This window comes from Prionailurus viverrinus, chromosome D3 (assembly GCF_022837055.1).
Source record: "Prionailurus viverrinus isolate Anna chromosome D3, UM_Priviv_1.0, whole genome shotgun sequence".
Lineage (NCBI taxonomy): Eukaryota > Metazoa > Chordata > Mammalia > Carnivora > Felidae > Prionailurus > Prionailurus viverrinus.
The window spans coordinates 17,062,824-17,351,181 of NC_062572.1; the positions used below are offsets into that span (position 1 = coordinate 17,062,824).

The 288,358-nt window shown below is 44.5% G+C and overlaps 5 protein-coding genes, 2 long non-coding RNA genes and 2 pseudogenes across 10 annotated transcripts; 3 read left to right on the forward strand and 6 right to left on the reverse strand.

Annotated features, from left to right (window-relative positions):
- Positions 1 to 11,527: 11,527 nt before the first annotated feature.
- SPPL3 (signal peptide peptidase like 3) lies at positions 11,528 to 149,689 on the reverse strand. Its single transcript, XM_047827557.1, has 11 exons — positions 149,117 to 149,689; positions 60,112 to 60,189; positions 35,879 to 35,967; positions 28,394 to 28,513; positions 27,068 to 27,146; positions 26,035 to 26,147; positions 16,492 to 16,598; positions 16,068 to 16,231; positions 15,117 to 15,316; positions 14,016 to 14,125; positions 11,528 to 13,364 (listed from the first exon to the last, which is right to left on the reverse strand). Exons 1-11 carry the CDS (start codon positions 149,137 to 149,139, stop codon positions 13,293 to 13,295), a joined length of 1,155 nt encoding a protein of 384 aa, XP_047683513.1. The 5' UTR covers positions 149,140 to 149,689; the 3' UTR covers positions 11,528 to 13,292.
- On the forward strand, positions 32,541 to 33,428 carry LOC125149029 (40S ribosomal protein S3a-like; annotated as a pseudogene).
- On the reverse strand, positions 42,407 to 42,635 carry LOC125149292 (thymosin beta-4-like; annotated as a pseudogene).
- Positions 149,690 to 150,081: 392 nt separating the features above from the next.
- LOC125149462 (uncharacterized) lies at positions 150,082 to 154,496 on the forward strand. Its single transcript, XR_007145926.1, has 3 exons — positions 150,082 to 150,336; positions 152,980 to 153,085; positions 154,268 to 154,496. It is a non-coding gene; the product is annotated as an uncharacterized LOC125149462 (long non-coding RNA).
- Positions 154,497 to 183,623: 29,127 nt separating this feature from the next.
- Positions 183,624 to 186,617, reverse strand: LOC125149563 (uncharacterized). Its single transcript, XR_007145968.1, has 4 exons — positions 186,574 to 186,617; positions 186,244 to 186,415; positions 185,371 to 185,571; positions 183,624 to 184,114 (listed from the first exon to the last, which is right to left on the reverse strand). It is a non-coding gene; the product is annotated as an uncharacterized LOC125149563 (long non-coding RNA).
- Positions 186,618 to 190,334: 3,717 nt separating this feature from the next.
- Positions 190,335 to 211,249, forward strand: HNF1A (HNF1 homeobox A). 2 transcript variants are annotated; one of them, XM_047828652.1, is made up of 10 exons: positions 190,335 to 190,663; positions 197,752 to 197,951; positions 203,882 to 204,068; positions 204,513 to 204,754; positions 205,590 to 205,741; positions 205,882 to 206,083; positions 206,992 to 207,183; positions 208,313 to 208,434; positions 208,502 to 208,667; positions 211,122 to 211,249. In XM_047828652.1, exons 1-10 carry the CDS (start codon positions 190,335 to 190,337, stop codon positions 211,247 to 211,249), a joined length of 1,920 nt encoding a protein of 639 aa, XP_047684608.1. The 2 variants fall into 2 exon arrangements, with proteins under 2 accessions (XP_047684608.1, XP_047684609.1); XM_047828653.1 differs by having other exon boundaries at positions 208,523 to 208,667.
- A 1,238-nt stretch (positions 211,250 to 212,487) lies between these two features.
- On the reverse strand, positions 212,488 to 222,570 carry CD3H12orf43 (chromosome D3 C12orf43 homolog). Of its 2 annotated transcripts, none has more exons than XM_047828655.1 (6): positions 222,417 to 222,570; positions 217,323 to 217,365; positions 217,031 to 217,129; positions 214,946 to 215,019; positions 214,331 to 214,424; positions 212,488 to 213,857 (listed from the first exon to the last, which is right to left on the reverse strand). In XM_047828655.1, exons 1-6 carry the CDS (start codon positions 222,562 to 222,564, stop codon positions 213,503 to 213,505), a joined length of 813 nt encoding a protein of 270 aa, XP_047684611.1. In that variant the 5' UTR covers positions 222,565 to 222,570; the 3' UTR covers positions 212,488 to 213,502. The 2 variants fall into 2 exon arrangements, with proteins under 2 accessions (XP_047684611.1, XP_047684610.1); XM_047828654.1 differs by having other exon boundaries at positions 212,488 to 213,860.
- Positions 222,571 to 224,202: 1,632 nt separating this feature from the next.
- Positions 224,203 to 244,875, reverse strand: OASL (2'-5'-oligoadenylate synthetase like). Its single transcript, XM_047828274.1, has 7 exons — positions 244,468 to 244,875; positions 241,822 to 242,021; positions 237,960 to 238,242; positions 236,618 to 236,793; positions 229,522 to 229,763; positions 226,241 to 226,388; positions 224,203 to 225,205 (listed from the first exon to the last, which is right to left on the reverse strand). Exons 2-7 carry the CDS (start codon positions 242,017 to 242,019, stop codon positions 224,705 to 224,707), a joined length of 1,548 nt encoding a protein of 515 aa, XP_047684230.1. The 5' UTR covers positions 242,020 to 242,021; positions 244,468 to 244,875; the 3' UTR covers positions 224,203 to 224,704.
- A 511-nt stretch (positions 244,876 to 245,386) lies between these two features.
- Positions 245,387 to 260,283, reverse strand: LOC125149378 (2'-5'-oligoadenylate synthase-like protein 2). Of its 2 annotated transcripts, XM_047828271.1 has the most exons (7): positions 259,899 to 260,012; positions 257,806 to 258,037; positions 253,820 to 254,108; positions 252,421 to 252,596; positions 248,159 to 248,400; positions 247,538 to 247,679; positions 245,387 to 246,043 (listed from the first exon to the last, which is right to left on the reverse strand). In XM_047828271.1, the coding sequence occupies exons 2-7, from the start codon at positions 257,980 to 257,982 to the stop codon at positions 245,528 to 245,530; spliced, it is 1,542 nt and encodes a 513-aa protein (XP_047684227.1). In that variant the 5' UTR covers positions 257,983 to 258,037; positions 259,899 to 260,012; the 3' UTR covers positions 245,387 to 245,527. The 2 variants fall into 2 exon arrangements, with proteins under 2 accessions (XP_047684227.1, XP_047684226.1); XM_047828270.1 differs by lacking the exon at positions 257,806 to 258,037 and having other exon boundaries at positions 259,899 to 260,283.
- Positions 260,284 to 288,358: the final 28,075 nt, after the last annotated feature.

A 288,358-nucleotide genomic window follows, 5' to 3' on the forward strand; every position in this document is an offset into this window, starting at 1 on the left:
CAAGCATTAGCACAGAACAGTGATGTAGCAACATTTTAGTTTTGTGTTTTCAAACTCAAAAATTATTATAAATTGACAGATGATTTGGAGTAGGTAAGTATTAAAGGTGTTTTGATGGCAGAGTGGTGACACAGATAATCACTGCATTGGGAGGTAGATTTTTTTGTTTTAATTGTTTAAGGGGAGAGCTTTAATCTCCTTTTTATTCTGTCAGAAATATGTTGTCAGTCCATTATTTTTTTAGTCCGTTAATATTTAATATAATTATTGATATCATTGGTCATTTTGCTATTATCTTCGTTTTCTCTTTTCCTGCCTTTTAAGCAAATAGTTTTTAGTATCCCATTTTAATCCTCTTATTGGCTTTTAAAGTTATTCTTTTGCATTTTATTTTTGCTATTCATTTTATTGTTAATTTTTTGGAGAGAGCACACATGAGCAGAGGGAGGGAGGGAGGGAGGGAGGGGGAGAGAGAGAGAGAGAGAGAGAGAGAGAGAGAGAGAGTGTCAGTCAGTCAGTCTCAAGCAGACTCCATGCCCAGCACAGAGCCTGACGTGGGGTTTGATCTCATGACTGTGACTTCATGACCTGAGCCCAAATCAAAAGTTGGACACTTAACTGAGCCACCTCATCTGCATTTTCTTATTTTTTAAGTATTTGCTTTAGGGATTACAGTATACATCCTTAACTTTTCACAACTTGCCTAGAGTTACTATTTTACCAGTTCACAAAAATATAAAAATATTGCAACCATATAGGTCCATTTACCTACCACCCACATTTTATTCAATAGTTGTTACAGGTATTATATCTTCATATATTACAAACCTCACAATGTTAAGTTTTTTACTCAGTTATAGGTATATTAATGAAATTTAGAGAAAAGTCTTTTATATTTAATCCATTGCCAATTGTATTAGTTATCTATTGCTGCATAGCAAGTTACCTCATATCTTAGTGACTGAAGACAATGATAAATATTATTGTCCAGTTTCTGAGAGGCAGGAATCAGAATTGGCTTAGCTGGGTGATTCTGTCTTGTGGTTTCTTAGAATGAGATTACAGTCAAAATAATGGCCAGGGTTGCAGTCATCTGAAGGCTTGACTCCAACTGGAGGATCTGTTTCTGAGTTCTCACATTACAGCATATTGATGGCTCAGTTTCTCGCCGTATAGACAGAGCCTCTCTCTATAGCTGTTTTGAGTGCCGTCATGAATATGGCATCTGACTTCTCCCAGTGTGAATGATCTGAGAAAGATGAAAGTGACAGGGTTTGTTTTTTGTGTGCGTGTTTGATAAATTGAGATATGACTCTCATACCATGAAATTCATACTTTTAAAGTATACAATATTCACAAAATTATGGAATCACCCCTTTCCAAAAGCAAAGGCTGCACTTGTTAACTGTTATTCCCATTTCACTCTTCCCCTGGCAAACACTAATCTCCCTTCTGCTGCCCCCATGGATTTGCCTATTTTTGACATTTGATATAAATGAAATACTTTATGTGGTCTTTTGTGTCTGGATTCTTTTATTTAGCATAATGTTTTCGAGACCCATGTTGTATCATGGGTCAGCACTTCGTTTCTTACCAAATAACATTCCATTGTATGGACACGCATCAGCTGAACATTTGGGCCCCACCTTTTGGCTATTATGAATAGTGCTATTGTGAACATTTGTGCACAGGTTTTTGTGCTGATATAGATTTCAAATTCTCTTGTGTATATAACCACTAGTGGAATTGCTAGATCATATGGTCACTCCACGTTTTACGTTTTGTGGAACTGCCAAACTGTCCTCCGAAACAGCTGCACCATTTTACCGTCCCACTAGCAATGTGGGAGTTCCAATTTCTCCACATCCTTGCTAACTGTTATTGTCTAGCTTTTTAAATTTACTTATTTTAAAAAATATTTTAAAAATGTTTGTTTATTTTGAGAGAGAGAGGGAGAGAGAGACTTGCAGGCAGGCTCCACACTTAGTGTGGAACCTGATGTGGGGCTCCATCTGCAGATCATGAGATCATGATCTGTGTTGAAATCAAGAGTCAAATGCTTCACAGACTGAGCTGGCCAGGGACCCCCTCCTGCCCTGCTTTTTAAAATTATAGTCATCTTAGTGGATGTGAAGTGCTATCTCATGATTGATTTGTATTTCTCTGGTGATTAATGATGTTGAGCGTCTTTTCATGTACTTATAGGCCATTTATATATCTTCTTTGGAGAAATGTGTATTCAAATCTTTTGCCCACACAAAGAATTGAATTTTATTTTTATTGTTGAGTTGTAAGAGTTCTTTAAATATTCTGGAAACTTAACCTTTTTTGGTGATTTACAAATAACTTATCCCATTCCTTGGGCTTTTTATAGTCTTGGTTGTGTCTTTAAAGCATAAATGTTTTAAATTGTGATGAAGTGCAATTACCTATTTTTTTCCTTGGTTGTGTTTTAGGTATCATGTCTAAAAGAATCATGCTTGGGGTGCCTGGGTGGCTCAGTCAGTTAAGCGTTTGACTTCGCCTCAGGTCATGATCTCATGGTTCCTGAGTTCAAATCCTGCATCAGGCTCTGTACTGGCAGTGCTTTAGATCCTCTCTCTCTCTGCCCCTCCCCTGCTCCCCTCTCTCTCTCTCAAAAAAAAAAAAAAAAAAAAAAAAAAAAAAATTAAAAAATATTAAAAGAATCATGCTTAATCCAAGGTTATGAAGATTTATGCCTATATCAATGTCTTTAGTGACCTAGCTTTGGAAATCTTACACTATCATTTCACATTCTGTGGTGGCCACACAGACCAGTCCTGATAGTGTGGGAGGGGACGATATAGAGAACATAAATACCAGGAAGAAAGGATCACTGGAGACCATTTTGAGATTAGACTGACTTCTTAATTCCTGTAAGTCTGGATTCCCATCTGGGCTCATTTCCCTAGACCTGAAGAATTTTTTAGTAATTCCTGTAAAGTAGGTCTGCTGCTGCTGACTCCTCCTTACAGTTTATCTGAAAATGTCAATATTTTACCTGCATTTTGAAGAGTATTTCCACTTGGTATAGGATTCTGGGTTGACATGTTTTACTTTCACACCTTTAAATATGTTATCTCATTGTTTTCTAGTCCCTGTGACTTCTGATGAGAAGTTTGCAGTATTTCATATAATTGGAATGTGGTTTCTTTGTAAAGTGTCATTTTTATTTTGGTGCCTTTAAGATTTTCTATTTTTAGTTTCCAGCAATTTGACTATGAAGTTCTTGAGTGCAGCTTTCTTTTTATTTATTCTGTTTGGGGTTTGTTGTGATTCTTGAACTTTCTCCACGTTTGGAAAGTTTTGGCCATTATTAAAAAACAAAAAACCTGAAGCACCTGGTTGTAGAGCATGTGACTCTTGATCTCAGGGTCCCGAGTTCAAGCCCCACATTGGGTGTGGAGCCTACTTAAAAACAAAGGAAAAAAAGTCCTCTTTCTACCTAATTCTTTCCCTCTTCTCATTCCAATTATGTATTTGTATGTTAGACTGTTAGTTGTTGTCCCACAGATCAAAGATGCTCTGACCATTTTTTCAGGGTTCCCCCACTCCCCGCCCCCCCCCCTGCTCTGTTCTTCAGATTGGATGTTTATTGTTCTATTTCAGGGTTGAAAAACTGGATCACTCCAGGCCAAATGTGTTTATCCCTATTCATTTACCATAGTTGCTTTCACACTACAATGGCAGAGATGAGTAGTTGTAATGAAGACTTTTGACCCTCAAAGCCAAAAGTATTTACCATGATTCATCCCAGAAAAGTTTTACCAACCCCGCTCTTTTTCAAGCTGAATGATCCTTTAACAGGTCACTGTCAATGTGTTGTTAATCCCACCTACTGAATTTACTTTCAGGTCTTGCATTTTTCAGTTTTATAATTTTTATTTGGTTCACTACTTTTTCTCTGCTGACAATTCCTCCTTGTGCATTCATTATATTTTCCTTTATATTTTTTGGCATCATTGAAATAGTTGATTTAAAAGTTTTAAGTGTTAATTCTAACATTTGGGTCATCTCAAAGGCACTTTCCGTTAGTGCCTCTTTTCTTTGGTACGGATCACATTTTCTTGTTTTTCATTATGTGTAGTAATTTTGAATTCTATCCTAGATACTGTAGGAGTTCTGAAGACTATTTTGAAAACAGGCAGTTAGGCTGGCTGACCTCAGACTAAAAATTTGATTCCCCTGTGCCGTGCAGCAGCTATTCCTTTTAAGTTCTTCTAGTTGGCTGCTTGGAGTCTGCTAAGTGTGTATTTAGAGATAAAAGATTTAGGCAGAGTTTATACATAGAACATGGACCTCTCTGGGATTTACTCCCTCATTTTTTAAGGTGCAAGGGTCATTCTAAACCATTTCCTTTGGTGCCTGAAGCAATAACCAGGTCCTCTGGGACCTGACCTCAGGCAAAAAGCCATGAACATGGGAACTCACTCCGTGACATTTCCTTCCAACCGTCAACTAACTCCCTTTCAGTTTCTCTCCAGTTTGGTTGCTCTTCACTGCCTTACAGTGGTGGTTTTCTTCATTTTCTTGAGAATTTATAGTTGTCATTTGTGGGAGGGTTGAATGAATACTTCTACCCTTAGCAGAAGCAGAATCTTCTTTACTGCTTTATAGAAGACACTTTCTAGATTTTAAAGTTATTTTTAGCAGGAGGATTGGTTTGAATTACAGCCCACCATTACTGGAGATCATAACAGCAGCTGACAGTTGTTTTCATTTATTTTTATGGTTTGTTGTTTTGTTTTAATGACAGCAATGGGGGATTCATCATTTTAACATTAAAATCTGGTTGCTTCAGATGCCTCAAAGAGAGGTTTTGTTTGGTCCTGGCCCCTCCTTCTAGGGACTCCTGATTTGTACAAGAACAGTCTTTCAGTTAGTCCACACTGCCATAACATTACTGGGAGGAAGGCCTCGCATTATGCCTCTGAGCAGCAGCTGGGTCAGAACAGGGCCCCTGGCAGCCCAACTCCAGCTCTTCCTAACAGGGTTGGTGGTCACTGACCTCCAACAGGACGCTGTTTGCGCAGTGCCCTGTTTACGGGCCCTCCACCCCCTTTGTTTAAGCCACACAAGTCCTATCTACAAAACCTGGGTGGGACTACTTTCCGATAAGCTGGGCAAGGAGGCAGGAAGATCTGAGGCAAATTATCTGACCTTGAAACTCCTTTTTCTGGTGTGTAAAATGGATAATAAAATCTGTCTTCCCTGTATCATGAGATTTTATTAAAAATATGAGGTGATTACAATCTTGGCCCCCCGAGGTGGAACATGCGCTGGATTTGGGAAGATCCAGGCAGAAGTGGTTGCAATGATCATTATTTGCTTTGGGCAGTGGTTGGGCTTCAAATGTTTCGCACCCAGTAGGCCAGAGAGCCGTGACAGAGTGTATAATGACTTAGCTGTATTTTGAGGGTGGGGACTATCTGTAGTTCTGTGCTGGAGAGGAAGTACAGTGGTTAAGGTCACAGGCCAGCATTTAGAGCAAATTCTGCCACTTGCCAGATCTTGGGGGCTTGGCGAGTTCCTCTGTAAAACTGGTGGCAGTAGTGGCACTCACCTCAGAGGACTCTTGTCAGGCGAGGCGGTCCTCATCTCTGGGGTCTGGCTATCACTTGCCAGGACTCTCTCCATCCAATTTCCCGGTGTTCAATGACCTGTCCTGGCCCTCTGAGCTCTGTCTGGATCATGGTTACATTTTCTCCTTGCTTCATGTCCTCTTCCACTTTGCTAGCCTGGCAGTCGTGTCCTTAGCCACACTGGCAAGAGAAACGTTGGGCGAGGCTCAAGACAAAGACGAGGCCGTTCCTCCCAGTTACTGCCAGGCCATTCCTCTGCTCATTTGGAACAGAGCCATTCAACCAGTTATTAATCCACTACAACAATGACGTATGAGCATCAGTGATACTCAGCCCTGACTTCCCCACCTTGTCCCTGAGGATAATTTTCCAAATGCTTGCTAGCGCAGAGGCGCAGAGAGAGAAAGGCATTCTTACTTTTTACTTACACTGGCTCCTGTTCCCCTTCTATCTTGTGGACTGCAGCCAAGTGGCTTAGAATGACGCTGCTCTTTATTTTAAAACAGACTGCAAGTTTGGCCCACTGAGTCTTTTGTTCCAAAGGTGTTCAAGAAAAGCCTACAGAGTTGGGAGCTACTACAAGCCCACAATGACTGAAGGGGTGGTTTCACAGTGCAGCGGTTAACTTTTCCCTCAAAACACATAGCAGGACTCTAAAGTACACCAGTGTAAAAGAGGGCATATGTGGCATTTATTACGGAAAAGAAATGTACTACAAAAAAGTGAAAACGTCACCAGTGGTTGTTTGCAGAATCTGGTTACAGGTTGATACCCTTGGCCTAGGTGGCCAAAATGTTTAAGGACCTATTAGGCAGAACCTATCCCAACTGTGTTACTGGAAAGACTAATGTGGGGACACGTCATGTTTCTGTTGTGAGCATTCTGCTCAGTCTGGGCTGCAAAAATGAAGGCCGAAGCTGCCTCATAATGAATGGCTAAGGGAAGGCTCTAAAGGTTCTGGGAGGCCATTCCTTAAACTTAGCCAGGGAGAGGCATACCGCTGGGTCCCACCCAGACATCCCAGGATATGCAGATGTGGGAAACTGCTACACACTCCCACCCATCATCCCTGCTTTGTATCAAGTCCTTCGGTGCTTACAGGAAAATGTCAAGACCCTGGTCTGGCCTGGTTTTATGGTAAAGATCCTATTACCTACGCAGAATCCATTCTGTTTTGGAAGACTGGACTAGGATTCAAGTGCCAGCTCTCTCTTCATGTCTCAACAGTGGAAAGATAACCAGTTTCTTCAGTGATGAACTGGAAGCATTTACAGAAGCTGTGGTTGTTTAGATAATGAAAGTGTGACATCTGTTTAAATAGGGTTATCTTAATTGTATTCTAACTCCATGAAGACTGGTAAATTGTGTGGAATACATGAAAACTCAATAGACCAGTGTAGTGCCTAGTATTTATTTAATATTCTATTCTTTAAAAGCTAGATTTTTAAATGTTTATTTGTGAGAGAGTGCACATGATTGGGGAAGGGGCAGAGAGAGAAAGGCATAGAGGATCTGAAGCAGGCTCTGCACTGTCAGCACAGAGCCTGATGTGGGGCTCAAAGTCACGAATGCGAGATCATGACCTGAGCCAAGGTTGGACGCTCAACCCACTGAGCCACCCAGGTGCCCCTTTAATACTTTAAATAAGGCATTGTTATCCCCAAGGTTCAGAGGGGCTTTGTCACCAACCCCAGGCCACATGTGGCTATGTGAGGCTAACTGCTGACGATGCCTTACCACACAGAATGTCATGGGAGTCACTCTCCTACCTCTCACTATTGCCCTCACCTTGGTATTTAAAGCCTCGGGGAATGTATGTTTCTATCTTTAAGACATCCCAGTTCTTTTTTAGCTGCTCTACTGGCTAAACCGGAACTCTTCTCCTTTATCTTTCCTTTCTCTCAGTTCTGGCAAATAGCTGTTCAGGTCAAAAGCTGAGGGGTCTCCTTCCGGTCCCCATCCTCTCCATCCAGTATGGCAGAGGGTTCTTCCCAACCCTTAGTCCCAGCCACCTTGCACCAGGACGGCACAGCAGGGGACCTGCTGGCAGAACAGCTCCGTGAAGACCACGGTGAAGGCCAGGCTGGATGGCAGCAGGGGGACACATTAGGTGACATCCAGTGGCACAGGCCCTGATTGCACCTGTGGCTGTTGAAAGGGCCAGGGCAGTGGAGAATGGGGGAGGGTGTCTCTCCATTCCCCGAGCTTCTGGGTAGGGCTGGGGCTCATGGCCCGAGCTGCCAGCAGCCTTGGGGAGGGCAGCACTGTCTCCACCGCTGTCATCCATACAGTGCTTTGTCATCTTGGAGGCCAGCGGTGCTCCTTCCTGTACCAGCAGGTCCTTAACCTCTTTTTTGAAATTAGCTGTCTACCCTCCCCAGGAAGCTGCGTAAGTGGGCACAGCAGCCCAGGATGTGCTACTGCATACCCACCAACTGAAGTATGAGGAAATCCACTGTCTCTAGGGGAAAAGGTTCAACTACAAAGGCCATAAGTTAGGTACATGTGCTACCTGCATCTCAAAGTCCAGGCGAGCTGTGTGAACGGTCTCATTAGAAGGTGGATAGGTAGAGGCACCTGGGCAGCTGAGCTGGTTAAGCGCCCAACTTTGGCTCAGGTCATGATCTCGCGGTTCGTGAGTTCAAGCCCCGTATCGGGCTCTGTGCTGACAGCTCGGAGCCCGGAACCTGCTTCAGTTTCTGTGTCTCCTCTCTCTGCCCCTGCCCTGCTCGCACTCTCTCAAAAAGTGAATAAACGTTAAAAGAAAATTAAAAGAAGGCGGATAGGTAACTTGCTTGGAGCCAGTCTATTCGGCAAGGCAGAGGAACTGGCACTCAGAACCCAGAGGCTGGGATGCCGGCATGTGGCCACCCTGCTGCCCTCTCTCCATCTCTTTGTTCTCTGGACACCCCTTCCTTTCTTTCATTCCTCACGAGGCAAAAGCCCACTGGTTGGCATACTTCCCGACTCCCACTCTCAAGCCTTGTCTCCTCTCCCTAACTTGGTTCCCGTTCCTCAGTCTTGTGGATCTAGTGAGGATCCCAGGACTCAGTGGGGGCTGGAGCAAGCTCACAGACTCCTCTATTTCAGGACCACTGTTCACCTGCGAACCAGCGGAAAGTTACACAGTTCTACTTAACAGGGGATAGACTTCTTGGAACTTAAACAACTGACTATGCAGCATCCAAATGAGAGGAGCCATAAGCCTGAGTCCACCACATGAATTTTTAATAATTCAAGTATCCAAGAGCTCTATAGCACACCAAAGTGCTCACCACTAGAAAGCACTGCAGAAAGCTAGAATTGCCACAAACGAACTGCTGGCTCTTGGTAGTGAGACTTCCAAACCATGCTTCAGAGACAGAATGTGCTCGGTGCTTCCTTCAGTGTCGTTTATACATTTAGTCAGGAACATGGCTTCTTCTGCACCATGGTTATAACCCTGCTTTCAACTTTGTTAGTTGGGCGCATCCAGTCCCGTGAACAAGCATTCCCAACTATGTCTTTGCTATTTATGGGAAAGCCCAGAGTCCTGGACTGAAAGCTCTAGAATGTACTTGTCAAAGGTGAAATAAAATGCAGCCGGGAGGCCATTAAGGAGGTGGGCCTCAGGCACACCCTCACCAGGTGGGGCCGTGAACTGGGCTAAACTGCAGATACTCCCAAGGACTCTGCTGGGACCTGCAACTTGCTACAGTGACAAGCTTTCGCCTTCCAGGGGACAGCCTTAACAACCCATTATGTTCTGCCAAGATTAGTTGTCTGCCGCCAACACCAATGAGAACTCTTCGTAGACAATATCTATTCGCTCAAAAAAATCCTCTGGTTTTTGCCCCCTAGTGGGACACTACTTGGGATGCTACCCAAATCGGTGTACCCCGAATTGCAATTCCTTGATCCCAAATAAACACCCCTGCTTACTACTGCCTCCTGACAATTTTAGGTTGATGCACTCTGAAACTCAGTGCTGTGCTGCTGGGTAACATCATGTGCGGGGACAACGTTCCATGGTTAAGCAGCCCCTGCAGCAGACCACTAGAGTAGGGCATCGGCTGTTGGGTTTTGTTGCCCGGAGCAGCCAGTGCCTGACACGGCTTAAGTTGAAACATGGCTGAATTACCACCTATGGGTGGGAAAGGGTTTGAGTTCCAAAGGAAAGGCCAAGGAGGAAACCGATTACATGGCCGAAAAGGAGGAGTGGACAAAGTACTGTTCTGGGAGAGGCTCCATTCACATGAGAAGTTAGACTCCGAACCTGCAGAAGTGAAGAGTTCATTCAGTCTTGGAAACAGGGAGCAGTCTGTAAATTGCACCAGAATAGAAATAACTCATCGGTAAAAAAGGTCTTACCTGGCTTATCCCTCCCAGAAGAGAGAAGAGCCCGGGTTCTGTGGCCACATCTGCAGGACTTCATACAGACTCCATGGCAAGGCTGACACCCGTGTTAAGAGCCACTGTTCTTGAAGTGATTTCACGGCTGGAAACTGCCAAGGTGATGTGACGGAGCGAAGGGAGGAGGCCGTGCAGGCCATTGTGCGCTGGAACACCAGAAGTAGGATGCGTTGCTTTCCTTCGGAGCCTGTGCGGCCTGGCCTGCCTTGCTTCCATGGAAAAGAACCGCAGTCGAGATTCCTGAGGAGTGCGCTTCATGTATATACAAAACGATTACATTCCGAGGCTCTGACGTAAATGTTGGCCTTCACCAAACACAAATGTCTACATACAACGCTGGATCTGGTTAGCGGTAACGTGAGAGCTGCTCTGCAGACACGGCAGAATCTATTTTTAACACTTTGTTGACAAAACAGAACTCCCTTCGCTCCAGCCTCACAGAGAACTAGCCTTTTTTCTTGTAGGTAACGTAACTTACCTGTTTAACCAAGGCCTGTGCTGGCATGCTACAAAGGCACCCCCCAAGGCCCCCAGTGCTGATTTGCACCATCCCCACACAAGGCGCTGTGTAGTTGTCTTATTCAGAAAAACAGAAGCTGTAATAACAGTGATGGAACATACAAGACTTTGGGTAAACTTTGCTGTCTTATCTTCATTAGCTCAAATTAGAAGACAGTTACTATGAGAGTTTCAAAGTGCAGTCTCTGGAGGTGGAAGAACCTCAGACCCGTGAGGAAGGAAGGCGGACTGTGCTAGAACTTTGTCAACATGCCTTGCCTAATGCAAACAAGACTTCTTAGAAAACACCAGAAGTCAGAGCATCTGATAAAACAGAAAAAATAAGAGGAAGACAGAAGTCTGTATGAGGCAGGGGAGGGGAGAAGATTGTAAGGAGAAATTGAAATAATGTGCTATAACTGTAGCTGCTCCCTGCCCCCCAAGAGTCCTGTTATTTCCAGAACCAGGGGAAATTCTAATGTGTCTTTTGTGGTTGATTTAAAACAAAGGGAATATTTGCGGTTCCTGTGCCAAAGTTTTAAGGGCTTTGAGGACTAGCAGCTGGAATCCAAATTACTTTCAGGAGACCCGTGTGGGTACTTTTCCCCCTAAACCTGCACAGGAGCAAGGATGACAAAAAATTGTCCGGATTTTAGGTTTTTCATGAAAAGATAGTTAAATAAAGATAATCACTCCCAGGATACTACCTCTAACCATTACTAGCACTTAGTCACTTTGGAAGAGTTCCCCCACCCCCTGCCTTGTTTAATTAGCATCCTCGAGGGCTGAGGAAGGATACAGCTGATGAGCAGCGAGCACATGAGTGTACCTTTGGTATTCACCAAATCCAGAGGCTGTTATGAGTGCTGTGGGCAACGGAAGCTTCAATTCTTTGACATCTCTAGGACTGAACCAGAGCCACGGGTGACCTTGTCTGGAGACAGGGTCTTCCCATCAGTCTTCTGGAACAGGCATAGCAGGTAGGAGGTGACGGGAGCTCTGTGTGGTACCAACAACCAAAAGTGAAGATGAGGTGACAAAGGCTAGAAAGGAGTCATTTATTAAAAAAACAAAAACAAAAACAACAGAACACAAAAAACAAAACAGCCCTCAGCAGGATTTGAAGACACAACAGAAGAACGCACCATCCTGATCGCTTCCCGCCCTCACGCCCTGCGACGCGCACGGCCTACGAGCTCTGTCCACCGTGGCTTCTGGCAACGGGAAGCCCAGCACACCAGTTCATCACACAGGTTGAGGCAGAGGCACGTCACCTGCCAAAGGGAGAAATCAGGACACGTGGGCCCTTCTCCGACCTCTGCTGTCAGGTAGCCAGGATTCTCTCTGCCTGTACAGTGGGCAATTTCTTACCGGGCTGGGGCTGCTGAGACCAAGGCGAGCTGACACGATCACACTTAAATTACTACCAGAATGCCAGCTCTCCAGCAAAGACCACAGCACATGGTCAGATTCTAAGGGGACAGAGCAGCTCGCTCCTTCCACAACTCCTAGAATGTAGGGCCCAGCTCAGAGGAGCATTTGACATTTGTCCCCAACACCCAGTTGTCACCACAGGTAAACCAAGACCATAATCACAACAGCAAGGACAGGATCGTGTTGCTTTTTTCCTTTTTTTTTCTTAAAGGAGTGAGGGCATGGAAAATACAGCACACCAATGAAACAAAATGCCAAAAAAAAAAAAAAAAATACAAAAAAAAAATAGAAAATAGAAAAATGTATTTACAAGTAGTACGTTACTATGATCAGAAAGCACAAAGACACCTGCTGCTATATTACATGCATTGGTTCAAGAAGAAACTACTAAAAACCCTGCAAGGGAGAAGCCTGTAAAAACAAACAAAAAAAGGGCCAAAAAGTTTTAACTTTTCATCCCTAATTTGCTACACTGATCAAAACCAAATGAGAGCCCCCTAAAGTCCATGAGTATATCAGTACAAATACTATACTGGTTTTTAACTGCACGTTCAGTTGTGGAGGGAAAGACAGCAGCTTATCCATATACAAGAAAGCCAGAGTAAACTGCTCTACATGCTAAAAATTACAGCAAGTCCCTGTCTGCTACACAGCATGATCTTAGCAGGTTTTAATTTTTGTTTATTCATATATACCTATGTGCGTGTGTGTGTGTATGTATAAAAACCGTGCCCTCGTTCACTGCCAACACAACATCTGGGTGGACATGAACTCATTACAACAAATTCTTATGTTTATGTTGTAAGAAGTCACTCAATGTCTGTGGATTTAATAAGTCACTTCACACCACAGAAAATATTTAATAAATCCAAAAAAAGGAAAGAATAGAACGACAGAAGAGCTCCTGTCTCAGTTCTCTGAAACTGAGTCCCCCATAGGAAACTGGTCCCAAAGTTCTTGAGGGTTCACTGAAGAAACTTCGGTTTGCTAATATTTTTCATCCTTTTAGTGTTCAAAAGGTACAGAACGACTCCTTGCCGTTGTCAGTTTTAAACAGTCACATCTCCATCCCCCACGGGTAACAGTCTGGTGCAGATTCATAAAAATGGGGGAGGAGGGAGCGCTGGGGAGGGCCTGTCACTTCAGGAGGGGCTCCGCCTCTACAACGGCAGGAAGAGAAAGAACCAAGCCGGGCTCCAGCACCTCGCTCCTGCAAACAAGCTCCCTGCAAACGCAAAATCCAGTCACACGTCAGTTCCTTAAGCAGGTACATCTCTGAGTACCAGGCCAGCTCTAAGAGGAAACAAAACCACGCGTTGACAGAAAAGGACTAAGATGGCCATTCTGGTCACTCTCTGGGATCCATCATACTTCCAGGAATCGGGAGCTGCTGGACTTGGAGTGGAATGGCTCAGACCACATCCGCCGAAGGTCACCCTGGGAAAGAAGGAACTTTACTAAGTTACAGGTTTAAACGTGAGCCACGCACATCTACAAGTCCTTTTTGATCTCAGACCACACTGCTTCTGCAGAGAATCAAAGAACATTTCAATTTCATGCACTGAAAGATAACCACCATTCTTTGAAGAACTCACTAGAAGAGCTCTTAGGCCCCTTACGCCAAGAAGGGTGTAAGTTCTCTCATTTCTCAGTGAGATGCTAAAGGCGAGTTAGTTTGCCTCTCTGCCTCCTCCTCTGTAAAATGGGGATAATGCAAATATTATAAGGTAATGTTCCAAGTCTAGCTGTAATCATACATTTCTTACTTCCAAACTTTAAGGCAGAGTACTAAAAAAGCTGTTAAGTGACAATAGGGCGCTGCTTTTAAGGGAAACAGGAAGTCTCTGCAGCTGAGCTCTAGGGATTTCAGTTAGTCCATCCATGACCAGGTGGCGTGAGTAGTCTAACTCACTAGCATTTTCTGCCAATGGCTGTAATAGTCTGGAAGAGGTTGCTAATACCAGGTTAGCAAAAACCCATCAACCCACTGTCAAGACCAAGAGCTCTGGGGCTTAAGGAGAACCACCTCTGGCAAGGAGAATATATGCCAAGTTATTGCTTTCATAGGTTTTTAACTGCTTCTCTCACCTTTAAATAGGCCATCGTGAGGAGTGGCAATAAGGTAAATGGCACCAAATAGAGAAGGGCAGGCTGGGCTGCTCGGTGAATGCGAGATGCCACAGTAGCGGTGAGCAGACCTATAAGGAGAGAAAAACACTCGTGAATAATGCCAAGGGGCCAGCCCCGAGAGAAAAGAACCTGTAATATGGCTGCTGCTTGCCAGGGTCTTCAGACTGGACAGCTCTACTGTGACACATTCTGTCCAATAGGTAGGGTATGAAATGCCCAGCCCTAGCAGTTAAAGAAGCATGGAACACTACAGCTTTAAAAATGCTAGCACTGCAAGGACGCGTGAGTGGCTCAAGTCCCTTTCTGTGCTCAGGTTCCTGGTTCAAGCCCTCACTTCCGCACTGAGCGTGCCTGGTCTTCCTCAGTCTTGTGTGGTATGTGATGCCAGACTCGGAGGCAAAAGACCTGGGTCCAAGTTCCAACCGTGCTACTTACAAAAGCTGTGTAACCCTGGCTACGGCACTTCACCTCTCTGAGCCTCAGCCTCCTCTACTGTTCAGTGGGGCTAACACCACTTGCCATGCCTGTCTCTTGAGTTTTTGTACTGAAATGAACCACTATGCTGTAGCCGTTGTAGGTGCAGACAGGTTACCGCTATTCCTAGCCCAATCACACAGGTCTCTCACTGTTGGTCTGTAAGTGAGCTGCCTAGAGAAAAACTAGCCTAGTGAGAGTCTGAGATTAGAGGTGATAAACATATTAGAACAAATGAAGGGAAATACCTGTTTAAAAAAATGGGAAATTAAGCAAGACATGGATTAACTTCAAGCTGAAGATTTAATTAGGCACACAGACTGATCCATGATCACTGTGTGGTAGAACTGACCATACTCTTCTTCCAATGTTCTTCAGAGATTACTGCTGGATCGGGAACGGGCTGACCGGTAAGGACAGCACCTGTCATCTCACAGGCCACTGTTACTTGTCCTTCGTGGTTGTCTGTAATAGCAACCACAGTTACTGCACTCCTTCCACCCAGCATCTGCAGCTAGAAGACCTGATTTAACTCCACGGGTTGGAGGACAGTTAGTGGATCACGTGCCTCTCCCACTGTCTTACCTACAAAGTATCCAATGAGGGTGCAGTGAAAGTAGGAGACCTTCTGCATGCGTCCAGAGATATTGGCGGGTCCAGAGGCACCGCAGGAGTCACCGCTGGCTTGTTTTTTGTAGTTGTCGTAACGAAGGACAAAGCACAACAGGAGTCCAGGCATCACGATGTCCCCGATGCCCAACATAGAGAAGTGACTGCCGGTGGAGCTGGAATGCAGTGGCACAGGTCAGGGATGCCACCCTCAACAATCCCATTTCTCCTCCTGTGCAGAGTCATTTGTCAGCTTTTTTTAAGAAGTTGGACTTACCTGAATGGGAGGCAATCTCTAGCGGTGGAACAGCACTAGTTTGTAAGAGTTTAGAGATCACAAGCCAGAAGAATACTGACGATGAATGTCTTTAACCAGGCTCCCTCACTGCTTTAAGAGAGCACCTCTAAAGTGACTGCTAAAGTCATCTGTTTAAGTACTGTCTCCTCTAGAAATGTCAAGCAATTCAGTATTTGTCACACATTCACTGCTGTGACTTCAAACAAGCACCTGACTACTACCAGACACGGATATTAAAGCAACACAATTTTTTCCAAGATTATATTACCAGCCACTGTATAATTTTAGCATTAGGACATATTTTTACAAACATCTTAGAAGAAAAAAGGATCCAGATTCTCCTGTGAATTCCCTTCAGCCAACTCCAAAATATGGTAACAGTAGTAACATATGGTTATTTGAGAACATTAATCAATAATAAAAAGTAGCACCTGTATCATTTAGTGACAAATCTTTGCAAGTCAAATCAATATTCTCTTTCTCATTTGTATAATGGACAGATGACTCACAGCCCTTTTCCAGTCTAGGATAAGAATGCTGATGACAAAGACCAATCAAGGAGCACAGAGGCACAGGGAGAAGACAGTGTATTAACCATCACAAGACGAGGCCCAACATGCTAGTCCTACCTGGGAAAGACCAGTTTTCCAGGCAGAGACAGGCGAGGAACATCACGCCCAACGTTGGGCCCCAGGTGGAGCTTCCGGGATAGAACGTCAAGGGGATTGTCAGCCGGTTGTGTGGCCACCTTCACCATGACATTGCTATTGAAGATGTAGGCGGAGAAAAACACCTGCCGAATGGAGAGACGTCTTCAACAGAGGGAGCTAGAAGCAACCTGATCTCAGCATCAGCCCTCCTCGTTCTTAAGAGCAAAGTCTCAGAATATTACATCATCAAGCTTTTTTGACTGCACGTTTTGGAGGTGAAAGAAAATCTTTGCTCCCAGGGCACAGAACTTTGCCTGCCTGCTCTCCCCCCACCCCAAGAGACACACACGTACTCCAATTAAACACAAAAGAGAACAGTGGCTTCAGGGAAACAGACACTTACCCAAAAGACATCATAGATTAGAAGCCCTGAGAGAAGCAGGCAGGAGACCTTGAGGCTGGGCAGGCGGACAAAGGCGATCATGGCGACACAGAGACCCATGGCCAGGGCTGGGGAGGAGGCCACAGACATTGGTCAGTGTGGAGTAGACTCATCCTCTTTCCACAAGCTATTCTTATAAACCTAACAGTCTCTAAGTCCCCTCAAAAGTCAAGCAGCCCAGTTTAAGCTCCAAGTTAAGACATTTACACCCTACTTGTGCAAAGTGCCCACTTTAGCCCATTCTGACAGACTGGTTTTCGGGGACATCCCTTTTCTCATGCTCTTGGATAGTGCTCAACTGTGTAAGACCCAGGAGATTGTTTTGAATGATAAAGCTCTGGGGTGCCTGGATGGTTCAGTCAGTCAAGCTTCTAATTCTTTTTAAAAAAATTTTTTAAATGTTTACTTATTTTTGAGAGAGGGAGAGACAGAGCATGAGCGGGGGAGGGGCAGAGAGAGGAGACACAGAATCTGAAACAGGCTCCAGGCTTCAAGCTGTCAGCACAGAGCCCGACGCGGGACTCAAACTCATGAACTATGAAATCATGACCTGGGGTGAAGTCAGTCGCCGGACTGACTAAGCCACCCAGGTGCCCCTATCCTCATTCTTAGGTCAGAAAACTCTTTTTCAGGGAGTCTTTCCTGATCTATCAGATTAAGTAGGGTTTTGGTTTTTTTTTTCTTTTTGACACCACAGAACTCTGAAATCTCTCTCAACTTGCTCACCCATTCTGTAACAGTGTGATTATTTATATACAAGCAAATTTATTGCTTAAATTTGGTACTCCTGGTTGACCAAAACCATGGCTTATTCTTTCTGTGAAGCCCCAGCACTTACCAGAGTAGATGTTCAATAAATATTTTCAGAATGAATGAAAAATTATGTTCCATCTACTTTAAATTTAAAATTACTCCAAGGAAAGTTAGAAAAGTGAGGCCAGATTACACATGTATATCATTTTAATAGAATTGGTGGTAAACTGTCAGGACATGTAGCTAAGTGGGCAAATAGAGCAGTCTGGCAGACCCTGGACATGTCAAATCAACTCATGTTTGGGGAGTTCCTATCATGGGAATGGTGTTGCACAAACAAGAGGAGAAAAACCATTCCTAACCCTGGAAGACAGTGCTAACACTGGGAAAAAGAACAAACTATCTGGATTCTTCCTCTGTCATACCGTTATCAAGCACTCGGTGATCTCCATGCTGTGTACTGCAGTATGCATTTTGGAGAGATGTGGTTGAACATAATTTCTGATTTTACGATAATCTAGGATGTGCTTGTTTTACTAGGGTCTCCTTTATTTTTTTATACATTTCTAAGAACAGAACCAAGGCCCATGATATAATCAACCGATATGCATTTTTTTTAAACAGGGTTTCCCATTATAATGATCTCCAGAAACAAATAGTTGGCTGTGCTGTGAATCGATAAACAGGGCACTGGCAGGGATAAGCTCAGCTGGCCTGAGGAACAACAGTGGTCAGTGGAGGGTGGGAAGCCCCTGGGGCAGAGGAAGGGGTGAGGGCAGTAGTAAGCAAGTGATCTGTTCAGGAACTTACAAGTGCAAACGTGGGGTGCAAAGTACACCAAGGGAACAAAGGAAGAGATGAAAGCCTAATGGACAGACCAGGGACAAGTGTGTGGCAGTAAAGGTCAGAGGGCTGACTGATGATAACCAAAGGGGCAGGTTCCCAAGGTTAAATGTATATGCCTCTGTGACACATGCAGGTGACTGGTCCGTTCCAGAATTTTTCAATTTACCATACAGTCCCTTAACCCTAAACTGGGAGAAGCCTTTACAGGCCACAGGGACTAAGCATCCACTCATTGCTTTGTCACTCCTCTTATGCTGATCCTACCCCACCTGAGTCACAACCAAACATGGACAAGACAGAACTGCTCAGGGACGCTGTCATTCTATCTCTATCTTCCATACAAGAAACTCTAGATTCGTTTTCAATTTATCAGTGTTTCATCACGTGCACTGCATCCACGGCCATTCTGTGTACCACCTTTTGTTGTTACAGCACACCTCGGTCACACTTCCCTAGTTTGATGTGCGTCCTTCTTCACTTTCTCTCTTTCCCACTTACTCTTCACTGCCACTGTAAACAATTCACTTTGCATCATTTCCTGCCTTACAGTCACTAGGCTCCCTACTCTGATGGATCAAGTCTAATTATAAGTCCCACAGCATTGGGCACAACTCATGGGATGGCGTGTCCCCAGAGTCTTCCTTTGTTCCTACTCCTCCCCAGTTAAGCTGAGCAATACCCTCTTCCCAGTCATGCCAACCAAGCGTCGCCAGCTGTGCTGTGAGTTCCACATTTGAAGCAGAATGCATCCCTTCTGACTGTTTCAGATAACGAGTATCACTCCTACCCCCAGAAGAACACTGCCACAATCTGTCACATCACAGGAACATGCCCTCAAATATTCTAGTTTGCTTCTCTTTTTCTCCATTCTTTCATTCAAGTAACTCTTCATAATCTTACCTCCTCCTTAGCACTTTTCCAAGCCAAAATTAAGAGAAGTGATAACTTTCCCTCATTCCATGCTGCTTGAGAGACTCAAGACTCTCCCAAATGGCTTTACCAACCATCTTCACTTTGGGTTAATTTACATTTAAAATTAACCAAAAACGTTAAGAGTAGTAAATTATTAATCTTAGCCACTTGTCTAGAATTACTTTCAACTTAGTATCGATATAATCTTTGCGTCGCTTTGTCTTCCACAACCAGTGGGGTCAGACACAAAGACAATGACACCAAACCAAGCCAAAATGTTCTTGAAAAGCAACATGCAACCTGTAAATTCTTAAGCAGTGCTCAGTTCTAAGATAAAGGATCTGTAGATAGCTAAGCCCTATGTGGACTAAGTACCAGCGTCTAGCATTTTAAAACAAGAAAAATCAATTGCTAGATTTTTGGCACTGAACATTTTCTAATCACAGATTAGTAGCAAGTGTAACTCTTCTAGTCCCTGAGCTGGTCAGTGGATCCACACTGTGAACCTGGTTTAACGATCCCTGAACAGTAAATGTGTGTGCACAAGATTCATCAGCTTTTAGCTAATGCATGATACCACCTATTGGTCAAATTCTCTCAAGATTTCCCAAATTTAAAAGGTTAATTTGCCAGATGAAACTGAAAGTAGATAAAACTCTAGATTTAGTTCAAGAACACACTGAAACGTCTTCTTACTATTAACGCTTCTTAGTATATAAAATCCTGAAAACACACTTCATGCCAGGGCACCTGGGTGGCTCAGTCGGTTGAGCGTCTGACTTCGGCTCAGGTCATGATCTCACAGTTCATGGGTTCAAACCCCGCATCGGGCTCTGTGCTGACAGTTCAGACCTGGAGCCTGTTTCAGATTCTGTGTCTCCTTCTCTCTTTGCCCCTCCCCCAGCTCACACTCTTGTCTCTCTCTCAAAAATAAACATTAAAAAAAAATTTTTTTTAAAAACCATACTTCATGCCTTGCCCTAAAACAACCACATTTATAATTGTCTTCACTTTATTTATTTATTTATTTTTTTTAATAAACTTTTTTTTTTTATTTAAATTTTTTTTTTCAACGTTTATTTATTTTTGGGACAGAGAGAGACAGAGCATGAACGGGGGAGGGGCAGAGAGAGAGGGAGACACAGAATTGGAAACAGGCTCCAGGATCAGCCCAGAGCCTGACGCGGGGCTCGAACTCACGGACCGCGAGATTGTGACCTGGCTGAAGTCGGACGCTTAACCGACTGCGCCACCCAGGCGCCCCTATGATTGTCTTCACTTTAAATTAACTTCAAAGAACAGGCTTTAACTGAGAAACATTCATTCAAAGAATTTCTACTACCAAATTATCACTGCCTACAAGATGATTTCTGATTGTGCAGAGAAGTCTGTAAAGATAATTTCCACGTCAGAGAAGAACCTATTTCAAAACATTAAAGACCATGGCTAGAAAGCTACATTTTCTGTAACAGCAGAAAATGAACATCAAACACTAGAATCTGAGAAACAGTAATTGTAAGAAAAGCTCAGGGGCGCCTGCGTGGCTAAGTCGGTTGAGCATCCAACTCTTGGTTTTGGTTCAGGTCGTGATCTCACGGTTCGTGGGTTCGAGCCCCGTGGGCTTGGGATTCTCTCTCTCCCAGTCTCTCTGCTCTCACTCGCAGGGGTGAGCACGCGCGCCTTCTCTCTCTCTCTCAAAAATATATAAACTGGGGGCGCCTGGGTGGCTCAGTTGGTTAGGCGGTTGATTCTTGATTTTGGCTCCGGTCATGATTTCATGGTTGGTGAGTTTTTTGTCCCTGTGTCGGGCTCTGCTATCAGTGCGGAGCCCAATTCATATCCTGTTTCTCTCTCTCTGCCCCACCCCCGCTCTCTAAAAAATAAATATTAAAAACTATCATCAAAATAAATTTTTAAAAAGCTCGAAAGTTCTTTTTTTGGGGGTGGGGAAAATTCTACTCTTGGTCACAGGAAGTTCAACCAGTGCAAACTGGCAGGGAAAAGAGACTCCTGGGTAAGTAAATATTGGGGGATATCAATAATGACAAAAGGTGATGGAAACGTCTACATGTTAGGGTTGATTAGGGTTTGGGGAAACTCACTGGACACTCAGAATTTTAGCTATCAGGTGAATTTCATGATGGAAATGTATTTCTGATGGGTCACTGGGAAAATAAAGGTGCCTCTTATGGGCAGCTTTCTATCGGCTCCACAGTCTAGAGGAAATGTTGCAGTGAAACGTACTCTGCAGGTATCTTACAGACAACTGCTTACCCCATTCTGCTGTCAGCGAGTCTAGTAAGCCTGGCCCCGGCCCCTGCCCCTGCCTGTAAAGGTACAATGAAGAAAATTCTGCTAACTTGTTCTCAAGTATGTGTTTCAGATGGCTGTGTAAATCAGTGTATCTTGAAAAGAATGTCACCTTCTATCATGCCAACTTTTTCTTTTTTAGTGACATACTACTAGAAAATAGGTATTTTTCTCTTCTATGCAATGCCTGGGAAGAGTAGACAAGAGAGTATAAAGAACATTGCTTGCTGTTTTGAGAGGTACCCCTTTTTGGGTCAGCAGCTTGGTAAATTTAAAACCCTTAGCAAAACCTATAAATAGTATCATGTGTGTCTGGACACACGAATAAAGGGCTCCACGAAAGCAGAGTCATCAAAAGTTAGTGGGATTACAGAGAACCTCAGACCACAGAGGGGGCTGACAGACTTCAGGTAATTTTTTTTAATATTTATTTTTGAGAGAGAGAGAGAGAGAGAGAGAGAGAGAGAGAGAGAGAGAGAGATTGCGCAAAAGAGCATAAACAGGGGAGGGGCAGACAGAGAGGGACACACAGAATCTGAAGCAGGCTCCAGGCTCTGTCAGCACAGAGCCCGACGTGGGGATCGAACCCATGGATTGGACCATGAGATCATGAGCTGCTGAGATCATGACCTGCTGAGATCATGACCTGCCGAAGTCTGACGCTTAACCGACTGAGTCACCCAGGTGCCCCAAGATTTCGAGGTAATTTACATACCATTTGTCATCAGAAGGACTTTGGGTTTTCCAGTGTTGAGATGAATCAATGTGGTGATGATTCAGGTGATGACTGCCCTATATTACTCTAGTTAAAGCAGTGGCACCTGAAGCTTTTTATCATCTCATTTCACATAATATTTGTACAGGGAGAATCATTATGCTCGCAGTATTCTTATGGATTGGTGTTTACAGAAGTGGACTCTTTCATTTAAGGACATTAGCATAAAACAGTTTCTCTTCAGAATATATAGCTGAAAGTCATTTTATATGGACTGAAATAATCTGGTTTAGGTATTAACCAGCTAACGAGCATTTCTAAATAGTTTTTGTTCAAAAGTAGTAGAGGAGAAATGTCTGTGCTGCCTGCTTTCTCATCAGGAAGCACTGGTTTAGGTGAGACTGAAGGATGTAATCATAAAAGCAGCTATGAGATTGATGTGGACTAATACTTACTATCTCCACTCCAGTCATTATCATGATTAAGACTCCCTAATTTTCTGTAACAGATTTAAAAAGAGATTAGGCTCTATGAAAGTCTTTCAAAATCACCTACATGCTTTTCAGGTTAACAAGTCATTCTTCTGCAGAAATCAAGACTTAATCTCAGGAAAAGTCAAACATACACACTTGCTACTTCATCAATACTCTTAATACCTAGTATATAAAAATAGGCATTTATTCTTCTACAATAAGCCGGGCAAGCAATTTATGTGATTTCAGATGTAACTTCTTTTTCTGAACTTATTCTTTATCAACCTCCACAAGCACTGAAGTATCAAGCACCAATCCATAAGAATACTGCAAGCACTGATACTAGATTTGGGAAATTTAATCGTTCTGGTAACTACTTAAAAATCCTAAACACTGGGGCGCCTGGGTGGCTCAGTCGGCTAAGCGTCCAACTCTTGATTTTGGCTCAGATCATGATCTCACGGTCGGTCCTGAGATAGAACACACACATGGAACCTGTTTAAGATTCTCCCTCTCCTTCTCTCTCTCTCAAAAACAAACAAACAAACAAACAACCTAAACACTGCACTTCAGGATGCTTATATACATTCCAAAGCAAATGATCACAGAAATGTTTTTTTATAATGCAATTTAAGATGCTAAAATAAGAGACCAAACCAGTCAGAAATCAGCAAATATGAATTATCACATGGTCAGGCAGATTTTGACACTGTTTTCCATTCTGACTCATTAAAGGCCTCTAAATAAATCTAAGGGGTAATGTGGTCTGCAACCTCATGGAACTTTTTTTTAAAGTTCATTTATTTATTTTGAGAGAGAGAGCGTGTGCAAGCAGGAGTAGGGGCAGGAGGGGGAGAGGGGAGAGGGGAGTCAGTTTCAAGCAGGCTCTGCACTGTGAGCGCAGAGCCAGATGCAGGGCTTGTTCCACAAACCATGAGATCATGACCTGAGCTGAAATCAAGAGTCAGGTGCTCAACCAACTGAGCCAACCAGGTGCTCCAGGAACTACTTTTGGGTCTCAAGAGCTTGGTATATGGTAGGCACTCAATAAAAGTTATGAACAACAACTATGACAACAATTATATATAAACAAATTATGTATTTATAAAGTTATACATATTTTATATAATATTTAAGTATTAAATATCTTATGAATATGTGTAACATTTGAAGATTAACAAACAGTAATATTGATAGTTTTTATTTAGAGGTAATTCGGTGAATTTTAACACAGGCGTAGACTTATATAGCCACCACCACCCTCAGTGTGTAGAATACTTGTATCACCCCAATAAAATCCTTGAGCTATAGTCACACCCTCTCCCCCACACAAACCACTTGTCTGTTCTCCATCACCATAATTTTGTCTTATTGTTTTTAAAAATATTTTTTGCTGAAGAAGTATACTGGGTATCTCTGCATGATTTACAATTTAAAAAGCGCTTTCTCTATAATTATCACCTACGATTAAAATCACATGTGCCATTTACCTATCGCTTTACAGAGCTCTCAATCCACTCTATAGCTTGTTTCCTTACAATACTCAGTTTCTTAGAGTTTTTCACTAGTTAACTTGGCACACATAAATTTCAAATTCTTGAACTGGTACAAGACAAAAAAAAAAAAAACCCTTGAAACAAAAGAATAAGATTTTAATTTTCCTCAAGGTTTAAAATTTCCTCCTTATCAAGATTATATTACTAATTCTGGATCACACGTGCACACAAAGTTTAAAATCCTTTTTGTCAAGTTCTATCTGATTTGACCATGAGCAGAATATTGCGATACAAGTGTGAGCTACTCCTGAACTTGAGGCATGGACAGTGAGCATCACTCTCACTGGCTCTGTGCTTAGGCAACACTGAATGACAGTTCCACAGTTAAGCCATCCTCAGAGCTGCAGGGACCAGTGCCTTAGTGGAGAGGAGCCTCTCAGACCTGGCAGTTGCTTCCAAAGAGCTCTGTTTCCAAGGTCTTGATTAGCCTTGTAGTTGCTTGGAATGGATAATGGGAGTAAGTGCAATCCATACCCATAATCTCTGATTTTTAAATTCCTCCTTTAAAAATTCTTTAGATAGTACTATAAACAGTATAAAATCATCTTTTGTATTTTAACTTCCTTCCCTTCTGAAACACCAGAGGAAAGGAGAAAGTGAACAGACTTTGTGGGGCAGAGCAATGGTTAAAGTTTCTTGAGATCAGGAAAATGAACTGTGAGAACAGGAGCCAGGACTGAATGAGCAAGGAGATGGAGGTGCTTACATGGTCTTTAAGAAAAATGAAAAACGTCTTAGGGGAGAGAAAAGAGTAAGGGGGGATTTTTGGAAATGTCCTTCCAAGATATTTTGAGAAGTATCAAGTATACACAGGAGTTCTATGACTGGGTAACTGACTTCTCTGAACTTCGTTTCCTTGTCTGTAAAATGGAACAACAACAGTACCTACTTCAAAGACTTTCCAGGATTAAATGAGATAATCCACGCAAACACCCAGGAAAGCACCCAATGCGTAAGAAGCACTCAATAAATGTTAGCTGAATAATACTGCCATTATTATTTCATCATCATCATCACCAATGAAGGGAAATCCTCACATGCTATGGACAGGAGTATAAACTGCCACAGCCTTTCTGAAAGGCAGTATAATAACAGATAAAAAAACTTTTTACTACAAAAACCTTTTAATCTAGGAATTTAATATCTAGGAACTCATCCATAGAAAAATAATCTTATTAAGTAATCTGACATGTGTACCATGAGGTGGAACAAGAGTGTTTACCTCAGGATTATTTATAAGAGAAGATTAAAATCAATCTAAGGGCCCAGCAATAAACAACATACAATGGAATACTCTGGAATTATTAAAAAGGATAGGATACATCTTTATGTAATGATACAGACATGTATTTGTATCATTACATAAAAGAGTCTATTGTATATAATACATATATGGCATATATTCCACATATGTATTTTATATTACAGTATTCCATTTATGTAAGAAAATATATAGTCTATAAACAAAAAATTACATATGAATGTTCATACTAGTATTACTCATAATAGCTAAAAAAGTGGAAACTGATGAATAGATAAATAAAATTAGCATATCTATACAACTGAAGAGTGGCCATAAAAAGAAATGAAATACCGATTCAGGTTACAACATGAATAAGAACCTTGGAAACATCATGCTAAGTGAAAGAAGGCAGACACATAGGTCATATAATGTTATGATTTTACTCTCTGAATATACTAAAAGAGCCACTTCAAGTAGGTAAAAATGTGGACTATACCTCAAAAAGCTGTATTATTAAAAATATCTTGAGAATGTGGGTAAAAATAATAACTCAACAATATGTAACACCACCACCTTTGGACACCTAATACTCATGGTAATCAGAGGAACTATTACTAAAACACAAAAAGCAGAGGAAGGGAGGACAAATTTAACTATAAACTGTATTAACACTTCAACTTGTCACATGTTACTCACCATCCATGAGAAGCCAATGGCCAGTGAGAACCCAGATAAGGACGAGCATGACAGACAGAGAGAATGACAGTAATTCAGCAGCAGTAAAACGCCCACAGCAACCAAAGGAAATCCTGGAAAACACATGGTATTTATTGGACTAACAGGTGATACATTATATTCAATAATCAAACTCTCCCTTGGTTCTTCACGATCAGAGTTCATCAGGGCCAGATTAGAATAGCAGGCTATACCTAGACTCCCAGAAATTGAAAACACCCAAACCTCTTTGGAGTAGGCTACAGGAAATGCAAAGGCATTAATGATCCTTCTGCAGCCCTCTGATATTGTAGTTTTTATCCCGAATTATCAACATGGATGTTTACAATTTAAAGTGACAATACCAATCTTAGGAGAATGAAGTACACTATAGGGTAATTCTGTTTTTATGAGGAAAGCAAAATGAAGAAGGTCAATAGTTCAATCCACTGGGTGATGATGAATACATATTTATAAAATGGTAACAACTCTATCTGGTTATCACGAATTCCTGGGAAAATCAGCTGCTCCTAGTGACTGGTTTCCTTACGTTCATATGGGATCTCTATTAACACAGCACTTGGTGTCCATGAAGCAATGGCTTTAGGAGTTGAGGTGTAAAAGGTGTGCACACTGGGTTTAAACCCAAGTGGTTAGTATATATTCTTGGTCACCAAAGACAAAAGGCAAAGAATGTCTGAGTTGATCACATCCCATTAACTCACTAGTCAAGAGACAAAAGCATTGCTTCAAAATGAAACTGCTCATCTTTCAATAATCTGAGCAGGAAGCATGTTTCAACGACTCCGACTTCCTAAGATTTGTGTATATTTCCTCTCCTATGAAAAGGTGCAAAAGGAAGTACTACCTTCCAGTCTTAAAGATCAAACGTCTCCCTTCCCAGTCTTCTAGCATTTGTGTGCTCTGGTCCATACCAGAAATTTAGACTCCTAACAATGTTATCAAGTGTGACATAAAAACATTTAAAATTTAGAGAAAAATCCCAAGTCCTTACTTGTTCTGAGGTGAACAGGGTCTTGTTAAATACTGGCACATCGGGAGAAGGAGGAAAGCAAAAGCTATTGTGGCAAGAACTAAAGAAAGAAAATATATGGTTAAGTTTTGTTGTTTATTTTCAACACCTTTAAGAAAAATGGCAGGACTTATGGAAACACTGACCAGGATACTCTTCTCAATAAGTAGATACAATTAATTAACTACAGAAGAAAAATATCTTCCTTTAGCACTGTACAAATAAAGTCTTGAAAAACAAACAGTACCTGATTTGAAGGAATGGGAAGCATAGACAGGTTTTCTCATTCTTTTCTATCTTAACACGGAAAGATAAATGGCGAGCCAGGGGATGATCTAACATGTCTGGCATTTTGTTGATGTTCTATACATTTCCATCATCTCTTGACTTGAAAACTGATCAGAGGGTTGACAGTCAAATTACTCTGATTAGTTACCAATGCGTCTGTCTACAGAAACATTGGTGGGGGTTGCCAATGACCGCTTCGCCACACTGGACCTTCTGGACACTTTGACTCCAGACAAGGAGTCAAAGTGGTCCTGTTCTGGTGTCGTAAAGCTCACAAGTTTTCAAACCCCTGGTCTTTTGTTCAGACTGTGCTGACGGTCCTGAACTGATGATACGGGTATCCAATGGTTCAAGGAGAAGATGGGGAAGAAAAGCCAGACTTATGGAAAAAAACTTGCATGGCAGGTTGTATAGGTCTTAAGTTTTGAATGATGATTAAAAAGAAGTACACAGAAGATCCTGGGTTCGAGTCTCAGTGGAACCTTGGTTCCAGGAAACTTACCTTGGTTTCCTTTCAAAAGAAAAAAAAGACGTGAGAGGTGCCTGGGTGGCTCAGTTGGTTAAATGTCCAACTTGGCTCAGGTCATGATCTCACAATTCTTGAGTTCGAGCCATGTGTTGGGCTCTGTGCTGACAGCTCAGAGCCTGGAGCCTGTTTCGGGTTCTGTGTCTCCCCCTCTCTTTGCCCCTCCCCAACTTGCACTCTGCCTCTTTCTCAAAAATAAATAAACTTAAAAAAAAAAAAAGAAGTGAAAAAATTTCCTTTTAGGTTAATGTTCAAGAATAGAGAAACATGGGACACCCAGGTGGCTCAGCTGATTAAGCATATGACTCTTGATTTCAGCTCAGGTCATGATCTCATGGTTTGTGAGATTGAGCCCCAAGTTGTTGGGCTCTGCACTGATACGGTAGAAAACCTGCTTGGGAATCTCCTCTCCCTCTCTCTCACTGGTGTGTGCATGCTCTCTCTCTCAAAAATAAATAAACTTAAAAGAAAAAAGAACAGAGAAACTTATTTACCTGCTGTACATATTGTAAAAACTACTTGAACTGAGTCAAAGAAGAAGAACATTACTAGGAGAGAGACAGATGCTCCAATTGGAAGGAATAGGGCCTGGGTAGAGTCAATAGTTTGGATACCTGAAAGAGAATAAGGGACATATTAATGACTTATATGATAAGTACTGTGCCCATGTACTCCAGAGACATTAACCCATTAAAATGCAGACAGTCTATGGAGCGCCAGGGTGGCTCAGTTGGTTAAGCTTCTGACTCTTGATTTCAGCTCAGGTCATGATCTCGCAGTTGGTGAGATCGAGCCCAAGTGGGGCTCTGTGCTGACAGTGCCAAGTCTGCTTGGGATTCTCCCTCTCTCAAAATAAATAAATAAACTAAAAAAAAAAAAAAAGTACAGACAGTTCTAGGAGTTAGTATATAAGATATAGATTATCTAGGACCTCTGATTCTTTCCTTCCCACTGACATTATGAGGTCCTTGCTCTCCTCATGGTGCATTCGTTATGGCAGGTACTCAAATACTTGAACTGAACTACTACCTCCTGGTGCTAACAATCTGGTTGACAGGCTGAAGGAAGGAAGAAATAGGAAGAAGAGGGGGAGGGAGATGGGGGGGTAGAAAGACGAAAGGAGGGAAAACAGAAACTAAGAACATCAACAGGTAGTAAAAAGATTAGTCAATCTGAGTACATCTGTAATCTCATGTACAGGTTTGGTAAAAGGTAGTTTAAAGCCACTGACTAAAATCCTTTCTCATTATCTACAGATTTACTCATGTTCACTCTTCCCCACTGTTGCTGAGAACTGACTCTCAGTGGAGCATAAGAGTGGAGGGAACAACACATCTGAAAATCAAAAATCAGAAAGATTATTCTGTGGGAACATCGTAAGGACCAAACAGGAGATAAATGGGGGAAAATAATTACTTGGGATATAGGATTCTTGGTTAATCATTAGAATCATCTGGAGAGCTTTAAAAATTACATGCCCAGGCACAACCCCAGAACAATTAAACTGAAATTTCTGGGTGTTATTAGGCCCAGCTGAAAACTCTCCACAAAATTTTACTTTGCATATAGAGTTGAGGAACACTAAGTATTTGGTAGAGAAGAGAAACACAGCACAATCTGGTAATTACTGAATGAAAAGAAAAAAAATTACTAATCTTGTGTGCTACTTCCAAATTAACACTGCTGAGATACAAAGTTCTTGAGTGGAGTAAAAAAAAAAAAAATGTTCATATGAGCTATTATAAAGAAATACTAGGGACGCCTAGGTGGCTCAGTTGGTTAAGTGTCCGACTTCTGCTCAGGTCATGATCTCATGGTTCATGAGTCTGAGCCCCACGTCAGGCTCTGTGCTGACAGCTCAGTGCTCAGAGTCTGTTTCAGATTCTGTGTGTCCCTCCCCCCACCTCTCTCTGCCCCTTCCCAGATTGCGCGTCTGTCTCTCTCAAGAATAAACATTAAAAAAAAAAAATTATAAGTAAACATCTCTCTCCATTAAATTAAGGCAATGAATAAAATATAATGTGACCAGGATTAACATAACTAGGCACAAAGGGTTGTAATTATCAACCAATATTTAAAAATGGTTCTTTGATATTTGAATTTACCTGTCCCAAGAAAGCTATTTAGGGATTTTAGTTAAATAAACTATTAAATATTTCTACAAAACACAATTGCTTCCTACTGGCTAGATACATGAGTCAAATAATTCACTTAGGAATAGGGCATTTCAATTTAGGAGTGGCTATGTGTCAAGACAAATAGAGATGTTCTTCAGAAGACAGCTGGCCAGAAGTGCAGTCAAACTTGTCTTCCTGGCCCCTTGATCGTGTGTGTGTGGGGGGGGTGGGGGGTGGTATCTTACTTAAAGTGTCTTATGGACATTTACAAAGTAAAACTCTATGAAATCTCTAACTGAATTTCACCTAGTTTTTATCTGAGTGCTCTACACTAGTTCAAAGAACTACTAGAGGAAACTACAGATTTCAGGTGCCTTTCACAACAGAAAATAATGGTTTCTCAATGGCTCTGCACTGACGGCATGCAGAAAAATTAAATGGCTGGCGAAAACGAAAACTGTTTAGTAAGTCAGGTATATGAGAAGTATGTGTTTATAATAAATCTAAATTTTATCAGTTTAGTCTGCAATTAAAATGCAAAGCTGAATACAAAGAGCCTTTCTAGAATATTAGTTAAGAATGCATAGATTTTTGTTTTTTGAAAGCACAGATTTTAAAGCAAGAGGTATTAAGACACTGCTTCCATTAGTTCTATAGAAGAATGCCTAAGGGAGTTTACCAAACAGCAATGTCACAGGTAAAGTGAAGTTCCTTTAGTTGCTGACAATATGCTTCCCAAAAAAATACAAAATTTCAATATTGTACTTCCTAAAGGTCTGGAGATAATGGTCCTGAGGGAGATGGAGCTAATTAATTAGAAATTTCAGTGACTTCAAAACAAAACAAAATAAAATTCTACGTCAGTATTCTAGCTTTATATTAGATCCTTGGTATTTCCTCCCTCTTAGGTGGTGACTTTAATCTGTCCTGTCAGTCACTCCTCATAATTAGGAGGAGTTACTCAAATGCAGTGGGCATTACCTTTAAAGCCAAAATTATCATAAGAAATAGGCATGGTTTTCTCTTCAAGGCGGACCCTAGAGATAAGACGCTTTAGGACAAAGGCAAGAAACTGCTGGAGCACAAAGAGATAGAGGGCAGTCTCAAAACAAAAGAAATAGGCATGGTGACAGAAAAAAATATGTACAGAGAAATTATTTTTAGCATTCAGTGAACAAGGCTACAGGCTAAATACATGGTCATGAAAGAGATACTGAACAATACACCAATCAATGTATTATTGATAATCATTAAGAAAGTTAATGATTTAGCACCTCCGTGAGAGAAGCATGTTTTGGCTATTTACTGTATTACACAGTAGGTAACACGAGGGACTGAAAAACCTGCACAATCTTCAGATATATTACATGGGTAGCCTGGTAAAGGCCTTCAAGATGTCAGATAATGGGGGTGAGGTTGGGAGTTGTCCTTTTCAACCCACCTAACACTGATTCAATGTAGGACTGGTGCGCCAGGGGAAAAAGTATCTACCTAGGTTTCTTGGAGCAGATGTAGGGATGAAACGGGATTTAGAACAAGGTTAGGGAGAATTAGAGAAGCCCTGGAGGGCACTCCCTCCTCCCCACTTTCTCTTTTTATTGCAAAACATAACACACATACAGCAAAGTACATAAAACAAAAATGCAGAGTTCAGTCAATCATCAAATGGCTAATACCACCCAGGTCAAGCTTGCCAAGCCCAGAAGTCTTTCTTGTGCCTCCCAGTCACTACTCTTCCTCCCAGAGGGAACTACTACCCTGGTTTTTATACTTCCTTCTCTGCTCTATTTGATATGCACCCAAGCATGCATCCTAAAATACTAATATTTATTTTGCTTGTTTTTGAACTTATTACATGCCTTGAATTACTAGGATTTTTTTTTTTTTTTTTTGCATCTGGCTTCTTTTGCCCAACATTGTGAGCAACATCCATGCTATTTATGTAGCTGTACATCACTCATTTTCTTGTCTTTTTCAAATTCCTTGATTCTTACTTATTTTGGGAGTAAGCAACCACAACATTTATTTATTTTTAATTCTGCAACCTTTAAAAACCACCTCATCTATCTACACTTTTTCCTTCAATCAGTTCAGAACACTTTTGCCAAAATCTGAACACTAAATTCATACCTTCCTTTCCTGAGAACTTCCCCTTAATTGTTATCATTCAGGACTTCAATCTCTTTGGTGCCTACACAATCTCTTGTATTTCTCTGTTTATCTTTCTGGCTGTTATTTCCTTGAGTTTGATAAATGTACCATGTTTTCCATGCCATCCCTTCAATCTGGAATGATGTCGTGCTCCATGATCAAGTGCTGGCCTTCCCTGCAGCAACAGCCATTTCGTTATGTTTTTTTCTGATTATGTGGAAGTGGAAGGCATTCTCTCCTCATCTATCCCTTTTTGGTATCCATGGCCCAGATGAGGCACTGAGGAAATACATCTGTGAGGATAATTTAGTGTAACACAGGAGACAGATTTAAGACAATGACTATTTAGCCATTTGGCTCCCTGAGCAGCGCCATGGTGGTAGGCGAGAACAAGCGCCTTAAGAAAGGTGGCAAAAAGGGAGCCGAGAGTGGCTGATCCATTTTCAAAGAAAGAGTGGTATGATGTGAAAGCACCAGCAATGTTTAATATAAGAAATATGAGAAAAACACTAGTCATGAGAACTCAAGGAACCAAAATCACATCTGATGGCCTCCAGGGTCCTGTGTTTGAAGTAAGCCTTGTTGATCAGCATGATGAAGTTGCATTTAAGAAATTCAAGCTAATTACTGAAGATGTTCAGGGCAAAAACTGCCTAATTTTCATGGCATGGATCTTACCCGGGACAAAATGTGCTCCATGGTAAAAAAATGGCAGACATGATTGAAGCTCACGTTGATGTCAAGACCACTGATGGGTGTTTGCTTCGTCTTTTTTGTGTTGGTTTTACTAAAAAACGCAACAATCAGATTCAGAAGACCTCTTATACTCAGGACCAACAGGTCTGCCAAATTCGGAAAAAGATGATGGAAATCATGACCCTAGAGGTGCAGACAAATGACTTGAAAGAAGTGTGTCAATAAATTGATTCCAGACAGCATCGAAAAGATGTAGAGAAGGCTTGCCAGTCTATTTATCCACTCCATGATGTCTTCGTTAGAAAATTAAAAATGCTGAAGAAGCCCAAGTTTGAATTGGGAAAGCTCACGGAGCTTCATGGTGAAGGTTGTAGTTCTGGAAAAGCTACTGGGGATGAGACCGGTGCTAAAGTTGAATGAACTGATGGATATGAGCCACCAGTCCGAGAATCTGTTTAAAATTCAGGCATTTAATGGTGATAAATAAAAAATATTATTTGTGATGTTTAAAACAAAACAAAACAAAAATGATTATTTAAAGCATTTATTTAAAGCAGGTTATGATCTGACAGCTCATGGGTTCGAGCCCCATGTCGGGCTCTGTGCTGACAGCCCAGAGCCTGGAGCCTCCTTTGGATTCTGTGTCTCCCTCTCTCTCTGCCCCTCCCTTGTGTTCTCTCTTTCTCTCTCAAAAGTAAATAAACATTAAAATACATATATATCTAATAGAATATCTAAAAAATACACATCTAATAAAGTGCATGATAGGAACCCAGCATCAAGCTCTTAACAAATCAAGTCTCTTTATTTATAATTCAGTTCAGATGCTGGTAATGAGAAATAGAAAACTGACATAACCAGATACCCTTTCACTGTATGGACTGAGGATTTATTTATTTGAGGATAAAATTATACTTAGACACACAGTATCGATTTCTCTTAGGTTTCTGTGATGGAATGTACAATGGATTTATAATCTGATTTAAGTACATCATTTGCATATATGCTATGTAACACAGGACTTATAAAGGAGTTTCAATTGTATAAGGTGATTTGGCTTAAAATGTTGATAGAAGAGAAGTGCTCTGTAATAATTTAACCTGAAAATTAGATATTGACACTGGGTTTTACCTGATTCCTAGTAAGTTGGTGGTATGGTCTTTTACCTCATATAAGGATCTGTGTCCTAAGAAAAGCCTCATTATGTTTCCGTGATTCTACTGACTAGATTTATAATGCCTACTTTACACTGCTAGGGACAACAAACACATTTAACTGGGTGAAAACTGGGCAAGTGTGATTTGGCTGATGGGGTAGTAACTAGAGAAACTGAAAGTGATCTCTTAACAAGTTAACTTCTAAAATTCTCCATCAGCATTCTAGTTTTATATTAGATCCTTAGTATTTCCACCCCCTTAGGTGGTGACTTTAATCTGTCCTGTCAGTCATGCTCATTCTCTCCCCTGTGCCTATTACATGCTCTTCCCACCCAGAATGCCTTCTTCTCCAGCAATCCAAGTTCACAGTTTCAAATTTCAAGTCACACTCACCTTGTCTGGGAGGAAGTCCCTTATTAAATTGGCCCTCTGTGGTTCACCCTGACTTGCCTCTTTACTCTCTTTGTACATGGATGTCAAAATCACTTCATCTCTAGTGTGTATTCTGATCTACTGATAGTAGATGCTGATTCAGAAGTATTCTAAGGCTATGGTAAGGGTCTGTGAGAGGAAGTACCTGCTCTAGGAACAGGAAGTGGTATTTGCTATCTCCATCTCAGTACTTTATTAACACTTGAGAAAGTACTTTGGCCACACTGCCTATGTGACAGCTTGGGTGTAATCTCTTGTACTTCTGCAGCTTTCAAAATATGTAACAGAATATCCAGGGGCACCTCGGTGGCTCAGTTGGTAAAGGATCCAACTTCAGCTCAGGTTATGATCTCACAGTTCATGGGTTTGAGCCCCGCATCGGGCTCTGTGCTGACAGCCCAGAGCCTGGAGCCTCCTTTGGATTCTGTCTCCCTCTCTCTCTGCCCCTCCCCTACTTGTGTTCTTTCTTTCTCTCTCAAAAGTAAATAAACATTAAAAAGTATATATATATGTGTATATATATATATAAATAAAACAGAATATCTAAAAAATACACATCTAATAAAGTGCATGATAGGAACCCAGCATCAAGCTCTTAACAAATCAAGTCTCTTTATTTATAATTCAGTTCTCTTTATAATAAACGTCACCAATTTTATATAACTCTACTGAGGCACAACTTATATTCATCCATCTTCACTGTACAGTACTTGCCACATAACTACAAATCTACTTTCTGTCTCTCCATATTTGCCTTTTTGGAAATTTCATACACGTGGACTCACACAATACGCAGCCTTTCCTGTACGGCTCCTTTCATAATGTCTTGAAGGGCATCCACGTCGGGGCATCTACCAGCACCTCATTCTTGTTAACGCTCAACAGTATTCCTTCGTGTGGATACTTTATCCACCCACTACTTTATTGATCTTTGAGCTGTTTCTACTTTTTGGCCATAATAAACAATGCTGCTAAACATTTGCCATATAGCACACTTCTATTTTTTATAAAGCAACCTTTATTATCAGGTTGCCACAATACTTAGCTTTACAAGTACTTCAGAAGTAACTATCTTCAAGAACCACTGAGTGAATTTATGATCAACACATACAAAACTATCAACCTCACCAAAGGATTTAAATGAAGTCTTAAGCAGGCAGATACCTATTTTCCTACTTATTTTTAAGAAAATAAAGAATCTCAGCAGTAAGCTTTCAGGCATGAGTTAAAAGCAGTACACAAAAGTACACAAGAAATCTGTAGTTCAGATTCAGAATGTAAGCATTTTTACAAATTATACCATACAGATTACATTTTATTATTACACCAAACAAATCCTTAACCCCAGTAAATTAACTTGGGTTACAGAAACAATCAAATTAAGCCCAGTGCATGTATGAAAGTTAATTGACATAAAAGGCCTTACTATTATTGGTGCTGTTGCCATTGAAAGACCCAGTAGAACTGCTATTGTCTTTCTCCTTATCTTGATTTTCAAAGTCCATATTAAGGGACCTGTGGAAAAATGTATAGGCAAGTTTTAATTTTGCTTAAGAAATGAGGTCAGAAAAGTCTGTTACGAGATAATATTTTAACATGGAAGGCATCAGGGAAGATAGGAAGGTCTCTTTTGAACAACTCTGCAAAACAGTTCTTGTTGGTACATTTTGGAAAAACCATCTACATCCCTTCCAATATGTCAGTTCAAGAGTTCTCCTGACTGAAGATTAAAAGCATTCCACTGTGGCTGATCTTCCAGACACATCTCCGTGCACATCCTTAATTACCTACTTATGATAAATACCTAGAAAGAGAAATGTTGGGTCAAAGGGCAAGCACAATTTTGAGACTTTAACATACTACACAACTGCTTCCAACAAAGTTATACCAATTTGCTCTCTCTAGCAGTGTATGAAAGCATCTTCTCTATACCTTGTCAGCTTTCATTTAACAACAGCATACACTTGAATTTCTGCTATATATAGGACTGCTCTAGGCAGTGGAGGGATGATAAATAGTGCATAAGACAAGTTTTCATGGACTGTACATTCACAGAGGGGGGATGCCAACAATAAACAAGAAAAGTAAGTTAAATGGATATTAATGGTAACAGCTAATGAGAACATGCAGGAAATGAAAAGACTAGATTTGAAATTTTAAATAGGGTGGGCTGGGGAGTCAACACCGGCATGATTTCCATGTCAAGACATGAAGGAAGTGGTCATTGTCCAGCTGGGGAATGAACAATGCAATCTCTTAAGTTAGCGTTCTTTAACTACTAAACAATTTTGTGTATGTGAGCTCACTCATTTTTTCCTTTTTTGTAAACTATTTAAGTCCTTAGCTCATCTTCAACTACTATGTTACTCTAAGGTGTTTGTGCCCTAAAGAACTTCCTGCAATGATGGAAATGTTCTGTATCTGAACTGGGTAGACATTAGCCACATGAGCACTGAACACGTGGGAGTGCAACAGGAACTGAATTCTACATTTAATTTTAAGTAATTTAAATTATTTGGGGGCTAAAACTATAAAATTCTTAGGTGAAACATAAGAATAAATCATTGTAATCTTGGATTGGGAAGTAGATTCTTACACATGATGCCAAAGATACAAGCAAAAAATTGATAAATTGGACTTCATCAAAATTTAAAACTTGTGCTTCAAAGGACACTATCAAAAAAGTCTCTAACCCACAGGATGGGAGAAAATATCTGCTCTTATACGTCTGTTAAGGGCCTTGTATTTAGAACATATAAAGAACTCCTACAATTCAATAATAAAAAGACAACCCAATTAAACAATAAACAAAGGGGGGCGCCTGGGTGGCGCAGTCGGTTAAGCGTCCGACTTCAGCCAGGTCACGATCTCGCGGCCCGTGAGTTCGAGCCCCGCGTCGGGCTCTGGGCTGATGGCTCAGAGCCTGGAGCCTGTTTCTGATTCTGTGTTTCCCTCTCTCTCTGCCCCTCCCCCGTTCATGCTCTGTCTCTCTCTGTCCCAAAAATAAATAAACGTTGAAAAAAAAAAAAAAAAGAATTTCTTGAGCTGTTGCATGAATGAGTCGACGGTTTAAAAAAATAAAATAAAATAAAAAAAAATAAACAATAAACAAAGGATCTGAATAAATACTTCTCCAAAGAAGCTATGCAAATGGCCAATAAGCACATGAAAAGACTTTTCACATCATTAGTCATCAGGGAAATACAAATCAAAGCAAAATGAGATACCACTTCATACCCATGAGGATGGCTATAAGCAGAAAGTCAGATAATAACCAAGTGTCAGCAAAGACATCACTGGTGGGAATGGAAATTGGTGCAGATACTTTGGAAGCCAGTCTGACAATTTTCAATTTCTTTAATAAATATGAGGCTATTCAGGTTATCGATTTCTTCTTAAGTGAGCTTTAGCAGGGTGTGTCTTTCAAAGAATCGGTCCATTTCATTTAAGTTGTCAGATTTACTGGCATTAAGTTGTTGATAGTAGGCCCTTATTATCTTTGCAATACCTGTAGGTTCTAGTAACATCACTTCTCTTGTTCCTGATACTGGTTTTAGGTTTTCTCTTTTTCCTGATTAGTCTGACTAGGGTTAAAAAAAATTTTTTTTTTTTAAGTTTATTTTGAGAGACACAGAGACAGCATGAATAAGGGAGGGGTACAGAGAGAGAGAGAGAGAGAGAGAGAGACAGAGAGAGAGAGAGAGACAGAGAGAGAGAGAATGCCAAGCAGGCTCCACACCATTAGTGCAGAGCCCAATTCGGGGCTTGAACTCATGAAACTGTGAGGTCATGACCTGAGCCAAAAACCAAGAGTTAGATGCTTAACCGACTGAGCCACTCAGGTGCCCCATAGCCTGGCTAGAGATTTACCAACTTCTATTGGTCTTTAAAAATTAGCTTTTGGTTTCACTGATTTTTCTCTACCCCTAGAGAAAATAATTCACTTATTTTGGCTTTGATCTTCATTCTTACCTTTTGTCCATTTACTAAATTGGTTTCAATTTGCACCCCCCCCTCACCCCACCTAGTTTATTAAGTTTAAAGTTTAGATCATTGACACCTTTTTCTTCTATTCTAATCCAGGCATTTAGAACTGTAATCCCTCCTCTGAGTACTGCTTTTGCAAAATTCCATAAATTTAGTGTTTTTCACTTTCTTTTCATGCACAATATTTTCCGTTTTTCTACATGACTTCTTTTTTGATGCATGGAAGTGTTATTTTTGTTTTAAAATATCTGGGAATTTTCTAGACATCTTTCTGCTATTGATTTCCAATCTGATTCAACTGTGATCTGTTAGGGACTGAATGTGTCATTCTCTAACCCCCAAAAGTTCATTTGTTGAAGCCCTAACACCTAGTATGATGGTATTTGGCGACTGGGTCTTTGGGATGTAATTCTGTTGAGGTCATGAGGGTGGGGCCCTCATGACGGAATCAGTATCCTTCTTAGAAGAAATACCAGAGAGCCTGCTGAGTGGGCACACACTGAGGAAAGACCATGTGACCACACAGCAAGAAGGGGTCTTTCTGCAAGCCAGGAAGAGTGCTCACCAAAACCCAATCCTGCTGGCACCCTGACCTTGGATTTCCAGCCTCCAGAACTGTAAAAAAAAAAAAAAAATTTCTGTTGTTTAAGCTACCCAGCCTGTAGTATTTTGTTATGGCAGCCCCCCACTAATTAACAGAGATCAGAGATCATACTTTGTATGCTTAGTATCCACTTACTGAGACTTATTTTATGTCCCCAGATATGTTCTAAACTGGTAAATGTTCCATGGGCACTTGAGAAGAATGCATATTTTCCGGTTGAAGGGAGTGTTCTATGAATGCCAATCAGGTGAAGTTGGTGGAGAATACTATTCAAGCCACTATATCCTTACTGATTTCCTGACAACTTGTTTTATCGAATACTGAGAGGTACTGAAATCTTCAGCTACACTTGTGGATTTCTTAACATTTATTTTGGGGACAGCACAAGTGGGGGAGGAGCAGACGATCCAAAGTGGGCTCTGCGCTGACAGGCTGACAAAAGGGCACCCAATGTGGGGGGCTGAATTCACAAACCGCGAGATCACAACCTAAGCCAAAGTCGGACACTCAACCGAGTGAGCCACTCAGGCACCCGTTTTATTTCTCCTTGAAGTTCTATCAATTTTTGCTTCATGTATTTTGAGGATCTTTTATGAGATGCATAAACATTTAGGATTATTACGTCTTGTTGTTTGACTCCTTTATCATTATGAGATAGCCTTGTCTGTAAATATTCCTTGCTCTGAAAGCAGCTTTTGTCTGGTATTAATATAGTTATTCTAGCTTTCTTTTGATGATTATAAGGTATATCCTTCCCCAACCTTTTACTTTAAATCTTTTTCTGGCTTCATATCTGCTTCTTGTAAGCACCATGTAATTGGATCATGCATTTTAATTCAATCTGATAATTGTTGCCTTCTGATTGTAGTGTTTAGGCCAATTTCATTTTACGTGATTATTGTTATGATTAGATTTGAGACTATCATGTTGCTATTTGTATTTTTTGCTGTTCTGCTTTATCTAACTTCTTTTGGATTAATACAGTATTTTTAATGATTCTATTTTATTGCTTTTGTTGTCTTATTATCTGTACTCGTTCTTTTATTTTAGTGGTTGCTATAACATTTATATTAAACATCTTTAACCAATACAGTGTACCTTCAGGTTATATTATGGTACTTCACGTACAGTATAAAAACCTGACAACAGTTCACATTTGTTACTCACTCAATCTTTGTACTATTACTTTGTACTATTACTATTACTATTACTATTACTATTACTTTTACATGTTATGCTACAAATTCCACAATATATTGTTAATTTTGTTTATATAGTCAATTATATTCTAAAAAGTTTTAAATAATAAGAAAAAATTATTTTATACTTATCAATGTTGTTACCACTTCTGGTGATCTTTATTCCTTTTGTGTAAATCCAGACTTTCAGCTGGTACAATTTTTAATGTGTTTGAAGTACTTCCTCTCACACTTCTTATAATGGAAAGTGGTTGGTGATAAATGTTTCAGGTTTGGGGTATCTGAAAACAGCTTTATTTTGCCTTAATTTTTGAAAGATACTTTCGCCAACAGAATTTGTCAACAGAGAATTTTATGTTGATGGTTTTTCCTTTCTGTACTTTAAAGCTGTTGTTCCACTGTCTTCTCATTTATATTATTCTCAGTGAGAAATCCAGTGTTCACCCTTATTTTTTGTTCCTCGCTGTGTAATGTGTTCTTCTGCCTACTCCCACCCCACCCCCCCATCCACCTCTGGCTCCTTTGGATTTTCTCTTTTATGACTGGTTTTGAGTGACTTGATTATGATGGGCCTTGGAGTAGTTTTCTTCATGTTTTCTGTACTATGGGTTTATTAAGCTCCTTAGAGCAGTGGGTTATAGTTTATTTCAAGTTTGGAAAAATTTTGGCCACTAATTCTTCAAGTATTTTTTTTAATGTTTATTTAACATTTATTTATTTTTGAGACAGGGAGAGACAGAGCATGAATGGGGGAGGGACAGAGAGAGAGGGAGACACAGAATCGGAAGCAGGCTCCAGGCTCCGAGCCATCAGCCCAGAGCCGGACGCTGGGCTCGAACTCACGGACCGCGAGATCGTGACCTGAGCTGAGGTCGGACGCTCAACCGACTGAGCCACCCAGGCGCCCCAATGTTTATTTATTTTTGAGAGAGAGAGAGGTAGAGTGTGAGCAGGTGAGGGGGACAGAGGATCCGAAGCGGGCTGTGCTGATAGCAGAGAGCCCGATGCGGGGCTAGAACCCACCAACTGTGAGATCATGACCTGAGCCGAAGTCAGATGCTTAGCTGACTTAGTCACTCAGGTGCCCCTTCAAGTATTTTTCTTTCCTTCCCTTTCTTCTCTCTTGTAGAGACCCCAATTACCCATATATTAGCCCACTGGAGGTTCTTCTTTGATGTTCAATGATAGGTCAAAGACACTCCTTCCATTAAAAACAATTTCCCCCTCTTTTCTCTATTTCATTTTGGATATTTTCTGTCACTGTGACTTCAAGTTCATTAATCTTTTCTTCTGTAATGTCTAATTGCTGTTAATCTCATCCAGTGTATTTTTTTCAGGTTTTAAAACTTTTTATTTACACATTAAAAAAATTGTGCATTCTAGTAGTTAAAATAATTTGAACAAAAAAAATGCTCTGATGCAACTGCATTTTACAGCCTGTGGGACATCTTGGAAAGCTTGAATTTTACTCTAGATTTCACTGTTGTCCCAGCTAGCTTCTTCCTTCACCAACATGCAAGTTCTTTTCCTTTCCTGCCAGCCAGAGAGGCAGATGGGAGGTGTGGCCTTTGTCGTCAGTAGTCCTAGATTCTTTTTTTTTTTTTTTTTAACATTTATTTATTATTGAGAGACAGAGAGAGACAGAGCTTGCGCAGGGGAGGAGCAGAGAGAGAGGGAGACATAGAATCTGAAGCAGGTTCCAGGCTCTGAGCTGTCAGCACAGAGCCCGACGTGGGGCTCAAACTCACAAACCACAAGATTATGACCTGAGCCGAAGTTGGAGGCTTAACCGACTGAGCCACCCAGGCGCCCCCCCCCTTTTTTTTTTTAATGTTTACTTATTTTTTTGAGACAGAGTGCAAGCAGGGGAGGGGCAGAGAAAGAGGGAGACACAGAATCGGAAGCAGGCTCCAAGATCTGTGCTTACAGCACAGACACGGGGTTCAAACCTACAGACTGCGAGATCATGACCTGAGCTGAAGTCAGACACTTAACTGACTGAGCTACCCAGGTGCCCCAGCCATCGATTCTTTGATGTGAAAAGGGGCAGCATTTAAACTTGATCCAGATTCTTTACAATTCACAAAGTTAAAGAGCTAGAAGCAGCAGAATAAGTAGGCAATGCTTGTGGAATGTACAGTGCATATTGTTAGTGCACACTTCACTACATTTTGCCTGCTTGCTTCTTCTGGTTAGCTGTTTCTTTTGAAGGAAGTAGATTTTGCGTTTCTATATTCTTCAGTTTGACTTCTTGAATTTCTCCCTATCAGCCATATCGGGTTTGTCAGACATGGTTGCAGAGGAAACAGAGTGAAGTACATGAGCCTGCAGAGTCTGGTCTGAGTGGTGGCTGCCACTGAGTGCCCATTCGGTGTATTTTTGGTCTCAGACATCGTCGTTTTCCTCTCCAGAGGCTTGATTTGGGTATTTTAAAACATCTTCCATCTGTATCTATCTAACTTTTTGTACAGATGGAATATAATTTATAGTAACAGGTTTGATGTATTTCTCTGCTAATTCCAACATACATGTGTCAGTTCTGGGTTGGTTTTGATTATTTCCATCATTGGTCATGTTCTCCTTTTTCTTTGTTGCCTGGTCATCTTTGTACTCCAGATATTGTGAGTTTTACCCTACCGAATGCCACGTGAGTCATACAGTTTTCCAATCTGGCTGACAGGAGCAGGTACTCTTTTAACCCCTTCACATTATTCCTTCCTTAGCCTTAGGTGATTTCCTCACATGCACGCACTGATTGATACTCTGATGAATGCTCAAGGAGTGCACCTGCAGATCTCTGGGACTTTGTCTGTTTGTTGCTCTTGTCTTTCATACTCTGTCCTATTAACTCTGGCTGCCTCACGCTTTCTAGACTCCCAGCTCTGTCTCCACCAGGCAGGGAATGTTTCTCCTACAAATTGTCTTTAATGTTTTCCCTTTTTCTTAAATTTGTTTCTGATGAGTAAAAACTGTACTATTTACTGTACACAACATGATGTTTTGGTGTGTATATACACTATGAAACAATTACCACAATAAAACTCATTAATATACCCACTGCCTCCCATAATTACCTTTTTTCATGGTCAGAATACCTGAGATCTACTCTCTAAGCAAATTTTAAGTATATAAATACATTATTATTAACTATAGTCACCACAATGTACATTAGGTCTCTAGAACTTATTCATCCTAGATCTTTCATCAGTCTCTCCTCTTTCCCCCACCTTCCAGCCTCTGGTACTACCACTCAACTCTGCTACTATCAATTCAACTTTTCTGGAGGTGAAGAGGACAGAGAGGACTATCTTAATACAGCTAGAAAACTAGTTTATCATCTCTTAGGATTTGTCCTTTGTTGTCTGATGAACAGTATCTTAGAAATCATTATTTCAGGTGGGATAGTAAGTCCAGTTCCTGTTACTCCATCTTGGCTGGAAGCAGAAGTGCTTCTAGGTAGTTCTTTTAAATATTCAGGTTCCAAACTGAGCAGATTTTGAAGTGAAGGAGAGGTCCCCTTTTATTCTTATTCATGCTGTTTTTAAGTCCTTGAGGTACCAGAACATTGTTGAGGTACTGGAACCTTGTCTTTTTAGGAAGAATACAGGATGCTGTCTTGGAGAGGTCAGAATTCTTCCTGGAAGGGACTCTTAACCAAACCATGAGGCTCAGGTGGTACTTGAAATGTTCTTCACTTTATAGTTTCCTACACTTACAACTCAAAATCTGCTAGATACAGGAAATCTGCCTCCTACTGTAATAGTTTGACTTTGCCATTTGGCTTCCTGTTCTATCAACCACTGTCTAAAACTCCCTTATCTGTTACTGGTGCTGAAGAAGCCTCAATTGGTTATGACTTCAGTTAGAATTGGTGACCTGCCTAGAAAAGCCTGAGGAGTATTGACTAGTTAGGTACCTTTCACCCTGGTCCTCTGTAAACTTGGCTAATTAGTTGCTTAGCAAACTGTCCCACTGGAAGGGCAGCCCTAATGGGTGACAAATTCTCCAATAAGACCAAAGGAGACTATATACGTATGTATATAGATGTGATAGACTCCCTAAAATATGGCTACCACTCCTCTTCTGAATACGGTCTGGACTCTGATGTGTTGGCCTTCCTGGGAGTTTTTAATTTAAAAAAAAAAAAAAAAGGCCCTGTATTTTGGAACATTCATCTTTTCCTATCTAATACTGGGGGCTTCTATTTCTCTGGCAATCAGAGGAGGACACTTTAACAGAGATTAGCAAGTATACGGGTTGTTCTCACCTCAGTCAGCCCTGGTCATTGCTATAGGACTGGCTCTGGGGACAAACTTTACCCTGTCAATTCTGTTTAGTTCCACAACAAACTGGACATAATGTTTTGCATATATTTCCCCTAAGACACCTGCCCTAGTTTTCAGTATACGGTTTCATTTCTATGGTTTTTAAACTTTAATTCATGTTTCTCATGGAAGTGCTAACGATTTGTGGACAGTTAAACTCTAAGACTGGTGGTGCAAGTCATGAGGGCCTGTGTGGAGCCACGGGGATATGAAGACTGCTTCTTCCTTGTGGGCATGCTTTGGAAAAGACCTGTAATAATTTAAACTGCATTTTTCAGATTCACTTATGAATGGATTGACAACAACATTTACTATGCACAGTCTGGTTCTCAGAATCCTGGAGACAGCATAGTAAATTTACAGAAATTGTTAACCCCCATCTCTACCACTGGGACTGGCTAGCAGGCATAGTTAGCTTCTCCTATGCTTTCTGCTGGCATTATATATTGATGTCTGGACTGGAAAGTTGCCCGTCATCTCTGATTTGACCCTAGGCACAGCTGGTACAGAGCCTCTGTCTTAAGACTGGGTAAATGAAACAGGGTGCTGAGAGTACTGCCAGATAGGCTTAGGGGTAGTATCTAAGTCTAGTTCAATTTTTACTAACTGAGGACTATTTAAGACTCTATCCTGGCTTTTTTTTTTTTTAAGTGTTTATTTATTTATTTTTGAGAAAGACCGAGAGGGTAAGCACAAGTTGGGGAGAGGCAGAGAGAGAGAGAGGGAGACACAGAATCCGAAGCAGGTTCCAGGCTCCAGCTGTCAGCACAGAGTCAAGTGCAGGGCTCAAACCCACAAACTGCAAGAACATGACTTGAGCTGCAGTTGGATGCTTAACTGACTGAGCCACCTAGGTGCCCCTATCCTGGCTGTTTTAAGACAAGGATTCCTCTTCTTTTCAAACACTGGTAGGCTGTGGTTACCTCAAAACCAGTTTTAACTGTTCCATTTTCGTAGAACCTAATTTAAGAACTGTTGCAAAGGACATGAAAGCTTTAGACAGACTAATGAGGTACTGGGGTGGTGGTGGGATGGGGTGCAGAGTCAGCAAGCATGTCATATAATCTGAAGCTTACTCTGAATTTCTTATTGCCTCAAATAAACTTAGCTAAAATCAAGCACTGCCTGATCCTTAGAGGCAGACCGTGGGTGACTACTACACAAAACAGAATGAAGTTGGTTAGATGAAGTGGTGGGGCCCCACACATTTGCTCAAACAGGAGGTTCATGTATTGTAGCTTTACAAAACAAGATCAATGAACCTGGGTTTAACAGATTCCAAGCCACTGTGACTGAAGTCCAATAAGAGTTACCCATACCGTATAGCTAACAACCCACTTAAGCAGTTTAAGTAAAGTCTTTGCTGAAGACTCTGCCTCCTGAGCTATCCAGGGACCATTCTGAATTATGGGCCTTTATCCTGCCTTACTTGGTAATCTCTATTAACTCTACAGACATGAAACTGCTTGGCTGGATCTAGAGCAGTTTCTTCCATCTTCATAAAAGACTACCCTTCACTCTTCTCCCCTCTCTCCCTGCCATCCCAATTTTACTGTTATTACTACACAATAACATACATTAATTCATCATGATGTTATTACTAGACATTCCAGCCAAACTGTATATGGGCTATTCACTTAACCTAAGTCTGGGTTACTGAAACCAATGTTTAAATACTCACTGAAAGACTTGAGCTATTGCTATTTCATCACAGACAACTATCTACCATCACAGAAAAAGCCATCTAAATTATAGCATATTATTTGCTATTGTTAGTTGCCTTGTCATCAACTATGACTGAAAAGGAAATAGTTATGGGTCAAGCTTTAGGAGGCAGACAAATTTCCAGTTATTGATGCTTGCAAAGAAGCTACACCAAGAATCTACTACTAAGAATCCAGGTAGAAGAGATGGTCTTTTGCCTAGGAAACTGAAAACTTCCTAAAGGTTAAAATAATGATAATAGTTCACCTTTACTGAGCTTATACTGTCAGGCTAATTATGTAACTGCTTTATAGGCAAGATTTCTTTTGTTTCACAGAATAACTATAATTAGTAATGTTGACTGTATTTGGAGACAGAGCATTTAAAGACGTAATTAAATTAAAATGGGGGTAGATAGGGTGGGCGCTAATCCAATATAATTGGTGTCTTTATAAGAGGAGGACATTAGGTGAGAGAGACCAACCAGACACATGCACACACAGAAGGCCAGGGGAAGAGCACCATCTACATATGAAGACAGTAATCTATAAGCTGTTTCAGAATGAAACCAACCCTGCTGACACCTTGATCTTGGACTTTTGGCCTCCAGGAATACATTTCTGTTTTTTAAGTCACCCAGTCCGTGTTACTTTGTTATGGCAGTTGTAGCAAACTAATACAAAGATGCTCTATTACTATCCCTATATGGTTAAGGAAACCAAGGTTCTCACTGTACACCTTGCCTTGGCTATATATTATCTTCCCTTCTAAAACAAATGAACATCTATTTTTTTTGGGGGGGGGGAGAATATATATGATTACCAAAAAGCCTCAAATGATAGAAAAAGGTACAAAATAATGGATTCCCATAATCTCTAGAAATAATCTCTAGAAATAAATGCACTTGGTATAAAATTGCCTTTTTTAAAACTAAGGATTAATATTATTTCACAAATTAAGCTTTCATTCAATAGTACGTCAAGGGCATCCTTTTACATCAGTACATACTGCTTTTTCTCATTAAAAAAAAATAACTACACAGTATTTCTCCTTGAGTTAATGTGATCCAATATCATTTTTGGATGAACTGCATATATCCTGCCTTGTTACAGAGAAATATTAAGACAAGCAACGTTTTATAAGCAGATGATATGGTTTTATCTTGAATTGGGTGGGGTTCAACTGACAACTGAGCCTGCCAGTTAATTAGTGTCAGAAGAACAACAGGGGCGCCTGGGTGGCTCAGCCAGTTGAGCATCCGACTTCGGCTCAGGTCATGATCTCATGGTTTGTGAGTTCGAGCCCCACGTCAGGCTCTGTGCTGACAGCTCAGCGCCTGGAGCCTGCTTCAGATTCTGTGTCTCCCTGTCTCTCTGTTCCTCCCCTGCTCACACTCTGTCTCTCTCTCTGAAAGATAAGAAAGAAAGAAAGAAAGAAAGAAAGAAAGAAAGAAAGAACAACCACCGATCAAGGTTCTTCCAATTTAAATTAGTGTATAAGTATAAATCCTAAGTGTGCCTTTTTGGGGTCACTTTGATGTACAACACAATATATCACAGACACTACATCAGGAAGTGGTTTAATATTCCCTGAGAGCTTTAAAAGATTTTATTTTGGCTAAGGTGGAGATCTGGTCATCGTATCTGCTCTAAATTTTTTGGACTAACGCTAACTCAGCTATAAGGAACAGAATTTTAGGAAATCAACTACTCATGTCTTTATGTACTGGACTGGATTATACAGGATTTTCTGAGCAAAGTCCTAGGCCTGTGGGAACTTCCCACTGCTTGCCCAGCATAAGGGGAAAGATGGGCTTGTCGTTAGGCCTTTTTAGGTTCCTTGGTTCTGATGAAGATACAAATGTGCTGTGAGCACTGTTAAGACAAAGGGAGAGGTCTATATTCAGCTGGCAACAGACTACATGTCTAGACTGCTCAACATTTATCAAGAGATCAATACTCAGGAGTAATCAGTTGATGAACTAACAACCCATTCATTTCTCTAGATATTCTAAAACATAATATTAGACGAGCGTAAGCTAGCAACCTGGACCACCACTTTCTGCTGCTGGCTGTGTGCCTTTTTTTTTTTTTTTTTTTAATGTTTATTCATTTCTGAGAGACAGAGCATGAGTGGGGGAGGGGCAGAGAGAGAGGGAGACACAGAATCAGAAGCAGGCTCCAGGTTCTGAGCTGTCAGCACAGAGCCCGATGTGGGGCTTGAACTCACAAACCAGGAGATCATGACCTGAGCTGGTCAGTCGCTCAACCGACTGGGCCACTCAGGCGCCCCTGTGTGCTCTAATTTTGGCAAAATTACTGTTGCTGAAATGTATTTTCATGAAATGCCACTAGCTTATATTGAAGGGCACTATAATTCATTCAACAAACATTTGAGTGCTTACTGTGAAATGCTACAAAACTCAAAGCTGCATCCTCTTTTTGAGGACCTTCGGGATAAAGGTCTGTCTGATCTTAAGACCAAGAACAGATGCAACTCACCTGAACTGGGTTCTTTTTATCCAAAGGCACTGTTAAGTTTTTTTTTTCTTCTGAAAGTTGGCTGCTAGAAAGCTTACTGTGGTATTTGTGGACAACCAGTAGTAAAGGTGTTGGCCAATATGGTTTGCATTTTTAGAATTATTTCTGGCTCTCTGTTTCCACCCATACTTTTTCTTTTCTTTGGCCCCATTTTAATTTACCTTATCCCATCACAACTTGGAAAACAGCGAATGGTCTGAAATCCTTTTGAACAGGGCAGAGCAAAAACAGACAATCGCAGGAAGCAAAACGGAGCCGAGCATGTATTTACTGAGTTACATTTGTTCATTCATTTGAATTCTGATAACAGAGTACACTGAATACTGGAGAAGAAAATTGGAACTTTTTATCTTAATATTTTACTTTAAGAATACCACCTCTTTTGATCATCCTAATAGTAGAAGCAGGTGCAATGAAGGAGAGAATGCACTTGGTCAGGGTAAACACTATATGGTTGAACTGGATTTAAGCTAAGTGTGTGTTCCTAAAAAACTCAGTGGTTTTTATAAATGGAAAAATATACCGCATCCTACCCTATATTTTATGATATTTTTTAAAAGAGTTGATGAAATTGTTAAATATATCAAGGAACTTGTCCATATACATTACAATGTACACATAACCGTTTCCTACATTACCTGATAAGTCAGATTTCTGTATATGACGTTTTCTCAAAGTAGGACAGGCTCTGAGAAGGCAACGAGCAGCTCAGAAGGTAAAACATCACACACCATTGTGTGATAAACACACATTCTGACACTGTCAAGCATGGTGGGACTTGTTTTTGTTAACCTGGTCTGATTTTACAATTATACAAGTTTAGTTTGAAGGGCAACACAATCATAGAAAGTACATTTCTTATTATCTCTGTAGTCTCATTAACCTGATGACATTGTCTTCCTAGACCAGGTTAGGGTATAAGCAAATAAACTGCTTTGTCGTTAAAGAGAGCACAGGTATGGGGCGCCTGGGTGGTTTAGTTAGTTAAGCATCTGACTTCGGCTCAGGTCATGATCTCACAGTCTGTGAGTTCGAGCCCCTGTGCTGACAGCTCAGAGCCTGGAGTCTGCTTCAAGTTCTATTTCTCCCTCGCTCACGCTCTGTCTCTCTCTCTCTCAAAAATAAACATTAAAAAAAAATTTTTTTTTAAAGAAAGCACAGGTACTTTTTTTTTTTTTTTTAACATTTTTTGTTTTTGAGAGACAGAGACAGGCAGAGCATGAGCAGGGGAGGGGAAGAGAGAGAGAGACACAGAATCTGAAGCAGGCTCCAGGCTTTGAGCTGTCTATTAGCACAGAGCCCGACGCGGGGCTCAAACTCACGAACTACAAGACCATGCCCTGAGCTGAAGTCGGACGCTCAACTGACTGAGCCACCCGGGTGCCCCAAGGTCTTTAAAAGGTAGTAGTTACCCTGCAGTTATAGAAGTTTCATTATTCCTTCATATAGCCAACTTTAGAGATTATAGATAAATATATAATTATTTAGGGAGAGAGGAAATAAAGTATATCTCCCTTTTGATTTTTTAAGGTCTATCTCAAACCTGTTATTTTTCTGATTCCTGACGGGACAGAAGTCAAGTGTCTTACCAGCAATGAGCTGCAGTTAGAAGTTCGTATTCTCTCTCTGTCTCTCTCCTTCTGTTAATGTTCTTCTATAGTTTGTCAAACTCTTCAGGGACATACTGATTAGAGGAGTAATTATGCTATGTTTTTTCTGAGTAGCTGGAAAGACTAAGGAGAGACAGGTGTCAGTTGAAGTAATTTAGGAGATCCAGCAGAGCTCAGCCACAGGATGGCAAACATAAGGATTCCTAAACTGAAGATTTATTTTGGCTTTTAGAATCTGGTGTTTTGCGGTATAGTTTTCCCCTCTGTACTTAAAAACGTGAAAGCCTGATGGGAAATAACCAGTACAACTGACAAATCTTTTATCCTAAATTTTATGATATTCACCATGTCTTCACAGCTTTTAATAAATAAAATGTGGGGACACCTGGGTGGCTCACTTGGTTGAGCACCCAACTCTTGATTTTGGCTCAGGTCATGATCCAGGGGTTGTGGGATTGAGCCCTGTGTCCATCTCTGCTTAAGATTCTCTCCCTCTCTCCCTCTGCCCTTCTCCTCTGCTCACACACATTCTCTAAAATACAATTTAAAAAATAATAAAATGTGGTAATTTAACTGAGCAAATAACATATTTTTATGGTCTCAGGGGAGATATGAAAATATTTGGTTGAGTAGCTGGGGGCAATACAGACACAGTTCTATTCAAATTCAAGAAACATTTTTTGTGCTTGTCTATGGAGGGTAGCATAAAAGTGAATCACGGAAGCTAAGAGAGGAGAAAATTTCAATAGTAGGTGGTGGCATACCATCAAGGACAGCTCAAAAATGAAGCCTGGAGGGGAATTTTTTTTTTTTTTTTTTTTTTTTTTTTTAGCAAAAGGGAAAAACTCTGAGACATCTGGAGAGTTTCAAATAGACCTGTAAAGGGTAAATAACATATTAATGAATGGGCCCTGAAAATGCTATCAGCAATTAAGAACTAATGACTTAGAAAGTCAAGAAAGTTTCCAGAAAGTGTGTTGTGCAGGCCACTTGAATAGGCTTGGGTCCTGGGCCCCCAGGTGAAGCCCAGTGAAGCAATCTTCTCCAGGTGATTTTGATGCACAATAAAGCCTGAAGACCACTGCTAAAGAAGAAAAAAAAATTCACCAAAAAGGGATTTATAAGAAAGCTTCTCATTCCTTCGGGCTTTACTACGAGATCAATGTATTTGGTTCAGAAATGAAATTTTGTTATTGTTCTCAATGGCCAAAAGCAGTAAAGTACTTAAATCCCAGCTCCATCACTTACTACATTACTACTTAACATTTTGGGGACCAGTTTCCTCATTTGTAAAATGGGAATATCAATATCTATCGTGCGGCACGTGGGTGGCTCAGTCAGTTAAGATCCAACTCTTGATTTCAGCTCAGGTCATGATCTCAGAGTTTGTGAGTTCGAGCCCCATGTAGGGCTCTGTGCTGATGCCATGGAGCCTGTTTGGGGTTCTTTCTCTTTCTGCCTCTCTCCCTCTCAGGTGTCTGCTCTCTCTCAAAAATAAATAAACATTAAAAAGAAAAAAACCAATATCTATCTTGTTGAATTAATATGAGAATTAAACAAGACTTTATGTAACACATTTAGCACTGTACCTGTCACATAAATGCTTAGTAAAATATTAGCTATTTTCTTCATCTTCATCAGATTTCTTTAATATAGTCAATGTCAGAGTAAAAATTTATAAACAGCCAACAGAAACCACACACCTCTACCCAACCTGCTCACGCAAGCAAGAGACATCAACTCGCAATAATTAAAAAGCATCTAAGCTGTAGAAAACCCAAATGGTGGAAGTCAGACAGCAAGTGGGCTATGAAGCATCATGCAGAACCCACAGGGTACCCAACTGGCTACGCCTCAATGGAGAAGTCTCTGTAAATATTTTCATCAAGGAATCTATGTTGAAATAAGTCACAGGCCAGTTCTTCAACCAGCTATCGTGCGTTTATGTGAAAGCAAAAATCAAGGAAATTACTTTGCTACTGATTTTACCTCATATTTCAATTCTCACTTCTATTATCACAAAGAGATGTGTTTGAGAAGAGGCATAAACACCCTTACGTGACCCTAGGTCAATGAGTAAAAAGAATCTATCAGGTTGAACTACATGAAACTGCTAACATTTGACAAGTTTTGATCTACCAGAGCAATAATTACACTATTGCTTGTTTATTAAATACTTAGAAACAAAGAGATGTGAAATTTTATTGTAAAAATACGTTTGGTTAAGCACTACTAAAATATACTTACAACTCCCTCTGGAAGCTTAAAGAGAGATAGCATTACAGTCAGAGTATAGTTAATGTGACACTATTATTGTTATAAATTATAGTAATACTTGTAATTAATCAAGTATCAATCTTCCAGATGGGGTCTGCAGAGGTTAAGTTTAATTTACCCCAAATTAAACAGTTTGGGAAGAGCCAAACTAGAACGAACATCAGTCTCTTGACAAATTGTATCTGCTTTGTAGATCAAGTTTCCATGAAAAATCAGCTGCTTTTACAGAGCTTTCCATCTCAGAAACTGCATCATCGTTGGATCCAGTTGTTTAGGCCATACACCTTGGAGGCTTCCTTGCCTCCTCTCACACACACACTATCCATTCTATCAGCAATCATGTCCTAAACCCACTGACATTTCACTCCACCACTATTAACCTAGTTAAAGCCACCATCATTTCTTGGGGCTCGTGGGTGGCTCAGTCAGTTAAGCATCTGACTTCAGCTCAGTTCATGATCTCACGGTTTGTGAGTTTGAGCCCTGCATCGGGCTCTGTGCTGACCGCTCAGAGCTTAGAGCCTGCTTCAGATTCTGTGTCTCTCTTTCTCTCTGTCCCTCCCCCACTTGTTCTCCCTCTCTCTCTCTCAAAAACATTAAAAAACCCAAGCAAACAAAACATTAAAGCCATCATCATTTCTTGTCTGTACTAGGGCACTGCTTCCTTTATGTCACTTTCTCCCCTTACCCAACAAGCTATTTCTCATAGAGAATCCAGAACAATCTTTCTAAAACACAAACCAGATTATGGCACTTCCTGCTCTCAACCCTCTATTGAAGGCTGATTTTTAATTGCACATGGAACATTCTTCAGGACAGATCATACGCTAGGCCATAAAACAAGTCTCAATAAATTTAAACGGACTGAAATCATAAAAAGTATCTCTCTGACCACAATGGAATTGAATTAGGCTCTTAAAATTCCTTTCAAAGAGAGAATTTTGAGATATCCCCCAATAGTGGGAAAGTAACCAACATCCTTATAAAGAACCCATGGGTCAAAGAAAAAAATCACCAGGGAAATTACAAAGTATCTTTAATTGAATGATATGAAAATACAACATAATAAAATGTATGGGATGCAGTTAAAGCAATGCTTAGAGGGAAATTTGCAGCTTTAATTGCCTAACTTAAAAAAAGAAGAAAGGTTTCAAATCACTAACTTCAGCTTTCACCTTAAGGAACTAGGAAAAGGAGCACAAACTAAACCCAAAGCAAGCAGAAGGAAGAAAATAATAAAAATTAGAGTAGAAATCAATGAAATTAGAAAATAGAAAAAAAAAATAAAGAAAAATTAATGAAACCAAAAGTTGTTTCTTTGAAAAGATCAAAATTGAGAGCCTTCAGCTAGACTGACCAAGGGGGGGAAAGAAAAACCAAGATACAAGTGACTACAATAAAAAAATGAAAGAGGGAACATTACTACCGACCAATAAAAATTAATTATACATGAGCAATGTGAACAAGCTAATGCCAATAAATGAGATCATTTAGAAAAGATGCACAAAACCTAGAAAGACACAGATTACCAAAACTGATTCAAGAAGAAACAGAAAATCCAAGCAGACGTATAAGAAGAAATAAAATTAGTAATTAAAAATCTTCCCACACACAACCATAAGAGAGCTGGAATGGTTTAAGACTTTTAAGACAAAAATTATTGCTAAAGAGTGATATTTTATCTCACTCTATCAGGAAAATATAAAAATTGTAAACATACAGAAAGTGAAAAGACAAACCCACAGGCCAAGAGAAACTCTTTGCAAGCATTTATCTGATAAAGGACTTGTACCCACAATATATAAAGAATTCTCAAATCAGTAATAAGACAATGTAATTTTAAAATGGGCAAAAGATTTGAATAGACACTTCACTACAGAGGACACACATATGGTAAATAAGCATGAAAAGATGCTCAACATCATGAGCCACTAAGGAAATGCAAATCAAAACCACAGCGAAATACACTTCATATCCACCAAAACAGAATACAGTATCTATAATCAAAACAGATAATAACAGAAATTGGAGCCTTCATATATTGCTGGTAGGAATGTAAAATGATGCAGCTCCTCTGAAAAACAGTGGCAGTTTCTCCAAATGTTAAAAAAATAGAGTTGCCATATGACCCAGCAATTCCAGTCATAGGTATCTACTCAAGAGAAATGATGACTTATGTCCCCACACAAACTTGTACATGAATATTCATAGCAGCCCAATGTGGAAACATAAATGTCTATCAATTGATGTGTGGATTAGCAAAAGAGTGTATTATTGGGCAATAAAAAGGAATGAAGTACTGACACATGCTACAATGTGAATAAACTTTAAAACATTATGCTAAGTGAAAGAAGCCAGTCACAAAAGGTCACGTACTGCAAGATTCTACTTAAATTGAAATTTCCAGGATAGGCATATCTATATAAAAGACAGAAAACAGATTAGTAGTTGGCTAGAGCAAGAGAGAGAGCAAAGGGTAATGACTACTAATGGGTACAAGGTTTCCTTTGGTATAATAAAATTGCTCTAAAATTGGTGATAATTGCACAACTTTGTAGACATACTAAAACCACTGAATTGTACACTTTACATAGAAGAATTTTACACTATATATATATCTCAATAAAGCTGTTAAAAAAAACCCACACCTTACCAATACTTAAAAAAGGGGGCGGGGGATGGGGAAGGAATAAACTAGTGAGCCAAGCAGGAAAAAAACAAAACCAAAAAAATTTTCCCACAAAGAAATGCCTAGCTTTAGACAGTTAAACTCTATCAAATACTTGAAGAAACAATACAGTTCTACACAATCTTTTCAAGGAATAGAAGAAACACTTTCCAATTCATTCAATGAGGCCAATATTTTCCAAGTACCAAAGTTATAAGAAGACATAATAAGTACAGACCAATATCCCTCATGAATACAGACACAAATCATATATATAGATATATATAATTGTATATATGATATATGATACATATATCATATATATAATAAAAATCTATGACCAGGGGCGCCTGGGTGGCTTAGTTGGTTAAGCCTCCGACTCCTGATTTGATTTTGACTCAGGTCATGATCTCACAGTCGTGAGAATGAGCCTCATATCAGGCTCAGGGCAGAGTGTGGAGCCTGCTTGGAATTCATTCTCTCCCTCTCCATCTGACCCTCCCCTGCTGGCCTGCGTGTGTGCTGTGGCATGTACATGTGCGCGCGCGCTCTCTCTCTCTCTCTCTCTCTCTCTCTCAAAAACAAACAAAAAAAAAGCCCTGTGTGTCTTCCAGCTACCTTGGTCCTCATGCTCTTGTGACAAGAATGATATACTACTTCATTCTGTATTCTTCTTTAAATATATATACATACATCATATATATGTACATACATACACTATATATATATATATATACATACATATATATGATCTATATATGACAAAATCCATTCATGATAAAAACTTTCCACAAACTAGAAACAGGAGGAAATTTCCTCAACCTGATAAAAAGCATTGATGAAAACCTACAGCAAATACTATACTTAATGGTGAACCATTAAATGCTCTCCCCTTAAGATCAGGAACAAGGTAAAGAAGGATGTGTGCTCTTGTCACTTTCTATTCAACACTGTACTGGAGGTTCTATCCTATACAAGAAGGGGGAAAAAAGGAGGAGGAGGAAAAATTAAAGGCATTCAGATATGAAAAGAAGCAAAACCGTCTTTATTTGCAGACCATGTTATCCTGTGTGTAGAAAACCCTAAGGAGTCTGTACACAAAAAAACTACTAGCAGTAACAAATGAGTTCATCAAAGCTACAGGATACCACATCAATATACAAAAAGTCAACTGCACTTCTACATGCTTAGCAATGAAAAATCCAAAAATGAATCCAAGAAAAAAGGAGTACTTAGGAACACTGGAAATACTCAGGAACATCAAAAGAATGAAATACTTAACAAAAGAAGTACAAGCATTGTACACTGAAAATTACAGAGCATTACTAAGTAAAACTAAAGATCTAAATAAATGGAGAGACATTTCAGGTCCTGAACTAGAAGATTCACTATTATGAAGACAGCCATTCTTCTTGGATTGATCTGTAGATCCACAATACCTGCAAACCTCCAGCAGAATGTTTTTTTGGTAGAAATTGACCAGTTAAATATAAATTTTTATGGGAATCCAAAAGACCTAGAGTATTTGCAATTTTGAAAAAGAACTAAGTTGTAAGACTTACACTACTGGAGTTCAACACTTACTATAAAAGCTACAGCAATCAAGACCTGTGGTACTGGCCTAAGACCTATAGACCAAAGCACAGAAATGGGAATCCAGCGATGAATCCTTCCATTTATGGTCAACTGTGTTTTCACAGTGGTGCCGAGGCAATTTGATGGGGTGAAGGACAGCCTTTTCAACAAATGGTGACGGCACAACTGGACAGCCATGTTCATAAGATGAATTTAGATTTATTTGTACTTCATGCCACACAGAAAAATTAACTCACATGAATTATGGACTTAAATGTAAGCAGTAAAACTAGAAAACTTCTTAAAGAAAATACGAGAAACTCTTTGTGTCCGTGGATTAGGAAAAGACTTTTTTGCTACAATACCAAAAAACATGATCCATCAAACAAAAAATTGGTAGGGTTCACTTTATCAGAATCAAAGATGTTCACACTTTGATTTTTTAAATGTTTATTTTTGAGAGAGACAGAGCAAGTGAGGGAGAGGTGGAAAGAGAGGGAGACACCGAATCTGAAGCAGGTTCCAGGCTCTGAGTTATCAGCACTCACAGAGCCTGATGCGGGGCTCAAACCCATGAGCCATGAGATCGTGACCTGATCCGAAGTCAGATGTTTAACCAACTGAGCCACCCAGGTGCCCCAAGACATTTATACTTTGAAAGACAGTATGAAGAAAATGAAAAGGCAAACCAGAGACCGGGAGGAAACATTTGCAAATCCTACGACTGACAGAGAACTTGTATCCAGAATATTTAACGAACTGTTACAATTCAGTATAACAAAAATAACCCAATTTAAAAATGGCCAAAGATCTGAATAGACATTTCACCAAAGAAGAAAAGTACGTGGCCAATAAGCACATGAAAAGATGCCCAACATCTTTTCAACATTTTAATTGGAATTATTGGGGAAATGCAATCAAAGCCACAATGAGGTATCATTTCACACCCAAGTATTGAAACAGTCATAATAAAAGTAAAATAATGGACAGCTCCTGGTCATGATCTCACTGTTGGTGTGTTCGTGCCCTGCGCTGGGCTCTGTGCTAACAATTCAGAGCCTGGAGTCTGCTTCGGATTCTGTGTCTCTCTCTCTCTCAAAAAAAAATCAACATAAAAAAATAATAAAAAATAAAAGTACAATAATGGGTATTAAAAAACCCTCAAATCTGCTACTGAACTGTATACTTCAAAATGGTTAAGACAGTAAATTGTTATGTATATCTTATCACAATGAAAAAAATTTTTAAGCCCATACCAATACTTAAAAAAAAAAGTAGTGAACAAAGTAGGAAAAAACAGAAACAATCTTTTCCCACAAAGAAAAGCCCAACTTTAGATGGCTTTACTGGTGAGTTCTATCAAATACACAAAGAAGAAATAACAAAATTTTGCACAATCTTTTCCAGGAAACAGAAGAAAACACTTTCAAACTTATTCAGTGAGGTCAATTTATTTATTTTTATTTTTGAGGTCAATTTAAATGTGTAATTAAAGGCATCATGATTTACTTTTTGCAGAAATGCATTGAAGTATAAAAGACATAAGGTATTGGACCAGAAGCATCAGGAGCTGGGTGCCAATCCAGAGTCTGTTACCAACTAGTTGTGTAATCTTTGTCAAGTTACTTCATCTTGTTGGGCTTCAGTTTCCCTATTTGTAAAATACGAAGGTTGACTGGCGAAATCCTTTCCATCTATATGATCTAATTCCATGGTATACTTATTACATAGAATTTTGTTTAAAATTTGTCCAATTGTATAATTGCTATAACCTTTCTGGAAAACAATATGGCAATATGTATGTAGTAATAGCCAGCTCATACTCTCTGGCAAAGTATTTCAACTTTCAGATATTTGACTTAAGGATATAATTCAACCAGCCACAGAACACATAAAAATAAAAAGATGGTCACTTTAACCATCTACATGTCCAACAATAGTAGAGTAAGAGTAGTAACACAAAGAAATATCAAATTACTAAAAATTAGTATGAAGAAGATCAAGGAAGATATTTTTTGTTATGTAAAAATAATCAGAATATAAATGAGTTAAATTACGAAAATGTACACCGTATATAAATACACGCCAAACAAAAAGTCATTTCTACTGATGAAAGTAAGTATTCGAATTTTGAGTCTAAAAGATTTTGGTTTTAATTACAAAGTTTTTTGAAATATTGATACATGATATACTCAAAGAGAAAAAATCAGAAACTCATCCAAAGGACAGATAACAAAATATCAAGATTATGTTGATAAGGTTCTAAATTGCTCTGGCTTGATTAAGGCCTTCTCAGAGTGGTTATGAACCTAGGGCTCTCGGCAGAAATCTCAATGATTAAAACTTTCATCAGCTGATACTGGAATTATCAATGTATTTTACTTGTTCTACCCAGTATTGGGATAAAGCCTGGAGGTCTGATCTTACCAAGTACTCATCCAAATCCAGATATAATACTGGACAGTTCAAAATTCTTATCCCTGATTATTTATCAGTCACCCCCTTTCAAGTTCTCAATTTAAAAATTATCATCCAGCCTCCATTTGTAAATATATAAGCCACAAGACATCTGTGTTATATAACCACTAAAGCTCCTCCCTCAAGTCAGGAGTGTGAAAAGAAGGGAGTATCTAGCTTCCTGACTTTCCTTTGTATTCCTATGGCTGCCTGCTTAGGACAGGAATTTCAAGAGGATCCAGTCTCAGCATTTCCAAGGTCAGCAGACAGAATACTTGGGGAATGATACTGGGCACGATCCTAATAATACTAGGCTGAACCATATGAAATCATTGGCAACTGCTCAATGTGGCTCAACCTAAGTCAACGCCTTTGTCTTAAGAAAAACTTGCCGTTCCCTTTGAGACTGTAGAATCGTTGTCAAGGCTTCTCTCCTTGATCTTTTCAATGAGTACACTTATGGGAGTCATTACTTTCAGAACCAGAATTTAAGCAATTTTAAATTTTAATTTTCAAGCAATATTTACATGTTTGCATTGAAATGAAGTGTTTTACCGGCAGCCAACCAAAGAATAAATTTCAGAATTATCCCACTCTAACTCGATTCTTGTCAAAGTCATGTTTCCCTTCACACAGCAGCACGTTTTCATACTTCCCGCACAATGCTGCTTCCACCTCCAACTGAAATTTGTCCCATCCTGAGAGCATCTTACCTGAAACTACCATAGACTATAAGTAGAATGGAAATCAGAAATGTAGACACTTGACTGGAATCCACCAGGGAATAGGCCCTAGAGAAATGAGAAAAAAAAAAAGTTAAATCACGTGGCAGCAAGTCCTCGTGGAGTTTACAGTATGGTGGAGTTCGATCTCACTAAGTTTCATTATTGTCTTTAAGTTAAAAAAAAAAAAGGTGTAAATTAGCATTAACAAAATAACATAACTGAGACCTGCTAGTTTAACATAAAGAATACATGTGTAGGTTCACAGCTATTATTAGTTAACACTCACAGGATGTTAAATGACATCAATGTAAAAATCCCACCTCCGTATACCACACGATGCTTACAACATCCACTCCCAATTTAAGATATGCCAAGATATCTACCATTACGGTACCAAAGATGAAGTCTCAGTGATTATCATATGGTACCAAAATCAAAACTATATACACCAAAAGGTATACAACCAGGAAGTCTTACTCCCATCTAGTTCCCCCCAGGTCCTCTTGAGATAACCACTTTTACTGGTTTCTTGTATAGCGTTCTAGAACATATAGTATCAACACATATTATTTCTCACCATTTCTCACACAAAAGATTAACACTCTGTACTCCCCCCACCCTCCTTTTACAACATAACCTAGAGATCTTCCTATATCAGTATGTGCAGAGTTTCTCTATTTTTATTTTCTTTAAACATCTACATAGATTTCTATTGTGTGGACACACTGAAAAACAGTTTTTGTTTTTAAAAAAAATCCCTTTTAGATGGACACTTTGGTTGTTTCCAAAAATTCTGTTACCCACAATTGTGTAATAAAGAGCCTTGTAAATTATATCTGCAACGCACACATGAAATGACACGTCTGTGCAGAACAAAGGTCCTAAAAGTGAGACTGCTGGATCACAGAGGAAATGTACTTGCAATTTGGATAGATGTTGCCAAACTGCCCTCCAGAGAAGTTCTATCATTTTGCATTCTCACCAGTAACAGATTAGGGTTCCTCTTTTCCAAAGCCTTGTCAACAGTGAATGTTGTATAATTTTTTACTTTTTACCAATCTGAAACATGAAAATTGGTATCTCGATATGGTTTTCATTTGCATTAATTTTCTGACGTACTTAAAATTTAAAATTGATTAAAAGTGAGCTTAAGCAGCTTTTCACATGATTAAAGGCTAGTATAAGCATTTTTAAAAGAATTTAAACATTTTTTCCAACTCCAGAGCTATAAAAAACAAAGGGAGCCTTTTTTTTTTTTTTTTCCTTTTAAGAAACCTTTCTTTTGCTGGTGTATTACTTGGATGACTTGGCTTTTTCGTATCCTGTGTATTCTGAAGCACATTGTCATTACCTAAAAGGTAGATCAGAGTCTAAACTTCCCAAACTCAGTGTCATAAGATCTCATACTACTGTATATTCCTTTTGCTACATCTCTCACATCAATGGAGGCCCTCCAGAGACTCATCACTGAAGACTTCTAGAAGTCTGGGGTTCAACTGTTATTAAACCAGCTCTTGTCTTCCACACATCCTCTGGGCTGTGTTCTTGTCTGTGTGGCTGACCATCTTGTAGTCACTGACTTTCTTCAGTCTTTTTCAAGGCAAGGGTTTGACCATATGCAAAATACCTTCTGAAGAGGCTGAGCAGGTCGACCAGCCAATAAGCCTGCTACCCACTGTAGAACGAAACACGGCATTTCAGGAAATGGTTTCTTCTAGCCTGAACAGTTTTCTCTTTCAAATCTATACAAGAAAATCTGGTAAAAGCTGACTCCAAATCTAGTCCACAATTTATAATAAAACTTTTTTTGTTTATTTTATTGGGGGGGGGCGCAGGAGGGGCAGAAAGAGAGAGGGAGTGAGAGAGAGTCCCAAGCAGGTTCCACGTTGTCAGTGCAGAGCCCAATATGGGGGGCTCTACCTCACCAAGCATGAGATCATGACCTGAGCCGAAATCAAGAATCGGATACTGAACCTACTGAGTCACCCAGGCACCCCTATAATAAAACTTTTTGAAATGTCATATATTTTCAACTCAAATTATCATTATGGAAGTTTTACAAAAAGCTTTTTTTTAAAAAAAAAATAATTATTTATTTTTGAGAGAAAGAGTGTGCGTGCACGCAAGCAGGGTTAGGGGCAGAGAGAAAGGGGTACACGGTATCTGAAGTGCGCTCTGTGCTATCAGTGGGGCTGACACGCGGGGCTCAAACTCACGACCGTAAGGTGATGCCCCGAGCAGAAGTCAACCCTTAACCGACTAAGCCCCCAAGCGCCCTGGAAGTTTTACAAAAAGCTTTTTAACACAAAGAATTTATTATGCAGAATATGGTTTAAAATTAATTTTAGCCAATTTTAGCATTTTAAAAATAGTATCAATTTTATTTTTTAAAAATTACAAAAATAATTCATGTTCATTGTAAAAATCCAAATAACAGGTAAGAAGCAAAAGTACAAGTGCCTTGCCCCTCCCCCTTGTCCACATGCCCATTCCCTAGGAGCAGACGCTGTTTACAAGTTGGTATGTGTATCCTTCCACATAAAGTGTGTATGCAGAATGTATACACACCATAAAAACGGATACACACTTCGTGTCCTTCTGTAACTTGCTCTTTTTTCAAACTCAACTATGTAACAGGGGCTATTCTTTTCTACTGCCTTAATTTATTGGCCTTTTGCTATAAAATTAAGACATGGAAAACCTGATAATTTAAACTGTACTCTTTCTTTTTTTAAGAGAAATCACCTAGGTTCAATAAACACAACTTTTAACCATATACACATTGTCTACAAATTCTCATTTCTGAGTTATTAACCACAGCATACCACGCTTTTTCACCTCACTTGACCTCCTAACCTCAACAGAAACACATGGGGATGCCTCCGCCTATGCTGCTCTTTTTCGTCAATTTAAGATTTAGTGAAGACAGGAATGTTTCCATTGCCCTTTTTTCAAAGGCAACCATGGAATCCCACAGGTAAAGATAACATCCACATCATGATACTGAACAGTCAAATATCCTGTGAAAAATATTAGGAAGAGCCGCATCTTGTACTCTCGCCGATGCACCCTAACTCCTGTCTTGGGGCGCCTGGATGGCTCAGTCCGTTAAGCCTCTGACTTCGGCTCAGGTCATGATCTCGCAGTTCATGAGTTCGAGCCCCACGTCTGGCTCTGTGCTGACAGCGTAGAGCCTGGAGCCTGCTTCGGATTCTGTGTCTCCCTCTCTCTCTTTCTGCCCCTCCTCCCTGCACCCCCCCCCCCACTCTGTTGGTCTCTCTCGCAAAAATAAAACATTAAAAATTTAAAAACAATTCTTGTCTAGCCTAGAGCCTATCAAAAACATTGATATTATACATACTATTACATTTAAAATGTGTATGGAAATCATTTTTGCAAAATAACATCTGCTTAAGAAATGTGAACATGCTAGCACATTTTGTCACTAACACTGAACATGTTAGAACATCCTGCTATCCTAAGACAACTTGACAATGAAGTTTTTCTTTTTCCACACTTACCAGAAACCCTTCTGCTACTTACAGTCTCTGAGTTTAGGGACTTCTCGGCATAGATACATTATGCGTTACACATCATTTAAGTTTATTTCATTAGAGGTTGCCCGTGTCAAGTTTACGTTGAAACATGTACATTTTACTATTAAGTCTTTAAAAAGCCCTGAAGACAGAAGCACCTATTTAGCTGATGATAAGCCCAGGATGGACATAGAAACATAAGTTCTCCCTGTCATACCAGCTGTGTTAGCCAATAAATAATCTGCTGGATCATGTAACTTAATCAATACAAAGAGATAATCATTACAAAAATAGCAAAGTAAAGAATAAACGGAACGGGAACTCAAATACAGAACTGCACTGTCCAATATAGCAGCCACTAGCACTAAAATGGCCACTTAGCCACCAGCCACACGTGGCAATTTAAATTTAAATGAAATTAAAAATTTGGTTCATTGGTTACACTAGTTGAATTTGAAGTATCCAATAGTTGATGACTACTCTACTGAATGGCCAGATAAAGAACATTTCCATCAATGTAGAAAGTTCTAATGACTGCACTGATGTATACTTGTATAGGAAGACGCCCCTGTTATAGTTCAAAATTGGGCTTCTGGGATTTTCTTGGTGGTAAGAGCAACATCTAACGTTTTACTGAGCGCTTAATTTTCACAACCATTCTATGACATTAAGTCCTACATGTATACAACCCCTTATTCAAAAAAATACCTTGAGGATAAATGTGTTGCAGAAAACCCCCTCACTGGGGTCTAGAGCAGCAAGTACCCTATAATCAAATATTAATATTTCTGTAGTGAAACATGAATAACCACACTAAATAAGATAAATAAATATTAGAAACCGCTTCATCAGCTTGGGTCAGGTTTTGCTTCCATGTGAATTACAGAAAAACTCTGGGTTTTCAGAATTTGAGGTTTGGAAACTGTGGACCTGTGTGATTGTCACCATTGAGCTGAGGAGCCGGGTGCAGTTCTGAACATAGGCAGACTTACTCCATCATCTCTCAAACTGACTTGATCATCTGATGACAAACTTGGGAGTCAGGAAGCTCCAGTTTCTATCTTTAATTATTCTATAACTAGCCATTTGATCTTCCGTAGGCAAGCTTTTTACATTTTCCTGGTCTCTATAAAATCCTCTTTTGGCCTAGACAAACTTGAAGGCCCAGCTAATTTTTATTTTCAAGACTCTAGGTTTTTATACTGTTTTTCCTCCAAAAATGATAAATATTACCATATAAATATGTTTGGCCGATCACTGGCATGTTTATAGGCAAATGAGCTGACAAAGGCAGCACTGTTTCCAGACTACTGAAAACTGTTATTAAATTTTTTTACATTGGACTATAGTTGACACACAAGATTACGTTAGTTTCAGGTGTACAACATAGGGATTCCCCAAGTTTATACATTATGCTGTGTTCACCACAAGTGTAGCTACCATCTGTTACCATACAACTATTATAACATCCTTGATAATATTCCTTAAGCTGTGCCTTTTATTCCCATGACTTAACTCATTCCATAATTGGTTGGTTTAATCAACCAAGGGAAAATTCTTCTCTGGAGTCATTTTTTACAAAAACTGGCCAGCTCTAGGGTCTAACCCACAGCTCTTTTGTTTCATTATCAAACAGATTGTTTAATAAAGGTTTTAACTGCTGATAACGATAGAGAGAAGAGGGCCTCATCCATACCTCTATTATTCTCTTTGCCCGCAAAGAGAAGTAAAGAATCAGGAACACTTCACAAGTATGCGAAGACCCAAGAATTTTACTGCAGAGACTGGGGTCTGGGCTTCTGGGGTACGACCAGAGTAGGGCAGGCAGAGGGAAAGGTATTCCAGAGAAAAAGGGTAGGTAGTCTGCCAATTCTAGGAAAGCAAAGCCCACAATCTTATTTCACAGCCTCTTCCTATCCCACACTTCAGGCTCTCCCACGGCCAAAAGCAGATGTGTATCATCTCTCAGGACCTTCTCCTAGTGAGGTGTCTTTTCCCGAGACTCAATGCACATTAAAGACAGGAACTTACTCTACAGACTGAAACAAAGGAACTACTACTGAAATGCAAAAAGAAACTAAATACATGCCTTTCAGATAGGCCAAAATCAGGTTGGCCAAATGTACTGAAGAAAGACTCGGGAGGCTTTGCCAAGTGATGTATTAGTACAGGTTAGCTGTTGAGATATTTTACATGGTCACTACAAAGCCCCCTAATTCTTTTACCATATTCCCTCAAACCTTAATAGAGAAAGCTACCAGAAAGTTCTCTCATATACAGTAAGATTATATTCTACACCCTAAGATTTTTAGAACCATGCTGGATTTTATTTAGTAATTGCTCTACAGTCAAACATCTATTTCTAGCTGCTTTACCAGCAAGTGCTTATAACACATATCCTGCTAAAAATCATGCCAAACTGAGACACAGAGAGTACTGTTCTATAATGTGTTCTATGTGTCAGCCTTTCAGCTATACAATGAAAGCATTCTTGTCCACCCAACAAACCAAGCAACTAATATTCCAACCTAGCACTGTCTGGTGCCCTAGACTGGCACTTTGCAAACTTTTTGGTCTTGAAACTATTTACACAAGGAAGACCCCTTAGAGCTTTTGTTCCTATGGGTAACAGCTGCTGGAAATTAAAACTGAGAAAAAATGAAAACGTTTACTAACTCATTTAAATGTAACAAAACCATTACACATGAGCATATTTTTTTTTAAAAGGAAAAATAACTATTTTCCAAAACAAAAAAGAATTTAGTGAGACAAGGGGCATTCTCTTACATTTCTACACACCTCTTTAATGTCTGGCTTTAATGGAAGACAACCAGATTCTCATATCTGCTTCTGCATTCAGTCTGTTGCCATATGTTGCTTTAGTTGAACACTATGAAGGCTATGGAGAAGGAAATCTGGCCTGACGCATATGGGTAGCTGGAAAAGGGAGGGGTATTATAACAACATTTTTAGGTAACTGAGGAGACTCTTCTTTAATGCTACACTGCACTTCAACAAGTGGTAATTTCTTAAAGGTTATTTTCAATGTGAAATCTGAAACCGTATCAGTAAAGTTTTTTAAAAAATATATTATGTTAAAATCCAAAGGATTATGCTACACTTTGAATGGATCCTTTACCCATGAATGATTCTGTAACATCATGCACTGGTCATCTGGAAAATATTGGTTCACTGAGTTATGCAGCTCTTCCAGATGTGGTCACATTTCATTACACAGTATCTGAAAAACCACATTTGTTAACATCATTCCTGAGACTAATGATAACAGATACAGTTTTCCAAAATTCTAATTTTCACTTAAAAGTTCAAATTGTATCACTGGTAAACAGTGTGGAGGTTCCTCAAAAAATTAAAAATAGATCGACCCTATGACCCAGCAATAGCACAGCTAGGAATTTACTCAAGGGATACAGGAGTGCTGATGCATAGGGGTACTTGTACCCCAATGTTTATAGCAGCACTTTCAACAATAGCCAAATTATGGACAGAGCCTAAATGTCCATCGACTGATAAATGGATAAAGAAATTGTGGTTTATATACACAATGGAGTACTATGTGGCAATGAGAAAGAATGAAATATGGCCTTTTGTAGCAATGTGGATGGAACTGGAGAGTGTTCTGCTAAGTGAAATAAGTCATAGAGAGAAAGACAGATACCATATGTTTTCACTCTTGTGTGGATCCTGAGAAACTTAACAGAAGACCATGGGGGGAAAACGGGGGGAAGGGAAAAAAAAAAAAGAGGTTAGAGAGGGAAGGAGCCAAAACATAAGAGACTCTTAAAAACTGAGAACAAACTGAGGGTTGACGGGGGTGGGAGTGAGGGGAGGGTGGGTGATGGGTATTGAGGAGGGCACCTTTTGGGATGAGCACTGGGTGTTGTATGGAAACCAATTTGACAATAAATTTCATATTTAAATAAATAAATAAATAAATAAATAAATAAATAAATAAACAATCTCTAATCACTGAGAACTAATACTCTAAAAACAAACAAACCAAAAAACCCAAATTGTATTACTGGCAAAACGACTGTTTATTTTTTTTAAATGACAGGCTCACTTCATTAAGTTTTGAGAAACTGCCAAACATCAAAGCGTGAATAACTCTAGTTTGTCCACTAGTCATTCTTCAAGTAAAAACAGTGTTCCAAGAAAAAAGTAGCTAGTTCAGCTACCATCTCAAATGACTGCACAAGTATTTTTTCAAGAAAACCAGTATACTGAAAACTAGAAAACAAGAAAAACTAGAAAACTAGTATACAGCATACATGCTTGAGAACTTTCTATTTTATTATTTAAAAATGTGTTCTTAAGGATTGAGATTTTTTTTTTTTTTAACATTTTAGAGACAGAGAGAGACAGAGCATGAACGGGGGAGGGTCAGAAAGAGGGAGACACAGAATCCGAAACAGGCTCCAGGCCCTGAGCGGTCAGCACAGAGCCCGACGCAGGGCTCGAACTCACAGACCGCGAGATCATGACCTGAGCCGAAGTCGGCTGCTTAACCGACTGAGCCACCCAGGCGCCCCAAGGATTGAGATTTAATAAAAGTAATTTTCACTGCTTCACCCTAAAGCAAACTGTTTTTTTGTTTTTAAACAAACACAAAACAAAACAGTGTAGTGCGTGAGGGGCACGTGGGTGGCTCAGTCGGTTGAGCATCCAACTTCGGCTTGGGTCATGATCTCACAGCCTGTGAGTTCAAGCTCCACATTGAGCTGGCTGCTGTCAGTGCAAAGCCTGCTTCAGATCTTCTGTCCCCCTCTCTCTGTCCCTCCCCAACTTGCACTTTCTCAAAAATAAACATTTAAAAAATTATTTATTTATTTATTTATTTATTTATTTATTTATTTATTTATTTTGAGAGAGAGACAGAGTAAGAGCAGGGGAGGGGCAGAGAGAGGGGGGGAGAGAAAGCAGGCTCCACACCATCGGTATGGAGCCCCGATGCGGGGCTTGAACCCACAAACCATGAGATCATGACCTGAGCTGAAACCAAGAATCAGAGGTTTAACCAACTGAGCCACCCAGGTGTCCCCCAAAATAAAAATAAATAAATGAACGGTGTGTGCACGGTGGTGAAGAACATTATGATTACTAGTACAGTTTGGTGCCACTGCCTTGATTCATGTCGCACAGCAGAGTTTTTTGGTTTTTTTACCCACCACTGCTTTTCACCATAAGGAAAAAATGTCAAAATGAAAAAGACAAGGAAAAAATATCAAAATGAAAAAGACAAATAACTTTAATGGTAGCCCCCCCTACAAGGGTCTGAGGACCCCTGAGGGATTCGTGGGCCACACTTTGAGAACAGCTGCCTTATACACTCACCCACAGGTCCTGGCTATACAAATTCCTAGCATTTTCTCATATGAACTTCTAAAATCACAAAACACCAAGAAGTAGTTAAAATTATCTTGCTATGCAAGATTTTTGGCTTTAAATAGGATATGCACAACATGACTTACATTCCAGGCCTCAGCAATACTAGCTTTCCCTTTAAGGTAGAGTATGTTCAAAGAGGATTTCATTTGTATTTTTACCTAAAATATCTAACATTATAGTATCCACAATTCCCTTCCACATTTTTCCATTATTTTAAGGAAAAAAACCAAATATGTATCCTACGCTTAATAATGGAATAATCTTATTAAATAAAATTTTAATAAGTTAAATTTAATCTTTATGTCCAAGACACAAAGTAAGACAGTCACTTAAGAAAGTGACGATCTAGTAAGAAAGACACATCATACAAGGTGACAGAATGTAATATTCTAATAGAGAAATAAAGTGCTATGGGAGGTGCTATGGGTTGCCACGTACTGGAGGGGGCAAACTATGGCCTACTGCTATTCCAGTAAACACAGCCAAGCTCATTCATTCAGGTATCGTTTATGGCTGCTCTGGTGCTTCACTGGCGGAGCAGTAGAGTTGTGACAGTCTCCACATGGCTCACATAGCCCATAATATTTACTAACTGGTCTTATATGGAAAAAGCTTGCTCACCCTTATTGCATATTGTTGTTACTGAATAAGGCCACCCAACTAAGAGGGCCAACGAATGTTGAAATACATCCTACCCTTCCCTCCCGGAGGATGCAGCAGGACTTCGGGCACAAAGCTTGATGAGCAGAACCTTGAGTCCTACAGGATGGATGCAGCCACCTGGTGGGAGGGACACCTTTTTTTTTCACAAAGGTGACAATTTTTGAGCCAAGCCCATCTAGTCAGGGAGGCACTATTTCCTGTTTTGCAAAGAGGTGTGTGTGTGTGTGTGTGTGTGTGTGTGTGTGTGTGTGTGTGTAGTCTAGCAAGAGTCACGAATATCTCTGAGTCATACCATGAATATGGGTGGATTTCCAATATCAAAATATTTTTGGATTAGAAATGAAGAATTTTCATTCTTCCTATCTCTTCATTAGCACCAAATACTTTATGGAAAAAAACATATATGAGATGCACCATATGTTACTATTTTATTTTATCCAGCTAGCACGGTGAAAAGTTATTTCCATCAGAGATGCAAAATCTGAGGACTGAGCATATTCCTATGAAAGAAAGGTATTAGTCTCTAAGGCAGTAAAGATGATCTGTAGTCATTTTGTTTTCAGACACATTTTATTGCCTACAATAGGTAAGAGAGGGTTTACAGGGTTCCAGTGAAACAGAAAGAAGACCCCACGCTGAAGGATTCCATGGTAAGATGCTTCCATTCTTTCCTATGAATTACTCTTTTAGACAGATCCTCATATTACAATTTCAAAAGCATGTGCATTTTTTGGTGATTTGAGCACACACCCAGCAACATAATTGTGACTCCTGTGTTAAAACACCAGCAGCCAGAAATAGCCCTGTACTGGCTATAACATACATTTTTAAGGCAAGGGAAAAACCTAGGCAACTGGTTTTCTCAAAGTAGACAGAAACAAGCTGGAATAAAGTGGTTTATGCATTTCCATTTGACCAAGGGACTCATTTTCAAAAAAGAAAATTATAATGCAGCTTTTGAAGACATTTTTGTTATCACTAGCCAAGCCAAGATTGCTTTAGAACTTGAACTAAATAAATTTCCTTAAAAACTTACAAAAATTTGTGTTAACATGCTGGTCAAGATTAGTATTTCATAAAGAAACTGCTCCTGAATGTCTCAATACTTTCTCAGGATATGTGTCCACAAAACTTAGTAAGGCCTATGTATATACCCCAAACAACTGAAAGCAGGGACTCGAGAGATACTTACTTGTACACATGTTCACAGCAACACAATTCACAACAGCCTAAAGGTGGAAGCAACCAAAGTGTCCATCAATGAATGAATGGATACACAAAATGTGGTGTATGCATACAACTGAGTATTACTCAGCCCTAAAAAAGGAAGGAAATGCTGATATGTGCTACAACACAGATGAACTCTGGAAACATTACGTTAAGTGAAATAAGTCCAACAGAAAAGGACAAATAGTGTTTGATTCCATTCATATGAGGGCCCTAGAACAGGTAAATTCATAGAGAAAGTCAAATAGAGGTTACCAGGACTAGAAGGAGGTGAAATGGGGAATTCTTATTTAATGGGTACAGAATTCTGTTTGGGATGATGAAAAGGTCCAGAAACGGACAGAGGTGATGGTTGCCCAACCTATGTAACTGGACTTAATGCCACTGAACTGTACACTTACAAATGGTTAAACTGGGGGCGCCTGGGTGGCTCAGTTGTTAAGTGTCTGACTCCTGATTTCATTCAGGTCATCATCTCATGGTTCTTGAGTTTGAACCCCACGTCGGGCTCTGCGCTGACAGCCTGGCATTCTCTCTCTCTGTCTCTACCCCTTCCCTGCTCATGCTTGCTCTCTCAAAATAAATAAACTTTTAAAAAGTTAGCAGTTTAGCTTTTATGTTTACATTTATTTTACAGTAAAATTAAAAAAAAAACAAGAAGGGGATTTTTTTAACACTGTTCTTAAAAACATTCAGCAAATTGATTTTCACTTCATGAGTCTCATTAAAAGATTATTCTTTGCCATTTAATGCTGACAATATAATAGCTTTATGTATAATTCTGTAAACAAAGTCTTGAAAGCATTCACACAATTCCAAAATTTGGACTTTAAGAAGATTTTCCAATGACTTATAAAACTGGATGCTACAGGTTGACATTTAGTCCTTTCCTGGTAGCTAACCTCTCCTCATGACAGATCTACTTCTGTGGACAAGCAAAAAGAAGCCTGACGACCTAAGTCACAGTGCCTCCTTTACTTCTATCAAGATAAACTAGAGAAGTTCAAAAGGAATGTCCCAGAACAAGGGGATTTCTAAGACAGACCGAATTTCAGTAAGAACTCTCCAATGCCCATGGGGGTACTTGCATCACCTCAAATTCAACACATCTAAAACCAAACAAATCTCCCCATTATCTTGCAAAATGTAACCTCTGTTACAGGCTCTAACGGTAATAACTGCTTCTGTCACTGCTCCATCCTATCTTACGCATCACTGCATGCAGGACTATTTAAATTAGTACTCTCATAAGTGCGGCACTCCGAGATAAAGACCCAGCCCCATATCACCCATTGAGAACTGTCTGATGAGGAACAGAAAAGTAAAAAGGTTATCAAATTAAGCCATACTATGGATCAGTGTAGAAGCTCAGCTTGGAGGCCTGTGTGAGAGTATGGTCTACTGAAGAGATGACCAACAGTCCAGTAGCTCAGCTAGGCTAGAAAGAGAGGTGAGGGAGCATGCATGGGTGGGAGAGAGAGAGCAAGAGCTACAATGCACTCCCACAAGAGTATCTGCTGGGGTGGGGGGTGGTGTGGGGGGACTGGTACGAGGTAGTGAAAAGAAAAAAGACCAGAAAGGTGAAACAGGCCAGGTCAAACCTTCTAGGGACTCAGGGGTGGATTGCTGTCTCTGCTAGGGTTTTTGGTTTTTTTTGTTTTTTTTTTGTTTATTTATTTATTTAGAGAGAGAGAGAGCACGAGCAGGGGAGGGAGAGATAGGGAGAGAGAGAACGAGCAGAAGAGGGGCAGAGAGAGAATCCCAGGCAGGCTCTGTGCTCAGAGACTGACACGGGGCTCAAACCTGCAAACCTTGAGAACGTGACCTGAGCCAAAACCAAGAGTCAGACGCTTAACCAACTGAGCTACCCAGGTGCCCCTCTGCTAGTGTCTTCTTGACACAATCTGGCTTCTGCCCTCAGTACTCCATGGAACATGCTCTCCCTCTCCCCAAGATCAACAACAATCTTGTTGTTTTATCCAATAAACTTTAGTCAGTATCTTACTTGACATGGTCTCTCTGGCTCCTTGCAGGATCTGAAAACAGCGATCGCTTTCTTTTTCTTAAAACAATTTTGTCCCAGCATCCACGATTTTCTTCTGGACTTCCTCCTATCCCTCTGGCTCCTAAAACTTCTTAGTCTCCTTCTCCTCTGCTCATCATGGCTTCTGTCATCAGTGCCCCCTCACTTCTTACTCCACGCATTGTCTTTGTGTGACACTGTCTACTGTCATGTGTTCAGTTACCATCTCTATAGGCTGATGGCTCCCTCCTCCTCGAAACAATAACAATCTTCTGTTGAGTAGTGTGTCAAGCAGTGCATAAAATGCTTTTGTAGATGAAGTAACTGAAACACAGTGAGGTTAATCAACCTTTTTCCTTTTGCTATAGTCATTGTATTTTGTATACTTCACTCCACTATGAAGAAATTTTAAAAGAATAGCATGGAAAAACCGTTACAGGACGAAGCAGGCTAAAGACCAATATATCACATAATACCACTTTTATTTAAAATCGGACTATTTCACATTTTTGCATTTATGTGAATTTTTAAAATGACACTAACATTTTTTTTTAATTTTTTAATGTTTACTTATTTTTGAGAGAGAGACAGAGCACGAGTGGGGGAGGAGAACATAGAGAGGGAGACACAGAATCTGAAGCAGGCTCCAGGCTCTGAGCTGTCAGCACAGAGCCTGACACGGGGCTCGAACCGACAAGCTGTGATCATGACCTGAGCCAAAGTCAGATGCTTAACTGACTGAGCCACCCGGGTGCCCCATGACACTAACATTTTAAAAAATTGTATTTAGGGGTGCCTGGGTGGCTCAGTTGGTTAAGTGTCCAACCGCTGACTTCGGCTGAGGTCATGATCTCGGTTTGTGAGATCGAGCCGTGTGTCAGGCTCTGTGCTGACAGTGCAGTGGAAGCCTGCCTGGGATTCCCTTTCTCCTCTCTCTGCCCCTCCCCCCACTCCTACACGCAAGCTCTCTCAAAATAAATAAACATTAAAAAAATAAAAAATAAAAACTGCGTTTAGGATCTTAGGAGGATATGCTAAGAAAAGAAAGTGCTTGTGATTTCTGAATAGGCTACATTTTTTCATTTATTTTTAACCATATGCTAAAAGCTTATATCCTTCAGTTAAACGTAACATCCCATCTATGGTAGAATTTATTTTCAAAAAGCCAAATTTAAAGACAAAGGTTTTCTTAAACTTTTAAAAGCACCAACATCATGAGGCTCCCGGGTGGCCTGGTTGAGTGTCTGATTCTTTTTTTTTTAATTTTTTTTTTTAACGTTTATTTATTTTTGAGACAGAGAGAGACAGAGCATGAATGGGGGAGGGTCAGAGAGAGGGAGACACAGAATCTGAAACAGGCTTCAGGCTCTGAGCTGTCAGCACAGAGCCCGATGCGGGGCTCAAACTCACGGACCGTGAGATCATGACCTGAGCCAAAGTCGGACACTTAACCGACTGAGCCACCCAGGTGCCCGATTCTTGATTTTGACTCAGGTCGTGATCCCAGGGTTGTGAGATTGAGCCCCAAATTGGTCTCCATGCTGAGCTTGGAGCCTGCTTGAAATTCTCTCCCTCTCTCTCTCTTTCTCTCCCTCTGCCCCTCTCCCCAGCTTGCACACGCTCACGCTCTTTCTCACATACATACATACATAAATTTAAAATTAAAGCACCAACGTTACAATTACATATATATTTTAAGTCTTATTTAATCATGTAATCACATCAGTTGAGATCTTGATTCAGCACTAAATGCTACTAGATGTTATTTTTCTGGTTATTGACCCCTTTTCACACTGGAAATGGCAGCAAACTCTCATACTGTAATTCACTTGAAAAGACAGCTTAAAATTTTTTAAGTAGCTACTGTAATAATTTTTAACATAGACAGTTTATTTGTAGATGGGGCTGAACAAACATTAAAGAGTAAACAGACCCCCAGTCCCTTTCCCATAGTATGTCCTCCTATATGATACTACCTTAAATCTATCGGGCAGTCAAGGGGCATGGAGGTAGCTCAGCTGGTTAAACATCTGACTCGGTTAAACATCTGACTCTCAGTTTCAGCTCAGGTCATATCTCATGGCTCACTGGATGGAACCCCACTTTGGGGTATGTGCTGACACCAAGGAGCCGGCTTGAGATTCTCTCTCCCAGTCTCTGTCCCTCCCTTACTTTTGTGTGCCCATGTGTGTGCACTCTCTCTCAAAATAAACAATCAAACAAACCTTAAATCTACTGTACAGTCATTATTTTTAGTAACACAAAAGGAACATCTCTGTTACTAAAGTCAAACTCTGGGAAGAGGACATAGGTACACAGGGAGAACAGTATCATTAGAAGCAAGTATCTTCTCTCACAGAAGAGTGAAATTCCAAAGAGATTAACTGGAAGATGAGTTTCTATCTAGTGATTAGGTTAAAATATGGTATACTTAGATTCTAGGTTTGTCAGTAGAATTTTATCTGCTGAAATTTTAATCTCATCTAGAAATACTACCATTATCAATGAAGTAAAATCATAAAAATGACACAATAATATTTCTGGAAAATCAACTAGACAGAAATATCCAGTGTAGATGGAAGGGGCAGAAGAGATGAGACTGGAATGAAGGAGACGAACTAAAACTCTTACAAGAATCTAGGCCTAGGGGCACCTGGGTGGCTCAGTTGGTTAAGCATCTGACTTCGGCTCAGGTCATGATCTCATGGTTCGTGGGTTCAAGCCCCTGCATTGGGCTCTGTGCTAACAGCTCAGAGCCTGGAGCCTGCTTCGGATTGTGTTTCCCTCTCTCTCTGCCCTTCCACTGCTCATGCTCAGTCTCTCAAAAATTAATAAATGTTAAAAAAAAATTTTTTTAAAGAAAAAAAAAAAAAAGAATCCAGGCCTATAGCCCAGATTAATAAGAAGCAGAAATGGAGGAAGTAAACAGTTACAAACTATATTTTGAAAGAAATACCAAGGAGATCTGGTGACACACTGGGCAAAGGGAATGAAGAAGAGACAAGAGTGAAAATTTCTATAATATGACAGTGACCTGACCACTTAGCCTGACAGTGGAGACACCTGACTGGGCACCAAAATCCAGGTCCAGGTACCTCACATATCAGTACCAGAGGCAGAAGTCACAAACCAAGGCAGAAGAACCTCGACACAGACCATCTCCTGGCCCCATGCCTACCTCATTCATCAACAAGCCCAAGCAACCTACAATACCTAGACACTCCAATTTCTAAATGGTACTCTACTATCTTTTGTCTTCAAAAGCCCCAATCCATTTCCTCTACTTCAAATCTCATCTCCTAGAGCCTAGACTCTGTACTGGACTGGATTCACTTTTTTTGATGGCAAAACGTTTTCACTCAGTATTTAATCTTTGGTTTCAATTATCCTGAACAGTGCACAATGGAAATTAGGAATTACTACGGGGAGAACTTAGAGCGGAGGGAAAAAAGATCACATTAAAGGCTGAGCATATGTACTGAGCAAACTGGGGCTGTGAGACAGATGCTAACAAATTTGCCCCAAGTCCTACAGAAAGTTTCAGGGGGCGCCTAGGTGGCTCAGTCAGCTAAGGGTCCGACTTTGGCTCAGGTCATGATCTCGTGGTTCACGAGTTCAAGCCCTGTGCACTGACAGTTCAGAGCCTACGGCCTGCTTCAGATTCTGTCTCCCTCTCTCTTTGTCCCTCCCCCACTCACGTTTTGTCTCTCTCTCTCTCTCAAAACTAAACATAAAAAAAAAAAAGTGGCAGAAACAGGATGTGAATACAGTATGGCTCCAAAGGTCCACAGTTCTAACCATTAGCCCTGTTATTACCTCTCATAAAAGCAGATGAGGATGAAGGCTGATTTAGGAGAGATTACAGGTGATTTTCTAGAGTTAGTTATTCAGTATGAAGTGAACAAAGTACAACATGTTCAAAGAAAAGAGTAGGCTTGGAAGTATCTTAAGCAGAAATTTCCTTAAATTCAAATTAATCATGTACTTTTATAAAATTCATGTTAGAAACTCTTCATACTGAGTTAATATATAAAAAGGGACACTTGAATTCCCTTCAAAGAATAATGAGTATCTAAGTGCTGTGGAAATCAGCCAGGTAAAGATGCCAAAGAAAGATATCAAGAGTTGGGTGAGGTGAACTGGGGCAGGATTCCTAGAAGACTGGCTGAAAAATGGAGGTATTTTAAGCAGAAAAGATGAAATATAAAATGGTAAGAAGATGGAAATGCAGAAATTGAGGAGGATAAACACCTAATAAAGTTATGAGAGCTGGGTCAATGAAACATGGAGCGTACAGAGAAGTGCACTGTGAGATTGTTACAGTTAAGACAAAAGGCTCTGTAGTCAGATGTCCTGGGTTCAAATCCTGACCCTGTCCTTTACCAACTGCGACCTTGGGCAAGTTACTTAACCTCTCTACTCTTCAATGTTGTCATCTATAAAATGAGGGTGATAATAACACCATCTATCTCATAGAGTTAAGCTCTCAATGAAGTGATCTGGTAGATAGAATGTTAATAACATAAGTGTACTGTTCAATGGGAATCACATATTCTTCAGCTAAGAGATGATGAAAAGGGAAAAGTAAGAAAATTTATTTTAATAATTCTACAGGGGATAAGAGCTAACATTTACCAAAGATTTGGCTCATTCTGAGTAATAGTTATTTAATCCTCATTACCACCCTAGGAAATAGTTAACTTTTTTATCTCTAATTTACATATAAGGAATCTAAGGAATATCGAAATGAAATATCTTGCTTAGGTTACAAAGTATTAAGTGACAGAGTCCAGATTCAAATCCAGACAGTTTGGGTACAGAAGCTCTAAAGTACTCTGTTTACTCCGAATAGCTGCCATTTTGGATTTCCCAAGAAAAGGCTTCCCTCTATTAGTGAAAATATTCAAGGACTGACTGTAGATACAATTACTTGTCATTTTCTAGCAGACAAATCAAGATCAGCCCCAGGGCCCAATTTTTTCCACAGAGACCCATATACTTATATGTATACCTTTTGGCTACTTAGTCCCTCAATCCTTTTTCACTTCTAGCTGTACTACCACATTTTCAGGTGCTAATGTTCTATTTCAACTTGAACCCACCCAATTTATTTAACTGGATTTTTACCTGCATCAGCTAGCTATTACTACAGAGTATGAGGAAAAGGCATAGCTACATTTAATGTACCAGACGCCAGGACTGGCCATGGATGAAGGTCCACAATAGGAAAACATCATTAATTTGTCTGACAACTAAACTGGAGGTAATTCATTAATTTGCCTCCAATTCAGTCGTAAAGGGTAAGGTTTCCAAATAATAGATTTCAAAGTAAAAGCTTATAGTGTTCTGAAAGTTTTAACATTACTTTTACTCTATTTCCAATAGATTTTATAAGAAATCTAAGACCAACGGTGCTGAGACTTCAGAATCTAAACAATGTTCTAGTTACAACAGCATGTTAAAAATGGCCAACATTTATCAACTCAATGTAAAAGGCAATTCATTGTGCAACATTCATGTAATACACAAGTCTTCCAACTCTGATAAAAACAGCTTTGCTGCTGGGGCATCTGGGTGGCTCAGTCAGTTGAGCATCCGACTTTGGCTCAGGTCATGATTTCACGGTTTGTGAGCTCGAGCCCCATGTCGGGCTCTGTGCTGACAGCTCAGAACCTGGAGCCTGCTTCTGACTCTGTGTCTCCTCTCTCTGCTCCTCCCTTGCTCATGCGCTCTCTCTCTCTCAAAAATAAATAAACATTAAAAAAAAAAAAAAGAGCTTTGTTGCTGTTTTCCCAATATTATAAACATATGTTTACTGTAAGGTCATACTTGAATTCCAAGTTCCCCTCAGCCCCATCCCACCCTCATATGGACAGGAGCCCAACTTCTACTCCTGAGCTTGCACAGCATAGCCCCTTGTAGAAAGAGAAATGCAGTTGTCTACTTCACCACTGCCTTGATTATACGAGGATTTAGTGATTCAGAAGGAACAGGAATGGTAAGCCAGAACCTTAATAAAATTGGTCACCGCTAAGCTAATGTCATAAGACAAATATAAGGGTGATAATAGGAAAATATCTGGCAAACTTCAGTATTAGTAACAACACCAAACCTCTTAAATAGTGTTTCCCAGATTCTATGGGACATAAGTTTCTTAGGCAATTTAAACTGATGTGCATGACTAAAAGTAGTAATGGACAAGTAGGTTTGTTAAATGCTGAGCTAAACGAAATAAACTTGACTACTGTTTTGTTTTTTAAATAGAGAACTTCCTGAAGCTCATTATATATTTCTGGCAAAACTTATACCACTTCTCCCCTTTTTTTCTGGAGCAGCTTTTGTGTCCCACAGCACACTCTTGGAGAAGTTCCGCTCTAAAAGAAGGAATCTTTTTTCCAACACAAGCCTGGTAAAAACCTGGTCTCTAACTCTTGATTCAGAAACTAAACACAAATAATAACCGCAATAATAATAGAAAATGATAACTGTTAAGCATTTACTGTGTGCCAAGTATCATTATTCGGTACTTTAATTCCATGACTTAATTTTCATTACCACCCTATGAGACAGGCAACTTTTATTATCCCCAGATTAAAAGGATGAAACTGCTGAACAGAAATGTGTTCAAGAACTTGTTCAATGGTACAAAATCAGTAGGTGACAGAGTCTGGATTCAAATCTAGACTATTTGAGCCAGGAGCTCTAAAATAATCTGTGCTAAATAACTCCAAAAACTCATGGTCTAAAGAGGACTCTTCTGTCCTCAGTAATAATATTTAATTCCCTGTTTGTTTGTTTGTTTGTTTGTTTGTTTTCAGAGATACATGCAAAGAATCGGTGACTGAGGTCTTTAGCTGGAATTAATCCACTTCTGCTCCTCTAAAAAGATTCAGATCAAATAACTACTGTCCAGGACTCTGGGGGTGGGGGTGGGGGAACAATACAAATATACTATTAGAAACAGAAACAAGAACGAGAAGCCCTGGGTTAATTCAGTTATGAATTTTCTGATTAATCTTGACAAAAAGTGAGACATTCATAAGATGAATGTCAATATTTAAAAGTCACACAAAGAAAGACTATTTTTAGTTAGTAGTTATAATGGGTACTGGACTCTTTTATAATTGGAGATTTCTGCTACTTGTAAGAATATTTTCAGAGGAAACTGTTGATTAAGAGTCAAATTCTTGTTTAGAGTTTAAATTACAGTGTTTTAAAAGCTTGGGTTATATAGATTTCCCAAACTTTCCATTTTCCTCGACACACACATGACACAAACCCTCAAATAAGTGTTATTTGGCTTCTCATAAATAATAAATATGAGAAAAACCTTTAAAAGGGGAGTAATTCTTTACAAAGTATCCAGGCAACCAAACAGGGCCCTATCTGACAGGTCTGTGAGACCAAGAAATTACACTGCTGTCATATAATAACAGTAACAATAACAACAGCAAATATTTTGGGGGCTCTTACTATGTGTTAGACATTGTACTAGCTGTTTACATCCAACTCATTTTACGTTCATAACATCCATTTGAGGAAGGCACTATTATTATCAGCTCTAGAGATGAAAAGATGGAAGCACAGAGAGACAAACTAATTTTAATTTGCCTAAGGAGGAAGCAGAGCTAAGCAAGCCAATCCAGGCAGTATGCCTCCAGATCCAGAGGTCATGCTCTAAACCATTTCCCGATCCTCAACTCTGCTTGTTCCCCAACCTCAGCCCTGATCATTAAGTTGTACGGTGGATCAAAATGCATGTTCTGAGTGCTAACAAGAAACAAAGCACACACGGACCATTTTCCTGGATAGGCTACGTGCTAAGCCATAAAAGCAATTTAAAAGAACTGAAATCCTATAAAATATATTCTCCAACTACAATGGGATTAAATTAGAAGAAATCACCCACAGAAAATCTGTGACATTTCCAATATTTGGAAATTAGGGGTGCCTGGGTGGCTGAGTTGGTTATGTGTCTGACTATGGCTCAGGTCATGATCACATGGCTGAGTTCAAGCCCCATGTCAGGCTCTGTGCTAACAGCTCAGAGCCGGAGCCTCCTTTGAATTCTGTGTCTTCCTCTCTCTCTGCCTCTCCCCCACTCACGTTCTATCTCTCTCTCTCAAAAATAAACATAAAAAAATAAAAAAATAAACAACACACTTCTAAATAATCCATAGGTCAAAATGAGAGATCACAAAGGATATTAGAAAGTATCTTGAACTGAATGAAGATGAAAACAAAAAATACTAAAATATGCAAAATGCAGCCAAAGCAGTGTATAGAGGGAAATCTACAGCATTAAATTATTATATCAGAAAAGAAAAAGGTTTAAAAATCAATGACCTAAGCTTCCACCTTCAGAAACTAGGAAAAAAAAGAGAAAATGAAATGCAAAGCAAGTAGAAGGAAGGAAAAAATAAAGAGCAGAAATCAATAAAACTGATAATTAGAAAATTTCTATAGGTATCAACAAGCCAACCCTAACTTTTTATGGAAGCAAAGGAACTACAATAGCCAAAACAATTTTGAGAAGAAAAGTTGGAAGATTCACATGAACTGATTTCAAGACTTACTCTAAAACTACATTATTCACTGTGTGATACTGATGAAGCATATACATACTGTTCTACAGAACAGAGAGATTCCAGAAATCGAAAAGTTATGATCAACTGATATTTAGACACAAATACCACATGGAAAGGAACAGTCTTTTTCAACAAAGTGTTCTGGACATCCAAATGCAAACCAACAAAAACCTCATACTGGATATAAAAAGTAACTCAAAATGAGCCATAAACTTAAATGTAAAACTGAAATCCACAAAGCTTCTAGAAGAAAAGAGAGGAGAAAAACCTGCATGGACACTGGGTTAGGTAAAGGTTTCTTAAGACACAAAACACAGAAATCATAAAAGAGAATTTGGTAAATCAGACTTCATCAAAATAAAATCTGCTCTTTGAAAGACACTGTCAAGAAAATAAAAAGTCAGGCAATGGACTGGGAGAAAATTCTGCAAAATACATATAAGATAAAGGACATTAAGATAAGATTAACCACAATATATAAATGACTCTCTCAATTCAGTAAGAAAACAGATAACCCAATATAAAAAATTGAGCAAAAGATCAGAAGAGACACTTCACCAAGAGATACAGATGGCAAATAAATAAAGAGATGCTCAACCACCACTAGTCATTAAGGAAGTGAAAATTAAAACTTGGGGCACCTGGATGGCTTAGTTATGTATCTGACTCTTGATTTGGGCTCCGATCATGATTTTGGTTCATGGGACTGAACCCCACGACAGGCTCGGCACTGACAGCACAGAATTTGCTTGGGGTTCTCTCTCTCCCTGTCTCTCTCTCTGCCCCTCCCCTGCTCGTTCTCTCTCCCTCTCTCTCAAAATTGAATAACAAAAAGAAACATTAAAGAAAGAAAATTAAAACTTCTATCAAGATACAACTATACATCTTTTGCAATGGTTCAAATTAAAAACAAGTTGATTACAACTTGTTATTGTTCGTAAAAAGTGCTCTGAGGAAACTGAGCTACTACCAGAAGCTGCAAACACTGCTAGTGGGAATGCAAAATGGTACTCACTTTAGCAACAGTTTGGCAGTTTCATATAAAAGTTACCATATGACCCAAGAGAAATAAAAATATACAGCCACACAAAATCCCGAATGTGAATGCTTACAGCAGCTTTGTCCAGAACTGTTAAAACTGGGAGACAATCTAAATGTCCATCCACCAGTGAATGGATAAACAAATTATGGAACCTTTACACAGTGGAGTAGACTCGGCAATAAAGAAATACAAACTACTAACACATGAAATGTTGATGGATCTATATATGCTAAGTCAAGAAAGCCAGACTAAAAAGTCTACAAACCTGATTTCATTTATAAGACATTCCAGAAACCATAAAACTAAAGAGAGAGGAAAGAAACCTGTTGCCAAGGACCAGGGATCACATGAAGGGACTGATTACAAAATGATTACAAAAGAGCATGAGGGAACTTTTGGGGGGCAACTGAAGTGTTCTCTCCCTCCCTCTATCTTCCTGCAAACAGCCATTTATTTGGGCAATTAGAAATTTAGGAGACACACTGGGGCGCCTGGGTGGCTCAGTCGGTTGAGTATCCGACTTCGGCTCAGGTCATGATTTTGCAGGTTCATGAGTTCAAGCCCTACATCGGGCTCTGCGCAGGTAGCTCGGAGCCTGGATCCTGCTTCAGATTCTGGCTCCCTCTCTCTCTCTGCCCCTCCCCACTCAGACTCTGTCTCTCTCTCTCAAGAATAAAAATAAACAAAAAAAAATTTTAAAACAAAACAAAACAGAAAGTTAGGAGGCAACAACTGAGGTAGAAACCTGACTCGTGTTCCCTCTATTTCTTGATTATGGTGGTCGGTACAAGACTACGTGTTGTCAAAATTCATAAAACTCTATGCTTAAAAAGTGAATTTTATTGTTTGTAAATTATACTTTAAGAAATCTGACTTTCTAAAAAGTGGAGGAAAAAGGGGATGACTGGCTGATATACTGAGAACAGATTACAGGGGGTATGGCAAAAGCAGAGAAAACAGACTACTGTAGTAGCTAGCCCTGGCAAACGACAATATATGGCGGCTGTTACCAAGTGAAAGTCATGGTAGTGGTGAGAAATAATCAGATTTCTAGTTGTATTCTGAAGATAAAGTCTACAGGATTTCCTGATACGCATGAAAGAAACAGAAGCTAAGGATGACTACTACGGTTTGGCCTGAGTAACTGGAAACATGCAGCATCCAACAACTGACATTGGAAGGCTACATGGGGAAGATGGTGGGGTGGGGGTGGGGACAGGGGGGGAATTGGATGTTGATTAGGAGTAGACTTCTAAGCTCCAGTCTGCTATCAAAGAAAAATAATGTCATTATGGATCCCAAGGTTGTGTGTGTGTGTGTGTGTGTGTGTGTGTGTGTGTGTGTGTGTGTAAACATCACTGTATTCCTCCATTTTAGCTAGAAATCCCATCATGTAGACTCTGTTGTGACCCTAGAAGGAAGCCTAGCCACATACAGTTCTGCTTGATGGTTTGACCAGCTCTCACCCCCAAGTTAAGCATACTCTTCTTCTAAGAAAGGCAAAATGTGTTCACTGCCCATGGCTCCTACTTAATTAGGTCCTACTCACACCCCTCTAGCAGAAATTCCTCCACGTCACTATTTCTGTATTTCACTTATTATGCCCACTGTATATGCCCCACTGTTTATGCAAGGGAGAGAGAGGCTGGATACTTTGGGAATTCATGTTGGATCACCTGTACCTCTGATTCAGTATTCCTTTCCTATTATGGAGTTTACTATTTCCACCAGTGTTTGCTTAATACACAAAAACAAAACAAAAAAAGCTTCTCGTTTCTCCCATCTCTTCAAGCAGTCATTTCTTCTGAAGTTCTGTAGTTCCTGATCATTTTTGCAGAGGCTCCCTATTCTCTTTTACACTAACATTTTATTTATTTTTTTTAAATGTTTATTTATTTTGAGAGAGAGCACAAGCATGCACATGTGCAGGCAGAGGAGGGGCAGAGAGAGAGGGAGAGAGAAACCCAAGCTGTCAGTGCAGAGCTAGACGTGGGGCTCAATCTCATGAATGGGGAGATCATGACCTGAGCAGAAATCAAGATGCTTAACCGACTGAGCTACCCATTTTTTATTTTTTTTTACCCATTTTTTTATTACTAATTTTAAAAAAATGTTTATTTTTAAATGTTTATTTATTTGAGAGAGAGAGAGAGAGAGAGAGAGAGAGAGAGAGAGAGAGAGGAGGGGCAGAGAGAGAGAGAGAGAGACAGAATCCAAAGCAGGCTCCAGGCTCAGAGCTGTCAGCACAGCACCCAACTCAGGGCTCTAACTCACGGATGGAGAGATCATGACCTGAGCCGAAGTCGGACGCTTAACCGACTGAACCACCTAGGCGCCCCTAAATGTTTATTTTTGAGAGAGAGAAATGGAGCATAAGCACGGGTGGGGCAGAGACAGAGAGGGAGACACAGAACCCAAAACAAGCTCCAGGCTCTGAGCTGGTCAGCACAGAGCCCGATGCAGGGGTTGAACTCAGGAACCGTGAGATCATGACGTGAGCCGAAGTCGGAGGCCCAACCGACTGAGCCACCCAGGCGCCCCCTGAGCCACCCATTTTAATCTGACTATCATTTAATCTGAGAGTTGGGAAGGAAGAATCAAAAAAAAAAAAAAAAAAAAGCTACTATGGATTCCCACTGAAAGCTTTTTCTCTGAAGGGAGAGCCAGTCCTTTTTCCTCCAGCAGTACTGTCACCTAGAAACCAAAATTCTCAGCTGACATAACATTTCAGGGCTAATCTAATTCCCAGGAAACTACTCTGCACAGTTCAAAACATAAAAACCAGCAGCAGCACTTGCCTTTACCCCAACAACAATCTAAAATCTGAAATTATAAATTCCTGATAGTAATTATAGTTGCTTAGTTTTACTGACCATTTAGTATGTGTGGGGTGCTGTGCAAAGTGCTTTAAATAAATTAGCCTATTTAATACTCGAAATAACCCTGTGACAAAGTTATATCATTATTCCTGTTTTATTCATGTAAAGTTAGCATTTAAGGTAACATTTATAAAAACAGGAGATATGCCAACCTTAAAAATAAGCAAGCACCAACTATCTAAAATTTGGTTTTAATGACCAATATTTTGGCAGTATACTAAGGAGTATGACATTTGATTAATTCCCAAAGGATTAGAGAAAGTGGTTTTTGCCTTATGCTGTTATTTTCTGGCTCTAACATAAAAAAAAAGAAGAAGAGGAGGAGGAGGAGGTGGTGGAGGAAGGAAAATACCGGTGTGACTGCTCTTAAAGAAAACAAGTTACTTGGAAACATCACATTTATGGAAATAAAAACAAAAATTTATTTTACTTGGAAATCCTTACAATCAAAGGGAGAACTCAAGGTTGCCCTCACAGCAATTGAGAGCTCACTATACTACACAGTGGGCAGCTTGTTTCCACATTGCAATTTAATATCAGAGATCTAACTGCACAGGAAGACTTTTAAAGCAGTGCACCGAACAGATGTTTTACTGAACCCTTCCAAAGTATAAGGGATTACTTTAGGCACCACATCAGCACTATGGGAATATGGTGATAACTCACAGCTCCTGACCTCAAGATTACAATCTAAGTGGGGAGATAAAAATGTACATACATAACTCTAAATGAGGCAGAGAGAATTATATTTCAATAAAAGGAACAGACAGGTACAGGAGAGGAGAAAAAGACTACTTCCAATTGCAGAGGTCAAATTAGCCTCTTCTGCAGAGGTAATACTTGAAACGTTCTCAAAGGATAAGCGGGACCTGGATATCTGGAATCCAGCAAGGAGAAGAACATTCAGAAGCAAAGCGTACAACAGGAATGATGGCACAGGACAAGGAAGTGTGGGGTGTTGGTAAGTACTTGGAGTTCATGTAGACCACGGGACCCTGAGAGGAAATACAGGAAAACAAGGTTGGCCAGATAAGTGAAGTTGGCCCATGACAGGCCTTAAAAAAGGGAGAGAGCATAGAGGAGGAGCTATTAGAATACACTAGGCAAATACCTGAATGAAGGCTGATACCAAGGACATAGTAAGAGGCAGAACAGACACGGTCTGGCAGCTGACTTGGTGTGGTGGAGCAAGAGAGAAATAGGAATGAAGCTGGGTAAATGACAGGATGGTAATATGCAGCAAAGGAGGAGAAGACGACGCATGTGAGTTGGGACGGGAAAGGAGTGCTGCTTTGCATATACTGAGCTTCAAGTGATAGACACTGCAGTGGTGAGATCCACTTTTATTTTGTATGACTACAGTGGACTGCAAATGTGGGGCTAACGCTCAGGACTGAGATTTCACCTTAACATATACATAAGGAAAGTGCCGTTAAATCTGCATAGTACTGATCTTTGAAGACTCACAATACACATGTGTCAAGGATTAAACACTTTCACTTATAGTTGCCTTTAATCCTAACAGATAGCATTTATCTCATATGATTATCACTGTTTCCCGAAATTGTAATATTCGGTCTATAAATTCTTCCTAGCTAATGACTTCACAGTTAGAACTAGTTTTACATTAACCACAATCTGGAATGCAGAAACAAAGGAAATCTCACTGAAGAGTTTCAAAAGTCTTCTGTTCCTAACAGGCAACCAGGCTAGTATGAGAATCTTTCAATTCATTTTTACTCCTGTGTAGCTCCCTGATGTCTACAGCACAATCATGTATGCTAAGCAGTTTGAAGCTGACTGTGCCGTGATTAACAGGGAGCAACAGCGTGGCTGGTGAGAGGGTTCAGGGGTCCGTGAGGGCTCCATGGTTGTCTCCAACAGGGGTTGAGGTGGGTGGTGAGCAGGAGAGGGTGGCAGGGATTCTGCCCTCTGAAGCACTCTTTGAGAGACTGCTGGGAAGACAGACAGACCATGAACAGCTTCCATGTGAACAACTAACATTCAGGAGGTAGAAAGCAAAAGAGGACTGGATCATGGGTGTTGCCAAAGAAGAAGTTAGCAATGTCTACTAAAACAAAGGAAGACACTTCCTGTCCACTAACTAGGCAATACTGCCTTCTCCAATTTTAAATTCATTCTCCTTTTCTATCAACGTGAACAGGAATCAGTTGTGCTATTCTCACCCCTAGTATCTGAGAAGCACTACAGAAAGTCTTGAACTACTCCAGTTTAACCAAAAATAAAACCTTTTTGTTTCCCTTTCTGTATTTCATTAACAAATGTAATTCTGTGTTTCACTAACTCATGTTGAACTTCTACGTTATCACCTTGGTATTATATATCAGCTATTCATGTGCATCTTATTTGCCCTGTTGACCACAACCTCCTGAAAAATAGGTACCCTGTTCTAACCTTCTTTTAATGATGTCTAACAAAGTGTCTCAACATACAATATACAGTAAATGTCTGTGAACTCAGTTATCACTCAAAAGGAAACCAGGAAGGAAAATCGCAAACAAATAACATACTATTCTACAACTCAGAGTGAAAAATTGATATCCATGTTTAAAACCACAAGTCTACATATTCTCATGATTCACTAAAGGTTCTCTAAGCATGTGACTCTCACTGGGCAACGTTCCTTTAGTTACCTGTCATTCCAGAAATTCTATGAACGCTTGCTTATTCCTTACAGTGTAACAGACAAACAAGAATTCTTCCCCAAAAAGCCCAGGACCTAACCCTTGACCCACTCTACTGCTGCTCTCACAACAAAACAAAGGCTTGCACAGTAACATTTCACAGTCCAAAAAAAAAAAAAAAAAAAATCTCAAGAGAAAATGCTCTTCTGGTTTCAAATTCTTCTCCTACAACTTTATTCCCTATTAAAAGATCTTTTCTATGAAGTCAAACTATCTTAAAAAACAATACCCTTATGCCTTACCTAAAAAGTTTAATACAAAGAAGAAAATCTGTATAGTCTTTCAAAGTCAGCATTATAGAAATCCGAAATATGTATACAAGCCCTTGCTATTTTATGATCACAAGAAAACAGCTAGCCTGGGAAAATAAAAGAGAGGTGAACCATTCCTAACATCTTAACAGCCACTTCAAGCAACCACTTGTTCTGTAAATACCACAGGCCCCTTGAGAATCCTTAGATTTGGTCGGTAACTTCAACTCTGGCAACTTGCCCTGCAATGTTCTACTTGAAATAGGCATTAACAGCCGAAAACTATGAATCTTACATTCTATGTGCTTTTTATGGAATTCAAACTAATTCACATTTCAAAATGAAGTAAGGTAACACTTACAACAGATCCAAGCACACACATGTGCCATCAATCCTATACCCTGACTATCTTGTTTGGAGCATGCAGACTGTCTGCAAAGATGACCACCAACAATGCCTCGCTTATTCCTGCACACACCTGCTGCTCCTCCCACTATGAGGTGGCATCTATTCCGCACCCCCCACCCCCACCTTGAATCTGGGCTACCCTTGTGATTGCGCCAACCGAGAGGCTGCTTACAGAAGTGAGGTTCTGTCAGTTCCAGACTTAGGTTGAGAGAGACCTGGCAGCTTCCAATTTTTGCTTTCTTAGAGCCCTGAACTTACATGTAAGGAAGTCCCAGCTCTTCTGCTAGAAACAAAGGGCCATGTGGAAATAGAGGCCCCATGGAAGAGGACACTGTATGAGAGAGGTTATGAGGAGGAGCACTTACACACTAACTGAAAGCTAGTACCAAGGCTGCAGGCACGTGAAGGAGACCATTTGGGATTCTCCAGTGCGAGCAGAGTCCAGCAAAGACAAACCATCCCAACTGAGCCCTGCTCCAAAGGCAGATCCACAGAACCATGAGCAAGTATTTCTGAAAAGACAAAATTTAGAAATGACAGACAGTGGTTGCAAAGGGTTAGGGATGGGAGGGAGAGTGGAATATCAGCACTGAGAGGTGGGTATGGGGTACGGTTACAAAAGAGCAGTATGAAGGGTACTTTTAGTGTTAGTCCTGTTGACTATGGTGGTGGATATACAAAGCACAGGTGATAAAACTGTCCAGACCTTACACTGTATGTTGGATTTAAATACAATTAAATACTTGGATTTAAATACAATTAAAAAAAATTATTCAGACCTAACACAAACACACATACACACCCAAGTACAAGTAAACTGATGAAATCTGAGTAAGATCAGTGGATTGTGTCAATGCCAATATCCTGGCTGTGATATTACACTATAGTTCTGCAAAATTTACCACAGAGAGAAAATGGGCAAAAGATATGTGAGATTTCTCTGCATTACTTTTTTTACAACTGCATGTGAATCCACAATTATCTCAATAAAAATGTCAATTAAAAATGGTTACTTTAAGCTACTGGGTTTTGAAGTAGCCTGTTATATAGCAATAGATAACTGATACAGAGTAGCAACATTTTAATTGAACTAATTAGCTTAGCTTTCTAAGAAAACACTAACTGGGTATATAACTGATGCTGGGGTGCCTGGCTGGCTCAGTTGTTAGAGCATGGAGCTCTCAATCTCAGGGTTGTGAGTGCAAGTTCCACATTGTACATGGAGCCTACTTAAAAAAAATTTAAAAAAACCCTGATGCTAACGAGTGCTATTATTACTACGGTACATTATTTTTGCCTTTTTTATTTGCATCTGTTCAAACATTTCTCAATTACATACAGTAATTATTCCTTCAACTGGCTAGAGAGAAATGGGAGGAGGCAAAAACCAGTTATGAGAAAGATTAATACTATCAAAGACACACTTTTCCCATGTTTTAACATCTCTAAAATTGTAATGTATTTTACAATTGACAGCATTTTTTTTTCCTTAGTCGTTATGGTCCATTTTAAATAAATAGTCTGAGATTAGCCAAAACACATTATATTAAAATCTGAGCTCTTTTTTTTAAGTCCAAATATATATTTAGCTTCATTTTAATTTTTTTAATGTTTGTTTATTTTTCAGAGAGAGAGAGGGAGGGAGGGAGGGAGGGAGGGAGGGAGGGAGGGAGGGAGAGGGACAGAGAAGGGGGGAGGCAAAGAGAGGGGGAGACACAGAATCTGAAGTAGGCTCTAGTCTCAGAGCTGTCAGCACAGAGCCTGATGCAAGGCTTGAACTCATGAACCATGAGATCATGACCAGAGCCAAAGTCTGATGCTTAACTGACTGAGCCACACTTTAAAACACCAAAGATTTTTGTTTTCTATAGTTCTTTCCCATATATATGCCACTACTGTCTTGAGGGTTTTTTTTCTTTTTTTAAATGTCTATTTATTCATTGGGGGTGGGGTGGGGACACAAGCTGGGGAGGGGCAAAGAAGGAGAGAATCCCAAGCAGGGTCCATGTTGTTAGCACACAGCCCAATGCAGGGCTCGAACTCATGAACCACAAGATCATGACCTGAGCAGAAATCAAGAGTTGGATGCTTAACTGACTGAGCCACCTAGGTGCTTCGGTCTTGAGTTTTTTATCATATATAGTTAAACCTAATCCTAACTAATAAATCCAGCCTACAACAATGTTATCCAAAATATATCCCCATGGAATCTTAGGAAAGATTCCACAGAAAATATCCTTTTCTTGTGGAAGAGTTGCATATTTGAGTGGGAAAACACTGTCCTACCCATTAAAACCTAAGATTCTTCAAAGTCTACAAAATCATTTTTCTACCAGCACTGGAAACTTTCTAAAGGACAAAAACAAACCTACAATTCTTTCTATGGGAATGCATACAATGTTCCTGATATGTTCCCAGATGACCTAGATGTTTCTAAATGTAATTTTAGATGCCTCACCTTTTCACCAATTCTATATTCTAGCTGTTAATGAAATCCATGTAACAGCTGATGTATAAATTGACTAGTATTTGCTAAATTCTAGAGAAATAATAGCAATAAGAGTTGGTTAACAATTTGAGACTGACCATGAACAAGGATTTCAGCCCTTTTTACAATTTACACAAGAGACCAGTATTAAGAATCACTAAAGCAATTTAGGGAATGTCTTCAGACACTGAGAGGAAGAGTTGAACACAGTACCATCGTTGCTTTCTCAGAGGAAGCAGTAAATAAAATATCATTAATTTAGTTTTAACACTTGTGGTTTTAATCAGATTATTAAAATGTACCCAATTATACTCATATAATCCTAATTTACTCACTCTAAGAAGAAGTCTGCTTTGGTCATGACAGTTTCATGCATCTTTATTCCTAGGATAATACCTATGGCTCAGCAGATTAGCATTCCCCAATTGAGTAAAACTCAATCCCTCATTAGACTTATACACCCATGGGGCTCCTAGGTGGTTCAGTCAGTTGAGTGGTCGACTTTGGCTCAGGTCATGAACTCATGGTTTGTGAGTTTGAGCCCTCCGTTAGGCTCTGTTGGAGCCTGGACTTGCTTCAGATACTGTGTCTCCCTCTCTCTCTGCTCCTCCCCTGTTCACACTCTGTCTCTCAAAAAATGAATAAATGTTAAAAAAAAAAAAAAGTATTATACTCCCATGTTCACTGCTGTGTGACTTTATAATGCCTCCCACTGTGGGAGCAGTGTATTTCCTGGTCCCATTAGTTTTGGGCGTGGCCATATAATTTACTTTGGCTAATAAAACTGGGAGGAAGTATCAGTGTGCCAATTCCCAGATAAAGCTTTAAGAGACACTGCACGTTTCCAATCACCCTTCTCATTCTCCTATGATCCTATATGAGAAGAACATGTAGCCACATGCCCAGGTAGCCACTGCCGCTCAGCTCAAGCCCCAGAATAAAAACTTACAAAATAGACCAGACCTTGGCCAGAGATTTGAAGTTCAGCCTGGCCTAGATGAGCAAAGCCCAGATGAGTAGAGGAACTGAACCAACTCAAAACCCATAGGAACAAAAATAAATGTTGCTGGTTGTAGTTCACTGAGGCTTCAAGGTTATGCAGCAGGCCCCCACCACCACCACCCCCCAAAAAAAGGAAGGGAAAAGAAGACTAACAACATCTACGCAAGGAAAGTTATTAAACTGGATAAAATTCATATGATGCTCAGAATGCTTATTTGCATTCTTCTCACTGATGCCCAGAAGAGAATGTTTAAGCCACCCTATTTACTGCCTTGACCTGTACTTATTAGAATAAGCTGGAAGAGTCATATAGGGATGCTGCTTCACATAAAATTCAAGTTGGACTCAGGGCGCCTGGGTGGCTTAGTTGGTTAGGCATCCAACTTCGGCTCAGGTCATGATCTAGTGTGTTGTGAGTTCGAGCCCCGTGTCGGGCTCTGTGCTGACAGCTCAGAGCCTGGAGCCTGCTTCAGATTCTGGGTCCCTCTCTCTCTCTCTCTCTCTGCCCCTCCCCCACTTGCGCTCTGTCACTATCTCTCAAAAATGAATAAACATTAAAAAAATTTTTTTTTAATTCAAGTTGGACTGGTCACTAAAAACCCAACCCCTGTATCGAGCAAGACTATCACTAAACAAAAATAAAACATTTTTCACTGCTGACAGATGTTTCTTTAGTATTAAATCTTAGACACAATGATTTATGAATATAGCCCACACTTATCACTTAAAACAAAGGAACCATTTTTGTTTAACAAAGTTATACAATACTTTACCAAAACAAAACTTAAGAATAAAGAGGCACAGGGGCACCTGGGTGGCTCAGTTAGTTAAGCATCTGACTCCTGATTTCAGTTCAGGTCATGATCTCACAGTTTGTGAGATCAAGCCCCATAATAGGCTCTGCACTGGACATATGCCTGCCTGAGATTCTCTCTCCCCCTTTCTCTCCACTCCTCCCCTTCACCCACTCTCTGTCTCCCTCCACCCCCCCCCCCCAAATAATAATAAAGAGGCACAGATATCACAGATTGGCCACAAAGGCTAGAAAAAGAAAAGGGTTGGTCTCTTGAGGAAAGATGGGCTTCTTGAATTCAGTACGTTATCAGGTACAGGCTCAAGCGCAAGTGCAGTTGGATATGAATTTTTTTTTCCTTACCAGCTCTACAGAAAGAGATGTGTGACTCTGCAGTGGACTCTTATTGGATACATCTCAAGCATACATTCTCCCTTCTTCCCCTAAAAGGACCCTAACTTGGACTATACCCACTCCCAGATCTAGCTTATCCCAAATCCTGACCAAACAAGAGCACACAACCCAAGGCAGATCAATCAGGGCTCTAAGATTCAACTGGGACTTCTGTTTAAGCCATCAGGGAACTCTACCTTAGAGTGGAAGAACAAGTCTTGCCTGAAGCCAGTACCACCTGGACTTTTCAGTCATTGTACTAGAGAAGCCTCATTACTACTTAAGCCATTGGGCTTTCTGTTTTATTATTTGTATCCAAACATTCAACTGATAAAATTTTCAGGGTAATCAAGGAGCAAATGTGAAATCAGAATTAGAGGTATTACCAAAGTACATACCCATCATCCTAAGAAAGTAGGCAAATTCAAAAAACCCAATGAGCTTTCCTCAACTCATCTTAAATTTAGGAGGCTTTCTCTTTAAATAACCAAAGGTGGAAAACAGCAGGCATAATAATATCCCTAGCTCTGTGGCTAAATTGCTTCTCAGTATGTAAATACATTTAACACATCCCATTCACTGGACTAGTCAACAATGATATTATTTATGAAACAATAAGACAGACTTTAAAATAGAGCAATTCTGGGGCACCTGGGTGGCTTAGTCGGTTAAGTGTCCAACTTGGGCTCAGGTCATGATCTCGTGGTTTGTGAGTTCCAGCACCGTATTGGGCTCGGTGCTGACAGCTCAGAGCCTGGAGCCTGCTTTGGACTCTGTGCCCCCTCTCTCTCTCTGCCCCTCCCCCGTTCTCATGCTCTCGTGTGCTCTCTCAAAAATAAATAAACATTAAAAAAATGTTTTTAATTGAACAATTCCATTCTTTGGTACATATTTAAAAGAAGTGAAAACACATGTTCACACACACAAACATATACACAGATGCTCATATATCAGCAGTATTCATGCTAATTCAAAAGTGGAAACAATCCAATGTTCACCACTTAAGAACGGATAAACACATTGTGGCATAAACCATGCAAAGGACTATCTGGGGCCATAAAAAGGAATGAAGCACTGATACGTGCTACAACATGGATGAACCTTGAAAACATTATGCTAAGTGAAAAAAGTCAGACACACAGGCCACATATTGTAGGGGTCCAATTATGACACGTCAGAAGAGGTGAATCAACAGAAAAGAGATTAAGGCTGCTTCAGGCTGGGGTAGGGGATAAGGGAATGGAGACTGACAGCCTGGTAGGCATGGGTCCCCATGGCGGGGGGGATGGAAATGAGATAATGGAAACCAATTTCACAATAAATTATATATCTTAAAAAAAATGAGATAATGATGAGGGTTGCACAACTAAAAGCAGAACTGCATATTAGGAGAGAATAATTTTAAGGTATATAAATTATCTCTCAATAAAGCTGGTATTAAAAAAAAGAAACAATAAAAGCTTTGAACTGTTCAAATCTTTATTAGTCACTGACTTTCTTTGCCATGCCCTTCCTTTTAAGTGAAAAGAACAGATGACTTATATGCTGGGATGTCTCCTTCCTCCAACTTTGTTTTTCATTATTACAGATTCCTGAGACCTTCATGCTGTAAGAGGATGAGAAAGAGCCAAGTTACGTATTTTCCTTAAAAGAATAAAAAGAGACGCTCCCTCAGTTTGCTCTTTGGTGTGAATTAGGTTAATTTACTTGACTGTATCAATCAGAAGTTCTGGAATATGAAACAAAATGTGTTAATTGGGCAAGTCCCAGTCTGTGCTTTATACAATCAGCCCAATGTTATAAAACAAGTACCCCTTGTTGTCCAAATCTATTCAGTTTCTGAGTTTGAAAAGTGAAAGGTCAGACAGAGAGTGATAACTATTTTCTTTTAGTTACAGAGTCTCAGCAATACAACTTCTTTTTTCAAAGCAAAATAAACATCAACACAACAGACTTTTCTGCTTTTACTACTAATCAATAGCCTGAATCACAGAACTATTGGTTTGTACTTTTAAACATGCACCAGTACTACTAGGCATGTAAGGCAAAATATGATATTTTATTATGTCTTAAATTTCTATCACGCCCCAAGTCTCAAACTTCTATCACGCCCCAATACTATCTTACCATCTAAAACAGTAAGTCTAAGGATCTACAGGTTGAATTAATTCTGATCACCAACACAGACTGTCTAGGTCTCTTCGGCTGGACTATCACAGTACAGATAGAAAAAGCACAGCTACAAACTGTGATAGCAAAAAGAACAGAAAGGCTCAACTTTGAAATGATGGGTCTGACTCACACACAGCAAGTTGATACTTTTTAGGGAGAGTAAAAAAAAAATAGTCCTAAAAGACCCCTGATGGTCTACTTGGTTGATGCTAACAGGCACCACAAAGTTAAAGATGGGTACATCAGAAACTCTTGTTCATCAACCTTAGATAGTGGCAGAACATTATAAAACACACCAAGAAGGGGCAAGAAGGGGAATCTTACCAAGAACTTATAAAAATGTTCCTCTAAAAATGTTCCTAACAAATTATTTTTCAAAAATAATGAAAGGGGGAAATATAGTATTGAAGATATAACTCTAGCAAACATTCAGTAAATGGAAAAAAACACCAAGAAGGTTTTTTGGTTTTGGTTTTTTAAATGCAGAAGGACCTGCTAATCAAGGATTTGGAACCTGCAGGAGGCAACACACACACACACACACACACACACACACACACACACACACATACACACACTCCTTCAACTACACATTTTGTACTATTTCTAATTTGAAATATACTGAATTACAGCCTCAAACTGGTACAGTAAGGTTCTCAATACAGCCTATGCCACATTCAACAGCATTCACACAGTGATGGATCATAGATCTACTAATACATGTCTTGGGTCCACAGGTGGGAGGTACACATATATAAACTATATAGGGGTATTTCTATAGATCTGCACTGGGAACAAAGTATGTTTGTTATCCCAGTTCTCTCTTACAAAACATAATTACCTGTGGTATCTATTCAGGACATCATCCTTCCTGATATAAGAGTTGTCTGTAACTGTCTCTTTCCTCACTTCTGTTCTCTCTGTGACCATTCATTCATATCAACTCCACTGAGAATGTTCTCATTAAGATCATGAATAGCTCTCAAAGCCAACATTACTGTAGTTCTTATTTAACTTGCCCTCCCAGGAGTGTTTGTCAGTTTCTATCCTTCCTTTTTGAAACTTTCAACTTTTGGTTTCTGATGCCACTATCACTGGTTTCCTCTCACCTCAGTGGTTGTTCCTCCTCAGTTTACCTTTGCTGGCTCTTTTCCTGGGGTCCCCAGGGTACCAGCTCTCCTCCTTTTCTCAATCTGCACAATGTCCTCAGTGATCTTATATGTCCAGTGGTTTTAATTTTTTTTTTTACGTTTATTTATTTTTGAGAGACAGAGTGTGAGCGGGGGAGGGGCACAGAGAGAGGGAGACACAGAATCCAAAGCAGGCTCCAGACTCTGAGCTGTCAGCATAGAGCCCGATGCAGGGCTTGAACTCATGAACCATCAGATCGTGATCTGAGCTGAAGTCGTATGCTTAACTGACTGAGCCACCCAGGCACCCCTCAAGTCCAGTGGTTTTAAATACACACTCTCTACTGCTTAATACCTGTCAGTCTGGGCTTTTCTCTGGAACTCTGGGGTCATTTGGTAATCTGGTATTTCCAGTTCGCTATCTAACAGGTATCTTAAACTTAAAATGGACAAAACAGAAACTCTTGGTTTTTCTCAAAAAGCTTCTCTTTCCCAGTTTTTAGATCAGTAAAGGTACTACCCACCCAGGTACTTAAGTCAAAATCTACAACACGAGTAAATCAAGCATGCCCTCAAAATATATCCCCAGTCCTTCCACTTCTATCTGCATTATAAGCATCCTGATACAACTCAACACCATCTCTATCCTAAACCACTGCAACAGCCTCCTAACTGGTCTTACTTCCATTCTCCTTCCTCCAATACACACACAACCAATTCTTTATGTCTAAACAGCACTGCTGTGCCTGTTTAAAATCCTCCAATGGCATCCCATCAAAAGGATAACATCCAACCTCCTGTCTACCTATCTGACCTCAATCTTACTCTTATTTCCTACATGACCCCTCCCTAGCACCCCACACCTCATCCCTTAGCTACACAAACACTATGATTCAGCCTCACTGGCCACCTTTCTGTTTTTGAATATTCAAACTCATTTCCACTTTGGGACTATTCCTTCTGTTTAGGATATATATCCTCTGATCTTTGCATGGCTGGCTCTTGCTATTCAGACACCAGCTTAAATGTCACCTGCTCAGCCATTTCCTGCCTGTCCAATTTCAGTCATCCCAATCACCGTATCATTCTATATTAACATTAATTATATTAATTATCTGCTTACAACTCATTATTGATATTTTCCTTATTTGTTTACTGCTCCCTAGAAGGTATGCCGCACTAGAGCAGGGATTTGACACCTTGTTCACTACTGTACCCCCAGCACCTACAACAGTGCCTGACATAAATACAGCACAGTAAATATTTCAAATGACTGAAGAACTGAGAAGGAGGGACACTCTAAGAAACTTGATAAAATAATTTACTAATTTCACAAATTCATTTCAAACACATGCACAGTATGGCACCGTTGTTTAGTGTGTCACTTGACTTTACCAAAGATGGACGGTGGGCTCTTCAAATAGATTTTTAATTACATTGAAGGCAATGAAATTTTACTGTTTTAAATTGATGAAACAACAGTCTCTGGTTTACTTACATAGCTGCGATTTCAATTTACAATAGTTGTCTTAGAATTTTAAAGCCTGAACATGTTTTATCCTATAAGGGCTCTGGAGAGTAAAATAGTGAGCCAAGGATATTTTTTGCTTATTTAGTGTATGTTACTTAAGGCTAGAAAGAGAAACAAGTCTTAAAATTGGGAGTTTTTAAAACTTGGCAGCAAATTAAGTACAATGTCTTAAGAATACAATCACAAAGTTTTCAAACAATTAAATTAAAGAACGGCCTGGAGAAAGCTGGCAAAATGGAATAGAAGTCATAGAGTTTTGGGCATTTAGTTGAGACATATAAAGTTTCTAAACCAGTTCCACAGAAGCTCTTGGAATGGAGTCCATATTTTTGTTTGTCAGACAGAGGGCAGGAATAGAAAAATAGAAAACCCCAGGGAGTTCACGAGGGTGGAAGTGTGGAGGCTTCCTTCAGGCCCTGTCTGGGTGTTTATATTGTGACAGCAAACTCTGTGGTTAAGGCTGTGCAGTAATTAAGTAGTGTGTTTAAAACTTAAATCTCAATGGATTTTTCTAAGATTCCCCTCAGGCTCAGGAAGAAGTGAAACAGGATTCTGACTTATAAACACAAATAAATCAAGTTTTATGTTACTGAACGCCTGCACCAACAGCCTCAAGCTTCACTATGCACAGAACCAAACATAAAGGAAAAAAGGAAATTCAGCAAACAAAATAAACCAAAAGAAAAGAAGATGTAACAGTGATTTCAATGCTAACTAGAAAGAAAGGGGAAAAAAAAAAAGAGAGAGAGAGAAAAAGAAAAATTTAGTTAGTCTCTTAAGGAAAGCTAGAAATATGGATCAGGTTGATTTTTTAAGGTAGCCATTTGAAATGGCTTTCAATCTAATAAAAAGATAGTGGTGATATTCATAATTCATGTTTTATAGCAGAGCACTGGTCTTCCTGTTCTCCTGTAACTACATACCATAATCACTTTGTGTGTGTGCCCTCACTTTTAAATTGCCACAGTGAATACGAACTGTGTTCATTTTAACTGACGAGATAAAAGGAATAATCTCTGGTTCGGTAGAGTGTTTGCTTATTTTTTTTTAAGTAGGCCCCATGCCCAGCAGGGAGCCTAACTTGGGGCTTGAACTCACAACCCTAAGCTCAACACCAGAGGTGAGAACAAGAGTCGGATGCTTAGCCTAATGAGCGACCCAGGTGCCCCAAGGAGTGATTTTTTTTTCAATATATGAAATTTATTGTCAAATTGGTTTCCATACAACACCCAGTGCTCATCCCAAAAGGTGCCCTCCTCAATACCCATCACCCACCCTCCCCTCCCTCCCACCTCCCATCAACCCTCAGTTTGTTCTCAGTTTTTAAGAGTCTCTTATGCTTTGGCTCTCTCCCACTCTAACCTCTTTTTTTTTTTTTTTCCCCCTTCCCCTCCCCCATGGGTTTCTGTTAAGTTTCTCAGGATCCACATAAGAGTGAAAACATATGGTATCTGTTTTTCTCTGTATGGCTTATTTCACTTAGCAGAACACTCTCCAGTTCCATCCACGTTGCTACAAAGGGCCATATTTCGTTCTTTCTCATTGTCATGTAGTACTCCATTGTGTATATAAACCACAATTTCTTTATCCATTCATCAGTTGATGGACATTTAGGCTCTTTCCACAATTTGGCTATTGTTGAGAGTGCTGCTATAAACATTGGGGTACAAGTGCCCCTATGCATCAGTAGGAGTGATTTTTATAATCAACTGACTGTCTGGTGACAGAAAGGAGAAGACATTCTGCAAACAAACAAAAAACAAAAACAAAAACAAAAAAAAAAACAAAACAAAAACAAAAACCCACAAAAACCCCTCAAAACTAGCCTGGTCCATGAACACTGGCGTGGGATGAGAGGGTTTACATGTGTCTAAGAGTAGTTTCTGACCTAGATTATTTACCACCTCTTGATGAAAAGAGTGGCCAGAATCTGTTAAAAGAACATTACTAGCACTGCCTTGACAGAGAAGCTCAAGGCTGCCTTAACTTATCACTGTAAACAAAGTTGTACTTGCAGCTTCTAACCTCACTTTCTCCACAGGATATAAATCTCAAGGAAAGGGTCTGAGAACACAGGTCAAACCATTCCTAAAGCCCTGGAATGAAGCTGAGGACTACATGGAAGTGTACAGGTCTCCAATTATTCTCATACTCACAGAACTGAGCCCTCAAGTTAAAGTCCTCCAACACGGGAAGACCCAAGGGAGGTGGCACACGAGCACTGCTATTCTTGTCTGGTCTGAATGACTGAGAACAGTGATACATACCATTAAGAGAATGGTAAGAGTTTATTTTAACTACTTTACTAGCTCCCCCTTGAACCAAGTAAACTAGCTTAACAAGTATTATATTAGAATTGCTATATTACTTTAATCACCTAACATATTTTACATGGACTTGTGGAATTAATCTATATACTTAAGATTAAAGGAAGCCAAGGGGCGCCTGGGTGGCTCAGTCGGTTAAGCGTCCGACTTCAGCTCAGGTCACGATCTCACAGTCTGTGAGTCCGTGAGTTCGAGCCCCGCGTCGGGCTCTGGGCTGATGGCTCAGAGCCTGGAGCCTGCTTCCAATTCTGTGTCTCCCTCTGTCTCTGCCCCTCCCCCGTTCATGCTCTGTCTCTCTCTGTCTCAAAAATAAATAAACGTTAAAAAAAATTAAAAAAAAATAAAGGAAGCCAAAGTTATAGTTTTCATAACTACTTTCTGATTGTTTCATTTCCAAAGTCACAAAAATCCAGAAGGTTACAAAATGAAAAGCTAGGTTTCTTACAGGTACTTTATTGTTCTTTTAGCATACCTCATTATATCTAAAGTATAAGGAAATAGTAAAGCAAGTAAGCAAACAATAAGGAAAAAATTTAAACAAATTTGTGCAGAAACTACTCTTTATCATCTCTATATGATAAATTACACTGATAACTAAAAAATGAGCAAGCTAGAGAGAATTTGTATGACATCCCATTTTTTTTAAACTATCTTTCGGGGCCCAGGACAAAACACTAACTTGGTTACTGTGTGAATGTTTTTACATCAATAAAGTAAAACTAAAGCTAAACATACCTCTGATATTCTCTTCCCTCTAACAAAGCTACCAGAGATGGAATCATCAACTCTAAAAAAGCTGTACTGTGTATCAAACCATCTAAGTCAGTCTTCTAAAGGTAAAAAATAATAATAATAATAATTTCATGTAATTAGGACCCACTTCTAAGTTGTAGTCAACTGGAGGATGGTTTCCTGAGCTATTGTTTAGGTAGCTACTAATGGATTAACGAGCCACCACAGAGACAGTTGAAATGGGTGATCTGTTTATACCAGCAACTGCTTAAGAGATTTGGGGCAGTTCGATTAACAATATATAAAAAAAAAATCCAAATTGCTCAAAACCAGAGACTAACATATTTTGTATGATTTTTCCATATGGTACTGAGACTATGTCCAAGAAAATGTCTGGCTTGTACTAGGCATTCCAGTTAGGCTGTGAACTGGTTTGACTAGTGAATAATACATATGGTCTATACCTTTGGGGACTAGGAAAATCCTAATAAGCAGAGATTCCTGAAAACAACTCTGGATTACAGGCTCTAAATTATCTCACACATACCATCCCCCTCTAAAGTTTTCATATCCTCAAGCCTTATCACTTCTTTATGACAGCTGCTGCTTCATACATCTCTAAGTCTAGCGTGAAAACAAATTTTTTTAATGTTTATTTACTTTTGAGAGAGAGGGAGACACAGTATGACCAGAGGAGGGGCAGAGAGAGGGAGACACAGAATCCGAAGCAGACTCCAGGCTGTCAGCACAGAACTCGACGTGGGACTCAAACCCACAAACCGTGAGATCATGACCTGAGCTGAAGTCAGACGCTTAACCAACTGAGCCACCCAGGTGCCCCTAGTGTGAAAAAACTTTCTCTAATATCTGAGATTGAAACGATGTTGACAAAGACTCAGTAAAAAATAACCATTCTTAACAGTATATGAGATACACACAAGCAGATACCGATCAGATGCTTCCCTCAGCTGAATCACCAGTCCATGGAAAACCCCAACTTTGCATTTCAGAGAGGCTCTGAAACACTACCCTCTGGTGTGCGAACTTAAAATACATTAGGCCTGGAGAAACCATTCTAAAGTAACTTGCTGCATCAAACGCATCATGATGGATGGTGGGTAAAGGACAGATCCAAGCTGCCAAGAAAACTCCCTGGAACCCTTTCCACTGCATTAAGCCTCCTACAGAAACTCTTATTTGAGATGTTCCAGAGGTTTAGGAATCCTCCCTACTATCCCTATCCAATCTAATTTCTTAAGTCTCTAGAGCCATCTGAGTGTTAAGGCCAAAGGAAATCTTCTCAACACGTACACACCATAGAAGTTTATGCCACAGTGTAGAGAACTTGAAAAAGCCAACTGCTGCTATTCCAGACTCCACGTTATAAAAAAGAATGAGGAGTCTTCTGACCCTGGACTACTGGTTTCTTAAAGAAACTGTCCCCTTTTCAACTTAAGTAACACCCTGTCTGTATTCATTTTCTCTTGCTCCTGTAACAAATTACCACAAACTTAGTGACTTGACACAAATTTATTCTTTTGTCATTCTGGAGATCATAAATCTACAATGAGCCGTTTGGGGCTAAAAATTAAGGTGGTGGCAGGGCTGGTTCCTTCCGGAGGCTCTGAGGGGAAAACTGGTTTCCTTGCCTTTTTTTTTTTTTTTTTTTTTTTTCTTTTTTTTTTAGCTTCTAGGGCCCTCCTCTACTCTGGCTCAGGTCCCCTTCACCACACCACTCACTCCCACCTCTTGCTTCCATCATCAACTCTCCTACTACTCACTCGGATCTCTCGCCTCCTTCTAAGGACCTACCTGGATAATCCAGGATGATGTCCCCACCTCAAGATCCTTAACTTAATTACATTTACAAAGTCTCTTTTACTGTACTTATGGTAACAGAAACTAGAATGTGGACATCTTTGAGTAGTCACTATTCACCTTACCACAAACCTATCTAGAGATTTTAAATTCTATAAAGCATACTTACCTAGAATATTTCATTTAAACCTTATGAGGTGTTATTCCTATTTTATAAATGCTAAGGCAGGTCTAGAAAAGTTAATTTCTCAGCCATAGTCATATAGTTAGCCAAAGAACCAGGACTTAAAACCAGAGAATATGGCCCTAAGGAACCAGAGAATATACACCATCATCACATATTGCCTTCTCCCCAGCCGTGCTATTTACAATTCCCCTGCCTTTCTCCTCCCATTTTCTTGTACGACTTTTTACCATACCTGAAGTCCAAACTGCAATTTATCAAAAAAAGTTTAACCCACAGCACAGGTCCTTACACTTTTTCAGGTCACTGTTCCCTTATAATCTTGGTCATTTTCTCATGGTATTCCCTGGGCCAAAAGAAATGCCAAAATATTCTGTTAGCTCCAACCACACTAAGTATTTATGTCCTAACAACTTAGCACCTTTTGGGTACTCCACAACTTCTCAACTTCTGATTCTTAGCATCAGGTTAGACACCGCCACCCTTACTTCCTATTTCACATTGACTTTCATACTACAGTACTTCCTTAGTTATAGCAATGGTCAAAATTCCAGCTTCGCAAAAATATGACAAAATATCAAAAGGAATGCAGTGATTTAATGCTGAATTGTAAACTACGTTAAACTAGCAGTTTGTGTGATGTCTGACAGATGTCACTGTGTTTCCCAGAAAATTAAAAGTATCCTGTGATGCCCATGTGAATTTGCTGGGGCACCCCTCAGTGTCTGGGCAAACTATTTGGACCTGTGGGCCTATGTATTTGGTATGCAAATAATAGCTGCATCTCTGAATAATGGGCTAAGACACACAATACAGGGAACTCCCAGTCTGTTTCCATACATATTGACATGCCAATTTGACATTTTCTATTAAAGATACATTCTCTATTACCACATGTGCTCATCATACTCTCCTGAGAAAAGCGACCAGATCAAGGAAAATATCTGTACATAGTAAGGATTTTTTATTTATGACTCTAGGAGCATGTTACATCTGAAAGAGAACTGTGTGAGACAAATAAAATACACTGACATTTTCATCTGCCCAAATGAAAGGTACTTACTCATTAAGACATCACAAGAACGCCTGACACCAAACACCAAAAAAATATTTAAGAACCTTAAAAATATATGCAATACTAGCAAAGTAAAAAACTGTTAACATAAACTGTCTTATTTCCTGATTCTTTGGTATCATTTTAAGACTAATGTTAGGGGGCACCTTGGGTGACTCAGTAGGTTAAGCATCTGACTCTTGATTTTGGCTCAGGTGATGATTTCATGATTATGAGATCAAGCCCATGTCAGGCTTGCACTGAGCATGGAGCCTGCTTAAGATTCTCTCTCCCTCTGCTCTTTCCTCGCTCACACTCTTACTTGCGCACGCGCGCTCTCTCTCTCTCTCTCTCTCTCTTAAAAAAACCTAATGTTAGGAAGGAAGGTATGATGTAAATCAAAGCACATGTAGAGAAAGTTTCAGAGTTGGTCCCACATGATACAAATTCAGGGATCTTCTAAATGAGTATTCTCAAACTTGAGGGTACACTAAAATCACCCCGAAAGATTTAAACACAGGCTGCTGGGCCTTACCCCCAAGTTTCTGGTTCAGTAGATCTGGGGCATTTCTAAATAGTTGCCAGGTGGGGCGGCAGGGTGGCTCAGTCGATTAAGTGGCCGACTTCGGCTCAGGTCATGATCTCACGGTTCGTGGGTTCGAGCGCCACATCAGGCTCTGTGCTGACAGCTCAGAGCCTGGAGCCTGCTTCAGTCAGATTCTGTGTCTTCCCCTCTCTCTGCCCCCTCCCTCTCTCTCTTTCTCTCTCTCAAAAATAAACATTAAAAAAAAAAAAGTTCCCAGGCAATGCAGATGCTGCTAGTACAGGGACCACACTTTAAAAAAAAACACTGTTTCAGATGAAACTCACATTTTCATGGCAATTCGAAAAGCTACTAAATGCATTATGAAAGCTGGCGAGGAAACGAAACTGCAAAACAATACAAACCCACCACAAACAACAAAAAACACCCAGAAAAAAGAAAACACACTAACAGTCAATACTTTCCCAAATAAGAAAACTTAGCTAACTCAAACTGAGCTCCTCATGGTTTGTGCAAGTTCTCAATTTACCCTTCACTGACTGCTCTGCAAGGATTAAATGAGACAACACATACATGTAACAGCCCTCTGTTAATGTGGCCAGAGGAAACCAAAGTTCAGAAAAGCCAAGAGTTCACCATTAAGCACCAAAATAATTTTCAACATCTAGTGAGAGGGCATTAAATTTGTAAACAGAGCCTGTCTATCCCTAAACTGCTTCAGAATGAAGAAACAAGTAAGTTTTGCTGGTGTTTGCCAAATTACACTCTAATAGTCAGATGTAAATAAATTACACTCTAATAGTTAAATGTAAGTAAATCTAGTCCCGCTGACATAAAATGGAGATGTACGCAAGCAGGCAGCACTTTTTAATCAGGGGGAGATGTGCTGTGTTGGTCACTACTCTCTTACAGAATCTGTATCTAAAATCGTGAAGCAAGCTGGTGCAGCCACTCTGGAAAACAGTATGGAGGTTCCTCAAAAAACTAAAAATAGAACTACCCTACGACCCAGCAACTGCACTACTAGGCATTTATCCACAGGATACAGGTGTGCTGTTTCAAAGGGACACATGCACCCCAATGTTTATAGCAGCACTATCAACAATAGCCAAAGTATGGAAGGAGCCCAAGTGTCCATCGATGGATGAACGGATAAAGAAGATGTGGTGTGTGTGTGTGTATATATATATATATATATATATATACACACATACATACAATGGAGTATTACTTGGCAATCAAAAAGAATGAAATCTTGCCATTTTCAACTACATGGATGGAACTGGAGGGTATTATGCTAAGTGAAATTAGAGAAAGACAAATATCACATGACTTCACTCACAGGAAGACTTTAAGAGACAAAACAGATGAACATAAGGGAAGGGAAACAAAAATAATATAAAAACAGGGAGGGGGACAAAACAGAAGAGACTCATAAATATGGAGAACAAACTGAGGGTTACTGGAGGGGTTGTGGGAGGGGGGATGGGCTAAATGGGTAAGGGGCACTAAGGAACCTACTCCTGAAATCATTGTTGCACTATGTGCTAACTAATTTGGATGTAAATTTTGAAAAATAAAAAATAAAAAATATGGGGCGCCTGGGTGGCTCAGTCGGTTGAGTGACCGACTTCAGCTCAGGTCATGATCTCATGGTTTGTGAGTTCGAGCCCCGCTTCGGGCTCTGTGCTGACAGCTCAGAGCCTGGAGCCTGCTTCGGATTCTGTTTCTCCCTCTCTCTGCCCCTCCCCCACTCATGCTCTGTCTCTGTCTCAGAAATAAACAAACATTTTAAAAAAATTTTTTAATAAATAAAAAATAAAACCAAGTTAATAAAAAAATAAAATTGAATCAGTGAAATCATAAACAATGGGCAAGTGTATGAAGTGCTATCAAATCCTTAATCAATTAAATGCTAAATTGCGTTAGTATGTTTTATTAAGCAAGAAAGCATCTTAATGATACTAAAAAACCTCAAACAAAATTAGCTGTTACCTGAGTCAATCTAAAATTAGCCTAAATGCCCCAAAGCCTAAGTACCATTAAGTTACAGAACTTTACAAAGTTTATCAACAATGAAAAACTCAATCTCCTGATAGTCCTACTCCATTTATTTATTTTAATTTTTTAAATGTTTATTCACATTTTGAGAGAGAGACAGAGTGTGAGCAGGGGAGGGGCAGAGAGAGAGGGAGACACAGAACCCAAAGCAGGCTCCAGCTTCGAGCTGTCAGCACAGAGCCTGACGTGGGGATCAAACTCATGAACTGCGAGATCATGACCTGAGTGGAAGTCACGTTCAACCGACTGAGCCACCCAGGCACCCGAGTCCTATTCCTTCTAAATAACTACCACTGGCAAGTGTTTCCAAAGTGAGCATGTCTTTGGTACAATCAAAACTGGTTCCACTGAGAGAAACAGTGCAATAATGAGAACGTCCTTATATTTATATATATTTTTTTATTTGAGAGAGAGAGAGAAGTGAGAGAGCACATGAGCAGGGGAGAAGGCAACGGAAGAGAGAGAGAGAGAATCTTTTTATTAAAGTTTTTATTTTTTAAATAAATTTTTAAAAAATGTTTATTTTTGAGAGAGAATGAGAAAGAGAGAGCATGAGCAGGGGAGGGGCAGAGAACCCAGTGCAGGGCTTGAACTCATGAACCATGAAATCATGACCTGAGCCGAAGTCAGCCTAACCGACTGGGCCACCCAGGTGCCCCAAGAGAGACATAATCTTAAAATTTTTAAAAAATATTTATTTATTTTTGAGAGGCGGGGGGGAGGAGGGAACAAGCAGGGGAGGGGCAGAGAAAGAGGGAGACACAGGATCTGAAGCAGGCTCCAGGCTCTGAACTGTCAGCACAGTGATGAACTACAAGATCATGACCTGAGCCAAAGTTGTATGCTTAACCAACTGAGCCACCCAGGCAACCCCCCCAAGAGAGAATCTTAAGCAGGGTCCCTGCTCAGCAGGGAGCCTGACATGGGGCTGGATCCCACGACCCTGAGATCATGACCTGAGCCTAAATCAAGAGTTGGATGCTCAACCGAATGAGCCACCCAGGCACCCCTATTCTTGTATTTATGATATTTATGCTACTTACATGGACCTAACAGCAAATCAGGATTTTCAGCGCATACGAGTAACTAGTGTGGGCACTCCACAGGGGAAGGAAAGAGAGAAAGAAGCAGCTTGCCTGATCCTACCTCTACTATTCAGGAAAGAGGAGAGGGAAATCAGTATCCTTCCAGCCACTCTTTCTTCTCTGTATATAGAATGATCACAAGACCCCAGGGAGTGCTAGAATTAGACCAGAGAGGTACGGAAAACTATCAATGACTACATCCTTTTTCTGCCACCATGATGAGCAATAGAGTAAAGAAATAATACTTAGGTGATGGAAAGCACCAGAACAGGGTAACCCACATCCACATCCACAGTTCTAATAACTTATGAAGTAGATCCCCTGGTATAAGACCTTCTGGAGAGCACAATAAAGGAACAGAAATAACACAGTGTAACGTCATTTTTCAACTACTCAATTAGAAACTGACAAACGTATATAAACCAGTTTTTCATCAAGTAAATCACAGGTCTCTGCTACTTAGCATTATGACTCCAAAGCTTTATTTTCAAATAAAGTTATTGGTCTCAAGTAAAACAATACTTGCTTCAGAAATGTGTGCGGTCTTCTCTCAGGCGGTAAAAATCTTACTCTTCTTCATACACAGAGGAAATATATCACCCTGCAAAGGAGCAGAGGTGTACCTACAGCCCAAGAGTCACACCAGGGTGGAATCACTGTTAGATACTGTGTCTATTCACTATGCAGATGTCCCTAGAAGGCTGGAAGGCAGTGGACAGAATTCCAGTCTTAAGGGTGAGTGTAATTCTGAAAGGCCCAGAGGATAAATCATGTTAACGTAAGCCAGTGCTTGTGCTAATGTAAGCTAGAACTTTCTGTGATGATGAAAACATTTCTGTATCTGCAGTGTCCAATAAGTGAAATGTGATGAGTGCCACTTGAGGGCCATTAAGGAACTGAATCTGTAATTGTATTCAATTTTAATGACTGTAAACAGCCACATGTGGTTAAAGGCTACCTTACTGGAAAGCACAGATGCAAGCAAATTCTGGAGATTCCAGCACCCTCGACAGTGATCTAGAATAATTCTGGCCAATGATATAGGAGGAAAAGATTTTCCTTGATTTAGAACAAACAAACAAAACAACACACATACACAAAGAAGAAAAGATGCTTTTTTTTTGCCTCTAGATGTGGTCTTGAGGAAGTGACGTCTAGGAAATGTTGCAGTCATCTTACAAACAGTAGGGTAGCAAGCCTACATATGAGACAGATATGCTGAAAAGAGCAGAGCAGAAGAATGGAAAGAATATGGGCCCCTGATATGATCACTGAGCTGCCCAACCAGTACTATGGAGATATTTTCATCTATTTACTCATTCAGATATTTTATATATTTTCACTTATTCAGGTCCTAAGCACTGACAAGATCCTACAATGAGCACAACAGATAAAAATTCCCGACAATATGAATTCAACAAGGTCTTATTATATCAGTCAAATCAGGATTGCTGTTAATTGTAGCTGAAGATATAGCAATTCATAAGATAAGCAAAGTAAAAGTGGATGAAATAAACTGTTTTCCTTGGTACAGGAGTGAAACAAACCCTATATATTTAAAGATCAGACACTGATGTCAATTCCAAATTTGTACCTCAAAACAAATATATCCTAAATAACGGGTTACAAGTACTTTGCTAAAAAATAATTTTGTCAGCGTGTATTAAGGCCAGACTACTAAGAAACATAAATAGATATGGTTAATAGTAAACCAACCACCTGTACACTACCATCCAATGACACATGAAAAAATGCTCAACATCACTCATCATCAGGGAAATACAAATCAAAACCACAGTGAGATACACCACCTCACACCTGTCAGAATGGCTAACATTAACAACTCTGGCAACAGCAGATGCTGGTGAGGATGCAGAGAAAGAGGATGTCTTTTGCATTGTTGGTGGGAATGCAAACTGGTGCAGCCACTCTGGAAAACAGTATGGAGGTTCCTCAAAAAACTAAAAATAGAACTATCCTATGACCCAGCAATTGCACTAGTAGGCATTTATCCACAGGATATAGGTGTGCTGTTTCGAAGGGGACCATGCACCCCAATGTTCACAGCAGCACTATCGACAAGAGCCAAAGTAGGGAAAGAGCCCAAATGTCCACTGATGGATGAATGGATAAAGAAGATGTGGTATATATATACAATGGAGTATTATTTGGCAATCAGAACAAAATCTTGCCATTTGCAACTATGTGAATGGAACTGGAGGATATTATGCTAAGCGAAATTAGAGAAAGACAAATATTGTATGACTTCACTCAAATGAGGAATTTCAGATACAAAACAGATGAACATAAGGGAAGGGAAGCAAAAAGAATGTAAAAACAGGGAGGGAGATAAAACATAAGAGACTCTCAAATATAGAGAACAAAGCGGTTATGGGAGGGGGGAAGGGCTAAATGGGTAAGAGGCACTAAGGAATCTACTTCTGAAATCACTGTTGCACTATATGCTCACTTGGATGTAAATTTAAAAATAAATTATTAAAAAATACTAAAAAACATAATTTAAGAAAAATTTGATGAAACAGAAGATTGAAACTGTATATTGAATCAATCCCTAATGACCAATTAAGACACAGTTTAGTAAAATTACTAGATTTTGAAAACAGCAAAAATCATGGCATCCAGGAAAAAAGACCAAATCACTTGTAAACAACTATCAGAATATCTTTAGTCTTTGACAGTGACACAATATGGCAGAAGACAACAGAGAAAAACAAATGTGAGCCAAGAATTCATCGGCAGCCACGCCTAGTAGGAGTGAAACTACAGGGTCATATGGTAAATATGTTTAACTTTTTAAGAACCAGTTTCTTTTTATCGTCTATTAGTGTTTCCTTATTTAGTCACTCTATTTAGGGTCCTTAATATAAGTAGTTATGCTTTCATTTTTTTATTCTGTCTCATCATGTTTCCTGGAGGCACACTAAAAATTTTTTCCAGTGGGGAGATTTTATCTATAAAGAAAACTTATATTGTGTCACAAGCAAAATATAAAAATAAGTGCTCACATATCTTCCTAAATAAGGTAAGGATTACTGAATCCAAATGTTTTCAAGCAATAACTGAGGTTAAAATTGTGATAATATATACATCATATATAGTAGTATGTCTGTGTATATATGTTTTATTTTGACCCCCCAAAAAAGTACCTGAAACAAAAATCCTATAGAAACCACTAATTTAAATGCAACAGTTTTTAATAATAGATTGACTACTAGGGCTATTCAAAGTGCGACTCAGCACTAGTGTTGGTTCATAAATTTTTTTTTTCAACGTTTATTTATTTTTGGGACAGAGAGAGACAGAGCATGAACAGGGGAGGGGCAGAGAGAGAGGGAGACACAGAATCGGAAACAGGCTCCAGGCTCTGAGGCATCAGCCCAGAGCCTGACGCGGGGCTCGAACTCACGGACCGCAAGATCGTGACCTGGCTGAAGTCGGACGCTTAACCGACTGCGCCACCCAGGCGCCCCTGGTGTTGGTTCAGAAACTATTGGCAAGTGACCCACTTCAAGTTAAGCACAAAAACAGAGTAAACTGATTTTGAAACCTTTACAGTAGTTTGGTAATTTTAGGTCTGTTGCCTCTAAACAAAATTTTAGGGCATACATTTATAAGCTCTTATTTCCTTTTTTTCTGGTAATTTACTTTAATGTATTTTACCAAAAAAAATCTGTTCGTGACAAATTGGGGGCAGGGGAACTGGTACTTTACCAGAAATAGCATGAGAAGCAGAAGCCAACAAATTTTCTGTAAAGGGCTAGACAGTAAATATTTTAGGCTTTGCAAACCATAGGGTCTCTGCTCCAACTATTAACCTCTGCCATTACAGCATGAAAGTAGCCATAGATAGTATGTAAACAAATGGGCATGGTTGTTACAATAAAACTTTATTTATAAAAATAGCTGGTGGGTCAGATTTGGCCTGCAGGCCAAATTCACTGATCCCTGTACTATAACATTCAAGAAAAACAGAATGAGGAAGGAGACAAAGCATAAAATTATCCAAAAGGACAAAAGGTTTTGGCAATGGAAAGGAAGGGGAAAAAAATAAGAATTTTGGAATCCAATCCTTAAGAGGTTGTTATCAATGTAGTCTAGATTTTGTTTAGCTATGCCAGCAGTCACATTTCTAGTCATATGTTAACCAGGCTGTGATGGATCCTTGCTTTATTACACTAAACTACAGTGCCTTGTGGTGATACTACATAAGCAAAATGACTTCATTTATATGCATCAGAGCAAAGGACTGAACCCTGGTTTATCTGGCAGGGGAGAACACCATCTGCTATTACCCTTAGCATACAATCAAATTTCTAGTAGATTAAAAAAAAATCACATTCTTGAAACCAAAACTTATAAAAAACAATCCAATCTCTAACGGGTTAGTCCTATCCCTCATTATTTGTTTTTTGAAACAGTTCCTGTACCTAATAGGTACAAAAGTCTGCTCGTGGATGTCTGCTTAAGGATGTAAAAATAAGGTTTGCCTTCAAAACAGTTATATTCTAATAATTAAAATAAGAGACACCTAGGAGCGCCTGAGTGGCTCCATCGGTTCAGTGTCTGACTTAGCCACTTTCGGCTCAGGTCATGATCTCATGATTGTGAAGTTGAGCCCTGAGTTGGGCTCCATGCTGAGCATGGAGACTGCTTAAGATCCTCTCCTTCTCTGTCTCTCTGTCTCTCTCTCTCTCAAAACAAAAACAAAAACAAAAACAAAAAAACTATAAATAACCCAAATGCAAGGCAAAAATGACAATACTTCTCCTACTATACCCTATGTTACTTGACAGCAGGATTCATGCCTGATTCTCCTTTGCATCTTCTCTACCAAACACATTTAAAAAAAAATCAACTATTTACTGAGTAAGATGTGAGTAAGGGTGGGTAATTAGTATCTGCTTTTCACAGATAAGGAAACCAAGGGTACGAAAAATTTCATCTGGTTAAAAGTGGATTCAAGACCACAATCCAGGTTTCCTAATCTCTATTATTCAGGTTTTCCAACCAGACCATGATTTCCTCAGTACATACAAAGAACAAAATCCCATCAGCACTCAGACTTTCAACCATCTGAAATAAAACCATAAAACCTTAAAGGTATCTGTAATACCTCTCAAGAACAATCTCCCAAACTGAGGGCCAATAACTATATCACAGTAATCTAGCATATTACAACAAGCATAACAGAGGTGGTACGGAAGGAGGGAAGAGCAGAAAGTACCCTCCAAAGTAGGCTCTTGAGTCCCGAAACCTAAAAGTTTTGAGACCCCAAAACGAAGATAAGGAGACTCAGGACTAAGAGAGAACTGTCAACATGGCTCTGGGTGGTAGTTCTTGAACATTTTCATTTTTTCCACATGGTTTCAATTCTAGAATTTTGATCAACATACTTGAAGGGATTAGGCCTTTAAAACAACAGTAAATAAGCCAACAATAATTCTAATACAACCTGTACTACTGCAAAATAATACCCACAGTGTCTAGAGAAGCTGTTCTCAAACTTTTTGGTTTCAGAACTCCTACTGGGGGCCCAAAAGGCTCCTGTTTATGTACATTACAACTACTGATATGTATCATTAGAATCAGAACTGAGAACATTAAAAATATTTATTTTAAAAGAATATACCGATGGGGCACCTCAGTGGCTCAGTTGGTTAAATGTCTGACTTCATCTCAGGTTATGATCTCACATCGGGCTGTGTGCTGACAGCTCAGAGCCTGAAGCCTGCTTCGGATTCTGTGTCCCTCTCTTGCTCTGCCCCTTCCCCGCTCATGCTCGCTCCCTCTCTCTAAGAATAAACAAACATTAAAAAAGTTTTTTTAATAAAAAACAAAATAAAACACACATTACATACTCACATAAATTACATGCTTTAATTAAAACATAAGTTTTCTTTTAACGAAAGTTAAAATTGTGGCACTGTTTCACATTTTTACAAATATCTTTAATGTCTGGTTTAACAGAAGTCAGCTGCATCCTCCTATCTACTTCAGCATTTAGTCTGTTCCGATAATTTGCTCTGGCTGAAGTATATAAAGAAAATACAGCCTCACACAAATCTGTAGTTGAAAAGGGAGTTTAGGGGCGCCTGGGTGGCGGAGTCAGTTAAGTGTCTGACTTCAGCCAGGTCACGATCTCGCGGTCCGTGAGTTCGAGCCCCACGTCGGGCTCTGGGCTGATGGCTCAGAGCCTGGAGCCTGTTTCCGATTCTGTGTCTCCCTCTCTCTCTGCCCCTCCCCCGTTCATGCTCTGTCTCTCTCTGTCCCAAAAATAAATAAACGTTGAAAAAAAAAATAAAAAATAAATAAATAAAAGGGAGTTTAATAGTCTTTAAGAAAATTGTCAACATTCTTCTTCAACACTGCCACAAAACTTAACAGATGGTAGTTTTCTTAAAGGTTACATACAATACAGAATCTGAAACCACATCAATGAACTTTTTGTACACCGTTACCTTAAAATCCATTGGTCTATCTTGTACTAGGCATCTTTACTCAGCCAATATTACTTCACTGAGTTATACACCTCTTCAAAACACTGATATACTTCCTTATTCAATATCAAAAATTCCTATTTCTTTTTTTTTTTTTTTTTTCAACGTTTATTTATTTTTGGGACAGAGAGAGACAGAGCATGAACGGGGGAGGGGCAGAGAGAGAGGGAGACACAGAATCGGAAACAGGCTCCAGGCTCTGAGCCATCAGCCCAGAGCCCGACGCGGGGCTCGAACTCCCGGACCACGAGATCGTGACCTGGCTGAAGTCGGACGCTTAACCGACTGCGCCACCCAGGCGCCCCAAAAATTCCTATTTCTTAACATTGCCACTGATCTCTTCAGAGAAGCCTTTAAATACTGGGAAGCTGTCAAGTCCAAATTTTATCACTGGCAACAGTTCTTTCATTTTTTTTTTCCGACATTTATTTATCAGTGTAAATCCCCACACAATACACCAACATGATTTCATGCATTTAGAGGAAAGATATTTCCTAGATAAGTGGAAAATTGTGCAGACAGCTTCTGGAACACCTTCATTCTAAGCAGCTTTATGGTGAAACATTTCATTTAGAAGTCTGGACCTCTTTTATCAGTTTGCTGTAATCTGCATTCACTGAGTGGAACTTGTATTGATCACGGAGATCGTTTGTTCCAGGGTTCTGAGTTACTCTTCCTATCCAAACTGACATCTGGATTGAACAATGCCAGGCACAAGACAGACAGCATTGCTCCAGTACCTCCCGCTCCAATAAATACGAAGAGGGGGATCAAGCTCAGATGCCTGAGGATCCAACATAACACGGCTGCAGCAGAGGCCTCAGGTCTACAGGGAGAAAAGATCAAATCTGCAAGGCCCAGCACTAAGCAGTCCCTACACCAAGGATGAACAGACATCCAAAGTCACCCAGAACCTTCTATTTCTCAGTTCTTTCATTTTGTGAGAAAATGTCTGCTAATTACCCAAATCAGAATAACCATAGTTTTTCTGTCAATTATTCTTTCAAGTAAAAATGATGTTCCATGAAAAATTCTGCTAGGTCAGCATGCAACTCCAAACCTCCAAGTGCTTTTTCCTTAAAATAACCACAGTACTTCAATATGCAGAAGCTCCATATATGTATTTCTCATCATATCATATAGACTAATAAAGGGACGTGTTCTCTTTTACTCTATTTTTTACTTCAATAAAGGCATTCTTAAATAAAACTGGCTTTTTTTTTTTTTTTTTTAACTGCAGAGTGTATGGCAGTGAAGAGTATAATGGCTTCCAGGACGATCTGGTTCCAGGGCACTGGAATTGCTCAGGCACCAACACTTTACCCACCGATGCAGCTATATCAGCAGTACAAATATTAGCACACATAAAAAGTCACAATTTCTCGGTAATGTTATAAAAACAGTTTGACCTTGAGGACCCCTTGAAAGAGTTCCAGGGCTTCCAGGAGAATAGAGGCCTCACCAAGAACTGCTAATCTACAGAAGCATTAACAGTTATCTAATTGATCCCTATGTGGCCCTTTAGAACTGGTTATTGTTTTCTGCTCTGACTCTAACTCTCTCATATAGTTAGGAGGCCACACTCTGTTGGGCATTCAACCTTACGTTCTACCACGTCTCTCACTTCATACACACGGTAAATTGTACACTACTCTACAAAGTACTGCACAACCAGCTTAGCTCAGCATTTGCCCTGCAACAGCCAATACTGTGTGACTAAGAGCACAGGCTCTAAGTCAGTTTGCCTGGGTTCCAATCCTAAGTCTACCACTTACTAGGTAACCTTATATAAATTACTTAGCCTCATCTGCAAAATGAGAATAACAGTACTCATTATCTCCAAGAGTTTGAGGATTCAACCCATGCAGTGTTTGGCATGGGGCCTGATACAAAGGCAAGATACCAGCAATATTCAAAATATCACTGTACTAGAACATATGTATCCTAAATTATAGCAAAGAAATTTTGTATAGCAGTCAAAATTAGACAGCACCCCCAGGAACAAGCCCAGTATCTAGAGCAGTACTTGCCAACTATCCTGGAAGAATCACTTAGGGTGCCTACAAATCTGGATTCCTGGCCTCTACCCTAGACTTAGTATATCAGAAACTTCAAGGAAAGAGCCTAGGAATCCTGCATAACACATTAGGGAATTCTTATTGTCATGCGAGGGTGGGAAACATACCACTGGAGGAAATACTGTAATTGAAGGATTTAGATCATGGCTATCATCACACAACTTACACATTTTATTTTATTTTGTGGATAGTGTGAAATTCATTACAAACACGACTCTTAAAAGGTTGATATAGGAGTACCTGGATGGCTCAGTTTGTTAAGTGTCTCTTGAACTGAGCTCAGGTCCTGATCTCAGGATCGTGAATTCAAGCCCCACATTGGGCTCCACACTAGGCATGGAGCCTACTGAAAAGAAAAAAAAGAAAAGAAAAGAAAAGAAAAGAAAAGAAAAGAAAAGAAAAGAAAAGACAAAGGAAAGGAAAAGAAAAGAAAAGAAAAGAAACAGAAAAGAAGAAAAGTTTGATACATAAAGCCACTTTCTGAATAAACTGAAATGGTAAGGCATAATCTATCCTGAAGAAGGCATGTTTGAAAGGAAGAAACATTTAAAAGGGAGAAATAACTCATTTCTTCTATTCTAAGATGCTATCTTTAGAATTTCTCAAAGTAATTACATACCACTTTCCTCTTCAAATTCTGATCCAAGTTTGGATTGAAACTATCTTCAAATTCAGAGTTTAACAATTTTTCTGAACTTCTGGCCATCAGCAACCATGCATAGTATCAGATTAACACATCACTTTTCAAAAACCATAACTCTGTTCTCTTTGACATCTTTAGAACTGACAGCACAATTTTGAGGCGTATAGAGGAATATCTGGGAATCCTCTAATTTTTACATGTAGTTATCCTCTGTTTCATTTTTAACTAGATAGTAACAGAAGTTGAGCAATTTCTGTTAAGAATCAGAAGGATTTTTAAAGATGTTAGCACTTGAATTATAATCCATCACAAGTCATGAATCAGTCACACTCAACTCCCTTATCTCTCAAACTCTCAAGATGTGTTCCAATGAGTTAGTGATTTCTGTCACTTTTAATAATATCATGTCTTGGTACACAGGCTGTTTCTTGCACATAAAATAATCTTTGTATCTTCTTCCTTTTGAAGAAATATAAAACAAATTCTATATCTACATTTAACTTAAAATTCAACCATGTGTAATGTTGTCAGTGCAAATAACTGAGGTGGCAAGTGGGTGAAAAGACAACTCTACACGTGGCTAAATTGATATATAAGCAGGCAATAACATCTGTAATACAAAGTAATCTGCCAGTACATCACAAATTTTGTTTGCCATTAAGGACTGCGAACGCACATCAATTTAAATTTAAAACAATTTAAAACAACACAAATGTTTTAAACATTTTTTAGGCAGGCACCCACCCAGTGTGGAGCCCAGCGTGGGGTCTGAACTCACAACCCTGAGATTGAGACCTGAACTGAGATCAAGAGTAAGATGCTTAACCAAATGAGTCACCCAGGTGCCACATCACATCAAAAACATTTAAAAGCACTGAAAAGGTTCATTCGACAGTTGGGCAATTATGGTATTAGATAATTTATGTGTAAGAAAATTACAGTGATAAATATAAGGATCAGATTTCATTATAGAAAGTTACAGCAGAATGAACTGAAACCCAAATTCAATTACAAACTGTTCACAAAAGATAGACTAAAGGGTAGAGTTTAAGTTTTGTTTTTTTTTTTAACGTTTATTCATTTTTGAGAGACAGACCATAAATGGGGGAGGGGCAAAGAGAGAGGAAGACACAGAATCCGAAGCAGGTTCCAGGCTCTGATCTGTCAGCACAGAACCCACTGCAGGGCTGGAACCCATGAACCACGAGATCATGACCTGAGCCAAAGTCAGACACTTAACTGACTAAGCCACCCAGGCACCTGAAGGGTAGAGAGTTTAAAAGCATCTTGGGTGACTCAGTCTGTTAAGCATCCGACTCTGGATTTTGGCTCTGGTTATGATCTCACGGTTTGTGAGTTCGACCCTGCTTGGGATTCATGCTCAATCTCTCTCTCTCTCTCTCTCTCTCTCCTCTGCCCCTACCCTCCCTACTCTTGCTTTCGTTCTCTCTCAAAAATAAACATTTTACAACAAAATAAAACTAAACTAAAATAATCTTGGAGTACACCTGAAACCACTACGTTGTATGTCAGTTTATCTTAATTAATTTAAGATAAAATTTAGGGGCTCTTAGGTGGCTCGGTCAGTTGACTTCGGCTCAGGTCATGATCTCACAGTTTGTGGGTTCAAGCCCCACAATGGGCTCACTGCTGTCAGTGCACAGCCTGTTTCAGATCCTCTGTCCCTCTCTCTCTGCCCCTCCTCCACTTGCACTCTCTCAAAAATAAAAATTAAAAAATAATTTTTTAAGTAAAATAAAATAAAATAAAATAAAATAAAATAAAATAAAATAAAATAAAATAAAATTTAAAACAAAACAGGGGAGCCTAGGTGGCTCAGCTTGTTAAGTGTCTGACTCTTGATGTTGGCTCAGGTCATGATCTCAGGGTCATGACAGAACCCCTCATCAGGCTCCCTGCTGAGGGTGGAGCCTGCTTAAGAGTCTCTCTATTCCAGGGCGCCTGGGTGGCTTGGTTGGTTGGGCAGCCTATTCTTGGTATCACATCAGGTCACGATCTCACAGTCGTGGGATCAAACGCCACATCAGGCTCTGCACTGAGCATGGAGGCTGCTTCAGATTCTCTCTCCCTCTTTCTCTACCCCTCCCCCACTCACATGCGTGTGCTTGTGTGCATGCTCTCTCTCTCTCTCTCTCTCTCCATCTCTCTCTCAAAATAATAAACTTAAAAAAAAGAAAAGATTCCCTTTCTTCCTCTACCCCTCCCCGCTCCTCACTCTCATGTTCTCTCTCTCTAAAACAATAACAACAATCAACAAACAAAAAGAGTTTTGCAATAAAAACTATATAGAGAGTTTAGAACAAAAACGGTAATTGAGAAAAGTAAGGTCAATGTACAAAAGCAAGACAAGATATACAGCAATGCCTCTCAAAGTACTATTGGTATTGCCCAGTCATTCATGAGACAGTGTGGTAATTTCCAAAGAATATTGATAAAAGAATATTTTCATACATATCTGAAATGTAGTATTAGTGGTAACTTCACAGAAATACTAAAGCAATCTTAAAGGCTGTGTATGTGTCACAGGGACTATGGAGTTCAGTTGTTTCTGCTATTTAATCAGTTCAGTGGCTCCAACATTACCAAACTCAAAAGCTCCTATTTATAAAAAACGTTTTAACAGTCCCTTTATTACCCTGAAATTATATTAAGTGATAACTTACCTATCCATTTAACTTTAAAATATCATTACAATGCCCCAACTATAAATACGAAAAAGAAAAGGAAAAGGAAATTAATTGAATAAAGCACTAAGATGTAAAAACTTGAGCATCACTACACTAGAAGATACATAAGATATATAAGATGTTTGCACCAATACGAAGAATCACAATGAAAATGACAGCTACAAACGCCAACTGAATCAGGTATGTGAAACAGTGACTAACATACTCTGAGGGGTACCACTGTGATGCATTTTTCCAAAACGGCAGATGCATTTTTCCAAAACGGCAAATGCATTTTTCCAAAACGGTAAACAACTCTTGGTAAAGCTCTACATGAAAGGACATTACTCACTCTTTGACATACATACTAGTTGCATTTATAGACTACATTATATATTAACATCATGTAAAAAAATGCCTTGTGTATACAGGTAGAATATTTTAGACTGAGGTAATTACATGAAATGAGACAAAACAGTTATTCCTTGTACAGCACTGTCCTGAACAATGTAAGGCATCTAGAAACTTAGCCCCTTGCTCACTAAATGCCTGTGACAACCTTCAGTGTGGTGACAACCAAAAATGCCTCCCTCTCCCAAACAGCAAGCACTACCCTAGCTGAGAACTACTGAGCTCAGTAACTAGGCTATTTAAAAATCACTGGCATGCTACTATTTCTATTTCTTAAATTAGCATTTTGCTACTACACAGTATTATTCTGTAGCTATAATTCACTATAATGGATCAACATAAAAGTAGTTATAAAAACAGACACAAATACTACATCTAAGCATATCACAAATATATGTAATCAAACACGATTTAAATACAAACCAGAATGGAAATATGTATCTTCTGGAACAAAAGAATTTCGAATGTAGTTGATTTCAAATATACAGCTGAGAATCCAAAAATAGGAATATTTAAAAACTGGATTTTACTGGATCAGCAATCTACTCAGTACTAGGAACTACTCCTGAATGTCTCAATATTCTCTCAGGATATGTGTCCATAAAACTTAGTAAGGCCAAGGTATATACTCAAAACGATCGAAAGCAGGGACTCCAACAGGTATTTGTAAAGCCATGTTCATAGCAGCATTATTCACAATAGCCAAAAGGTAGAAATAACCCATGCCCACCAACAGACAAATGGATATGCAAAATATGGTATATCCATACAACGGTCAGCCTTAAAAAGGAAGAAAATTCTGACACATACTACAACATGGATGAATCTTGATAACATTATGCTAAGAAAATAAGACAGTCACAAAAGCAGAAATATTATATGATTCCATTTGTATGAGGTATTTAAGAGTAGTCTAATTCATAGATACACAAAGTAGAATGGTGGTTGCCAAAGCTTAGGGAGAGGATGGAATAGTGATACGTGTTTAATGGGTACTCAGTTTCAGTTTGAGAAGATGAAAAAGTTCTGGAGATGAACAATGGTGGTGGTTGTACAACAATGTGGATATACTTAATGCCATGGAACTGTACGCTTACAAATGATAACTTTTTATTTTTATATTATATGAATATATATTAAAATATATTTATATTTTCTTATTTATATTTTATATATTTAAAACAAAAAATTAAATGGGGGGAAAAACTGGAAAATCAGAAAGTAGAAATGACATACACTTTGTTGGCAAATGAAACTGTTAAATCATTGAAAGTATTAATACAATTTAAACAGGAAGATTTGAAATTCTGAACATAAAGTTCTAATTGCTACAGGAATTGCCCTGTTCTTGTAAACAACTAGAAAACCTGACAAAACACATGAAATAGCAGTTTTTAGACATTGGGCAAACAGCAGCAGAGACTGTGATCCTCAAGAGAAAGGAAACAAAGAAAGTAAATTCCATGACTGACCAAACTTTATGGCCTGGAGGCAATTTCCAGACTTCACTGCAGGGACAGAAATTTGACACAGGATTCCTGGCTCTGACTGCACTGAGGAGACAAGAGTCGGGGAAGCTGAAGCACCTGGAATTTGCAGCTAGAATTTGCGGGACAAAGTACTGAAGAGCAAGGAGCTGCATGCATGTGGAGATCTGATGATCTGTATAAGGATTCTCTTCAATCTCGGAAACCTTCTCAAGAGCAGGGAGCAAACCACCAAAAAGCAAACAGCCCAACAATCTCCAGAGCTCACACAGGGCTGGGACTAGTTTGTGATCCTACTGGTCAGAATGTAGAAACCTCAGAATCACTAGAAGGACCACGCTTCTGTAGTGGGGCTAAATTAGTCTAAGGAAAAAGACTCCTGTGACCAACCATAAAAACCTTAAAAGCAAGCTTCCCAAGGATCAAACTGACCAAAAAATTACTTAATAACTGTATGACAATAAAGTCTGACATTCTTTAAAGGAATATAGCAAAATTCAGTGCCCAGAAATGTAAAATGTAGGGATGCCTGGGTGGCTCAATCGGTTAAGTGTCCAACTTCAGCTCAGGTCATCATCTCATGGTTTGTGGGTTTGAGCCCCGTGCCGGGCTCTGTGCTGACAGCTCAGAGCCTGGAGCCTGCTTCGGATTCTGTGTCTCCCTCTCTCTCTGCCCCTCCCCAACTCACGCTCTGTCTCTCTCTTTCAAAAATAAACATTAAAAAAAAATCAAGGGGTGCCTGGGTGGCTCAATTGGTTAAGCATCTGACTTCACCTCAGGTCATTATCTCGCGGTTCGTGGGTTCAAGCCCTACATTGGGTTCTGTGCTGACAGCTCAGAGCCTGGAGCCTGCTTCAGATTCTGTGTCTCCCTCTCTCTCTGCCTCTCTCTGGCTCACGCTGTCTCTCTCTCTCTCTCTCTCAAAAATAAATAAACATAAAAAAATTTTTTAAATAAATTCAAAAAAGATGGAAAATGTAAAATTCACAATGTTCAGCTCATACAAGGGAAAGAGGAAAAGATCCACATCCAGAAGAAAAGTGAATCAGCTGAAACAGAACCATAAATGATATAAACATGATGGACTTAGAAGACAAAGATGTTACAACAGATACTATAAATCTGGTTCACATAAATGTGACGTGGAAAAAAGAGAAATAGATGAAAAAAGACCCAATGGAACTTGCAGAGTTTTAAAAAGTATAGTAGGTAAAATGAAAAATACACTGAATGGGAAAAAGAGATGAGACACTGCAGAAAAAAATAACAGTGAACTTGAAGATACAGAATATAGAAACTATCCACAGAAAGAAAGATTGGGGGGTGGGGGGAAGGAAAGAGCCTCAGTAACCTGTGGGACACTGTCAAGTGGTCAAATACACATGACTAGAGTCCAGAAAAAATGAAGGGAGAGCAGAAAAAACAACAACAACAAAGAAATAATGGCTGAAAATCTGACACATTGATGAAAATTATGAGAAACCCAAGAAACTCAAGTCTCAGAAGAAACACAAAGGGAAAAACACCAAAGCACACAACACTGCTTAAAAAAAAAAAAAAACAAAAAAAAACCAAACTGATAAAAAGAAAAACTTTGAGTATCCAGGGAAAAAGGCCATACTATTCAAACAGATACACAGATAAAAATGAAAGTAGACTTCTCATTAGAAATCATGTAGGATTAAAAAAAAAGAAAGAAATCACACAGGACAAAAACAAGTAAGATTCTAAAGTTCTGAAGAAAAAAAAAAACTTAGCCAACATAAAATTCTATATCCAGTGAAGTATTTTTAAACACAAAGACAAAATAAGGGCTTTTTTAGACCAATAAAAGCTGACAGAATTCATCACAAGCAGACCCCTGCTATAACAAACATTAAAGGAAGGCCCTCACACAGAAGAATATCAGATGGAAATTTGGATCTACCAAAAGGAATAAAGAGTGAAAGAAATGGTAAATAGGTGGGCAAAAGCAAAAGACATGTTTAAAATAAAACGTACTGTGGTGTTTACAACATACAAAAAATTAAATGGAATGATAATAGAGGCACAGAGATACAGGAGAGTCTAACAGACTGCATTTTCCAAAGGTTGCCTCCTGTTGCAATCCACATGCTCTGCTTCCAATGAGACACTAATATTCCTCCCCTAAGATGGGTGAGGGGTGCTGGGGGGGGGGGGGGGGAGTCTATATTCCCTCTCCCTGAATCTGGGCAAATCTTTATAACTGCCTCCACCTACAGAATACAGCAGGAGAAACACTGCCTGACTCAAGATCAAAGTTAGGTCATAAAAGGCAAAAAAATTTCTATTTGTCTGTTTCTTGTTAGGATACGTGCCTTTGGAACCCAAGCAGCTGAAAAATTAAACTGTACCATTGTAAACCCTGTAAGTTATAGGTGACGTGGTGTAACATTATTTTAACACAGATGGTAGGAAATTAAAGATGTATACTGTAAGCCCTGTATCAACCACGAAAAATATAAAACAAAGACATAAACCAAGTAAACCAAGAAAGAAGATAAAATGAAACCATAAAAATTCTCAACAAATGTTTTAATAAAAAGAAGACAGAAGGAAAAATGAGAAACAAGAAAGAACAGATGGAACAAATAGAAAACAAATAGCAAGAAAGAAAATACAGGGGGTGCCTGGCTGGCTCAGCCAGAAAGCATGCGCCTCTTGATCTCCAGGTCATGAGTTCAAGCCCCATGTTGCACATGGTGCTTACTTAAAAGAGAAAAAAAAAAAAAAAAAGAAGGAAAATATGTGTAATACTAGCATATTAAATTACATATAATTACAGAAAATTTAAACAGTCTACTCCAATTAAAAGACAAAGGTTGTCAAACTGGATAAAAAAGCAAGCCCTAACCATATGCTATCCACAAGAAACAGAGTTTAAATATAAAAACACAGACAAATTAAAAGTAAAAGGATGGGAGAATACAAATGAAGGCAAACACAAAGATGAAGCGGTATAAATACCAGCAAAGTAGATTTTGGAACAATGACTATTAGGAGGGATATAAATAATGATAGAGAGATCAATTCATTAAAAGGACTTAAATAACAATCCTAAATATGCATGTATCTAATAACGAAGCTTCAATAGTCACAGAACTGAAAGCAGAAATACACAAAGTAACTAAAGTCGGCAACTTTCAACACACGTTTCTCGGTAATGGATAGAATTTTTAAAAATCAGCAAGGATTTGAACACTATAAACCAACTTGACCTAATAGATATTCATACACTATTTCACCCAATAGCAGCAAGATACACATTCTTTTCAAGTGTACCTGAAACATTCACCAACATGAACATATTCTGGACCACTTAAAAAAAATAAACTACTCTGGGGCGCCTGGGTGGCTCAGTTGGATAAGTATCTGACTTCAGCTCAGGTCATGATCTTATGGTTCGTGAGTTCAAGTCCCATGTTGGGCTCTGCACTGACAGCACAGAACCTACTTGGGATTCTCTCTCTCTTTCTCTCTGTCCCTTCCCCATTGTTTCTCTCTCAAAAATAAACATTTAAGGGGTGCCTGGGTGGCTCAGTCGGTTAGGCGTCCGACTTCAGCTCAGGTCACGATCTCACGGTCTGTGAGTTCGAGCCCCGCGTCGGGCTCTGGGCTGATGGCTCAGAGCCTGGAGCCTGCTTCCGATGCTGTGTCTCCCTCTCTCTTTGCCCCTCCCCAGTTCATGCTCTGTGTCTCTCTGTCTCAAAAATAAATAAATAAACGTTAAAAAAAAAAAATTAAAAAAATAAAATAAAATAAACATTTAAAAAAAGAAATTTTAAAATTTAGGTTCAACAGATATGCTATTAAAATATTAGATACCAAAATTGATACAAAAAGACATGGCTAAACAAATCTGTAACAGAAGACACTGACCAAGATAACAAATTACCCAACCACCTCTTCTTTATCCCTACAAGAGCACTAAAACCCCAAACCTAGCTTTACACAGAAATTTTTTAATTTCTTACAAAAATGTGGCATACTGACCTTAAAGTACTGTGAAGTAAACATTATCCTGGTCTTAAAACCGTTAAGATAAAATTAAAAAAGAAAATTACAGGACAGTCTTATTTATGAATAATGATGTGAGAAATCTTACATAAAATTTAAGCAATTGAAGCAGTACCTCAAGAGATTTATTTAAAAGAACTACTATATAGCTTTTGTTAGAAGAATGCAAGGGTTTTAAACAAGTAAAACTATTGATAGCACATGAAAGATTCGAGCAAAATGTCATGATAGCAATAGACTCTACATTTTATAAAATTCAATCAATCCCACTCCTTTCTATAAAAAGCAATAAAAAACTTTTGATTTCTTTTTTAATGTGATTAAAACAATCCACATTACAAATCTGATGGCTGAACATTAGTGGTCTTCCACTTAACAGACCAAGAGGTACCTGATTTAGCTATTCGTAATAACATATTACATATTCTTTACTCCAGATAAATTTTTAAGGGACAATAAAACAGAGAATTACAAAAACTACTGAAATATACAGATCACTACCTGAGTCTGTATAGAAGCTAAGCAAAGAATCATTAGAATAATTTGTCTACTATACTTGTTGGATATAAAAAGCAAGTCTGCAAAAATCAATGGTAATGCTGTACACCAGTAGTAACCAGCTAGAAAAAGAATGCGGAAGTATCTCCGTTAAAACAGCAACAAAAAGAATAAAACATTTGTTAATTGGTGTAGTGAATGTACAAAAAAACCTAAACTTTAATGCAGAAAAACTTGGTTAGTTACAGAAAAGGAATATGCCACAGTATAATGAAGCAGACAATTTTGTCCAAGTTAAAAAGTAAACGTGATGTACTTCCAATTAAAACACTAACAGGGCGCCTGGGTGGCTCAGTCACTTAAGCGTCGGACTTTGGCTCAGGTCGTGATCTCACAGTTCGTGGGTTCGAGCCCCGCATCGGGCTCTGTGCAGACAGCTCAGAGCCCAGAGCCTGTTTCAGATTCTGTGTCTCCCTCTCTTTATGCCCCTCCCTGACTCGCGCGCTGTCTCCCTGTCTCAAAAATAAATAAACATTAAAAAAAATTTTTTTTAAACACTAACAAGATATGTTACACAACTTGAGAACTTGGAAAAATAAATGGGGGAAAATCAAAGAACATTCTGTAAAATCATGAAGACAGGATTAGGCCTATGGAATACTAAAAGCAATGCCTAAGCAAGGGATTGGGTCTCAAACTGAAAAATGGCTTTCTCTTGCAAAATAAATGCAAATAGGCTGCTGATTCATTCATTTGCTGACCATCTCTGACACTAGTTTCTGTTCAATGTTTAAATGGCACACTCATAATAGAGACAATCTTTCATTTCCTAAATTATAGCTTATATCATCTGTGGTACAGCTAAAATGCACAATTCATGACCAAGATAGAATCCTTAACTGAAAGCTCACATGTAAGAAGAACTGCAGGTCAAAGTGTTATTTTTTTCTTAAATATTTCCAAATGAACCTCCTAAATTCTTCTATTGTATTGTAATTTTACCATATCATACACAATGAAATAAAGCTAGAACTTATTATTTACTTGTGGACAAGGGAAGTTGTAGTCACGCGCAATTCACCTCTGGAAAAGCAGCTGGCCGCCCATTTGAGTTACCTTACAGATTTGGGGAAATAAGCTCCAAAATGCTGCATGCCTGCTCTGTGTTAGGTAATTCTATAGATTGTTTCTTCACCAGGTGAGGATTTAATTTCCTGTCCTTAGCCTTTCTTGAAATTTGATACAACAAAGAAAACACAAGTATGACTGGAACTTCCCAAAATAGTGTTAAGGGGGAATTGTTCTAGGTACTGTTAAGATGCCAAACTCTTCCCCTGAGCAAGTGTCTTTTAACATTTAAAACAAAATCAAACAGATTTCTTTTTTACCACCTGACTTACCAGAGCTCATGATATGCTAATTCAGACTATGAATTTCCAAGAGAAGAATTTAATATGCAGCCTTTCTCAGGCTTACTTGATTAAAGGTTCCCTTTATTCTCAGAGAACCATTAATGGCAAAGAGCCTAGGCTTTGGAGTTAAAAATATCTGTGTTCAAATTCTAGCTCTGCCATTCATTAACTATATAATCTTGGGTGAGTAATCAGTTTTTCAATTGTAAAATGGCCGGGGGAAGGGAGCAATACCTACACTTCAGAGGACTGATTTAAGGATAAATTATATACACACAGTGTGTTAAGAATATATAAACCTGATAAACTTTCAACAAAATTGCATTTGTCCTCCTGAAAGCAAAAGTTAATGATCTTTTCCCTTATATTCCCTCTTTCTCCCTTCCTTGCTTTTGCCTTTTCTTTTCAGTTTTCATTCCTGGGTTTAACATTCCTATGTGATTTTCTTTTAATTTAACTGTTCGTTAAGGTAGCCAGCCATACTCAAAAAGCTCTCCTACATACTGACTTACACTGTTCAACTGAATGCTGGATAGAACAAAAAAGAAACAAGTTAGTGGGGCTGAGATACATTACTAAGTGAAAAAAGCAAGACATAGCATGACAGTGTGTAGAACACACTATCACTTCATCAAAAAGGGATTACACAAAAGAATGAAGTTGAATGCTTACCATAAAAAAAAAAAATGGATTCCAAACAGATCAAAGTCCTAAGCATAAAAGCCAATGCAAGAAAACTCGTAGAAGAAAACACAAGGGAAAAGCCTTACCTTGGATTCGGCCATGATTTCTTGGATAGGACACCAAAAGCAAAAATAAACAGGCAACAAGAAAAAAAAATAAACATCAAAATTAAAAATTTTGTGCACCAGAGTAAACTATTAACAATGTGCAAACGCAATCTATGGAATGGGAAAAAAATATTTGCGGATCATATGACTGATAAGAGATTGATATCCAGAATATATAAACAACTACAACTCAACAACAAAATCAAGCAACCTGAGTAAGAAATGGGCAAAGGACTTAGAGACATTTCTTCAAATATATATAAATAGTCAATAAGCACATGAAAAGACACTCAACACCATCAATCATTAGGAACATGGAAATCAAAACCACAAGGATACCCTTCACACCCATTAGGATGGCAATGATCAAAAAACAGAATACGACACGTGTTGGAGAGGATGTGGAAAAACTGCAACCCTATGCACCACTGCAGAGAACGTAAAATGATGCAGCTGCCATAGAAAATAATATGACAGTTCCTCAAAAAATTAAACTAAGAATTACCACACAATCTGCAATCTCACTTCTGAGTATATATTCAAAGGATTTGAAAGCAGGGATTTGAACAGATATCTGTACAATCATGTTCATGGCAGCATTATTCAATAATATAAAGCCAACAGAAGGATAATGGATTAGAAGACTGTGGCATATACACAGAATTGAGTATTACTTAGCCTTAAAAGGAAGGAAATTCTGACACATGTGACAACATGGATGAAACTTGAAGATCTTATGCTAAACGAAATAAGCTGGACACAAAAGGGGAAACAGTGTATGTCCCCATTTAGACGGGATACTTACAGTAGTCAAATTCACTGAGACAGTGAAGGGGAAGGGAAGGGAGGAGGGTAGAATGAGGAATTAGTGTTTAGTGTTTCATGGGTATGGAGTTTCCATTCTGTAAGATGAAAACGCTATGGAGATGGGTGGTGGTGACACCACGGTTGCACAATTTGAATGCACTCATTAATGCCACTGAACTAACTGTACATTTAAAAATGGTTAAAATGGAAAATTTTATATTTTGTATATTTTACCACAATAAAAATGGAGGATTACATAGGATTATACTTATACATGTGCTTTCAAGCATACATTTCTAGAAGAATGGAGAGAAAGCTGGCTATATTTTCCTGGAGAGGGAGACTGGAGGATCAGGAATGAATGAGACATAATAAAGAAGGGCTGGATATAGTGGTCTATTATGTACACACTAAAAACTAACCTATATTTAATGGTTTGAAAAGATGTTCAAGGTATTTTAAATAGAAAAAAAGGCAGATAACAAAATACTATTTGCTGTTTAGTAACAAAATACTATCTACCATCTAACATTACTTTAACACACCAAAAAGAGTCTCAGAGGTAACATCGGAGATCAGTGAGAAAAGAAGGGACTATCAATAAATGTAGCTGTGACAACTGGATTCCTATTATCCTCCACTAACAGGATATAATAATATAATTAATAATCTTATAGTCCTATTACCCTATGGTTAAATAAAACAATTCCAGATGTCTTAGTCTTAACTAAATCCATCTTAATTTAGACAAAATTCTAAATTTAATCTAGATTTTAGATTAAAAATTTGTACATGAAAGGCAAAGTATTAACACTAACTCCAATTTAGAAAAAAATACAGGAGAATACCTTTAAAACCTCAGGCCAGAGAGGGATTTCTTACGACACAAAAGCACTCACCTAGGAGAGATGGTTAGATTCTAGCCCTAGGGATAAATCCTAGGAAAACTCTCAAACATGAACACCAGGCATGATCTCACAGTTTGTGAGATTGAGCCCCGCGTCAGGCTCTGCACTGACAGTGTGGATCCTGCTTAGGATTCTCTCTCTTCCTCTCCCCATGCTAGTGCTTGCGTGCTCGCTCGCTCTCTCTCTCTCTCTCTCTCTCTCTCTCTCTTGAAATAAACATTAAAAAAAAAAAAAGAGAGAACACCAAGAATATATATAAGAATGTTCACAGCAGAAATCTTTGAAACGGTTCCAAACTGGAAACCTACATATCCGTCAACAGGAAAATAGATAAATAAATTATGATATAATTCACAGGCTGGAATATTATACATTAGTGGAAAATGAGTACAAAAAGTGGGACATGTCTTGGAAATAATATTGATTTTAAAAAAGCAAATTATAAAAGACACCATATATACCTTTACAATACTCAACTGTAAAAAATTAAAGTAAAAATAAACATTATATCATACAGTAAAACATAGTAAAACTAGTTTTTTAAAAAGCAAGGGAATGTTAAACATCACATTCATGACAGGGGGAGGAGGCTAGGTAGGAGGAGGGATCAAGGAGTACACACAGGTGCTTCAAGAAAGTACTCGTAATCCTGCAGTTCTTTAGGTGGTTGGTGAAGTTCATGAGTGTTTATTATGTCTCATAACTAACATACACAGAACATTTATTCTTCTGTAGATATTAAGTTTGACACAAGAAGGAAAATACAGTATGAATCTATCCTTATTTTTGTGTAAAAAATAACCTATACTTCCTATAATACCCAGAAGGGTACCATGAAATGTTGCCACGAATTTTCTAGGTAAGTTAAATTTTAGGTAACGATAATTTTTTTTATTACTACTCATTCAAGACTTCTGATTTTTTATGAACTAGTGTGTAATTAAACAACAACAGTCACAAGCATATGCATTTTTTTTATTTTTTTTATTATTTTTTTTTATTTTTAAATTTTTTTTTTTTTCAATGTTTATTTTTTGGGACAGAGAGAGACAGAGCATGAACGGGGGAGGGGCAGAGAGAGAGGGAGACACAGAATCGGAAACAGGCTCCAGGCTCTGAGCCATCAGCCCAGAGCCCGACGCCCGATGCGGGGCTCGAACTCACGGACCGCGAGATCGTGACCTGGCTGAAGTCGGACGCTTAACCGACTGCGCCACCCAGGCGCCCCAGCATATGCATTTTTTAAAAGACCTGAAAGATACACAGCAAATTTAATGAGGGATGGGGGGGGGGGTAGGTAGAAGTGTTCTTCTTTTCTTTTTCTGTTTATCTACATCTTCTAAAACTGCACCAATAAAATGTGTAGTACTAGAGTTCCATAATTCCTCATCTGATACTCTTGCAGCCAGGGATGTTTCAGAATCCTGATTTTTAAATCTATTTTTGTTTTTATTTTGTGAGAGAGAGTGCAGGGGAGGAGCAGAGGAGAAGGAGAGAAAGAATCCTAAGCAGGCTACATGCTCAGGGCAGAGCCCAACGTGGGGCTCAATCTCACAACTGTGAGATCATGGCCAGAGCCGAAACCAAGAGTTGGATGCCTAATTCTCTGAGCCATCCAGGCACCCCTTCTTGGCTTTTAGAAAGGCAACACACACACACCCACGAAAAAGAAAACACAGAACCTGTACTAGGATTACCCTAGCACGGTTTCGGGCAGTACCCCATAACCAAACACAAATATTTCTGCAGCAAAGCAAAGAGTCACCCTAACAGGGATAAACAGGTAATATAAAGAACTTCATGTCAGTTAGGGCTTGGTTTTTTTGCCATCAGAAGAAGTCTAAATTAGGTTTTACCACCGGAAGAGTGGAATTATTTAGTGCCTAAGACCAGAGAAGAAGTAAGGCTTCCAATTCTATCCCCACTGATGATCCAACCAACTTGGAGCTTAGTCACTGCAGTCTGTGCACTCAGTTGAGAACAGGTAAAACAACTGTTAAATGAATATTTTATAATACCAATAAATCAAAGCATTTCAAATTCTAAACTAAAAAGCATTATTTCTTTCAAGCACATTTCAAAAATGAAGTTAATGAACAAGTGTCAAACTAAACTTGGAAATTATCAAAATCATAATGTGTATCAAAAACTCAAGGGGCACCTAGGTGGCTCAGCTGGTTAAGTGTCCAACTCTTAATTTTCAGCTCAGGTCATGATCTCACAGTTTGTGAGTTCAAGCCCCGCATCGGGCTCTGTGATGACAGTGCAGAGCCTACTTGGGATTCTCTCTCTCTCTCTCTCTCTCTCTCTCTCTCTCCCTCCCCTGCTCATTTGCTCTCTCACGCTCTTATCTCTCTCAAAATAAATGAACTTTAAAAAAAATAGAAAGGGAATTTGGCGTCTGGTATCTGGACACTGGTGGGAGGTCTCTGCACTAATGGAGAGGGTGAGACTTGCCCGGGGCCATGCCCTAGTCAGCAGTGGGGCCAGAGAGAAAGAAGAAGCTGATGGAACATTTATTAGAACATTAAGACATCCAATAGTCAGCAAAACTTAATACAATGGTCAAGTATGGAGTATTTGTGTCTCACGATGGAAGTACTCATAAGATAAAGTCTTTTTTTATCCACTGTCACTGGGACACTGATCAGCCATCTCCTTATCCCTAACCCACCCTTGTGGCAATGACCTACAACTGATCATAGACATCAGGAGGGGGTCAACACTCAACTGCCTGCAGGGGCTAGGTAAACGATATAAACCAGTAATATACAGATTCTGTGTGAGGCAGTAGAAAGTGGTGAGGGCTGAGGCAAACTAGAAAATATAAGCTATGAGTAATGACACTCAAATATTAAGACACTTGACCAAATTCAGTCCCTCTAGTAATCAAATGATTGACTGGGACACATCATCCATACAATGGCCCATTCTGAAATCTCTTCTCTTGAAGTGGTCTTAATTACATCTGCTGGCAAAATGCCAGCAGTCTCTATCAACAGTGTAAACTCATGGAAGAGAGAATCCTGTTTATTCTGCATTAGTTACTATAGTGAAGCCCCAGCAGGCAGAGTCAGTCATTAATTACAGAGATCAAACCCACAGCCTTATTTTGTCTAACCAAGAGAGAACTATGTGGTCAAACAGTACAAGTGGTATATAACTGATAAACAGCAGGCCAAATGAGACCCTGAATGTACAAGAACAATTAGAATAAGAACCAAATGGTAGCAGTTCTTTCACTTGCCAAGAACTACAGAACCTGGTACACACCCTTAATGATGAGGCAGACCAAAGTTCTTCTTTCTCCTGTTAACTAATCTCTACTCACAGCCAAGAATCTGAGCTGTAAGGAGCTGGTCTCTCTGTACCCCTCTGAAGATTCTCTTCCACATTTAAAAAAAGAAAAGGCAGTAACAACATAAAACTGAGAAACTAGAAATACAGGCTGATCAAGCACTCATCTGTTTTTCCTAATGATACAGATCATCATACATGTGAGCAGAAATCCAGATCATAAGCTCTTAGACCTCCAGAATGGTGTTTGTTGTTCAATATGGCAGCTGCCAGCCACTTGTACATGTTAAGTTTTTAAAATGTCGCTACTCTGAACTGAAAAGACTGTGTACTAAAAAAATGTAAAACATCTTAATTTTTGTTTTGATTACATATAATCAATGATATAAATATTTTTATATACTGGATTAAATAAACTATATTATTAAAATTAATTTCATGAGTTTCTTTTTGCTTTTAATGCAGCTACTAGAAAATTTTCAATTACATGTGTACCTCATTATATTTCTATTGAACAGTGCTGCCCCAAAAAAGGTCGTATTTTACAACTAACTCCTCTAGTGATTACCTTGCTGGCAAAGAACAGATACAGAGGACTCCCTCCATGCAACCCCCGCACCCCCCCCACCAAAAAAAAAAAAAAAAAAACGACTTCAGTCATTAAACCAGTCACAGTCCCAAGACTACTGATGACACAGCAGGCTGCCGGAGTAATCTGGGCATTCACTTACTCAAAGGTAAAGAACTAGTTTAACAATCACCTGAGGTTAATCTCTTGCTAAATGATTCTAGCATGTAAAATAAGGAGTAGCCTGAAGAAAAATCTGAGTCAAAATATTATATTTTTTTCCCCTCAATTTACCTTTTTTTAGGTAATTAAAACTGAGGTGGCAACTCTGGTACTACCCTGTTAAGTGCAAACAGATCTAACATTTTAAACCACTGCTTTTATCCTCTATAAACCCTTAAATATAAACACTACACAAGTAAGAACCACTTCACACTCACTAGGATGGCTGTGATAAAAAAACATGGCCAATGACAAGTGCTGGTGAGGAGGTGAAGATATCAGAACCCTCAAACATTGTGGGTAGGAATGTAAAATGTACAGCTGTCTTGGAAAACGATTTGGCAGTTCCTCAAAATGTTAAACACAGAGAAACAAAATGAGCCAGCAATTCCACTCCCAGGTATTTACCCAAGAGAAACGTAAATTTATAAACATCTGCACAAAAGCTTTTACATGAATGTTCATAGTAGCATTTATTCATCATAGCCAAAAAATGAAAACAATCATCACCTGATGAACAGATAAGCAGAATATGGTATATGCATAAAATGGAATATTATTTGGCAATAAAAAGGAACGAAGCACCAATACATGCCACAACATGGATGAATCCTGAACACAGCATGCTAAGAGAAGTCAAAAGACCACATATTGTATTATTCCATTTATACGAAATGGGCAAATCCATAAAAACCAAAAGTACATTAGTGGCTTCCAGGAGCTAGGGAGAAGGGGGAAAAGGGAGTAATTTCTAATGACAGGGTTTCTTTGGAAGTGGAAAAAAAAATGTTCTAAAATTGATTGTGGCAATGGCCCCACAACTCTGTGAATGTACTAAAAACCACTGGATGTACACTTACTTTTATTTTTTGATATTTCATTTATTTTTGAGAGAGACAGAGAGAGAGTGAGAGCAGGGGAGGGGCAGAGAAAGAGGGAGACACAGAATCCGAAACAGCTCCAGGCTCTGAGCTGTCAGGACAGAGCCTGATGAGGGGCTGAAATTCACAAACTGTGAGATCACAACCTGAACTCAGTAGGACATTTAACCAACTGAGCCACCCAGGGACCACCAGACGTACACTTTAAATGAATGAATTATATGGTATGTGAAGTATACCTCAAAAATGCTATTTTAAAAATATAAAAGATTAGAGACAAAACCTGAATGCTAGAGAAAGAGACCTACATGAAATCTGACTATATGGTATGCTTCATTTTAGAACAAAATGAAAAAGTGACACCTAGTCACATGAAAGGGAAGTGGGAACTTCCAACTGTGGTTGACTGCTTTTACTGGCACTAATTCCTCGCCTCTCCCAGAATCTACTCTGTAGCCATGTGATTTTGCAGCTCCTCCCACAAACGGGGAAGATTTAGTTTTGTGGCTCCTTGTCTTTGGTTTCCACCAAAGACTTGCTTCGGTTGAAAGAATGAAGCAGAAATGACAGTATGCCAGTTTTGAGCCTGAGCCTCAAGAAGTCTTGTAGGTTTCCACCTGCCCTCCTATGCTTCTGCCAGTGTCATGAGAAGAACTCCCCCACACACACCCATGCAGATGCTGCTGCCCATTCAGTCTAGACCCCAAATTAAACACACATGCAGCAGAGCCACCCAACTGACTTACAGATCTGAAGCAAGAAGCAAAGGTGCCCAGCCAACCTGCAGACTGCTACTCTAAGCCACCGGGTGTGGGGATAATTTGTTATGCAGTATTACTGCAGCAACAGCTAACCAACACAGTGATCAATTCTCCCACTGTATTTTGAAGAGGTTCCATAAACTAGTTATAACCAAGGTAGGTCCAGCCTAACATCTTCAACAATAATATTTTCAATTACTTAGTGTAAAAGACTGACCTATAGACCCAAATGATATTTGATGCTTGTCCCTTCAAGCTCTTAAACTGAAAGTTGAAAGCAACAGAAGATATCACATAACCTTCCATCTTACTAATTTTACTTTTAGGGTTATTTTAAAAAATAAAATACAGAATATTTATTTTTTTAATGTTTACTTATTTTTGAGAGAGACAGATTACGAGCAGGGGAGGGGCAGAGAGAGAGGCAGACACAGAATCTGAAGCAGGCTCCAGGCTCTGGGCTCTCAGCACTGAGCCCGAACCGGGGCTCAAACCCACAAGCCATGAGATCACAACATGAACCAAAGTCAGACACTTAACCAACTGAGCCATCCAGGTGCCCCTAGAATAACACTTAAATAAACTATGTGCCGGGGCGCCTGGGTGGTGCAGTCGGTTAGGCGTCCAACTTCAGCCAGGTCACGATCTCGCGGTCCGTGAGTTCGAGCCCCGCGTCGGGCTCTGGGCTGATGGCTCAGAGCCTGGAGCCTGTTTCCGATTCTGTGTCTCCCTCTCTCTGCCCCTCCCCCGTTCATGCTCTGTCTTTCTCTGTCCCAAAAATAAATAAACATTGAAAAAAAAATTAAAAATAAAAAAAAAATAAACTATGTGCCAAGCCACTGAGGATAAAGACACAAAATATAATCAGGCCCTCAATACTTTACAAGGAAACAAACAACAATTGAAAAAGGTAAGTATGGGGGGGCGCCTGGGTGGCTCAGTCAGTTGAGCGGCCGACTTCGGCTCAGGTAATGATCTTGCGGTCCGTGAGTTCGAGCCCCGCATCAGGCTCTGGGCTGATGGCTCAGAGCTTGGAGCCTGTTTCCGCTTCTGTGTCTCCCTCTCTCTGACCCTCCCCCGTTCATGCTCTGTCTCTCTCTGTCTCAAAAATAAATAAACGTTAAAAAAATAAAAAAAAAAGAAAAAGAAAAAGGTAAGTACGATGTACCAAGGGAACACAAATAAGGGTCATCTAGGGACAACGATGGGAATGAAGAGTAGACAAATTGTTTCTAAAATTGAAGAAAAAAAATACATACACACACATATATACATACATATACGTACATACATACATATATATATATATATATATATATATATATATATGAACAGGACTTACTGACTTGTTTGATGGGGATTAAGAATGTCTCCAAGGTCTCTAGCTGTGATGCCCCACCAGAAGCTCTTGATAGCTATGGGACAGGCTAAGACTGCCTCATCACCAAATGTTGACTCATTATCAACTTGGTACGCCTAAACTGAAGCACAAAGCTGGATTTGCAGAGATGTATGGGGCTATTTGCACCTTTGCCACATGATGACTCTGGCTGAGTTTCCTATTCTAGTAGCTGGCTATCTTTTCCATTTGGTCTCACTACTTGAGTTTCCTGACACGTGAGTCTCGTAACCTTTGCCTTGCTTCTACTGTCCAATCACATCTGCTATTCACTGTTCTCTCTCACTTCTACTTGTTAGTCCCTTTTGTTCTAAATTGGTTGGTAACCTTTAGCATTAGGTCTTGGAACCTTTGCTATCCATGAATACCAGCCTAATATATCATCCTTAGGTCTGTCAGTTATTTTCACCATTGCACAGCATACAAAGGTGCAAAACAAAAACAAATTTCTAATCCCCCAAACTCCTGATTTATCCCTATCCAGACGACTAGGTTATTGAACTCTAAACTAAGATTGAGGCACTGCTGTATCTATGCAATTTAAAATATACACTCACTAGGCCGAGATTTTTTTTAATTGCCCTTTCTGAATTACAATTATTAAACAAGAGAAAAGAAATGAGTTAAAAGAGAAAACAGTCTCTTAAAAACAGGGAAAAGATGAAGGCAAAATAAGTTTCTATTTTAAAAAAAAATTAGCACCATTTTTTTCCAGAAAAAAATTGTATTTTTAATCTAAATATTAGACTACACTGGAGGTTCATTCTTTATAACATAAGGAACAATTTGTAAATTGAAACAAATAATATTATTGTGAGACATATATACTTTCTTGATAGTAAAAGCAACAAAAATATGAAGGAACTGAATATTTTCAGATAAAATGTAAAGAAAATTAAGGAAAAAATATGATAAAATCTTCTTAAGATAAATCATCAGAAATATATCTTTTAGATCCTTACTTATAAAATCTATTACTTTCCAAAAACAATTTCTCTCTTAAACTTCTGCTATCCAACCCCTTACAGATATCTCCTATACCAGCACCAAATTGTACCTGAACACTGCAATGCAATTTTAAAAAGACACTCATGTGAATGCAACCAATAATATAAACATTTCTCTTGTAACTCAGAGGTACTGATCATGCTATCACCTCTTTAAACAAAAGCTTAAATACAAGGAATATGAAACTCTGAAATAGAAGCAAGAGAGAAAATGTTAAATTGCTCAGAAGCTGGTTTCCACATAACTTATTGCTCCTCATACCTCAAAGGAAGTTTCCTACAAAATATTTTCATTTGAGCATGTGACTGAAACTCGTCCCCTGCTAATTACCAAAAAAAAAAAAAAAAAAAAAGCAGAGCTTCTCCACTTAAAAAAAATAGTATTCTATCACAAAGTGCCTGTTTGGGAGATCAAGTATAAATAAATTGGTAGCAGTTGGTCGGCAGTCAAGTTGAAGAAGACTGAGATAAACGAAGACGCTGACTCTAAAGAGCCTGTGGTCCTCTGTAAACGCCTCCCATAGGTGTTTGGTTCGGGGCTGAGCCACTTTCCTTCTCAAGGTGCTATACGGATATTAGAAAGTTAGGCAAATCTGGCCACAGCACTTGATCCAACTTAACAATAACAATTTTACTTTTGTATTTTCTTCAAAGAGCTGTGAGATGTTAGGTAAGTATTCTCTCCTCTCTTCTATGTGCCCTTTCATTATATTTTTAAGGAAACATTATATTCTAAAATCCAGCACCTGGCAAATGTCACCTCTAAAACATTCATTCTTTAAAAAAAAGAAAACCTCAGCCTCTACCCAGAGTTCACAGTCAAGGTAGGAAGATAGCCACATAAATATATTCAATGCAAGGTCAGAAAATCATCAAAGTGCTGCCACATGGCAGGATCAGATAAAGAACTACAGGCATCAGAAGAATATTTCTTCTAGACAAATCAAAAAGATTCTGTAACAAGAGGAAAGCATTTCAGCTGGACCTTCAAAGATGCATAGGACTTACATATTTAGAGACTTGGGAGAAAGGCAAACCAGGTATAAGAGCTTGAATAAAAGGGGAAACAGTGAGTAATCCAGTTTGGCAGAAATAACAAGTATTTTAAAGAAAATACAGGGAAGTAGGATTACAAGGCAACAATGTTTCAAATGACCAAAGAGGTTGGACACAATTAACACACACACACACACACACACACACACACACACACACACACACACACAGAGAAAACAAGACATCCAAATGAAATACAATCCGAAATAGTACTAATGTAAAGATCCAAAGAATCAAAGACTAAATGTCACATCCCCATTAAGTGTTGTTCATTTCCCATTAAGTTCCCTTCACAACTCCTAACTGAAATCCATGACTGCAATAAATAAATAAAAATCTCTAAATTTAAACTACAGTAAAATAATAATAATCTCTTTCCAAGATCAATTTCTCTTTCTCCCTGGCTTCAAATATACAATTCTCTACCTTATCAATAAAAACAGAAGACCCTATGGCCCTGTCTATACCAAGCATACTCTTTCCTTACATCTTTCCCATCTTATTTGGTAAACAAATGGCCAGTACCCAAAGGATGCCTTTATTTCTTCATTACCCTTCCCTAATTTGCCTTTCACCCTCACTACTCTGATCTTTATTAGTGCACTTTCACTAATGACTTCCTTTGCAAATTCAATAGCCTGTTTTTTCTTCATTCTCTTTGAACCTTGTAGCTTTTTACACTCTTGCCCCCCCAAATTCTCTGTGCCTTTTCTTTCACTGCCATGGAGCTTTGCTAATTACCCTACTTCTGATGGAACTTCCTTTGATTCCTCTTCTTCCTCCCATTCTCAGTTGTGAGTTTCCCAAGCCTCAACTTCCGGTCTTCCATTCTGCCCTCTCTATTCTCTCCCTCCTAATTAACTGATCTTATCTCAAATCTTTCACTCTCGCTAGCCTTGCAGCAGTATCAGGTGGCATTTCTGTAACAAGACTAGACTTAGCCCCTCTGAAAGCTATGTTTGAAAATATTTTTTTTTTTACGTTTATTTATTGTTGATAGAGAGAGACAGAGCACAAGTGGGGGAGGGGCAGAGAGAGACGTTGACACAGAATCGGAAGCAGGATCCAGGCTCGGGGCTCCGGGCTGTCAGCCCGGAGCCCGACGCGGGGCACAAACCCACAAACCACGAGATCATGAACCGAGCCGAAGTCGGACGCTTAACCGCCTGAGCCACCCAGGCGCCCCAATGTTTGAAAATATTTTTAAGGTATTGGTGCTTGCACTAATCAATGCATAGATAAAAGAATTCACTCTCTAAAACTAACTTTTACTTCTAATAGTAGTATTTTTCCAAGCATTTTTGAGAAATGAATGTAAATTTCTGGGGGTTTATAAAGTCAGTAAAGCATACAGTCCAATGTTTAAAAGTTAAGGCTGTCAGGCAAAGCCTGAAGATTTACAGATTTGGAGAGTAAAGCTAGACAACTCAAGCAAAACTTAAGACAAGGAAACAACAAAGTAAAGTACTGTACTTAAGTCAAAATGTCTGTATAACTAAGTTGAAGAAACAATTAAAACTTTGCTGCACATGTCCTATTTAGGTCAAGAGTGAAGCCAAAATCTGAGGCCTTCAGATGAGGGGAAATGGGTGTGCCTGGCAGACCTGGTACGGAGTAGGGAAACAGATAAGAAACTGCTAACAGCCCCTCCACACATATTTTAGGGTCCAAGTGTCCTGGCCATTCCAGAGAAAACCAGGAAAAGACTAGGTTTATCCATACCACTGCTCTCTTCCCCTCACATGAATACATTATGAAGGAAACTGCCTTCAAGCGATCAAAATAAAACTATTTTATGAAAAAAACTTAGCTTTTATTCATGGTTTTTCTTGTTTGTTGGACTTCAAAACAGGACTAGAAGATGACCTTACAGCACATTTCAAAGGCAACAATACAAATCAATGACAATTTGCAAACTATTCTCATTCTTTTTATAAAACATTATTTGAACATCTCAAAGTTAAATGCTAGTTATTTCGTGAAATGAGAAAAATCATTTCTGTAGTGAGGAACCTGTATCTGGAACCTGTCTGGATCTTACAATGTAGAGAACAAATACCTTGCTTTTTATATTTCACTTAGCAATTACAAAGCATTTGCACTTACATTATCTCATTGAATCCTTGCAACAATTCTATGGAGGACAGGCATAACCACTGTACAGAATATAACACTGGGACCAAGACAAGACTAGCTCACAGTTCATCAGAGATGGAAATCACCCCCCAACAAATGTTTCCCAATTCAAAAAAAACCAGAACAGAAGTAGATCCTCGTATTTTAGAATTTCAAACAAAAATTTAGTGAATGGCGTTGACAGAATCAAATACTTTCTGAGCCATCACTTACGTTCAATACAATTTACATAAAAAACAACGGGGGCACACCTCTACTTTAGTGCACTTTTGTTTTTTATCCCTTAATAGTTCTTCACTATCAATACCAGAAGTCCAAAATAGAGATTATTGAGTTTTCTTACCAAGCTAGGGTGCAACCTACAAACCAAGAAATGGGATTTTCTACTAGGTCTCTATTAGGCGACTGCATATTCATCAGTCTAATATCTTAAAAATACTTTCAAATCTTTTCACAGGTCCTCAATCTAGTCTAATCACAGCTAATGAGTAGGTCTGTTTTATGTTAAGCTGTGGACCTAGTGAGACCTACTAATAAAATCTGAGAGGTAAGAATTCATTGTGAGGATCATCGGGACTAACTGTAGATTTTCCCTGTAAAATTGAATTTGGTCACCTGAAGCCCCTCTACACACCTAAGAGGTTAAAATTACAGAAGAGGAGAACTCTACCTCTCACTTTTTAAGTGAGGATTGGAAAATATGTTACAGAAACTTGTTGCAAAGTTCCAAAAATTTCTTGATTTAAACATACAACGAATAAAACCAATACTTCCCTTTAACTCTCAAGAAACAACCATTAAACGCCAGAAAATATATTATAGAATTTAATAAATCAAGTCATTCTTATGGCTCTATTGCCAGGGACAGCAACCACATGAAGTTCAGATGCCAAACGTAGCCAACTAAAACAGCACTTGGTTAGACACACTCTCTCCTCTTAGAACACCCCTGGATTTTCCCTGAGATAGTTTGATGAAACGTGAGAATGATAAAAATGAAGTTATTATGTTGAAGTAAAATACAACTATACAGAACTACATGACACCTCAATTCAGTGGCATTTGTCATCTCTAAAATAAGTGGTCACGTAGAAATCTGTTTTGAGAAATCCACGGACATTAGGCATTTTAATTCGTAATACTACTTGCTAAATTATAGGCTGATATGGCTACAAACTCTCCAGCTTCCCCCTTCCCCCTCCCCAGGCTTCATAAGAAACACTGAGGAAAACGATTTTGGTACAAATTCTTGGTTTTAGTTTTGGTTAATTTTCAGCTTGAATCATGCATCACCAAACCATTATTACAGCACCTTAACTCTAAGCAAAACATGTTTTTAAAATGAGCAAATCTTGGGGCGCCTGGGTGGCTCAGCTGGTTGAGTGGTCAACTTCGGCTCGGGTCATGATCTCACGGCTCATGAGTTCGAGCCCCGCGCTGGGCTCTGTGCTGACGGCTCCGAGCCTGGAGCCTGCTTCGGATTCTGTGTCTCTCTCTCTCTCTCTGCCCCTAACCCACTCACATTCTGTCTCTGTCTCTCTCAAAAATAAATAAACATTAAAAAAATTTTTTTAAATGAGCAAATCTAAAGTTTATAATACTAGAGACATATTTTCAACTGAGTATTTTCTCTCTGAAAAACTTGTATTAGATGCAATGACCACAAGATACAACAATCAGAAAATGACACACAACAGTAACTGCAAAGTAGAAGTGACTTCCGTGAGTTCCAGAGATCTGTGTTATTTCTCACTCTCAGGTTTAGCACTATTTGTAAATACCTCACAGGATAAAGTCCATTATCATAACACTATATCACCTCAACATAATGCAATCCTTAGAGCAGATCTTAAACGTAGGCCAGAGGGAAGCATTCTCATTCATTTGTTCAGTAAATATTTACGAGCTACCCATTACGTGCCAGGCCCGGGAGAGAGTATCAAAATAGATTCTTACCCTTGTGTAACTTTTAGTTTGTTTATGGTCTGTCATCCCTCAGAGACACACACAAGATGAGACTATGAAGAGTCTACTAAGGAACTTATATTTTATTCTAAGTGTGGCCACCAAAGGGTTTTAAAAGCAGAGGATTGACAGGATCTGAGTCAAGGAGTTAGAAGGCCACTCAGAAGGGCCATCGTGTGGAGAATGGGGGGAACCCTTGTTAGGAGGCTAACAAGGAACTCACTCAAAAGATGGGTGGTTGGCTTGAGTGGCGACTGTGGAAATGAAAGTAGATTCAGTGACAGAATCTTCGGGTCAGTCTGGACTTTGAGCCCTTTTACCATTTACATGTTATCTGGCAAGTTACTTAAATTCTTTGAGCCTCAGTTTCCTTACTTAGCAATGTGTGTAAAGCCCTAGCATGGAGAAAACACAATAAATTATTATGATACTATTTTGGTAACAAAATTCATCCCAATGAGGTTCACATGTACTTATTTCCTTTTCCCCCTACACCAACATTAACTCTAACATAAGTAACTTTTACCACCAAGATTCAAGTGCACTTATAAATTTTATAAGTACTGCATTGACTCCATCAAGAGACAAGCCTAAAAAAAAAAATTTAAAAATAAAAATAAGAGAGACAAGTTCCCCTTTCCCACAGAACTTAAGCTAAAACAATTGCTCAAAAATATTTATCAAGCAAGGTATTTTTCTCAAATTAATAGAAGTCTAGTTTGCACCTTCTATTTGTGTTTTCACATGCATTCCTTTACTTCCTCACTTTACAAGTAAAAAGGATACAAGCAGAATCTTGTGGTTTAATCATGATAAAGACTGTGGTGTTACTACCAATAACTTTAATTTCATATGTCAATAGCTTTTATTTAAAACTTTATTAAGGATGGCATTACTCATTCTTATAGCAAGTGATACCAGGAAACTAAGTTACCAAAAGCCCTCTTCTATAAGTATATGGATTATAATAAACACTCATCTAACTGTAGCTTCCCTTTACACTTAAAATATTCTTTCAACAAGGGTGCCTGGGTGGCTCAGTCAGTTGAGCGTCCGACTTCGGCTCAGGTCATGATCTCACGGCTCGTGAGTTCGAGCCCCACGTCGCGCTCTGTGCTGACAACTCAGAGCCTGAAGCCTGCTTTGGATTCTGTGTCTCCTTCTCTCTCTGTCCCTCCCCTGCTTGCACTCGTCACACTCTCTCTCTCTCTCTCTTTCAAAAATAAATAAACATTAAAAAATTAAAAAAAAATCCTTTCAACAAAGGATGAAACACCCTGAAAATCATGTTCACTCAATCAGCTCCTAAGCAGGAGCTTTGGGCAAGACAAAGGTTAGTGTTAATAGTGTCCTTACCCTCAAGGAGTCTACAATCTAATGAAGAGGCTTAGGTATTCACACACGTAAAGGGAGGAATGATGCAGACTACAAGTATCAACAATAAAGAGATCACTTTCAGTTGGGGTGTTCAGAAAATGCTTCACAGCTCAGTGGAATTTGCAGTGAACCCTTGGGTGACAGGATTTTGATAGAATTTGCTAGGAAGAAAGTGTGATGAGGAAAACAACTATTGAGACCAAGAACTTTATTTTTCTGAGTTGCTACCTAGCCATTTTTTAGTATGATATCCATAATCACACCCAGAGTCTGGACATTCAGATAAGGACTCAAGTTTGGGATACTCACCACAAGTCCCTGCTTTGCTTTTCCCTGGGCACCTTTTAAAAATAACCTAGCATTAAGCCCCCCAAACTACTGACCTCCACACCAATCACAGGTGCTCGCTACCCGGCTATGTATCTCCTGCTCATGACCTGGGACACAGGTCTACCCTCTCCCTGGCTCATGGGGCCCCACGATTTCAGTTACCAGGGTCAACCACAGTCCAGAAGCAGATAATCCTCCTCCTCACGTACTGTCAGAAGGTCAATAATAGCCTAATGCTACATCACAATGCCTATGTTCATGCACCTAACTTCATCTCATCACATAAGCATCTTATCATCTCCTATCATCTCAACAAGGGTGAGTACAGTACAGTAAGATATTCTGAGAGACCATACGTGACTTTTATTATAGTATGCCATCATAATTATTTTATTTCTTGTTGTTAATCTCTTACTAGGCCCAATTTAGCATTTAAACTTTATCGTAAGTATGTATGGATAGAGAAAACATAGGATATATTAGGGTTCAGTACTATCCTTGGTTTCAGGCATCCACTGGAGTCCTGGCATGTAAACCCCACAGACAAGGGGAACTCTGTACTTCTGTTGTATGGGTGTACTGAAACTGCACCTTCAACCAGAGCAACCCCATGGATTTCATGTGCCCAAAGTGGAAGCTCGCATGCTCAGGGAGCTACCTGCCCACTACCTGGGTGGCTCGTGCCCCCTCATTCATCAGCTCATAACCTACATATTATTAATACACCTACTCACAGAAAGCTTCTCAACACAGAAAGCAAGCACAAGAAATCAGAAAACAGCATGAACAGCATGTGTAGAGTTTTTAAATTAACTTTTTATTATGAAAAATGTAAATATGTCCAGGTATACAGAATAAAATAATAAGCCCCCATGTACTCATCACTAAGCTTCAACAATTACCACCTCATGGCCAATCTTGCTTTAAGATTTACATTATCTTATTATATGAAAATCCTAAAGAAACCTATTTTCATTCTTCTGACTTCTACATTCTTCACTGACTCCATCCTCAGACAAATCTATATTGCCACAGTGGTCTCCACGAGGTTGATTTTCCTCAAGGCCACATACAAATAAAGCATAAGTCTATTAAAAAAAAAAAAATCAACTCTTATTTGCCTGAACCTAAGGAATGGTGACAAAGATACTGCAAATGAGAGATATTCCAAAAATCAGTTTACATGTACTTTTGGAACACCTTTTCCATACTTACATTTCAAGGAGAATGAATAAAATGATGGGAGAATTCATGTCCAACAAAATAAAGCATCACAGATGAAGTATCTTAGACAAATCACTTGTCCTCCTGAGCCTACATTTCCTCCTCTTTAAAACAGGGAGTGATCACCGACCTCAGGGCTTTGGGAGAATTAAACAAGTACCTTACTGCCACATGGATCATTACCTCTGGTAACTATCAGAACCTAGAAAGCTGCCTGGTTTTCCAGTCCTCTCGCCTCAGACAACTCCCTCTCTCAAGACGATGTAAACAGTTTCTCCATCTCAAAACATACTGAAGATGACAGGCTAAGCATTCTGATTTCAAGGAGCTTCTCTGCCTGTAAAGCCAAAGGGAGCTGAGATTGAAGTATTTCAGTAGAATGAATATTGTAAACTATCAAACTTCACAAAATAGTCCCTACTGAACGAGCAGAGCTGTCCAGCATCACACAGAGATAGTGTGTGGCCAACCTACCTAGCGAAACACTCTCATTTCCCCCACTTCTTGGCCAGTGTATTTCCTCCAACCATCCGCGGCCTGTATACAGCACAAAGCAGGGTAGCCATCAGGACTCTCAGCTGGGCCAGGGTGTTAAGAGCTTGAGATGAGTTAGCTACCACAAGGCGAACTTACTCTGTCCATAAGAAAGCTCCAGCCGCAATCTTGTGTTCCTTATTACCTGCTAGGGAGAGGCAGCTCGCTGTTGCTCAAAACTATCCAATTAAACAGCTTTTAAAAATACATATGCGGTCACAACTGTTTACCAACGTTTTAAATTCTTCTTTTAGTGTTACTTTATTTCAGTCTTTCCGTTATCTTCTTTTTGAGCTTGTATACACATCATTGAGGTTCCCTTTTGAATGATCATCTTCAACCATCAACCCTCTTTCCCTCTGTGAAGACAGAATGAGTTCCTGACTTATCCTAACGCCAACCACCACAAAGCATCCACTCAATGAAAGCCCTCCACCTTAAACCATTCTTTGTTTTCACTTATTACCCATTCTCTGTTTCCCTAACTATAATGTAGTAAAATGTAACACTTTACAGCTTGCCATGTGCTTTTGTAAAGTTATTCATTTAATCTTTACAACCCAAGAAAAAGGCAATTCTCCTATCGAGTAGTAAGGGAAAAGAAATGGAGAACTTATTATCCTGCCCAGTTATAAAGCAACTTAGTGGTGAACCGGACCTCCAAACCAAGTCTTCCAACTCCAAATGCCCTGCCCTTCCTACTCTATTGTGCTCTTTTCTAACAAGGGAAAGCACACAATTCTGTCCCAAGTCAAATTTGCTTCAAACCAAAGGCAAACCATCTTCAATCTCTCTAGATTGCAACCGGATTCCCCATCCCCACACCATCATCCCATTTCTTGCCTCCTCACCCTCCCGTTACTACCTCCTCCGCACTATCCAATTTCCACCCTTCAAGGAAACTATCATCATTCCCTCAACCCCTCCTGCAAATATTCCACCTCCACATGCTACAGGGAGGCCTCTCATCCCCTTCTCCCCAAACACCGCACTCCCTTCTCAAGACAGGTATGTTCTCACTCTATAAACTACATAGTAACGCTTCTCAGTCCTTAATAAGCTATTTAATAACTTTTAAAGTCCTATAAAAATGGGCAGATCTTGCAGATCTCCCATCTCCACACTTGACCCAGGGCACCAGGCCACTTTAAATTCTGAAGAACAGAGTACCGACCCTCACAAAGATTCTACTCATGCCCCACTGCCACCAACGACCTCCCTTCCAGAATGTGCTTATCCAAACAGGCTCCCCTTCCAAACTCTTCACAAGGGACTTCCCTCCATGGCTCCCAAGACGCTCCTTCCGCCGTAACCCTTCCGTCATGCCCGGGCCTCTGCCCACCTTACCAACTCTCCCTTCACTCGCCCTCCAGGTGCTGAGCAGCGGCCCCAGTTAGACGGCTCCTCCTGTCTCACAACTTCCAACTTCGTCCTCTTTTATCACCTGTTTTTCCCACCAGCTTCCTCGCAACCCAGTGGCTCAACCCTTGCCCCGGCCCGCCTCTGCCCACCCTTTCAATTCCTCCTGCCCGGGAGCCACCCGCTCAAGTCAGTTCCGGGGTGCCCAGGGGATTCAACTTCCCATCCGCGGGCCTCCCACCTTTGGGGTCATGCTCCCCTTCTCCATCACCTGCTCCGCCCATGACCAGATGACATCCGCCGCGGCCGCTGCCGCCGCCTCCATCCCCCTTCTCGGGCGCCGGGTCCCCGGCCGCTGACCGCCTCCCTCCAGCGCCGGCCGCCCCCTCTGGTGGGGACGAGGGGGGCGTGCACCCCCAACCCGTGCCCTCCCCCCCCGCAACGCGCACCTGTTCCTCCTCCTCCTCCTCCTCCTCCTCTTGCCCCCAGCCGGCCGCGCCGGCGCCCCGACCCCCACTTGCGCCGCGCCCCGGCCTCCCGAGCCCCGCACTCACCACGAGTAGGTCTGCTCCGCCATGGCGCTGACTCTCGTGGGCTCCGCTGCAGGCTCTGGCCGGGCCCGGCGGCGGCGGCGGCGGCACGAACGGGCGGGCGGCGGACTCGCTCGGGCCGGGAGCGGAAGGCGCGGCCGCGGCCCGGCGCTCGCTCGCTCGCTCGCTGGCTCGCACGGCGGGCGGGCCGGGAAGGCGGCTGGCGGGGAGAGGCCGGGCTCCAAGGCGGCCCCGCTCCCTGGGCCCCGGGGCGGGGCGGGCTCCGCTCTCGGCCTCCCTCACCGGCGGCGGCGGCGGCGGCTCCGCTGCGGCTCTAAACCCAACATGGCGGCGGCGGCGGCGGCGCGGAGAACAAGGGGGCCCCGGGGCGGGCGAGCGGCGAGAGGGCCCCGCGCTCACTGCGCGCTGGGCCGCGGGAGCGCCGCGCTCGAGCGGCGGCGGCGGCGGCCGGGGGACATGGCCGGCGGGCGGAGGCGGAGACGGCGGCGACGGCGTCGGCGGCGGCGGCGGCGGCGGCGGCGGCGGCGGCGGCTGAGGGGGGCGCTAGGCGTTGAGGCGAGGCCGCTCGGCTCACACCCGCCGAGGGGAGGAGAAGAGGGGGCGGGGGCCAGCCTTGGACCCGCGCGGGTCACGTGCCCAAAACACGCTCACGTGACGCGCGCGCCCCGCCCCTCGCGCCAGGCCCTTGCGCGGGGACGTCGGTTCGCTGGTTCGAGGCGACTGTTGCTCGCCAGGCTTCTGGCGGATGGGCCGCCTCCCGCCGCCTGGTGCCGCCTCCTCCCCACGCGGAGCCGTCGCCTCGGGCCCCCTCCCCTTTCCCTTTAAGGGGGCTGCAGCAGCCAGCCAATCAGGAGCCCCGAAGCGTCCGTTGGCTGCCAGTCAGCTGTCAGCCGTCAATCAACAGTGTGCTGGCCGCGGGTCCCCCAACTGTCAGTCAACCTGTCAGTCCGCAGGCCGAGCGCCGCATCCTTTCGTTCGTTGGTTCATTCATTCGTTTAGCAAATGTTCCGTGCTGCCAGCCTCTATTGCGCCAGGCTCTGTGCCAGGTCCTCGGGGTGCCAACTCGAATACCCCACACTTGCCTTCACTTCATCCGTCATCCGATATTTATTGGGAACCAAACGATAAATCCACCGATTCTGCTGGATCTCTGCCCTCTAAGAGCTTACATTCTAGAGGAAGAGACATAGTCCAAGCCGACAAATAGGTGAAGATGATGTCAGGTGCTGTTTCATGAAGACGATAACTCAAGGGAATGGGACAGAGTGTGTACGGGTGGAGGCTACCCTTACACATAGGGTGGTCGAGGAAGGCTTAGCTGAGCAGATGACATTTGAGTGGACACCTGAAGGATGAGAAGGAGCTGGCCCTGCAAAAGCAAAAAGCTCAGGGAACTGCCCATCGGGATGACGGGAGGCAGGCACAAAGTAAAATAACAGCGCTAGACCAGAGACCAACAGAGTGAATCTGGGGCGTAGGAGGAGAGAGGAGAGATGGGTTGAGCTTCTAGGCATCAGGGGATGCCTCTCCAGGAGTGGCTTATGGGGAGAAAAGGCATTCTATGAAGAGAGAATGGCATGAGGCAAGGCCCAAAGACGTGAAGGCTTGGAGTGAGCTTGGATCCGGGAGTGGGAGTGGATAGTTTGTGCTGGGGAGTGTAGAGAGAAGGTACTGATAAGGTGCATTGAGGCCAGACTCTGAAGTGCCAAGATAAGCCAGTTACTATGTTCATGAATGAAAATGATCAGTGCAGCTCCAGGTTTGAGAAGCATGCTTGGGCAACAGACACACGAGTGCCCCCTGGACCCCAATCTCCAGAGGGAGCAGACCTTGCACACCCGAAACCAGCATATTCAAGCTCCTCTGCAGCTTGGCCAATTTCAGGCCGGGATCTAGCTCTGCTCCAGTTTCCCAGGGCCTGCCCGGGCTTACAGGGAACACCACACCCCGAATCTATCTCCAAATGGATCAGTTGGCCACTGCCCATACATCTGCTGCTTGCCTGTTCCCCAAAGGGAACCCATTAATGAGAAAGCCAAGTACACTTTTCCTTCAGAGGCATTCTCTCCTTCTTCCTCCTTGCCCCACTGCCAGATGCCAAGACCAGTCAGGTTCGACATGTTTCCTGAAGCTCCACCACAGAGCCCTGGGAAAGGGCCAGCTGATAAGATCAAAGTCCCAAAGAGGGTTTGAGATAGGGCCCCAAGAAAATGCCAGACCACCAAGTGCCCTTCCTCTGACCATTGACAGAAAGATACCAGCCTGCAAATATCTTCCCAGCTGTAAATAGCACTGGATGTAGGGATATCATGGGGAGATAGGAAGGCAGAGAGCCTACATTTTGATGTTCACTTAGCTCTTACAGCTTTGCCAGGTGCTTTTACAGAATGCCAAACATTCCCTTGAATGTGACATACAGTCATTCTGAGTCTCAGAGGAGCATGAGTTGAGGTTTCAGACCCCATGGGAAAGACATGGTACAAGCCATTGGTACAAGTGGCTTTGAGAGGTGCAGAAGCTTCTTGCCTGGAAAGCTAAGAACAAAACAGACCAGACGTGTTGCTAATGAAACAAAAAGATGGAGAGCCTCTGGGAAATTCACTTGGTTTTTAGTTCCCAGTGAGTCATTAAAGGCAAAGCCAAGTGAAAAGTTGGTATCTGCTGGATGGGACAGGAGGTGCTGAGGAAAGAAAGTCAAGGCTTTCCCAGAAGCAGTGGGACCATTCATTGCACTGAGAAAAATCTGGTGGAAGAAAGGAAGGAGAAGAGGTTTGGGTAAAGGTATGGGGTCAGAAATGAAAAGAAAGGTTTTTGTCTCTCCATCTAAACCAAGGGTCCTCAGTGAACAAGTGAAGGCAGACTGTATAAGAAGCCATAAGATACCATATGTTTTCACTCTTACGTGGATCCTGAGAAACTTAACAGAAGACCATGGGGGAGGGGAAGGAAAAAGAAGTTACAGAGGGAGGGAGCCAAACCATAAGAGACTCTTACAAACTGAGAATAAACTGAGGGTTGATGGGGGGTGGGAGGGAGGGGAGGGTGGGTGATGGGCATTGAGAAGGGCACCTGTTGGGATGAGCACTGGGTGTTGTTTGGAAACCAATTTGACAATAAATTTCATAAAAAACAAAGAAACAAACAGCATTTGACAAGACTAAGAGAGTGTCTAGGCCACAGAAACCCTGTGTATGTGGTCCAAGGCGGATGGAGTGTGAGCCCAGGCTAGTGGCTTGAGCATCTGGAGCTAAGGTTGCCAAGATGTAGAAAGCACCTCCAGGTCCCGGGCAGGATCTCTGGGGAGTGACTTTCAGTCACTCTGCCAGTAGCACTCAGCTCCAACCTGGAGCAGTCCCAGGTGTATCTATGGCACCTCTGGGCCTCAGCCCGGTAGTCAGGTGTGCTTGGCGCTTGGCAGGAGGAGATAGATGCAGGTGTTGGCTTCCCCCACGGGGGATGCCTGGCTTCCTCCCCCCTCACCGCCCCCCTCCCATCCCCGAAGATAAGAGAGCCACATTTTATGCAATGTTTGTTGAAAGAAGTAATGGGAGTTCCTCTAATTATCACCACGGTAATTATAGGATCACTTCTTCTATCAACTGTGTTCAAAAGAGACTTGGTGAGTCTCCCCAGGACCTGTCATCTGCCTTAGGCACAGACTCCTGGGAGCAGGCTTTGCAGGTCTGGTTGGGCTGAGTAGGCACTAGTGAGAGGGTAAAAGGCGTGGGTCCTACGGTCCCCCTTGCCTCTCCGACCCATTTTCACCTCTATCGTCCACTCCCCACCCCCACACACATGCTCTCTATTTACATTCCACAGTGAGTGGATGGCACTTCCTGATGGGCTCTGTTCTTTTTTGTTTCTAGATCTCTGACCAAGCCCGGGAGGCATTTCCATTGCTTCTTCACTGCTGCTCATAATTTTGAGGTTTGCTTCTATGTCACCCAGGAGGGAAGTCTCACTTGACCAAACGTAAGCTCGGTTAGATACTCCTCCCCAGGCCTCCCCCAGGTCCCTGAATCTACATGTATGGTAACACTTAGCACACTGAACTGTCACTGCTTGTTTACTTGTCATTCTCTCCCTCTGGATCGTGAATGCCTTGTGGGAAGGGACTGTGGCTTGCTGCCAGTTACACCTTCAGTTCCCAGTGCAGAACTTAGCTCAGAGAAGCTTGAATATTGTGGAATGAATGCTTGAGTGAGCAAGAGGCTAACCAGGTTTTGAACCAGAACAACTGGTTTCGCCTGATGTTCCCATGATTCTCTCCATGACCTTGTTCGTATTCAGCATCCCCTCCTGTCCTCCAAAACCCCCTCCCTGACTGAGAAAGAGAATCCTTCAAGGCAGATAAATCTCGGTTAGAAATATTATGGGAAGGCAAAAGATTGGAAGGAAGGTATATGGTAAGCTTAGGTATCAGGTCACCTACAATCTTTGGACATGGGTCTTTCAAAAAAAAACCTTAATTTTTTGTAGAACGTTTTTAAGTTTATAGAAAAGTTGATGGGAAAGTACCAAGGGTTCCCGCATACTCCCCTGCCCCCAACACATAGTTTCCCTTATTACTTATATCTTGTGTGGTACCTTTGTTACAATTGGTGGGCCAATAATGGTATACATTATGATTAACCAAAGTCCACAGTTTACATTGTGTTTCACTTTTTAAAGTCTTTTTTTAAAAAATAATCTCCACACCCAACGTGTGGCTCAAACTCACGACCCTGAGATCAAGAGTAGCATGCTCCCCCATCTGAGCCTAGCCAGGAGCCCCTAGGTTTCACTTTTTGTGTTGTACACTTCTGTGGGTTTTGACAAAAGTATAAGGATATGTCTCCACCAATACAGTATGGTACAGAATAGTTTCCCTGCCCTGAAAATCTCCTGTGCTTCACTTACTCATCATCCCTCCTTCCCAACTACCTATCTTTTTACTGTCTCTGTAAGCTTACCTTTTGCAGAATGTCATATAGTTAGAATCATACAGACTTTCTGGATTGGCTTTTTTTTCTCTTTGCAATATGCTTTTAAGGTTCTCCATGTCTTCTTTGTGGCTTCAAAGTTCTTTTTATCGCAGAATAATATTTCACTGTATGAATGTACCAGTGTCTGTTTATCCATTCACCTACTGAAGGACATCTTGGATGCTTCCAGATCTCGGCAAGTGTGAACAAAGCAGCTAAGAATATTCATGTGCAGGTTTTTGTGTGGACATACGTTTTCAACTTAATGCAGAATGTCATGGGTTTTTTAGAGGTGTGTTGTTTAATTTCCCAATATTTGGGGTTTTGCCTGATATCTTATTGCCATGTATTTCTAATTAATCCTGCTGTGGTCAAAGAATATACTCTATAAGATTTTAACCTTCTGAAATTTGCTAAAACTTGTTTATGGCCCAGGATATTTTTTTTCTTTTTTAATCTTTATTTTTGGGAGAGAGAGACAGAGAGACAGAGACAGAGCACGAGCAGGGGAGGAGCACAGAGAGAGAGGGAGACACAGAATGTGAAGCAGACTCAGGTTCTGAGCCATCAGCACAGAGCCTGATGCAGGGCTCAAACTCACAGACTGTGAGATCATGACCTGAGCCAAAGTCCGACACTCAACTGACTGAGCCACCCAGGTGCCCCAGGATATGGCTTATTTTGATGAATATTCCATATGCACTTAAAAAGAATTTGTATTATTTGATGTGTAATGTTCTATAAATGTCAATTAAGTCAGAATAGTTGATAATGTTCAGATATTCTACATCCTTACTAATTTTTTTGTCTAGTAATTGATTTTTTGTATCAATTATTGAGAGGTATTAAAATTTTTCATTATAATTGTGAGTTTGTCTACTTCTCCCTATAATCCTATCCATTTTTGTTTTATACATTTGAAGCTCTGTGATTAGGTTAATATACATTTAAAGGTGTTATATCTTCCTGATGAAGTGCCCCTTCTATCATTGTGAAATATGTTACAGTCTGCTTTGAAGTCTACTTTATCTGGTATTGATATAGTCACTCCAGCTTTCTTATGATTTGTGGTTTTATTTTGTATCTTTTTCCACTCTTTTGCTTTCAACCTATGTGTAGTTTGTGTTTAAATAATGTGTCTTGTAGATAGCATATACATGGATCTTGCTTCTCCGCTGTCTCTGGCAATTTGTGCTTTTTGTCCATTTACATTTAATGTAATTATTGATGTATTTAGGTTTAGTTCTACCATTTGCTATTTGCTTTCTGCTGTCCCATCTTTTTGTTGTTGTTGTTGTTCCTCTGTTTCTCCTCTCCTTCCTTCCTTTGGTTTAATTGAATAATATTTTGTATTCATTTTAAATCCTCTATTGGGCTTTTTAGCTACACCTTCTGTGAATTGTATTTGTGGTGGTTGCTGTAGTGATTATAACACAAATCCTTAACTTATCACAATCTACTTAAAATTAATATTGTAGTACTTCACATAAAATATAGGAAATTCACAACAATATATACAGGAATACAGTGCCAGAATATGGATTCTTAGCCTGTATGCTGTTGTTACTACATAAATCACATCTGTTATAAACCCTATAATATAATGTCATAATTTTAGCTTTCAAACAGTTATGTCTTTTAAAGAAATCAAGAAATGAAAAAATAGAATTTTTTAAAAATAATTTACTCACATATTTACCATTCAAGTGTTTTTCATTCCTTCCTTCAGATCTGAGTGTTTATCTGATGTCATCTCCCTTCTTCCAGATAAACTTCCTTTGGCATCTCTTATTATACAGGTTTGCTGGTGACAAACACAGTTTTTGTTTATCTGCAAATATGTCTATTTTGCCTTCATGTTTGAAGTATATCTTCACTGGATATAGATATCTGGTTCAAGAAGGGATTTGCTATGTTTTGTTTTGTTTTCCAGCATTTTAAAGATGTCGATCTGTTAGGTTCCAGCTTCTCATTTGCAATGAGAAGTCAGCTGTCATTTATATCATAGATCCCCTGTTTAGAATGTGTCATTTTTCTGTGGCTGTTTTCAAGATTTTTCTCATTCTCTTTGGATTTGGGTTGTGTGACTATGCTATGCTGGGTATGGCTTTCTTTGTATTTTTCTTGTGTGGGCTCCACTGAGCTTTTTGAATGTGCAAATTTATCTTTAATTACATTTGAGAAATCATCAGCAAATATTTCTTCAAATATTCTTATGCCCCATTCTCCCTCTTTTTTCTAAAAATTCAATTACGCGTGGTATATAGATCTTTTAATGTTTTCCCACAGGTCCATGAAGCTCTGTTTAATTTTTTTCAATTTTCTTTTTCTCTCTGGTATTCAGAATGGGTAATTTCTTTCTTTCTTTCTTTTCTGAAGATTGTTCACGCTTCTTTTTTAAATGTTTATTTATTTATTCTAAGAGAGAGAGAGAGTACATGCATGAGAGAGCATGAGCAGGGGAGAGACAGGAAGAGGGAGAGAGAGAATCCCAAGCAGGCTCCACACTCAGCATGGATCCCAATGAGGGGCTCAATCTCACAGCCCTCGGATCATGAACTGAGCCCAAGTCAAGAGTCAGATGCTTAACCGACTGAGCCATCCAGGCACCCCCAGAATGGGGTTCTATTGATCATGTAATCCTTACAATAGCCCTGTGAAGGATTCACAGAGTCTTTGGTCATCTTCATACTGCTATTGAACCTATCAAGTTAATTTTTCATTTCATTTGTTGCACATTTTAGTTCTTGGATTTTCATTTTGTTCTTTTGTGTAGTTTCAATTTCTCTGCTCAGGTTCTCCATCTGTTTCTTCACTGTGACCATATTTTCCTTTAAGGCCTTGAAAATATTTATGAGTTGCTTTCAAATCCTCGATATTTAATTCCAACATTTGGATCATCGCTTTTCTCCTTGAAAATGAGTCTTGATGGGGCGCCTGGGTGGCGCAGTCGGTTAAGCATCCGACTTCAGCCAGGTCACGATCTCGCGGTCCGTGAGTTCGAGCCCTGCGTCGGGCTCTGGGCTGATGGCTCGGAGCCTGGAGCCTGTTTCTGATTCTGTGTCTCCCTCTCTCTCTGCCCCTCCCCCGTTCATGCTCTGTCTCTCTCTCTGTCCCAAAAATAAATAAACGTTGAAAAAAAAAATTAAAAAAAAAAAAGGGTTATTTAAAAAAAACAAAAAAGAAAAGAAAATGAGTCTTGAGGGGCGCCTGGGTGGCGCAGTCGGTTAAGCGTCCGACATCAGCCAGGTCACAATCTTGCGGTCGGTGAGTTCGAGCCCCGCGTCAGGCTCTGGGCTGATGGCTCGGAGCCTGGAGCCTGTTTCCGATTCTGTGTCTCCCTCTCTCTCTGCCCCTCCCCCGTTCATGCTCTGTCTCTCTCCGTCCCAAAAATAAATAAAAAACGTTGAAAAAAAAATTTTTTTTAAAAAGAAAATGAGTCTTGAGTATAAGTCAGTTTTCTGTTTCTTCACAGGTCTACTACAACTTACTTGGTTTTTGTATGCTGGACATTGTCAATGATCCATTGTAGACACCCTGGATTATGTTATGTTCCTCTCAAGAGTGTTTAGTTTGGTTTTAGCAGGCAACTAACTTGGCTGGACTCAAAACTCCCAACTGTGCCCCCTTGTAGAGGGCGACCCCTGAAATTTCCACTCAGTTCTTTGAGCTTCCAGGTGCTGATTTCACTGGGATCTCTGGAGCCTCCTGTGCATGTGTGTAGGTCAGTGGACAGCTGAGGATTTGGACAGAGTTTGTATACAGATTTGGGGACCCATCTCTTCTACAGCTCATGTCTTTCTGGGATTCCCCACCACCACCACGCCTTAATTTTCCAGCAATTTGCATGGAATTCTGTACCCTTGACACCTCAAACTAGTAAGACCACAGCTCTCTACACATTCCCTACCTCCCACACAGATTAGAGAGTGCCTCAGGCAAGAGGCCACAATACAAATTTCACCCAATGTAGCTCCTGTCTCTCAAGTATCAACTCCCCTCACATTTCTGCCTCCTGTTGGGTGCTCTACAGTGCCATCAAATAATTGGAGGTTTTCGGTCTATATTTTGTTCAGATTTTGTCATTGTTATCTCATGGAGGGTTATTCTGCCCAATCTAATCTCCTATTACCACCCCTTTTCCCTTACACTCTTTAACTTTTTTATTCTTCAGAGCACCACCTCAAGGTCAGTATAATCAGTCCTATTTTTAAGCTAAGGAAACCAAGAATTTGAAAAGAAGCATTTTGCCCAAGGTCACACAGCTAGTTCATGGCACAACCAGGATTTGAAACAAACCAGATGACATAACCCTATCCTTGCTGTAATTCCCAGTACTTCCTATATGTCTTTAAGGTGGTTTGGATTCCACCCTAGAGCCCCCTGGAAAATATTCGAGGATGGGAAGAGGTGAGATCCCTGAAAACCCCTATTCAGGCTAGGGCAGTAGTTTTCAACCCACAGTCTCAGAATCATTTGAGAAACTATGAAAAATAGAGATACTAGGCCCCATTTCCTGGAGACGTATCTCTAGTGGGAGAGACTTGAAATCTACATTTTATACTGTTTCTTAATGATTCTAATGCCCAGGCAGGGTTACAACCCTATCTGGTAAAGGCAAAGTAACCGCCACCAGGATTCTTCTGTCTCTCGCAGCTCAGGATTCTTATTTTTCCATCATGCTTCACCAAGATACTAACACTGGTGTTGACACTGGTTAAGGCTGTGGGCCCTGGAGTCACTCCACTTAGAGTCACATCCCAGCTCTGTCACTTGTCAGCTGTGTGGCCTTGGGCAGGTGGCCCCACCTCTCTGAGCCTCCTGCTTTCTCTTATCTTAAATGTGGATCACAAGAGCACCACCTTCACAGGGCTCTTGTAAGGATTACATGAGATAATTCAGCGGAACCATTTCACAGAGTGCCTGACTCCTGGTAAGCCTTCAGTTGATAGTAACTATTATTATGAAAACCCCCTCCTTTAGCTTTTCTGCTTGCATAAACTGTGCTTTATCACTTATCTAAACCCAGCTTCTAGAGTTAAACTACACCCGTGTTTTCTAAGGTACTTCAAAATCCCCTTCTCCCAAAAGTTAACACAATCTCTGACCTTGCAACCGATCCATTCCCACCCTGAGCAGGAGGCGTTTAAAAAAATTTTTTTAAATGTTTTATTTATTTTTGAGGGACAGAGAGCGACAGAGAACGAGCAGGGGAGAGGCAGAGAGAGGAAGACACAGAATCCGAAGCAGGCTCCAGACTCTGAGCTGTCAGCTCAGAGCCTGACGCGGCTCGCACTCAGGAACTGTGAGATCAGGACCTGAGCTGGAGTCGGACACTTAACTGACTGAGCCACCCAGGCACCCGCAGCAGGAGGCATTTTAAATTGAGCCCAGAAGGGCACCTGGGTGGCTCAGTCGCTTAAGCGTCTGACTTCCGCTCAGGTCATGATCTTGCGGTTCCTGAGTTTGAGCCCCACGTTGGGCTCTATGCTGACAGCTCAGAGCCTGGAGCCTGCTTCAGATTCTGTGTCTCCCTCTCTCTCTCTCTCTCTCTCTGCCCCTCCCCTGCTCTCTCGCTCCCTCTCTCTGTCTCTGTCTCTCAAAAATAAATAAATATTAAAAATAATTTATAAATCGAGCCCAGAACTTGAAAGAACTTCTTAGCAGTGACTAAGTAGCCCTTAGCGTCAGGCTGTGCCCCTTCTTGCCTGTGCATTGGACCTTACAGGCCACACCTTCTGTGAAGCCCTGAGTGACAGCTTTGAATACCAGAATGGGGCGTTACAATGGCAAAACCAGATTTACATTGTTGAAACTAACTACCTCTGTTCCCGAGTCAGGCCTGAGTCAGAGTGTCCTAAGGGGAATCCAGGCCTGGCCAAGAAGATCCAAGGAAGGCAAGCTTCTCCCACCCTGTTCCTGGACACTGGCTGGACAGCTGGGGGTATGAGAGGACTCACCCGCCACCCTTGAAGCTTGCCCCATCTGGTAGACTTCACTACAGGACGCCTGGCCGGGGAAGCCTTTCCAATGTGGCACATGCCCGCCAGAGCATTCCCTCTGCTTCCGTCATATGTCAGGTCTGTAGGTTTCAGGAAACACCGAGGACCGGAAGGGTTCCCACGGCTGGTTCCTGGGAAGGAAGGGAAAAGGATCCCCCGTTTTACTGGGGACCCTCTATGTGCCAGATGCTGCACATTCTTTATCGTACTCCATCTGTACCGTGAGGTGTCTGTTTTCCTCAGCACTGAATCCCCAATGCCCAGCAGAATAGGCACTAGGTAAATACTTAATCGTGATAACAGTAAAATAGATACCATTTATTGAGTGGTTATTATATGCCAAGTACTGTTCAAAGGGCTTTATATGTCTTAACTCATGCTGTATTTGCCGAATGAAAAATACGACAACACTATGAGGCTAGACTCTTGATTCCTATTTTACATAAGAGGAAGCTGAAACAAAGAGAAGTGGGTGGGGGGGAGGGAGTCAAAGGGCAGACAGGTAATAAATGAATAGTGGGGCCAGGCTTTGAATCCAGGGAAATGTGGCATCCCAGGAAGTAGAAGGGAGGGTCTGGGTTGAGTGAATGAGATAAAGGTGCAAAGGGAAAAAACCTAGTGGGTTTTGAAGGAGGCATCTCTGAAGAAGAAGGGGCAAAGACCAGCGAATGTTGGTGGGGGCCGATGCCAGCTGGCCACCCCTTAGAGCATATGTTTCACATGCAGCACTACAAACCCAGGCCAGTCCCCTAAGAAATGCTGACATCGTGGGGGCACCCGGGTGGCTCAGTCGCTTAAACCTCTGACTCTTGATTTCGACTCAGGTCATGATCTCACGGTTCGTGGGGTTTGAGTCCAGCATCGGGCTCCAAACTGACAGGGCAGTATCTGCTTGGGATTCTCTCTCTCCCTCTCTCTGCCCCTCCCCTGCTTATGCATTCTCTCTCTGTCTCTCTTAAAATAAATAAACTTAAAAAAAAAAAAAAAAGAAGAATGCTGACATCCTGTCCTCAAGGACCACACCCCCTTCCTACAGGAAGAGGGTAGAAATGAACCTTAAATTTCATCACGGCCACAGGGCACAGAGGGGTATGGCTCCTGCCCCAGTGATCACAAGCCCCTGTTTCTGTGCCTCTGGTCAGATCCTCTCCCAGAGTCCTAGAGTCAGGATAGTGTGGGGAGGTGGGGAGTAGCAGGCAGCTTCCCAGCTCCGCCTGAGATGAGTCAAAGGTGACGCCCCTGCCCTGGAGTCTGGGCGTACCTGGGCAGGTAGGAGCACATCGAAAACCCCATCAGTGGTTCAGAGGACACCCACCCACTTGGCCTCATTCTTAGGTGAGACCCCTGGGGTCGTCTTGGTGAGGGGGCTACAGAGCTGGCCTGCCTTCCTGGGCAAGCATTCGGTGGACCTGACTTCTCAGATGGGACAGAGGCCCCAACAGGGCAAGGGCTGGGGTAACACCCAAGAAAAGGAAAAAGCTGTGACCCTTCTGCCCCTAGTTCATCCCCTGGTGACACAAATGGCCAAGTCTGCTCTGGTCACTCAGCCCCACCCACCTCAGCTGCTCCAGTGTATCACATCATTTTCTTCACAACACATTTCACCACAGGATCGACCTTGACCCATCTGATGCACTTGCTTGGTATCTCCCTGCTGCTTTGAAGCTCCTGCTCCCTGTTCACGGTAGGTGTGGAACGGAACTGGGCACAGAGCACGTGCTGAATAGCTGTGGATGAGCCATGAGTATGACAGGACCACGCCTCCACCTACGGTCTTGGTGTCCCAACTGCCCCCCACCAGCACCACCACAGCTGGGCCAGCAGGAAGTCCTGACCCGGACGTGGGTCCCCTTCACCAAGGATTCCAGCCATGCTCTGGGTTCTGGTAGGGGCTGTGGCTCCCTCCGAGGTCCGGGAAGGGAGGAGACGCCTCGGATGCGGCCAGAGCTGCTCCTCGCTGGCTCGAGCCCCCTCTGCCCACTGTCGGTGGGGCTCAGGCGCTGCCCCACTGCTGACTTCCCTTCGGGGCCTGCCTACCAGGGAGGCTTTATGCTCACTCCTCTCTGTGGCCAGTCCCCTGTAGTGTCTCCTGTTGAGCTCCGTCAGAGAGGGGGATCCCTTAGCAGAGCGTTTTGGGCCCCACGTGAACCCCTCCTTGCCTTCACCCCGCAGCCTCCTCATCCCAGAACAAATGAGGGCTATGTGGGGACGAAGAAGGGCAAACGCATCCTCAGACTGTTCCCTGAACACCTGTTCCTAACAATCTCTCAGCCTAGTCCTCTGTCAGGCCCTCTCCGCCTGGTGTCTTCCTCCTGGGATTTTCTCTCTCAGGGGCCTTTCCTCCCTGCATGTAGTTATGTCTACCCCTGCTGATGCTGTTGGGTTGGTGTGACCTTGTCTGAACCCTAGGTTCAGATACCTGGACAGGGTATCAGCTCTTTTCCTTGAGGCCCATGGGTCCCATGCAGATCAGAGGGTGTGTCCAGCCATATTGCAGGAGGTACCATGCCCCCCGCCTCCCACCTAATGTTCCACAGCCATTTGGGAACCAGTCTATTTCTAGCCCATGGGCCCCTCTGGAGGGTACTGTGGCCGGATTGCTCTGCTTTTGCTGAGCCAAAACAGTCCTACCCAAGAACCCAGCAATCAAGAGGCTGGGGGGAGAGAAGGGGAAGAATTTTCTAAGCACCCACCATGAGCCAAGCGTCCTGCTGGGCCCTTCCAAACGGAGGGTCTCAGAATCCCCTAACTGTTGAATAAACTTTTGGTGAACACCTACTCGGTGTCACGCTTTATGGACCTCATCTTTTTTTTTACAACATTCTTGGGAAGGATTTTCATCTCAGAGTTGAGGAGACCGAGGGTCCAAGAGGTGAAGGGGCCTTCCTAGGCTTACAGCTGGTACCTGATTCCAGAGTCCATGCTTGTCTCAGCCTGCCACATCCTATCCCCAGTTGTGGCCTTAAGAGACACACTCAAGGGGGCACCTGGGTGGCTTAGTCAGTTAAGCGTCTGAATTTGGCTCAGGTCATGATCCCATGGTTCATGAGTTCGAGCCCCATATCGGGCTCTGTGCTAACAGTACGGAGTCTGCCTGGGATTCTCTCTCTCCCTCTCTCTGCCCTTCCCCCACTGGCACACACACACGCACACACACGCACCTGCACACGCGCTCTCTCTTACTCTCAAAATAAATAAACTTTCCGCTCAAGGAAAACAAGGCATGAATCACAGCACTCTACTCACCGAAACAAGGGGTACAAACCCAAGAGCCTCCGGGGCCCAAACAGATCATTGAAATAAGCGAAGCAGTCCAGGCCAACAGGGATGAGTGGAGACCATGGAAAACTGGAGGAGGTCACACCCCATTGAAAGGCAACAGGTGCTACTCATCTTCTACCAAATGTTAGTGCGCGGGACCGTGCGTCAGTGTGGCCAGATCTTCTGATTTTTCAAGAAAATCTGGAAATCTGAAACTTTTATGTGAAATTTACAAACAAAGCATTTCTGGGGCACCTGGGTAGCTCAATCGGTGAAGCATCCGACTCTTGGTTTGGTTTCAGCTCAGTCATGATCTCACGGTTTCATGGGTTTGGGCCCCACATCGGACTCTGCACTGACGGTGTGGAACCTGCTTGGGATTCTCTCCGTTTCTCTCTCTCTCTCTCTCTCTCTCTCTCTCTCTCTCTCTCTCTCCCCCTCCCCTGCTCCCACTGTCTCTGTCTCTCTCAAAATAAATAACATTAGGGGCGCCAGGGTGGCTCAGTCGGTTGAGCATCCGATGTCGGCTCAGATCATGATCTCACAGTTTGTGAGTTCAAGGCCTGCGTCGAGCTCTGTGCCGATAGCTCAGAGCCTGGAGCCTGCTTCGGATTCTGTGTCTCCCTCTCTCTCTGCCCCTAACCCACTTGCGTTCTGTCTCTGTCTCTCTCAAAAATAAATAAACATTAAAAATAATAATAACATTAAAAAATAATAAATAAAAGCCATTTGTTTAAAACAAACAAACAAACAAAACATTTTTACTTCTGACTGTATCAGGCTGACAATTTGGCCCTCTGAACCAGAAGATGCTCCACAATCTTGGAAAGGATCCCATGTCTATGAATCTGCTGTTTCCAGTTTTGCAATGTGTTTGGGCCCTCAAGATACCCCTCTATCGGGGGAGGGAAGGTTAGAGATGGGAAGACATAAGACACGCACACCCAAAAGGCGTGCCACTCTTGAAGAAAAGACACAGTTAAAAAAAAGAAAAAGGGGCGCCTGGGTGGCTCAGTCGGTTAAGCGTCCGACTTCAGTTCAGGTCGTGATATCGTGGTCCATGAGTTCGAGCCCCGCGTCGGGCTCTGTGCTGACAGCTCAGAGCCTGGAGCCTGTTTCAGATTCTGTGTCTCTCTCTCTCTGACCCTCCCCCGTTCATGCTCTGTCTCTCTCTGTCTCAAAAATAAATAAAGGTTAAAAAAAAATTTAAAAAAAAAAAAAAAAGAAAAAGACACATGGTTGTAACACAGGACTACTTGAAGGTCTGAGCTCATTAGCTGCCAACAACAGAATCCATTTCTAGGTAACTCAGGCAGAAAGGAATTTGTTAGAAGGGTATCTGGAAGCTTAGAGAACCGGTGAGAGAAATAGAAGCAGAAAATTGGCAGAAACCCAGGGGAGGGAGATGGATGGAATGACGCTTAAGGATTTTGCCACAAATAGCCTGTGGCCATCGCTGAGCATCAGAGGCCCCATGAAGCCTAAATCATCTCTCCTCGTAGGTAGCCCTCACCCTGTGCTTCCAGAAGTTCCAGCCAAATGATCCAGCCTGGTGAGAACGAATATCTGATACTTTTATTTCATAGAAAATCTGACGTTTGATCCAGAAGGTGGACCCCTCCCAAACACAGGTATGAGGTTCAGATGCTGGGAAGCCACACGTACACACACCTACCGTCCAACCCACAGTCTAAGCCGGAAGGGGTCTTGAAGAGCCTCTTGTCTTCCATTTTCAGAACGGGGAAACTGAGGCACCAAGCAGGCCAATGGCTTGCTCAAAGCCACACACAGAGCTTGTGGTCAAGCCACACGTTGACCTCCTGACTCGGGCTTTCTAACTGAGCTGTAAAAGGCTTCAGAAGTCACGAGAAAGGAGAGAAATGTGGGGTGTGGCAGGCAAGACGGCATCGCGGTGGCGGGGAGAGAGGAAGGTGAAGGAACATCATAAGAAGGCTTAAGCGGGGTTAGGCCATAAGGGAGAACTAGAGATAATTAATACGAAAGCCGTAGCTTTGTTGTTGGAAATGCAGAGCGTCGGGCCTGGCCTGCATTTCTCACCAGATCCCCAGGTGATCGAGGTGCGTGTGCAAGCCTGAGACGCAGTGCTTTACTCAGTGGGGGGAGAGCCGAGCTATCAAAACAAAACAAAAACCCGAGCTTCAGGAGTGATAATATTCTAGCTCATAAATCAGGGGTTGGGTTCCCAGATAATGTTTGTTTTGTGATTAGGCTTTATAACATATTTCAGGGTTTTGCTCGAGAGTTTCCTCCTCGATGAAGCTTTTTATAGTCGCACCATTCAAAATGCTCCTTCGCCTCTCTCCTGCTTTATTTGTAGTATTTTTTCTTTCTGGAAAGCTTATTACCATCTGAAAGACGAAAAGCGTCCGTGTTTTTGTTTGTGGAGTCTCTGTGTACGAGGTACAGAAGCAGCAGTTGGGTCCGTTTTCATCCCTGCTGTATCCCCGGCATCCACAGCAGGGCTGGTACCCCATAGGTCCTCAATAAGTGTTTTTGGAATGAAGAGGTTACATGGCATACATCAAATATTGTACAATAAAATGGCTTTTAAAATGTAAAAACCATACCTAACAATTAGTGGGCATTGCCACGGGCCAAGTCCTGGGTTGAGCACTTCAGGCACCATTAAGAGCTCACTGAATCCTCATGATGCAGATGAAGGAACGGAGGCTCGAGGAGCACGACATTCGCCCAAGGTCATACAGCTAGGACGTGGCAGCAGCAGAATTCGAACTTAGCAGAGACAGGAGGCCGGAGTGATTCTGGAGGTGAACTGGGGACAGGGTTGGGCTCCAGAAGCAGTGGCACTGAGGTGAGGTCACGGAGGGAAAACGCTCCTCTGAAGCCGGGCTGTGCTGTTTAAGAGCGGGGGGGGGGGGGGGGGGGGTTGGCTGGGCGCGGTCGGGTTTGTACCTGGGGACTCTGAAACCACGCTGAGAAGGCAGCATGTGGATTCTGGCAGGTGTCAGTGCTGCCTGGAGCTTGTAATGATGCACTCAGATTACAAGGTGCTGAGGAATGCTGGGAAGGCGGCTCAGAGCCTCATAGACTCACCCTTCCAGTCCCTCCAGAGGCCCAGGAGGGCAAGCTATGTGTAGAATGACAGGCAGCCAAGAAGCCGGCGAGGGGACTCTGAGTCTTTCTGGGGTTACTGGGTGGCTCAGTCGGTTGAGCGTCTAACTCTTGATATCAGTGCAGGTGGTGATCCCAGGGTCGTGGGATCCAACTCCACGCTGAGTATGGAGCCTGCTTAAGATTCTCTCTCTCTCTCTCTCTCTCTCTCTCTCTCTCTGCCTCTCTTCCCTGCTCACGCTCTTGCTCTCTCTCTTAAAAAGAAAAAAAAAAATCAGACTTTCTGAATCCCAGAGCTGCATGGTCTCTATTCTCTGAGCAGCTCAGACTGTGGAGCCGGGGACTCCCTGCTACGGGCTCTCTGCTTGCAGCTGCTTCTGCTCCCCTGCCAGTATTACATTTGAGGGAAGCAGGGACTCCTACAGAGCCACCCTCTGCCCCACTCTGTCCCCTGAAGTAACCCATCTTCAAAATACGTCCCAGATCCAGCCACTTTCCTCCACTGGGTCCGAGTCTCCCCTCCCCTTCCTTCTGGTTGGGATATAGTTCACATATACGTTAGCCGACGTTCTCTAGAGAAACAACACCGATAGGGGTAGGGATAAAGACAGCGATGGGGTAGGTATCGGTATAGAGACACGCAAGACGAGATGTATGAGGTGCCCGGCTGGCTCAGTCAGAAGAGCGTGTGACTCTTGATCTCAGGGTCGTGAGTTTGAGCCATATTAGGTGTCGAGATTACTTAAATAAGCAAATAAACTTTTTTTAAGAAGGAGATCTATTCTAGGAACTAACTCACATGGTTATAGAGGCTGAGAAGTCCCATGATCTGCCATCTGCAGGAAAGTCCGTGGTGTAATTCAATCTGAGTCCGAAAGCCTGAGGACCAGGGGTGTAGATGGTCTAGTTCCGATCTGAGTCCAAAAGGCCCAGAACCAGGGGCACCAGGGTCTGAGGGCAGGAGAAGATAGCCGTCCCGGCTCAAGCAGAGAAAGTAAATTCTCCCTTCCTTCATCTTTCTGTGCTATTCAGGCCCTCAGCGGGTTGGGTGATGCCCACCCCCATTGAGGAAGGATACTTGCTTTATTCAGCTCATTAATTTAAATACTAATCTCTTCCAGAAAAACCCTCACAAGACAATTCCAGAAGTAACGTTTCACTGGCTACCTGGGCATCGCTTAGCCGAGTTGGCATAACACATAAGATCAACCATCCCAATGTACTAAAAACTTCACCTTTTAAAATTCAGTGAATTTTAGTATAGTCACCAACTTGGGCCATATCATCACCATCTAACTTCCCAATTATTTTCATCACCCCCAAAAGAACCCCCCTCATCTGTTAGCAATCGCACCCTCCCATTGTCTCTCCCCCTAGCCCTGGTTAACCTCTTATCTAAATTCTGCCTCTAGGATTCGCCTACTCTGGACATTTCATATAAATGGAATCACAGAATACATGGTCTTTTTGTTTCTGGCTTCTTTCACTTAGCGTAAGGTTTTCAAGTTTCATTCACATCGTATCACACGTCAGTACTTCCTCGTTTTTTTTTTATGGCCAAATATTCCATCGTATGGTTAGACCACATTTTGTGTATCAATTCGCCAGTGGACATTCGTGTTATTTCCAGTTTGGGGGCGTTATGAACAAGGCTACGATGAACACGTGTACAGTTTTTGTGTGGACACCATTACTTCTTGCCTGAATCAGACCACTAACACCCATGCTGGAGTCCAAGCTCCTGCCCTTGGCCCCCAAGGGTCTGTTCTCACAGCAGCCAGAGGGGTCCTTTGAACATGGAAGTCAGGTAATGTCATTCCTTTGTTGTAAACCTCCAGTGGCTCCCCATTACCCTGAGGATAAAGTTGAAGACCCGGCACAATCTGTACCCCACTTCCAGCCCCGCGGTCACCCGAGGGTGTCTGTACTTCTGCTTCCCTGGCTGGGTCTCAGTTCCTCAAACGAGCTATGATCCTTCCCACCTCCATGCTTCTGCAAGTGCTGGCTTTTGGTTGGGAGCATTCTTCCTGCTCCTTCCTCTCTTCTGTCTGCAAACTCCTCATCATCCCTTAGGTCCCCTGGGAAAAATCACTCATATTTGCAGACAACCTTTCTGTGACCTTGAAGGTGGGGCAATCGGGTTCAGCAGGGCAAGGCTGGGGGGTTTGCCTTGAGGCTGCATTTTGGCAGCTGTAGAAGATGCTGTTGGTATTCTGTTCGGGTCCCTCTTCCCAACATCCATTGTCCAGACACTAGGAGCATTGCTGCTTTTTTCCAGAGAATTGCCTTCATCTAAGGGGTCCTGCCTCACCTAGGAGGTTCCAACACCTCCTACTGCTCCCCCTCCGAGCAGCCTGCAGGCAACGACTGATACAGGGACGCAAAAGACTGGACGTCATGCCTCAGTGTGGGACAAATCTATGGTGTAGTTTAGACTCCAGGGCACCTCGCCCTCTGCCCCAGCTGTGGTAAATCAGGCCAAGGCTAGACTTTCTCTAGCCCCTCTCCCACCCCATCCTGCTTCCCTCATTCCTTCACCGGATCTCAGGCACCTGCCTCAGACTCAGCCTAAGATAATCCTATTTTACGTGAGACTGAAGAATTGTCCATGTCAATATCAAATACATCCCCTCCCGGCTTCTGCTGATAGAAATGATGGGGAGGAAGGCTATGCCCTTCCCCAAGTCCCCTTTGGCACTGACCCTGTGACTGGGCACCCCATCAGTACTCCCAAGGCGTCATGCACTTCCCTTTGTGCCCCTACATATTTCACTGGCTTGTTGACCGTCAATTGTCTCTTCCTCACTTGACCTTAAGTTCTCCAAGGGCACAAACCACATCTGTGTCATTTTCTACCTTATCCTCATTATCCACCGGGCACCTTGGGGGAGCTTAACCAATATTTGGTGAAGGGTGTTCCTTGATTCAGCGCTCATGATACCAAGAGGTGGGAAACAACCTAAACGTCCGTGAAAGGGGAATACCTATCCGTGGTACTTGTCCAAGAAGCCCTGGCCAGCTGGCTTGCTTACCTAGCAGGTAATTGATTTCATTAGGTTCACACGCAGCCGGAAGCTCTGGACCCCAGCTTTCTTGATGCCTTACATGGAGGCCACAGAAGGCAGAGAAATCTCAAGGACCCTCCCAATCATCAGCCACCCACTTAGGAGCCAGCACAGGGCAGAGGAACCGGTGTGGGACTTATTCGGCTATATACATTCCACAGCCACCCCCTCCCATAAAAGTACGCAAACACTTTGACCTAGAAATTCCGTCACTAAGAACGCATCCTAAAGGAAAATGGAGGATTATGCACGAAGGTTTAGCCAGAAGTATATTCACTGAAGGATCACTTCGACGGTGGAGGGAAAGCGGGAACAACCGTCACCGGGCTGGGGGCGGGGGGGGGACTCTTGCTGTACTCTTTCTGAACAGCGTGACCTTAATTTACTCAACTTCCCTGGACCTCTGTTTCCTCATCTATAAAACGAGGACACCCGCAGACGCCCTGTGTTAATCAAGATTGGCTCGCTGCTGAAACAAACAACTACGAAGTCTCACTGGCTTAACCCAACCACGGTTCATTTCTCTCTGGCGCCAAGTCTGATGCAGATGTTCCTGGCTAGGTAGACGAGCCTTCTGCCAAGTGATAGACTCAGGGATGGGGTTGCTTTCCATCATAAGGGTCCACCATCTTAAACTCCTTTGTTCCCTTCCATGTGGCCGGGAGAGAGAACGTGAGAGGTGGGGCGGGATGTTTCAGGGCCAGGCAGGGTGGAGTGGACATCCTTTCCAGCCACCCTCATGCTGGCAGCACAAGGCACACGGCCCTCCCTAGATGCAAGGGCGCTTGGAAACATGGTGTAGCCAGGGCCCAGGAAGGGAAGGGGGTGCGGTGAACCCTCGGCTTTGTTTCTGATCCACGCCTCATGGTGGCGGGGGGGGGGCTCCTCTGGATGAATGAATGAGCTTAAATGAAGTAGCACATAGTAGGTACTCAGGCTTTTCCTCGTTCCCTTTCCTTTGTGATTGATTCTAGGTGTGACTGCCCTGACTTTTCAAACACTGGTGCCCTCCAGATAAGTTTTGTGTAAACTGAGGCAAGATGTTTATGCTGGGTGGGGGGAGAGGGGATGGTAAACTGGAGGTCAGGGTGTCCATTTAAAGGAGCCCTAGAGAAGAGGTCCTCCCATCCGCCACTCCACCCTCAACCCACCTAGATGACTCTCCCCCGAAAATTTATATCCTGGGGCACCTGGATGGCTCAGTCGGTGAAGCGTCCGACTTCGGCTCACATCACGGTCTCGTGGTTCGTGGGTTCAAGCCCTGCGTCGGGCTCTGTGCTGACAGCTCAGAGCCTGGAGCCTGCTTCAGATTCTGTGTCTCCCTCTCTCTCTGCCTCTCCCCCATTCATGCTCTGTCTCTGTCTCTGTCTCTTTCTCTCAAAAATAAACATTGGGGCGCCTGGGTGGCTCAGTCGGTTGAGCGTCCGACTTTGGCTCAGGTCATGATCTCACGGTTCGTGGGTTCAAGCCCCGCGTCAGGCTCTGTGCTGACAGCTCAGAGCCTGGAGCCTGTTTCAGATTCTGTGTCTCCCTCTCTCCCTGCCCTCCCACTCACGTTCTGTCTCCCTCTGTCTCAAAAATAAATAAACATTAAAAAAATTTTTTTAAATAAAAAATAGGGGCGCCTGGGTGGCGCAGTCGGTTAAGCGGCCGACTTCAGCCAGGTCACGATCTCGCGGTCCGTGAGTTCGAGCCCTGCGTCGGGCTCTGGGCTGATGGCTCGGAGCCTGGAGCCTGTTTCCGATTCTGTGTCTCCCTCTCTCTCTGCCCCTCCCCCGTTCATGCTCTGTCTCTCTCTGTCCCAAAAATAAATAAACGTTGAAAAAAAAAATTTTTTTAAATAAAAAATAAACATTAAAAATAAATAAATAAATAAAGAACTCTTACCCTCATTAAAAACAAAACAAAACTGTAAATACCATGATGTTTCTCTTCTTCTTAAAGCCTTCAGTGGCTCCCCATTGCTTTTTTTTTTTTTTTAATTTTTTTTCAACGTTTATTTATTTTTGGGACAGAGAGAGACAGAGCATGAACGGGGGAGGGGCAGAGAGAGAGGGAGACACAGAATCGGAAACAGGCTCCAAGCCATCAGCCCAGAGCCTGACGCGGGGCTCGAACTCCCGGACCGCGAGATCGTGACCTGGCTGAAGTCGGACGCTCAACCGACTGCGCCACCCAGGCGCCCCTCCCCATTGCTTTAAGGGCCAATCTAAACCCTCTCCCTGCTCGTGGGGTCTGGCCCCAGCTCACTTCTCCAGCCTCCTCGCCCTTCGTGGCTTTCTTCATCCTGTCCACACTTCCTGAATTTCTAGAATGTGCCTTGTTCCACACAGCCTTTCCACGCTATGGAGAGGCCTGCCCAGCACTTCCTCAGGAAAATCTCTCTCTCTGACTCCCCATTCCAGACGCGGTTCCACGGGCCCTACCCTCATGGACTCTCGCTGCTTTTTCTCCATGGTGACGAGCTACTTTCGTGATTTAACACTGGTCTCTCCCACCAGGCTGTAAGCTCAAGGGGGTGGGATTAGCGTTCATTTATTTACCACTGTAAGTACCCAGTCCTTTATCTTCCTCACCTGTAAAATGGGGGTGATAACTGCTAACGACTGAATGTTTGCCTCCCCTCACTTAAATTCACAGATTCACAAGTTGAAGCCCTAATCCGCAGTGAATGGTATTTGAAGATAAGGCCTTTACAGAAGTAATTAAGGTCAAATGAGGTCATGAGGATGGGGCTCTGCTCCAATGGGATTAGTGTCCTTCTAAGAGACACCAGAGAGCTCATTCTCTCCCACAAAAAGGACAGGTGAACACGTGGTGAGGAAGTAGCCACCTGCAAGTCTGGAAAAGAGCCCCCAGAATGAAACCTACCTTGGAGCGTCTGGCTGACTCAGTCAGTGGAGTGTGAGACTCTTGATCTCGGGGTCGTGAGTTCAAGTCCCACACTGGGTGTAGAGATTGCTTAAAAATAAAATCCTAAAAAAAAAAAAAAAAAAAAAAAAGAATGAAACATACCTTTCTGGCACCTTGATCTTGGACTTCCAGCCTCCAGAACTGGGAGAAATAACATTTCTGTTGCTTAAGCCACCTAGTTTGTTATGGCAGCTGGAATGGGCCAGGTATAACAGAATCCACCTAAATCATTTTTTTCCAGAACTAATTAATACCTATAAAACACTTAACACTGTGCCTGGCATCTAGTTACACTGTTAAACTGCTTAACACCAGATGTAAATATTTGTGGAATGAATAAACAAATCCTTTTCTGCAAGTTTGAGCTCTTATGCGACGGTTTCCTTAAAGTGAACCTGCCTGCATTACCATCCCAGAATATTCAGACACAGATGAACTCCGTAAAAAAGGACCTTATTGGGGCGCCTGAGTGGCCCCGCTGGTCGAGCATCTGACTCTCGGTTTTGGCTCAGGTCATGATTTCAGGGTTCGTGGGTTTGAGCCCCACATTGGGTTCTATACCGGCAGTATGGAGCCTGCTTGAGATTCTCTCTTTTTCTCCCTGCCCCTCCCCTGCTCTCTCTCTCAAAAATAAATAAATAAACATAAAAGAAAGGAATTTATCAACAAAAATACAGTCTTAAGAGGCTGTGTGTCAACTCTTGGTTTTTTTGTTTTTTTGTTTTTTTTTTAGAATGCCCACCAGAGGGCTCCCTGAGGTCTTTCTCCTTCCAGATCATGATTGGCCCCCCGGGAAAGGACCACTACGGGAAGGTAGAGAAGCTGTGTTCTCATCGGGCTTACCCCACGGGAGTAAACAAGTATATAAACGAAATTGTTCAGTATGTGCTCGGTGTTGCCTGACTTCTCTCGCTCAGCATAATAACTTTGAGATTCATTCACGTAGTTGTGCCTGAACGAGTCGTTCGCGAGTCATACTCGATTGCATGGAGAGAACACACTTTGTCCACTGGTTGATGGTCTCTTGGTCCACCTCTCATTTTTGGCTACTACGAACATTTGTGGCACACGTTTACATGTGGGCAGGTGTTTTCCTTTGTCATGGGTAAATACCTAGAAGTGGAGTGGGTAGATCAGAGGGTAGTTATGTACTGAACTTTTAAAGAAACTACAAGCTACTTTCCAAAGTGGTTGTACCCCCTTACGTTTCTAACAGCAGTGCACCAGGGCTCCAGAAGCTCCGTGTCCTTGTCAGCACTTGTTACGGACAGTCTTTTTAATTGAAGCCACTCAAATAGGTGCGATTTTGGAGTAAGCACTTTTTCTTTTTTTTTAACGTTTATTTATTTTTGAGACAGAGAGAGACAGAGCATGAACCGGGGAGGGACAGAGAGAGAGAGGGAGACACAGAATCTGAAACAGGCTCCAGGCTCCGAGCTGTCAGCACAGAGCCCGACGCGGGGCTCGAACTCACGAACCGCGAGATCATGACCTGAGCCGAAGTCGGACGCTTAACCGACTGAGCCACCCAGGCGCCCCAGTAAGCACTTTTTCTATGCAGAGCAAGGCTTCTTTAAAACACAGTTTCTCGGGGCACCTGCGTGGCTCAGTCAGAGGAGCATGTGACTCTTGATCTCGGGGTTGGGAGTTCAAGTCCCACGTTGGGTATAGAGATGACGAAAAAGAAATAAACAAAAAAAGATGAGGAGTGAAAGAGTATGAATAATCACACCTAGGTAATAATATACTAGCTCATCTCACCCTCATATAAACCCCAAGGGATTATAAAGATCTTTAACCAAATTGCAGGGAGGAAGAAACAGGCTCGGAGAGAAAATGACTTGCCCCAGGTCACACAGCCAGATTCAGGATTTGAATCCAGACCCACCTGGTTCAAAAGTTTGTGTTTGCTCCTCTCCTACAGACGCCACTGTTTTGGATGCCATGATCTTAGAAGATCCCCACCTCGCTCCAGAGGTAACAAAAGCGGGGCGGGGCGGGGCGGGGCAGGGGGAGGGGGGGATGGAAATTAGGGCCTTTTAGCCCGGAAGAGAAAACTAGCAGTGGTGTGAAAATAGTCTTCAGACATTTGAGGGACTGTATTTGACCCAGAACACATCACTTTTTTTTAACTCTCCCTTCCTCTAGATGATAAAAATGTTTTCAACTAATCGTGTGATAATCGACAAAGATCATCATTTCTCGATTCATTCTTTCATTTTAAAACAGTCAACAGTTAGGAAGTAGGAATCCATTTCAATTCTAAAGACACTGTTGAATTGAGTGAAAACACCATGCATGAACTAAAATCAGCACTGACCACCAAGAGTGTTCCATCTTGCTGTTCACACGGTGCTTCGCGGTGTTAAATGTTGGAAACAAAAATTCCAAGTGGCCACGTAAAATGACCAAATTCGAGGTAGGCTGAGTTCTGTTACTTCGTCTGTATAGTCACTGTATTCTGCTTTTTTTTTTTTTTTTTTTAACCCAATGACTTTATATTATTACAAACTTGCTCTTGAAACCAAGATAGCTGAGACCAGCCATGCCACCAGCTGTATAACTGGAATTCTCCGAATTAAGTTCCCTACGAGTACTCTATGATGTTTATTTAAAAAAAAAAAAAAAAAAAGGTAAGTTATTTCAAAGTGCTAGGTTTACATTTATATTACTTGTGTTCTATTTTTAAAAAGTTTTTTTTTTAACGTTAATGTATTATTGAGAGACAGAGACAGGGCAGAGAGAAGAGGAGACAGAATCCGAAGCAGGCTCCAGGCTCCCAGCTGTCAGCACAGAGCCCGACACGGGGCTCGAACTCACAAATCTCGAGATCATGACCTGAGCCCAAGTCGCGCTTAATGGACTGAGCCACCCAGGCGCCCCTACTTGTGTTCTATTTTAATTTATAGTGTGCACTTGTTATATAATCATTTATGTTATTAAAACCCAGCAGTAATTAAAGCAATTGTTTATTTTATTTTTTAAAGATTTTATGTAGAAATTTTTTAATGTTTACTTATTTTTTTTAATTTTTTAAATTCCTTTTTTTAATGTTTATTTATTTTTTAGAGAGACAGAGACAGAGCTTGAGCGGGGGAGGGGCAGAGAGAGAGGGAGACACAGAATCCGAAACGGGCTCCAGGCTCCGAGCTGTCAGCACAGAGCCCCACGCGGGGCTCGAACCCACGGACTGTGAGATCATGGCCTGAGCCGAAGTCGGACGCCCAACCGACCGAGCCACCCAGGCGCCCCTTTAAAGATTTTATTTTTAAGTAATCCCTGCATTACTTATCTCAAGCTCACAACCCTGAGGTCAAGGGTCGCATGCTCCACCTTGACTGAGCCAGCCGGAAGCCCCAGCAGCAATTGTTTTCAGAACAATTAAACCAACTCAGAGGGGAAAGTATTTTATCACTCACATTGGTGAGAACTTCTGCTGCATTTTGGTAATAAAAAACTTCTACTGCACTTTGGTAAAAACTAACTTTTAGCTGCTTTCCCATTATGTTAAAATTCTCTACACGAAATGTTCCCCTTTGTTGATAGCTGTTCCCATTGCCCCGCCAGTGGTACATGACCGGTCCCATGGACGAGAGACTGGCCATCTCAGGTGGCATAGAGGGTAGGACCCAGGTGGGTGGCTGTGTATAGCTGTGCAACCTTGACTTTCCTGAACCTCAGTTTCATCATGGCTAAAATGAGCATTTCATAACGTCTCTTTAAAAAAAATTTTTTTTTCAACGTTTATTTATTTTTGGGACAGAGAGAGACAGAGCATGAACGGGGGAGGGGCAGAGAGAGAGGGAGACACAGAATCGGAAACAGGCTCCAGGCTCTGAGCCATCAGCCCAGAGCCCGACGCGGGGCTCGAACTCACGGACCGCGAGATCGTGACCTGGCTGAAGTCGGAGGCTTAACCGACTGCGCCACCCAGGCGCCCCCATAACGTCTCTTTTAAAGGACAGCTGTGAGGGGCACTTGCGTGGCTCAGTCTGTTAAGCGTTCTCCTTCGGCTCAGGGCATGATCTCGCGGTTCGTGGGTTTGAACCCCACATCAGCACAGAGCTGTTTGGGATTCTCTGTCTCTCCCTCTCTCTCTGCCCCTCCCCCACTTGCTTATGCAAGCTCTCTCTCTCTCTCTCTCAAAATAAATAAACTCAGGGACGCCTGGGTGACTCAGTTAAGCGTCCGACTTCGGCTCAGGTCATGATCTCACGGTTCGTGGGTTCGAGCCCCGCATCAGACTCTGTGCTGACAGCTCGGAGCCTGGAGCCTGTTTCAGATTCTGTGTCTCCCTCTCTCTCTCTGCTTCACCCCTGCTCCTGCTCTGTCTCTCTCTCCCTCAAAAATAAATGACAAACATTTTTAAAAATTAAAAAAAAAATTTTTTTAAGAAAAAACCAACATTTTTTCTTTAATTTATAAATAAATAAATAAAGGACAGCTGTGAGATCCAATGGCCTAATGCACGTGTAGATGCTTGCTCTGTCCATTGGGTTGATCCCTTTCCTTTGGGGGTCATAACAGAAGAGACTCCGGTCTTACTGATCTTTACCGCAGATGGGGACTCCTGAGTCCATATTGTCCTTGTCATCTTATTACCCACAGCGTGACTTGCAGTCCCACTGACGAGGGCTTTCTTTCCCTCTCCCTGACCTCATGCCGCCTCACCTACCTTCCTCCGAAGCCACCCACACGCCTGGACCTTGAGTATGGTGGCGAAGACCTTAAGGCAGTGGTTCTCCAGTTTGAGCCTGCTTCAGAATCCCCTGCAGGGCTTAGGAAACGCTGGCTCCCTGGGTTGGCTGGACGATTTGCATTTCTAACAGGTTCTCAGGTGAAGCGGATGCAGATGCCGCTGGTCCTTACCTGCATTTTGTGAACCACTGGCCTAAGTCAATTGTGGTAATTCTTTCTCCTTTCGCCCACAATTGATTCAGAGCTGGCCGAACCAAAACGGTGTAAACAGCTCTTCCTTCTGCTTCTTCCCCCGCTAGGCCAACATGCCTCAGTGAGTGGTGGCAGCCACTTTGTGACCATGAGGGGAATCGCCAATCAGGGAGTCTCGTGCTATGGACGGCTGAGAAGGAACATGGAGAGAACCTGAGGTCCTAATGTTGCCATGGAGTTGTCCTTAGCTGCCCTGGGGAAGGCTGTGGATGGATAAGTTTTCTGGGGAGAAGATGGAGAACTGATTTGATTTGAGGTTTGTTTGTTTGTTTGTTTAATTTATTTATAATCCCAAGCAGGTTCCACGCTCCACACGGAGCCAGACTCGGGCTTGATCTCACGATCAAGAGATCATGACCCGAGATCATGACCTGAGCTGAAATCAAGAGCCAGATGCTTAACTTGACTGAGCCACCCAGGCGCCCTGGAGAATTTTAATCCAGGCTAAAAATCATCCTTTATAGCTTTAACTTTGCTTCCCTTGTTTCCAGAACTACACTTTTGATCAGCCTTGGCCTTTTCATTTTTTTTTTCCATTTCCTTGTTCATTCCTGAAATATAAAAAGGGCAAAAGTGAGGGTGGCCTGGGGACCCCCAAACTTGCAGCCGGTGTGTGATGAGGGTGGTCTTGTGGAAGATTGTGTCCCTCTCCTTGAGTTTTGCCAACTCATTGCAGAAGGGTCTGGCCACCCACCTAAAATAACACCTCCTTTCCTTGCAATTTGGGGCAGGTATGAATTTCCACCACAGATGCTAGGGAACAACACTTTATTTTTCTGAAATTTTCCAATTATTCCTGACCCAAGACTTGTCTGTGTTCAGAGGACGGCGTTTCACGCTGGGTCGTAACTCGGCTTCCTCTTTTCAGTCTGGTACAAAAGGTTGCGGGATTTTTGGTTGAGGGGGGCCTTCTGGCCTTTGGTCTACACTGGTTACGCTAATATGCCCTCCGTTCAAGCCTGTGGAACCCCCCCCCCCCCAAGGCTGGCAAGACCCTGTGCCAAGCTTTGGTGCAGGTGTCTTGGTTCAGACCGGCCGCTCCCTACCCAGGATCAAGCCTCCTGGGGTTTTGCCTCCATCGCCGATCCTCAGGCCCCCCAAATCTTGGGATAGCTTCCACTCCCCAGAGGATGGGCTCTGTGTCAGCCATCGTCTCTCCCAGCTCCTTCTCCCGCCAACCTGCCTGGAGGGTCCTGCGTAATCTTTCAACGGGCCTTTAGAACCGGCGCTGGCCTCTCTTCTCTGTGGGGGGCGTGACCCTGGAGTTGTGCAAAATGGCAGCCCTGTGATGTTCCCTTCCTCCCTGCCCGCCTACTTCGGTCTCCTACCTTTGCACAGCTCCCGCCCTCCCCTCCTCCTGCCACTCTGGCCATCACCCATTTCTGTAAAGGTGTCAGAGTCCCCACCGAAGCCCCTTTTTGTAAATTGCTAAGTGCGCAGTTCTGGGAGTCTGCTGACTATCAAAAGCCTTTCTTCTCGGAGTTTCTGCTGACTCGCAGAGGGGAACAGAGGGACTTTGGTCTCACCATCTGTTGACTCCTCTGGGGGCAGGAGTGCGGGGAGGATGGGGTCGGCTGGAGCGACGGGGGTTTCCATGCCAGAGAGGGGCGGCCAGTCTTCTCTCAGTGTATTTACAATCAAACCTATCTCAAACCACAGAGATTAATTTCCTTCTGAAAACATTCCCCCCCAGTCTTCTGCTTGGAAATTAATATTTCCCCAAGTCACAGCATTTTGATTCCATTTCAGGAGAACCAGTAACCCTGACCTTATTATGCTAAGGGAACATTCCCCCTCCCTGCTTGGGGTCACATTACAAAGACTTCTCACATCAGCTGCTCACAGTTAAGGGGCCATGCCCAAATGGCTCCTCTCTGTGTGTGTGTGTGTGTGTGTGTGTGTGTGTGTTTCCCTGGCTACGGAAGGGGCAGAGGTCAATCTGGTTTGACCAGGCCACACTTACGAATCGAGTGGCACTGTGTCTGGCACATAGTAAGCGCGGAATACATGGAGGTGTTATTGTTATCATTTGTAGCTAGTTACGCACCCAATATGCTTTGTTTCCATTTTTCCTTAGTAACAGGATCCTGATCTTGTCTAAAGGCCTATCCCTGCTTCTCTTACATCTAGGTGTGGCCACGTGACTGCATTTTGTTCAGTGAACTGTAGGTAGTAGATGTACTGTGTGAGACTCTAGGAGTCTCAGCCTTTAATTCGGTTCTGACGCTAACTACCCAGGGTTGGTGCAGAGCCCATAGACTAAGGGCTCAGTCCCGCCATACTGCCCCCACCTCGGACGCCAGTCACAGGTACTGGGTTCCCAGGGTACCCACGCTTCTGTCCGGCTTGGCCTCAAATCAGAAGCTCCCAGGATCCTGTCCTTAGGCTCAGTATTCTGTTGTAACGGCTCATAGGATTCAGGGAAACATTTTACTCACTATCACTGGTTTATTGGAAAGGATATTATAAACGATGCAGGTAAGCAGCAGGAGGAAGAGGCACATAGGGCGGGATTTGAAATGGTCCCAAGTACAGAAGCTTCTGTCCCCATGGAGTTGGGGGGCACCACCCTTGTGGTGCATGGATATGTTCACCAACCCGCCAAGCTCTCCCAACGCTCTCTCGTTTAGGGTTTTAATGGAGGTTTCGTTATGTGGGTATGGGTGGTTGAATCATTGGCCTTTGAGGATTAGCTCAGTGGGCAGCCCCTCGTCCCTCCTCAGAGGTCAGGGGTGGGGGTGAGGAAGGTGGGGCTGAAATTTCCAATCCTCTAATCCTGAGTTGGTCTTTCTGGTGGTGAGCCCCCATAGTGCCCCTCCTCCCTCTCCACTCCCCCCCCCCCCCCCCGCTCCCCCCCAGCCATCAGTCATCTCCTTAACATACAAAAAGACAGTTTTGTCACTCTGGAGATTCCAAAGATCTTGGAAGGTCTGAAGTCTGGAACCCGGGACTAAGGTCAAAGATTGTAACAGAAGATATTCCTATCACCCCATCACTCCATTTTACAAGGATTTAGGGGCTCTGCCAGAATCCAGGGACGAGGACCAAATATATTTTTCTTACATCATCAAAATCACAGTCACCTCGGGGCGCCTGGGTGGCTCGGTCGGTGGAGCATCCGACTTCAGCTCAGGTCACGATCTCAACGGCTTGTGAGTTCGAGCCCCACGTCGGGCTCTGTGCTGACTGCTCAGAGCCTGGAGCCTGCTTCCGATTCTGTGTCTCCCTCTCTCTCTGCTCCTACGCAGCTCGTGCTCTGTCTCTCTCTCTCAAAAATAAATAAACATTAAAAAAATTTTTTAAAAATCACAGTCACCTCCATTGTGTGGTGGTCTGGTCTGCCCTGCAGCGGTGATCTCCGGTCTCCACTCTGCTCTGTGTCCTGGGGAGTCTTCCTGTCCCTGGTGGTGGCCTGGGACAGGTGGGGAGACCCTGGGGCAGGTGGGGAGACCACACTGGAGTGGAGGTGGAGGTATTTACTGCCCTCCCACCTCCTGGCTTGGAGTCACCTGGTTCCAGCCTCTCAGGACAGCCCTTTCCAAAGCACCGAAGGCCATTCCCACCCCTCACGTGTCCAGGCTGCCGACCAGCCCCAGCCCCAGCCCCCACCCAGGTACTCCGTCCCTCGGGTTTTTCTACATCTCCCACTTTGGTAAAGAGCCCCTTTACGGACAGTCTCATCATCTAATTTGAGAATGCCAGCTGGATCCTGCCAAGGTGCCGTAAAAAGGAAACAGCACAAAAGAGAAGACTTCATCCCACCTTGTCCTCCAGTCCTTGGGTTCCCCCCCCCCGCCCCCAGAAATAACCAGTGTTCCCAGGCTCCTTTGTCTCCATCCACCCAGAATCAGAATCACAGGCTTTTGGTTTATTTGTCCTGGATCATCAATGACTCGCGAAGCGTGAGGCCCACCGAGGCATGTGAATGGATGTGACTCCAATGCCAGACCCCGAGGACACCTGCTTGAGTTTGATGGAGCAGTTCCTTCATGTCCCTTCTCCTCACAGGGGCTCCGTTTTCAGTGGGTGGAGTCCAGAAGCTACGGCTTTCTGGAATTGCCCATGTCCTGTACTGAGGCTGTGACTAATTGACATTTGTCCATCAGCGATGCCGGGGCATCGGCACTTCCTGGTCCCCCGAATTCAGGTGCATGGGGGCCAATCTGGGAAAACTTGTAGGGCGAGGACTCTCCCTGCACCTGCTTTCCACCCCTCAGCTGCTCTTTGGACTTGCTCAGCTGATTGGTCGACTCTTCTCCAAAGAAGCCAAGGGCCAATGTTCATGGCTCCCGAAGGACACGGTAGTTTTGTCACCCTGAGGCCATTTCATCCTGGGGCCCAGAGCCAGGCTTCCTGGACCCCAATTTCAGCTGTCACTTCTAGCTGGGAGACCTTGGGCAAGTTGCTTAACCTCTCTGGGCCTGTCTCCTCATCTGTGAAAGGGGGAGAATAATACAACCTATTTCACAGGGTTATTGTGAGGGTTGAAGGAGCCGATAAAGTAAAGCACTAAACGTGAGGCTTGGCACATGGTACATATTAGCTATTTTTGCTGGGACGAAAACCAACATGTCGTCAACGCCTGCTTGTCGTATAGATTAGTTCACCGAATCTATCTTATTGAATTATCCCACCCACCCTGGGAGGCCCACATCATGCCTACTTTGCAGGTAAGGAAACTGAGGCTGGACCTGCTTCTGGGACTTGTTCAGCCACGCAGCTGGTACATAGAAGAGCTTTGCAACAGTTTTACTCTGCGGCCAGCACCGTTGCCTCGCCCTGGGGCGGCCGAGCGAAGTCCTGGCTAATGTATTCATTTGCTTACTCTGATTCCTGTCTTTGTATTCTAGTAAGTGTCCCTGGGCTTCGACTTTGCTCCTAAGGGGGGCAGAAGCCACATCTGAGACACCCGGGCAGCTGTGTGACGCAGTTTCTTCTCCAACTTGCTTGATCCCGAGAAAATGGCCCAAGGTCTTGTTCAGAGAAGAGATTCTCTGTCATTTCTGCCAGAGTCCGATTCAGGAACAATGCGGGCAGGGCCTTGGAATCCGGACCTCTTTTACTCTGGGACTGGGGAGTTCATAGAATTTTTTTTTTTTTTTTTGGCAATTTTTGCTGCGTGGAAGTAGAGCGCCCTCTGCTGTCAATGACGAGGATGACATCGAAACAGACGAAGGCACTCTGAGCAGGCCCCCCCCCCCACCACACCCCCTCTTCCACTGGTGTTTTTCAGCCTCACCTCTTGGTTCTACCCTGAAGGGCCCCTATGTGCCCATATCAGAACCGGGCAGGGGCAAGGGGGGTAAAAAGGTCAGGGTTCTCCTGCTTTCGCAGAGCTTACAATCTAGTTTCACTGACAAGGTACCTTCAGAAAATCCTAGGAAACGGGTTCAGAAATCGTACTGGACTCCATCCCACGGGTACTGCCTGGGCATGTGCTGTGTATAGACCCCAGGAGTGTAGAATCAGAATGTATGAGCTATGGGTGCCCAGTAGTAGACATACCGTGGGCTTTGCCACCAGGTGGGGATCCAGAGCCGAACACCTGAGATGGGGAACAAAACCCTGGGTGCCACCATAGCCTGGGGAGCCTGGCTCTTTGGGCGGGGGGGGGTAGGTAGGAGTTACCAATCAAATAAAAATAACTTTATATTAGGGCGTCTGGTTGGCTCAGTTGGTAGAACAAGCAACTCTTGATCTCAGGAGGTCCTGAGTTCAAGCCACACGTTGGGCGTAGATATTACTCTTAAAAAATTTTATTATTTTGGGGCACCTGGGTGGCTCAGTCGGTTAAGCGTCCGATTTCAGCTCCGGTCATGATCTCGAGGTCCTTGAGTTCAAGCCTCATGTGGGGCTCTGTGCTGACAGCTCGGAGCCTGAAGCCTGCTTTGGATTCTGTGTCTCCCTCTCTCTCTGCCCCTCCCCCATTCACGCTCTGGCTCTCAAAAAAAAAAAAAAAATGAATAAACATTAAAAGAAATTTTAAAACATTTATTATTTTAAAAATGTTTATTTGTTTTTGAGAGAGAGAGAGAGAGAGCAGGGGAGGGGCAGTGAGAGAGGGAGACAGAATCCCAAGCAGGCTCCGTGCTGTCAGTGCAGAGCCTGACGTGGGGCTTGAACTCACGAACCGTGAGATCATGACCTGAGCTGAAACCAAGAGTTGGACGCTTAACCGACGGAGCCACCCAGGCGCCCCCCAAAAACATTCTTTTTGATATAAAAAGTAAATATTCATGTTACACTATTCAAATCATACAGAAAAGAATAAGCAAGAGAGTAAAAATTACCTGAAATCCCACTATCTAGAGACAACTGCAGATACATCTTTGGAGGCCATCTTCCCATAACCGCTCGCCGTGGTTTACACCGACACACGTACACACACCAAATCACTTCATCTTACGTGTGGTGTCTTTTTTTTTTTTTTTAAGTTTATTTATTTATTTAAGGGCTTACGTATTTGGGCCACACTCCGGATCCACTAAAAATCAAACCCTTTGAAGGTGCAGTCAGGAACCTGTATTTCTAACCCTCAGTCCGGGGGGTATCCTGGTCCTGCTCCAGGGAGGTTAGGGAAGGCTGGCTAGTGAAGGCTTCTGTTGCTAATGGCAATAGAAGGGGTCAGAAGGAGGCCCGGGAGGATCTTCAGGACAGGTTAACAGGTGGAGGTGTCCAGGTAGAGGAAACAGCTTGCGCAAGAGCGTAGATGTGAGAGTTGCGGACGTGCTCCGGAAGTGGCCGATAGTGTGGCTGGTTAGAGGGTGGAGTTGAGGAAGGACGGCCTTGAATGCCAGAATCAGGGCTTAGCAGTCAAAGGGGATGGGCGACAGGGCCTCGTATGGGAAGAACTTTTGCAAAAGAAGAGAAAGCCTGGCCAAGGGGAGGGGGGCACTCGTGTTCATAACCATGTGACAACACTCTTCCAGTGGGGGGTGTGCTTACAACGTGCCCGTCACAGTGCCTCCCGTGTATTATCTCATTAATCTTCCTGCCAACTCACAGGGCAGATAGTATTTTCACCTCCACGTCAGCGAAGAGGAAACCGAGGCACAGAGATGTTAAGCAAGTGGCCCAAGGTCACACAGCTGGTAAGTGGCAGAGCCAGGCTCAAACCCAGGCAGCCACGAGTGGAGTCCGTGCTCTTGACCACTGTTTTATTCCTTGGCACCTTAGTCTCTTCATCTGCAAAACCAGCTCGAAAGTGTCAAGGCCGAGAGGCAGAATCGCCCAGAACCACCACCACCACCAAAGTAACAGTAACAGGGGTTTGGTGAGAGCAAACTGCCTCAAAAAAAAAGAGGTAGCGGGGCACCTGGGTGGCTCGGTCGGTTGAGTGTCTGACTTCGGCTCAGGTCATGATCTCAGGGTTCGTGAGTTCGAGCGCCTCTTTGGGCTCACTGCTGCCAGCATGGAGCCTGCTTTGGATCCTCTGTCCCCCCTCTCTCTCTGCTCCTCCCCCGGCTCATGCTCTGGTGAGTGCACATGCTCTCTTTCTCTCTCTCTCTCTCAAAAAAAAAAAAAAAAAAAAAAGGTAGCATGGAATAGTGGTTAGAGCTTGGACTCTGGCATCCGGGGGACTTGGATTCAAATCCTAGCTCTGCTATGCACCAGCTGGACAGGTTACATATCTTCCCAGAGCCCTGGTTTCCTCAGCTGTAAAATGGGATAGACGTCCCTACCTCCTGAGGCTGTTGAGGTGTTAAAGGAGAAAGCGGACGAACATTGCATACGCCAGCCACTGTTCAATAAGGGTTAAAGGGTAGAGGGGCTGGGAGGAAGAAGAGTCTGAGTCTGAATAGAGGGGGACCCTGAGATGGGGGTGGTAACTGATTTCCAAGACAGTGCAGAGATTGGCTGAAAGGGCACCCCTCTTGTGCTGTCTCTGATGGCCAAGGGGGAAGCCTTATGCTTTCCCTGAACTTTGGCCTTGCAAATCGCTGCTCACCGAGTGGGGCAGAATGGCGATAAAGCTCACAGCTACTGAGCTGAGTGTACGGAGTACCTACCGTGTCCACGTCGCTCCGTTATTAGGTGGGCAGGTCTCAGACTGCGCGCAGGTGCCCCAGGGGACCGCAGACCAGTTCAGAAGCTTTTTGAGAGGTCCACAGCGACACCTGCCGGACACCTTGAAAACTGTTAGCTCTAGGTAGTTCGCATTTTCAATGTCAGAGCTTCATTCCTTCGGATGATGTTGCAACTCGGTAGAGCTGGGTTGATGGCAGTTTCGATAAAAAACAAGTATAATGCGAAAATTACTGTGGAGCAGGAAATTAGGATGGTAATGACCAATGTAATTCCAAGGGTTGAGTTGTTGAGAGTCCAGCAAGCTCTCGTTCCATTAGGGTGTATTTAGGATTATTCAGGAAGGAACTAAAATATTACTCTTTCTTTCAGCTTTTGTGTATTTTGCAAGTGGCTACCAAGTTGTTAGAACATGCAGATTTAAGACTTGTTTTGACCTTAGGGGCGCCTGGGTGGCTCAGTCAGTCAGGCGTCCTACTTGGGCTCAGGTCATGATCTCACGGTTGGTGGGTTCGAGCCCCACATCAGGCTCTGTGCTGACAGCTCAGAGCCTGGAGCCGCTTCAGATTCGGTGTCTCCCTCTTTCTCTGCCCCTCCCCTGCTTGTGCTCTGCCTCTCTCTCTCCACAATAAATAAACATTAAACAAAATTTTTAAAAAAAGGGTTGTCTTGACTTAACGTAACGGCTAGGTTTGGTTTTGGTTTTGATGTTTTGTTTTGTTTCGCACGGGTGGGAGTAGGAGGTGCCCTGAAAAAGTTTCTGAGACCCCGGGGGTGCCTCAAACCAAGAAAGTTTGGGATCTCTGCATTGCGCGCTTTACGAAAAGTCATCTTAAGCAACCCTAGGAGACCCATACCTCGTCAAGAAAGGCTAAGGTGGCCTGAGGCCAGCCAGGGGTGGGGGTCGGAGTGCGGTCAGTGACAAAGTACGTCCTGTGTCATTCTCTAGAAGGCGAACAGCTCCTCAATTTAGCTTTATCTCCCGATGGTGGGGAAGGGCAGCCCTTTCTGCTCGTTGTTCCTTCGTCCCTGTGGAAAAGCAGGGTCAGGTTCCTGACGTTCCCCTTCTTATTCACACCAGGGAGCCCTACTCAGGGGACCCAGGACAGCAGCCTCTGTGGGTACTGGGACCGGAAGCTCCCTGGAGGCTCTGCCACCCCATCCCCCCCCCCCCCCCCCCAACCCACCTTCAGTTCAGAGTCCCAGGCTCAGCCGCCAGGCTGCGCAGGACACAGCAGTTAGAATTCAAAAGTGGTTCGAAGAATCCAGGCCCCGCCCTCCGGGTTCCTCCTGGGTGAAAGGTCGCCACGCGGAGCTGCAGGCGGCCTCCCGGCAGGGGATAGCGGCCAGGAAAACCATGAGACCATGAAGGGGCAGCACACCGCATCCTGTCCTTCAGCTTGGACTTGAGAATCCGGCCCCGCCCCCGCAGCGAGCTGCCCGCTCCCCAGAACAACCTGCATCGGAGGAGAAGCCCTGGAGGAAAGGCGGGGTCCCACTTTCCCAAGGGGCAACTGCCAGCCTCATCCTGCGCAGGCGGGCTGTTGGCTCTGGGGGACCCTGAACCAGTCATTTAACCCCTCTGAGCCCGTTTCCCCCCCTGCAGATGGGAACAGCAGCACCTACTAGGCGGAGTTGTTCTAAGAATTGAATGCATTATTAAAGCCTCTGCTCAGCGCAGAGCTAAGTATGCATGGTCCTTGCGCAGTGAAATTTAGCTAGCGATTCACTCTCAACAAATATTTATTGAGCACCTACTGTGTGTATGTACATTCTAAGCACTGGGAATACAGCAGGGCACAAGCCAGGCAAAAAACGCCTTGCCCTCAGGGGGCGTACGTCCTAGCAGAGCGAGACCGACCATTAATAACAAACAGAATGGGTAAGTCAATTATAGAGCAGCTCCGTCCAATAGAAATATAGCATGAACCATGTATGGAATCAAAATTTTTCCAGAAGTACCATTACAAATGTAAAAATAAACAGGTGAAATTCATTTTTCTAATGTTTAATTAAAAAAAAAATTTAGGGGCGCCTGGGTGGCTCAGTCGGGTAAGCGTCCGACTCCGGCTCAGATCACGATCTCATGGTTCATGGGTTCGAGCCCCTGCGTCGGGTTCTGTGCTGACAGCTCCGAGCCTGGAGCCTGCTCCGGATTCTGTCTCCCTCTCTTGCTGCCCCTCCCCTGCTCATGCTCTCTGTCTCTCAAAAATAAACTAAAAGAAAAATTTAAAAAAGAAATAAAAAAAATACTTAAAATGTGTTTTAAAAAAATTGAAATCTCACCCAATATATCCAAAATATTATCATTTCCACTAGAGGCATTAGCCACATTTCCAGGACTCGGTAGCCATGGGTTACGAAGAGTGTTAAAAGATGACTGGAAAGATGAAGACATAGTTCAGGGCAAGGGGGACAGGAGCCCCAAGCAAGGGGGCAGATGACGGACAGAGAAGGTGAATTCCCGTGGACAGAGAGCTCTGTTTCAGTGGTTAACCAGCTCCCTTTCCTCTGTGCTGGCCTGGCCCGGCCCGCAGGAGGGTTTTCTGGCCAATGACATGTCCTCCCCTCCTCTGCCCCCAAGCATAACCCTAGTTCTGCAGAGCCCTGAAAGATGCACCACCTGCTCATTCCAGGAAATGGCGTGCACCCCTTTTTCTGGGAGCTTGGGGCCACCCCAGGGGGACAAACTGCAGGAATTTTGTCAAGGATCTTGACCGGAACTGGGAAGAGGTTGGGGGTGGTGTGGTGTGTGAAGGACGAGTTCTTGCCCAGGGCTGGGATTAGGGGGAGGCCAGTGAGGACTGCAGCCCGTCTTTATTTAAGATTGTGATATTTTAGGGGAGGCCGAGTGGCTAAGTCAGTTAAGCCTCAGACTCCTGATTTCGGTTCAGGTCACGAATCTCGCGGTTTGTGAGTTCAAGCCCTGCATTGGGCTCTGCGCTGACAGTGTGGAGCCTGCTTAGTTTTCTCTCTCTCTCTCTCTCTCTCTCTCTCTCTCTCTCTTTCTCCCCCCCCCGCCCCTCCCCGCTTATGCACGCGCTCTCTCTCTCTCTCAAAATAAATAAAACTTAAAAATAAATAAAATATGATAGTTTGCTCATCACAGATACTTTTGCCTGAATTAAAAAAACATACCTTATCGACTCTTGTATCACAAATTCATGCTTTTAAAGTGCTCAGTTCAGGGGGTGCCTGGGTGGCTCAGTCAGTTAAGCCACCGACTCTCAAGTCATGACCTCACAGTTTGTGGGTTTGGGCCCTGCGTTGGGCTCTGCACTGACAGTGCGGAGCCTGCTTGGAATTCTCTCTCTCCCTCTCTCTGCCCCTCTCCTGCGCTCTCTCTCTCTCTCTCTCTCTCTCTCTGTCTCTCAAAATAAATAAATAAACTTAAAAAAAACCAAACAAACCAGGGCTCAATTCAGGGGCACCTGGCTGGCTCACTTGGTAGAGCGAGTGACTCTTGATCTCAGAGTTGTGAGCTCGAGCCCCACGCTGGGTGTAGAGATTACTTAAATGAATAAATTTAAAACACTTAAAAAATAAAGTGCTCCATTCCATGGTTTTTAGTATTTTCACAGTTGTGTGACACTGCCTAATCAATTTTAGAACATTTTCATCATCCCCCAAGAAACCCCGGCACCCATTAAGCAGTCACTCCCCCCCCCATGCCCCCCTCCCCCGCCCAGTCCCCCATCCCCAACCCCTGGCAACCACTAATCTACTTTCCGCAGGCATGGATTTGCCTGTTCTGGACGTTTCCTATCAGTGGAATCCTATGCGACCTCTTGTGACCGGCTTTTTTCATTTAGCGTAATACCTTCAAGTCTCAGCATGTCACTCCTTTTTATGGCCGAATAATATACGATTGCATGGATACACCACATTTTACCTGTCCATTTGTCCATCAATCGATGTTTCTGTTTCTTCCCCTTTTTGGTTGTTGTGAACCATGAACTATGAACATTCACACGCAAGTTTTTGTGTGGACACGTTTTGAATTCTTTGGGGGCCTGCATTACTTTTGATTTTTAATACATTGCATATTTTTATGTACTTTAGTACACCGAATATTTTTGCATATGATTACTGGAGTTTTTGATGCCCCCTTAAAATGTATACTTGAGTCAAGTGCCTGACTGGCCTCCCCTTGCTCCCACCTTGCAAGTCCTGTCCCTTGCTAGCTGTGTGACTTTGGGCAAGTTGTTTAACCTCTCGGTGCCTTGGTTTCCTCGTCTGTGAAATGGGGATGATCCCTGTACCTACTGACAACGATTAGGGGGATACAATGAGGCAATATACACAGGGGGGCCTGGTGTTGGGCCTGCACAGGTGGGTCTCAAAATGGATGTGACCTAGACTTGACCTTCAGGAGAGCCGGCCCGCCTGCCTAGAACCCCTTGCTGCTTCAGTTCCCGGGGGGAAACCCGCTATTTTTCCCTCTCTTGCCTCGGCCTGAACCCCCTACAAAGTCCTCGGGGCGGGACCGAAGCTGTTCGCCAGAAGGCCTCGGTGGCCCCCAGCCCCTTCCGTCCCAGCTGCCCTGCCCCCTGCCACGGCCTCCCCCACCCTCCCCGCTGCCCATTCCCGTTGAAGGCCTCGGCTCCCCCGTCCCTCTGCGCTGCTGTGAGGCCTGCACTTTGCAGGGCTGAAGTCCAAAGTTCAGTCCCTTCGCTAAGCACACGGATAAATATGAACCTTGGAGAATTTCCCCAGCTCCAATGTAAACAGAGCGGGCAGGGGCCCTGATTCACTGGCCGCTGGGGCCAGAGTTGGGGGTTGGGGGTGCCCACAGGGCTTGGTTAGTGGGGTTTGGGGGGGCAGTAGGCGCAAAGAGCCTGGTTCGTGACTGCCTGCCGATCGGCTAGCCAGTAGACAGCCCACTCGGTGGGGGAGGCGGCCGGTGTGGTGGCCCCAGGCCGCGTGGCCCGGTGGTGGTGGCGGAGCCATGGTGTCTAAACTGAGCCAGCTGCAGACGGAGCTTCTGGCGGCCCTGCTCGAGTCAGGCCTGAGCAAAGAGGCGCTGATCCAGGCCTTGGGGGAGCCGGGGCCCTACCTGCTGGCCGGAGATGGCCCCCCGGACAAGGGGGAGTCCCGCGGCGGTGGCGGTCGGGCGGAGCTGGCCGAGCTGCCCAATGGGCTGGGGGAGGCAAGGGGCTCCGAGGACGAGACGGACGACGATGGGGAAGACTTCACGCCGCCCATCCTCAAAGAGCTGGAGAACCTCAGCCCCGAGGAGGCGGCCCACCAGAAGGCCGTGGTGGAGACCCTGCTGCAGTAAGGACCCCTTGCCCGTCCCCGGCGTTCAAAGAGCCCAGGGAGGCCCACCCTCGGCTCTCAACTAGCCCTTCGTCTGGGAGCTATGGCTTTTAGCCTGGCTGTGAGGAAGGGGGACAGGGCGCCCGAGAGCTCAGGGCGTCCTTGCTCAGAGGCTGGAGTCTCCCAGCCCCTGAGCTGGCCCTCGGCAAGGTCCCCAGTTCCCGTGAGCCAGGGCTTTCCACCCAGTGCTTGAGAAGGAAGGGCATGCTCCAGGGGAGCTCTGAGCCGGGGTGGTGGGGGGGGGGGGGTGGAAAGCAGGAAAGCTCATAATTCAAGTGCCTGGAGAACCAGAGGGTGGTGGGAATTTTTAGCCACCAGGGCCATTTCTACTTCCCAAACCCTAACTTCCTGCTACGCACTCAGATCGCAGGCTCCAGGGTCAGGAAGCATGGTTAGCGAGAGGGGGTGCCGAGGTTAGGGGCTCCCTTAGCCACCCAGGGACTCAAGCATTAAGCCAGGAAAGCCCAGGTCTTACCTGAGCGAGATGGAACCTCGGAGCAGGACCTGGTTCCCCTTTCCTGCACAGTGTTAGTTAGGCCCCCACAACTCACCAGCAGGCACCATTAGAGGCCTCCCTGTGTACCCCCATCCACTGGCCGGCTCCCCATCTCCCAGAGAACTGGGTGGGTCTGAGCCCGATGCCTCCCCTCTCCTCAGCAGTGCTGACCTGGTTACTAATTACCCACGAGCTTTATTATTTCTCTTTTGTTTTATAAATTTATAAACGGTAAAAGGCTCTGATAAGGCCTGTGATCATTAACTTGTAAAGATGGCCTGGGGAGACCTGGGCCAACCAACCTCCCACCAAGCGGGGGGGGGGGGGGGGGGGGAGGGGGCCCAGGGGCTACAGGGACTGCCTCCCCAAAGGCTCCTAAGCTCTAATCCTAACAGCCAGGCACTGTACTGCAGTTTTATACACAGATGTTCAGATAATGTTGAGACGAACCCTGGAAGGAAGCTAGGCATAACTCTGCTTCACAGATGAGGAAACCGAGGCCCAGAGAGGGAAGGTAGCTTGACTAAGGCCACCCAGCTGAGACTCCACAGCCACTCTGTTTGGTGCTTTCAATTGCCAGGACGAGGCAGCCAGAGAGAGAGTCCCAAAGACGCTCTCTAGGGGACCATCTCTTTTTCTGTCCAAGGTCCTGATCCCAGCTTGGGGTGGGGGAGCCCTCAGGGTCTGCCTGGCCTTGTGAGGGCCTGGGCAGGGGGCAGGGAGCAGCTTGGGCCCCCTGACTTGGCAGGAAGAAGAGGGCAAAGGGCCCTGCTGAGCTGCAGGGGAGGGGCAAAGAGTCAGGCATTGCCAGACCCAGGGCGAGGGCCACCGGGACAGGGTGGGGCTGGGCCAGACCTGCTCAGGGCCCCAGATGGGACTGGGGGCTTTGGGGTGGGAGTGGGGGCAGGAGGTGCCAAGGGCCTTTCTTACCTGGCTGGGTGGGGCCTGTTGATCAGCAGCCCCTTTAGTGGAATGGTGGGTGGGGGGGAGGCTCGATCCACAGCACTTGAGGGGGGAGCAGAGGTCAAAGTGCTCCCTGGGGACCAGCAGAGATCCTGGAAGCTGCGAGAGAGAGAAGAGCCACTGAGGAAGACAGAGGGCATGGGGGAGGGGGGGGGTGAGATGCAGAGGCCTGGAGAAGTACAGGATAGCGGAGGAGCCAGGAGGGCAGAGGGGCTCACACCCAGCTGGGAGAAGGGGCTGGGGAGAGAGCGAGACGCCCCAAGCTGAGAGGAGGCTGGAGTGCTTCCCCGCCTGCCCCGATTGGGTTTTCTTTAATGCTAACAGCATGCTATTTACTTTCCATTTAAATTTGAGATGTTGCTATAAATTATCAACCAGCTCCTTGTTCCTGCGGAGTTTATAACTAACTACCTGGGTTACTTATTGTTCAGGTAACAAAAGGGATCTGAAAACGCCCCGAGGGGAAAAAGTGGGGCCTCTACCCTCAGGGCACAGGAGGGAGTGGGGTGGGCACCCGTGAGGAAGGCCTGGACACTGGGGGTGGGGGAGGTTAAGGCTGGAAGGGATGGTGCACAGGCCAGGTTTCCAGGGGAAGCCATGTCTTTGGAGAAGACAGTGTGTGGAAAGAGGCAGGGTGGGTCCTAGGTGAGCAAGTGGTGATCGGGAACCTGAGCTCTTCCCTCAGACCTCCACCCTTAGTTCACCGCATGACCTTGGGCAAGTCTCTTCTCCTGCCTCAGTTTCCCTAGCTGGCCAATGAATAAAATTCAAATTCTCTGTCCTGGTTCCCTGACCTCTTCTTGAGGGAACCTTCTCTCCCTCCCTCCCTTTCCTCCAGTTATGTTGAATGCGCTGATTCCTACCTCAGGGCCTTTGCATGTACAGTTCCTTCTGCGGACACTTCTTTCTAGATCTTCCCATGACCGATTCCCTCTTCTCCTTTTGTTCAAGTGTCACCTCCTCAGGGAGGCCCTCCTTGACTCCCTATCTAAAGGCAGGACCCACTACAATCATGCTGTCTTCCACCACCTTCTGTTACTAGCCTTTGTCCCTTAACTTTGTTTATGATGATCTATTTTTGTGTGTTCTCTATCTCCTGTCATGAAAATAGAAACCTTTCAAAGCTTCTGTGTGGCCTGGTTTACCACCCTGCTATCTAGCCCAGTGGCTAACACAGAGCAAGAATGAATGGGTGGCTAGGGTTCCCTGAAGCCCTGGGGACATCTGTTAAGGTCAAGGGAGGAACCTATACCCAGGGCTCCTTCCCGGGTCTCCTCCCGGGTCCTCCCTGTTCCTGAGCAGCTCAAACCACAACCTGAGGGTCTCTGATCCTCTCCATCAGGCAGCACCAGGGCATTGAGACCCAGGAAGACAGCGGTTAGGGTGGGACAGTCTGACATCTCTGACTGAGGCCAACCTGCGTGGGTTCAAATCCCAAATCAACCCACCCTAACCTGGGCAGGTGATTTCATGCCTCTGAGCCCTAGTTTCGCCCGCAAGGCAGAGATGACGATAACACTTACCCACGGGGCAGTAAACGGTTACTATGAGTAATAGTCCCATTTTACAGATGAGCAAACTTAAGGCTCAGAGTAGCAAAACGACTTGCCCAAGGTAATTTACAAAGTACTAAGGCTGGGACTGGGACCCCAGGTCCTCCTAATCCCTGTGCTCTGCACAGCACCCTTGAGGTTGTATGCCCTTCCTTGATAAGCTTATTTCCTTTTTATCCTCCCGAGTTCTTCTTGCTCTCAACCTCCCATCCACTCACTTCCACGCAGTGCTCTAGAGGTCACGGTGGCTTACTAATCATGGAACTCATTTTCTCCTCCTGGCAACCTATGAAATACTATTAACCCAGTATCACAGCTGGGGAAATTGAGGCACACTGAGATTAAGCCATTTCCTAAGGCCACCTGGATAGCGAGTGGCAGAGCTGAGATTCAACCCGAGATGGGAACCCTCCCCCCTCCACCAGCCACATGCACTGAGAACTCAGCTCCCCTTCCAGCTGGTCTCCAAGCTCCACAGCCTTGGACCCTCTGAAACCCCCGTGGCCAGCGAGCCAAAGGCCCAAAGTCTTGAACCTCTGATTGAGCCCATAATGTGTAGCAGGTGGGAGGAGGAGACGTGCGCAGATCTTCACCTCTCCTGGGTCCTCTGCCCTCTGCTCTGGGGCTGGGGGTCCCAGGGCCACATCATCATGATGACGACAATGATGATGATGATGGTGACAAATTGTACTTACTGAGCATCACGGGCCAGGCCCCGCTCTACGCGGTTCACTCCTGTTTGAAACTCACTCATTTGTCCCAAGGGCACTGGGAGGCAGACGTGGGCTTCCTGCCACGGTACCGATGAGGCGTGGGGCACGCGCACATCGTGCTAGGGCGCCGTGGTGGGATGTGAAGCCGGGTTGGCTTGACCCTTAAACCCATTAGAATAAGAGCAGGAGATATCTGGAGAGGTGGCCTCTTCGTGCTGGGTTGGGAGAACTGCCCTGAAAAGGGTCGGGTCCTCTGAGACTGATGTGAGCAAGAGACAGAGCAAACAACAGAGACACAGACAGGAGAGACAGAGAGAAAGAGAGAGAGAGAGAGGCAGAGAGAAGCTAAGACAGATACAGAGAGAGACACGGTGAATCAAATGGACAGTGACAGATAGTAAATCTTTAGTGTGAGCCAGGGAGGCCCCCCCCCCACCCCCCCCCCCCCCACCGAGAGAAAGACTTAGCTCATTCTCTCCTGAGAAGAGAGAAGGGAGGGAGGGAGGGTTGCTCAGGAGGGTGATGCCTACAGCGGGGGGGGGGGGGGGGGGGGGGGGGGGGAGGAGGGAGGCCAACAGGCAGCCTGGCTCCAGAATCAGATAAACATGTTTGCCTCGAAGCACAACACCGGACTTTGTACCTCGTTTCCCTCCTGGCTCTGACTGGCATCCAGGGAGCAGGGGAGGGGTTGACAAGGAGGATCCTAAATGCAGGGAGGAGGAAAAGCTCCAGGAGAGCTCTGGTTGGGATGGGGGGAGGTGTCTGGAAAAAAGAGAAATATTCTGGAGTCCCAGCTAGGTCGCTTTGCACAAGCACTCCCTTTCCGAGGTTCTGTTTTCCCATCTGTGAAATGGGCACATAAGTAGCACCCGGTTCCCAGGGTTACATGGTAAAATGTAAATGACCGGCCTTTAGCGCAGTGCCTGGTCCACGGCAAGTAAGAAACACGAATTCTCACGTCAGTCATTCTTCTACAACTGGGACTTTGCCGTCCCGACTGCCGGCCGACTTAAATTGAATGGCCCCTGCCTCCCTTCCCTCCCTACGCGCATGGGAACTGCTGATAAAAAGGAGAAAGTCACGGGACCCAAGCTGCTGAAGGGCTCTGTGCCTATCACACCTGAGAAGGGCATCATCAAGGGGGCAGGGCCAGGCTGGTTCTTTGGGAAGGAGGGAAGGGGAGAAGGCAGTATGAGGTGGGCCTCAAAGTGCTGGGGGGTTTATTTGCTTTTTGTTCTTTTACAATTTAGTTTTAAGTGTTATACGTGCCTGAATAGCATGTTGTACAACGATATATTACATTATTTTAAAAGTGCAGAAAAGCAACAGAGGACACCGTCCTCTCCCCCTGGCCCCGGCACTCCATTTCTATCTCAAGACCACTGGTGTCAAAAGTGTCTTCTGTGTTCTTCCGGTATTTCATGCAAACACAAGCAAATATGTGGAAATCTGTCAGGCCATTTCACATTTGACACAAATCGCACAGCAGACCTACCAGAGGGGTTCTGTTCCATCAGGGCGCAGGGAGAGCTTTCTCACTGGGTTTTTACGGCCGCATCTGCTGGAGGTACCGCGATTGGTACCCTTTCGCTGGCACTTAGGTGGTTTCCCATATTTTGCTGTGCCAAACATGGCGATGAACTGCCTCCCACACCTGCTATTTGTCACACGTGCGAATACCGGGAGGCTCAAATTCTAGAAGCGAACGGCTCAGCTGAGGAGGCGAGAGCCTCAGGCTTTGGAGCCACACAGGGCTGGGTTCAAACCCCGCCCCCCGCCCTTGCTCTCCTGTGTCAGCACTGTTGTGTGGAGCTGTTTTCATCAGACATATTTGTCCTACAAGCTCAGGGGAGGACGGGGCAAAGAGAGGAGGGCTGAGACAGAACAGGAGGGGGAGAGAGAGCATTTGTGTAGTACAGGCAGTCAGAGCCCCCCATTCTCCACAGTGAGCAGGGGATAAGAACATGAATCGTGGATGGCTGTCTCTCCAGTGAGAGAGTCTCAGCCCACGGATTCAGGTGCGCACACACACACACACACACACACACACACACAGAGCTGTATACCAGCTGACAACCTTTTCACCTGGACCTGTCTGCCCCTGTGCTCTGGGAAACTGGCCAGGCCACAGCCTAGGGGTTAGTACAGATTTTCAGGGGGTGTTTTGACCCTATGTGATTTGTACCTGATAGGTTGACTTAGAACTGAACCCCTTCATATGGGATGGGACTCTGCTGGGCTGTCCCTGTGACCTTGGCCAAAAGATGCTATGCCAGCACTCTTAGCATCAGTGACCCTGCCTGTAAAATGAGAGAATTGCTTTTCTCTCCTTGTTTTCAGAACCACCCCCGCCAAGTAGGTCTCCCTCATCCATCCATCCACCACCTCACACCCCTGCTCACATCCACCTGCTCACCTCACATCCACCTGCTCACACCCCTATTCACTTACCCATCTATCCTCCTATCCATTCATCAAACTACCCATCCATCCATCCACCACCCACCATCCCCTTTACCCAGCCATCTACCTGTCCACCCATCTACATATTCCCCTATCTACCTATCCATCTACCTTCCTATCCATTCATCCAACCATCCAGTCACTATCATATATTTATCATCCATCCATCCATCCATCCATCCTCCACTCATCCATCCATCCATCCATCCATCCATCCACCCAGCATCACATTTACTCACCCATTTCTCCATCCCTCTATCCACCTACCCTCCCATCCATTCATTCATCCACCCACCCACCATCCCATCCATCCACCCACTCACCCATCCATTCATTCATTCATGCATTCACCATGGGCATGCAGGCCTATTCTGGGTGCTGAGAACCAGAGAGTTCCTGCCCTCCAAGTGTTTACGGTCTCTCACAGTGGATAAGACACAGCCACAAACAACATTTTGAGGTAGGAGGAGGTGGGGGGTCTTCAAAGGAGGCACAAAGGTGAGGATCTTCCCCAAGTGGCCTGTATAGCTTCTGGTGGGAGTCAGTTCATGTCTTCATGTCAGTCCATATGTCTGTGCATTCATGTTTCTAAACTTTTCACTGTGCCCGCGTCTGTGTGGCACTGTTTGAGGCCTGTGTCCACACGTGTGTGTCTATAAGTCTCTGTTCCCATGTTCGTGTGTCTGCGTTCCTGTGTCCTGGCACGAGTGCCCCTCCCTTGCTGTCCCTGAGTCTAAGTGTAGGTCCCAATCCCCACGCCTGCTTTCACCCCCAATCCCCATTCTCAGGGCTGACGGGACCCCCGACCCTGCCTGCACCCCCACGCCCAGCAGGCTCTGTCCTGGCCCCTCCTCCTAGGGAGGACCCGTGGCGCGTGGCCAAGATGGTCAAGTCCTACCTGCAGCAGCACAACATCCCACAGAGGGAGGTAGTCGACACCACTGGCCTCAACCAGTCGCACCTGTCCCAGCACCTCAACAAGGGCACCCCCATGAAGACACAGAAGCGAGCGGCCCTGTACACCTGGTACGTCCGCAAGCAGCGAGAGGTGGCGCAGCGTAAGTAAAGACCACAGCCGGTCCTCCCTGGCAGGTCTGGGGTGGGGGCCGGAAGCTCCTCCACCGCACGACGGGGATAGGCCGTCTGAGCGGAAGTCCATGCGAGTCAACGGGCGCTTAGTACCTGTTCCGCGCAAGGCACTCTGGGGGAGGGGAGTAGGTTGGCCCTGGGTATCTGCGGGTGGGTGAGTGGAGTCCTTGCCCTCTAAGTGTTCTGTGTAGATGGGAAGCAGAAAAGATCATCATGATACAGCGAGACATGTATTATAATGTGATAAAAACAACAGTAACGGCTAGTGTTTATGGAGCATTCACCGTGTGCCAGGCCCAGGGCAGAGTAGGACTGCATGAAGTATCTCAAAATGTTGAGCTGGCAGAGGACCAGAGAGTAATCTATTGTCAGCGGGGAGGCAGGGGCATCAGGAGGGACCACACCAGAGGCAGAACTTTCAGACTAGGTCTTAAAGTCAGAACGGAATTTTGGCCCATGGAGGCGGCAGGGAATGGTGTTTGGGCCAAAGGAGCAGCCTGAGTAAAGGCTCAGAGGCAAGGTGTAGGCTCAGGGAATCCTCCATTGCAAACTCCAGGAGATGTGGCCACGCTGTCTTCAGAGAAGTCTGGGTTTCCTTACCCCGACCTCACACCCCACAAAATCCCAAGTGCACTTTCACACTACTGAGCCTATGTGTAGACATTTTAAAAAAAAAGTTTATTTTATGATTTATCCAAGTTTTTTAAAAAGGCAATACAGGGGCGCCTGGGTGGCGCAGTCGGTTGAGCGTCCGGCTTCAGCCAGGTCATGATCTCTCGGTCCGTGAGTTCGAGCCCCGCGTCGGGCTCTGGGCTGATGGCTCGGAGCCTGGAGCCTGTTTCCGATTCTGTGTCTCCCTCTCTCTCTGCCCCTCCCCCGTTCATGCTCTGCCTCTCTCTGTCCCAAAAATAAATAAAAAACGTTGAAAAAATAAAAATAAAAATAAAAAAATAAAAAGGCAATACATACTTAATTTAAAAAAAATAGGAGGGGGCACCTGGGTGGCTCAGTCGGTTAAAAGGCCGACTTTAGCACCGGTCATGGATCTCAGTCTGTGGGTTCGAGCCCTGCGTCCGGCTCTGTGCTGACAGCTCAGAGCTTGGACCCTGCTTCGGACTCTGTGTCTCCCTCTCTCCGCCCCCACCCCCACCCCCCCCCACTCATGCTCTGTCTCTCTCTTAGAAATAAACATTAAAATTTTTTTAAATTAAAAAAATAGGAGAAAATAGAGTTTACAATAAAAGTTAGGTGTTCTTCTCCTAAAGGACATCCCCAGTTTTATGTATACTTCCAGAGATATTTAATGCATATACTAGCAATATATATGTATTTTCCTCTGCTTTTTTTTTTTAATTTTAAGCGAGATTTTTTAATTTTAAGTGCACGTGGGTGGGGGGGGGGGACAGAGACAGAGAGGGTGAGAGAAAGAATGCCAAGCAGGCTCCGTGATGTCAGCACAGCACCCAGTGAGGGGCTCGAACCTGCAAACTGGGAGATCATGACCTGAGCTGAAATCAAGAGTCAGATGCTTAGCTGACTGAGCCACCCAGACGCCCCTCCTCTGCTTTGCTGCTAGTTATTCTGTTATTTGGATGTACCGTTATTTGTTTAATTGGCTCCCTACCAAAGGACTTTTATTAGGGTTTTTCCAGTGTGCTGTTAGAACCAATTGCTTCAAAGAACATCCTTTTTTGTATCTATTTGTGCTCACACGAGAGAATCTATAGAATAATTTCTAGAAGTGAAATTCTAGGTCAGAGTGTAGGTACTTGAAAATTTTTGATAGATACTCCCGTAGTTCCTTATGAAGACATAGCGACAATCTGCATGTTTGGTAATTAAAAAAATAAACTTTCCTCACCATGCTTCCTAAACGTTTATTAAAACGTTAAAGGGGCGCCTGGGTGGCGCAGTCGGTTAAGCGTCCGACTTCAGCCAGGTCATGATCTCACCGTCCGTGAGTTCGAGCCCCGCGTCGGGCTCTGGGCTGATGGCTCAGAGCCTGGAGCCTGTTTCTGATTCTGTGTCTCCCTCTCTCTCTGCCCCTCCCCCGTTCATGCTCTGTCTCTCTCTGTCCCAAAAATAAATAAACGTTGAAAAAAAAATTAAAAAAAAAAAAAAAACAAAACGCTAAAGTCCTAAATTTCACATATCGATTTGCTGTTTGTTTATTTACTTATACAAGCTGGAAATTTTTTAGAATGTCTATTTATTTAAAAAATTTTTTAATGTTTATTTATTTTTGAAGGAGAGAGACAGAACATGAGCAGGGGAGGGGCAGAGAGAGAGGGAGACACGGAAGCAGAAGCAGGCTCTAGGCTCTGAGCTGTCAGCACAGAACCTGACATGGGGCTCGAACTCACAATTTGTGAGATCATGACTTGAGTGAAGTCGGTCGCCCAACTGACTGAGCCACCCAGGCGCCCCTATGTTTACTTATGAGAGAGAGAGACAGAGAGAGAGAGAGAGAGAGAGAGAGAGAGAGAGAGAGAACGTGAGCAGGGAAGGGGCAGAGAGAGAGGGAGACACAGAATCCGAAGCAGGCTCCAGGCTCTGAGCTGTCGGCACAGAGCCCGATGCGGGGCTTGAATTAACAAACTGTGAGTTCATGACCTGAGCTGAAATCGAGAGTTAGATGCTTAACCGACAGAGCCACCCAGGTGCCCTTAAAAAAACAACTTTTAAAAGCTGCGAAAAACTATGATATTGGCATTATCAGCAGGCTGATTAAAACATTAAGTGAACTAACATTTACCGAGCAACCACTATGGGAAAGCATTAATATTTTCTTACAAAGATGATCACTGATTGCTTATTCGTGCAGAAATAGCAACACCTCCTGATGCCCGAGGGGCCAGTGAGTGTCTGCGCCACCTCTATCTGCCAGGAGCATACTCTCGGGTCTCAAGGGGCTGGGAATGTAGATGACATACTTTGAAGGCACTAAGTGCTTTTAGAAAATTAGCACGGCTTTAATTTACGCCTCCTTAGCAGATAAAACTGAAATAGCACATAATAGACTCTTAATTTTAGAATAAGTGTTGGTTTTCAGAACTTCTGGGCAGATGGTAGAGAGACTCCCAGTTTACCCCAGACCCAGCTTTCCCTATTATTAACACTAGTATGGGACATTTTTTTTTAAGATTTATTTATTTATTTATTTATTTATTTATAGAGAACACAAGCTGGGGAGGGGCAGAGAGAGAGAGAGAGAGAGGAAGAGAGAATCTCCAGCAGGCTCAGCACTGTCAGCGCAGAGCCTGATGCGGGGCTCCAACCCACGAACCATGAGATCATGACCCGAGCCTCAATCAAGAGTTGACGTTTAGGGGCGCCTGGTGGCGCAGTCGGTTAAGCGTCCGACTTCAGCCAGGTCACGATCTCGCGTTCTGTGAGTTTGAGCCCCACGTCAGGCTCTGGGCTGATGGCTCGGAGCCTGGAGCCTGTTTCCGATTCTGTGTCTCCCTCTCTCTCTGCCCCTCCCCCGTTCATGCTCTGTCTCTCTCTGTCCCAAAAATAAATAAACGTTGAAAAAAAATTAAAAAGAAAAAAAGAGTTGACGTTTAACTGCTTAACCGACCGAGCCACCCAGCCACCCCTAGTATGGGACATTTGTCATGATTAACAAACCAACACTGACACAGGATTATTAAGTCCGTACTTCGTTATTCAGATTTCTTCGGTTTTTCCCTAACGTTAATGTCCTTTTTCTGGTCCAGGATTGTATCCAGTTGTGGAGACGCTGTATATAGTTGCCATGTCGCCTTAGGTTGCTCTGGCTTGTGACAGTTTCTCAGATTTTCCTTGTTTTTGATGGACTTGACAGGATAGTTTTTAATGTTTATTTATTTTGAGAGAGAGACACAGTGTGAGCAGGGGAGGGGCAGAGAGAGAGAAGGAGACACAGAATCAGAAGCAGGCTCTAGGCTCTGAGCTGTCAACACAGAGCCCAACGTGGGGCTCGAACTCATGAACCGCTAGATCACGACCTGAACTGAAATCAGATGTTTAACAGATTGAGCTACCCAGGCGCCCCGACAGAATAGTTTTTTTTTAAGCTGAAATATCTTAGTTTTCTGGGCCAAGTCATGTCTGGTACTCCAGATCTTGGTCCAGCCCACTGCCAGGAGAGATAGCCAACGAAGTCAGTTGGAATCTGAGTCAAGCGGGCTTCTAGTGGCTTCTAGGTGGGTCTAATCCCACCTGTCCCCAGAGCATTGGTGCTGGCTTCTGCCTCTTGAAACTCAGATGATGAAGGCACTCCTGCACTATCCCCGACTCGATCTTCCTGCCTCCCCTCTCATAAAAATGGCTTGGCATTTATCTGTTCTATTCTCTTGGAGGCTTGCTCAGGGATAATCCAACAGTTTCTATTAATGTAGAACCAGCTGACAAGGGCTGGCTGGGTCTCTCCTCTCTTGGCCAACACTTGCATTTTAAGTGTGCTTTATAGGTCTGAAAAGTTTGAAATAGCTCTAACCTACTCAAGAAATGTGGTTCAAGTTTCTGTTTTACTGTGCATCCCTGGAAAGATATTTAGCCTCTCTGAGCCTCAGCTTCTTCATCTGTAAAATGAGATGGCAAATGTGTTAGATCTGAACAAAAGCCAATGCTTACCTGGAGCCCTGTATTGGGAAAGATTGCGAGCTTATGTCTTGGCTCACTAGAAAACTGTGCGGGTTTTTTTTTTTAATTTTTTTCTTAGCAAATTTAAGATTTATTTTTAATGGTTTTTAAAATGTATTTTATTGTCAAGTTGGCTAACATACAGTGTATACAGTGTGCTCTTGGTTTCAGGGGTAGCCTCCCATGATTGTTTACGTACGACACCCAGTGCTCATCCCAACAAGTGCCCCCCTCAATGCCCATACCCATTTTCTCCTCTCTCCCTGCCCCATCAATCCTCAGTTTTTTCTCTGTATTTAAGAGTCCCTTATGAGGTTGCCTCCCTGCCTCTTTGTTTGAAACTATTTTTTCCCCTTCCCTTCCCCCACGGTCTTCTGTTAAGTTTCTCAAGTTCCACATGTGAGTGAAAACGTGGTATCTGTCTTTCTCCGACTGACTTATTTCACTTAGCACAACATGCTCCAGTTCCATCCATGTTGTTGCAAATGGCAGGACTTCATTCTTTCTTATTGCCAAGTAGTATTCCATTGTATGTATAAACCACATGTTCTTCATCCATTCATCAGTGGATGGACATTTGGGTGCAGGGGTTGATTAGTAATGTCTGCCTTGGACACAGGTTAAGACAGTGGTGGTATGTATGCTGTGTGACTGTCATCACTGGATTAGATGATTTCTAAAAACATTTTTTTCTAATGTTTATTTATTTTTGAGAGAGAGAGAGAGAGAGAGAGAGAGAGAGAGAGACAGAGCACTAGCGGGGGAGGGGCAGAGAAAGAGGGAGACACAGAATCCAAAGCAGGCTCCAGGCTCCGAGCTTGTCAGCACAGAGCCTGACGCGGGGCTCTAACCCACAAACCATGAGATCATGACCTAAGCTGAAGTTAGACGTCTAAACGACTGAGCCACCCAGGCACCTCCAAAAAAAATTTTTTTAATATTTATTTTTGAGAGACTGAAAGAGACAGCGCATGAGCAGGGGGGACAGAGAGAGAAGGAGACACAGAATCCAAAGCAGGCTCCAGGCTCTGAGCTGTCAGCACAGAGCCCGACGTGGGGCTCGAACCCATGAACCGCGAGATCGTGACCTGAGCTGAAGTGGGACGCTTAAGCGACTGAGCCACCCGGGTGTCCCCGGGCTAGATGATTTCTAAGTTCTAGCTGTAAACTCATTTGGCTCAGCACCCTGGGAATGAGAAAGAACCGGGAGCGTGGTCAGAAGCGGGAAGGCGGGAGTGGCCAGGGCCCTGCTGACGGCTCTCTGTGCCTACAGAGTTCACCCACGCAGGGCAGGGTGGGCTGATTGAAGAGCCCACAGGTGATGAGTTGCCGACCAAGAAGGGGCGGAGGAACCGTTTCAAGTGGGGCCCAGCCTCCCAGCAGATCCTGTTCCAGGCCTACGAGAGGCAGAAGAACCCCAGCAAGGAGGAGCGAGAGGCACTGGTGGAGGAGTGCAATAGGTATAATGGCTGGTGGGTTAGCGGGGCTGGTTTGGTCTGGGCTGGGGCAAGGTTGGGTGGCTCTGGGTTCTGGGGAAGGCTCGCCAGTCCTCGAGAGCTCCTCCTGCTGGCCCCGGGGCACTCAACTTCCGCTCAGTGTCTGCAACCTAGCTCCACTCCTAGCACCCACTCCCCACCCACCCGAGCAACCCTTGCGTGGCCGCTCATCTCATTCACCTTCATCTAGCCTCATGGCTATTTTGCTCACTTTATAAATGGAGAGACTAAGAGAGGCTAAGTCACTTGCTCAAGGCCACATAGCAGAACTGGGATTAGAACCCAGATCTGCCAGTTTTAAACACTAAGGTAGAACCCTACCGCTCGGAACTCTCTTCGCCACCTCCAGCCCCAGGAGAGGGTTCCTCTGAGCCTGGCCTGGAGGCTCATGAGTGGCCATTTCTGCAGGGCGGAGTGCATCCAGCGGGGGGTGTCACCATCGCAGGCACAGGGGCTGGGCTCCAACCTCGTCACGGAGGTGCGCGTCTACAATTGGTTTGCCAATCGGCGCAAGGAAGAAGCTTTTCGGCACAAGCTGGCCATGGACACATACAGCGGGCCGCCACCAGGGCCAGGCCCGGGCCCTGCACTGCCAGCCCACAGCTCCCCGGGACTGCCCCCGCCCGCCCTCTCCCCCAGTAAAGTCCACGGTGAGTGATATGTGGGCAGGGGGGTTGAATGTAGAGGGTAGAGGGGACACGAGTGTCAGCTGGGGAGCTGGGGAGCACCACCTCAGTGGCGGTAGCCACCCAAACCTCTCAGCACTTCAGCTTGGATCCTTATCACTCCATTCCACTCATTACAGTCTCTATCCAGTCCTCTCCTGTCCATCCCACTGACCACGCCCCTCCATTCTCCAGTCCAGCCTAACTTGACTTGGGTTACTTCCATTCAGTTCATTCATTCAAGATCAATTGACTTCAGTTCAATTCAATTCACTTCAATTCAATTCTGCTCAACTCCATATGATCCAATTTAGTTCCTTTAAATTACACTCCGTCTAATTAAATATAATTGGAGGAAATGAAATTAATTTTGTACAGCTCAGTTCAATTCAATCCAATTCTCTTTGATCCGATTCAGTTCAACTCCACGCGCTCAATCTAGCTCAGTTCATTTCAGGCTCAATTCAGCTGGATTCCATTTCATTGAACTAATTCCAGTTCCTTCTATTCAACTTGGCTCACTGCAATTTCATCAGCATCAGCTCATGTTGATTCAAATGCCTTTCACTGCACACCTACGGCCTATCACATGTAGTGCTAGGCAGTGGGGGCCATGGAGCTAATAAAACTCAGGTCTTGCCTTCAAGGAGTTGGAGGCAGCCAGCCCAGGAGCTGGCAGGAGGATGCTCAGGTGAAGTTTGCCGCTGGCACACAGAAACACGGGGCAAGTGGCCTAAGCACACCAGTGCGGTCTGGGGTGATGAGGGCCAAGGAGGGCAGGGAAGTGAGGTGCTGAGGCTGGACGCTGCTCCCATTCCAGGTGTGCGCTATGGACAGCCGACAACCAGCGAGGGGGCAGAAGTGCCCTCAAGCAGCGGTGGTCCCTTGGTGACGGTGTCTGCACCCCTACACCAAGTGTCCCCCACGGGCCTGGAGCCCAGTCACAGCCTGCTGAGCACCGAAGCCAAGCTGGTGAGTGTCCTCATACCCCCCGGGTGGAGAAGCGCCTTCCAACCCCATCTTCCATCCTCCCTTGGCCGGGAGATTCTGGAGTCATCCCCAGGGAGACAGTGTGGGGCTCCACCCTCACTCAGCTTGGTTTCCCCTCCAAGGTCTCAGCAACCGGAGGCCCTCTCCCCCCTGTCAGCACCCTGACAGCTCTGCACAGCTTGGAGCAGACATCCCCAGGCCTCAACCAACAGCCCCAGAATCTCATCATGGCCTCACTTCCTGGGGTCATGGCCATTGGGCCCGGTGAGCCCGCCTCCCTGGGGCCCACCTTCACCAACACAGGTGCCTCCACCCTGGTCATTGGTAAGTTGGTGGGCATGGGGAGGGGGGAGCACCCGGGTGGGAGGGTTCGTGGGGCTGCCACAGAATCCAGAACCTGGAAGGACCACTGGGACTCATTCATTCATTCATTCATTCACATACTTATTCAGAGCCTGCACTGTGCCAGGTACTACGCTACATCAGTGATACATAGGTGAACCAAACAGACTGAAATCTCAATGACTCCAGTGGGGGGGCAGACAGCAAACATAATGCAGACGTCACACAGTGTCTTGGAAGGCAAAATGTCTACGGGAAAAGTAAGCAGGGAAAGGGGGATCAAAGTTTTGTAGGTTTTGGGTTGCGTGTGTTTTTTCTAAGATGTCTTATTTATTTTTGAGAGAGAGGGAAAGAGAGAGAGCAAGGGAGGTGCAGAGAGACGGAGACAGACGATCCAAAGCGGGCTCTGTGCTGACAGCACAGAGCCTGATGTAGGGCTCAAACTTAGGAACCGTGAGATCGTGACCTGAGCTGAAGTCGGACACTTAACCAACTGAGCCACCCGGCGCCCCTGTTTTTTTTAAGCCCAGAAAGACTTTATTTGTAGGAACCAGGATGCAGAGGCTCAATATAGAAGACAGAGAGACAGCTGCTGGGAGAGGGGAACAGAGCTAAGCTGTAGGGCCTTTGCACGACTGTGGAACCAACCTAGTTGGACAAAGCCCCTGCCCCTGTAATGAATTAAAGGCTCAGAGAGGGGGAGCGCCTTGCCTAGATCAAGTAAGTTAGTGACAGCTTCTAGGGCAAAGGTGTTTCCTGGTCGCCTCTTCCCTTCCCCCAACCCTTTGGCTCTGGGAGGGAGGGACAGTGCCCCCAGGGGTCGGTGCGGGGCCAGGGGAGGCAGTGAAGGGGGTAGGAAGCCTGGCTGACCCCCGTTCCTCCCGCTCCAGGCCTGGCCTCCACTCAGGCACAGAGCGTGCCGGTCATCAACAGCATGGGCAGCAGCCTGACCACCCTGCAGCCAGTCCAGTTCTCCCAGCCACTGCACCCTTCCTACCAGCAGCCACTCATGCCCCCCATGCAGAGCCACGTGGCCCAGAGTCCCTTCATGGCCACCATGGCCCAGCTGCAGAGCCCCCACGGTGAGTACCCCTAGCCCCACGCTGTCCACGAGCACGGGGTGGGCGGGTGGAGGTATAGGGTGGCTTAGCAGCTGTTGTGGTTTCTGTGTGTGTGAGCGCTTCTGTGATGAGGTGGTCTGCAGGCCAGAATATGATTCAGTGTGTAAATATGCGTGGTGTTTCTGTGAGTGGGAAGGCACGTGGGCGTCCACAGGTGTTTGCAGGGGCACACCCACGTGAGAGGACACCACACGTCCTTTCTCTGCAACCCACGGGGCCACGTGTATTTCAGAATTCGCTACTTCTCAGACTTCACATATGGTGGATCCGCCGTATGTATGTTTTATCACACTCCCAGCAGGGCTTGGGCAGTGTCTCGTCATCAAAGCCCTGGGATGTCTGCAGCAGGAGGCAGAAGGCCACGAAGGAGGTTAATAAAGACGGGGCACAACCTCACAGAGGGCTCGGGTGGGAGTTTGCCACCAAAAGCGCTCTAGTGCCGACCTTATGAAAATCTGTGGGTTTTTCAGACCTTTGTGTGTGGAGTTCGGAACCGGGCCTGAGGGACTGTGCACCTGTGTATCTGTGTGGATTTGGTTCAGTGCACGTATTTATGTGCGTATATGGTTTCATCTGCGTCGATGTGAGAATGTGTGCTCATGTGCTTTTCTGCTGGTGTCCGTGTGCGTTCTTGTGGGCCGGGCTGTAGGTGAAACTTTGGGTGACATTTTGGAGAGGTGTCCTGGAGGCGGAGCTACACGGCCCTCTGTCCCGCTCAACCCCCTAACGGGAGCTGCCAGCCTTTCCCTCCGTGGCCCGTACTTAGCACAGTAGCACCTGTGCCTCCCACTGCCAGTCACACCTGTCGTCCTCAGGCGGTGGGTGTGGGTTCCTGTCCTCCCCCAGCCTTCCCCCCATGGAGCCAGCCTGAGCAGGGTCCTGTAGTTGGGGAGAGGGTCTAACCCCTCTATCTGGAGCTCCCAGCTTGGGATATCTGTCCTGAGTCCCCAACCACTGCTCCATCGGGCCACTTACCAGGCCTCGTGCCTCACCTCCCCCACAGCGCCCAGCTTTGGGGCCCTCTCGGGAGGGGCCCAGCCTGGCCCAGGGTGTCTGGTCTTTACCCCCCTCTCTCCTCCCTCCCGGCCAGCCCTCTACAGCCACAAGCCTGAGGTGGCCCAGTACACCCACACGGGCCTGCTTCCGCAGACTATGCTCATCACCGACACCACCAACCTGAGTGCTCTGGCCAGCCTCACGCCCACCAAGCAGGTAAGGCCCAGGCCTGCCTGGCCCCTCGCTCGGGCCCCACCCCACAGCGCACCCATGGGGGGCTCAGGAGGCTGCTCTGTTCCCCCAGGTCTTCGCCTCAGACACGGAGGCCTCCAGTGAATCCGGGCTGCATACGCCGGCGTCTCAGACCACCACCATCCACATCCCCAGCCAGGACCCCGCTGGCATCCAGCCCCTGCAGCCCACCCACCGGCTCAGCGCCAGCCCCACCGGTGAGCCGCCTTTCCCTGCTCCCTCAGGTGGGGAGGAAGGTGTGTGCGGCAAACGGGAGGGTGCCCTGTGCTCCCCCGACGGGAGCCAAGAGGGGCGTGAAACCACAGGGAAGTGGGCCTGTCTTACAGGAATATCTCACTGACTCGGACGGGGAAAAGATTAATTGCGAGAGACAGGGGAGGGTGACGGTGAGGAGCGATCTGATCTGGCCTTGCTTTGGGCCAGAGGTGGCTCGCAGGCGTGTTGGGTGGCTCAGGGTTTAGCATGGAGTTCGTTGCCCACGTTTAAAGATGAGCTTTCACAAAGGAATCGTGATTTCTGGCTTTTCCTGGAGAATCGGAGACCCGTGTTCCCAAGCAGCAACAACAGCGTGCGGGCTCTCTAGGTCAGCTACATCGCACTTGACCCATTCATTTCCATCCCCCGGTGCCCCGAGCCCGCAATCTACGATGTCGATGAAGGGCGGGCACCGGGGAGTCAGGCTGCTGGGCTCTGAGGCCGGGGGTGGCCACTCGCTAAGTGCGGGACTTGGGCAGCCGCTTCATCCCGTGAGCCTCAGGTTTCTCCGTCCCGCTCCGGTGGCTGCAGCGACAGGAAGTGAGGGCTCCCTGCTCTACCCACGGGGCACGCGTCATCATCCCCGTTTTACAAATGGGAAAGCAGACGCCAAGGAGGTGAGGGACTTGGTCTTGCCTCCGACAGCTACTAGCAGCTGGCAGGGCCAGGACTTGAACCCAGGTCCAAACTCAAAGCCCATTCTCTTAGCTGTTGGAATCAGTCAGGGTTCTCGTAAGACACAGAACCAACAGGAATACAGTAGATCCCTGAACAACATGGTGTTTGAACTGCACGGGTCCACTTACATGTGGATTTATTTCATTGTTTTTTTAAGTTACTTTTTTTAAAAAAAAAATTTTTTTTTTCAACGTTTATTTATTTTTGGGACAGAGAGAGACAGAGCATGAACGGGGGAGGGGCAGAGAGAGAGGGAGACACAGAATTGGAAACAGGCTCCAGGCTCCGAGCCATTAGCCCAGAGCCCGACGCGGGGCTCGAACTCACGGACCGCGAGATCGTGACCTGGCTGAAGTCGGACGCTTAACCGACTGCGCCACCCAGGCGCCCCAGTTACTTTTTTTTAAAGTTTATTTATTTTGAGAGAGAGAGAGAGAGGGAGAGAGAACGAGTGGGACTGGGGCAGAGATTGGGGGACAGAGAATCCAAAGTAGGCTCCTCGCGGACAGCAGGAAGCCCGATGTGGGGCTTGAACTCACAAATTGTGAGATCGTGACCTGAGCAAAAGTCGGAAGCTTAACCGACTGAGCTACCCAGGCGCCCCCACGTGGATTTTTTCCGACACAGCACAGGACTGTAAATGTATTTTATTTTCCTTAGGATGTTCTTCTTTTTTAATATTTATTTATTTTTGAGAAAGGGACGAGAGAGAGAGAGAGAGAGAAGGAGGGAGAGAGAGAGGGAAAGAGAGAGAGAGAGAGAGAGAGAGACGGGTTAAGAGAGAAGAAGAGAGAGAGAATCCCAAGCAGGTTCCCAGCTGTGTGCGCAGAGCCTGACACGGGGCTTGAACTCACGAACCACAGGATCGTGACCTGAGCTGAAATCAAGAGTCAGATACTTAACCGACTAAGCCACCCAGGCTCCCCTTCCTTATGACATTCATGATACTTTTCTCCCTCTAGTTTACCTTTTGTAAGAATACAGTGCCTAATACCTCTAACATACAAGATATGTGTCAATTGACTTGTTTATATTATTGGTCAACAGTAGGCTATTAGTAGCTAAGTTTTCGGGGAGTCAAAAGTTACCTGCAGATTTGTGACTACGCAGGGGGTCAGCGCCCCTGACCCTCGCACTGTTTAAGGGTCAACGGTATAGATATATATTCAAGGAACTGGCTCACACGCCTGTGGGGCCGACCAGTCTGGCAGCAAAGGCAGGATGTGATCCTGTAATCTCGAGGTAGGATTCCTTCTTCTCGAGGAACCCTCAGCTTTTGCTCTTAAGGCCTTTGACTGATTAGATGAGACCCACCCGTGTCAGCCAGAGAACTCTCCTTTACTTAAAGTCAACTGATCAGTGGTGTTAACCACGTCTACTCAATACCCCCACTGCAACACTTCAGTGTTTGGTTTCATGACTGGGCTGCAGCCTAGCAACGGCGAAGCCTGAAAGTAACCACACCGCCCCACCAGGGCTCCTCCGACGTTCCCACTAAAACGTCCTGAGGTGGCCACCCCCCGGGTGGCCCCGGAGCCTGGCTGGGGGTTAATAAGACCCAAGGGTAGAGGCGTGGCTTTGGGGGTCTGGTTATCTGCTGTAATTCAGGAGGTGGCGAGGCCCTGTGCAGCCTGTCCCAAGTGCCCCCAGGGATGGGTGGGAGAGGTGGGGTTGGGAAGGGCTTGGCAGACAGCCAGCTGTCTCACTTGCCCCTGCAGTGTCCTCCAGCAGCCTGGTGTTGTACCAGAGCTCCGACTCCAACGACGGCCACAGCCACCTGCTGCCATCCAACCACAGTGTCATCGAGACCTTCATTTCCACACAGATGGCTTCATCTTCCCAGTAACCACGGCAACCACCCCCCAGGGGCTGGGCCCTGCCTAGAGCATGCCTGGCGTACTTGGGGGGTGACTGGGACATGTGAGCCTGGGAAACTTCCACTGCCACAAGAGAGCGGCCTTCCCTGGAAAACTGCCACCCTGCTCTGTCAGCAACGGAAAGGAGGGTTTCAAGGCGCCCCGACCTCAGGAGGGCTGTTTCAGTGCACGAGAGGGGACTGTGGAGAGCTGGGAAGCAGAGCAAGACGCGGACGAGAGGGACTGTCCCTGCTGCTCAGGGTGAATCTTGCCACTTGGAACAGAAGGGGACAGCCTTTGGACTTTGGTACCTCCAGCCTGTGCCTGTGGAGACCCCTGGGAACCCCCAAGGGAACCCTTGTAGCCGCACTCCTCGGGACACAAGCCTGCGTAGCTGTGACTCACGGAGCTCAGCGAGAGGCCCAAGATCAACATGGCCCGTCCTGTCACCTGTGCCCTGACCAGGCCCCTCCGCCCTGCCCCAGTTCCAGCTATTGACTCCTGCTCCCCACTCACATAAGCATTCTCCGAGTGGCTACCCAGTGCCCAGGCTGGGGCTCAGATGCCCACGCCCCAGGAGGGCTCAGGCTAGCAGCCGAGGCATGCAGGGCTCTCCAGCTTCTCTCGTCCTCAGCCACCCCTCCCCTGGCCTCCAAGATGGCTGGTTCTCTCGGCCATTCATCCCCCCCACCCCGGGAACCACACCTTCTCACGCCAGTCCGGCATCTCGCCTCAATGGGAAAGCCCCCCTCGGGACTAGGAAGTCTGTCTTGCCCCACGGGAGCCTTGTGACTCTGCGCCTGGTGCCGCTGTTGAGATTCTGATAACAGCTCCTCTGACCCGTGGGGCCCTGCAGCCCCTCCCTGGTCTGGGGGACAAGCTGCTGGGGTCAGAAGGCAGCAAGGCCTGAGCAGATGACAGAGCTGAGGTGCCCAGAGGGTGAGGGGAGAGACGAGACCGGCAGAGAGGAGCTCCCCGTGGGGACGGGGCTGATGCCTGGAAGCTTGGGAGCTCGGCAGGCTGAGGGATGTGGAGGCCAGGTGGTCACAGCCACACCCAGGAGCCTGAGGTCCTGAGTGCCACCAGGAGGAACACTGTCAGCCCGGGGTTCTATGACCTCCTCTCCAGCAAGGGGCTGCTGCAGGTAACTTGGCCTTGAGGGCTGCTCCCACCCTGGATGGAGGAAAGGGCCGGGGCAGAACCAGCACCCCCGAGGCTTGCAGCCAGCCAAGAGCCAACCTGTACATTTATTTAACTTGTAGTAAAGGAAATGAGGAACGGAGTAGTGGAAATGCATACTGGAAACTTCCTGCTTGTCCACACGTTGCCCAGATAGGGCTGGGCAGGCAGAGGGAGGTGGTGGTGGGTCACACTCTCACGTCCCGCCTCTGTCTTTCTCGCTCTGCCAAACCTCAGAGTCAAGGCCACAAAGCCAGAATTCCACTTTAATCTTGAGCTTCTGCTCTTCCCCTGCAAAATGCTGCAGGTGTCTGAAAACCGGTCCACAAGTGCTGTGGTGCTTCTCGAAGTCTTGAGGCTGGGGTGCAGGAACACAGCTTGGGGTGTAGACAGGACCCCACCTACGTGAGGTTTATTTAGCATGTCTCATCAAGATTCGGCACGGACAGGGAAGGAGCACCCAGATCACTTTGTTATGTCTGGGGTCATTTATTTTCAACAATCTGGTTGGCTCAGAGACACGATCATGTGTGGCACATTCACAAATGTGGAGAAAGAAAATTCTGGCAGCCTAGGGGGGAAAAAATCTCTCTCCTTCTTTTTATCAAGTCTGTGCAACCTGGAGGGAGAAGTACAAAACTCTTTCTTGGCCTTGTCATCTCAGGGGCCCCTTCCCTCGTTAAGGTGGTCTCCCACACCAGGTTGGGAAGGTGGAGGGGAATGAAAAACTCTCCTGTCACTTATTCTCCTCAGACAGTGCTGGGAAGATGGAAGCTTTACCATGTGGCCTTCGGTCTTGAGTAACTGGAAGGCTCCTTTTTCCTGAGGCTGTGGAATGTTCTGGCATCACAGGTCTGCCCCAGTTCCCAACGGGAGCACAGATGGGCAGGCCTTGATTAGGCTTCTCACACTACAACCGTGTCTCTGTCCCAACCCTTGGGCGAGCCCCAATCATGGGCAGAGTCTGGACCTCTGTCCAGCCAAGTCCTTGAACTTGGAGGGAGGTGGGGCTTGGAAATGCCTCGTCCTCGGGCTAGTTGGGCCCCGTGCCTGTGGGGCTCCGATCAGTTGGCAGGCACGGCCACTGCCCTCTTTATTGGTGGGGTTGGGGAAGCCTCGCTGGCCTTTGCTTTTTTCCTCCTTCTCTTCTTTTTGGTCCCAAGTGATGTCTGGTCTCCATTGAGCCTGGGTGAATGCTTTTCCTGCTTCCCTATGGTGGCCCCGCTTGTGGTGGTGGCGGCGGCCTGGGCGACCGAGTCGGCACCGGCCTCCTTCTTGGCTTTCTTTTTCAACTTCTTTTTCTTCTTCTTTGCCTCTTTCTCCACTTTGACAGGGCCGTGGATGGCAGATTCCTGGAGGATGTCGGAGGCTGACACGGCCGCCTCCCGGCACCGCTGCCACTCTTCGTCGCTGTCCTCGCTGCTACAAGGGGAGGGCACAGAGTGGGGACAGGGCCCCAGAGCCAGCAGGAAGAGGTCACGGTGGGGTTGGGGGGGGGGGGGCGGTGCTAGAAAGCTCCAGCTTGGGAATGAGGCCGGCCTGGGTTCCAACATTGGCTTTTCCGCTTCCCAGCTGTGTGATCTCATTAAGTGACTTAACCTCTCTGACCCTCAGTGTCTCCATCTATGAAATGGGTGCGTGGGTCTCACAGGGATGCCCCAGGAGTGAGGTGTCTGGCGCAAGATGATGCTCAAAAAGCAGTAAAGATCCAAAGCCAACTCCCAACAGAACCCTCTTCCCTCTCCCACTGAGGGTACTACTTCTCGAGCTCCCTGACACGGCTCCTTCTTGGCCTAGATCTGACCAGATTCTGCATGGCTATTCTGGGGGGCTGGCAAACACAGACGACGGGCAAAAAGGAGGGAACGTGAGGATGGGGTGTGATCCCTCACCTGGAGCCGGAAGGGAAGCGCTTTCGGCTGGGCTGGGGAGCAGCTTTCTTGTCGGAGTCTCCGGGAAGGATGGATGTGAAGAAAAGGCGGAAGCCTAAAATCCAAAGGGGTCGATCGAGTCAGCACTGCCAGGGGTGCCAAGGGGTCCCAGGTGCCAAGGCTGCCCCGCCTCTGCCCTCGAGGAGATCCAACAGATGTATGTTGAGAGGCACAGGGTGCCTCCTGGAGCCAGGGCCCGAGGTGCCAGACGCGACGCGAGCTGCGCATTCAGAGCAGCAAGCCCTAAGAGGCTTCTGGAAGCCAGCGGTTGAGCCTTCTGCCTAAGGCAGCTTCCAAAGTGGCAGGTGGGTTGGGCGCGGGACAGACACTCAGCAGGGAGAGGCTGTGAAGTGCCGTGGTTAAGATGCCCCTGCTTGGGGTTAGACAGACAAAGGTGCTTCAGGCAAGTGACTTCGTTGCTCAGAGCCTCAGCTCCCATGACACCCTGCCCTGCAAATAGGGGTATCATCATCACACCCGCCTCCGAGATCCCAGAACGTACCAAAATGTATTTCCCAGCTCCAGATACACATGAGGTGGGAGACAAGAGCTGGCCTTAATAGTATAACCACTCACCACCATCCTCCGGGGGGACTTTCTGTATTTCAGTCTTTTTCGGCTCCTTCACTACTTCTGAGATGGTAATTGAGCTACGGAAGGAGGAAATGGTTGATTAAGGATGAGATTTTGGGTAACAAAAAATTTTTTTTAAGTGGAGGGGACGGGGGCATGTGATGTTAAACGCAATGGCAGCAAGCACGCCGGCCTGATAAGAACGGTTAATGCCTACAGCCATAACATGCTGATCAGCCCCCGACAGCTGAAACTGCAGTGCCTCATTTGTTTGAACCCCACTTTATTCTAGGAAGTACTGAAGAAGTTTTAAAGATATACACAGTACCACAGAATGAATGCAATTTTGAATAGAGCAAAGAAAATAGGCCAGGAGGGACAGAAAGTGCTGGAGAGCAGGCACATGTTTTGCCTTGAGCATCCTGGCAGCAAGCATGAAAAGGGAAATAGGACCAACTGATCTAGAGAACTGGTTCAAGGTCAGCTGTCAGCTCGGACACAGTGGCTTTTGTTTTGTTTTGTTTTTTCGTTTTTTTTTTTAAGACAGATAGATAGATTTATTTTTTAATTTTTTTCATGTTTATTTATTTTTGAGAGAGAGACAAAGCACGAACAGGAGAGGGGCAGAGAGAGAGGGAGACACAGAATCTGAAGCAGGCTCCAGGCTCCTAGCTGTCAGCACAGAGCCCGACACGGGGCTTGAACCCATGAACCATGAGATCATGACCTGAGCCGAAGTCGGACACTCAACCGACTGAGCCACCCAGGCGCCCCTCTAACACAGTGGTTTAATGTAGGTCTGCAGGGCATATTAAGCAATGTCTGGACACATTTTTGGTTGTCACAACTGGTGGTGGTGGCGGGGGGTGGGGGGGGTGGGGAATGCTATTAGGATCTGGTAGGTAGAGGCCAGGGATGCTGCTCCCCGTTCTATAGTGAAACAGGAAGAGCCAGTCTAAAAGGTTAGTGGTGCCAAGGCCAAGAAGCCCTGATCTAACACAAGAGACCAACTAGAGCACCATTTAAGTCTCCTTGCAGAGAAACACAAAAAGCTCCGTGAGGACTGCAGAGAAACACAAAAATGCCGCAGGGAATGTGCTGACTGCGGTTGACATGCATCCGGCTGGATTTCCACCTGCGGAAAAGTCTGATGTGGATCATCGCAGTGCTGGGTGGGCCTTGTTCACCCTGAAGCCAAAGAGTCATGAAGAAAAACTGCACCCATGTGTTGAAATGCCAACAGACCCTCCTACATGTTTACCACATTCTCGAGCTGGGGCACTGGTACTGAGACCGCGGTGGTTCAGGCTGCTAAGGTCTGGCCCACCACTCTATCTCAGAGCAGCTGGTTTACACTGTGATAAGGACATGTTTGTCTTTTTCATGTTTCGGGACTAAGGCCTGAACATCCTCATTTCCCTTTCAAAATCTGGTAGGGCTCAGTCAATCAGGGATGGATCTAGGCCAGTGTCTCTTGAAATGTGTTCCTTGCTACACCGATCGGCCTTCCATGAAGCAAAGCCACTGTGGCCAGATGAGTTTGGAAACTGCTGGGCCAAGCAAAGTCACGCATGTCCCTTTACCGCAGATTCTCAGAGCCTTGACTACACGATTAGGAATCTAAATCTCCGGGGGGCACCTGGGTGGCTCAGCTGGTTAAGTGTCTGACACTTGATCTCGGCTCAGGTCAGGTTTGTGAGTTCGAGCCCTGCGTAGGGCTCTGTGCTGACAGAGTGGAGCCTGCCTGAGATTCTCTCTCTCCCCTTCTCTCTGCCCCTCCCCAACTTGTGCTCTCTCTCAAAATAAATAAATAAAGGTAAAAAAATATCAGCTCTGCTCCCTCCTCCCTATGGCTTCGAGCAAACGCTCCTTCTCCCAGAGAGCCTGTTTCCTCACCTGCAGACGAGGACAACGACAGGACCTACGTGGCAGATTGTGCATGCCGTGAGGTGACACAGCATGTGCTCCCCACCGACGTGGGGGGACCCCAGCATGTGCCTGCTTGCACACCCCAAGCTCCCCACCGACGTGGGCCACTACTGTTCATATTAATGGAAGCAGGGGAAGAGAAGGAACATTTTCGGTTACCTGTCCAGCAGGGCTCCCAGTTTCTTGGCTACGTGGGCTCGGAATTCAGGGGTGGTCTGAAGCTCATTGCCATCTTGTTCATGTTCGTCCGCTTTCCGCCTGCAACGCACACGAAAGGACCTCACTTCCTGCCAGCTCAGAGGCTGCTCCCTACCCCCCACCCACGAGGGCAGGGACGACATGTGTCTCATTCACCCCGATAGCCCAGGGTCTATCCTTGCATCTGGCACACCGTAGGGGATAAATATTTGTTTAGAGAGTAGATTAAACTTGGACCCGAAGCGCACAGTACCTGAGGCTTGGCTGGCTGGCTGGCAACTGATTATTTGCGGCATCTGTGGAAATAACGAAAATGGAGGCATTTATAGAGGAAATGACAGAACAGTATCTGTTGTGCGTCAGAGGTGATTTTAAGTGATTTACACGTATAACTCATTGAATGTTCCCAACAACCCTGTTAAGGGAGTTATTATTCCCATTTTGCAGAAGAGGAAACTGAGACGAGGAGATAAGATAACTTGGCCAGAGTCACACAGCTAAAAACCGAGAGGGTTGGGGCCAGACCCAAGTCATCTGGCTCCAGAGCCCCCTCTTAACTACCATACTGAACAAGAAAGTGTATTTGATTCCAGTATTTATTGAGCACCTACTATGTGCCTGGCTCTGTGCTAAGTGCTGTGGGGGACAGAGAATCCATTATGTAGATCACATTTTTTCAAGCTGAGACTGGAAATGGCTGGCCTGGTGATCATTCACTCAACTGAATACTGAAGCTCTAACATTACCCAGGTGGTGTTCTAGGTGCTGAACAATTTAGACATAGATGCCAGTCCTCACGGAGCTTACATGCTGGTTGGTGGATATGGAGGACTAAAACACACAATTAAAATATAAAATTAGATCATGATAAATACAGAGGGGAAATAGACACAGCAGGAGAGAGAAGTGGTGAGGGCTAGGCGGGGGATCATTTTATAAAGGCAGGTAGGGAGGACTTCACGTATAGGTGACAGGTGAATGGATTTCAGAGAGGCAAGGGAGTGAGTCAAGTGGACATCTGGGGAAGAGTCTTCCAGGAAGAAGGAAGAGCACCTACAGAGGCCCCAAGGCAGAAGCCTGCCTGGTGCATCTGAGAACCAGCAAGGAAGCCGGGGTGGCTGCGGCCCAGTGAGTTAGGGGAGCAGCAGAAATGGGGACCTTATGGGGGGCCAGATCGTGAAGGAACTGGTGGGCCAGTGTGACGACCTGGGCCCTGAGGGAGGTGAGGAGCCACTGGAGTCTGCACAGAAGAGGGACACGAATGGACTTGGGATTTTACAGCACGTCTCTGGCTGCAGTGTGGACGTAGACCCTGGTAGGGCAAGGGCAGAAGGAGGGGGACCATGGCAATCATGGAGGCGATGAGAAGGGGCAGGACTCTGGATGTATTCTGAAGGAATCAACAGGATTTTGCTGACAGATTCGATGGATGGTGTGAGAGATGTATGAAAGATGGTTCTGAGGTTCTTGACTTGAGTAATGGGACAAAACGTTCTTGTGAATTTAAGGAGCCAACTGGTCAAAATGATCACTTGGTAACTCTGGGCCCACAACGGGGCCATGTGGTGTTAAAACAACTGCGGGGCACACAGTTCACATTGTGATCCATGTCAAAAGTGCTGTGGAGCATAACACGGAATGCAAAGTGCCCGATGCCCCTGGAGTCGGAGAATGCAGATGGCCGGGATAGACCCAGAGTCCTTCCTTCTGAGCATGCCATCACAAGGAGGAGAAGGATTTCCTCTGTCATGACTACGGAGCGAGGGCTGTGATATAATGTCATGGAACAGAAAGAGCATTAGACCCCAGGCCTCAGAAGACAGGTTTCAGTTAAGTTCTGGTTCTTCCACTGTGACTCCAGACAAGTCCCTTTACCTCCCCGAGCCTTTGTTTTGGCATCTAGAAAGTGGGGATAAGACCTCCAACTTCCCAGAGTCACTGTGAGGATACAGCGAAATTTTACATGGGTTTGGACACTTTGTTTGCACGTCTGTCTCCCCCTGAATTTGAAAGCTGCTGGAGCACATGGTCTGCGTCTTGCTTTCTGTACGTCTCCAGCTCTTGGCATGGTGCCTTGGTGTGAAAGAAACATTGCATAAAGTAATCACAGTGTACGTTGTCTTAAAATGTAAGTGGTTTGAGGTGTGGGTGACCAGTGCTTCATTACTGGATTAAAGAGCTGTATCAGGGGTTACAGTAATAATATAGTAACCTACAGGGGTGCCTCGGTGGCTCAGTCAGCTAAGAGTCTGACTCTTGATTTCGGCTCACGGCATGATCCCAGGGTTGCTGGAATTGAGCCTCAAGTGGGGCTCTGTGCTGGGCATGGAGCCTGCTTAGGAGTCTCTCTCTGCCCCACCTCCACGCTTGCATTCTCATGCTCTCTCTCAAAAAAAAAAAAATATATATATATATATTATATATATATTATATATGATATATATTATATATATTATATATATATTATATATTATATATTATATATTATATATATATTATATATATATTAATAGCATGGGCTTGGAGGCATAAAGACCTAGATGGGATGCCTGGGTCTCCTACTTACAAGCTGGAGGACCTTTCTGAGCATCAGCTCTCGCATCTGTATAATGGGGCTAATAGTTGCTGGAATGGTATTGTTGGAAAAATTAAACTAGACACCAAATGCAAAGTGTTTAGAGCAGGGCACACAGTAACAGCTCCACCCGTGGCGGCAATTTTTATTATCATACGGCCCAAGAATGCGTGTCACGTGTTCAGGATCTTGCCTGGCACACAGTAGGTGCTCAATAGGTAACAAGACTTAATCACCAGCAGTCACATCTACTTTGATCGGCAGAAGCTTCATGAATGCACAAAAGGGTAGGCTGTAAAAGTGGTATCTTGGATGCCCCTCCTCACACGCGCATTGCTTCACATGTTGGCCAAAGCTGTTCACGTAGGAGACTCACCACAACCCTAAGACCCAGGCGTTTTACGGATGAGAAAACTGTGGCTTTCAGAAATGATTTTCCTTGTCTAGGACCAGCTTCAGAGCTGGCACTTCCTATCAAGTGCTCCCTCGCTGCCACAGAGAAATCCATCCTGCCAAGGCGGAAGCAACTGGCCCGGAAATCTAGTTGGAGTCTCGCCCCCCCCCCCCCCCCCCCATCAGAGAAGTGCCTTTCTGGCCAGGTCATTCATTCAAGAACTATTTTCCTGAACGCCGATCATGACCTGTGCCAGGCCCCAGGGGAGGGGATACCACGGTGAAGGGACAGGCCAGATCCCAGCCTTCATTAAGCTCCCATCACGTAACCTCTCCCTTGCCATATTTGTGGAGCAAGTCAGGCCAGGTGCAGCTCAGGTCATGATCTCGAGGTTCTTGAGTTCGAGCCCCGCGTCGGGCTCTGCGCTGACAGCTCGGAGCCTGGAGCCTGCTTCGGATTCTGCATCTCCCTCTCTCTCTCTGCCCCTCTCCTGCTCGTGCTCTGTTTCTGTCTCTCAGAAGTAAATAAACCTTAAAAAATTTTTTAGTATGTGCCAAGCATTGCAGATGTATCATCTGGGTTACTTGTCAACCTTGGGGGCAGGGGTACCCACCATTATCCCTACTTGACGGGTACCTTGCCCCAATGCTCATTGCTAGTGAGCGATGGAGATGGAGAGGCAGACCTGTAGATAGAGCTTGAATGAGAAAACTCCCGAGTTTTGGTGTCCAGAGATGGGAGGATATAATACTGTTTGGCGTCTACCTATGGGACATACAACGTGGCAGGACAGCAAGAAGGGAGAGGCAGGGGGGAATGAATTACCAAAAGACTGGTGAGTCCTTTTATTTATTTTCTTTTTGTTTATTATTATTTTTTAACATTTATTTATTTTTGAGAGACAGAGAGAGACAGAGCACGAACAGGGGAGGGGCAGAGAGAGAGGGAGACACAGAATCCAAAGCAGTCCAGGCTATCAGCACAGAGCCTGATGTGGGGCTCGAACCCACAAACCTTGAGATCATGACCTGAGCCTAAGTAGGACGCTTAACCGACTGAGCCACCCAGGCGCCCCGACTTGTAAGTCCTTTTAAACGAAAGCAGGGGTTCTTAACCTTGCTTTGCTATGGCCTGCTCCGGCAATGTGGGAAAGCTTGGATCCTTTTTCAGAATAATGTTTTAAATGCATAAAACACAACACATTACAAAGAAAGCCAATGATACAGAAATTCGGTTATCATTAATAGTTAAAAACAGGGGCGCCTGGGTGGCTCAGTCGGTTAAGCGTCCGACTTCAGCTCAGGTCGCGATCTCGCGGTCCGTGAGTTCGAGCCCCGCGTCGGGCTCTGGGCTGATGGCTCAGAGTCTGGAGCCTGCTTCCGATTCTGTGTCTCCCTCTCTCTCTGCCCCTCCCCCATTCATGGCTCTGTCTCTCTCTGTCTCAAAAATAAATAAAAAACGTTAAAAAAACTTAAAAAATAGTTAAAAACAAACAAACCCAAATTTGGCACATTAATAATATATGTGCTTCTTTATTAATGCATTAAATCTTTATGAATGCATTACGATCTACTAGTGGGCCCAAAAATGCCTGTAATTTTTTAAATGGATTAATTAATTGATTTTTGAGAGAGAGAGAGGGAGAGAGGGCACAAGCAGGGGAGGGACAGAGAGAGAGGGGGACAGAGGATCCGAAGCGGGCTCTGCGCTGACAGCAGCAAGCCCGATGTGGGGCTCGAACTCAGGAACTCGAGATCATGACCTGAGTGGAAGTCCCATACTCAACGGACCGAGCCACCCGAGCGCCCCCCAAAACGACTGCACTTTTAAAGCAGGGATGAGTGCCAATTATTTTTTCCCAACATTTTACCGTGACTAAAATGATACTTTGATATACATGCAGACGGTAACGGGATATGGAAATCTGTGATTTTGTTAGGACCAAGTAACAGGTACTGCCCAAACTACTGTAGCACTAGATTGCCACTGTCAGACACGTGGAGGACCCAGCTCGCTGACAGCCCCAGGGTCTGAGAAGGTGCTGGAGGCGGGGAAAGGCTGGATGCCAGCATCCGGGAAGGGGGGCTGTCCCAGCCATCTCGGAGAGGTGGCGGGCTGCCAGCGTGCGGCAGTGAGGAAGGACCGAAGGAAGCAGAGTCAAGAGGCATTCAGGTGCCTCAGTTTCCCCGACCGGGGTAATGGAAGTACCCTCCCTGTTGCACCTGCCCGCTCTCTGAATCCGAGTCCCGCGCAGTCCCCGGAGCTTTCTCAGGGAAAGAAGTCGCGTGCCGGTCACCCCCTCCTCACCACCCATCCTCTCAGACCCCAGGGGAAGATCTCACGCCTTTCGGCCAGACTCCCTGCACATAGCCTCCTACCGGCTCTTGGCTTCTCCGGCCCCCTCGAGCGATGCTCCAAGCCCCAGGCCGGCATCGCTGCCTCGCGGCACCGTGCCAGCTCCTCCTCATCGCTGCTGCTGCTGCTGCTGCTCTCCAAAGCGCTCAGGGGGCTACTGGGCGCGGCCATCTTGGGCCACCGCGAAGGATTGTGGGGAGCGTTCCACTAGCAACCCTTCTCCACCACGGCACTGAGGGCGGAGACGCGCAGGGCATTGTGGGGATTGTAGTTCTCAGGCTCAGTCCGCCCTCGGTTCCCCCGGACTGCCCTGAGGGTTTCCTCAAATATGAGAGCTAGAAGAGCCTAAGAGGTGAACTCCATCCTTTTCTTGATGAGGAAAATGAGACCTACAGAGGAAAAGGAACTGCCTAGGTCATACCAGAACCTTGACTCCAGCCCAGACCTACTGAATCGGAACTTGCATTTAACCGTGATTGCCTGGTGATTGGTGTGCACATTAAAATTCAAGAGGCACAGTCCCGGATGATTCTTTTTTTTTTTTTTTTTTTTTTTAAATTTTTTTTTTAACGTTTATTTATTTTTGTGACAGAGAGAGACAGAGCATGAACAGGGGAGGAGCAGAGAAAGAGGGAGACACAGAATCTGAAACAGGCTCCAGGCTCTGCGCTGTCAGCACAGAACCCGACGCGGGGCTCGAACTCACGGACCGTGAGATCATGACCTGAGCCGAAGTCGAACGCTCAACCGACCAAGCCACCCAGGTGCCCCTCCCGGGTGATTCTGATGCATAGTTTGGTTTTGAAAACATTCTCCAATTTTTTAGCTCAGGACTTCTCCACTCAGCCTGCACATTGGAAACACTTGGGGAGCTTTTACATACTGACTCCTAGGACCCACCCAGGACCGACACATTAGAATCTCTGCAGTGAAGATACTCTGCTACGTAGGATGAACAAAGTGACTTTTGTCTTTGGGATGCTTCTCTTCGTGTTTTACCTTTGAGGCTGCGTGTCAGAAATTGTATTAAAATAAACTCTCGGGGTGGTGGGGGGGGGGCCTGGCTGGTTCAGTCGGTAGAGCATGTGACTTGATCTCAGGATTCTAAGTTCAAGCCCCACCCTGGGGCAGAAATTACTTAAAGGAAAAATAAAATCTTAAAAACAAAAACAAAACCTCTTTGGCCTTGGGCTTTTCTATTATGAAAGAGAGGAAGGTGACTTATTCATTCCTTTTTTCTTTTTTAGACAAGAATTTTCCCGTTACAACGTGGGTACTGGGGGCACTATCAAGAATAAAAGCCGGGGGTGGACTAGCCTGTCTACGCTATGGAAAGGAGGCAGTTGTTCTGTCCCTTAAGGCAAAAGAGGGCGGGGAATAGGTTACTATTGGTAAATTGCCCAGAGGCTGCTGAGAACCAATTATAAAGTACATTTTATATTCTATAGTAAGGGAGTAGTTCATCAGAAACCAGGGCAAAGGGGAGGAGTAAAAAGGAAACTTTTTACTGGTTGACGGGAGGAAACCTGATCACATGATATCCTCTGATGATAAAGATACTGTTCTTTTCCTCAAGTCCTTGGACCACTATGTACTGTTTGTGTGTGTGCATCAGGAGTTGAAGGGATCGTTTTACACTTCATCGTCCTCGCTGTCTTGGGCTTTGTCTCTGTCTGTCTCAGTTTCCCTGCAGTCCTCGCCTCCCAGAGTTAGGAGGCTCCAATGAGTAAGCAAGAACCACCAGGACGGCATCAGCACCCGTAGAAAGAGATGACGACCACCCAAAGGAGAATAAACAAAGGTTATTTATTTCCAACTTGCTATTGCAAGGGAGTCAGCCAGCATCCCTCATAAACTGGCAGAGATTCCAAGACAGGGAAAGCTTTATAGTGGAAAAAAAGGGAAGGCTTCAGGTATACTCTGATTGAAGCTGTTGGCATGGAGAAGCAGTAGGCAGCTAATTAGAAGCAGGGCCTCCTCTGTGATTGGTTAGGGAGCCTATCTGGATTTTTCTGGTTGGTTCTAAGTTGGAAGTGAGGTCGAATTAGGGAAGCTGGCAGTGATCAACCAAGTCCTGATGATTTGAGGGTGCTTGCTGCAGAGGTGATAGTTTGGCTTCCTGGCCTAGGGGACTGCAGAGGCTGTGGGTCAGAATTCTATTGTCATGTTTGGTCTGGCCACTGTCCATCGTATAGCAAGTGTCCCACATCCCTCCTGGCGGGGCTACGCTCACTATTTACAAAGCTGCTGAAGACATGGGACCTCCCCCAGGCGAGAGCTGGAGGAAGTGGTTGATATGCTGAGTCCCGGATTAGTTGGGCAGAAAAGGAAACTTTCCAGCTCTCTTCTCGGAGAGGATGAGGGTATCACTATCCCGGATACCATAGCTCCACAAAGACACCCAATCCTGCAGGACTTGGCCTTGGAACTCCAGCTGCTGCTGACTTGTGAGCAGCCCCTGCTTGTCTTCAATCTGCTGCTTCAGGCCCAGGATGAAGCTTTTGGGGTCAATGGCGTAGGCGTGGCTCCCACCATTGGGATGATTCACAAAGACCTGGATCTCGGGGGAGATGGTCTCTACCAGACAGATGCGGATGTTGGAGAAGACTCCGTAATAGGCCAAGGAGCACCGGCTATTGAGGGGCTGTCGCTTGCCACCAGGCTCCTGGAAGGACAGACGCTGTAGGCCCACGCAGCCCCGGTTCTGCCAGATCTTCTCTTTAACCTTCTTTATGGGTTCATAAGGGTTCACCCTGAGGATCAGATCTGAGTAACCCCACTGTTCCACGGTCACTTGGATGTCTCGTGCCCGCTGGAAGGGAGAGGAGAGGGAGAGGGTTAATTCCACCCTCCTCTGACATGCAAAATTTCCCTTTACCCCTCCTCGTGTTTCCAACAGCAGTAAACATTTGGGTTATGCCAACCACCTTCCAGGCCCTGGGCTGGGCACCTGTCACACTCTTCTGAATGCATTTTACTGTCACAGCAGCCCTACGACCTTGGTTCCTATTATCCCATTGTACAGATGAGGAAATTGTGGTCGAGCGTGGTTAAATAACTTACTGACCATCACAAAGGTGGTGAGGAACACTGTGGGTATTTGACCCAAGGTTGGTCAGATTTCAAAGTCTGTTCTGAACCACCATCAGCGGCCACGCTCGAGGGCCTGGGAGTCCCTGGTGGCTGAAGAACACCACCTGGAAGGTGCTGGGGAGGGTTGGACACCAGCTGATCGTTTCCAGAAGGAACATAAGCCCGGAATCCCCAAGTCTTCTGATTTTACAAGATAAAAGTCTTTGCACAATGGTTTTTAGATTCAGGAAAAACCCAGAGGCATACACTTTTCAGTCTATCTGTGGGCCTCAGTTGGCTGGTGGGCCCCACAAAGACCTGGGTGCAAATTCTGGCTCTGCTGCCCCTTTGCAGTGTGATCTTGGTTAATTAACTGAACCTGCCTGAGCCTCAGTTTCTTCATCCCTTGAGGGTAGGGGTTAAGTCTTATTTCTGCACTACTGTTGTTCCATTGCCCCTCCCCACAGCAACCCCAAATGCTGGCACAAGAGAGCTGTTGAACTGACTCGCCTGGGCTCAACTCATGCAAAGAATGATCGCGAGCATGACTGATTCTCTAGGGGGTTGTGGGAAAGAGAAAGACAAGGAGAACACGAGTTTGTAAGGAAGGCTGAGGCTCAGAGGGTTGAAAAAATGTCCCCGAGTTCACAGAGCTGGTGGGTGCCCCAGCCAGGCTTCCAACTTCCTGACTCCATCGACACAGAAGTAAGTATATGCTACGCAGTTACCCGCTTCCGAGCTTCAAGCCCTTGACAACCCCAAGAGGAGCCATTACCTTCACGGTCCAGCTGGGGACTGGATTCTCCTTGTCGTCATAGCAACAGTTCTGTTTCAGGCACTGGGAGGCCCTCTGAGCGACGATGTCCCATCTGTACCCTTCTGCCACATTGTGGGTGGGGTCAGCTGGATCCAGGATGACAGGCCTGCAACACAGGGAGAGGGTTCCCAGACTCTCTTCCGTCTGGAGGCCAGCAAGCCAGAAAGAATCCTGCTCAAGCGATCATCTGTTCCAACCACTGAGCACGTGCTGTGTCTGGAGCCCTGGGCGGGCTGTCAGGCCGAGAGGACCCAAGAACATTGGTGGAGAAGAAGCGAGTGGGGATGATTATATTTCCAAGAGTTCTTTTTGGGGAGAGGTGCGTGCAAGGTGTTTGGGGGGGGGTGTGTGGAGTGTTGAGATGCCCCAAGGGCATGGGTAGCGATAACAGGTACCCGCTTAGGCAGGTGGGCAGAGCTTTTGTTTTGCTGAGGCTCCATAGGTAAGTTGAAGGCTAGGGCTGCTGAAGTGCTTTGGATGATAGAAACACCACCACCACCACCAACTACTGATATTTATTGAGGCGCTGGGCCACACCCTGTGTGAATTCACCTATTTTAATCCTTCTAACAATTCTGAAAGGCAGCGACTATTGTTGTTGCTGTTGTTGCTGTTGTCCCCATTCCACAGAGGAGGGAACTGAGGCACAGACTTCTTTCTGTGAGTTCTCACAGCCAGCAAATGGGTGTTCTCACCCATGGGCTCTGCCTCAGTAGAGCAGGGGTTAGGCTGCCACCAAACGTCTCTCTTCTGTATAAATGGTGAATGAATTTTTAAAGAATATTGGCTTGAAGGAGGTCTAATCGCTTCCTTAAGTGGTGTGGGGTGGCCATACGTGTTGGATGCCAAGCCCATGATTAAGACCTGGCCCTTATACTCCAGGAGCTTCGGGCGTAGAAGGGAGCTGTGACTTTATCCGTGACAGAATGCAACATCCCTGCATCCCTGAAATAATCCTGCCTGAAAAAGGGGGAGGTGCCAGGCTGTCCTAGAGGGTGAGATCACCTGACCCAAAGTGACCCACCAGGTGACCTGACACATAGCACCTGTGCCCAATGGGTAGACTAGTTCCCTCTGGGGATTGGACCAGGGATGATGCAGGTTCTTCATCAAACGGAAGTAAGAGAGGAACAGGGCAGGTGTGGGGAGAGCAGCAGAGGTCATGGGAAGAAAGAGGGCGTGGGGACCACGAGAGAGACAGAGAAAGAGGGTGTCTGCAGGTTTGCCTTGCGTCCCAGTGGTTTTCTAACCTCACATTCCTGGGCATCCTTATAATAAAAATCCCCTTCTCATCAGGAGATTGGGGTTTTCTTCCTTGTAAAGAAATAAAAAGACCCAATACTCATATAAGGGAACAATAAATATTGCTTGCAGCTACCTAGAGCTAATGTAAAGACTTGTTTCAGCTGGGTGTCCCCAGAAGTAGGTGCCAAGAGCAGGATCTGAGTGCTAGGGGTTTATTTGGAAGGATATGTGGGGAAGCACCACATGTGGGGAAGGATATGTGGGCCACCGGCGGTCAGTTCCACTGCAGGGCCTCCGGGAAACAGTGTAGCACACGTGATCCAGACAGAGTCCTCCCATCTGATAGGAGGGAGCTGGGGTATTTATCCCCCAGCTTCCACCAGTCATTAGGGGAGGCTGAAAACCCTCAGGCAAAGGGACCCAAGTGCTGACGCTTCAGGTTGAGCCAGCCTTCGCAGAAATGGTTGATGGCCCAGGGCTTGGGGGCGGGCGTTGGTGCTTTTCCTAGAGCTCCATGTGCTCCAACGGCGTGAGCTACAATAATGAACATTTCCCCGGCATCTACCATAGACTGCACCCCGTAGGCCCTTCAGACTCTGACCCTTACAACAGCCTGCACAGTGGGTGCCAGTTTCTCCTGTTTTCCAGATGAGGAGCTGAGGCTCACAGAGGTGAGACAAAAAGGCAGGACTGGGATGACACCTGGCTCTCCGTGATTCTTTCCATTTTTCCATGCTGTCGCTAAAACGCACCGAAATGGGCTTTTGGAAGCCAGAGAGGAAAGCGGGGCGAGGTTCCTTGAGGGACAGGAAAATGCCCCTCAACCCCTCAGGGCCCCTGCGAGTTTGAAAGGTGGCCAACTTTTTTTTTTTTTTTTTTTAGTTTGGATATCATTAATTTATTATAAAAGAGAGACATGAAAATTATTTACATGATGAAAGATTTCGCAACTTCACTGGAACAGGCAGCTTCACTTCACGCCATTTCAATAATGATTTGTTTCAGTCTACATACTTTCCGTCTCTAAATAAGAGATAATCCATCTCTAAATAAGAGATGCCACCATCTCTAAATAAGAGATAATCCTTGACGAGGCACCTGGGTGGCTCAGTGGGTTGAGCATCCCACTTCGGCTCAGGTCATGATCTCACGGTTCATGAGTTCAAGCCCCACATCCGGCTCTGTGCAGGCAGCTCAGAGCCTGGAGCCAGCTTTGGATTCTGTGTCTCCCTCCCTCTCTGCCCCTCTCTCGCTCATGCTCTGTCTCTCTCTCGCTCTCTCCAAAATAAATGAACGTTAAAAAATTTTTTTAGGGGCACCTGGGTGGCTCAGTTGGTTAAGCATCCGACTTCGCTCAGCTCATGATCTCACAGTTCGTGAGTTCGAGCCCCACGTCGGGCTCTGTGCTGACAGCTCGGAGCCTGGAGCCTGCTTCAGATTCTGTGTCTCCCTCTCTCTGCCCCTCACCCGCTCACACTCTCTCTCTGTCTCTCAAACATAAATAAACATTAAAAATTTTTTTTTAATTTTTTTTTTTTTTAAAAGAAAGAATCCTTGTCATCTAGAACTACTTTGGTGCCTCCATATTCTGGAAGAAGAACTTTATCTCCACCTTTCACATTGACTGGTTGAATCTCTCCATCCTTTCCTTTAGATCCCCATCCACCGGCCACCACTGTTGCTTGCAATCCTTCTCCTTGAGATTTTTCTGGAAGCACAATGCCTCCGTGGATTACAATTTTGGCGGGACCCCTTTCAACTAAAACTCGGTCCAAGAGGGGAAGCAACTTTCTAAACGCCTGTTCTGCCATCACTCCGGCCGCCCCAGTTGGTACTCCGAAAGACGGCCACCTAGAGGTGTGCCCCGAGTCACTGTGAGATTCCGGTTCAGTTTTACTACTTGATAAAGCCCAGCCAATCAGTGTGACACCGCTTTTGCCTCCCTTCTCTCTCCGGTCTCCGTGGGATGTGGCGAGCAAGCAGGGGCCCAGTACCTGTCTCTTTTGAACTGTTTTCTGACAAAGCCCTTGATGAGTGGGTTCTGGAATGTGTAGTACTTGGTCCAGTAAATGCAGAGGAACTCATACTCCTGGAGCAGCTCCATGACAGTGGCAAAGCCCTCGTCCAGCCTGAAGCTCTCGTCCTCCTGGGCACCTACTTCCCAGGCGTAGATAGTCAGCAGCTCAAGGGCATAGACAGGGGGCAGCGCCGCCCTTGGGCACTTGGCTTTCACGTACTGTAGAAAGAGACCCGGGAGAGAGAGACCCCAAGGTTGTGTGTCAGGATCCGCTCTGGACGGACCACAAACTGGAAAACCCAACTTCCTGTGTCAGCTCTGCCACCTACCGGCTGTGTGATCCTGGCCAGTCACTTTCCCTTTCGGGCCCTACATGATTTTCCTGGTTTTAGACTTAAGGGGCTCGTTCAGTTGGCCCAGTGGGTTTCAAAGTATGCTTTTTTTTTAAGGTTTCATTTAAAGAATTTTTAAAATATTTATTTTCAAAGACAGAGACAGAGAGAGCAGGGGGAGGGGCAGAGAGAGAGAGAAAGAGAAAGACACATACACACACACACACACACACACACACACACACACAGGATCCCAAGCAGGCTTTGTGCTGTCAGCCCTGAGCCTGATGTGGGGCTCACAAACCCTGAGATCATGACCTGAGACTAAATCAAGTCACTTTAACGAACGGAGCCACCCAGGCAGCCTTTAGAAGATTTTATTTTTATGCAATCTCTACACCCTACACGTGGGGCTTGAACCCACAACCCCGAGATCAAGAGTTGCATCCCTCAAACTAGGCTTGACATAACCCCTGGTGTGGACTTACAGAGAGATGTCCCACGGAGTGAGGGGTGGGACTCTGCTACTAGATCCCAGCCTAAGCAGCTCAATTTCTATCTCTCTTAGTGTACTGGGCTTCTGAAAGTTTTCCTTCAAAGAAAAGTCTTCTTAGCTGATAGAAAAAAAAAAAGGGAGGGGTGGGAGGTATCTATAGAATTTGTCAATAGCTGAGATTCTGTGGGGAACGCAGAATGCTCTAGCAGGCATCTCTTTCTTCTCCATTGTATAGCGGCGATGCTGGTTGGAGGATGGGATTAGCATCCCCCTCAACTCCAGGGTGGGTCCTGACTGGACAGGGTCATCAGCATAAACCTATTCCCCTTGCTGAGTGATTGGTTCAAGAGAAGCTTGTGATGTGAGCTGGCAATGTGAGTGAAGCCCAGGGGGGCTGAAAGGACAGAAATCTTCTCCCATGTGTGGATGTGAGGGCAGAAATAGCTGTGGCCATTTTGCCATCCTGAGGTTAAATCAGCCTGAAATCTGAGTTGGGAGAGAGAGAGAGAGAGAGAGAGAGAGAGAACTTGAGGCAACTCTAGAGAAAACAGACCTGGAGACACCCCCCCCCAACAGTGCCTGAAACCCCATCCCCACTGTTACAGGTTTTCACACATGAGCTGATAATTCTTCTTGGTGTTTAAGTCAGTCTGAGTTGGTTTTTCTCTTACTTGCAAAAGAAAGCATCTTAACTTAAGCATCTTAAAGAAAAGCATCTTTTCTTAAAAAGAAAGCATACCAGTCACTTCTTGTCTAAACAGTTTTTCTAGTATTCAGTTAGAAAATGAAAATTTCTGTCAAACATCCAGCTATTTGGTTCGTGGATGTGAAATTGACATCTTGCCCTGTGGCCACTAACACCCCATAGTCAAAGGGGGGAAAAAAACCCTACTTCGACCTTGAAACAAACAAAAACAGGTCATCTAAAGGACAACAACTTTATTCTCAACTTTTAGAAGCATTTTTTCATTGAATTAAAATTTATTTACAAATTAATGAATTTGTTTTCATAACATTTTTTGAATTCACACTTAAAACTCAAGACTAATGTAATTTTGTTAAGAATTCAAACTCATAGCAATACAATTTATTTTCTCCAGTATTAGGGAGATTTTACTAGTGGGATTCTTTTTTTAAAAGCTTATTTATTTATTTATTTTGAGAGAGAGAGAGCTGGGGAGGGGCAGAGAAAGAGGGAGAGGGAGAATCCCAAGCAGGCTCCACATTGACAGAGCAGAGCTGGACGCGGGGCTCAAGCCCATGGACCGAGAGATCATGGCCTGAGCTGGAGTCTGATGCTTAATCACCTGATCCATCCAGGTGCCCCTACTAGTGGGATTCTTAAAATTTAGATGATAAATATAATGCAGAATGCCTGTAATCGTAAGATGTAAGCCTTAGGGAACATGAGCCCCTTCATTCTCTTAGGAGCTTCAACAGACTATTTAATGGTACAAAGAAAAACAACAAAACAAAACAAAACAAAACAAAACAAAACAAAAAAAACCCAGAAGAAAACATCTGTGTTCCCTTCCAGGGCTGATCTTCAGAGATACTTTGCTTTCTCCGTGTTCAGAATGTTTCTGACTCTTGCAATGGCGCCGTCTGAGATATGTCATGACCTTTCTAGATATGATAAATGTGAGAAAATTGCCATTTTTCCATGACCAGACAAACTCTAAACCTAGTCTTGATAATTGTTGTTTCTTTAAACACCTATTATATTTTCCACTGGCTTAAGCCTTTTCTTCTGCAGTCTGATTCCCTGGCAAACTAGCCTGCAAGTTCTCATTTAATAAGTGACTTTTGTCTGTTAGTTTCTTTTTGCAGCAGGAGGTCTGTCTCACTGAGACTGTCCAGGAGGATTGATTTCCCAAACGACCTGAACTGTGTTGCCTGAGAAATGTACCCCATGGGCTTTGACATTTGGACACGCCCCTCTTCCAGCTCCCAGGGTGGACCTTGTGTGGCAACAGCTTTACCCTTGCTGATGTTTCTTTCCACCTTCCCCAATCCGACTGTTTGTACGTCTGATCCTAATTAAGTCTGATTCTTGGCCAAATCCGATTCTGGTTCGTGTTCTTACTTATTTGTACAGGGCCGTTTATGTCCCTTTTGGTGACAATGACCTGTGCATCTAGTTTTATGGTTTGGCCATTTGGTCTCTATGGGGAGACAGATGATAGGACTTTATTCTCTGCTGGGTGGCAGTTGATGGGACTTTGCTTGTATTTTGCGTCTTTCTCTGTTTCTCTTTTGGTCTGTTTTTTTTCTTGAGGATTCTGGAATCTCCCAGGAAGCTCACTGTTGTTGTCTTATGAGTTTTTAAATTACTCAAAAAGTTGTCTGCATGTGTGAATATGTGTGCATGTGTGTGCACATGTATACATGACTCGTGGAAAACAGCCCTATGAGATGAGGAGCTGACTGATGGCTGGATTTCACCCTGTGTTTACTTTTGACCATAATTAAAGTAGTAAAACCAAAAGTGGTAGTTCTTTTTGTTTTTGTATATAAAAGAAGAAAACATTTTACAAAAGAATGATCTGATTACAATATAATCTATTGGTAGGTAGATTTCTTTCTTCCCACTCAGAGATTGGAAATTTATGGAGCATAATTGGGAATAAATTCATATTCCCAAAAGGGGACTGAGGCAGAAGTTCACCAGATTCTTTTATTCCAGAAGCGGATGACTTCATAAAAGCAGATTGCTTAACCAAAGATCAACAAAATGAGAATTAATTACCCAGATTAATGCTCTATTTTTGATGGATATGTGACAAAAAAAAAAAAAAAAAGACCCATTCTTTCTTCTTAATCTAATTTCTATCCCCAATCTATAGCTATACTTGGGCAAGCTAAGTTTAAACGTTCTTTAAATGACATATTATTCCAACACCTCAGGATAAAAAATGCCTATAAAAATTCCTACCATCGATTATAATCTAACAAATCCTCAGAAAAACAAAGATAATGATGCTGTAAAAGCATAGCATATATAAATTGGCCCTGTTTACAAAACTATTCAGAATGATGGTCAAACATTTATAGAGTGATTTTATTAACTTCTTTTTCATGAATACGTAGCATTTACATAAGTTCAATACAAATTTATCCTTCTTCCTACGAGGATAGGTTTAGACAAGGCAATGTGTCAATTAACCGATAACCAATAATAAATCAAGTTTATAAATAAAATTGTTTTCATGCAAGAAATCTCATTTCATTAGGTGTGAAAATTCCACTATTAAGAATCAAAGACAGGGGTGCCTGGGTGGCTCAGGTAGTTGAGCGCCCAACTCTTGATTTTGGTTCAGGTCATGATCCCAGGGTCATGGGATTGAGCCCCACATCAGGCTCTGTGCTGGGCATGGAGCCTGCTTAAGATTCTCTCTCTCTCTCTCTCTCTCTCTCTCTCAGCCCCCTCCCCAACTCTCTCTCTCTCACACATAAATAAAATTAAATTAAAATTAAGAAAAAGAATCAAGGACAGGGGCACCTGGGTGGCTTGGTCAGTTAACTGTTTGACTCTTGATTTTCAGCTCAGGTCATGATCTCATGGTGGTGAGATCCAGCCCACGTTGGGCTCTGTGCTGGGCCTGCAGCCTGCTTAAGATGCTCTCTCTCTCCCCTCTCTCTCTCTCTGCCCCTCTCCCTCAAAAGAATCAAGGACAAAATAAAACAGACCAGAAAGACAGATAATGTATGATTCCATTTAAATGAGGGACCCAGAGAATAGGCCAATTCACAGAGACAGAAAGTCGAATGGTGGTTGCCAATGCCTGGGGAGGAGGAGGATGGGGAGTTACTATTTACTGGGTGCAGAGTTTCTGCCTGTGAGGATGAAAATGATCTGGGAACAGACAGTGGTGAGGTTTACACAGCATTGTTAATGTAATTAATGCTGCTGAACTGTATACTTAAAATGGCAAAAAAAACAAAAACAAAAAAAAACCAAAAAACCCCCAAATGAACAAAAAACCTTGTGTGAAAAGCACAACTAAAACACTGGGAAAAGTCCCATCTCGTTCCCAGAACTGTACTGAACTAAATACTTCCAAATATAAGAAACAAACATCATTTTGTCCGTAAAAGAAAAACAAAAACAACAACAACAAAAAAGCAAGAATAACCCCCTCCTCTTCACACATGGAAATGATGCTTATAAAATCCCTGCCAGAAACTGATCTGATACTGTTGTAAGGCTGATAGAAGCCCAGCATTATATAGATGGCAAAAATAACACTTTGGGGACAGGCTACGAGCATGAACACGCTTAGACGTCTCTAAGATCGGTGATAACCTTACAGTCAATTTGAAAGATGAAACCCCCGAGGAGCTAAGTTGCGTGCTCCCTGGTTTCCGACCCCCTAGTTGATGGACTGAAAAGAAGAACGAAATACTTCTGAGCCATGAAAGCACATGACAACTCCTGGTACTTTACAAAGCCTCCAAACAAACAAACAAACAAACAAAACTTCAATCTTTTAACCACAATGAGACTCTAGTTGTGTTTACCAAATAGCATGAGCTCTCTATGTCCTTCTATGTTGACCGACACATCTTGCAACACTCAGCTAAACAAAACTAGTTGAAGCAAAGATATCACATCAGTAACACTGAACCAAAAAACTGTTTTAAGAAACCACACGTGATCAAATCCCTGTTTTAAGGGAGAAGGCTTGAACAAAAACAGAAGGGAGGATTGTAGAAGGAAAGCTGATATGTTGTCCCGTGGATATTACCAAAAAAAAAAATGTGTATATCTTATGCAGGAAGAAAACATTCAGCGCTCAAGCAAACAGACAAAGCGAGCAAATGAATCATTCTTTTGGGTTCAAATTCTTCAAGTCCACAAAACCTTGCATCATTTCCTGTAAGTAATTGACTCACCAACAAAACCAATTTTATTCTTGGCTTTGGCGATGCTGGTGTGCGAAGATACATCACAACCTTGGTTGATGTGATGATCATGTAAGAAAATGGCTATTTTTCCACCAAGTAACTGCAAACTTACTAACCTTGGAAAGTTTTTAAGTTCTTAATGTTTATTTATTTTTGAGAGAGACAGACACACACACACACACACACACACACACACACACACACAGTGTGAGCGGGCGAAAGACAGAGAGAGAGAGGGAGATACAGAATCTGAAACAGGCTTCAGGCTCTGAGCTGTCAGTACAGAGCCCGACCCGGGCCTTGAACCCACGAACTGTGAGATCATGTCCTGAGCCAAACTCGGATGCTCAACCAACTGAGCCACTCAGGAGCCCCTTGATTTTTAAAAAAATACTTTTTTCTTAAAAAAAAACAACTTCCTTTTTAAAAATGAACAAATCTTTCTAAAATATGACTTTCTGACCATTTATTTATTTATTACAATTTTTTTCCTTACCCTTTTTTTTAAATAAGAAAGCAGCTCGGGGCGCCTGGGTGGTGCAGTCGGTTAAGCGCCCGACTTCAGCCAGGTCATGATCTCGCGGTCCGTGAGTTCGAGCCCCGCGTCAGGCTCTGGGCTGATGGCTCAGAGCCTGGAGCCTGTTTCCGATTCTGTGTCTCCCTCTCTCTCTGCCCCTCCCCCGTTCATGCTCTGTCTCTCTCTGTCCCAAAAATAAATAAACGTTGAAAAAAAAAATCTTTAAATAAGAAAGCAGCTCCCCCCCCCACCCTGCCCTTTTTCATTTTTGAGTTTGTTTCCGAATTTTCCTTTTGTAATTTTAGACGACTTGTTCATTTGGATATTTTGTAATATCCTTGGTGCCTTGCAAACTATCACGTGTGAAATCTAAAAAGTAGCTATTAGTGGATATATTTAGTCAATAGTGGTTGTGATAGGAACCCGACCATTTGTGGGGGGAAATTGGTGTGGGTGCAATTAAACAAAACTTTCCTCTGGTTAGTCCTTAACCAGCTGAGATTAACTAATGTCCACAGAACTCAGTGAAGTTGACATTAGCCAACATAGACCGTAACTGGGGTTTTACAAACATTTGTTTACTGAAATACTGTGTGTTCCTTATTTTCCTCCTTCCTTCTCTGTTCCTCTTTCTCCTCCTCCTCCTTTCCCACCTTTCTCCACTGTTTCACTTTACTTTTACAGTTTAAAAGATTAGCAGTTTCTTCCCCCTCCCCCAGTTTCCTGGAATGACAAATCAGCCCCGCCCTCCCCCCCCCCCCCCCCCCCCCCCCGCTTCTTCCAGCGACCCCTTCTGCCCCCATCCTGGCAGCCCCCTCACCTGCAGGTACCAGTGTTTTACCAGCCGCAGGAGGCTTTTCAGCTTGGTTGGCCGATGTTTCACAAAGTTCCTCTGCAGCTCACTGAAGGATGGGGAGAAGTTTCCAGGGTAACCGTGGGCCTCAATCAGACTCACATAGACCTCAGGAGGTGGCCGAGAGTTGGAAACAGAAGGCCCTGAGTGGGAGGAGGCAGAGGTAGAGAGTGGGGATTTAGGAAGCCCCAGGTTGATAAGAAGTCTATGGAGCTAGCCTGCTCATGCATTGGAGTGTCTCTCCAGGGAAACCTGAGACCTCACAGTCTAAGGGAATCAAGGTTTGCCTTGCTTGATTGTACTTCTGGAGAACCAAAAGTGGGCTTTCCACTCCTCGGGTCTCAGAAGACTGTGGTCTTCTCTCCACATCCCAATACCCCAGGTTTCCTTAATGTCTGCTTTGGATTTCTTTCTCGGGGATTTATTCCAAACTCCTGACCCCAGAAGCAGAGAACCAGTTCCAGATAAGAAAGCTGGGCTCCTCAAGCAGTGTGCTGCTGAACGCCGTGCTTTCGTGGCATGCATCACTAATGCATCTGGGCACTCTCTTTCTTGCTCACGTAGGATCCCACTTCTGACACCTTCTCTACAAAGCAACTCCTGGCAACCACTCTAGTTAATAGGAGCTGGCACAAGAGGAAACATGATCATCTGAGGTTGTAGCTGATACTGTTTACTTCAAACATCGAGGACTCTTTTTGCCTGAGGACAAACCAGAAGTGCTGGGGAGTTAATGGTCCTGGGAAGCAGCCGTCAGCCAAGGGTGACTGTGAAGTTGGGGAATAAACTCCAACATCCCACTTGGGATTCAGTTGAGGGGTACTGTACACGGTGACTTAGAGTTCTCCAGGAGCACAAAGCCCTGTGGTTCATAATGGTGACCTTACGATGCTTCTTTCCTCCCCTGTCCCTCTCCCGTATTTCTCTATCAGCATCTCCTGGGACTGCTTGTCCTCAAACCCTTGTCTCAGGGTCTGCTTCTGGAAAAGCACAAACACTACACCTGTGATAAATGCTACAGAAGCACCCCAGATTATGCTTCTAACACATTCCCCTCTGTGGGTCTCGTCTCCTCTTGCAATCATATATTTATCCACATGATTATTTGGTAAGCGTTTCCCGAGTTGGGTGACATAGTGGCCCAAGTTGGGCCAGTCCTGGGCCCTGTGGTCGCTGAGCCCCCAGCTCAGAACATGGGTTGAATGGACGAATGCAGGTGTCTGCATGTGGTCATGAATGGGAGGTGAGGGAATTCGGGTCTCCCGGGGAGGGCAAGTGTGTGAATCAGATCGGCTTCCCCTCCCCTTACCCAGGGCCCCGTAGGCAGGCACGACGGTGACAGTGACGAGCTCTGCGGTCTTCCTGGTCTGGATGGTAAAGACGAGGGCATCGGGGGCTCCTTGGACTATTTCCACGTTCTCGAGCCCAAGGGCCAGTAGGTCCCGGCAACACCACAGCTTTTTCCACATCAGACTCAGAACGGCTTGGTGGTACCTGGCCTCCTCCCGGAAGCTGTGGAAACAGCTCAGGAACACCACCAGTTCCACCTCCGAGGTTCTCCTGAGCACCGTGCCATTCCCAAAGGAGCCTACCTGCGGAACACAGAGCCCCGTCACCCTGAGCCACTGCCCCTGCCAGGCAGTCCCTGAGGCTCCTTATAGGAATTATCCCACGTAACGTCCACCGCAGACCAGAGGTACGGGTGGGGGGTACCGCCGTCCCCCTCTTTCCAGGTGAGAAAACTGAACTTTCAAGAGACTAACTCACTCACCCAGGGTCACACAGTGCACAGAAGGGTCTGGGTTTGAACCCAGGCAGCCGGACCCCAGAGCCCACACTTCTTATTAATGACAATGCATTGCTTCTGAGACGGGGTATTCTCAACCTGTGGAGTGACGCCTCCTCCAAGAAACCTAGTGGCGCCTTCTGTACAGCGCATTCTGAGCCTTCTGGGTGTCTGAGTAATTTCATGACAGTAAAAAGTGGGGCGCAGGATTGCCTGGTGGATAAGAACCGTAGGGCAGCCTGCGGGATGGGGCAGCCTGACTTTGACCCCGATTCTTGCCCTTGTTTCTCAGCTGTGTGATCATCGTGAACCCTCATTTCTCATCTGTGAAATGAGAAGAGTAATGGCACTTGAGTCACTGGGAGGAGACTCGGTGTATCACTGGGATGATACATAAGGCATGGCAAGGGCTTACCACGTGCCCGGAATGCAGGAGGTCAGCAATATATTTCTCATGCTCTTCTTTGTCTAGTGGACTGAGATCATCCCTCCTCTGCCTGGGATTCTGTTTCCCCATCTGGATGGAAGGGGCCTGAGCTGGACAAGTTGGAAGTGGTCTATTCGATGTTCTGAGAGTCTAGACCTGCTCTCCCGCCCCTCCTGCCTCTGTTATACAAAGCCCCACAACTCTCCAGCCTCAGGTTGGGCGGTAGATTTGCTAGTGATGCCCCAGACCTCAAGTTGGCTACCTCTTCTGGGGGGGTGGAGTCACCAAGGGTTGATTATAATCCAGCTGTCACGGGGTGAACACTCACTATATCACTGAAGGCCCTTTACACATACAGTATCTTTTAATCCTAACACCCGCTGATTGAGGTGGGTACAGGTATGATTGTCCCCAGTGCACAGATAAGAAAACTGAGGCAGTGAGGATTGATCAACTTGCCTTGGACTCCGAGCCAGGAGTCATAGTCAGTCAGATAAAGGGGCAGAAGACAAGGGTGGTTCTTCTCCCTTTCTTTCCTGTGACCCAAGTCTCTGAGGCAGGCCCTGGTTCTGAGGAGAAGACTGCCATCTTTTCTTCCCCCGCCCTTTTGCATTCTCTTCCTTCACTGAGACCCAGCATTTCTGTCCCATTTGGCAGGGCTGGGGATGGAACCCTGTGTGTGAATGAAGGGCTCATCCCCCTGAAAGCTATAGGCTTCCTGCCGTTTTCAGTGGTAAGACCCAGGCAGAGAAGAAAGAATATTCTAGAATGATCTTCATGACTTGCTTCAGCCTGAATCTGTTTAAACCCAACTCGTTCAAGGACAAGCCCAGTAAATCAGGTTTTTGGGAGTGGGTGGGGGGGCGCGGGAAGAGGGTTTAGAGTCTGAATAAAGCAATATTTCTCATTGACCATTGCTTTTGGGCTATCTCTTTTATTTTGTGGTTCCAGGGAGGAGGCAAGGGCTACAGTCTTCGGGCAGAGTTTGAGGGCTGGGTAAATACCACTTCCTGCCATCAAAACTCATCCTCTTTGTAGCATCCTATAGCCTCCGGACCTGCCCCATTTCATCTACTCCATTCTCTGGATTGTTAGGGGTGGGGTAGGCTGGGAGGCTCTGCCTGACTCAGAGCAAGAATTTATAACAACGCTTTTGTTTTTGAGCATGTACCAGGCGCCAATTTTTTTTTTAAGGTTTGTTTATTTTTGAGAGACAGGGCATGAGTGGGGGAGGGGCAGAGAGAGGGGGAGACACAGAATCCGAAGCAGGCTCCAGGCTCTGAGCCGTCAGCACGGAACCCAACGCGGGGCTCGAACCCATGAACCGTAAGATCATGGCCTGAGCTGAAGTCGGATGCTTAACCGACTGAGCCACCCAGGCGCCCCCAGGTGCTAATCTTTTAGCTTTTAGCTTTTGCTGGACAAGGAGGAAATGGTGATGAGGAGACAGAAGCTTGAGAGAGAAGAGGAGTTAAGATCACGCAGCTGGTAAAGAACTGGTAAAGAAAACATGCCGAGAGTCAAACCCTTGTCTGTGGAAATCATACGGCCTCAGGCTCTAGGTGCTAGGGGTGGGTGTAAGGAAGGGCTAGGGACCTGAGATTTCTAAATCCTTCCCTGAGGTGGCTGCCCCTGGAGACAGAACTAGAGCACTGGGCTGGAAGTCAGGTGCCCTAATTCTAGTCTTGCTTTTGCCACTAGCTCTCTGGGTGAACTTGGGACATCTATCACCCTCTCTGTGCTGCTGTTTCCTTCATTTTTAAACAAAGGTGTGGCTGAGACTGTCTGATTCTCCAGGGCCGTTCTCGCTTTGACCTTCTTGAATTTTGACTCTAGCCAGGTCAAGAGGCAGCTGAAGGAAGGGCTTGGGGGGACATCTCAGTGAGGGCAGCCTGGAGCCCCGGCTGTGGAATCAGATAGATCCTGGTTCAAATCCCGGCCCCACCACTAGCTGTGTGACCTTGGGTAAGTCACCTCGCCTCTCTGAGCTTCCATCAAAGAAAACTTCTTTTTTTTTTTTTTTAAGGTTATTTTCTTTCTTTTGAAGGCTTCATTTAATTTTTTTTTTTAATTTACATCCAAATTAGTTAGCATATAGTGCAATAATGATTTCAGGAGTAGATTCCTTAGTGCCCTTTACCCATTTAGCCCATCCCCCCCCCCCACAACCCCCCGTAACCCTCAGTCTGTTCTCCATATTTATGAGTCGTTTCTGTTTTGTCCCCCTCACTGGTTTTACATTATTTTTGTTTCCCTTCCGTTTACGTTCATCTAAGAAAACTTTTTTCATCTAAAACTTAAAAACGTAGAAGAATAGAAAGAGAACACAACGAGCACTCATAGATCCAGCCAGTGAGATTCAACAGGTTTACACTTCTCGCCACATTTGCATCATCAAAAACACTTTAAAGCAGATTACAGATACTTTTTCCTTGAATACTTTAGGGAGCACATTTCCTCCCATAACCGCCAAACTGTTAACACCTAATAAAGTCAACAATGGCTGCCTTAGATTACCTAATATCCAGGCTGTATTAAAATGTCCTTAATTGTGCCCACACTGTTATTTTCCAGATGGTCTACTTCACACCTGGATCCAATCAGAGACCTCGCATTGCATTTGGTCACTAGGAACCTTAAGCCTCCATTGTGCTCATCTGTGAAATGGGCAAAGGACAGTGCGTACCTCGCAGGGTGCATGGATTAGAGACAGGGTGTGTTAAGGGTTTGGGCTAGTGAACTACAATCACTGGTTTCCTTATCAGGCTTGTTCGGCTCAAGGCAGACAGTACGTACGTACGTACTACAGGGTGCACGCGGCTAGCTGGGGTGTCCTGACGTGGCAGCAGCGCGGGCTGAGGATAACGAGGCAAGACGTCCCCAAGCATCCTCTGACGCGAGGACCCCCATGCTGCCTTTGCCGGGCCCTGGCCTGTGGATGGGAGGGACCAGTCTCACCTTGACCACCTTCAGCACCCGCGCTTCCTGGTCCAGCCCATGCTCCCCCTCAAAGTGCTCTTCCCGCAGGAATTTTTGCACCGTCCGCACGGCCTCCAGGACCTCTTCTTTCCAGTCCCGGCTGGGCTGCAGCCACTGAGTCACGAAGGAGTCCAGCCGGGAGGCAGGGGTGTCATAGAGCTCTGGGGTCAGCGCCATCTCTGAATGAGGAGAGTACCACTGGGGCACAGATTTATAGCCACGCACCTACCCAGCTCCCTGCACACACCCACTTCTTTAAGGGGGCTCCCCCTCGGCTGACTGCCAGCGTCCTGTGGGATAAAGGGACCAGAGAGGAGACGGAACCAGGGGTGTCTGGGCTGACCTGGGTTCCTCTTCTTGGAGACCCCTGGCCGCGGCGAGGACACTGAGGGACAGCGAGCCAAGCTGGGAGATCTGGGGCCACCTTAAAATGCTTGGCTTCCAGTCCACCTTTTTGCTGTTGGTTTCGATTCTCAGCTTTTAGAGTTTCTAGAGTTTCCCTTTCATGACGTTTGGAAACTGAAATTGGCTTGGGTTTGGCCCCAGAGGAGGCAACTCTCCCAGTAGGTCAGAGTGGGATGGCATCCATCGGCCCGGCCACCCCCTCTTGTCACACAAAAATGAGGCTCAGAAAGACAAAGGGACTTGCTCACGGTCGGTCGGTTGGTGGTCAGTCAGGGTGAGCCAGGGGAACCCCAGAGTCCGGCAGAATAGACTGCCCGCCACACTCTTAACTTCTGTGACCCTCGCATAATTCATCTGTAAAAAATAATGCTAACCCACCCCCTAGGAGGTTGTGCAGATGAAGCACTGAGCATTGAGCACAGAAAGCACCCGGTAAATGCAAATATTATGATTCAGTCACTAAACACCTATTGAAAGCCTGCTAGGTGCCAGTTGCTGTGTTAAAAAGACAATGAGATGTAGTTCCTGTCCCAGGGGCTCCCAGAGCCGCTGGGGAGCCGGACAAGAGACTCTGAGAGTCCAGTGTGAGCCTTAAAAGACTGGGGACGCAGCCAGAAGGGAGAGGGCGTTCCAAGAACAAAGTAAAAGTCCGAACGATCCCGGTGTGTGCCAGGGACTCAGCTGTCAACTATGTGTTGGCACAGAAGGTAAAGGGGGGGGGGGAGAGGAGAGGGATGGGCCTGGACAGTTGGGCAGGAGTCGAATCTTGGCCATTCATTTGTTTATTCAACAAATATTGATTAGCTACTACGTGCCAGGCAGGTGCTGGGGATACAGCAGTGAAGAGACAAAAATCCCTGCCTGCAGAGGGCTTGCATTCTGATGGTGGGGACAGACAATAAACAGGATAACTATGTCAAATTTTATAGTAAATAAGATGGTGAGAAACGCTAAGGAGAAAAACAGAACAAAGCAAGAGGTTAAGAGGTACCCGGTGTGTGTGCGTGTATGACTGTTTAGATGTTCGGTCTTAAATGACGTGGTTGGAAAGGCCTGAAAAGGAGATATTTGAGCAAAGACATGAAGGAGGCAAAGAGTGAGCCACATATATGCTAGAGGGAAGAGGCTCATTCGTGGCAGAAGGAGCAGCAGGTGCAAAGGTCCTGTGGTATCAATGTGCCTGGTGGGTTTAAGGAATAACAGCATGACTGGAAGGGAATGACCAAAGGGGGAGAGCGGGAGGGGATGAGGTTTAAGTGGCAAAGGGTGGGGAGTAAATGCTATGGGATCTTCAAGACCACTGGGCCTGACTTTTACTCTGAATGAAATGGGGAGCCACTGGAGAGTTTCAAGCAGAGGAGTGACATGGTCTGACTTTTTTTAAGTTTATTTATTCTGAGAGAGGCAGAGACAGCGCGAATGGGGTTGGGACACAGAGAGAGGGAGAGAGAGAGAATCCCATGCAGGCTCCATGCTGTGGTCACAGAGTCGGATGCGGGGCTCCAACTCACGAAACCTCGAGATTCTGACCTGAGCTGAAGTCGGACGCTTAACTGTCTGAGCTGCCCAGGCGCCCCTCTCCTGTGTTATTTAAATGTGAATCCTAGACATGACATCATTTCCCTGCGTATATTTTGAATATAAACAAGTCTTGCTAATGGATAGAATATGATGTGAGACAAAGACTGGACTCAAGGACCACTTGGAAGCTTGGGGTTTAACAACTGGAAGGATGGAATTGTCCTTAACTGAGTCGGGAAAGACTGGGAAGGGCGTGTTGTGGAATGCCTCTAACCCTCAGGATTCTCACCTGTAAAACGGGAGAGAAGGTGTTAATCCTACTCCTCCATCTAACTTCTGGGGTTGGGGGGGTGGATAGGGATCCAATGACATCATGGTGGTAGAGAATCTTGGTGTCAATGCCATGTCGACACATGGAACTATGAATTTAGTGAGGAACAGAGAAAAAGAATTTTACTGAGCTGCAGAAGCAGATCTTACTCAAGGCTTTGGGGCACACCTGATCCGCTGTGATCTGCTCAATTTAGACTGATGAAAGGCTGGGGGGGTATTTGATTTTTTTAAAAGGGCAGGTCTAACAGCACCCCCCGCCCCCCCGCAGTGTCTCTCCCTGGGGCTGTGTAAGGGCTTTGGATTCTCTCTTGCTATGCGTGGCTCCAGTGCTCCATTGTCTGTGTGGAGGGGTGTCTTTTTACTCACCTGTAGACTTGAGCTGAGGCTGATCTGTTCCGATTGCATTTCTGCTTAGATGTTCACCCTTATTTAACTATACTGGGAACTGGTCCCAGGACTCAAAATCTGATAGGCGAACTAAAGCCAATAGATGGATTCTATGCTGGGTCAGCTGATTCCTTTGGGTGGTTAGGTTTGGACAGATGAGTGAAGCTATTGGGTAGGAGCATGGAATGGTCTACGACTCCAGCACCGGGCTTGTATGGGGGAGAATGGGCAATCTCAAAGAATGAGACATAGCTGGGGCACGGGTGGGGGAGCATTCCAAACCATGTGGTCTCCAAAACAGAACTGGCTTGAGACCGTCAGGAAGATAATAGGGAAGAATTCAAAGTCATTCTTTGGCTCGTTTGTTTGTTCAGCAAGTACGTGCTGAACATGTACACCAGGCCAGCAGCATTCTAGACCACGGGGACACAGGAATAAGGCTCTTGTCAAGTCTCTTTAAATCAGGGAGACTTATGATCCCCACATGGGAACACAATGAGGGTCCCAAGTGTTTTCACGGAAGGTCTGACCTGGGTGTAGGGGCAGAAAATGACTTGGAAGGCTTGTTGAGACACAGATGGTTGAGTCCCACCACCAAGAACTGACTCGGGTGAATCCGACATAGTTGTTGAGAAATCTCATTTCTAAGATGTTCCCAGGGGATATGCCAATTCTGCTGGTCTGGGGTCCATACTTGGAGATTGACTTAGAGATGTGCGTGTTGAAAGACGAAAGCACGGGGAAAGGAATAGTTGATTCACAGTCATGGAGGTATGATCCGGCATTCAGTGCTCTGGAGATGCAAGGGTTTGGGCACATCTGGTGTGTTTTGAGAGTGGTGAGGCGAGATTAAGAGGTAAGCAAGGGCTAAATTGTCAAGGACCCTGAATGCCAAGCAAAAGAACTTGAACTTTATTACATAGGTAATAGGGCCATTGGAGGACTTCACGCAGGGGAAGGGTCTATTCATATTTATGCTTCAGAAAATCACAGTGGCCTGGGTAGAAGGGGGTGGCTGGGGGAAGAGGGCCATAGAAGTCTATATCATGTACAACCCGACCGTGGGCACTCCTAGGGGCCTGTGGCTTCTCCTGATGAGCATGATGGTGTCACAGTCTTTGATCTGCAGGTCTGAGAGGCTGCAGTGATTCCTCAGTTTCCGATTCTGGAACTTTAGTATCTGATCCTCCACGTAAGGTCCTTCGGCCTCCTCAATCTTCGCTTTCAAGGCATAGATAGAGTCGTCAGGGTGGATGGCATAAGGCTTGCTCTGGCCGCTAGAGTTCTTCACGAAGACCTGGATCTCGGGAGGGAAGGTCTCCAGCACCCGGATGCTAACCTTAGAGAAGATCCCGTAATGGGCTAACGTCCGCTGGCTACTGAGCAGCTGCCGTTCCCCTCCCGGCTCCTGGAAGGAGAGACGCTGTTGCCCTCTGAGGCCAAACGTCCTCTTGATCTCCGTTTTCATCTTCCAGATGGGACTGTAGGGGTCCACCGACAATATCCAGGCCTCCTCTCCTGTCTTTTTCACCATCACCTGGACCTCTCTTGCTGGCTGGAAGGGAAGGAGGAGCAGACAAGGATATGTGATGGTCGTGGCTGTTGCCTCCAAATCCTCCTCTTCTTGTCTACCGATGATATGATGTATCGCCTACCAAGACACTTGGAGTAGAAAAAGGGGCTATCGATGATTATCGCAGCCAACGGGTATAAACCAGGACTGTCCCAGGCAAAACAGAACATTCGGTCGCCCTAGGCTTACAGGACCACTGGGTCACCCTCTGTCCTGTGACTCACCCTGATCAGAGTAACAAGTGGCAACCGTTCTCCAAAGAGCCACTCCTCCTGTGTGGCGTTATTCAGAGTCCCCACCTGTCACAGGGGGATAACATTTGCGCCTGCCCCACAGGTGCATCATAGGGTTGTTCTAGGTTAAACAACCTAACAGATGTCAGGCACTGGGCCATATGTTCAAGGATATTCACTGTGATGGCAAAAGTCTGGGAGCAGCCTAAAGAATCTTTCAGTGGGGGGGGGGGTAGTGGTCATAAAAACTACGGTACTTTCATTCACTGCATCATGCATGACACAGCTGTTAATCCAGGGTGACCCGACGTTCCTGTTGGTCTAGGGCAGTCCAGGTGTATGTGCCTTGTCCTGGCATAATTAGCCTCACCCCATCTCCTGCTCAAAAATATCCTGGTTTGGACTTCATGTTTTATGGTTACGCAGATCTGCCTTTGAGGCCAGCATCAGAATTTTCCCGGGGGATGTGACATGTGGGAGGGGCAACAAGATTTCTCTGGGAGTGGCAGGTTGGGGAGATGAGCTCTCAGATGAGCTAATAGTCCGGGGCTTTGAAGCCTGGATTCCTATGTAGTGTTCAGACCCAAGACTGCTATGATGGTTCAGGAAAAGCTGTGCCCAGGGGCCTTCACCACCGGTATGGTTGTCTGTGGTCAAATCCTGTGTTCCTCACTGACTGTTCTGGTTGCGTCTATTAAGTCTCTTTCTCTTTCTTTTTTTTTTACATCTTTTTCTTTTTTTATTAATGTTAAAAAAATTTTTAAACGTATTAACTTACTTGGAGAGAGAGAGAGACAGTGAGTGGGGGAGGGACAGAGAGAGGGAGAGAGAGAATCCCTAGCAGGCTCTGCATTGTCAGGCCGGAGCCCGATGTGGGGCTTGAACTCATGAACGGTGACATCGTGACTTGAGCTGAAACCAAGAGTTGGACGCTTAACCGACTAAGCCACCCAGGTGCCCTGAACCCTCTCTCTCTCTCTCTCTCTCTCTCTCTCTTTTAAATGCTTATTTGTTTTTGAGAGAGAGACAGAGACAGAGTGCAAGCAGGGGAGGGGCAGACAGAGAAGGAGACACAGAATGAGAAGCAGGCTCCAGGCTCTGTGCTGACAGCTCAGAGGGGCTCAAACCCATGAACCGCAAGATCATGACCTGAGCCACCCAGGTGCCCCTTGAGGGGATTCTTGGGGAGTTGACAGGTGGTCATCATTGAATCATGACTGGGGGTTGGGGACAGTGACTGTACCTGTACAAGCCAGCCCTGGCTGGGGTCTTCATTCCTACAGCAGGCCTGCCTCAGGCAGTGAGCAGCCTCTTTGGCCACGAGGTCCCATCTCTTTTCCTTTCCCAGGTTGTTGGTAGGGTCAGCTGGGTCCAGGATCACTGGCCTGGGAGAGAGAAAGGGAGTGAATCTCCATCACACTTAGGATCCTGGCCTCTGTCACTCAAGTCTATGGGATCGTACATGCTTGTGTGAAGGGAAGCCTTCCTGCAAGCTCAAGTTCTCGGTTCATGATTGGATTAGGTTACAAATTGTAACCCCATCCGAGTGAGCCTCGGGGATTCTGCTTAGAATTCTAGGACAAAGGTGTACTCCCTCTTGCAGTGGAAGGGAGGAGTTCAGATGAGAAGACTAGAAAAGATGGAAGTCATGAAGAGATGAGCCTGAATTCCAAGGTAAACCCCCCCGGGAAGGGCAGATTTCACAGAATGGGACCCTGAGGACATAGTGAACATCTGGATCACATCACACCTGAAGCTTCCTTCATCTTTGGACGTCTCAGTTACAAAAGCCAGTAAGTTCCCCTTAGTTTGAAACTTGCATGAGTTGGGCTTTCTATTCCTTGCAGCTGAAAGTAATACTCACCTGCATTCCTTCAACTGTTGTTTGATGTAGATTCTGACAGTCTCATTTTGGAAATCATAGTACTTGGTCCAATAGACGCAGATGTCTTCATAATCTATGAGGAGTTCCATCACGGCTCTAAACCCTTCATCCAGGTTGAAGTTCTCACTTTCATCTGTACCTATTTCCCAGGCGTAGATGGTCAGTAGCTCCAGTGCGTACTTTGCGGGCAATGCTTTGTTTTGATATTTAGGTTTCAAGTACTGCAGGGTTGAGGGGTGGGGAGAGGGAAAGAGAGAGGGAGGGAGGGAGAGAGACAGAGAGAATGGTTTTGAGATTGCTACCCTGGCAACTGGGAGTTTCCAGGTCCCAGTAATATTCTGTCAACTTCAGGGGTGCCTGGCTGGGTCAGCCAGTGGAGCATTGACTCTTGATCTTAGGGTTGTGAGTTCAAGCCCCATGTTGGGTATAGAGCTTGCATAACAATAAAGAAATAAAATAACTATTTTGTCAACTCCATTTTACATCTGGATTATGTAGCACATCCATGAAATCTGAAATGAGCCCAGCAGCTTGGGCTCTAGATGGATTATGTCCTGGGGCCATCAAAATTTCAATGAAAGAGGAAACCGAGGCCTCTCATGGACCTTCTGGGTCAGTGAGTCAGAATGGGGGAGGCAATATAATATAGTGTATAGGGAAGCTAATTAAAAACAAAAACACAGCGACACACTGAAAACATAAAATCGGAACAAACTGAAAGATGGAGAAGGTGTAATCATGGGAAATTTTCAGTGCCTCAAAAATTAATTTAGAAATTTATTGTAATTACAATTAGCATCCCACTGGTGTTTTTTAGTGGGAGAAAAATGATCTTAAGATTCAAATACGGGAATAAATGCTTAGGAGACGCAAGAAAATTATGAAAAAGAAAAACAGAGAGGTTGGTATTTGTTTTCTCAGATATGACTTAGAAAGCAGTTGTCCCCCAAATGGTGTGTTTTTGGTGTCAGTATAAACCGTAGCCAAGTGTAACAGAACAGAGTGCCCAGTGGATACAGAAATTTAGCAACCGGTAAGGGTGATGAACAATGGGAAAAAAAAATGCATAATCCAACAAATGATGCTGGCGCGGCTTGTCAGCCAATTTGGAAGAAAATAAAGATGATCCCACTGTCACACCAAATACCAAAATAGATTGCAAATGGAGTAAAAATGTATATGAGACATATTAGAAGAAAATTAAAAGACCACCTACACGCTGCCGGCAAGATAGAAAAACTACAACCCAGAAAAGTCAGCCCTGTTTGTGTAGTTTAACAATTAGAAATAATTGTATTGTCAAAGATACGATAACTAAGGTCCATAGAGGAGCGGTCGATTGGTAAAAATATTTGCAACACATGAGAAATAATGGTAAATATTTACAAAAAGGTCTTTCCATTGGTAAGAAAATGTCCCAATGGGAGAAGATGCAAAATACATGAACAGGTTAAGTCCCCAAAGTTCAACTCCAAAGGTCCGTAAGCAAATGCGTTTTTGTAAAGAGCGTACCATAGAAAGAGTACACGTGATAGGATTCCACTTAAGTAAGCTCCAGGCATGAGCTGTGTGAACACAGATACAAAGAGGGGCGTAAGGCATAGTCTCCAAAAATGTTATTAGTATCATCTCACGCACCTCATGTAAATTTAACAGATTTTTTTTTAATGTTTATATATTTTTGAGAGAGAGACAGAGCATGAGTGGGGGAGGGGCAAAGAGAAACACACAGAATCTGAAGCAGGCTCAAGGCTTTGAGCTGACAGCACAGAGCCGGATGTGGGGCTCGAACTCAGGAACTGTGAGACCATGACCTGAGCCGAGGTCGGACACTCAACCATCTGAGCCACCCAAGCACCCCGCATTTCATGTAAATTTTGCCTTCTCTCTTATGCTTTTTTTTCCATCACTTGAATTTTTCATGAGCCCAATGTAACATACAAATAATCAGAAAAAATAATTGTTATTATGAAAATTATGATTACGAAAAAAATTATTATTATTTTAAATGTTTTTAATTTATTTTGAAAGAGAGAGAGAGTGAGAGAGCGGGGGAAGAGCAGAGAGAGAGGGAGAGAGAATCCTAAGCACCCCCTACACTGCCAGTGCAGAGCCTGATGCGAGGCTCAAACCCATGAACCATGAGATCATGACCTGAGCAGAGATCAAGAGTTGGACACTTAACCGACTGAGCCACCCAGGAGCCCCATGAAATAAATTATTATTGTAAAAAGCCAGGTGGTATTGTTGATTAAGAGCACACAGGCAGGCACCTTTGTGTTCAAATCTCAGCCCAACTTTAGCCCTTGAGCCTTGGCTTTTTCATCCCCGAAATGGGGCTGATGAAAAATACATACATTACAGTGCTGTTGGAAAGACTGAGAAAAAAATATGCAGAGCACTCAGCCTAAACCACGGCAGACAATTAATGGTTGATACATAGCGGGGCGTCTGGGTGGCTCAGTCGGTGAAACGTCTGACTTTGGCTCAGGTCATGATCTCACGGTTTGTGGGTTTGAGCCCCGCGTCGGGGTCTGTGCTGACAGCTCAGAGCCTGGAGCCTGCTTCGGATTCTGTGTCTCCCTCTCTCTCCGCCCCTCCCCTGCGTGCACTCTGTCTCTCTCTGTCTCTCAAAAAATGAATAAACGTTAAAAAAAAATTAAAAAAAAAAAAGGTTGATACGTGGTAGCTTTCTTCTTACTGTTGTATGAAATGCCTGAGGTCTGAAGCCTGTGGAAAATCACATTTGTGCATGTCAGGAACCATTTAATTGTCCTTTAGAAACCAAGAGGCTGTGACCAAGGCACGGTGCGTTAGAAGTTAAGAGAATATCTGCACAGAGAAGGCAACAATCAGCAAAACTAAAAGGCAACTGACGGAATGGGAGAAGACAATTGCAAACGACATATCAGATAAAGAACTTATCAAACTCAAAACCCAAAAAACAAATAACCCAGTGAAGAAATGGGCAAAAGACATGAATAGACACTTCTCCAAAGAAGACATCCAGATGGCTAACAGATACATGAAAAGATGCTCAACGTCACTCATCATCAGGGAAACGCAAATCAAAACCACAATGAGACACCACCTCACACCTGTCAGAACGGCTAACGTTACCAACTCTGGCAACAACAGATGTTGGCGGGGATGCAGAGAAAGAGGATGTCTTTTGCATTGTTGGTGGGAATGCAAACTGGTGCAGCCACTCTGGAAAACAGTATGGAGGTTCCTCAAAAAATGAAAAATAGAACAACTCTACGACCCAGCAATAGCACTACTAGGTAGTTATCCAAGGGATACAGGTGTGCTGTTTCAAAGGGACACATGCACCCCAATGTTTATAGCAGCACTATCAACAATAGCCAAAGTATGGAAAGAGCCCAAATGGCCATCGAGAGATAAATGGATAAAGAAGATGTGGTATATATGTACAATGGGGTATTAGTCGGCAATCAAAAAGAATGAAATCTTGCCATTTGCAACTACGTGGATGGAACTGGAGGGTATTATGCTAAGTGAAATTAGTCAAAGACTAAAATCATATGACTTCACTCATATGAGGACTTTAAGAGACAAAACAGATGAACATAAGGGAAGGGAAACAAAAATAATATAAAAACAGCGAAGGGGACAAAACAGAAGAGACTCTTAAACATGGAGAACAAACCGAGGGTTACGGGAGGGATTGTGGGAGGGGGGATGGGCTAAATGGGTAAGAGGCATTAAGGAATCTACTCCTGGAATCACTGTTGCACTATATGCTAACTAACTTGAATGTAAAAAAAAAAAAAGTTAACAGAATAGAGCAACAACAAAGAACAGCCACAATAATGCAAAATGCTGTCCAACTCCCTACAATTCAGTTTCCAATTACATCACCTGCCTACACTATTTAGCTCTATTTTTTTTTTTTTAATTTTTAAAAGTATTTATTTGTTTTTTGCGAGACAGAGGCGGGGAGGGGCAGAGAGAGAGGGAGACACAGAATCCGAAGCAGGCTCCAGGCTCTGAGCTGCGCGCACAGAGCCCAATGTGGGGCTCGAACTCACAAACTACAAGATGGTGACCTGAGGCGAAGTCGGACGCTTAATCGACTGAGTCACCCAGGCGTCCCTATTTAGCTCTATTCTGAGATGGCTTGTTTCCATTTTTTTCTCTTAAAAAAAAAAAAAATGTTAGCGTGTACCTGCCCTCCTTGTCGTCCCTGCCCCTCCCAGCCCGGTAGCCCAGCCCCACACCTGCAGGTACCAATGTTTCATCAGTCGCAGAAGGTTCTTCAGCTTGACAGGGCGACTTTTCACAAAGTGCCTCTGCAGCTCTGTGAAGCTTGGTGAGAACTCCCCAGGGTGGCCGCCACTGGTTATCAAATCTTCATAGATTTCCGGAGATGGTTTCGAGTCCGGGCAAAAATTTCCTGGGAGACAAAAGAACCTGTGTGAGAAAATCCCCTCTTTGAGGAGAGGAAGATGGGCAATAAAACCACGAGGTATCCAGTGGACATGAATTGTCTCCTGCACGAACAGCATTATGTTTCCCATTTTCCAATGGAAGCTTAGAGGGTTTGGTGGCCCCCTCAAAAGTCACATAGATTTTAAAGAACTCCCATTGACCAAAGACTTAGCATGAGTCAGACACTGGGTTAAGCTCACGGAATCCTTAGAACAGCTCCATGCAGCAGGTAAAATTAAGTGGACCCATAGGGAGTGCCCTTTTTGAGGCCCAAGCGTGGGCAAATGTTGCCAATTTCCTATGGTTCAACCTGACATTATGCCATTTGGCAGGCTGGTATATTGAGTCTTGGAGGTGTTAGATAGCTTGCTCAAGGTCGTACAGTTAGTAAGTCTCAGTGCCAAAATTTGAAGACATTAAGAGCCCTGGTTTGTTTGTTTTTTTAAGTTTATTTATTTTGAGAGAGGGAGAGCACACACTTGCGAGTGTGTGGACGGAGAGAGAGGTAGAGAGAGAATCCCAAGCAGGCTCCACACTGTCAGCACACAGTCTGACTTGGGGCTCGATCTCACAAACCGTGAGCTCATGACCTGAGCCAAAATCAAGAGTTGGCCGCTTAACCCACTGAGCCACCCAGATGCCCCAAGAGCCCGGTCTTCAAGAATGATTCCGACCTAGGGGCGCCTGGGTGGCTCGGTTGGTTGAGAGACCGGCTTTGGCTCAGGTCATGATCTCATGGTTCTCGAGTTCGAATCCCGTGTCGGGCTTCTACTGTCAGTACAGAGCCCTCTTGTGATCTTCTGTCCCCCCCTCTCTCTGCCCCTCCCCTGCTCACGCTCTCTCTGTCAAAAATAAAGAAACATGAAGACAAAGATTCCAAGCTAATTCCAAAGACCCTGAAGTGCCTGCTCGCCCTGGTGTTTCCCAGAAGGTCAGAGAAGAGTCTCCTCCCTGGGTTGGGTGGGAATCCAGAAGTTCCCTAGCTCCCCGGCAGCGGAACATGGAAACACATAAGTTTATGGAAGGAATTAATCTTCAAGGTATACCGCCAGTCCCAGCCCTTCAGGGAAAAAAAGGCAAACTCCACTCTCCCCGCTCTGGCTTCCACTTTCCCAAACCTCCCCCAAGGCCAGGTTGGTGGAGGGCCCCTGCCTAGTTTCTCTGGCCCCGCCCCATTGTTGTCTTTACTTAGAGCGTCATAGGCTGGGAGCACATCCACTCCAATGGCTTCACTGTTCTTCCTGGCCTGGACGTGGAAGGACAGGGAGCGGGGGACCCTGGTCGTCTCTCTCTGCGGGACCATGGTGATGCTGTAGGCCAGGCTCCTGCCATACTGAGTCAGTCTCTTCTCGATGAAACTGATGACAGATGCACGGTGTTCTGCCTGGTCTTGGAAGCTGGGGAAGCAGCTCAGGAACAAGACCAAGTCCACGTCGGAGCTGTAGTTCAGCGTCGTTCCCTTCCCGGAGGATCCACCCTGGGGAGGACAGTAATGTTGGAGCTTCACCTCCCCTGGGGACTGAAGCTTTGAGGCTGGGGTGAAGCCAGGGGCCTCATGTTAGGCTGTCTACACAGGTACCAAAAGGAGCTCCTGGTTTCCTCCGTACATGGTGGCCTTTGCCGACCACGTCTTTTCATTCATTTAGAAAAATTAAGTACATGATAAACAGTTCAAAGAATATAAAGGAAACGTAAAACCCTCCTGTACCTCAGGCCCTAAGCTCCTTCTGCAGAGGCCCCCACAGTTACCAGCTTCTTCTAGCTCATTCCAGAGATGTTCGATGCCTAACTGCGTGCCGTCCAACATGGTAGCCAAGAGCCACATGTGGCTACTTAAATTTAATGTATGCTTATTTTTAAGAGACAGAGTATGAGTGGGGGAGGGGCAGAGAGAGAGAGAGGGAGACACAGAATCCGAAGCAGGCTCCAGGCTCTGAGCTGTCAGCACAGAGCCCGACGAGGTGGGGCTCAAACCCACCAACTGTGAGATCATGACCTGAGCCGAAGTCAGACGCTCAACCGACTGAGCCACCCGGGTGCCCCTGTGGCTACTTAAATTTAAATGAAATGAAATTTATAAATTCAGTTTCATAGTCACACCAGCCTCACTTCGAGTGCTCAACAGCCGCCCACAGAGAGTGATGATTACATTGGGGGGCACATGTGTAGGACATTTCCATCACTGGGAAAGTTCTATTGGACAGCTCTGGCCTAGGCAACCATACTTGTACGTTTGTATTTTGTACATACGTTTTGTGTGCGTATGCACAAATACATTTTTTGGACTTTGTGTGTGCGGATGTGTGGGTATGCAGGGATGCTGGAAATTCCAGTGTGTAGGTAACATATGTGTTCATAGAACAAGGCACAGCAGTAGCCTTGAAAGATGCATCGCAAATCTCTCCTTCTGGGGGCGCCTCACGATGTCGCCGTTTGTTAGTTCGAGCCCCGCGTCAGACTCTGTACTGACAGCTCAGAGCCTGAAGCCTGCTTCAGATTCTGCATCTCCCCCCACCTCTCTCTCTGCCTCTCCCCCACTCATGCTCTGTTTGTCAGTCTGTCTCTCTCAAAATTAAATAAACATTAAAAAAAATTTTTTTTTAAATAAATCTTTCCTGGAAAAGAAAGAAGCAGGGAAAAGGAATTCGGATGTCATGGACAAGCATCGAAATCCCGGTACAAAGTGAGGATGGGGTCCCCCTACTGGAGGGGGACTGAGAACGGAAAGTCCTGCCTGCCCTTAGTTCACCTGCAAATGATCTTCCTCTTGCCTTGTCCTTTCCCCCTACTTAGTGCCGATGCAGTTGCAGGGAATGAACTAGAAAACTACATGTTCTTAATATTTGGTCAAAAGAAACCTCAACAAGAGAAGGAGAAAATGTGTCCTCTTCCGCCAAAGTGTGGAAAGGCAGCCACTGTCCTATGGAATGTTATATATATTGTTAAGTTTATATATATATATATATATATATATATATGTGTGTGTGTGTGTCTGTGTGTGTGTGTGTGTGTGTATACACTTATGTATAAATATGTATATGTATACTTATGTATGTTTATATATATATACACACACACTTATGTATAAATATATATATATTTAAATAAAGTTTATTTATTTGTTCCCCTGTCCTGGGGAATGTTATTTTTAAAGACTCAAATTTCGGGGAGCTTGGGTGGCTCAGTCGGTTAAGCGTCTGACTCTTGGTTTCGGCTCAGGTCATGATCTCACGGTTTGTGGGTTTGAGCCACGCGTCGAGCTCTGTCCTGACCGCGTGGAGCCTGCTTGGGATTCTGTCGGCCTCTCTGCTCCTCCTCTACTCACCCTCTATCGCTCTCCCAAAAATAAATATTAAACATTAAATATCGCTCTCCCAAAAATAAACATTAAAAGAAAAATAAAGACTCCCAAATTCCAGGGGTTGTTGCTACGTCTGAGGGGCTGTGTCTGCTCCTTGGCTGGGTAAACAGCGCTGAAATGAACATGTCCTCTGAGGAAGGGGGATCTGGGGGTCTCCTTCAGTAGGCAGGGAAGGGGGCTGGCTCTTCTCCCCCGCACAATAAATTGATTTTTATTTTGAAATGACTACAGGTATGCAGGAAAATAGTTTAGACAGGTCTGCAGTTTCCTCCCAACGATCACACCTTATCTAAATATAGCCAGGAAATCAACATCGATGCAAGGCATATAGTTCTAAGACATTTTATGCATGTGTAGATTCCTACAATCACCACTGAAATCAGGATGCAGAACTATCTCATTGTATTTCCTCCTGCTCTTTTAGAGACCTAACCACCTGCCCCCCCCATCTCTAAACCCTAGAAACCACTAATTTGTTTTCCATTTCCATAATGCTGTCATTTCAAGAAGGACACAAAGGCAATTGTACTGTATGGGACTTTTTAGAAGCCGGCTTTTTTGTTTTCACTGAGCACAGTGCTTTTGACATCCATCCATGTTGTTCCATGTACTGCTAGTTTGCTCCACTATAACCACCTTTGTTATAGGTTGTTATTTGAGTTTTGACTTCGGTCCCAAATCTGCCTAATGTTGTTTACTTTTCAGAGTTCTTAAACACTTGTTTTTTGATGTCTGTCCAGAGTTTTAGCTATAATTTGTGTGAGAGTTGGTAAGAGCCTTACTTCATCTGGGTTGGTGCCAGAAATTACTTGTATAGTTTTTAAAAATCATGGGGCGCCTGGGTGGCTCAGTCGGTTAAGCGTCCGACCTCAGCTCAGGTCATGATCTCGCGGATCGTGGGTTCGAGCCCCACATCAGGCTCTGTGCTGACAGCTTGGAGCCTGCTTCGGATTCTGTGTCTCCCTCTCTCCCTCTCTGCCCTTCTCCTGCTCGTGCTCTGTCTCTCTCTCTTTCTCTCAAAAATAAACGTTAAAAAAAATCATGAGGGGCGCCTGGGTGGCTCAGTCGGTTAAACATCTGACTTAGGCTCAGGTCACGATCTCACGGTTTGTGAGTTTGAGCCTGTGAGTTTGAGCCCCTTGTCCGGCTCTGTGTTGACAGCTCCGAGCCTGGAGGCTGCTTCTGATTCCATGCCTCCTTCTCTCTCTGCCCCTCCCCCACTTGTGCTCTGTCTCTCTCTACCAAAAATAAATAAATCCAAAAAAAAAAAATTTTTTTTTTTTTTTTTAAATCACATGAGGCTGGGGCGCCTGCGTGGCTCAGATGGTTAAGTGGCTGACTTCAGCTCAGGTCATGATCTTGAGGTTCACAGGTTCGAGCCCCACATTGGGCTCTGTGCTGACAGTTCAGAGCCTGGAGCCTGCTTTAGATTCTGTCTCCCTTTCTCTGCCCCTCCCCTGTGCAAGCTCTGTCTCAAAAATAAATAAATGTGAAAAAAATTTTTTTTTAAATTACGAGGTAATTTTGATCTCAGGTTCCCATGTAGCCTTGATTTTGGCATCGGGTTCCTTGACCTGAGGAAACAGAATAGTAAAAGGAAGAATATAGATGTCAAAGGATGGCCGTGATCAAGCACTGCAGGGGGTATCTTTGCAAAAGTTACTGCTGGTCCCAGAAGACTCTCTAGGTCACTCGTGGTAGGAAATCCAATGGTATCGGTACATTTAACTCAAGAAAGTCACAGTACTCTCACCACCAGATAGATAGACGGAATCACGAAAACTAGATGCAACTTAGAAAGTCTAGTGCTTACCAAGGTCCAGAAAGGCAGAGAGAAGGAAGTGTTGAATTGATGCAATGTAACCTCTTCCTTCCTCCTCACATAGAAACAGAAACATTCGTTACCAACGTGTGTCCTTTTTGCAGTTGCTGGTTTACCAGTGTTTATCCAAACAGGGCGTTTAACTCCATAAACATTCCTTCTAGGCATTTCTGGTACAGCTCAAAATACTTGGGACATAGTTATTCCAGGAGTATTGAAACTTCTGGAAATAAAGATCATTGAGAGAACAAGAGGGAAAGGGAAAGTGATTTTTTTTCCTTCTTCTTCTTCAAATAGTCTCCACTTGACACATACCCCTAAAAGTGAGAATGGGAACTTCAGGGCAGGGGTATTCGAAGTAACATAAATGGCATGTAGAAAACGCAAAGTGCATCGCCAATGGAAACACAGCACTTTCAAATTCATGGAAGAGCTCTTTTTGCAACATATGTTAAAATACTTGAACACTTTCAAACCCACCCTTCAGAGAATATTGTCCCATTTCTGGTTCTTTCTTTCTTTTTTTTTTTTTTTTGGTTTTCGGTCCTGAAAGCATACATTACAGTCCCTCCAGGAAATTCAGCTATGTGGAACAGGCAGAGCCCAGCGGTGCAAAGTTTCTATCTTTTTAACTAGAGAGTTTGTAACTCTTGATTTCCATTTTGCAAGCTCATGCTATGCTGGTGACACCCCTGACTCTTTGGTTTCCACCCTTTATTTAAAGATTCTTAAAAAAAAAAAATTCCTTAAAGCCGCGGGTCCTTCCTTTGGCAGCCATACCACCCCCAAGGCAAAGCCTGATTTACTTAAGTAAATTTTAGATATATGAAAATTAAGGGAAACCTCACAAAATGGGGTCTGAGGCCAGAGGGGGAGGCCAGCAGGAGGAGCGGGACCACTCAATATCAATTGCAGGAATTGTCAATTACAGACCCCAACAGAATTGTAAACAGACACATCAATTGCAGTGCCCCGCCCCCCCCCCCCCCCCAAAAGATGCACGTTGCATTTTCTGCAAGGAACCGACTCGACTACCCCTGCAACTCAGCCAATGAGAAAGTCTCATTACTCTGACCAGCTTTTCCTTCAGAACAATCCCTCCCACCTTCCTCTTCCTTCCGGTAAGTTTCTCGTCTACTTTGCGGTGGGACTTGTTTATTATGGTTTTGCATAGCTGGCCTGTGTTGAGTTGCCGTTCTTTGTTTTTCCTGAATAAACTTATTTTGCTGGTAAGGTAATTGGCTACTTTATTATTATTTTTTAGGTTCATAGATATCTTTCATCTTAGCGAAATTAGCAAAACCTAGCCTGATTGATGGTCAAGGCACTTTTGACTTAGGGTGGTATGTTAAAAGTTGTATTACAATTTAGTACTTTCCAGGAAAAACCATGATATAAGTGAGTGTTGAATTACATGGTCAGTCCGTTTAATCCATTAAGTACTCCTAATTGCTAGGTAGATTTTTTAAAAAAATATTTATTTATTTTGAGAGAGACAGCAAGCTTAGCCATATTTTTCCTGCCACCCCGGCAACCAGCTTGATCTCAAATAATCATCATCATCCCTTACCATCCTTCAGATTTCTAGGATGATTTACTGTTTAAAAGCACTTGCCCACGCGGCAGGGTCCCCTCCCTACGGGGGAAAAAACACCTCAAGGTAACCTGGCTATAGGCATATATGACAACATCCCTCACAACCTTGTAACATGAACACTCAACCAGACTACACGTTTGTGTGTTACCATATATGGGAGACAAAGAAGTAAAAAATATATGAAAAACTACGCCACGTGGCATTGGGGGCTCACTTCTTCCAGTAGGAGCCCAACTGATCAGTGACAGCACGAATAAAGTTGCTTCCTGTAAAGCAAAGCCTGGGTGTCACGACTCTCTCTGCGAGAATCCTGCTACACCCACGCTTTAACTCATTTATTCCTTATAACAAATCTAGGTTAAAGACGGGGTGGGGGGTGGGGGTAATGAGGCTTCCAGAGATGAAATAACCTCTCCCGCAAGGTCACATGGTTTCCAAGCGCAGGGCTTGGGATTCAAGTCCCCCACTCAAGTTCCCGCTGGCTCACCTTCACCACCTTTAACACCCTGACTTCCTGGTCTAGAACCAGCTCATCATGGAAGCATCGATCCCTGAAGAAACGTTCGATCCTCTGCCAGGCATCCTTCACTTCCTCCTTCCAGTCCCCCTCGGGCTGAAGGCTCCGCTCCACAAAGGCGGACAGCATGTCTGCGGGGGTCTCATACAGGTTCTGGAAGAGCTCCATCTCTCCAGGACCAGGCTGTCCCTTGGGGTAAATTCTCTGGGCTTCTGCCTTGCCCTGTAAGGGGTCTAGCCTTTCTCCGGAAGGCTAAAGGACGGGGGGAACACATTCCATTCCTCCTCGGAGGCCTCAGGCCCAGAGGCGGTTCTTTCCCAGGCCTCGCTCACTGGGTTTGGAAACCGAAAGTGAATTTGCTCAGCTGTAATTTTCTTTCTGTTTTTACGTGATCAGGAAAAAAAAAAGGGCTGAGTGTGGGGCCGAGCGCCCTCTGGAGATCACTCACTGTCAGTTTGAGCGTTTCCCAGTGTGCTGGCCTTCCCTGCCCCCCCCTCCCCCCCCCCCCAGGAGCTGGCGCCTTCTTGAGGGTCCTCTCTCTCTCCCTGCCTCTGTTAATCCTTTCCCTACTCAGGGCCAGGCCCAGGATGAACTGAGCTCTTTCTTTTCTAAGAGCCAAAGTAAACACACCCTTCATTTGCTGTTTGGTTCCTCACATCCAGGCCAACGTCTCCCTTATCCCCAGGGTGTGCAAAAACTTGTCGGGGTCGGTGTTTTGAATTCACAGCCGCCCTCATCCAAACTCCTTCCACAAAATGCCAACAAAATGCCAGGAGGATTTTTCTTCTCTTTTTTTTTGTTAATGCCAAGGATAAGATTTGGCCATTCATTGAGATCGTAGGTATGGGGCACGACGTCTGGGGAAGCCATGGCTAGGAGGAGGAGACTGGGTTTTGGAAGTACGGATGCTAAGGTGTGGTGAGGGACCAGGAGAAGCTGACTTCTGGCTGCACGGGCCACTCCAGGTTTTGTGGGAGGGAGAAAGTCATGCAAAGTGCCAAGCCCAGAGTCGGCCACACAGGGTCTGATGTGTCCACGGTACTGTGGATCTTTTTTCTTTTCTTTTCTTTTTTTTTTTTTTTTTGCCATTCTTATTCCCTCTTGTCCAGGGAAAGTATTTTTCCATTCTTACACATTTTAATTAAAAAAAATAAGGGGGCGCCTGGGTGGCTCAGTCGGTTGAGTGACCGACTTCAGCTCAGGTCACGATCTCAGAGACCGTGAGTTCGAGCCCCCGCGTCGGGCTCTGGGCTGATGGCTCAGAGCCTGGAGCCTGCTTCTGATTCTGTGTCTCCCTCTCTCTCTGCCCCTCCCCCATTCATGCTCTGTCTCTCTCTGTCTCAAAAATAAATAAACATTAAAAAAAAATTAAAAAAAAAATAAGGCATCCCATCTGTAGCAGGATCAACCATTTACTACTTTCCCAGCCTCCTAGTTTTCCAGCAAGAGGCAGTACAGTGCAATGAGAATCAAGATTTACATGGGGCGCCTGGGTGGCGCAGTCGGTTAAGTGTCCAACTTCAGCCAGGTCACGATCTCGCGGTCCGTGAGTTCGAGCCCCGCGTCGGGCTCTGGGCTGATGGCCCAGAGCCTGGAGCCTGTTTCCGATTCTATGTCTCCCTCTCTCTCTGCCCCTCCCCCGTTCATGCTCTGTCTCTCTCTGTCCCAAAAATAAATAAACGTTGAAAAAAAAATTAAAAAAAAAAAAGATTTACAAACGTGGGATTAATTTTCATATTCCCTGAACTTTGTCCTCTTCTATTATTCAATCTGCCAACTCAGATTACTCTAAGGGGTTCGAGTCCACTATTATTTTCTTCTTACTACTTCTAAAGGAAGAATTCACTGAGTGGAGAGAATTTCAGGTGATTGTGCATATAAAGCACTCAGCATAGTGCCTGGCGTATGTAAGCAATACATTAATGTTAGTAATCATTTGATCCATAAGAGTAAGCCAGCTTGGTGCCCAGTTCAATCTCAAAGCACTTTTATTTACCCCGACTTTTCCCCTAAGCCGCTCAGAATCCCTGGCCATCAATGCCAATGTTTAATTAATTAGGGATAAGAAACATTACAATAGCCAACAGTTTTAGTGCATCCCCCAGTGTCTAAGCACTTCAGCTTCTTTAATACTTTTATTTTTTTTAAGTTAATTTATTTATTTGTTTTGAGAAGGAGGGGGGGGAAAGGCAGAGAGAGAATCCCAAGTAGGCCCCATGCTGTCAGCACAGAGCCAGATGTGGGTCTTGAACTCACAACTGTGAGATCATACAAGAGTTGGGTGCTCAACCTACTGAGTCACTCAGGCTCCCCGCAGCTTCTATAATACATTTCTTTCTTTCTTTCTTTCTTTCTTTCTTTCTTTCTTTCTTTCTTCCTTTCGAGACAGAGCATGAGTGGGAGAGGGGCAGAGACAGAAGGAAACACAGAATCCCAAGCAGGCTCCAGGCTCGGAGCTGTCAGCACAGAGCCCGATGCGGGGCTCGAACTCCCAAACCGCGAGATCATGACCTGACCTGAAGTCACAGGCTTAACCAACTGGGCCACCCCTCTTTAATCCTTTTAAACGAAGCTAGTGACACTCTTTGTGGAAAGGGCTCAGGGTTCCTGCCAAGGAACAGCCTTCCTCTCGCAACACCTGCCTCCCTCCTCGAGACCAGAGGGGGCGCGGGAGGAGCGGGTCAGCATCCCTCCGGGAGGCGGGCGGCTCCGGTTGGACGCCCTGCTGAAGGCGAGCACATTTTGGATATGCGTTTTCATTTCTCTTGAGTGTATACTGGGTCACACCGTAACACTGTTTCACTATTTGACCGCCCACCTGCCAGACTGTTTTCCAAAGCGGCTGCACCATTTCCTGGACGATCGATCGTTGTGGGCTGTGATTGCTCGCCACCCTCTCCAGCACTTGACGCTCATCTGTTCTTCCGATGATAAGTCACCCTCTGGTGGTTGTGAGGTGATACCTCACTGTGGTTCTGAGTTGTCTTTTAATGATGGCTAACGATGTTGGACATCTTTTCATATGATTGATGTCAATTTCTGTATCTTCTTTGAGGAGATTGTTCAGTTCATTTCCTTTTTGTTTTCTTTTACAAAGATGCCTTTTATAGTATAGGGTTCCTGCCACTTCCTTCTTTCTCCTCCTAAATCCACTTATCCATTCTTTTATATTCCATGTTGTATCATCCTGGGTCTGAACGTGAAATTCCTTTTTTATTTACAGGTCACTTTGTTATCATAATCCTTTACTAGCTTGGATTGCGATTAAAAAAAAAATTGAAGTCTTTTTATAATCGAATCATAGTAGTTCTTGATCCTAGATACAGGTTTCTTATCAGATTCATGATTTTCAAATTTTTCTCTATATTGTGGCTTGTTTTTTTCACTTTTTAAATCATGTCCTTTCAATCGCAAGAGTATTACATTTTGCTAATGTCCAATTTATGCATAATGGAGTCTTACTAGTTAGAAATTATATAGACCTTAAGTCACATCCTCATCAATATTTTGGTTCTGTAAATTAAAAGCCAACTGTGAAAGGATCAGGGAAAGATTGAGATTAGTTCTAGATCAGAAAAAGTTCATTGGGGGTGCCTGGCTGGCTCAGTGAGTAGAGCACAGGACTCTTGATCTCAGGGTTGTGAGTTTGAGACCCACGTTGGGTGTAGAGCTTAGTTGGAAATGAAGTCTTAAAAAAAAAAAAAAGTTCATCAGGAACATGTCAGTCCCCTGCGGAAATCCTCCGGTGGCTTCCTACCTCCTCGTCTGTGGTTAAAGTTTAGGCTTCTTCGTGGGGCTGTGGATCAAGGTGTCTCCGATTTCAGCCTGCCTCGTCTCTCATCACTTTCCTCCCTATGTTTTCATCGTTGCTGCCACTTCCCCAAACATCCCAGCCTTCGGATCTTCTCGCGATGAGCTCATTACTGCGCACCTCCCATTCCTTCCATCTGCTGAGTCCCAGTTGTCCTTTGGGAGCCTCCTTCCTCATCCCTGCAGGCAGACATTGTCCTTGTCTTCGTGCATCCTCCATCCATCACTACTGTCTGCTGCTACAAGGAGCTGGACCTGAACTCGAGCTTCCTGTCTGACAGGCGCCTTCCATAGAAGGCAGGACGTGAGAGAGAAGTTCACGTGCAAGGCAGAGCGGGTTCCCTTGCTCACCGCTTGGTCTCGAGTGCCTGTTGGGGTGTTTGCTGAATGAAGGGTGATTGAAGTTAATTGGAAAGATCGTGAGGTCAGCGCACGTCTCGGATTATTATACACGTCTTTGTGGCCTGGGCTGAAGTAACGCGGAGTGATTCCCCTCTGCCTTTCTGGCACCCAAGTCCAGCTGTTGCCAAAAACTGGCTCAGACGTAAAACGAAGCGTTTGAAGCATTTGTCCAAGGGCAGAACATCCTCGCAGGTTCTCTCCCCTTGATGACCAGCGGTGACTGGTGCACAGCCTTCTCAGTAGGATAAGATGGCCAGGGAACATTTTTAGTTTGGTAGGACTTACCACGCCAAATGGAGGCCAGCCCTGCTGGTGTGGAGTCGGTCAGTACTGGAACTACCTCTGTGTATACCTGATAACGGGTATAAACTGGGTTTTCAGGGCACACGCTTTCTTGCTTTTCATTCTTTTTTCCCCTGCTTTCTTGCTTCCCTCTGAGCACCTGCGTATTCCTTATTTTTTTCCTATGTTCATTTTTTTTCTTGTTTTCATGGTATATCTTTTTCTCATCCTTTCATTTTTTAAATTAATAGACTTAAAAACATTTTTTAAATGTTTATTTATTTTTGAGAGAGAGATAGACAGGGTCGAGGGGCAGAGGGGCAGAGAGAGAGGGAGACACAGAACCCAAAGCAGGCTCCAGGCTCCGAGCTGTCGGCACAGAGCCCGATATGGGGCTCGAACCCACGAACCCCGAGATCATGACCTGAGCTGAAGTCGGACACTTAACTGACTGAGCCACCCAGGTGCCCCCATAGACTATTTTTAAGAGCAGTATAAGCCTATGGAAAAATTGTTAAATAAACAGAGTTCCCATTTACCTTCTCTTTCTCAACCCCTCCCCCACCCCCGCCCCAGTTACACCTCTAATTAATATCTTCCATTCGTGTGGTGCATTTGTTATAATTGATGAATCAGTATTGATACATCATTTTTACCTAAAGTATGTAGTTTACATTAGGGTTTATCTATGGGTTTTGAGGAATGCAGCTTGACACATATCCACCATTAACGCTACTATACAGGAAAGTGTCTCTGCCGTAAAAATCTCTGGGGCCCCTCGTGGCTCAGTCAGTGAAGCGTCTGAGTCTTGGTTTTGGCTCAGGTTATGATCTCACGGTTTGTGAGTTCAAGCCCCGTGTTGGGCTCTGTGCTGACAGTGTGGAGCCTGCTTGGGATTCTCTCTCACCCTCTCTCTCCACCCCTCCCATGTGTGATTCTCTCTCAAAATAAATAAATAAACTTAAACTTTAAAAAAAAAAAAGCCAACAAAGTGTACAATTTTTAATTCCCACCAGGATACGACGTTGAGCCTCTTTTCATAAGCTTATTTGCCATCTGTATATTTTCTTTGGGATTGTCTTTAGGTCTTTCTTCTCCTCCTACTCCTCCCCCTCCGTCTCCTTCTCCTCTTCCTTCTTTCTCTTCTCCTCCTCCTCCTCCTCCTCCTTCTGGCTTTATTAAAGTATGACTGACATATAATAGTGCCTAAGTTTAAGGTGTATGAAGCGATGATTTGACATACCTATTTATCGTGAAATGATTACCATAGTAGGGTTAGTTAACATATCTATCATCTCATGGTTATATTTTCTCGAGTATGGTGACAGCTTGTAAGATCCACTCTTTCAGCAACTTTCAAGTATACAATACAGTAGACCTTGAACAATGCAGAGGTTGGGGTGCTGACCTACCCACACAGTTGAAAATCTGGATATACCTTTTTTCTTTAAAAAAAGTTATTTATTTTGAGAGGGAGGGGGGAAGAGAGAGAGAGAGAGAGAGAGAGCGAGCATGCGCATGAGGGGGGCGGGTGGGCAGAGAAAGAGGGAGAGAGAGAATCCTAAGCAGGCTCTGTGCTATCCGCGTGGGGCTGGACATGGGGCTCGAACTCATGAACCATGAGATCATGACCTGAGCCGAAACCAAAAGTCAGATGCTTAACTGACTGAGCCACCCAGGCGCTCCTGTGTATAACTTTTGACCGTCTGAAAACCACCAATAACCTCCTGTTGACCAGAAGCTTTACCGATAACAAACTGCCAACCACATACACATCTTGTATGTTATATGCATTACATATTGTATTCTTACAATAAAGTTATCTAAAGAAAAGAAAATGTTAAGAAAGTCATAAAGAAGAGAAAATACACTTTATGGTATTGTATTTTATTTGTCAAAAAAAAAAAAAAATCTGCCTGTAAGTGGACCCTCGCAGGCCAGGCCCATGTTGTTCGAGGGTCAGCTGAATTGTTAACTGTAGTCACCATGCTGTAGATTAGATTCCCAGGATTCATTCCTCTTACAACGATGAAGTTTGTACTCTTTGACTACCTTCGCGCATCCCCCCTCACCCCACTCCCACTGCCCCAATCTACTCTGTTTCTGTGAGTTCTTTTGTTTGTTTGTTTCATTTATTTATGATTCCACATATAAATGAAATCATACAGAACTTATCTTTCTCGGACTTATTTCATGTAGGATAATGCCTTTGAACTTTATCTGTGTTGTCGCAAATGGATTTCCTTTTTTCATGTGGCTGAATAATATTCCATTTTCGTTTATTATGGTTTTTTTTTCTAAGTTTATTTTTGAGACAGAGAGAGACAGAGCATGAACGGGGGAGGGGCAGAGAGAGAGGGAGACACAGAATCGGAAGCAGGCTCCAGGCTCTGAGCCATCAGCCCAGAGCCCGACGCGGGGCTCGAACTCACGGACCGCGAGATCGTGACCTGAGCTGAAGTCGGAGGCTCAACCGACTGAGCCACCCAGGCGCCCCTAGTTTATTATGTTTTAATGTTTATTTATTTTGAAAGAGAGAGAGAGGCAGAAAGAGAGAGAGAGAATCCCAAACAAGTTCGCACTGTCAGCGCAGAGCCTGACGTGGGGCTCGATCTCACGACCGCAAGATCGTAACCTGAGCCGAAATCAAGAGTCAGACACTTAACAGACTGAGCCACCCAGGCACCCCAATATTTCATTTAACATATCACATTTTCTTTATCTGTTCCCGGATCCCCACTCATTGTAGATTCCAGATCGAGGGACCACATCTGTCTCACGGCTGGGTCCCCAGTCCCAACACCGTCATGGCCATAAACAGATGCTCTCAAGAAAGATTCTTTACTTTTATTTTTTTTCACATGAACTGTTTTGAAATAGTTTTAAAATTGCAGGGAAGTTGCAGAGGCAGTACAGATAGCTCCTGTATCCCCCCTACCTGGGTTCTTCCATTGTTATCACCTCCCGTTACCATGGTACATTTGTCACAGTGAAGACAATGCTGTTGTTTATTTCCATTAGATGAACTCCATACTTGATTTTGCCAATATCTGCCTTAATGTCCGTTCCCTGTGCAGGATCCAACCCAGGGCACCACGCTGCGTTTAGTTGTCATGCTTGCCCAGTGTCCTCTGGTCCGGGACAGTTTCTCCGTCTTGTTTTTCATGACCTTGACAGTTTTGAAGGGTACTCGTCAGCTCTTTTGGAGTATGAGCCTTCATTTGGGTTTGTCTGATGTTCTTGTCATGAGTTGGCTGGGAGTATGGTTTTTTGGAAAGAATACCACAGAGATGAAGTGCCTCTGTGCCTTCTCGTCCCTTAACAGCACGGTGGGGGGTGCCTGAGATTCACAGGACATTGCTGCTGACTTCTGTCAGTTAAGGTTGTGTGTGCCAGGCTGCTCTGCTAAATCACTGTTTCCCTGTCTATACTCTGTTATTTGGAAGCATGTTCTAAATCCAGCCCTCCTTTGCTTGAGGTGGGAGATGGGGAGGATTCAACTTCATCTCCTGAAGTGAGGAGTCTATTATTTGGAATTCTTTTAAAGGAAAATTCGCCTCTTCTCCCCCATTTGTTTGTTTGTTCGTTTGTTTATATCAATATGAACTCATGTACATTTATTTCATGCTTTGGTTATAATCCAATGCTGTGTTACTAAGGAGTATTTTTGAATGACACACACACAAAAAAAAGAATGAATTGAAGCATCTCAGCAACTCTCTGAGATTGGTACCATTATCATGCCCACTTTATGGATGAGGAAACCGAGTCCTAATGTCAAAATGGCAGAGGCAACATTTGCATCCATCTGGGTCAAGCAAAAATTGTCCCACCTCCTTGGGGGAATGGCTCTCTGTTGGGTGACGGACAAACACTTCCCTCTCTCCAGAGTTCAGGAGATTCCAGAGCATCCAGGCCTCCCTTTCTCAATTATCTTCTTTCCTATCCCTTCCCCCAATTGTGTTCTGTTAATTCATTTGGTCTTTTATAAAGCTGCTCTCACCAGAATGTAGAACAAAAATCACACCTACCAGTCCCCCGCAGCAGTCACTTCTATCTTATAAGTTCCCTCCCTGTCCTTGTGAGGTAAGTGTTACGACCAATGCGTTTTCCATTCTATACATGAGATAGTTGAGGTCAATGAGCCCGAGACACTTGCACAGGACCTACTGCTGGGAAGTGGCAGACCGTGTAGGGCAGAAGGAACAACACGTGAAACGACTCAAAGGCGACAACCAGTATGGGACATTTGGGCCAGCGTCTGCTGTTCACTGTAGAGTATTGATGTGTAGCACGTTGTGGCTATTCATATTTTCTACTCCTTTTGTTGTATGCTTCTAGAAACGTATCCACTTCCTGTAGGTTATCCCATTTGTTGGCATATAGTTGTTTATCGCTGCCTCTTCCAATCCCGTGCATTTCTATAGTGTCAGTTGTGATGTCTCATCTTTCGTTTCTTTTTAAGAACTATTTGACGCCTCCAGTGCGTTGATTCATGGCTGAAGGAGCTCCATGAGGAAGGTTTGCTGTGCCCATTCTGTCTGTGATCACTCAGAAGGAAAAGATCAAGACAAATGGTCAGCTGGGAAAGCTGGCGTCCAAGATCGAGAACCTGGAGCCACCGTTGAGAACTACTCAACAGCTTAACTCAAGGATGCTGAAGGTCCAAGGTGAGCCACCTGTCCTGTCTCGGGTCCTGTGACTCACATCCGGGGACAGGAAGTAGGAATTGGCCCCGGCTAAGTAAGATGTTGAAACACAAGGTCCAATCAAATGTAGGTGACCCTTATAGACCAGACACTTTCCGGTGGGCAAGGAACGCTTTACCACTGTCCCAGGGGAAGGCAGGTGAGCTCCTCTCTATGCAAAGCTCCAGTTGGGGAACCTAATGTAAGGAATTACAGGAGGAAAAGGCCAAGGCCCACCTGTGAGGAGCGGGTGTGCTAATGACACAATGTGAGAGTGGTGACCCTGCCCACCACCCCAATAGGTAATACAGCCCGTCATGACACCTGTACAGTCACAATGTACAGAGACCCGAAACTCCCCCCTCCTTTTCCTCACTTATAATCCTTCTTAACACCCCGCCAAACTTTGCATACGGCTTTCAATGAAAAACAATCATTATGCTTCATATTAAAATCATTAATTGTGTGGCTTTAGTGTATTCTGGCAAGGTAAGGTCACAGAAGACACTGCTTTTTAAAATATAATGCAATTGATATTTATTTACAAAATTGGAAAGAGGAGTATGGAAACCAATTTGACAATAAACTTCATATATTGAAAAAAAAATGGAAAGAGGAATGTAAGTAACTCGTAACCCTAACTCCTTGACCTATCCCAAGTTTCCCTTGCATTGAGATTCCTTCAAATTTTTCTGTTCTGTTTGTTTTTTACATATATGTGCAAAATCTATAGAATCCCAGCCTCAGAAACGGTGCCATGAGGTAACCAGGTCGTCCACAGGGCTCCTCAGAGGCTGAGGGGCCCCCGGGGCTTGGGCAACTCCCAGCCCGGACTGGAGGCTGTGGTGTCCCCTTCTTGATGTTGGGCTGCTATGTGCCCACGGGGTTGCAGAGCTGGGCCAGGGGAGCCTCCCTCCACCATGGCAGGGAGCTCCGGGGACTCTGTCCTCCTCACCCCTTCCCCAGGAGCCTGAACTGGGAGACTTTGAGCCCACCTCCGCAATATCTCACCATATTGATTGGCTGAAGTGCTCCCTGTTAACCTTGAGAGGGTTGGGCGGGATAGGGTCCTGCAGAACTGGGTTCTTGAACCCTCCAGGGACACTTTTCACAAAGAACACGATGTGACCTGCTCCTCCTGCAGTCCGGCACACGGTGGCCCAGCAGGTGCCTCCAGCCCTGTCTCCCAAATTCAGCAGCCAGTGGAGGCCTCGGTCCAGCAAATGTAGGGTGTCCACTCCCTGGGAAATGTTGTCAGTACACCCTTCACTTGTGGCAGTGGCCATGACCTTCATGCCCTCCCGAGAGGTCATGCGCATTTACAGCTACCCCAGCGTGCTCCTGGAGGTTGAGTTTCCCTGAAGGGCACTTGCTTGCCTTCTGCACTTCCTCCTGCCTCTCTGCATTCCATTTCCTCCTCCTGTTCCACTCCATGCCCCTTCTTTCTTGATTCATTCTCTTAAGTCCAGGACAGGAGGATTTCTGGAATCAGATTCCTGATGGAATAATTCTTTTTTTAAAATTGTGTGACCTTGGTAGCTGTAAGGCAGAAGACAGTCATGTGATTCCAGAGGCCCCCACCCCCCTCTCTGGGGCAGGAGAGCACCAAGAGGGGGTCGGCCAGGGCAGACCCAGGCTTCCAGGGGGGCCCTCCAGTGGTGTGGGCCCAGCCCTCCTCATTCCAGCCCTGCTCTTGGCCCACCACTCAAGGCTGCTCAGCAGGATTCAGCCCTGCAGAGCTCAGGTCTGGAGCCACGGTGCTGCTGAGAAAGTGGGTGAAGGAGTGGCGGGAGATTGTATAGACACTGGAGATGCGAGGACCTCCTGTGCCTGGACGGGACTGGGTCCTTCAGGATGAGAATCGTCCAAAGAGAGAGCAGGGAAGAGTCACACAGGAGATTTATGGGCAGGAAATAAATAGAAAAGAGCCGGAAGTGGGAAGTAAATTATATGCAGATGGCTGGGGTCTGCATCCTAATCCTCAGGATCTGTAAAGCAGACTTCTGCGCACACAAGGGCAGCGACAGTGATGGGGTGGCCTTGGGGAGGGGAGGGTGAGGTCAGGGTGAGGTGAGAACTCAGGCCGCTGCCCCCGGGATTTGCCCCAACCCCAGATGGCAATTCTGTCCTCAGGGCTGCAGTCCCCCTGGAGCCCTGATCCGATCCTTTCTCCAATGTGATGAGGAGCAGGTCCAGGGTCTCTAGGTCCTTCCCAGCCCTCAGATTCCATACCTGGGACCAGGAAGTAGCACCTGAGCCACCGTCCCTCCGAGTGGCAGTCACTGTCCCCAGGACTTTGTGTGCAAGACACTGCCCGCCTGCCAATTTCCCTCCCCCAGTGACCACCTGGCCTCCTTCCTGCCTCCTGATTCCTGTCCATTTCCCGTCTCCTGGTCAGCCTCCACCTTAGTAGTTTTCTCCAATATGGGGACAGTGGAACCACAACCATGGGTATACTGCGACCTTCCCTAACCAGTCAACTCATCAACGAATCGATCCAGCCAAATCCAGGGGCACCTTCATGGTTGTGCTGGGCCCGTGGAGAGTGACCACCAATTCCCCATATCATGTGACCTGTGCCTGCTCCGACCTTAGGTACTTGGGAGACACTGGACGTTCACACAACCTTGTCCTCCGCATGGGTCCCCGAGCCCCTTAGGGAGGGTGACCATGACATTAGAGGTAATGCAATTTATCCAAAGTGGCCCAGTCTATAGGCGAAGCAAAGGGAAAACACCCACCGGTGCAGCCACAGAAACACCTGTGCCTGCCAGCCTTTGCCCTGAGCACTGGGAGGAGTAGGGGAGGGCCCGGGCAGGCACAAGAAAGATCACAGTGTGGGCTATAAGCGTGGTGTGGGGAGCAGGCCCATTGCTGTGTGGTTGGAGCAGTGGGATGTGACAGGGGCAGGAACCCCAGCCCCACTGCCAAGAGCCTCTGTCCTGGGCCTGTTCAGTCCTAGGAGACAGCTCAGCGGGGCTGTGAGAGCCAGTGTGTGCGGCCGGCCCGGAAGCCTTCACACAGGCCTCTAGAATTCCTGCCAACGAGGGAGGGCCTCGGGACAGCCGCACAGAGGTCTCTCTCACAGGGAGGCAAGTGCGGGATTTATTCTGGTCCAGGGACCCGGGATTTGGATGAGGAGAGGAGGAGAGAAATGTGCTCCAGGGAGCACCTCTCACCTTGCTTCTGCAGAAGGTCCCGGGAGCACGCGCAGGAAGGAGGCCGAGAGGGAACATTCTCTGTGATGCCCACCCCGGGAGCGCCCTTTCACCCACGGGCAAAGCTGAGGGTGGCCCATGGAGGTGCTGCTCCGTGACCTGAAGGTGCAGAGGGAGAGGGTCCCCGGGTCCCCAGCGCCCGGCTCACACGGAAGCACTTTGTCTCCAGTTCAAGTGTGCGTGACAGAGTGCCTCATCGGACCGCCTCTGTCACAGGTCGCACCAAACGCGACCCAGTAACTGCCCCTGCTCGATTCCCAAGACGTGCGAGCCTAACATCGCCGAGGCTTTGACGCTTGGCAGAGGCAGAGCAGAAAAGAGCCGGTCTTGGGGGAAAGAGAAACTTTCAATAACAAAGCAAGAAAAGATGATTCAAAACAGTACACCCTAAGCCAACAGACACGACAGCTCTTATTCCTACATCATTAAAATATGAGAAGAACACACATTTCCTTTTCTCTCTGATTTCACACCCCGCTTCCTCAGTCTCCAAAGCTGCAGGTATAACCTGACTGCTCCCGGGAACCGTTTCCCGATGCACCTGAGGGCTGTTCCCTCCCGGCGGGCTCTTCGTCCTCACTGCTCGAATCATGCCTTCTGTGGACGATCCAATCGGTAGTGACACAAGCATGAGCAAGCAGGTTATTAGAGAGAGGGGCTCCCCCGTTCCTGCTGCTCCCGCTGAGGCCACGCTGGCTCACCCGGCCTCACCCGCCCTTTCTCCGGGTCCTCAGACCTTCCCTGGGCTCGGGGGAGCCAGAGCCCTTCAACAAGACATTGGCCGCGGTTGTAAACCTTTAATGAGAGAGCATCCCCCTTCACCTGGCACTTCCCCAGCCGCACGGGATCATGGCTCTCACCTGCCGCGGACCAGACTGACCTTCCTGTGATGGACACACGTTGGGTTAGGTGGGTTCCACGAGCAGACCCTGGGCCAGGCTCAGAGCAGCTGCCCAGGAGAGACGTCTGTGAGGATGCAAATGTTCTCTGTTGTAAACATGCACCTGCTGGGCACCTGAACTGTGGCTAGTGTGATGAGGGATGGAATGTTTAACTTCCTTTACTTTAAGTAATTTAAACGTGAGCCGGCACGTCTGGCTAGTAGCTGCCCCCCCCCTCCCCCGCCGGCCCAATAGCGCAGCTCTAGCATCTAAACATGAGGAAGACGGGACCCTCCTGCCCTCGGGGGGGTTCCTGCAGAGGAATTTGCTGGCCTGATCTGATCTTTCATTCGTAGGTTCTTCCAGGGCTCATGCACGCGTGCCAGGCACTACGTGAGGCCCTGGGGACACTCAGGATGGTCACCACCAAGTCCTAGAGGAATCCCAGCAGGGGCCCACTTGTCAGAGTGAAGAGTATACCCGCCTCCCCCCCCCCCCCCCCCCGCCACTTGTAAGGGATGTAATCAGAGCAGTGGGGAGGGGTGGGGGGGACACCTCACCGTCCTCAGGAACCTACCATTCTCTCTCTGATCCAGACTAGAGCCGGGACAGACACCTGGCTTAGTGTGAGGCCCAACAGGCCTCACTGTGGGGGAGCACTGTGGGGGACAGGAATGAGGGAGAGGCTGTCGGTGTCCTTGTAGTGACCAGCCAGGGCTAGGGCTCCTGTGGCCGTGAGTGGAAGGAAGGACACAGATAGGGTTTGGAGCTGAGAATTCCAATACCTTTCAGGCAAACCCTCCAACTGATGTCCTCGGGGCCAGGAAAAGGTACAGCAAGGACCACCTTGACCCTGGGATCACCCCCACCACTTTGCTGAGCTCCCTGTGCACCGGAGCCTGAGCCCCTCTCACCTCCTCTGCAACTAGAATGTTCTACAGCTGCCCCGGTCACGTGGGGTGAGATCCCTTTCGTATGGATGTGTTTCCAGCCAAACAACCCTTGGCCAACGGTGTGTAGACAAGGACTGGTTGTCAGATGACCCCCAGAAGCGGTGAAAAGTACAAACTGGTCCCCCCTGGCCCAGGTGGATCAGGCCTGGGAACCTCCTTGTGTCTGGCCTGGCTCTGGTTCCATCTTTGCTGATGTGTCCCGGGTGGGAGAAAGGAGACCTGACTCCATTGTCTGCCCCTCCCCAGTGTCAATGAAGGAAAGAGTCGGATAGACGGAGAAGAGGCTGGGACGGGAAGGACGCCCCTCTCCCCAGGCTTTTAGGAAGATGTCGATGCCGTGCTCTCCCCAGCCATGCCGGCTCGTCCTGCCCCATCCCTGCTCATAAGTGGTTCCCAGGCAGTGGAGGCGTGAGAGACAGTACGTGGGGTTTAGGGCCAAGGGCCTCGTCTCAGTGCCTGGCTCCCCATCCACACAGGCTGTGCTATTCCCCCGTAATCCATCACCCTCTCTGGTCTCCCTTTTCCCAGGGGCCAATTAGATACGATTAGATACCATTAGGGCTCCTTCTCTTTAATCAGAACTGATCCACCTGCCCTGGGGATAAGGAAACAGCGTGCTCAGAGGCGAGGTCTATCATTAAACGAAGTGGTTCTTGACCCATTAAGGGTGATTCTCAAACAGTTTTGTCTGCTTAGAATGCTGTGAACCCTTCCTAGCTGGCCACGGGATTTCCCCCCACGTGTATTAGCATACACTCAAAGTGCAGAATTTGATCAAGTTTGAAATCCATATAATTGCATGAAACAATGGTGATGGGAATTTTCACTTAGAAGCTGATGTTGTCAGCTGTGTTTTTGGAGGGGACACCAGTCTAGGGAGACACACACACACACACACACACACACACACACTCAGAGCCACACCACCTAGATTCACACAGGGAAGAGCCCACCGCCATGCACGCAGACCCTCACCACCCAAAGCGAACAAAAGTGCTTGTGAAGAAATGGCCACGGTTCTTTCCCTGTAGGGTCGGCCTCGTTCCCCACATCCCCAGCCCCCGTCCCCAGCAGGCACCCAGAATCGGGGTGGCGTTCCCGATGAAAGCCAGCAGGAAAGCCCCGCGTCTCTCACCACCTCGATCTTTCCCCAGCAAGTGCGGGACTCCGCAGAACTTACTATTTTCACTTTCTCCCGAGACCGCCTGCAATGACAGAAAAGCATGAGGATCAGATCACTCCCATGTGTCCTCTGGGGGACTTTGGAGACCTAGCCGGGAGACCTTCCCGTCGAAGCCCCCAAGGCCAGCATAGAGGACGCTGCTGAAAATTCCTGGATCACGTCCTCTCAAGTTCATGTCGGTTGCCAGTCGTGAAATTCTTGATCCGATGAGGGGGGGGGGGGTTCTGCTAAGGAAAGTCCTGCCCCCACACGGTCTACGAGCTGCTGTGGCCCTTCGCAAACAGCCACGTGAACCAGGTGTCACTGGCGGGACTCGACACCCATCCCCAGCAAGGAAATGATAAATAGCGTCTCTGATGAGCATGCCCACATTTTCACACCTGAATTCAACTGAAAGAAAGAAACCTAGAAAGCAGGGTTTGTGTCTCAGACAGAGGCAGGTCAGCTCACCGTGGCATTGGATGGGGCCTTTGCCTCGGCCCTGTCCCAGGATGCTCCTCCACCAGGCCCTTGGGGGGCAGCTAGGAGGACACAGGGTAACCGTCAGTCACTGGCGGTGCTGCTGGGCTCACGCCGGGGGGTTCTGCTTGACGTGACACGGGCCCAGCCTGCCTGGCAGCAACGGGTTAACAAGCAAGAACTGAGCTGTTCCGGGCCACCCGTCTTGGTGAAGGAAGGAGGCAAAGGAGAGGGGCGGGAAGGGAGAGAGAGGCAGAGTCCGGGCTGATAACGAAGCGCCTATTGAGTTCCTGTTTGTCACTGTCCCCGGCCACTAGGCTCACACAACCCAACGCTTCCAGGGCTTGTGGTGATCCTATTATTAAATGCCCTAAAGTATCTCCCCGAGTCTTACCTGCTTTGGGCCAGAGGCTGAGGAGTGACCCCAGCACTGACAGGCGTTGACCTACATTGTCCGAGGTGGCCTCACACGTCTCAGAAACTGTGGGCCCACTGGGAGCACAGGGCTTCCTCCGTGCATTTCGCACTAATGGCCGTGCCGAAGTCGGCTGAAGGCACTTGTGGCTGCGGGGGGCTGCGTGACCGATGAGGCCACCTTGTAAGGCTGGCAGGATCGGGGACCTGGGTGGACTCTGGCGCTCCAGGCATGTTCCCAGATGCCGTAACGCCCTCGCCCCACGTCGAGTGCGCGTGAGGAGTGCAGGTCAGAGTTCAGAGCTGCGGCCACGGGCCTGGGGGCCGCATGGTAGCTCCTGAGCTTGGGCCCTTCATCTCTGCACCTCAGCCCCTCTCTCCGAGGGGCGGGGAGAGAAAGCCAACGCCAGCACAGCTGTGGCGAGGGGTGAACAAGACAATGGATGCAAAGCGTGCGGGGTGATGGGGTTCTCTCTGAGAAAAGGGACCCGGCGTTGTGACGTGTACGTGGGGCCTGTCTCCTGGGGAAACACGTGCTCTTACCCACAGGCACTGCCCGCACCACACGTTCACACCACGCAGACGCACACAGAGACCCCCGCCCCTAAAGCCCATACACACAGACCCACACCGCATAAGGGAGCATGGCTGTTCCCAGGGACTGTAGGACTGGCCATGGTTCTTTACCTGGAAAATCGGTCCTCACAGAGACGTCCCCTTTCCTCATTCCCAACAGGAAGCTGGAAATGGGATAACCTTCCAGACTAAAACCAGCCAGAAAGCCCCACCTTTCCTTTCTTAAGGATTTTTCCTCCGTAGGTAAATGATTCTAAAACACATACCATTTTCACGGGCCCTTGAGTCCCCCTGCGATCATAGAAATGAAAACACAGTGAGAGTCAGGTCATACTGTATTCTGCTTGCACGAGGGTTTTGTTCTCTTGGTGAGTCTAGAAAACCAGATGGGAAAAAGCAGTTGACTCAAGGGAACCCAAAGGCAAGCGTACGGCAAATGTACTTATGCCGAAAGGCACCGACTTTTCCCGGAGAATAGGCCTCAGGTCCATTTTGATTGGCAATTATAAAATTCTTTTCCAAGGAAGAGAAATTCCGAGATGCTCACTACTGTCCAGTTTGGAATGGATGCTGTCATTTTTGAGTGCCCTCTTGACTCAGGTATCTGTGGTTGAGAGACTCCCAACTGACACTCTCCCCACCATGGAAGTTGCATATGCCATCTATAATATACGTTGTCAGATCGTCCCGTGTGAAATCAATCAAACGTGAAATAAACCGCCAAAGCAACATATCAATCTCAGACATAGACAGGAGACCTCACCTTGGCATTAGATGGAGCCTCTTCGTCTGCCGTGTCATGAGGAATTTCCTCGATAGGCCCTCCGGGGGATCTAGAAAGATACACCAGTCATGAGTGGTGCTAGTCGAGACTCAGGCAGGTTTGGTTGACTGGGCAAGGAAGGGGGCGCTTACAGAGCTGGTTAGTTAATAACCATGACCAGGGTTTTCCTTGGTGGAAAAGGAGGCAATGGGGAGAAACAGAAGAGAAATGAGAAACAGAGCCTTTTGACTTTCCAGTAAGGGCCATCTAAGTCACCGTGAAGTGTTCATGATTGCAACCGTATGACATTTTGGAAAGGGCAGATCTGGAGAGACACTAAAAAGACCAGGGGTTTCAAGGAAAGAGGGAGGGGTGAACAGGTGAATCCAGGGGATTATTAGAGCAGTGAGACGATTCTGGTTGGTCGATAGCAGGTATTATATATTTAAAAAAACCATAGAAATGGGGGCATCTGTGTGGCTTCGTTGATTAATAAGCATCCGACTCTTGATTTCGGCTCAGGTCATGATCTCACAGTTCATGGGTTCGAGCCCTGTGTCAGGCTCTGTGCCGACAGCTCAGAGCCTGGAGCCTGCTTCAGATTCTGTGTCTCTCTCTCTTTCTCTTCCCTCCCTGCTTGCACTCTGTCTCTTTCTGTCTCTCTCTCTCTCTCAAAAATAAGTAAACATAAAAAAAAAAAACAACCCATGAAGCAGACAGACTGTGAAAAATACCTTTCCTTAAATGAGGCACTATAGAAAGTCAGCGCATCGTGACTGAGAGCATGGGGTCGGTGCCCGATGGCCTGGGTTCAAATCCCACTAGAGACCACATGAAGCCGGGAAGGTTAGGCCATCCCTGTGTGCCTCGGTTTCTCTGCACTGTCCTATGAAGGCTTCAGTGGAACCTACTGTTTCATATTACGGTATGAAGCTAAAAAAAAAAAAAAAAAAAAGATTAAATACAGGTAAAGCCTTCAGACGATGACTGTTACTTCCCTACACGCTCTGTAAGTGTTCAAGTGGTGACTGCCTCCAGAGAGGGGAGTTGCATGGCTACAGAACCAGGGGGTGGAGGTTTCCTTTCCAGCCTTTCCATGGGAAGGATCTTTACAGCTCCTAAAGGATATCTGTAGTCATCTCCTGCGATCTCCACGTCAGCCCTGTGGGGTGGGCCGAGCAGGGCCTGGGGACCCCTATCGTATAGTTCCCTGCATGGAACCTTAGGGACCTTCAGAGATTCACAACACCGATGAGTGATGGATCTGGGACAGGAATGCAACAGGTTCCCGGGGACAGAGATCCCTGAACCCCCAAGCAAGTCCTTTGGATCATGCCCTTGACTCCTGAACCAAGGGCTTCCCTCCCTTCAATCCTCAACTCCTCCTGCCCCAACGTTCCTACTGGAGGAGGCGTCTGAGCCAAAAGAGCGGCCTGAATCGCAGCTCGGCCTCTTCTCTGTGTCCACCAATCCCTGACCCAAAACATGACACTGTTTTCCCCAAACCAAGCCCCACTGAAGGAGCAGGGGAAGCCAAGCCGTGCACATCCTGCCCCCACACCTTCACACCATCAGCCGCCTCGTGTGGAGCCTTCCCCAGTGGCCAGCTGAGCACCGTCAGTGGCCAGGCGTCTGCTCGGCTCCCAAGCTGACTCAGAAGCCAGGACGTCCCAAACCAACCGTCACACGGCGGCTCTACCAAGAATTAGGTTCCCTTCAACTGGCCAACCCTGGCTGAGCAGCTAATGTGAACCAACTGGGAACGTGGCCCGTTGAGCTGGTGCTTTGGTGGTTTATTGAATGAAGTCTGGGACTCTCAGTGTTTCACTGACTGTCGGTCTGAGTAACCGTCCAAGCAGTCTGGGCTAAGGCCCGCCTGACCGCAGGGAGGGGTTGTACTGGCTCTGAGGGGTCACCTTCCCTGCTCCTTGCTTCCTCCCCCAAATCTAGGACTCCTCATCCATTCCTAGACCCTGCAGTGGCAGGGGACAGAGTCCCATCTCCTCTTAGATGGTCCACTCCTTACCCGCAGCCTGTGACCGGCCCCAAGATTTTCCTGAGGATCCCCAGACCCTCACGACCTCTGCTACCAAATGTTTATTTCGCCACCCTGATAGCACTGTCCCTTCTCACCACTGTCCCAGGCAAAACACAGGGGAGAACACTTGTTTGTTCTGGATGCTTTTGGCAGAAGGAGGAGGGGGGAGGGCTGTGGGCAGGGGCACGAGGGGGGCGGGGGGATGGGGGAAGGGGAAGGGACAGCGTGGTGACCATCCCTGCAGAGACCAGCAGGGCCAGAAACCCAAGGAAAGACCTGGTGTCAGAGGGACGCAGGCCCAGCTGCTGACCAGGGGCCCAGAGCCGTGGAGACGCCTCAGCTGCGCCCTACGCAGACCCCTCTCCTGCCCGGGCATCCTGAGCCCTGGGGACTTGGGGGCAGCGGAGGCAGCGGCCTTAGCTGAACACAGTACAGATGGAGCAGAACAGGGAAGATGGGCCTCTGAGCCCACAGACCCGGAGGACCGGCACCTGGGGGGGCCAGGAGGGAGGGAGGCAGGGAGAAGGCTGCTCCCGCACTGGCCCTGAGTCCTGGGTCCTGTTAAGGGGACCTTGTCTGACCTTCTGTGCTGAGGCTGCCAGCTCATGCGGGTCACATTCCTGGCTTCTGCGCCAACCTCTGTCCCAGCCTCTGAAACTTTCCCTTCCAAATGTCCTTGTGACACTCCCTTTTCCTTCCCTTCCACTAGATGCGGTTCTACCGTCCCTTACAACACCCCCATTTCTGATTCCTAGGTCCTTGTGGGGACGAGGCACGGAGGTGATTTGGGGAGTCCTCCCCATTCCCCAGAAGGCGAGTGGAGATCCGAGCGTTTACCTGGGCTCCTTGACATTATGGTGACAATATTCACTCTGAGAGCTAGAGCTGGACAGGCACTCAGCGTGTTTTTTTTTTCTTTAATGTTTATTTATTTTTGACACAGAGAGAGAGACAGAGCACGAGTGGGGGAGGGGCAGAGAGAGGGAGACACAGAATCCGAGGCAGGCTCCAGGCTCTGAGCTGTCAGCACAGAGCCCGACGCGGGGCTTGAACCCACAAACCACGAGATCATGACCTGAGCCGAAGTCGGATGCTTAACCGACTGAGCCACGCGGGCAGCCCCCAAATGGCTACTTTAAAAGGAAGAATGTCTTCTCATCTATAGACACCATAAAATGATAAACCACAGAGTGGAAATGCTTTCTGCATACATATGTCCAATAAAGAACTTGTGTCTGCAGAGAGAGAGAGAGAGAGAGAGACAGAGAAAATAGACAAAGATGTGAATACACATTTCACAAAAGAGAATATCCGTTGATAAAACTCAAATGAAAATATGCTCAATCTCATCAGTTTCCAGTGAAATGCAATTTGACCCCTCCACGTGAGGCTGGCACACAGACACCAGGAAGTCTAAGTGAAAATTGTCAATATCTAGGGCTGCTGGGGATTTGCAGGATCTGGAACTCCCTTCGGTGCCGACGGCTGCGTAAGTTGATTCGACATTCTGAAAGACTATGTGTCAGTATCTCCTAAAACTACATTCATGCCCTGCGCGCCACGATTCCCCTCTGTGTGGTCCCAACGCAGACGTGTACTTATGCTCACAAATGCAGACAAACTGGAAGGTTCTGTGAGCACCACTATTCATAAGTGCCCCGGACATGCACCTATCCAAATGCCCACCTACACCGCAGGATAAAGCACGGTAGTCACACGGCGGGGATGCCATACGGTATGGAGAATGAAAAAAGGCCCAGTGCAGGCAACAATGTGGATGAGTCTCACAACCACAGAGACGAGGAAATCAGACCCCAGAGTAGCTACTGTTTGCCAGGTAACGGGGTAGGCAAGTGACGCACATTGTCTCATTCAGCCCTAATCACGAGACTTTGACCTGCCGCAATTATCCCATTGTGCAAACAAGGAGACCGCGGATCTGAGCGTTTAGGTGTCTTGTCTACATTCAGAGCTCGTATGTAACAGACCATACAGTGCCCATCACACCAAGAGCTGGAAACAGTGCCCGGCCCCTTCCCACGGATGTCCTAGGACAAGGCTGGTACAGGCTGGTCAGACCCTCGCAAATGGGAGAGCACTTACCCGCCAGCTCCCCTGACACTGCACGCTAAGGACGGATTCTTTTCCGTTCCGGGTGATGTTCCTGTTGTTCAGGACCCTGAATAATTCGACCCTTGGTTCAAATGGTTCCAGTCCATGTGACTGGTGGCCACCATCCAGTGGGCTCTTCATCTGTCTCCCCCCACCTACCGCAGCCCCTCTGGCCTCTTACCCGCACAACAGCCACAGAGGGACCTTTAAAATGCAAATATGGGGCGCCTGGGTGGCTTGGTCGGTTGAGCTTCCGACTTTGGCTCAGGTCATGATCTCACGGTCCGTGAGTTCGAGCCCCGCATCGGGCTCTGGGTTGATGGCTCAGAGCCTGGAGCCTGCTTCCGATTCTGTGTCTCCCTCTCTCTCTGCGCCTCCCCTGTTCATGCTCTGTCTCTCTCTGTCTCAAAAATAAATAAACATTAAAAAAAATTTTTTTTAAATAAAATGCAAATATGACGTCAAGACCCTCTCCTCCAGTGCCAGGGGCTGAAGAAAATCCTTCACCGAGTCCCCTGGGTTCCATTTATGGGTCCACTGGGAAGGGCTATGATTAGTATTATATTTTTCACGTTATGTCCTTCTGTTCTTCATGTGTTAAGATGGTCTTCCTTTTTTGAAATGATACAGATACGTACCTGTTGCTGCTTTTCTAGTCCCGAATAACCAAAATAGAAGGAAAAAAATATATATATTTGCTGTCGGGGGGACACAGTTGGTCTTTTCTGCCATTGGTTTATGGCTTGGAGTCTTGTCTCCATTACCTCTTGGCTGTGTGACCTTGGGTAAGCAATCCGACTTCTCTGCGCCTCGCTGCCTCCTCCCCGGGGCCTTTGGGAGGGTTAAGCGATCCAACCTGTGGAAAGCCCTCCTCCTTCAGCCCGCTGCTGGAGCCACAGCGGGTGGCAGGGATCATGGTCCTTATTCCCGGGGCAACGGCGCCACCTAGTGGCTCTTTATCCCTGCCACACCGGGTGCCGCTTCTGCCTGGCAATAATGAGCGGGATCCTTGTACATCCGCCAAGGCTGAGTCAGAAGCAGGGAGAAAAGCCATAAATATTCATGGCCTCGTATAAAGCACAGGCCTGTCCATCTCCCCGAGAATAAAGTTTGTGCTCTGTCCAAGCTGTCAGCTCTAGAAGAGGAAAGAAAATGAAATCTCGGGGCGCCTGGGTGGCGCAGTCGGTTAAGCGTCCAACTTCAGCCAGGTCACGATCTCGCGGTCCGTGAGTTCGAGCCCCGCGTCAGGCTCTGGGCTGATGGCTCGGAGCCTGGAGCCTGTTTCCGATTCTGTGTCTCCCTCTCTCTCTGCCCCTCCCCCGTTCATGCTCTGTCTCTCTCTGTCCCAAAAAAATAAATAAAAACGTTGAGAAAAAAAAAAAAAAAGAAAATGAAATCTCTCTCCCTGGTCCCAGGGGTGGGGGTGGGGGGCGTGGGTTGCTCTCTGGGGATGGGGGGAAAGCTGTGTCTTCACCCTGGCTGACAGGGCAGTGGGGCCTCAGTCTTGTCACCCACTCGGGCCGGACTGGGTGTCGGGTCGCGGCCAGCCACAGGCTCTCCTTGCCTCTTGCTTTCCTGCGAGGTCTGAAGAATGCAAAAGAACAGTCAGCTGCAGCGGGAGCCCTTTTGGGGACAGTCACCAAAGAGGGACAAATGTAAGCTCCGTGCTCCCTCCGGGAAGGGTCTTGTGGCCGACAGAGCCACTAGCCATTGCAAACAGCCCTCTGTCCTCAGAAAAGTTGCTGCAGGAGAGTCTGTGAGACCCAGAAGCCACAAGAGCGCCCTCTGGTTTTACATTCGTGCCTGCGTGTGAGAGACTGACATTGACTTTCCTGTCCGTGCTCGGAGGCTTTCGTTTAGCCTGTGAGCCTGGGCAGGAGGCTCAGCAGGGGGCCAAGAAGGCTGGCCTCTGGGAAGAAGCAGGCTTGCAATCAAATCCCCGCTCGGACACTTGCTGACTGTGTGGCCTTGGGCAAGTCGCTGTCTCCTTGACCTTGTTTCTGCATCTGTAAACTGGGGGTGACCATAGTATACCCCTCAGGGATTCAATGTGGGATTTGAGTATGCTAATCTATCTCACCACCTCAGGTGTCTGCAGAGGCCAGGCAGGCCTTGGAAATGAGGGAGATGAGCCAGGAGCAGGGCAGCAGGGACTGGGGACAGACAACTCAAAATCCCAAGATTTGGGTGTTGTATGTTTGGTTTTGCACAAGAGTCCGTGGGTCGCCTTTGGCACCGTGGGGCTTCGCTGACCTGACGGGATAGATTTGGTTAGCAGGGGAGTGTGGTAGAAAGAAACGTGGCCCCAGTGCTGCCAGTTTTTCTCAAACGTTCGAGAGAAACAGGAAATCATCTGCAGTTTTCAATGCTGGCCATTAAACGACATTTTATAAACAATTCACCGGGACGCAGACAAAATTCTGCATCAGCTGTGTGACCTCGAGAAAGTATCTTAACGACTCTGAGCTTCTGTGTCGTCCGTGAATAATGACGGTAAGAATACACCCAGTTCCTGATCTTAGCCATTTACAGAGATTACTCTGTTCAAACGTTCCCTCCCCGTGATGAGCCACGGGTTGCTTTTAACCCTCAGTTTACGGGTGAGGAAACGGGGGCACAGGGAAGCCAAGGAGCTTGCCCAGAATCCCACAGCCAGACAGGACTGTTGTGAGGCTTCAGAATGAAATAGTGCATGTAAACAGTTAGTGGCTATTAGCTGCAGTTATTTGCATTGTCAGTATCACTACTGTTATTGATAACAGAAATGGCTCACGGTCAGGTCTCACGTTTAATTGGATGACCGAAGCAAGCCGCTAGACTTCAACCTGCCAGGCAAAGACAGAGGCCAGCTCTAAATTATGCAGTATATATATTTGCAGGTTGCTCTTGACCATCTTAACGTGGTTTTGTTTTGTTTTTTGTTTTTTTGGGGTTTTTTTGTTTGTTTTTTTACACAGGCACCAGGCTTACCCTGCCAATGGGTTTCCTGGGACGATAATTAGATTTAGACCCCTGGTGCAGTGGATAGATTTTCATCTCACGGTGACCAAGCCAATCCTGACCTGTAACTTACAGCTTGAGTTGTTCTGAAATCAATATGGATTTGCTCTTCGCCGAGTGGGCTGTAAAACATGGGTGACGGGCGGCCCCGAAAAGCAGTTGACACGGGAGCAGAGAGCTTGCTGGGGCCTGGAGAGAGAGGCCAGGCTACTTGAAAGGCAAGGCAGAGGGGGCGAGACACCGACCTCGGTCCCAACGGGCTGGGGTCAGAGCCGCCCAGCCTTCCCGCTGGGGTTCGCAAGGGACCCGGTCTTGCTGAGAGAGTAGATCGGATCGGCAGCGAGGCATGGTAGGAGGAGAACCAGTTTTGGAGTTGGGTAGAACTGGGTTTGTGAGCCAACCGTGCAGTTTTTCTGCCTGTGGTACGCCGGGGGGATCGGGCTCCATTCCCCGACACTCAGTTTTCTCATCTGTAAAATGGGCAACTACGTGAGCCTATTGCAGGGATAAAGACGAGATGAGCCAGAGTTAGCAAGGCCCGTGCTTTACTGCCCCGTGAGTCTATCAAGCGCAAGAGTCTGTGGAGTCAGGAGGACCTGGGGTGGAATCCTGCCCTTTTCCCCTTTGCCCAGCAGCCTCAGGTAAGTCCCTCCACCACCCTGAGCCTCATTTTCCCTATTCGGGGCTAATCATCAAAGCCCCTACCTACGGTGGCCGTGATCGTTACATGAGCTAACGCACACGAGATGAATTAGCCCCGTGCACAGAACGCAGCGAGGGCTTAGCGAGAGGAAGGCGCTATCTTTTGCCAGGCTGGTTCTTTGCTACCTCACGCCGGGCACAGACGAGGCTCTCCGAGAACACTGGCTCCGTGGCAGGGTGGATTCGTGTCTTCTCCAGGAAATAGAGAGCATCCTCCAACTGGTCACGTGAGGAGAGTTTAACGTAAAAAATTAATGACGCCGAAAACATTCAAAGAACAGAAGAGTCATTAGAACGACGCACACATGCACTCTTTGCAAACGTGTGGATGAGGCATCAGACAGGCATCGTGGTGAGAGCCGAGCGGCACGGCTATGCCAGTAGCATACCACCCTCTCCACCCATTTAGCAAGCGTTTAATAATTATCCATTAAAAAAATTTTTTGACGTGTACTTATTTTTGAGAGACAGAAATAGAATATGAGTAGGGGAGGGGCAGAGAGAGAGGGAGACACAGATCTGAAGCAGGCTCCAGGCTCTGAGCCGTCAGCACAGAGCCCGACGCAGGGCTCGAACCCACGAACCGCGAGATCATGACCTGAGCCGAAGTAGGACGCTTCACTGACTGAGCCACCCAGGCGTCCCCAGAATTACCCATTATATGCCAGGGCTTGTGATGGGGGCCTGGGACACATGTGACCAAGACATGGTTCCTCTTCCTAAGAATGTCTAGATCCGGGGCACCTGGGTGGTTCGGTCGGTTAAGCGTCCGACTTCGGCTCAGGTCATGATCTCGCAGTCCGTGAGTTTGAGCCCCGTGTCGGGCTCTGTGCTGTCAGTTCAGAGCCTGGAGCCTGTTTAAGATTCTGTGTCTCCCTCTCTCTCTGCCCCTCCCCTATTCACGCTCTGTCTCTCTCTGTCTCAAAAATAAATAAACGTTAAAAAAAAAAAAAAGAATGTCTAGATCCAGTGGGCAAGGTATAGACTCTTAAATTTAAAAAGATTCAATAAACCTCAACCCGTTTTTTTTTTAGAGATAACCAGTTTATTTATTTTTTAAGTTTATTTATTTATTTTGAGAGAGAGAGAGAGAGCGTGCACAAGTTGCAGGGGCGGGGGGGCAGAGAGAAGGGGAGACAGAATCCCAAGCAGGCCCCATGCCATCAACACAGATCCCGATGCGGGGCTCGAACTCGTGAACTGTGAGATCATGGCCTGAAGCAAGATCAAGAGGTGGACGCCTTGGGGGCGCCTGGGTGGCTCAGTCGGTTGAGTGGCCGACTTCGGCTCAGGTCACAATCTCGCGGTCCGTGAGTTCGAGCCCCGCGTCGGGCTCTGGGCTGATGGCTCAGAGCCTGGAGCTTGTTTCCGATTCTGTGTCTCCCTCTCTCTGACCCTCCCCCGTTCATGCTCTGTCTCTCTCTGTCTCAAAAATAAATAAACGTTAAAAAAAAGAGGTGGACGCCTAACGGACAGTGCCATCGGGCGCCCCAAAACTCAACCAGTTTTTAATAAGATATGACAAACAGGAAGTAACATCCTGTGCTGGTTATGCACGTGGGCCTTGAAGCCATCTCAACGTGGCCTTGATGGGGGCCCTTGCCCGTGCTAGGCGAAGGTCCCTGTGCCAATCACAGCCCCATGCCAAACCTCAGTTTCCGCATCTGCTAAGTGGGAATGATGGTTGCATGTATTTCAGGGGATCACGGTGAACACTCAACATGGTAATGTAAGTAAGTCAACGTGCTGTGAGGGGGCCGCGTGGCAAGGAACTCGGATGCCCTCCAGGAACTGAGAGTGGCCCCAGCTGACAACCAGCAAGACAATGGGAACAAAGAACTGATCCTGCCGACGGCCGCCCGTGTGGACTTGGAAGGGGACCCTGAACGCCAGCAAGGGACTCGCTGACACCTTAGATGCAGCGGCTGGGGCTCTGAAGCTGTGCCTGGACCAGCGACTCATGGAAACCACAAGATGTTAATCGTGTGTTATTTTAAGCTGCTAAATTTGAAGTCATTCGTTTGATCACGAAGACATTGCGTAACACCAAGACGCTAAGACGTGATGGTTGCTAAGACATTAGGTAACTTGCCCAGGTCTACGCAGCTCCTCAGGGATAAGAGCCGAGATTCAGAACAAGAGGGAACCACCACACCGATTGAAACCCCACCAGCCAGAGGGGTTAAAATGCAAAAGATGTTCTGATTAGCACTCGGCTGACTGGAAAATTCAATTCATCAGAATCTCTAATTCCTGGGCCTTGTGATGAGTCGGGGATTTTCTGGATTAGAAATCGAGTTTTCTGGGACGCCTGGGTGGCTCATTCGGTTGAGCGGCAGCCTCTTGATTCCTGGTCAGGTCATGATCTCAGGGTGGTGAGATCGAGCCCCGCACTGGGCTCTGCGCTCAGCACGGAGCTTGCTTGGGAGTCTCTGTCCCTCTCCCCCTGCCCCTTCCCCACTCACGCTCTCTCTCTCTCAAAATAAATAAATAAACTTAAAAAAAAAAAGAAATCAAATTTTCCATGGCGATCGGGACCAATACCGCGGATGCCCAGGGGAAGGGCAGCGACCCCAGAGCCGGGAGGAGGAGGTTCCACGTCACGCATTACACAGAGGTCTCATTCAGAATAGCTACCTGTTTCCATTTTGAAAATGCAGTGGGGTTGCTAACCTAGCCGCAGCCACCTGACCCTGCGCCTCTACTGTGCCCCTCGCCACTGGGCCCCAGGGGCTGAAAAAGTGATGTCTTGGGACGTAGGACTTCTTCCTTTTGCAGACAGAGCACGACTCCAACGAGAGGAGATGAATGTCCACCAACCAAACAGCCACCCCCACTCCCAGTGTGACACTAGTGGCTCCCAGTCATCCAGCCCAGAGCCGGACGCGGGGCTCGAACCCACGGACCGCGAGATCATGACCTGAGCCGAAGTCGGACGCCTAACGGACC

Coding starts and splice junctions, on each gene's coding strand:
- CD3H12orf43 (XM_047828654.1), bottom strand. CDS start 222,564: ATGGCCGCGCCCAGTAGCCCCCTGAGCGCTTTGGAGAGCAGCAGCAGC. Junction 215,020..217,030: donor CTGGGAGCCCTGCTGGACAG/GTAACCGAAAAT, acceptor CTCCTTCCGTAG/CTCAATTACCATCTCAGAAG. Junction 214,425..214,945: donor AGTCCCCCCGGAGGATGGTG/GTGAGTGGTTAT, acceptor TTTGGATTTTAG/GCTTCCGCCTTTTCTTCACA.
- HNF1A (XM_047828652.1), top strand. CDS start 190,335: ATGGTGTCTAAACTGAGCCAGCTGCAGACGGAGCTTCTGGCGGCCCTG. Junction 190,664..197,751: donor GTGGTGGAGACCCTGCTGCA/GTAAGGACCCCT, acceptor CCCTCCTCCTAG/GGAGGACCCGTGGCGCGTGG. Junction 208,668..211,121: donor GCTCAGCGCCAGCCCCACCG/GTGAGCCGCCTT, acceptor TTGCCCCTGCAG/TGTCCTCCAGCAGCCTGGTG.
- SPPL3 (XM_047827557.1), bottom strand. CDS start 149,139: ATGGCGGAGCAGACCTACTCGTG. Junction 28,514..35,878: donor TGGCAACAGCACCAATAATA/GTAAGGCCTTTT, acceptor ATTCTCTTTCAG/GTATCCAAACTATTGACTCT. Junction 27,147..28,393: donor TTTTACAATATGTACAGCAG/GTAAATAAGTTT, acceptor TTCTTTCTTTAG/TTCTTGCCACAATAGCTTTT.
- LOC125149378 (XM_047828270.1), bottom strand. CDS start 260,096: ATGGAGCTCTTCCAGAACCTGTATGAGACCCCCGCAGACATGCTGTCC. Junction 252,597..253,819: donor CCCAGCCTATGACGCTCTAA/GTAAAGACAACA, acceptor TTTGTCTCCCAG/GAAATTTTTGCCCGGACTCG. Junction 246,044..247,537: donor GCCAGGGCTGGCTTGTACAG/GTACAGTCACTG, acceptor CTTCCCTTCCAG/CCAGCAAGAGAGGTCCAGGT.
- OASL (XM_047828274.1), bottom strand. CDS start 242,019: ATGGCGCTGACCCCAGAGCTCTATGACACCCCTGCCTCCCGGCTGGAC. Junction 238,243..241,821: donor GGGTGCTGAAGGTGGTCAAG/GTGAGACTGGTC, acceptor TGTGTTCCGCAG/GTAGGCTCCTTTGGGAATGG. Junction 226,389..229,521: donor AAACAGTTCAAAAGAGACAG/GTACTGGGCCCC, acceptor CCTGTGTTGCAG/GCCTGTCATCCTGGATCCAG.